Raw genomic sequence first — 250,269 nt, 5'->3', positions numbered from 1 at the left:
GCGCTATACAAAGAACGCTTAAGTCTACAAACCAAACTCAACCTACTTTCCACTCGACAAGTGGAAGAATGTCTGATTAGAAACAAGAACGATTTTTACGAACATGGTGCAAAGACCGGTAAGCTTTTGGCCACTCAACTGCGTGGTATTAGGGCTAAACTGCAGGAATGTCTTAAAGACATAAAGACCTGGATGGCCGCTAACTTTCTGCTTCTTAATTCAGATAAAACTGAGGTTATTGTACTCGGCCCTGAAAATCTTAGAAATATGGTATCTAATCAGATTCTTACTCTGGATGGCATTACCTTGGCCTCCAGTAACGCGGTGAGGAACCTTGGAGTCATTTTTGACCAGGACATGTCCTTCAACGCACATATTAAACAAATATGTAAGACTGCTTTCTTCCATTTGTGCAACATCTCTAAAATTAGAAATATCCTGTCTCAGAGTGACGCTGAAAAACTAGTTCATGCATTTATTACTTCCAGGCTGGACTACTGTAATTCATTATTATCAGGATGTCCAAAAAACTCACTGAAAAGCCTTCAGCTAATCCAAAATGCTGCAGCAAGAGTCCTGACAGGGACTAGAAAGAGAGAGCATATTTCTCCTGTTTTGGCTTCCCTTCATTGGCTTCCTGTTAAATCCAGAATTGAATTCAAAATCCTGCTCCTCACATACAAGGTCTTAAATAATCAGGCCCCATCTTATCTTAATGACCTTGTAGTACCATATCACCCTATTAGAGCGCTCCGCTCTCGCTCTGCAGGCCTACTTGTTGTTCCTAGAGTATTTAAAAGTAGAATGGGAGGCAGAGCCTTCAGTTTTCAGGCCCCTCTTCTGTGGAACCAGCTTCCAGTTTGGATTCAGGAGACAGACACTATCTCTACTTTTAAGATTAGGCTTAAAACTTTCCTTTTTTCTAAAGCATATAGTTAGGGCTGGACCAGGTGACCCTGAATCCTCCCTTTGTTATGCTGCAATAGATGTAGGCTGCCGGGGGATTCCCATGATGCATTGAGTTTTTCCTTTCCAGTCACCTTTCTCACTCACTATGTATTAATAGACCTCTCTGCATTGAATCATATCTGTTATTAACCTCTGTCTCTCTTCCACAGCATGTCTTTATCCTGTCTTCCTTCTCTCACCCCAACCGGTCGCAGCAGATGGCCGCCCCTCCCTGAGCCTGGTTCTGCCGGAGGTTTCTTCCTGTTAAAAGGGAGTTTTTCCTTCCCACTGTCGCCAAAGTGCTTGCTCATAGGGGGTCATATGATTGTTGGGTTTTTCTCTGTATCTATGAAGCGCCTTGAGGCGACTTTTGTTGTGATTTGGCGCTATATAAATAAAATTGAATTGAATTGAATTGAATTAAACAAATCATAACCGGAGTGAGGGCGGACAATGGAGTGGTGACATTTTTTTATATACATTTTCAATTCAATTCAATTCAATTTTATATATATATCGCCAAATCACAACATAAGTCGCCTTATGGCGCTTCACAGATACAGAGAAAAAACCCCAACAATCATATGACCCCCTATGAGCAAGCACTTTGGCAACAGTGGGAAGGAAAAACTCCCTTTTAACAGGAAGAAACCTCCGGCAGAACCAGGCTCAGGGAGGGGCGGCCATCTGCTGCGACCGGTTGGGCTGAGAGAAGGAAGACAGGATAAAGACATGCTGTGGAAGAGAGACAGAGGTTAATAACAGATATGATTCAATGCAGAGAGGTCTGTTAAGACATAGTGAGTGAGAAAGGTGACTGGAAAGGAAAAACTCAATGCATCATGGGAATCCCCCGGCAGCCTATGTCTATTGCAGCATAACTAAGGGAGGATTCAGGATCACCTGGTCCAGCCCTAACTATATGCTTTAGCAAAAAGGAAAGTTTTAAGCCTAATCTTAAAAGTAGAGATAGTGTCTGTCTCCCGAATCCAAACTGGAAGCTGGTTCCACAGAAGAGGGACCTGAAAACTGAAGGCTCTGCCTCCCATTCTACTTTTAAATACTCTAGGAACAACAAGTAGGCCTGCAGAGCGAGAGCGAAGTGCTCTAATAGGGTGATATGGTACTACAAGGTCATTAAGATAAGATGGGGCCTGATTATTTAAGACCTTGTATGTGAGGAGCAGGATTTTGAATTCAATTCTGGATTTAACAGGAAGCCAATGAAGGGAAGCCAAAACAGGAGAAATATGCTCTCTCTTTCTAGTCCCTGTCAGGACTCTTGCTGCAGCATTTTGGATCAGCTGAAGGCTTTTCAGTGAGTTTTTTGGACATCCTGATAATAATGAATTACAGTCGTCCAGCCTGGAAGTAATAAATGCATGAAGTAGTTTTTCAGCATCACTCTGAGACAGGATATTTCTAATTTTAGAGATGTTGCGCAAATGGAAGAATGCAGTCTTACATATTTGTTTAATATGTGCGTTGAAGGACATGTCCTGGTCAAAAATGACTCCAAGGTTCCTCACAGTGTTACTGGAGGCCAAGGTAATGCCATCCAGAGTAAGAATCTGGTTAGATACCATATTTCTAGGCTTTTCAGGGCCGAGTACAATAACCTCAGTTTTATCTGAATTAAGAAGCAGAAAGTTAGCGGCCATCCAGGTCTTTATGTCTTTAAGACATTCCTGCAGTTTAACTAATTGGTGTGTGTTATCTGGCTTCATGGACAGATAGAGCTGGGTGTCATCTGCATAGCAGTGAAAATGTATGCTATGTCTTCTAATGATGCTGCCTAAGGGAAGCATGTATAATGTAAACAGAATTGGTCCTAGCACTGAACCCTGTGGAACTCCATAATTACCTCAGTGTGTGAAGAGGACTCTCCATTTACATGCACAAATTGGAGTCTATTAGATAGATATGATACAAACCACTGCAGTGCAGTACCTGTAATACCTACAGCATGTTCTAATCGCTCTAATAGGATATTATGGTCGACAGTATCGAATGCTGCACATTTGAATCTACTGTTAATGTAAAAGATTTGCATGGTTTCTTTGACTCCATTGATATGCCCTCGCTCTGGGGGGAGCGAGGGCATATCATATCAGGGCTCAGACAGACTCTGGAAGCCCCTGTCTCAAAGGCAGAAATTCAGGTGGGAATAGCATCTATGCAATCTGGGAAATCTCCAGGTCCTGATGGATTTTCTACAGACTTTTATAAAAAATTCTTGGATGATTTGTCTCCCTTCCTTTGCAAAGTTTTTGCAGAATTGCTAGACTCTGGGGCACTTCCTCCTTCATGCTACCAGGCCTGTATCACAGTGTTACTTAAGAAGGGCAAGGACTGTGCTTCTTATAGGCCTGTATCTCTGTTAAACACGGATGTTAAAATTCTGTCTAAGCTACTGGCGCACAGGCTGGAAAAAATTCTTCCTGCTATAATCTCTCCCGATCAAACTCTAAACTTTAAATCTCTAGACTCACTAATCACTTCATTTATTTGGAATGGTAAACATCCCAAATTGAAGAAATCTATTTGTTAAAAAGTCCTCCGGCCGGGGCATGCGTTACCTGCATGGGAGGAGCATGATTCCACCAGGGGCCAACAGCCAATCAGAGTGTTCACCATTCTCTCCTTGCTGTGGCAATTAACTAGCATACATGCACACACACTAAAATGCAGACATTAACAAAAGTTGCTTACGAAGTATCTCAAAAAACGCAATATACTGCCAAAACAGAACCATTTGTCATTTATGAGATGCAACAAAAAAACGTTTTGAAATCATTGTGATTTCAAAACAGTTTTTGAGTTTTTAAACAGTTCCAACCTGCTGCTGCACTTTTAGCTCTTTACCCTGTCTGAGTACTCCTCATGAGCCGGCTTGTCGCTGTTACAATCCTCAAACCCAGCTGTGCCATCTACCCGCTCCCAAGCCTCACTATTAACTTGTTCTTGGCCAGTGCATCAACCTGAAAGCCTAGGTCCTGACGGTGGAGGCAGTATCATTAGTTCGAGTCACATATCAGGAGCTCTCCTATGGTTTATTAGACCTTTGGTACTCACTAACACTTTGCTGCCAAGCCTTCCAGCTTCGACACAGTTGCTACTTAGGTCTTCAGTCTGGAAATGGCTATTTCCCAGCTCAATGGGAGGTTGTCCTGACTGGTCTGTTGGAAGTAAAGCTGCCATTTCCGGCCTCCTCATTGGCAGTGTTGTGGGCAGAGGATGAGGAGCTCGCAACCTCCATTCCAGCTGCTCCCTCTTTCAGTAGAAAGTGGGGTTCTCACAGCCACAGCTCATTTCACTGGGCTCCCTGAAGTTCCAACTACAATCATTAAGACTATTTCTTCTATTCTTGTGCATGAGTGAGCCGTTACTCCGACTGATTCTTGGGTTGCTATGGTCGGAGAGTGTTGGCTGTTTCTGTTCTAGCAAATAAAGTGACTGAGTTTTCTGTTTCTAACCTGATCAACTTAAATGTTGAGAGTTGTAAAAAAAAAAAAGCAAACTCTTGAGTCTTTGTTTTTTGTTTGTTTTTACCTGTTCATTGGGTACATGTAGCTTTAGCCTTTTTGTGTCCCCTAGGCCACAACACACTTCATCACAGACTTTTACAGAAACTGTCTATTATCCACCTGTATAGGCCTCTTCAAAACCTGTTTATTGTGAATCAGTGCATCCCACCACAGGAACTACTTGGTTGCGGTGGTGTGTATATCATTCAGTAAGACCTGTTGCCATTGTTTTGTAAGGATGAAGAGGATTTTATGAAAGGGGGAAGACTGTTCCAGAGTTTCGCCATATTGGGACCTCCACAGTAGCCGGAAACACGTGACCTCCACAGAAATACGTTCCTGCATGGATCATCGACTGTGGAAGCCTTGCAAGTGAATCATTATTATTAATCAACATTATAAAGACACTATTTGTCATGTTAAATTTACTACACTACCATTATTATCTGAGCTATTATTATGATCTATTTATTTATGCTCCAGAAAGAACCACGAGGTCCTGTTTGAAACGGATGTTATCGATTTCATGGTCTAAACCTAAATCTCATGGCAACAGAGCCTTCTCTGTGCCAGGTACCGGACTCTGGTACCTGGCACAGAGAAGGCTCTGTCACTTAAGTTTGTGCAGATCTAATTTGTAGATCTGCACAAACACTGAACCACTGAACCAGTCCATTTTAAATCAGTAAAGATTTAAAATGGACTGGAAATAGACTTACAACCAAGATGGATAAATATTTGAAATCAAAAACTAAGGGCTCTGAACTGGGCCCTGGACAACATTCTAATCAAGAAGCAAAAACGGTGAGCTCGAGGCAATGTACAGCGAAAGTTATCTTTCATTTGGAATTACTTTCACTGGAGATCCGAATGCAACGACTTTGTTATTTTTGGTGTGTGTGGAAAAGCTCTTAAACAGTGCCAAGGTAGCAAGCTTGGTCTTTCCTCCCCACTGCTGTCAGACTCCACAACAAAGACTTTAACTGAACAAACACACACATCCACACATATGCAATAACACTAAGTGCAATAATCTTTTCTGGCATCGTTGTATTTTTACTCAGTTGTATATAGCATTCGTATTCTATTTTTATCTTATTGTATATTTTTATTCTATTTTATTCTACTGTATATAGTATATTATTTTATTCTATTCTGTACAGTTGTGTACTGTATTTATTCTTATTGTATTCTAATTTTTGCGTCATAACTTTTGCACTGTCCACTTCCTGCTGTGACAAAACAAATTTCCCACGTGTGGGACTAATAAAGGTTATCTTATCTTATCTTAAACACCATTTCTACACAAAACATCCCTCACTTCAAAACAAGAACACAGGCTATTTTGTTCGCCTGTATGAACACGCTGAGAAACAGGTAACTTTAATGAGAAAAAACGCAAATGTGTCTGAAAGAGCTCTCAAAGCTAGCTACTTAGTAGCTGAACTTATAGCCAAATCCCAAAGACCACACACTGTAGCAGAGACATTAATACTACCTGCCTGCAAAGTCATTGTGAATGAGATTGCTCGGCCCTGACGCGGGAAATAGCCAGTGTCCCGCTTTCAGATAACACAATTGACAGACGTATCGATGACATGTCTGCAGACACTAAAAGTGTGGTTTTGGAGAAGATACGCATCAGTGGGAAGTTTGCAGTGCAACTTGATGAGTCTACAGACATTATTGGACAAACCCAACTCTTGGCCAATTTGCGTTTTGTGGATGGGGACTCCATCAGAGAAAACGTTCTATTTTGCAAGGCACTGCCAGAAAAAACAACAGGAGAGGAAATGTTTTGGGTTACATCCAAATATGTTGAACAAGGAGGACTTAAGTGGGAAAACTCCACAAGTGTCTGCACTGATGGAGCAGCAGCCATGGGCGGGCACATCAAAGGTTGGTTTAGCAGAGTGAAAGCGATACACCCAGATGTTATTGTTATGCACTAATTTCTGCACTGCGAGGCACTCATTACTGAGACTTTACCAGCAGATCTGGAAAAGTACTGGCCCGTGCGTATGAGCTGTGGAAAGAGCTAAAAGTGTTTTTGAGTGATGAGAGGTACAACGATGCAAAGCTGCTTGCAAGTGAGGAGTGGTGTGCAAGGCTGGCTTACATGGCAGATATATTTCAGCATTTAAATGAACTAAGCACACAAATGTAAGGCCGAGATGAAAACCTGCTCAAAAGCACAGATAAAATAAATGGATTCCATTCAAAGGTGCACCTCTGGCAACAACATCTGGAAAGTGCCAAGATTGGCATTTTCCCGCTCACTCAGAAATGGCAAGGAGATATGAAAACTGCCACACTGTGTGAAATAATAGGTAAACATTTGAAAACGCTTGAGGAGAAGTTGTCCATTTATTTCCCCTCAGTATCCACTGAATGGCTTTACTGGGTAAGGACCCATATAGCTCAGCAGCAGTTTTTGAAAAGGATATGACTTTGCAGGAGCAGGAGGAACTAACTGAACTGAGACAAGGCCGTGGTTTAAAGCTAAGTTTTGCTGCTCTATCTTTGCACAGTTTACGGTTGACTGCTGCCATGTAGTTCCCCATTCTAACAAACAGAGCTATTTTGACATTGCTCCCATTTTCAACAACATATTTATGTGAGCTAAACTTTTCAAGCATGGCTGCTATACAAACCAAAAACAGAACGAGATTAAGAGCTGTTGAGGAAGAGCTTTGTGTATGCCTTTCTTAAATTCCTCCCAGAATATGATCTTTGTGTTCATCTAGATAGGCCCAGGTTTCTCACTGAGTGAGTATAAACAAACTGAGGGACCAACTTTCCATTATATGTATTGTACAAGGCTACAGTGTGTCATTTTGGAAAACGTTTGGTTGGTGGTGTGCCACAGGATATTTGTGATCTATAAAATGTGCGGCGACTCAAAAAAGGTTGAAGAACACTGCCATATAAAACCTGCAGGACACCGGCCCTTGAGGTCTGCAGTCCGCACCCCTGTTCTAGATATTTGTTTTGTGTAAATGCAGACGTATCTCCAACTCAAACTATACCAGCTGCATTCAGGAAACCAAACTTTGATAATGCTTTTATTTATCCACAATATATTCAGTTAAAATATTGTTTTCATTAAAGTGGAATTGTGCTAGTTTCAGTGGGAAATGTATGCAGCTCATTTAAATAAAAAGTTCAAAGAGCTGTGAAAGGTTGTACATTCTTATAAGGATGTGTTGTTTCTGTATCGTCTCTCTCCTGTTAGACTCAACCATCATCTGTTTACTGCTCTAATATCTTCAACATCTTCAGTAAGTTATATTGCACAATTATGTCATCCAATAAAAAACATTCACAGCTTCATACTGCCTTCCATTTTTATCTGCAACATACAAGGATCAAATGTTTTTACTTTATTTTTGGGATATGGGATATTGCACTTAAACCTAACTAAAGCTTTCAGACAGTGGTCATTGAATATAAACGTGTCTGTAACACAGTAACACAGGTATAAATGATGTGAAATAGAAATACATACCTTGAAGTCTTAATTTAGCTCAAGATGCTGTAGATTCCCGTCAGTAACACTTTCGGTCCGCTAGTAAAACGTAGTTCTATTAATTCAATTCAATTCAATTTTATTTATATAGCGCCAAATCACAACAAAAGTCGCCTCAAGGCGCTTCATAGATACAGAGAAAAACCCAACAATCATATGACCCCCTATGAGCAAGCACTTTGGCGACAGTGGGAAGGAAAAACTCCCTTTTAATCTGCGGTTGATTACCGGAACCGGATGTAAGTCCCAAAAAAAAAGAATTTTGGAACTGAAATTGAAGTGTAGAAGTGAAACTGAATGGTGAGAAGTGAATCTGAAATTATTCGAGAGCTAAATTTTTAAAGGATAAGATGCAGTTTCAAAGCAAATGAATTTATTTTCAAACTATAAAATTCAATTTCATTTTAGTGATGATAATTTTCAAACCAATAAATTGAATTTCAAATTAGGCTAATTCATATTCAGTTTTTAAAAGCATTTATTCAAGTTACAATTCAGATTCAATCTGAGCAATTCAAATTCAAATTTAACTTATTCAAATTCAGTTTCTGGTGGCACAGATTTCTGCCCATAATTACATTTGTAACATATTCATTTGCATCCATTTCACATGTATGCAAATGTCTAAAAATACACAACAACCCTCTGGCTCATTTACAAAACCTTGTGTGCACGATACACACAAAGCATGTGTATCAGGTGCTGATGGGGAAACAGATCCCTCTGGATCCCTCTGGATGCTAACTAAGCTGTAAGCTAATCTGATGCTAACTAATGTAAATGTTACCATTCTCACTGCATCAAATAGGTAAAGGTGATGGAGGAAGTTCTGTTCCCCCCCCCTTTAAATCCTCATGGTCAAACACTTCAGGCATTTTCTCTCTATGCTCCTGAGGCACCCATACGTGCCACGGATGTGAAGAAGAGCATTCATCCGAAAATTCGCATGAGTTATTGTTCAAAGCATCATTTACCATGGTTCACTGCTGACATCTAGTGGAGAGTATAAGAATAGCATGATTGTTATTGTGTCAAAGGTACTGTACAATTTAGCAAGTGTGTAGATGTTCCTGTATAGTTTACAGCGAATATCTACTGTGTATAAAATCACAAGAATTATAAACTCACTCAGTTTACATACTGAGTTGGTCCTCTGGAAGTGTTTTTGCGACTAAGCTTTTTTTCTAGGTCAGTGTTAACTGACTAAGAAAAAAACGAAATCTTATTTATTTTGTATGTCTTCACTTTATTTTCTTGGTATACTCTTGTATTCTTCAGCTATCTTTACCTGAGCTGTGGTAACGCACAAATTTTCCCACCATGGGATCAATAAAGTCTTATCTTATCATTTCAACCTTCTGATTATTAGACCTACTAATGAGGTCATCTACTAATTGGACGATCTGATTAGTGGGTCGTCCGATTAGTAGAGAACTCTTCCTCCTGAGCTACAGCCAGCTACAGTTTCTGGGAATTTAACAAATGCTTTCAGGACTTTGCAGTTATTTTTAATTATCATATTTTTATTTACTTTTTTCCTTTATACAAAAAAAAAGAAGACAAAAACAACTACCACAACAACAACAGAGAGAAAACACAAAAACAAACAAACAAACAAACAAACAAACAAACAAACAAACAAACACAATAAGCAGTCTGAGACATGTAAACGAAAAATTAATACAGTATATATAATTCGGTCTACCAGTCATTTACACATTTGTCCTGACAAACTCAACCTGCCATTGGAGTGGGGCTGCCTCTCTCACTATGGTTTTCTTCAGATCATCAGGTAAGTAATCCAATAGCGGGCGCCATATATCCAAAAAAATATCTTCATTGGCACTTAATTTTGCACTCAGTCTTTCCATTGGTAAAACTCTAAAGATTTCTTTATACCACTGAATTGTTGTTGGTGGTTTTTCATTAATCCAATTGAAAAGAATAATAATGGATTGTATTTATATAGCACTTTTTGGGGCCCTCAAAGCACTTTACAATTCCACTATTCATTCACTCTCACATTCACACACTGGTGGAGGCAGCTACAGTTGTAGCCACAGCTGCCCTAGGGCAGGCTGACAGAGGCGAGGCTGCCATATCACGCCATCGGCCCCTCTGGCCATCACCAGTAGGCGGCAGGTGAGGTGTCTTGCCCACGGACACAATGACCGAGACTGTCCGAGCCGGGGCTCGAACCGGCAACCTTCCGGTTACAAGATGAACTGCCAACTCTTTGAGCCACGATCGCCCCTAAGAATACATTTTCTTGCCAAAAACAATAATTTACATAATAGTATATATTTGTTTTTATCTGGAAATTTGTTCAGAATTGGCAGCCCCAATAAATACTGAGCTGGATCTTTTTGTATTCTGCTTTTAAATATACCTTTTAATTCTTTTGTTACACAGAAGCAGAATTTTGAGATTTTTGAGCAAGTCGAAAGACAGTGCAAGTAGGAACCCGCCGCAGATTTACATTTAATACATTGTGCAGACCTGCTCGGATCAATTTTATTCAGAAAAATAGGCGTTCTATACTGTCTATGTAAAATTTTATATTGTGTTTCTTTAAATCTGTTACTAAGAAATAAAGAATGCACAGATTGTATGCACTCACTCCAGGCATGATCATCACAATGACACTGGAGGTCACCCTCCCAACTCCTAATCAGTTTTCCAATATTATGTTTGTTATAACCTTCTAGTGTATTGTAAAACTGTCTTATAGTACAATTATCTGCATTTAAGTGTAAAAAGAAAATTTCCATGGGTCCTAGTTGCATTGTATTGTGCAAAGTATCAAAACTTGAAGTAATTAGGTGACGAGCTTGTAAAAATGCAAAAAAATCCATTTGATGTATTCCATATTTCTTTTGGACCTGCTCAAAAGAAATACAATCATTCCCATCAAACAAATCACCCACCACACTGCACCAAACCATCTCTGAAATATTACACTTTTCATTCCTGGTGTAAAGTGCCGATTATTTATAAAAGGTGTTAGATAACTTAGTATAGGATTACTTTCAGTGTATTTATTCATATCACGCCATGTTTTTAAGTAAGTATCAATCATTACTTTGTTACGTTTTTTAATATATCTACTCACTAGTTCGCTTAGGAGATTAAATGGCGAACATGTCCAGGCTTCATTTGGATTCTCTGTCTCTTTTAGATATGCGTGGATCCATTGATGTATAAGTCTACTATGACATGACCAGTTATACAGCAAAATGTTAGGAAAGGCAAGACCCCCTTTATCTTTGGGCAGCTGTAACATTTTCATACTTAATCTGGGTTTCTTACCCCTCCAAATAAACCTTGACAGATCTTTTTCAATTTCTTTTACAATTTTTTTGGTAAGAGTTATTGGGAGCATTTGTAAGGGATATAAAAGCCGTGGCAACACATTCATTTTAATTAAGTTTATTCTTCCTATCCAGGAGACCGGGAGATCCATCCATCTAGAAAGATCTTTTTTGACACTTTTATGAACTATGTAAAACGTAGTTCTATTAATCTGCGCTTGATTACTCTTGAACCGGAACCGGATGTAAGTCCCAAAAAAAATGAATTTTGGAACTGAAATTGAATGGTGAGAAGTGAATCTGAAATTATTCGAGAGCTAAATTTTTAAAGGATAAAATGCAGTTTCAAAGCAAATGAATTCATTTTCAAACTATAAAATTCAATTTCAGTTTAGTGATGATCATTTTCAAACCAATAAATTGAATTTCAAATTAGGCTAATTCATATTCAGTTTTTAAAAGCATTTATTCAAGTTACAATTCAGATTCAGTCTGAGCAATTCAAATTCAAATTTAACTTTTTCAAATTCAGTTTCTGGTGGCACAGATTTCTGCCCATAATTACATTTGTAACATATTCATTTGCATCCATTTCACATGTATGCAAATGTCTAAAAATACGTACACAACAACCCTCTGGCTCATTTACAAAACCTTGTGTGCACGATACACACAAAGCATGTGTATCAGGTGCTGATGGGGAAACAGATCCCTCTGGATGCTAACTAAGCTGTAAGCTAATCTGATGCTAACTAATGTAAATGTTACCATTCTCACTGCATCAAATAGGTAAAGGTGATGGAGGAAGTTCTGTTCCCCCCCCCTTTAAATCCTCATGGTCAAACACTTCAGGCATTTTCTCTCTATGCTCCTGAGGCACCCATACGTGCCATGGATGGTGAAGAAGAGCATTCATCCGAAAATTCGCATGAGTTATTGTTCAAAGCATCATTTACCATGGTTCACTGCTGACATCTAGTGGAGATTATAAGAATAGCATGATTGTTATTGTGTCAAAGGTACTGTACAATTTAGCAAGTGTGTAGATGTTCCTGTATAGTTTACAGCGAATATCTACTGTGTATAAAATCACAAGAATTATAAACTCACTCAGTTTACATACTGAGTTGGTCCTCTGGAAGTGTTTTTGCGACTAAGCTTTTTTTCTAGGTCAGTGTTAACTGACTAAGAATAAAAAGAAATCTTATTTATTTTGTATGTCTTGACTTTATTTTCTTGGTATACTCTTGTATTCTTCAGCTATCTTTACCTGAGCTGTGGTAACGCACAAATTTTCCCACCATGGGATCAATAAAGTCTTATCTTATCATTTCAACCTTCTGATTATTAGCGAAAACGCCCCAAACGCCCTTAATTTGACGCGTGCACATTCGCACCTCCACGCGTGTCCAAGAAAAATCCATCGCGCCTCAAAATTGCATATTTTGAGGCGCGTGAACCGGAAATGTGGGAGGGATGTGGGAGGAAGTTGTGCCAGACCAGTATCTTTGCTAGATGGCAGCTGTCGAGCTAGCGTTTGAAGAGAGAGTCTCCTTTCTCTATGTACTGTGGAGAGCAGAACAGCGGCGTTAAGGACGTCCTCGCCGTACCTGGGTCCATCAGGTCCTCCAGACAGGTGAGCAGTTTGGTGAGTTTCACCACTTGCTCCAGGAGCTGCACCTGGATGACATTCGATTTCTGCGATATCGCCGTCTTTCCCTCGCCCAATTTGAGGACCTGCTGTCCCACGTTGGTCCAAGTATCGCCGCCTAGACACCAACTACAGGCGCTCAATCCCACCTGCAGAGCGCCTGTCCGTCTGCCTGAGGTTAGTAAAAGTATTTAATATGGTAGTCCTTTATTGATACCTGTGCTAATATATGCTAAACTATCGTTTATAGACATGCTATCAATGAATGCCGTCAGTGTTTACTGATAGCAAACTGTGGTACAGAGACGACTGTTTATAATATTTCTAGTGATACTCGAAAGGTCTCATCAAGTCCCGATTTAATTCGACTTATGCTGTTATCAGTGTTTGCAATGATAGCATGGCTGTGGTGTCACATCAATGTATGCTCTCAGTGTTTGCTGATATCAAACTGGTACGAGGACCACTGTGGGTTAATCTTTGTAGTGATACTCACTCCTTTTTATTTAGACCTGGGGCCCGTTCTTCGTACCTCGCTAAGTAAGTTAGCTGGATTTGATTGTTGACGATTTCGCGTGATCTTGGATCGTTCGGTTCCCTGAAGCTCATCCGGGACTTGCTGCCATAGCAACAGAGCCGTAAGCGTAAACCTGCTCGGGAGCAGGTTTACTTTATGTAAACAGGATTAGATCGCGGCCACGCAGGTATGTCCGCTTCATTTATACGAAAGCAACAGCGATATTTTACCACTGTTTCACCATAAATAAATAACATCAATGTAACTAAAGATAATGCAGCACTTGATCCATTTATTGATTTCACACAGATACATACAGGTCATTTCCTAAAAAAGGGAAATGTACTATTAACATTCTATCACATGTATGTGATTATTACAGATGTAATTCATATTTCAGAGTAGTAATTGTAAATTACTTTGTGTAATCAAGATGAGAGACCACGGCTATAAAAGCGAAGGTGGATTTGGGAAGCCTGTCGCAGCCATGTCCTGTCCGTATACGCGACCAACCCATTGCGGAAGGTGCAAGATTGATAAGGAGAGTCCTCAGTATATATTGCGGGATAGACAGGATCCTTTAGCTCAGCGCGACAGTGTGCTCATAGAGAGATATCGATATTCCCGTGAGGGTATTATTCACTTAACCAACTTGTTGACGAGGGGGTGCAGGACCACCACCTGTCTGTTTTTGCTCTGCCCTTTTCTTGGTTGCTGTTATAAACAAACAAACAGATTATTCCAGGGTCTCTTTCCAAGAGACTAAAAGCAATATAAGTGATAAATATTACCATTCTGTAGAATATTCTTATATTTCACTTTTACTTGTTCCCATGTTCTAGTGGGTCCTGTTGTGGCTCTAATGTGACAGAGGATAAAATATAACATATTATAATATAATATAATGTAATATAATATTGGATATTATAGTGTAATATAATAAATCTACCCTACCGCCTACTGGTGTTGGCCAGAGGGGCCGATGGCGCGATATGGCAGCCTGGCTTCTGTCAGTCTGCCCCAGGGCAGCTGTGGCTACAACTGTAGCTGCCTCCACCAGTGTGTGAATGTGAGAGTGAATGAATAGTGGCATTGTAAAGCGCTTTGGGTGCCTTGAAAAGCGCTATATAAATCCAATCCATTATTATTGTTATTATTAAATTACTTACGAGTTTAATTTGTCAGCAACTTCCTGCCAGCCCTCTCTCCTTGCTTTTGCAGCCTTTGCAGTGTTCCCTTGCGTTCTGATTAAACTCTGAAACTCCTGAAATCCCTCACTCAAGAGTTCTTGCTCTGCTGCCGAAAAATACAGAGCGCGCTCCGTCGACATTTTCGCCGACCAATCAGAGGGTTGCCGATCAATGTTTCTACTATCGATGCGTAGCCCCTTTTACGACACCCAGTGATCTCACATTACTTCATCCAGCTGTAGTAATCGTCAACAGCAGGTGTGTTCGGAGAACCGGATTAGCGAGCTCACGGTTAGCGCGATGATTTGGTCTTGGATGTAGTAAGCGACGTACGAAGAACGGGCCCCTGGTTTAATTCTGGGATAGTTGAATATTTGTATATAATTCCTGCAGCTGTCAGACTCTATAACAGGGGTCGCCAGCCTTTCTTAAAACTGAGAGCTAGATAAAATTGTGAACAGTTTGGTTCATCTCTAGTTACATGGTTCTATCTTGATAAGCTGTCTTATCACAGATTAATTTTTCAAAAATATTAATGATTTAAGCAAGGAAAGGGCTACATGTCAACATACAACTCTTTATTTCTATTAATGTCTTACTTCATTCCTACCTGATTGACATGTTTAGGAATTATGAGTGATTGGCTCACTGTAGTTGTGAAAGTTGCTACCAATCAAATTATGATATGTTAAAGTTAAAACCAAACACAACTGTTTTAGATATTATCTAATATACATTTTGTAATTATCCTTATAATTACAAAATGTTTTATGTAAGATTCATGTTTTGTGATTTAAATCTGACATCACAAAAGTGTTTTGGAATTTGAATAATGTATTTTGTAACTGCAGTACACATAATACTGATTTTGAACAATTTTGTCCAGGTTCCTTGTCACCGGGGACTCCTTCAGCACCAAGCGTTCAGTTTCAGAGTCGGTGTGTCCACGGTGAGCCAGATCACCCCCCAGGTAGCGACGGCCATCTGGGACTGTCTAGTGGACGACTCCATGGCTGTGCCTTCACCTGGAGACTGGCGGTCCATCACAGAGGGATTCCAGGAGCGCTGGAACTTTCCTCTGTGCTGTGCAGCTCTGGATGGGAAGCATGTCCAGACAAAGGCACCCCATATATCATATAGGAGACACACACATTGATATACACTAAATATTTATTTCATTTCTTTTTTTGTGGTACCCAAATTGATGCAGCTGCTTGATTTTGTTTAAACAATTATTGCACACTTTCTGTAAATCCAGTAAACTTCTTTTCACTTCTCAAATATCACTGTGTGTGTCTCCTGTATGATATTTAACTGACATTTTTTATTGTAACAACCAACGATTTATACAGGAAAATAATGTCTATTAACAAGGTTGCCCAAACTTCTGCATCCCACTGTATTAGTATATTTTGTCATTAGTATAATATGAAATAAATTCTACATGTGTCAAGTCGTGTGTAGTAGGACATACGTGTAGTAGAACTGAGACATTAGTCATTATAAAAATTTATTTGAAATAATATTAAAATTCTCACACAGAAAAACATTAAACATAAAATATAAGTATTTACAGAGAGACAGGAATAAAAAGGACCAGCTGCTCTCAAGAGCAGGAACAAGGCTGAGGAGGAAATGCTCCATTGGAGACTGGTGTGGCCTCTTCAGGGACTCCAGGATGGCCAGCTCCACCGCCGATGGACCGTCCTGGGACCGTTGTTCCAGATCTACTGGCGTTTAGATCTACTGGCGTTTAGATCAACTGGCGTTTGCCACACATCTGTTCGACCAACGCCAGTTGATCTAAACGCCAGTAGATCTGGAACAACGTCCCTCATCTGCCTTGGAGCCGTCCTCCTTTGTGGGCCTGTAAAACAGCACAAAACACAAAGAAATGAGAAGACTGCTACTAGATTTTAATTTCAAGATCGAAAAAAACAAAAAAACAGGATATAATCAGATTGGTTGTAGATATTTAGTAAAGGTGATCACAAGGCAATCCCACCGACTAAAAAGCTATCAGTGCTTGCTGTACATCTGATGCTACAATTACATACCTGTGGTGCAGCAGCAGCAGCTCAGGGACTGGGGATGCTCTGCTGCAGAATCAGTTGGTTCTATCAATACAGTATTAAATGTTAACAGGTTGAATATAATAATCATAGAGTAGACAGTGGTCCCTCATTTATTGCAGCAGGGGTTCTCAGAATAACTAGCCCCTGGCCACGCACTTTATACACTTTTTTCCACACACACACATGAACATTGGTCACAGTTCTCACAATTGATTCTCAAAGTGCAAACCTTTGTAGATTGCAAAACGTAAAAGTATTATTATGCCGCGGTTTGTCTTCATCTGCCCGCCACTTTCGTGCACCTTTTTCCCTCGCGGTGCAGGTGTCTATTTCCGAATGAGGCTCATAGTTATGGGTGTTTTTGTGCTGTTTTTTCTATCGGACGTGATGGTTATCAAAACCAAACGTGATAAATTTGGCAAGCGCAGGAGACACGACACGGAGGAGATTTGTCAATCAGGCTGCAGATTGCAATGCTGTACTGTGCAACAAAAAGAAAATGAAAAAGAAAATCAGCGAAAAAGCGAAGCAGTGACGGATGAACAGCGGGACCACTGTGTGCTGTTTATTAATAAACAAAATATATTCCTAAATGACAACATGCATAAAAGCAGAACGGTATTTGTACGTCAGTGGGAAAATAGCGGTGGCTTGCTAACTTTTGTGCGGCTTCCCCGGGTCAGTGAAAACTTTCAAAAGAGAAATGAATGAACTTACCAGGTTGCCCGTCTCTTCACATATCTTCCTCCAAGCTCGGTCCTTTATATTCCTGTCTCGGTACAGAAAGCAGCTGGTGTCGTACAGCTCCGGGTGGTTTGCTACTGCGTTGATTAGCCTTCCCTCCATTGAAGAATGAAGGGCTTTGGCTGGATCTGCCCCTTTGACCTAGGTCAGAGCACGTCACCAGGCTCCTGATTGGTTGTCGCGGTGCGATTTGACACTGGAGTTCAGATTTTTCCAACTGAGCGGTAGACGCGAAACGCGTGTATGCACAAAATGCAACACAAAAACTCACGCGCGTGGTTTTTTTCGCGAATCAAACGCGCTACACTGACACGCGTTTCACGCGTTTTGGCGTTTTCGCGATATGGCAAGCCATTAGTATGGCAAGCCATTAGTGCCAAAAATCGCCACTTTTCTAACCCGTTTGGTTAAGAAATGGCGTAAAAAACGCCGTTTAATTATTCAAAACGCCGAATAAAAGGGCGTTCTGTTCCGACAAACGCAGTTTTTTCCGACTCTCACGTGGCACCCTGAACGCACCATCCGAGTGACATAAAAAGCGGCATTCAAAGACAGACGGAAACGCCGTTTTTTCCGCCACTCGGCAGAAAACGCCGTTCAAAGATGCATAAAAACGGCGTTTCTTACGGCGTTCTGTGCCAGCTGTAACGCCGTTTAAAGCTGCGTTTTATTGAAATTATGCAGGGCACTCCCCATGGTTCCCTCATCCAATAACTTTCAACTCATTTCACCCAATCAAAGAAGAGGAAGTGCAGACCACACTAATGCATCACCAATTCACCTTGCTGCTAAGTGATTGCCTATTCAGTACCAGTGCTTGTCACAGTATTGGGATCAGCTATTAGCGCTGCGCTACCGCAGTGTAGCATCATGATGCTAACGGAGTCCTGGCTAACACCGCAAACTCCGGACATGAGTGTGGAGCTGCCCGGTTTCCAGCTGCTGCGGGCTGACAGGACGAGATAGCGGTGAGAGGAAAGGCAGTGTTTGTGAACGATGAGCTGATACTTAATTTAAAATATTGCATACATAAATCATATATATCATAAACTAAACTTGCGTAAACGTTACAGCAGCTGATAATGATAAACAACTATAAAACATTTACAGTAAAGAATTAGATGAAGAAAAAACGGTATAGTAGGTCTTGAAGTGGCTCAGTACAGTGCAGTGGACATAAAGTGATTTGGTGTGTGTTTGGTGTTGTGACAGTACACAGCTGAAAAAAAGTGTTAACATTAGAGAGCAGATCACTTTTCTCCAGACAGACTTTGTACAAACCCAGTTCTGAAAATACTAGTCTCCTGTGTAAAATGTAAAAAAAAAAAGAGAGAGAGAAGAAAGCAGTGATTTGAAAATCTCAAAGCCATTATTTATTCACACTGTAACATAGAAAATATGTCATGTGTTTAAACCTAGACTATGTCGTTAAAAATAACTCCTTTTGAATTTGATGGCAGTAATATGTTTCAAAACAGTTGGTATGGGGTGAAAAAAGGCTGGAAAAATAAGTGGTTCTAAAAAGAAACAGCTGGAGGGACATTTTAAAAGTAATTAGGTTACTTGGCAACAGGTCAGTAACATGATTCGATATTAAAATAACATTTCAGAGAAGCAGAGATGATCTGAAAGAAATGTGGGCAGAGGTTGGTCAATCTGCAAAAAACTCCATTAACAAATTGTGCCAAAATTTCAGAATAATGTTTCTCAGGGTTAAGTTGGGAAGACTTGAAATAGTGCATCCTCTGGAGGTATCAAAATATATTTTATCAAAAGATTCAGTGACTGGAGAAATCTCTTTGCAGAAACAATGAGGCTAAAAGCCATGATGTCAGTGATCTTCAAACGCTCATAGGAAAGTTATCATCATGGAGCATTAAACAGACATGATTCTATCATGGAAATCAGTGCATTTCCTGTATCCTTTTGGGCAACAGACCCGAGTCACACTTTTAGAGAAGTACCTGGTGAAGTGGATTGAGAGGAATATCCATGATGCATGGCAGTTTGTTTGTTTGATTCTTTTGTCCCCATGACAGAACAGAGAAAACCGACTCATAGTGTGTTAAAACATTTATATTTCTTTTTATTCAATCATCTTCCGGAAGAGAGAGACCCCTGCACAGTTCAAACGCCAGTTGCAAGAGCTCTAACATTAGAATCATAAGCTGTGCCTCATATAGGTGTTATTTTGGTACTTTCCATATAAGCAATGTTTCAGACTGTGTGACGTGCAAAGTTCCTCTTTTCTGTATCTTGTCTATTGGGGCGATCGTGGCTCAAGAGTTGGGAGTTCGCCTTGTGAATCGGAAGGTTGCCGGTTCGAGCCCCGGCTTGGACAGTCTCGGTCGTTGTGTCCTTGGGCAAGACACTTCACCCGTTGCCTACTGGTGGTGGTCAGAGGGCCCGGTGGCGCCAGTGTCCGGCAACCTCGCCTCTGTCAGTGCGCCCCATGGTGGCTGTGGCTACAATGTAGCTGCCATCATCTGTGTGTGTGAATGGGTGGATGACTGGATATGTAAAGCGCTTTGGGGTCCTTAGGGACTAGTAAAGCGCTATATAAATACAGGCCATTTACCATTTTTACCATATGCCTGTGCACTACAACTTCCTGTTTTTTAGTCTGGCTGAGCACTTAGTTTGTGAGTCAAAAGTGGCCTTGCTCTACAAGCCTTCATTATTAAAGTACATAAAACAATCTAATGAGCAGATACACATTAAAAATATTTCTTTTGTCCTTAACAACAGGTAAACTAGTTATGTTATGTGCAGCGCTGTCATGTGCCACTGTCAAATTCGTGTAAGACATCCAGAGTACTCTGATGACATTGACAAGGACATCTCCAGTTTAAATGGGAAACAATTATTTCATGTTCTTGAGATTACTTATTTACATCACTTTTCAGAAAACGTACAGGAGTGCAGAATTATTAGGCAAATGAGTATTTTGTCCACATCATCCTCTTCATGCATGTTGTCTTACTCCAAGCTGTATAGGCTCGAAAGCCTACTACCAATTAAGCATATTAGGTGATGTGCATCTCTGTAATGAGAAGGGGTGTGGTCTAATGACATCAACACCCTATATCAGGTGTGCATAATTATTAGGCAACGTCCTTTCCTTTGGCAAAATGGGTCAAAAGAAGGACTTGACAGGCTCAGAAAAGTCAAAAATAGTGAGATATCTTGCAGAGGGATGCAGCAGTCTCAAAATTGCAAAGCTTCTGAAGCGTGATCATCGAACAATCAAGCGTTTCATTCAAAATAGTCAACAGGGTCGCAAGAAGCGTGTGGAAAAACCAAGGCGCAAAATAATTGCCCATGAACTGAGAAAAGTCAAGCGTGCAGCTGCCAAGATGCCACTTGCCACCAGTTTGGCCATATTTCAGAGCTGCAACATCACTGGAGTGCCCAAAAGCACAAGGTGTGCAATACTCAGAGATATGGCCAAGGTAAGAAAGGCTGAAAGACGACCACCACTGAACAAGACACACAAGCTGAAACGTCAAGACTGGGCCAAGAAATATCTCAATACTGGTTTTTCTAAGGTTTTATGGACTGATGAAATGAGAGTGAGTCTTGATGGGCCAGATGGATGGGCCCGTGGCTGGATTGGTAAAGGGCAGAGAGCTCCAGTCCGACTCAGACGCCAGCAAGGTGGAGGTGGAGTACTGGTTTGGGCTGGTATCATCAAAGATGAGCTTGTGGGGCCTTTTCGGGTTGAGGATGGAGTCAAGCTCAACTCCCAGTCCTACTGCCAGTTTCTGGAAGACACCTTCTTCAAGCAGTGTTACAGGAAGAAGTCTGCATCCTTCAAGAAAAACATGGTTTTCATGCAGGACAATGCTCCATCACACGCGTCCAAGTACTCCACAGCGTGGCTGGCAAGAAAGGGTATAAAAGAAGAAAAACTAATGACATGGCCTCCTTGTTCACCTGATCTGAACCCCATTGAGAACCTGTGGTCCATCATCAAATGTGAGATTTACAAGGAGGGAAAACAGTACACCTCTCTGAACAGTGTCTGGGAGGCTGTGGTTGCTGCTGCACGCAATGTTGATGGTGAACAGATCAAAACACTGACAGAATCCATGGATGGCAGGCTTTTGAGTGTCCTTGCAAAGAAAGGTGGCTATATTGGTCGCTGATTTGTTTTTGTTTTGTTTTTGAATGTCAGAAATGTATATTTGTGAACGTGGAGATGTTATATTGGTGTCACTGGTAAAAATAAATAATTGAAATGGGTATATATTTGTTTTTTGTTAAGTTGCCTAATAATTATGCACAGTAATAGTCACCTGCACACACAGATATCCCCCTAAAATAGCTAAAACTAAAAACAAACTAAAAACTAATTCCAAAAACATTCAGCTTTGATATTAATGAGGTTTTTGGGTTCATTGAGAACATGGTTGTTGTTCAATAATAAAATTATTCCTCAAAAATACAACTTGCCTAATAATTCTGCACTCCCTGTACATACAGGTCTAATTCAAAACTGCATACCTATTTTTTAATGCATGTTGAAAGGGCAAAAATATCCCTGAGATACTGTTAACATTATTAAATTTGAAGGCTATTATACAGTGGTATTAATTTAAACTGAACACAAAAGGATTTTGATCAAAGTTAATGTCTCCACTTGTTTCAAAGAAATAATTCTGTCATTTATTTGCTTTTATTATTTATTTATATGCCCTCCGCGGACCATCTCTGTAATGTGTGGGTGATTAGTGGCTCCGTGCACACTAAAGGCTGCACACAGGGACAAGGCGCACTAGGTTACGATCAGATTGGAGAGGTGATGAACTGTATGCCACTTTTTCATTGGCATACATTAAGTACAATGTTTTATTGCCTACAGTGGGACAGGTCACATACTGGGTGAAGGTGGGCAGTGTAGAGTCCAGTGAGACATGATTAAAGTCCCCTGATATTATAAGAAGAGCTGTCGGAGATTGAGTTTTGAATTTGCGGACCACAGAGATTCACAGGCTGCCTCCACGGATGCTAACGCTATCAGATGGGATTATTTTAACAAACCATTAACATTTTGGCTGATAACTATTTTTATTCTCCTGTAACTTTACTATATAAAGAGCTAAATCCTCCAAAGTTTCAGGAGTAATGCGTCATAATAAGAGGTGTTTGTGAACTAAAAATCAACAATGTGGGATACTGTTTCCCGTGATTTGGACAGTCCAGCGTGTGCTCCCGACGCAGGGGAAACAAATTCTGTCGGGGATACCTAGTTTGGCACGACACCTGTATACTGCCACTGTGACCGGGTTAGCGTCATTAGCTCCTCAATCATATCAGGGAGCAATCTCACATTTACAGTGATTACAGGAAGGAGAGATGGTGTGTAAGGTGTCCTTCTCGGGAGACATCACCCCCGTCTCTTTCCTCACTGGGGACGTAGGGTCTGTCTGCCGGTAGCGTAGCTGCAGGGCGCAGCGCTAACAGCTGATCCCTAACGTAAACAAAGAAGCCATGCACCGAGTGTCCAAATACGGGTGAAAAAAGTGGAGACAAAAGAAGAGAAAAGTCAACATAACTAGCACGAAGCGGTAATGCATGATGGCAGAATCTGATTGCTAAGACATAAGTTAAAGGTTAAGAAAAGTAAAGAGGAAAATAAGAAAGAAGCTAGCTCTGCTTATTACCTGTTAGCTGCCATAACATGTAACACAGTTAAGGTTTCAGAAAAAGTATTCTGTCGTTTGTTTGCTTGATCATGCCTTAAACACATCAAAATGCATAGTGGGATTATAATACAAGTCAATACTGTGACAAGCACTGGTACTGAATAGGCAATCACTTAGCAGCAAGGTGAATCGGTGATGCATTAGTGTGGTCTGCACTTCCTCTTCTTTGATTGGGTGAAATGAGTTGAAAGTAATTGGATGAGGGAACCATGGGGAGTGCCCTGCATAATTTCAATAAAACGCAGCTTTAAACGCCGTTACAGCTGGCACAGAACGCCGTAAGAAACGCCATTTTTATGCGGTAGCTCCAGCTCCAGAGAAATGAGTGAATATAGACTGCCAAATCATAACCAAAGAAGGAAGTCTCACCTCAGAAGCGATGACTAAAGTGCCAAAAAGTGCGAGCCAAGCAGTCTCCATCTGTGTAAATGCTCTTTTTTTAATATTCCCTGCACATATATGATTGTAACCAATAATAATTAGAAGAATTCGAAATATAGACCTATATAGACAGCAATGATCTGAGTCCGAGCTCAGCCATCCACATTCAGAAGATTTCAGTCTCTTCCTCTTCCTGATAATGTGTCTCTCACTCCCCGTGTATTTCTCACCCATACACACACACTGAAATTCAGACTTTAGCCACAGTTGTTTACTAAGAATCACTAAAAAAATCATATGAAACTGTTATGAAACAGCCTCAAAACCACCAGCATCTGGGCATCAGATACTGCATGCTCAGTGTTGAGCAGGCGACCACATGCCATGTAGCATGTGTAGGGGATTGGGTTTGAGTCTGACCTGCGGTCCGTTGCTGCATCATCTCCCTCTCTTTCTCACCAGCTTTCTGTCTATATTCACTGCTACACTATCCAATAAAGGTTTTAATCCTTTTTAAAATAATCTTAAAAAAGAGAGACCAGATGATGTGTGCTCATTTTGGACTCTTTCTTAGTCAGATCTGAGTTACTTTATTTGTGGGGTCTCAGCTTTGTGTGAGGTGTGTCATTGCTGATCCCAGGGCATCAACCTGCTGGATCCTTTGTCTTTTAGAGATTTAGAAAAGCTCAGAATTTATTAACATGGCTGTGCTTTTTGTTGATGTTTTTTAAGTTTAGTTTATAATCTTGGCCTCCTGTGGTGCACACTTCTAAAAGTTGTGTTTAGTTAAATTGATATTAGTAGAAAAACATAAGCATATTCTGCTTCGTGTGGCTCTTTCATACTTATACTTTATTGATCCCCGTGGGGAAATTCATCTTTGCATTTAACCCATTCACTCAGTGAAGCAGTGGGCAGCCATTGGGCGCCCAGGGAGCAGTGTGTAGGAACGGTACATCTTTGAACACTGTTTTCTGCCGAGTGGCGGAAAAAACAGCGTTTCCGTCTGTCTTTGAATGCCGCTTTTTATGTCACTCGGATGGTGTGTTCAGGGCGCCATGTGAGAGTCGGAAAAAACGGTGTTTGTCGGAACAGAGCGCCGTTTTATTCGGCGTTTTAAACAATTAAACTGCATTTTTTACGCCATTTCTTAACCAAACGGGTTAGAAAAGTGGCGATTTTTGGCAATTCATCTTTGCATTTAACCCATTCACTCAGTGAAGCAGTGGGCAGCCATTGGGCGCCCAGGGAGCAGTGTGTAGGAACGGTACATCTTTGAACACTGTTTTCTGCCGAGTGGCGGAAAAAACAGCGTTTCCGTCTGTCTTTGAATGCCGCTTTTTATGTCACTCGGATGGTGTGTTCAGGGCGCCATGTGAGAGTCGGAAAAAACGGTGTTTGTCGGAACAGAGCGCCGTTTTATTCGGCGTTTTAAACAATTAAACTGCATTTTTTACGCCATTTCTTAACCAAACGGGTTAGAAAAGTGGCGATTTTTGGCACTAATGGCTTGCCATATAGCGACGCAAATCTGCTTCCGAATTTTCGCGGGAGCCGCAATCGCGGGTCATCTCGCTTTTCCATTGACTTTACATGTAAACCTGACGCTGTGTTCGCGTCTATCGCGGTCGGTGTGAACACACCGTTAGGAATATGGGACGTGGTTTGTAAACTGAAACATGCTGAAATTAACAACATTTTTCCACATGTAGCTCCAATTTTGCAATATGATTGTTTTTTTTAATTAGTGTGTGCTCAGCAGCTAGTCTATACAGAATGGCTACCCATATGGAAAAGATATATATAAACCTTATAGAGTTTGTATCTGTCTTGCATGAAACTTGTATGAAAAGCATACAAGAGTGAAAACAGATATAAGATCCCTTGAAAAATTATATAAATGAAACTTGTATGTTTTGGATACTTACTAAAACAATATATGAAAGTAATGAGAAAGTGGCCACTTTCATGAGTAAATCATATAAGCCTTATATGATTCACTATATTGAAGTAAGCAAATCTTATGCAAGTCTTTTATAAGTTTTTTTCTATTTCTTTTCCGTATGGGTAAAGTTGGGTTTTGATTTTTTCATTTTTTATACATATTAACATTTATTTTATTCAAATTGGTATGTATTTAAATGGTTACACTAACACATTTCAGTCAATGTGCAAATCTACTGTTTATAAGGTTGGGGAAACCTGCAGTCAACTGAGACTGAAGAAGTCTGAAGACTTGGATGAGTGACAAAATGTTTCTCCCACTAAAAACGTTACGTCCAGATGAACAGAATCAAATTTTGGGGAGTTATGAAAATTAAAAAAAAAACATTAAATGAAAAGGTGTGTCCAAACCTTTGACATGTAGTGTATTAGTTCAGAGGTCCTAAATAACATGCTGTTTGGAATCATCACATCATTCCCTAAATCTCAACATGTTGTCATTACAAAAAATGGCAGTAAAAAAACAGTTTAAAAAAATAGCTCTATAATGCATTATTATTACTTTGACATTCAGATTAATCTAATGACTTTAAAGGAGAGGTGAGAAGTCAGACATGATATTTGAAATCTTCTTGCGATACTTTCTTTATGGTGACAACAGACACCACACTTGTAAGAATCCTAGTGTCTACGTTATAAAGTTTTCAGTCAATTTTCAACCAATTTTTCAATAAGTTAACCTTCAAGGCCTTGGTAGATGTGAGCCAAATTTTAACAGATTGTTTACTCGGCTTTTAAAAAGAAATGGTGCTGTCAAATTCAGTGAAACAAGTAACAAAATTCATTTATTTTACGTAACTTTAAACAGAATGGGCAGTAAGAGAAATGAGTGAATATAGACTGCCAAATCATAACCAAAGAAGGAAGTCTCACCTCAGAAGCGATGACTAAAGTGCCAAAAAGTGCGAGCCAAGCAGTCTCCATCTGTGTAAATGCTCTTTTTTTAATATTCCCTGCACATATATGATTGTAACCAATAATAATTAGAAGAATTCGAAATATAGACCTATATAGACAGCAATGATCTGAGTCCGAGCTCAGCCATCCACATTCAGAAGATTTCAGTCTCTTCCTCTTCCTGATAATGTGTCTCTCACTCCCCGTGTATTTCTCACCCATACACACACACTGAAATTCAGACTTTAGCCACAGTTGTTTACTAAGAATCACTAAAAAAATCATATGAAACTGTTATGAAACAGCCTCAAAACCACCAGCATCTGGGCATCAGACACTGCATGCTCAGTGTTGAGCAGGCGACCACATGCCATATAGCATGTGTAGGGGATTGGGTTTGAGTCTGACCTGCGGTCCGTTGCTGCATCATCTCCCTCTCTTTCTCACCAGCTTTCTGTCTATATTCACTGCTACACTATCCAATAAAGGTTTTAATCCTTTTTAAAATAATCTTAAAAAAGAGAGACCAGATGATGTGTGCTCATTTTGGACTCTTTCTTAGTCAGATCTGAGTTACTTTATTTGTGGGGTCTCAGCTTTGTGTGAGGTGTGTCATTGCTGATCCCAGGGCATCAACCTGCTGGATCCTTTGTCTTTTAGAGATTTAGAAAAGCTCAGAATTTATTAACATGGCTGTGCTTTTTGTTGATGTTTTTTAAGTTTAGTTTATAATCTTGGCCTCCTGTGGTGCACACTTCTAAAAGTTGTGTTTAGTTAAATTGATATCAGTAGAAAAACACAAGCATATTCTGCTTCGTGTGGCTCTTTCATACTTATACTTTATTGATCCCCGTGGGGAAATTCATCTTTGCATTTAACCCATTCACTCAGTGAAGCAGTGGGCAGCCATTGGGCGCCCAGGGAGCAGTGTGTAGGAACGGTACCTTGCTCAGGGGTACCTCAGGGTAGCCATTCAGTGGATTTGAGCCCCAACCTTCTGGTCATGGGGCCACCACTCTACCTACTGAGCTATCCCTGCCCCCTCTCATTTCAAAATGATGTTTTAGTTTTCCACCACTTGAGGATGCTGCAGGGCAGATCAGAAACTTGTACCCCCCTCCTGGACTAATCTTGCCACAAATCATGTATATTGTCTCGATACTGAGTTTAACATATATGGACACCCCAGTTTAAAAAAAATGAAAATGCTCTGGAAATTATTTCATGGTTCTGCCCTTACAGTATGTGACCCACCTGCCGCTGAGACACAAATGTAAGTACAACAGCTGCAAATTTAGGTCCGGGTAATGAGTAATATCATTAAGAAAAAGAAATGTTTCTGCTGTGTGATCTTTTAACTGCAAATAAGGTAATAGTTCGTTGTCTTTGTTTCAGTGTAATCTATCAGAATAGGAAAAACAGCAATGTGACTTGCAGTGTAAATTATTTATTTCATTTTATGCAGGTTAAATGTCGCATCTGTTCTGCATTTCTTACACAAAAAAGCACCTCATCAGTGTTTAGGCATTACAGAGCCAAACATGAAAATGAGGACACAAACATACCGAGAATGAACACAGGTCGGCCTATATTGACACTGAACAGCTTTATCATCATTTTTTTTTATTAATATGTGTTTTATTATTTTGAAATCAAGCATCTAGGAAGACTGTTCTGGACAAGGCAGTCCTGAATTTTATTATAAAGGACTGCCAACCCCTTAGTATTGTGGAGAGTGTCGGAGAGAAACATTCCAAGATCAGAGGATCCTTTAACGTACTGGGGGAATAGGAAGGCATCTAATCTGAACCTTTTCCACCTGGCTTTACAGTTTTTGTGTACCCCAGCTTCATCTATGCCTGTGAGTTTTCCAAAGCTGGAAAAACATTGGCTAAACTTATTTTTCTGAATAGAAATTTATAATAAACTCTGTGTCAGTTACATTTAAATGAGTAATATTACATTCACAATACTTTCATTTTAATTTTCACTTAATGTCATTCACAATATATTTTAAAGATTTCTACAATATTTGAAATGTAAAAGATACAAAATGATTCCATGGAAAATACAATACCTTACAGTGTACAAGTATGACCAGGGGCCCGTTCTTCGTACCTCGCTAAGTAGGTTAGCTGGATTTGATTGTTGACGATTTCGTGTGATCTTGGATCGTTCGGTTCCCCGAAGCTCATCCGGGACTTGCTGCCATAGCAACAGAGCCGTAAGCGTAAACCTGCTCGGGAGCAGGTTCACTTTATGTAAACAGGATCAGATCGCGGCCACGCAGGTATGTCTGCTTCATTTATACGAAAGCAACAGCGATATTCCACCACTGTTTCACCATAAATAAATAACATCAATGTAACTAAAGATAATGCAGCACCTGATCCATTTATTGATTTCACACAGATACATACAGGTCATTTCCTAAAAAAGGGAAATGTACTATTAACATTCTATTACATGTATGTGATTATTACAGATGTAATTCATATTTCAGAGTAGTAATTGGAAATTACTTCGTGTAATCAAGATGGGAGACCACGGCTATAAAAGCGAAGGTGGATTTGGGAAGTCTGTCGCAGCCATGTCCTGTCCGTATACGCGAGCAGCCCATTGCGGAAGGTGCAAGATTGATAAGGAGAGTTTCCAGAATTCAGCGTATATTGCGGGACAGACAGGATCCTTTAGCTCAGCGCGACAGTGTGCTCATAGAGAGATGTCGATATTCCCGTGAGGGTATTATTTACTTAACCAACTTGTTGACGAGGGGGTGCAGGACCACCACCTGTCTTTTTTTTGCTCTGCCCTTTTCTTGGTTGCTGTTATAAACAAACAGATTATTCCAGGGTCTCTTTCCAAGAGACGAAAAGCAATATAAGTGATAAATATTACCATTCTGTAGAATATTCTTATATTTCCCTTTTACTTGTTCCCATGTTCTAGTGGGTCCTGTTGTGGCTCTAATGTGTAAGGGGATATAATATAACATAATATAATATAATGTAATATAATATTGGATAATATAGTGTAATATAATAAATTTACCCTACCGCCTACTGGTGTTGGCCAGAGGGGCCGATGGCGCGATATGGCAGCCTGGCTTCTGTCAGTCTGCCCCAGGGCAGCTGTGGCTACAACTGTAGCTGCCTCCACCAGTGTGTGAATGTGAGAGTGACTGAATAGTGGCATTGTAAAGCGCTTTGGGTGCCTTGGAAAGCGCTATATCAATCCACTCCATTATTATTGTTATTATTAAATTACTTACGAGTTTAATTTGTCAGCAACTTTCTGCCAGCCCTCTCTCCTTCCTTTTGCAGCCTTTGCAGTGTTCCCTTGCGTTCTGATTAAACTCTGAAACTCCCGAAATCCCTCACTCAAGAGTTCTTGCTCTGCTGCCGAAAAATACCGAGCGCTCTCCTTCGACATTTTCGCCGACCAATCAGAGGGTTGCCGATCAATGTTTCTACTATCGATGCGTAGCCCCTTTTACGACACCCAGTGATGTCACATTACTTCATCCAGCTGTACTGATCGTCAACAGCAGGTGTGTTCGGGGAACCGGATTAGCGAGCTCACGGTTAGCGCGATGGTTTGGTCTTGGATGTGTCATTTGATCTTGGATGTAGTAAGCGACGTACGAAGAACGGGCCCCAGGTCATTGAATCAGTCTGTTGTGAGTCTCAAGTAAGTTGTCCGCAATTATATTTAAGGTTTGGGGAATGTGCTGAAATGTTTCACGAGGCCTCATCTACCCATCACTAGTAGTTAGTGAGCTGATACAAGACGGTGCTGGTGCGAATGGGGTGAATGTGGCATGTTGAATAGAGAGCTTTCAGTACCCTGGGAGGGTAGAAAAGCGCTATATAAGAATCACTCCACTTAACATTACTCAAAGCTTTGCAACACGGTCATATCTGGTGGCCAAAAATATGAACAGCTTGAATCTACATATCACAGTTTACTGCCTACTGTACAGAGTGGAGTTCACATTTCTGTCTGATATTGGCCCACCCTTGTGTGTGAAAAAAATGTTGTCTTTTTGTTTAATAAATAAATTAGATCAATAAACTTTCCGTATTTAAACATGTACCATGGTGTGGTCTTTCTTTTCTTGTGACTTCTTGATGTTGGTAAATACAATAGAAAAAAGATACATATGATATACCTATAATAATTTACAACAAAATATGGAGTGTGTTCCTCCATTTTTGGATGGCATATTCATCTCTGATAGATGAGCTTCGACTGCATTACATTAGACACAGGCAAAAGCCTTAGTATGTAAAAACAGTCAAACCAGTCAGACCTTTTTTTCTCCACAGACGTCAAGCAAAAATAACTTAGCTTACGAACTTAGTAAAGTAACTTTGAGTTACTTGTAGTTTCACTATTTCCAATTTGTACTAGAATTCTAAACTACTCTTTAGATGCAGGTTCTTTGCCATTTACCTGAATAAATTTGAACATTTCAGATATTAAAAACAAATTGTGGTAAATTTAAAATTAAATCAAACACGCATATGATCACTTCAAATGTATTGATACAATTCAAATTCCCTTTATTTATCCCCAAGGGGCAATTAAAAAGGCACAGAGACCACCACATAAGACATAGAACATAAAAGCATCAGTATAAAATGACCAATCATAGTTCAGATTCAATGATCAGTTCAATTACCAAGGAACTGAATGTGTGGGGAAGGAAGCAAGAAAAGGATGCAATACTGGGGTGGGAAAGGCTTACAGTTCAGATGTTGAAATGCTGTAGGGACATTAGTGACCCTTTTTTTTGTGTCCTACATCCTGGAAGCATAGTCTACATGTACTTCCTGATGGGAGCCACTCAAACATAATATCAAACATAAAATCAAGAAAGAAAACCCCCAAAACTAAGGAATAGTACACATTTGTTTATTTTACGTCTTTATTTGAGATCAAAATGAATACAAGATGTCAGATACATGTATACCTTTTCTAAAACTACAATGCTGTTGGTCCAATGAAATGAAAAAAATTTCTTACTGCTTATTTTCTTACTGCTTATTTTATTGAACATTTAATTAAAAAATAGAACCAAGATGTGATGCCATACCTGAAACGTGGCAGACTTTAATACAGTGCTGAAAACTGTGCAGAATGTGTAAAAGGAACAGACGTCTTGGAAAAGGTTTTTGTTTGCCTGTTTACTGAGGAACACATGAGAACATTTCATTCCACATGAGAATTAATTTGACCGAGCAAACACGCTGTCTGAAGTGGGGGAAAAATACCTGAATTAACTGAGAAAATTCAATCTTAGTTCTAAGTGAGGTAAAGACCACTGTACTAGATACACAAAGACAAAAGTAATACTAATCTTCTTTTAGAGAAAGACCACCAACAAACGTGCTTCCTAACATATCAGTCTATTCCTTCATACATGATGAATCACTCTGAGGTCTACCTTCCTCTTCTAATGACAGTAACAAAAAACAATTGGGTGGAGGAAAAGAAAGTGAGAAAACTATGTTAGAAAATCAGTCCAGAAATAAGCTGCTACCATCATCCCAGAGTTATATGACAAGGACAAAATAACACCTAAGACTTCTCCTTCTGTTTCTTATTCTTATTCTTTTTCTCCTTCTCCTTCTTCTTCTTTTTCTTTTTATTCTTTTTTGTTTTAGGTGATTTTCCGTCATCATCAGTGCTATCACTGTATTGATCATTTTCAATGCTGCCTTTCTTTTCCTTGGATGATTCTAGGTCTTTCGCTTTAACTTTACCATGGCTTCCAGTGGCCTTCTCCTTGTCCACCTCCTCCTTGACCCTGATGTTAGAAGTTGAAGGTGTCAGTCCATCGGAGACTGTTATAAACATTCGCTCCTTTTTCATTTCCTCTTTCAAGAAGATGTTTTTATCTCTATCCTTGTGACTTTTGTGGTCATCATCATGGTATCGGCTTCTGAAATCTTTGCCATCCTTCCAATTCCGTAGATGGTCTGTGCTATTCCGGTGGTTTCCTGAATCCCCGCGGTAACCATAACCCCTGTGATCTCTCCTGTCTGGGGGGTCAGGGTGTCGATTACTGGAGGGACTGTAATGATGTGGGTGTCCTTTGATGTCTTTAGAGTGCCTGTCCGTCTGTTCTTTTGCCTACAAATACACGAGGGGGGATTGAACATAAACAGTTTTGGGATAAGTGTAAAGTTTTTTTCATTGTGAAAACAAAATTTTTAGATTCAAGCTTGTATATGCGGTTAGTTATATAACTGTAGTCAGAGGTTTATATACATTCATCATAGTATATTTTAGGCTTTTAATAATTTCTTAGAACTGCTCCTTTTCCAACTTTGATTCATTTAAACAACAAGAACTGGGTCCACAACTGGATTTTTTTCTTTATTCCAAACAGGGTCAAAATTATACACACCCCTACTAAGTTTTGATTAAATGCCCCGTAGCAAGTTACAACTGACTTTTGGCAACCATCAACTAGTTTAGCGCATAATAACTGGATATCTGACCACTCTTCTTTGCAGATTGGGTTCGACCTACATTTTAAGCACAGTCCACAAATTTTCAGGATCCTTATCCTGTTGGAACACAGAGTTGTGTCCAGATTTTATCTGAGGGTGATGGTTTGGGTGTGCTTCTAGCCCCTTTCAAAGTAGTGACACATCTGGGTACTTGCAAAAAACAATTTGGATCAATGACCTTGGAATCTGTACTTGTTTAAAAATTACTCCAAGACATGTTCCAAGTTGGACATTTCTAATTATCTGTCTTAGATTTTCACTTGGCTGCTTGAACTTTAACCCTTGTTCTGAGCAATGTTCCCTCTAATTCTTTCTGTGTCTGAGCGAACACACAAACTCCCTGAGAGGCCCGTTGGACCACTGTGAGCAACAGCAGACGTGTGCACTGTGGTCACGCCAGCATCAAATCCATCCAAGTCACGTGGTTTATCAAAATAATCAAATTACAGCATTAAGCACAAAATCAATTGAACCTGCTTAGCTATACCATACCGTCACTGCCATTATATTATGCTGCTATTCATACTGTCATTATATTAATGCTGCTATCCTGTATATATCGTACTTACTATTGTTTGAGTACTTGCGATTATTTTATTGTACTTTTTATATTTTACATTTATATTTATTATTTATCTTGCACCAAGGGAGTGGCACTCCAATTTCGTTGTACTCTGTACAATGACAATAAAGGCTATTCTATTCTATTCTATTCTATTCTATTCTAAGTGCTTTAGCCCACTTACAGTGAAAATTAAAAAAAAATCTTGTTCATGACCTGTGTAGTATGTTAACACTATTGGAAACAACAAAACAAAACCAAAGTTTTACAACTTTGTTTTATTTTGTTTTTATAAAGCTCTGACTTGTATTATGAGTATGAGTCTGTGCTCTGGGAGAGAGTCCTGTCACTCTGTCTGCAAAATACAGTATATAATGGCCAATGTTGTGCAATTAATTATATAGTTACTTCTTCAAAAAAGTAACTGAGTTTTTCAAAAAACAAAGTTTTTTGCAGCGGTTTACCTAAAAATGCAGCCAAGGTGGTTTTTAAAATAAACATTTCAAACTATTTACAGAACAATCAGCTGTTCTGCATCAAATCTGATGCCACACAAATTATTTCTGCCACTCCAAAAAATAATTTCTGTCCACTATGAGATAAAGGAGAACAACAGCCTGATACCTGCAGGCCTAACAACAGGACATGTATCACTGCTGTAACACCTGTAACATTCAGCAGTCGCTTCATTGTTCTGACACACACAACAAAACTATTGACTACACTACACACTGACTACACAAGATTTGCGCTAAACGTCGCAAATCTCTCACATCTCAAAACACCGCCGTCACTCCTAAAACTTCCTCCCTTCCTAAACAACTAAATGCCTTGTTGCCATATCATTTTTTGATTGGTCCACATCGTACATGTTTCCACCAATAGGAAAGGCGAGGGGCGCGGGGGTGGTTTTGTGTTTTGTTTTTGCTCACAGGGGGAGAGTGCTTTCGAGCGCTTTCCTTATAAAACACCGTTATTACTGTTTCTTTTTCCAGTAAATATAAACAACGATAGGATTCAAGAAAAAAACAAACATTGCATATTTTTATCATAACTCTGGTTTTACGTGTTTTCAACACAGTTTAAAAACTGGTATAAAGTCCACACTTTTTCCGTCGATTGTTCCGTCTGTCCTGCTCACATCTCCAATGGTTGTTCACGTTGTCATTAACGTGGCTTCACTCCACATCAGCCACACCGCTTTGCTAGCTAAAACACCGGTGTCGGCACATAAGGATGCTGTCATAGCCTGTCAACGACGTTGACTAGCTGCGTATACAGTGGGGCAAAAAAGTATTTAGTCAGCCACCGATTATGCAAGTTCCCCCACCTAAAATGATGACAGAGGTCAGTAATTTGCACCAGAGGTACACTTCAACTGTGAGAGACAGAATGTGAAAAAAAAAATCCATGAATCCACATGGTAGGATTTGTAAAGAATTTATTCGTAAATCAGGGTGGAAAATAAGTATTTGGTCAATAACAAAAATACAACTCAATACTTTGTAACATAACCTTTGTTGGCAATAACAGAGGTCAAACGTTTACTATAGGTCTTTACCAGGTTTGCACACACAGTAGCTGGTATTTTGGCCCATTCCTCCATGCAGATCTTCTCGAGAGCAGTGATGTTTTGGGGCTGTCGCCGAGCAACACGGACTTTCAACTCCCGCCACAGATTTTCTATGGGGTTGAGGTCTGGAGACTGGCTAGGCCACTCCAGGACTTTCAAATGCTTCTTACGGAGCCACTCCTTTGTTGCCCGGGCGGTGTGTTTTAGATCATTGTCATGTTGGAAGACCCAGCCTCGTTTCATCTTCAAAGTTCTCACTGATGGAAGGAGGTTTTGGCTCAAAATCTCACGATACATGGCCCCATTCATTCTGTCCTTAACACGGATCAGTCGTCCTGTCCCCTTGGCAGAAAAACAGCCCCATAGCATGATGTTTCCACCCCCATGCTTCACAGTAGGTATGGTGTTCTTGGGATGCAACTCAGTATTCTTCTTCCTCCAAACACGACGAGTTGAGTTTATACCAAAAAGTTCTACTTTGGTTTCATCTGACCACATGACATTCTCCCAATCCTCTGCTGTATCATCCATGTGCTCTCTGGCAAACTTCAGACGGGCCTGGACATGCACTGGCTTCAGCAGCGGAACACGTCTGGCACTGCGGGATTTGATTCCCTGCCGCTGTAGTGTGTTACTGATGGTGACCTTTGTTACTTCGGTCCCAGCTCTCTGCAGGTCATTCACCAGGTCCCCCCGTGTGGTTCTGGGATCTTTGCTCACCGTTCTCATGATCATTTTGACCCCACGGGATGAGATCTTGCATGGAGCCCCAGATCGAGGGAGATTATCAGTGGTCTTGTATGTCTTCCATTTTCTGATGATTGCTCCCACAGTTCATTTTTTCACACCAAGCTGCTTGCCTATTGTAGATTCACTCTTCCCAGTCTGGTGCAGGTCTACAATACTTTTCCTGGTGTCCTTCGAAAGCTCTTTGGTCTTGGCCATGGCGGAGTTTGGAGTCTGACTGTTTGAGGCTGTGGACAGGTGTCTTTTATACAGATGATGAGTTCAAACAGGTGCCATTCATACAGGTAACGAGTGGGGGACAGAAAAGCTTCTTACAGAAGACGTTACAGGTCTGTGAGAGCCAGAGATTTTCCTTGTTTGAGGTGACCAAATACTTATTTTCCACCCTGATTTACGAATAAATTCTTTACAAATCCTACCATGTGCATTCATGGATTTTTTTTTTCACATTCTGTCTCTCACAGTTGAAGTGTACCTCTGGTGCAAATTACTGACCTCTGTCATCATTTTAAGTGGGGGAACTTGCACAATCGGTGGCTGACTAAATACTTTTTTGCCCCACTGTATATGAATGTGAATCGCATCATTGGCTCGACTATGGGATAAGGTGGCTGCCATACTGGAGCAGCCAGTCATTTACTAACACTAACACTGCAAAACAGAATTGTTAACGTATTTATTTTCATTTCAATTCAGGTTAGATTTCTTTTTGCGCAATGCAGATTTTCTGTGTGCAGAGACCGTGCCAGCAGTGCGCAACTGCGCACGCACGCAACTTAGGGGGAACATTGGTTCTGAGTATTGATCAGTATAATGACTGTTGTAAAACTAATTGTTTTTATGGTAGCAAAGAGAGGCTATCAGTCGTAGTCAATCATGAACAGTAATGAGAAGTCAATAGACTAGATTAGATCCGGCGATGGTATGCATTACAGTGCAGCCAGATCTGAGTTGAAAAGAGGCATCAGAGAGGCCAAGGCAGCGTACAAGAGAAGGATCGAAGACCACTTCAGCAACAACAACTCACGACAGGTATGGCAGGGAGTTCAGCACTACAAGCCCCTGCAATACCACATTGACTGAGGGTAACGCGGTGCTTGCAGAGGAGCTGAACCACTTCTTCGCACGCTTTAAGTGAAGGGACCAGAGGCAGAAGCAGTAGAAACATCGGACAGCAGTAGCAGCCCAAGCCTCATAGTGCAGGAATATGAGGTGAGGCGCACACTGAGGGCAGTGAACCCCAGGAAGGCCGCCGGACCAGATGGGGTAACCACAAGGGTCCTAAAAGAGTGTGCAGACCAGCTGGCTGGGGTCTTCACTAAGATCTTCAACAGTTCACTGTCCCAGTCCTGCATCCCGCCGTGCCTAAAGTCAGCTACAATTGTCCCACTGCCAAAGCGTACTAACATTAGCAGCCTCAACGACAACTGACCAGTTGCTCTAACACCTGTTATAATGAAGTGCTTCGAGAAACTGGTCCGACGTCACATCATGTCCTGCCTGCCACCCACACTCGACCTGCTCCATTTCACATACAGAGCTAACAGATAAACTGAAGATGCCATTGCTACAACGCTCCACACCACCATCTCTCACCTGGAAGGAGGAAGTCTGAGCTGCAGCCTGTCAGCATCAACGGGGAGTGTGTGGAAAGGGTCTCCAGTTTCAAGTTTCTGGGTGTGCACATAGACACACCTAACACCTCTGTGGTTTTAAAGAAGGCCCAACAGCGTCTCCACTTTCTGAGAATCCTTAGAAAAAATGGACCTGAAGGAGGAGCTGTCTCCAGAGGGCACACAGCATCCTACAGGACTGCACACACCCAGGACACCGGGTGTTTAAGCTGCTGCCGTCCGGCAGGAGGTTCAGGCTGCTGAGGTCCCAAACAAATAGACTCAAGGACAGCTTTTACAACAGGGCAATAGCCCTGATCAATGCAAATAGCTGACCTGATTGGCTACCTCCCTGGACTTTTTTGGGAGGGAGGTAACAATGGTAAAAAAAACTAACAATAATAATATTTATATTTATAACAAGGTGCATTATAATTAATGTGCAATAATAACAGTGTGCAATACACATACACTTCTTTTTTTATTACTAAGTTAATATATACTTTTATTACTAACTAATATACTGTAGAACTTTTGACGCCACTCATTAAAATTTTTGAGTATATGCATATATTTGAGCCTATATGTATACTTTTGACCCTGTGTGGATGATAGAAAATCCTAAATAAATTCAAACTCGTGTATCCAATTCTTGTTTTTTAAAATCACTCAAGATATATGTTGCAGAATCAGTCTAACCTGGAAAAAGAACAGCTCAAAGAAATCACCAAAAAATCCAAAATTATCAAGACATGGTCATGATGAGTGTATGTAATGACGCAACTGTTCTGAGCTGTTTGATTTCCTTAGAAGGAAATTTGAAAGAAAGAAAATCGCAACTGGTGAATTGCACTGGCAAAAATGTTGGTGCAGGGCTACTCCATCTGGGGTTTTTTTCATAGAATTAATAGCTCCAGCAACATGCAAAGATACACACAGTGTGTTTTGGTGAGTAACATGAAACATAAGCACAAGTGGCATTAAAACCTTTAAATATGTAGTCATGAAGTTGAAGGGTTATGATCCTATTTAAATCAAATATAACTGAAAATCATTGAACATTTTTTTTCTGTATATGCAAGGAGCACGTTGACTATGTGAAAAAGATGTCAGCCAAGTTGAAATCGGTTACATACTTATCCTTTTATGTTTTTCAAAAGAATGTAGAGTATCATGTGCCTCATCCATAATGAGTTATGTACAATGGGTACTCACAATAGAGTTACTATGATGGCGGATAGCTGCATGGTTTTCAGCAGACTTCAAATCTCCAATGAACTCCTCACAGTTCTGGCAGTAAAAGCCAGTAACTGGAGTTATAAAACCCAGTCCTGCAAATGGAGAAGAAAAGTATTTAAGTGTAAGGAATATTTTAGACTGTGGGAGACAACAAAATGGAAATAAACAAAGAACACTACATTACCATCTTGTTTTAACAGTTCATCCAGTTCTTTGGCCAAAGACTCCATTTTATTTACTTTCTCTTGTTTCTCTCTCTTCCTTTCCTCACTGTCACCCTCCTGTGAAACACATTCGAATTTCAAAATAAGCGGGTGCTTTAGCATTTTTTCCTGTATCTCACTTCATTACACAAATGATGTTTGAAAATTCACCTTATGTTTATCAGATGCTTGAGATGCGCAGTCACTTTTTGTTCGTTTCTCCTTTGTAGCTGAAGGATCAAAGATTAACGGTAATTAATGTATAACTATGCTTTCACTAATAAAAGTATAAAAGAATAATAACAGAGGTCTAAGACATCAGACCAGGTGACATCAGCTGGGTAAATAGCTGTCATACAAGTCTCTTCGTTTCACACAAGCAGACTTTTGTGCTTGTTGCCATCCCTCAGGCAACAATAATGCTGGGCGTTCTATAAGTTTCTTCATGGCTGACCTAATGAAATTTAAAATGTTTTATGACCTCTTTCATTAAAAAAGAAAAAGAAAAAAAAATCACAACCACACCAGCAACACAGTGAAAGAATTTTACCTCGGTAAAAATCTAATGCAAAACGTGTGATAATTAGCAAATCATTATAGTTTAGTTACCCAGAAACTGGATTAAAAGAGAGTGAAGTATATATTTAAGCATGCGTATATATGCTTAAATATATACAAAAAACAATGGTTTACTTAAACCATTATTTTTTTTGGTCTTTCCCAATTCCCTTTCAGGATTTTTTTTAAAAAGGAAGCAAATTTCAGGGAGCCAGAAAATGCAGTTTCATGGATGCCTCCAAAAGCAACTCAATCTCCACAGACTCCCATATCAAAATGCCCAACTTCACTGCTTAAATAAAACTCATTACAGACTGCTACAAGAAAAAGGTCTGATCTTTATAATTTTCTCCCATTTTCCCCTTTCATGTCCACTGCAAAAGTTACCCTTTATGAGTCTATTTTAAAAAACTGATAATTTGGTAAAAATATTCTTGTTTTTACTTGATTTAAAGGGGATAAATTTACATATATATTTCCTATTTCATTCCTATTCATTAAACAAAGTGAAATAGCTTATTTTGTTTTAATATCAATGACTATGGCTAACAGCATGTGAAAATCAGAAATCCAGTACCTCAGACTTATAGAATATTTCCTCATATCAATCAAAAAGCATTTACAATACAGAAATGTCTAACATCTGAAAAGTATGCACATTTACAGTTGTAGTCACAGTAGTCACTTGAGTCTTAACCCTAACCCTTTTCCAATGTGGACTGATTGTACAACACCTTATATTACTTAAAACAAGAATTTGGTTCCTAAGTTTAAATTGATGGATTGTCTCTAATCTACAAAGTGCAAAAACTATATGTATGCTTAAATCTATACATTCACTTCACTATGTTTTAATAAGTGGTGCTGAGGGTTCTACAGAATCTTAACTTGACAAGGCTTTTACCTATTGACTTGTCAAAACTACCAGTTGACTACAATTGGTAGTTTCTCTTTTCCAGCATAAAAAGTTGGTTGCCAGCAGTCATGGTATTGACCGATGTCTAGAACACTGGAAAAGTCTAAGGAACTCTGTGAAGATCTATGATGGATAATTGTAGATTTACACATGCAGGGGATGTTTCACGGAGACATTTCTAAACAACTACACATTCCAGAATCATCAATTCAAACAATTATAAATAAGTACAAGTTATTTGGATATGTCAGCACAGCCAAGAATAAAAAGAACACGCAAACTGTCCCACTCACATGAAACAGTTGTACTGGTACATTGCACAAAGTGGCTGGAATAATGAAGGAGGACTACAACCTCCAAAATCTTTCCTCTTTTACATTTCCTCAGATCAGCAGCTAGAAGAAGACTAGTCAAATATCTAGCCAGGATTACGCCAGAAGCTTGTTAATGGGTACTAAAAGCATCAGGTCAAGGTGCAATTTGCTAAGGGACGGTTAACCAAATATTAGTGGGGACGTATATATTTGAGCCTGTATGTACAATGTTAACACAGTGTGGTTTAAAGAAAATTCAAAATAAATTTAAACTTGTGCACCCAATTCTTGTTTTTTAAAGTAATTAAAAATGTATGCTGTACAATCATTCCACCCTGGAAAAAGAAGAGTTCAAAGAAAACAGAAAAAAAGAAAACCAAGACTCTTTCACCAAAAGTTAAGCACGTGTTTAGGAGCCTGAGCACCCTTTACCTCGTCTGTATGTTATATAAATATAACAATGGCAGCGGTCCCCAACCCCTGGGCCTCGGACCGGTACAAGTCCATGAGTCGTTTGGTACCGGGCCGCAAGATTTGAGGTTTGGTTGTGAAATGTATGGTTTTCAGGGTTTTTATCGTTAACTCTGTTTCCCTGGGTCTTTTCCCGTGTTGTAGTTGTGTGTCTTATTTTAAAAGAAATATTTACGCGAGAGCAAGTGGCACAGAGGACTATGTTACTCTCAAATTTGTTGGAGCATTTCAGGAGGACGCTGCTAATAAAGTTACACAATTACACAGTGAATTAGTGTTTATTACTATATTTACAAAATACCACAGTTTTGTCTTGGCCTTTTCATTTTATTTTGTTGTATTTATCCGCGACACCTTAAAGGCCGGTCCGTGAAAATATTGTCTGATATTAAACCAGTCCGTGGCGCAAAAAAGGTTGGGCACCGCTGCTCTATGGGGTTAGCGTCAGATGAGTTAGCTGACCAATAACATGCTGTTAAATAAAGTAACAGTATGTTATTACTGTTTACTTTATAAACAGATCAGAAAATCATTTTAGTAATTTTGGCACTGTCGTTAGATAGAGGTCCTGTTGGTAAAAGAAACCAGCATCTCCATAACACTTGTGAGATAGTGCTGTACAATCTTCTGTACTGAAAATGGAGTTGATAAAACACAGTGGATCAATCACTACAAACACTGGAAGATGAAGCGGCACCACAAATTATCAGTAACTGTGGATACTGGACTTCAAAAAAACATGGATTCTGGGCATCTCCACTCTTCCTCCAATATAAAATCCAAATCCCTTCTGGTTCAAAAACAAAAGACGAAGTTAGCTAAATGCCAAACTCAAGTCCTGAAAACAGTAGTCCATTAACTAGTGCATCTTTTGAAATTATCTATGTTTATTTTAAATACACTGCATATGGTTTGTATTCACAGACAAGTCAAATAACATACAATTTCAGGTTTAAAATTTAAAAGTATGTTATGTGTAACTCATAATCTGCCATAATGAAGTAAATCAAACAACTGTTATCGTTAATAACACAAAATACTGAAAAAAATAGAACTCAGTAGCATGAGTAAACTATGCTGAATCTTTCATTTAATAGAAATCTCTCACCTTTGATCAGAGATTGCAGAGACTCCAGAGCCTGACGTACATTTGGGTTATTGAGTGCTGGCAATGCTAAAGTTGCTGCTGCTTTGTCTGAATTGACAAGTGTAGGAGATGACTCCTGCTCATTCTGACCCTGCGTCTTCACCTTGATCTCACTTGATGAACCCAGGCTTTTTAATATGGTCTTGATTTTCTCATATTCCATGTTGTCCAGATTGGAGTGGACTAAAGTTGAAGAAGCCAACTGCAGGGACTGATTTGGATCAAGAAGATGTCCACAACGAGTGGAAAGGGAACTACTCTCTTTCTGTAGTTTGGCCTTTTCATTAATCTGGGAAGCTGGTTCATTCCCATACAAGAAAGATTCTTCATCTTCAAGTTCATTAGCTTTCTGGTATGCAGCATCTTCTTGACTTTGTCCTTGAAGCCATGAGAAATCACCACCAACTCTTTCATGCGGAAGCAGCATGCTTTCCTTTTCCAGCATTGATAAACTGTCTTGACTGTCATGTTCCATGTGTGTAGGCTCATTAGATACACACTCAACTTTTTTGCCCTCATCTGGAGCCTGTGTAGAAGAAATCACAATTAGATACACTGAATTTGTGGCTGCTCACAATTATACTGCTCAGTTTAAAGGTTCAGGGCTAAAGCAATCAATTGTTCACCCACGAGCCTTTGTAGGTCAATGTAATTCTCATTTCAGCATAAATAAGTTCAGCATAAACACCAACTAAAAACCTCAAGCTCCAGTGCACTGTTACATGCTTTAACTTAAGACTAACATTCTTTCCTGGATCATATGGCCTATATTGAAACCTCGCCATTATAAACTATAGCTTTTAACATTTACAACTGCCAATGTCCGAGACGTCTATGTGCTGTGTTAAGAAATTTCAATTTAAGCTCCTATTAATTTAAGCTGCTATTATTTAAATATAATAGCAATTTGTAATAGTATTGTCCCAATGTAACATGCAGGGTAGATACAGCACATAATTTGTACAGGTTTCACTGAAAAGTCTTATTTTCCTAAAAACAGCTTCTGCAATTACAAGAATTTTACTTGACTTGACATATGCACTTCTACTTAAAGACATTTTACATAGAATTTGATAATTTCTTTATATTATAAATACATATATATTAGAGATGGCACGATACCACTTTTTTATGTCCGATACCGATACGATATCATAAATTTGGATATCTGCCGATACCGATATGAATCCGATATAGTGTTTTTTAATCAACAAAACTGTTTTTTAAAATATCTTGCTGCATTTTGCAAGTCTGCAAGTTCATACTCAAGTTTAAAACAACAACTACACTAAAGCTATTCTGTTATACCTGTATACAAAAAAAATATTTCATAGTTCAGCAATACTGATCAATCTAAAAAACTTAGACCTACACCATCCTCCCTATTCTGGTATTTTAAAGAGTACTTAGCGTAAATATTAAGCAACCTAACTAATAGGGTTCCAACTCCCAGCAACAACAAAAATAAATAAATAAAAAATAGGGAACCACCCCTCACGCGCCACCTCATGATGCTTAATCGACGTAATCAACCTTAATTTGATGCAGTGTGAAAAAAAATGCACAGAAATCAATTATTTTTCAAGAAATATTAAATAGATTCAACATCTTTCTTCAACAAAATTGCAGACTGCACAGATGGTACCTTCCCAAAGGAAAAAGTACTATAGCTTACTAGGGTATATATATTAGACTTAATAGTCACTATATACAGTAATTGACTTCTATTCATTTTACATCAAATTAAAACTTTGTGTGTCAGATAATTATTTATTAAAAGCTAGACATTTTAAATGAGAATAAGAAAGAAAAGTATGTCTTTGTGCCCCCTTTTCCCAGTTAATGCCCTATCGGCCCCCCTGGTTAAACTTTGCTAGATCCGCCCCTGCACAGTTACCAGCGTCAGCTACGTAGAAAAAGATCCTGGAGTAGAAAGTAATATTAAATAAATTCTAACAACAGCTTATCAAGCTTAAACGTGCTGCTGTTGTTCAGCCGCTGGTTTGCTCTTTCTGGTGCAAAGTGGGCCAAAAACAAAGACGGACTCGCGACAGAAAAGCCGATCAGCTGATCATTTAAGCAGTTTCGCGATTGAAGTAGCAGCCGGAGAGCGAGAGGCAGTCGCTCGTTAAGCTTAACGTGGGAATGCTTTACAAACATTCAGAGATGGACTTACACACTTGCTTTACTTCTCTCGGGGATAACTTTGTCGGAGATGAAATGCCAGGTTGCTAGCGAAGCTCCAAATGCTATCCAGACCACTGACAGGTCCCGCATGCCACAGCTGCTCTATCACGTGATGCATACTGCTCGACATGCTAACGTTCTGAGGTGAGTTACGGCGTGTTGCAAGTTTTGTGAGGTGCTTCGTGATATTTAATGGATCGGATTACATTTTTTATTTTTCTCCGATATCCGATCCAGTCATTTAGGTCAGTATCGGACCGATACCGATACGTAATATCGGATCGGTCCATCTCTAATATATATATATAAATAATGCTGCTGAAATCTCTATCAATTACTAGTTACTTCCATACACAATGTCATTTTTAGATCAAGTTACATAAAGCATGTCAGAGAATTCTGTTTTGCACTGCAAGATTGTCTTAATTTAAAAACAAACAAAAAAATACACTAATTAATGACTTACAAATGCTAAATCATACTAGTACTTGGCAAACATTACTATAATGTTAGGGTTTGTTGTTGTGAACTCTTAATGTTGATTTTTTTATTACAATGCAGCTGGTTTCAATTTGGTCCAGCAAAACAATGATCTTAGCATAACTTGTGGAATAAGTAATAAGCTCTACCTTAATAGTGAGGATGATATCTTTGAGAGATGGCAGGTGATCTTCCAAATCTTGGCTGCTCATAACCAGCTTCAATCCTTCTAATAGACTATTTCCTGGCAGATTATTACTGCTGTTGACAGTGATGAGTCCGGGGCTCCTGTTTTTCTTTTTGCCTTTGCCTCGGCTCTTTTCACTACTGCTACTTCGTGACTTGGATCGCCTTGCTCGACTCTTGCTCCGTACATGACTTTTTTTCTCACTTCGACTGTTGCTCCGACTCCTACTGCGAGCCCTACTTTTGCTTCTAGCTCGACTCTTCCCACAGGCTTGAGTTTTGCTTCTTCCCCTGCTTCGGCTGCGTACTCTGCTTTTGCTTCGACCGCGACTCTTGGCTCGAGACCTGCCTCGGCTTCTGCTTCGACTACGGCTCTTGCTTCTAGGCACATGCTTCTGGAATTCACGGTCTGATTTGACTGCTTCTTTCAAGATACTAGCTGACTTAAATGCGTCAGCCAGGTTGTATGCCATGTTGCCTTTCAGATAGTTTGGGAGAGGTTTGTTGGCTGCAATGCATCTCAGGAATTCCTCACCAGCACGGTCACTGGAAACAAACATGTGTTACAAACAAAAGAATATTTTAATGCTGAAACTTTGACTTATACACACTATTTCAATGACAGAAACACACACAAACACACACACAGACCTATTATCTAGAGAATGACGTTCCACTGGAGGGGGATTCCACTGTGGTACCGGATGTGTTGATGGTTCAGCAGGAGTAACAATCTGCTGGCTTCCTCCCAAAGCAATTGGTGTACTACGGTCTATGGAGAAGCTGCTACAGTGGGGCTGAGAGCATTAAGATTTCATGTTATAGTGCTGTACAGGTTATAACTGCAGAAGATTATCTATGGCATTTTTTATTTTGTATGGAATAACTTCTAAAGAGATTTTAAATAGACATTTCCCAAATGATAGTATTTATCTAAAAATGGTCAAGCCCATGCAGTTTTGGTTTATCACACTAAATGATTGCACTTAGAAGGTTTTCCATTTAAAAACAAAAGATTAGCCATTTAAGTGGTCTGGTCACAACAGGTAATTATTAGCTTATTTTAGAATTTTTTTACAAAATCTTACAACAGCCTATGTTTGACCTGCCTCATCTTGCAACCCATAGTAATTTTGACAGTTTTTATTCTATGTAGAGCACAGAGTATAACTGTCACTATTGCTACAGAGTGGATTAATGCTTTTACTACTTGCGTCAAGTGTCAAGCCTGTCTTTTTTTTTGTAGACTGAAGCTGCATCCATACTGGAAACAATTTACACTGATGTAACAACCAGAGACCATAGAAAGTCGCGTCGAGCAAGTACGGGGAAAATAACAGCTGGTGACTCAAAGCGAGCAGGACCCAAGAAACATCTCTCAACTTCCCGGCATTCTACTAAGTGACCAGTCGTCAGCTTCAAAGTAAATATGCAATGAGGGAATCGTTTCCAGTGTGACGGCAACTTAAGCTGCCAGGGTGAAATAATGTTCCAACTTTTGAGAGTATTTGCTCTAAACTATTCACTGTTTATTCTTGACAATATAAAACTTTAATTTTACGTTTCAGTTAGTCTGCATTTGTTCCATAACAACTGTGTCTTTGCTTATATAGTCTTTTACTTATCTTAATGTTAGAATAGCAAAGCTTTTACAGCAGATCTGAATGCAGTGAGTGGCTCCTTTTGGAGCTTTACATAGATGAGTACTAAGCAGTGAGGTTCTTCTTTTTGTGAAGAAGAATCAGTTATAGTTATAGTCAGTTAAAGTTTGTTTAGCTGAGTCAACCCTTGCAGTATTATCACCTGTGTAAGTCAAGGCAGGATTCACATCAATGCATTGCTTCCAACGTTTGACATAAGCTTTCCTGATGTTTGGGGGTAACTTTGCTGGCACAAATGTCATAGCAATAGTAACCAATCATCACAAGGCAAGCTAGCCAAGCTTTGATTAGCCTTTAACATCAGCCGAGGTGCCTTCCTCGGAGTAATTTTGTTCAAATACGACAGGGTGATTATTCACTGCAATGAATAACTTATTTCTTACATTTAGATGCCAAACTGCACAAATCACAAGTGAATAATCATGACTGTTGAATGTCTGCACTGGTGCTTCAGATCTTGAATGTCTCTCCACTTATAGTACAGACAAAGCAAAGCAATTGATCTGTAATTTAGATCAGCGATGCATGATGTTACCCAATTCAAGGCAAATAAGAGTGTTGAAGCCAGAAATTCATCCATGTGAATCCTGCCTGTCTCAGCATATCAGAGTTAGGATTTTGCAATTAAGATACAAGGCCCTAGCTAACCACCATGGAAATGTGAAACTTTTGTTCTACTTTAAAAGGTTCATGTTTCATTTTAAGATGAGGAAAATTCTTCATGGAGGAAACTCTGTATCACATCTTCTTGTTCAAATGCAAGTTCAGTAACATGCCTATTCATGAATTGCAGAGAAAAATAATCTCACCAGACTAATAATAATAATAATAATAATAATAATAAATTTTATTTGAAAGCGCCTTTCAAAACACTCAAGGTCACTGTACACGGTAGAATAAAAGCAACATAAAAGGATAAGACATAAACAAATAAAATAGCAGAGTGGAGAGGTTATGTGGGATAAGCTATTTTGTACAAGTGGGTTTTGAGTTTGGACTTAAAGAGTGAGAAGGAAGAGATATTTCTTAAATCAGGATTTAGGGAATTCCAGAGTCGTGGAGCAGAGCAGCTGAAAGTCCTGCTGCCCATGGTTGCAAGATGGGGGGAAGGGACGGAGAGTGAAAGGGAAGAAGAAGATCTGAGATAACGAGATGGGGCGGTGATCTTAACCAGATCAGAGAGATATGGAGGAGAGAGATGATGAATAGCCTTAAATGTGTACAAGAGTATTTTGAAATTGATGCGATATTTGACCGGGAGCCAATGAAGCTGCTGCAAGGCAGGAGTGATGTGGTGGACATAAGGGGTCCTGGTGATGATACGGGCAGCAGAGTTCTGGACGCGTTGGAGCTTGTGGATGGATTTTTGAGTAAGACCAAAAAGAAGTGAATTACAATAATCAATCCGGGAAGTAACAAGGCTATGGACAAGAATGGCATTAGCATGTGGGGTGAGAAAAGGATGGAGACGATTAATGTTGCGCAATTGAAAATATGCAGACCGAGTAACATTATTAATGTGTGAATTGAAAGATAAAGTCGAGGATGACACCCAAACTTTTCACAGAGGAAGAAATGAAGACCGGTGAGTTATCGATAGTAATAGAGAAACTGTTGGTTCTGGATAATGTTAATTTAGTGCCCACCAAGAGGAGCTCGGATTTATTACTATTGAGTTTGAGAAAATTAGAAGAGAACCATGAATTTAGTTCAGCTAAACAGAGGGTAAGGGAGGATGGGGGAAGAGCAGAATCAGGTTTAGTGGACAGATAAAGCTGGGTGTCATCGGCATAACAGTGAAAATGGATATTGTATTTACGGAAAATATGTCCAAGCGGTAGAAGGTAGATAATGAAAAGAAGGGGCCCCAGGACAGATCCCTGGGGCACACCAGTGGTCAGAGGAAAGGGCTGAGAAGTAAAGGATTTGAGTTGAATGAACTGAGTGCGATCAGACAGGTATGATTTAAACCAGGCTAGTGGAGTATGGGAGAGACCGATAGAGGCTAGCCTACTGAGAAGTATAGAGTGAGAAATAGTGTCGAAAGCAGCACTCAGATCGAGGAGAATAAGAATGGAAAGTAAACCGGAGTCAGCTGCCATAAGAAGATCATTGGTTATTTTTATAAGTGCTGTTTCAGTGCTATGGGAGGGGTGAAAACCAGACTGTAACTGTTCATACAGATTATTATTAGTTAAATGTGAGTGGGGTTGTGTGGCAACCAGAGATGGGCAGTAACGCGTTACTTGTAATGCGTTACTGTAATCTGATTACTTTTTTCAGCTAACAAGTAATGTAAGGGATTACTATTGCAAAAACGGTAATTAGATTACCGTTACTTTCCCGTAGGAACGCTGCGTTACTGCGTTACTAAAACCATGATTTTTTTTGCGAGAATGTCTCACGACAGTGACGTAAGCGAGTGCGCCGTTCGTGACAACAGCTGTGTGCAGATCAACAATGGATCACATATCGAGTGCAGAGAGAGTATGAGCGTGCAGCGTTTAAAGCGTGGAAGTACTGACCTTACTTTGAGTTTGATTCCATAAAAAGTGACAAAAACATTAGTGTCCGCTGTGCGTGGGAAGAAAACTTCTTTTTACAGCAAAAAAACCCCTAAACTTCCAAACAAGCACCGAGTAGCTACGACGTAATGGGAAACTCACAGAGAAACTCGCGGATTCTTCAACTGACCGCGGCACACCTGCACCAGGGTAAACCTCCGCCTGCCCCACTCCTGCTTTACAGGTGAAAATAGAGCAACAGGACCGCTGAGTCTTTGATTTTATTTTTTTTCTGCTGTGTTTTACTTGCATCTATTCGAACGAGTGAGTGTAAACACAAAAGCAAATTTTATTTTATGTGCTGGAATGTGCAGAAAATAGGTTTAAATGTTAAACTAATTTCTTCCAGTCAGAGAATGTTGCATATAATTAAATTTTTGCTTGATGCATAAAATTAAAAGATTAAAACTAATAAAACAAGTTTTAAAAATAGACTTTTCCATTTGATTACATTTTGTATGATGGATTATGCAGAAAAAGTAGAATTGGGCTGAAAGATCTATCGCTTTATCACCTCTTCAGATTGTAAATCGTGTTTTTAAAAAGTAACTAAGTAACAATTACTTTTGAAAATAAGTAATCAGTAAAGTAACGGGATTACTTTTTTGGGGAAGTAATCGGTAATCAGTTACTGATTACTTTTTTCAAGTAACTTGACCAACACTGGTGGCAACTATTTTCTCAGGAATTTTAATAAAGTAAACAGTGCTAAGCATCAACATCACCTTTCAGGTCATTCTGAACAGAGTACATGCTGTAAAAAGTGACTGAACCACTGTGTGAATGACAACCTACAGTCAGTGACTTTGAAGGGATGCAAATGGAGTAGCTGAGTCTCAATAAAAGCATAAAAAGCCAGCTCTACTCTAGTAACACTAGCTGATGTTTCTAAAGTAAAAATGAAATTATTTAAAAAAAAAAAAAAAAAAAACAACAGCACAGGACACAGGTTTTCTTTACTTTTTGAAAGGTTTTTGTACACATACATTTGTTATTTTGTCACAACATAACCAAGCAAATGAAGACACTGTGACAGGTTAAAAAAACAGAGCTCCTTAATTACCTAATGTAACATGTGCCACATACAATAAATATATCAAAATGCTATAAAAATCAGCCATGGCCATAATCGTGTGTGCTCACAATGGTAATCAGAATGGTGTTTAAATGCTTCCAAGGCTTCTTGAACTCTGGCTTGTACAATTACCGCATGTGACTATAAAACATGCAACTTCCAAAATGTTTCTTTAGCAAGACTTTTGGCTATTGTAAAACTAAACAAACTAAACTACACAATAGTTTCCTCTGATAAATGTAGGCACACAAACATACAACTTCCACCAAGTCAAACTGAGTAGCAGCCACAGATAGTACTGTTTTTTTCCTGCTGTACAAAGGAAGACAAATCTCTACATGAAGGCTAAAAATGACACGTTATATGTTTCTTAAGAAAAAAGTCATGAATCAGTACAACAACATATTTACTTGTATTTGCCCATTCCTAAAAGCAAATAAGGGACAATTCAAATCCCATCAATTCTTCAGTGCATCTTCAGGATTTAAAAATCCAATTCGATTTCATTTTAAAATGTTATCCTGCAAAATATGGGAAACAATGTAGAGTAAATAAACACTATCAGAAAATATATTATGTTCATAAAAATGTTTCACTGGTAACACAAAACAGAGACATAAACTAATGGTACAATCCTAAGAAGGGGATAACTAACTTCTCCATTACAAGTTTTCAGGTTACATAACAGTTTAACCTTATTACATGACATTTAAAACAGTACAGATGCAGTCCAGGTTCACTGGCTCAGCTGAACTCTTCACAGAGGGAGAATCACACTCCCGGTGAAGAATCTCACACAAACTACTGAAGATAAAGAGCTACTTGGGTTTTTACGCTAGATGCTCTTACTAACACATCCACAAAGGGATCTGTAGTGGCTGCATTTTGTTAAGATGGTTTCTGCTATCTAAAAGGGGATGAATGTCCCAGCATTAGAATGGTTTATTAATTTTATTCCTTAAAGTCAGATGATCTAAGTAGGATATGATGTTTGGCATAATTCCACATTTGATCTAATAATATCTAACAGCAGCAAGCTCATTCAACAGTAGCTTACACTGCTGACCTTATTGGTTGGGTCATGCTATCTAAATACTTCTTTTCCTGAGATCACCAACATTTTTCTACGTCAACTCAGACTTTGTTATTTCAACAGAACAGACTAATCAAAGTGAAGTCCAAACACTGACTTATAGCAACAAGAGACTCCCTGGAGATACACTTCATGATACGGCTCAGTTATTGTCATTAGCATTAGCAATTAACATACAGAGACACTATAAAACACTACAACTCACAAATGATCTAGACTGTTTTTCATCAGAAAAAAAAGTGCCAACTTACCCTTGTTGATGTGAAGCAGTTAGAGCAAATACTGATCCATACGGAACTGACAAATTAACCACAAAGCCAGCCGCTTGTCAGTACTCCACAGCAGACAGAAAACGTTGCGTATGAATTGACCCAAAAGTAGCCCTCTCTAGCTAAGTACCATGTTAATATATACATACATATAAACATAAACAGTTGCTGATTAGATAGGAAGCTAGCAAGTACTAATTACTTTTACAGAAAAAAATGGATCAGCAGAAGACAGCAGCACCATTTCAACCATATCTTAGAAAGAAACAAACAGGTGGACTAGCATTTCTGTACTTTATCCGGGGGTTAAAAACCTTTAACCAATGCAAGACATAATTAAAGAAGATTAATTATGTCTGCAAGTTTGCAAGCATTCCGAGTTATTACGGCTGTTTTAGGGTTGATAACAGTGTATTTCTTATACCTTTTCTAAAATTTCTTTCCTTTCTCGTATGTCTTTCTACCAGCAACCTCTATAAATTTAAGAGGGTCATTTTTAGACAGCAGGTAACAAATGGAATGTTAGTAGTTATTTGCAGCCAGCTTACATTATTAAAAATGTATAAGGAATGTGACTACTTTTCAAAATTGAAACACAAGACGTTAATGTTTAAACATTTTTTTCTTAAGAAGACATTTTGATTTTCTTTACCATTTCAAAAACTACATTTTTTTAATTTCATTCACTCTTTTGTCTAAAATGATGTTTAGTCTAGCAGAAATTTGTAGGCTATATACTGTATCTGTCTACATCATGGTTGTCAAACATAAGGACCAGGGAACAGAATTGGCTCGACAAAGACTCCAATCCAGCCCAGTGTGTCTTTGGACAGCGTAGATGCTAGACCTTTAACTGTATGTCCTTAACCTTTACAACTTACCGGATAAAAGTAATTAAGTAACAGAAACAATTAAATGACAGAAATTTTCCTGTTTTTTTCCACTATGTGCCTTAGGGTGGTAGGGGAAAAAATGGCTTTGATTAAAAGAAGTCTTGCGTTTTATAATTAAAAGACAGTCTGGCCAGTGAGCTACCAGAATGTTTTCTGCATGTTTACACACTTATTTCTTGCCCACGCTGACGGATTTCTTTTATCATGTACAAAAACTGATACATACAGTTAAAATTGCACTTATTTGTCTTTTATTAACATATCTAAGGGATTTAATGTGTTTTTAAAGTTCTTTACATTGACAGAAAAGGGAGTGTCGCTGGCCATGCCTTGCAGGACAGTTGTTGTGATTTGGTGCTTTATAACTAGATGGGCGGAGCATGGACTGAATTGCATGTTTCGTATTTATACGTTTTGTTTGGAGGGAATATTTTACTTTCTGTTCTTGTTTGTTTCAGTATTAATATAGCTACTTTTAGGATTATTTCTTTTATATATTTGAGATGCACCAAATAGCACAAAAGACTTAACATTACGCCGAAGACTTTTTTTATGTCCACTGAAAGAGACATTATGATTCTTAACTTGCTTTTTGTTTTATTTTGTATTTGTTATTTGATTGAGTGTGTAAAACAGATAACGGCCTGTAAACACGGTTAGAGTGGAAAAAGAAGCCAGTTTCTCTTTGTTTCCCTCCCAACAATGTGTGTTTTTTTTTAATTTAAATAAAATGTTTTTGTTTTTTTCTGAACTACATATGACTTTATGAATTCTCAAAATTGCTTTATGCATCGATCATATACATATATTAAATTTATTTCTAAATATGGTAGACCTAATAAGAAACGGCTACACATATTTGCAGTACAACGTTATGAAGCGTGCTCGTGTCAGTCACGTGACTCGCATTTACCCACAAAAAACTGAGTTAGGATACAGAAACCAACCACTTCTTTCACAATGAGAGGTGCATGCTGTGCACTGAGGCCTCCCGCACATACAGGAGTGTCAGAGCTGTATCTCACAGTGGTCTATGAATTCGTACGCTAGCGTTATGGTTGCCAACTCCCTTTTCCCAATCATGTTACTTCACCACTAAGCTAGTACTACCTAGTCTTGGGTACGTACACGAACGAAATGCCCACTCGGCGGTCTGTTGTGGAGATAATCTCGTGCCGCGACCGGATATGGTCCACAGGGCCTGGGGGGTAAGTGTCCAGGAGGAGGAACAGAGCAGGGCCCTGTGGGTCTAAAAGGAGGGCCGTGAGGCGGTGGAGGTCCGAACGGCAGCGGTGGAGGCACCTGGCGAACAGGTTCACCCGGGCGATACATGTCTGTGTTCAAGAGGACACGTAACGCTGAATAAGAGAAGCTCTTTTCAACCCAGTGTGTGTTTAGGGTTTGCCGCTGCAATTCTCGCCGTCTGCAGCTTCCGCCGGAAAGACAACAAGTACACTTCCGGAGTAATCTTTTCAAAATACAGTCCACTATTTTTTGTTTTGGTCAGAGCTTAGACATTCACTAAATGTTTCAGACTATAACGTCATTTCCCAGTTTTCACCATAGGGATATTTAAATTATATACCCTGTATATAAACACAAAAATCCTTGACAATATACAACTCCTTAATTTAATGCAAGTGTTGTCTTGCATTAAATCAATGTCATGATGCAAGTAATTATTTTGTACTGTTATGGACATACTATGAATGTGTGAACCGCTTTGTTAGTAATTTATTTCGTGTACTTACTGCTGTGAACTTGTCTTGACGTGACAAGTATTTACTAGGCTATATAATTGTGAATTGGTGTCGGTCGGGGGGTTAGTGAGAGTATGTATTTCAAGTAGGAACCTCAAAACAGCTCCTTGAAGCTGGCTTCAGAAGCAGGTCAGTGCACAATTTTATGACGTCATTTTTAAAAACCATGGTAAATGGTAAATGGCCTGTATTTATATAGCGCTTTACTAGTCCCTAAGGACCCCAAAGCGCTTTACATATCCAGTCATCCACCCATTCACGCACCCATTCACACACTGGTGATGGCAAGCTACATTGTAGCCACAGCCACCCTGGGGCACACTGACAGAGGCGAGGCTGCCGGACACTGGCGCCACCAGGCCCTCTGACCACCACCAGTAGGCAGAGGGCCTACTCCATCAGGAGAGGAAGTGGATTACTCTTTTCAAGTAACGAGTAGAGTAAGGGATTACTATTGCAAAAACAGTAATTAGATTACCGTTACTTTGCCGTAGGAACGCTGCGTTACTGCGTTACTAAAACCGTGATTTTTTTTGCGAGAATGTCTCATGACAGTGATGTAAGCGAGTGCGACGTTCGTGACAACAGCTGTGTGCAGATCAACAGTGGATCATATATCGAGTGCGGGAGAGAGTGTGAGCGTGCAGCGTTTAAAGCGTGGAAGTACTGACCTTACTTTGAGTTTGATTCCATAAAGAGTGACAAAAACATTAGTGTCCGTTGTGTGTGGGAAGAAAACTTCTTTTTACAGCGGAAAACCCCCCCCTAAACTTCCAAGCAAGCACTGGGAGTGCGCTATGACGTAATGGGAAATTCAGAGAAACTCGCAGATTCTTCAACTGACCGCTGCAGCTCACCTACACCAGGGTAAACCTCCGCCTGCCCCACTCCTGCTTTACAGGTGAAAATAGAGCAACAGGACCGCTAGTCTTTGATTTTATTTATTTTCTGCTGTGTTTTACTTGCATCTATTCGAAAGAGTGAGTGTAAACACGAAAACAAATTTTATTTTATGTGCTGGAATGTGCAGAAAATAGGTTTAAACGTTAAACAAATTTCTTCCAGTCAGAGAATGGTGCATACAGTTAAATTTTTGCTTGATGCATAAAGTTAAAAGATTAAAACTAATAAAACAAGTTAAAAAAAGAGACTTTTCCATTTGATTACATTTTGTATGATGGATTATGCAGAAAAAGTAGAATTGGGCTGAAAGATCTATCGATTTATCACCTCTTCAGGTTGTAAATCGTGTTTTTAAAAAGTAACTAAGTAATTAATTACTTTTGAAAATAAGTAATCAGTAAAGTAACGGGATTACTTTTTGGGGGGAAGTAATCAGTAATTAGTTACTGATTACTTTTTTCAAGTAACTTGATCAACACTGGTGAGGACCTTAAGCTGACTGTTAACTCTGCTCCAGCTCTCTGCAAAACCGCTAGTCTTTTTACCACTGCTCAATATAAAGCATTCTATCATACTGTACAACAGCTTGGTAGGGAAACTACACAGCTGCTGTCAAACCGCTGGCAACCACCCCTCAGCCTCCTAGTAGATACCTCTATGGTATCAACTTGAAACTCCTACTGCTCCTCATTTTAGGGTTCTTGCACAAAGTTAGGTATCCACACTGTCAGCCCAGCATTACAGCAACATTGTAAAGGACGTTACCAATCCATTTTATCAGCCATCCTCTTTGCTGCCATTTGGAAGACAGCATAGGGCTCAAAAGACCTGCACTTCCAGATTCAGGAACAGGTTCTATTGAACAGCCATAACTGCACTTGGTTCTCATTTTGGCATCCTTCAAGCAAGTCATGAGATGCACTTGGCACAATTCCCTTTAAATTGTGCCTTGTCTTTAAAGCATTCAGGTCAGTTTTTATGGTAGTCTGTATCGTCTTAAAACAATTAAAATTATAATAGCATTTCTCTTAAGCATATTGCATACATAGGACTGCTATGCCATTTTCAACTGTTCAAGAGAGACAACAAATTTAACTGTATGTGTCGCACGAGACAGATTGCTATATTAGAATTAATCATTTCATCAAAGTGTGCCTAATAAAATGCCCAGTGAGTTTATAACTCTGATGTAAATAATTGGCAATGAGGGAATGTCCCCATCTGATGTAGATAATCAAGACCATTGAACCTGTGACACTCGTTTCAGCTTTTATTTCTCATTCACTCATCCATGCAAACCTTTCAACATCCATACCTGTATGCACACAAGCTTCCATTAGGAGTACAAGATAGCATCATTTTGTTTTTTTAAATAAGTAACAAAGGACTCTAGTCAGATTAACCGAAACAAAACTAAGACTGGAAAATGATGCTTTTTTCCCTTCAAGTCATTCTCATATTCACCAAAACTAGAAGAATTTCAAGAATCCTGTAATATCAGTGTGCACCTCTAATTTCAGATACAGCAAATGCACACACACTGAAATTTTAGGGACCTTTAGTTTTCGAAAAAAAATGTCCACAATAAGGCTAATTAAGCAGAGTCCAACTTGTCGACTAACCACTTATAGCAGATCTATATGAAAACAACTGAAAACAAAGGGCCACTTTAGAACTGCCCTGAATAGAGACCATAACAGTCTGGTGAAAAATACTACCTGTGTTTCTATAACGTCAGCTTGTAACCATTATAATAGTTGAAGATCAGCTGATAAGGCATTTTAGATGAGTTCATGAACGAGAAGCAGTCGACGTGGACTCTGCTGTGCTGCCCTGCCTTCAGCTAGTATAATGTCTGCCTTGACTAAAGCCAGCCTGGCTATAATGCTGCCCACCATGCTGGAAGAACTGTTCAAACTGTCCTCCTTGGTTAAAATTCTGCCCCCCTCTTCCTCCCCAGCCCCCTCCTTGTCCTCCTCCTCCCCTTCCTCCTCTTCCTCTACCCCCTCGACCTCCTCGACCGCCACCTCTGTCTTGGTAATGACCGCCATCATGGTATCCGCCGCCTCCTCCTCCATGGTAGTTGGGATCCTGGAAGCCTCCTTGGTGGTTTCCTCCATAACCTCCTCTTCCTCCTCCCCCGTGATGACCTCCTGCATCCTGATAGTAGCCCTGGTTGTAACTGCCTCTCCCTCTTCCACCTCCTCCTCTACTTCCTCTCTCCCCGTGTCCTCCTCCCCCGGCTCCCCTCTCATAGCCCCCACGGCCACCTTGAGAGCCGTGATCGTATCCTCCCCTGCCACCTCCGTGCCCACCGCCGCCATAGTGTCCTCCGATTTGGGGAGCATCTTGACGCTTCTGCCAGGTGGGCATCTCTGGAGGCGGAGGCTCAATCTCACACGGCCGACCTCCCCTGTCTGGTACTCGGCCCATCAGAACCTGAGGAGAGGAAATGTGCTGAAATCAAACAGTTGTGGGACGCTTGACCACAGCGCCACTAGACGTGACGCGTGGATGACCAGGAGAAACATTTCAAACTAAAGTTACTGTGCTGAGCTTTATATGTTTATTACCACCAAACAGTCAGTATTAAATCAACGCATTTTACACTGAAATAAAAACAGAGTAAAAGACATGAAAAGGAAGAAGGACAGGTGTCACTGCACTGATGAGCCCACCTTATTGATGGCACAGGCCGTCTTCTCTCTTATCTTCCCGCTGCTTGTGCGGAGGATCTTGGAGAAGTCTTGGCGAGCGGCAAGAAGATGAGCAACAGAGACTTTACTTTTGTTGGCAAGAGCTGAACGCAGTGGAGGGTAAACTTTACTCAACTTATCAGCATGTGTCTGAAGAGAGATGAGCACAATAAAGCCCATAATCCACAACAGGACAGTAACACATCTATTGTATTAAACAGTATTTTTCAAAGTATATGACTAAACACGAGACTCAGAATCAACAATCAACTGGCAGAATTATTTGAAAAGATGATTACTTTTTTCATCATTTTATAGCAGCTTATATTCCTCTGGATTTCAGGCTGTATCTCTTCAGGAAGCCTCTAGAGGCAGGAATTTCTCACCGTTTTATATTATTTTCAAATAATAATTACTTATGAAAAGTTGTGGTCCGGATGAAGTTATTACTTCAAGTCCACCTATTCTGCCTTTTCATATTTTCTGTCATATCTCCTGTTCAGATACTCATATTAAACATAACCAAAGTTTAAATGATGAGTCCAGCGTATGTACATGTGAGCCAAAAGCTCAGGCACAAACTCCTACTCCTGGCTCTATATGATGTCAGCGAGAGCATGTGGCCGTAATGTCGCACGCAGTTCTGTTTGTCAGCAAAGCAGCCACACCCACCAAATGAATGGTGACCTTACAGGAGAAGAGCCAAAATAGCTATTTTCAGATGCAGGACAAACTGACGGCAGCACAAACACCAGCAAAAGATAAATAAGGATTATTTTGGTTTTGGCCCAACATTTTTATAGTGAGAAGAACAACATTTAAGAGAGCAGAAGATTTTGTAGCTAACCCAATTAAGAACATTTGCTATGAAAGAGAGCAAAGAGCAGTACCTCTGTAACCCACAGTGCTCCTGTTTAAAAAGCTAGACACGTGCTTCATACTTGGTTAGGAGGATGCCACGTTGCTACGTACCTTTGCTCTATCGGACCAACCGAAGGACTGCACCGTCACGTCAAGACGTTTCAACAGCATCTTCCTTCTCACCTCATACTCATTCACTAGCGCTTGGTTTATAGCCTCAATTTTTTCCTAAGGTAAAAAGATTAAGAGAGAAGAAAGAGTCTTCACATACTATTCACTGACTGTTCTGCATTTCTCCACCATTTTTACTTACCATGTGCACAGGTCCAAGGGGCTTCTTTAACAACGGCTCCCCTACATGGTTTGGTGGAACTCGACTAAGGGCTTCTTTCAGCTGAAAGGAAAAAGAGAGCATGTGCAGATGTGTGCAAGTTGAATTGTAAAAGTATCTGCTTTCAAAGAAAAAACACTTTAGGAGGGCAGGAATCCTTTCCCTGACTTCAGATTGTCAGCCTCATGGTTGGTTGTTGCAAAACATTCATTTCTCTCAGTGTTGCTGGCAGGCAGCTCACATCCTTCCTTTGCTTTTAAGCCTACATTTTAAAACTCGTTCACTCATTGTAAGTTTACACACTTTCTAAAATGAACACGAGTACCATGCTTATACACCTGTTTTACACTAAATGTCAAAAAGAGTGAAAACAGTGCTGAGCAGTGCTTTCATGTAATATCAGTTTCTACCACAAGATGGTGCAGCATCCACTCATAATTCAACCTGAAGAGGAGGAGCACGGGGACATGACAAGTATCTATTCCAAATGATAAAAAGTCCACATGACAGCAGCTTTCTACAGCTTTGGAGATGAAAACAATGAGTGATGATGTTGATTGGAAGCCACAAAGCAATGGCTATATTAATAAAGTGCTAATGTTTCCCAAATGGACTTCTTCTTGTTTGTCATTTTAGACTAAATGCCCTGCATGTGATTACCTCAATTAGACTTACTTTGCTGTGGAATCTAAGAGCAAACCATACATTTTATTTTCTTCATGTTAGAGGGTGGGCAACTACACGAAATATTCTGGTAAAACACTGCCCCTTGGTAGTAATAGTTTGGGTACATTTTGCAGAGGTCAACAAAAAAAACCCCAATAACAAGAAGGCTTTGTATTTCTCTGTAACGGTAACGTGCAAAATTCATTATGAAATTCTGCCTCGGCCCTGAAACTTTAGCCATTTTATGTTTATTCACTGCAAAACAGTTATATTTTAATCATTTATCTCATATATGTGAAAACGAATAAATTAGCAGCAGTGGGAAATCTTTGGGTTGGGGCAGGCAAATGTTAAAGTCTGCCTAGAGTGCTGACACAGATGAGATGTTATCAGATAATAAAATATTAAATAATCATCATAAACATTTATAACCTCTCATCTCAATTACTGCAATGCACTTCTCATAGAGATCAGCCAGGCTTCCATTGCTCGCTTACGGCTGGTGCAAAACACGCTGCTCGATTTTTTTCTGGTGCAAGTGAGAGCACATCACTTCAAGTTTAGCATAACTTCAGTGGCTGCTCGTTTATGAATTCAAAATCCTTTTATTTGTCTTCATGTCTCTTAAAGGTTCTGCCCCATTTATCCGTATGAGCTGCTGCACCCTTTTGTCCCAGATGTTTTTGCTTGTTTCAAAGGTCAGAGGTGACCTTTACAGCTGCTGCTCCTTCACTCGTCGTTTTTAACTCTCACCCAGTGCGAGTTATCACAACACGATGTAATATGGTGTCGCTCTTTTTTAGAGACCCTACTTTATAGTGGACACCACCTCTGTGTCTAACTGACCTTCTTCTCTATGCCACTGAAGAACTGGAACATGGTGATGTTGGCTGGAGGCTTGGACATGCCCAGTGCCATGCAGATGCCCTTCAGTTCTTGGAACGCAGGGCTTCCAGACTCCTGGGCTTTCTTCTGAGGCTTGTTAACCAGGATCATCCTCGACGCCTCCAACTCAGAAACCAGAAAAGCTGAAACCCCCCAAAAATGAATTTGAGTAAATTCTTATTGCTTTGACAGTGAGATCAGGTTTCTGAAAGTCACATTTCAAACAAATCAGCTCCACTTGAGATTTACAAGTCGGCACTAATCTGTGTTTTGAGGCCAAGACAGTGAAGCAATACTCCACCTTCATTTACTTCCCTCTGAAAAACCGACTGGGAACTGCCCAAGTTAAAAGACACACAGAGTGTCAGGGTGAAAACTGTGGCGACAGCCATGGCTGCGTTCTGTCCAGACAGGTCAGATCCAGTATCCGCTGCTGATTTTCCTGCCATCATCAAACTATGTTCGTAGTTGTTCAAGCTCAGTTTAGATTTATTGCTCATGTTTGACTCCAGCCCTGCCACAGAATGGTGAAATGTCCACTGTACAGCACCTTTCACCTTATCACAGGTGTGAGAAGCAGTTAAGAAGATGGAAGGATGAACAGATTTTTGTAATTTGTCATTATGTTTTCCTGACCTGATTCTGACCTGAACTACAGCAAAAACATGAAGCCAGTGGACCTCAGTGTTTATAGTATAATTACTCCATTTATGCGCTGATGAAGTCAGGAAATTCAGAGGATGACAACATGGGTGACTACAGTAATGCTGCATGAACACCAGCGACTGCACAGACAGATTTGCAGATTTATGGATCGTGTATGAGAGTAATCCACAGTGAAAGAAGTAAAACTAGATGAAGGCACCTACCAGAATAAAGACACTTCATTTCTAAATGCAGCATATTACTAGTAAAGCTGCCACACCTTCTCCAACCAACAGGTAAAACTGGACACCTGCTGAATGTATGAGTCCTTAAAACTCAAACACCAGTGGCACACCCACAGTGAATGTTTCACTTGTTTTGCCTGCAGTGAGAGCATAGTGCGCAAGACTCACATCTTTCCTCTCCTCTCACTTTTTTTTGCTTTCATCCACATTAGACATTTAAATACAGAAGACATGTTGACATTAGGTGGGCCTTTATCACAGCCTGTGTGTGTCTAAGCAGTTCATAGAAAGTGTCAGGTTTAAGTTGCTCTTTAAAGACAGGCGTGGTTATTAAGAGTGTTTTTCGTACTTATAAGCAGCAGGCAGTCTGTCCTGTTCAGGAACCTCTGGGTAATGTCTCCACTGGTGAGGACAGAGTATGGACAGGTGAGCTCTGACAGCAGGCCGCTCATCTCCAGCTGGAAGCCCTCTGCCTCACTCGGGCCTGGAACAAGAACAAAAAGCACTTTCTAAATGTTGGCTTTTAGATAAACAAGTTGGTTAGATCTCATTTCATTAACTCATGTATGATACCCACAATCATGGACTGGAATTGGAGGCCAGAAAATAACAAACACTGGAATAGATGTTCATTAATAATCTGCTGTACAACTATTCAACAATTATATTTTACATTTGTTAGCATCAGGAAGAGCTTCATGTCCTAGTGAATGAGCAGCGCTTACAGTTGGTAGCATGGACATTTTCCTCCAGCTTGCAGTAGAGTCTGAGTTCTGAGACGATCCAAGCACAGAGCTTGGTAAACTCGGGTGAAGCTGCTCCTCCGCTCACAGCAGATTCCAGAGCTCCTTCTTCCAACAGAGGGCCTTGGTACCTGCACTCAATCAATCCATCCATCACACACACGCACACACAAATAGAGCTCATATTAAAAAACAACAACAACAACAAAAATAAAAAAACACATAAAACCTCTCTCACTCTTGATGACGAGTAGAAATGAAGCCTGCTAAGAGAGCCAGAGCGTCTCCAAACAGAACCAAAGCACATTTTAAAATGTGGTTATTTAAGGACTCTCTTCTTACTGTCAGGCTTACATGAGGCAACGAAAGTGGCACGAGAGCCCCAGTGACTTGGGAGAACCTACTGGAAATTTCAGCGTATAAGAGATTAATCTGGAACCATCTTCTCTATCTTGCTTAGAAAACTGGTCTGAACTGGTTAATGCAAAATAATGTGTTGGAGCTATCCTCGTATGCATTTTCATGGCAGCAGCTGCTGCTGCTGCTGCTGACGAAGCCTGTAGCTTATCATGTCAAATCACTGTGTAGGCTCGATTTGCATGACTATGTACACACATCAATATGACACTCATAAGCAGCGATTTTAAATTTAAATAAATAAATAAATAAATACACAACACCGCCCGAACGCTAGCTACCACACCAATTTAGCCGTTTAGCTCAAGCTATATTTGTATTGCGCTGGCTAAAATAGAAAAGAATGGGCAGGTCTGCTCCCTGGAGCGTGGCTAGGCACACAGTGTTTCCACAGCGGGATACATAACCGTATTTTCACTTACCCTAAATCTTCCAGAGAGACAAGAATGTCATTCTCCATCCTACTGTTCCCGAGTTATCTACTAAAATCACGAAATACAGATTCCACATCAGCCAGCTCAGCATACACGTTTAACTTCTTCTCCTTCTTCGTTGGATTCATTGGCGGCTGTGACCCCAACTTGGATCGAGCTTTTTTCCGCCACCTGCTGGACTGGAGCGCGATCGGTGACTGCGTTCGTGTTTTTTTCTTCGCTTTTTTACGGCAGCTTGCAGTCTATCAGTGTTGAACTACTGCCATCTCTTGGGTTATACTGCGACACTTCAATTTCCTTAGGAATTTCTTCTGGAATGACAACTGCCGCACTTGTTTAATTTTTGGATTTTTCGATCCATCTGTATAAATCTGCAAATAGTCACTGTACTTGTACCTGAAAAATCCTTTCCTCTTTCCCAACAATTTTCTAACACTTTCTTAACAGGATGACTTTTATTATGACCTTTCAAATGTATCTAATAATTAACTATTAACAGTTTTCTTCTAATATATAGTGGCATTTCACCTGATTCTACCCTTAAAGCACATATTGGCATTGTTTTAACTGACCCTAAGCAAAGTCTCAAAGGTGAGTACTTTTGTTTGCTTTGGACTGTTTAATTTTTGCTCCTTTCTTCTCAGGACCCCGGCTCCAGCTTCCCCTCCACGAAACTGGTTGTACTGGAGATGTATTCCTGTTAAAAGTTAGTTCTTCCTTCCCACTTTTACCAACTGCCCCAACGTTCCCGCTCTAACAACTGTAGAGTCTTTACTGTACGATATGAAAGTGTCGATCCTAGGTAAATACATCTGTACCGAACTGATTTGTTTGCACTCTAAAGTTTTTTTTTCTGTTGTTTTCATTTTTCACACCTTTTGCTTTGTTTTACATACTCACTGCCCAGTTTATTAGATATCATTAGTACCACATTGGACCCTCGTTCACCTTTAGAATTGCTTTCATTATTATAGATTCAGCAAGGTGGTGCTCAGAGATTTTGGTCCACATTGACATTGTTTCATTATGCAGTTTCTGCAGATTTGTAGACTGCACATCCATCATGCCAATCTCTTGTTTCAGTACATTTCAAAGGTGCTACCGGATTAAGATCTGGTGACTGTTGAGTCCATTTGAGTGTTGAACTCTGTTAAAAAAAACCTTTTAGATTATTTGAGCTTTGTGATATGGTGCGTTATCCTGCTGGAAGCAGCCATTAGAGGGCTGGTCCAAATGTTCATAAAGGGATTAACACGATCAGAAACAATACTCAAGCAGACTGTGTTGCGCTGGCTAACAGCTTCAGTGCACCTTAGCATTCCCCAAGTCCTTTGGTGATGGCGATGAAGAGAGCAGCCTAACATCATTAAAATTTCCAGTAGGTGTTCGGATGGGCTGACGTGATGAATGTGCAAGTCATAATATTTCCCTAAATTTGTCACCCATCTGTACCTTCATAATGTTGTCCTTTTTCAGAGCTTGTTTAGCCAACAAGTACACCATCTGATTTTGTTCTTTGTCCCCGTGACTATCATTCTGTTATCCATATTAGTCACTTTAAAATGAGACTCAATGTTCAGATCAACAACAAGAAAAATCAAAATTACAAAGCGCAATGCAGCTCTGTCCAGATATTTATGGATTTATTGTATTTAATCAAATGCTCCAAATGAGCAGTTTTTAGATTTGTGAACAGGTTGCTTTGAATTGGGCGTATGGCAGTGTACTTTTAATACTTTATGATGTTGGTTAACGTTGGTGTTTGCTCTTCATTTTCCATTGTTAGACTGAGGGCTTTTGTGTCAACCACACTGTACATGAACAAAACTGGACTGCAGGTCTCTTGGTTCGGTTCTCAATCCACATGTTGTATTTGATGAAAATGAAGTTTGAAACAGTCGGGCCAACACATCTTGGTTTGTGTGCGTTATCACTGTTTCCAACTATGGACAGCAGGTATACTGCATGCTCATCATTTAAAGCAACACATAAACTACTACAGGATACTGAGGAAGTCCAATGAAGCACAAACACCAGATAATACAATTAAAGCTTGTTGACATAGTGTGGTGGGATTCACTAAGTAAAAATGAGGCTTAATCCATCCAGTATAAAAAAATATAAATATAAAAAATATAAATTGCAGATTGATCCAGCCTGGCCCACGATTTTGCTTTTTCCACACGGTGCAGGACTTTTCCCCATACCTGCCTTTTGGGAAATGTAGTTCTTTTTCCATCCCCAATGTTCTGTCAACATTTTAGTGACGGCTTCGGCATGGAGCTGTCGCCCTCCTCCGCCCACACCTCCAGAGCCACTGCTTTATCCACAGATACAGTACACAGGTACAGTAAGCAGATACAGTACACAGGTCCAGTAAGCAGGTCCAGTACACAGATACAGTACGCAGGTACAGTATGCAGATACAGTAAACAGATACAGTACACAGATACAGTACACAGGTACAATACGCAGATACAGTAAACAGATACAGTACACAGATACAGTACACAGGTACAGTAAGCAGATACAGTACACAGATACAGTACACAGGTACAGTAAGCAGATACAGTACACAGATACAGTAAACAGATACAGTACACAGATACAGTACACAGGTACAATACGCAGATACAGTAAGCAGGTCCAGTACACAGATACAGTACGCAGGTACAGTATGCAGATACAGTAAACAGATACAGTACACAGATACTGTACACAGGTACAATACGCAGATACAGTAAGCAGATACAGTACACAGATACAGTAAGCAGATACAGTACACAGGTCCAGTACACAGATACAGTAAACAGATACAGTACACAGATACAGTACGCAGGTACAGTACACAGGTCCAGTACACAGATACAGTACACAGGTACAGTACACAGATACAGTAAACAGATACAGTACACAGATACAGTAAGCACATACAGTACACAGATACAGTACGCAGGTACAGTACACAGGTCCAGTACACAGATACAGTACACAGGTACAGTACACAGATACAGTAAACAGATACAGTACGCAGGTACAGTACGCAGGTACAGTACACAGGTCCAGTACACAGATACAGTACGCAGGTACAGTACACAGGTCCAGTACACAGATACAGTACACAGGTACAGTACACAGATACAGTAAGCAGATACAGTACACAGGTCCAGTACACAGATACAGTAAACAGATACAGTACACAGATACAGTACGCAGGTACAGTACACAGGTCCAGTACACAGATACAGTACACAGATACAGTAAACAGATACAGTACACAGATACAGTAAGCACATACAGTACACAGATACAGTACGCAGGTACAGTACACAGGTCCAGTACACAGATACAGTACACAGGTACAGTACACAGATACAGTAAACAGATACAGTACGCAGGTACAGTACGCAGGTACAGTACACAGATACAGTACGCAGGTACAGTAAACAGATACAGTAAACAGGTACAGTACACAGATACAGTACGCAGGTACAGTAAACAGATACAGTACACAGATACAGTACGCAGGTACAGTACACAGGTACAGTACACAGATACAGTACGCAGGTACAGTACACAGGTACAGTACACAGATACAGTACGCAGGTACAGTACACAGGTCCAGTGCACATGTCCATTACACAGGTACAGTACACATATACAGTACACAGGTACAGTACACAGATACAGTACACAGGTCCAGTACGCAGATACAGTACACAGGTCCAGTAAGCAGATTCAGTACACAGGTACAGTACACAGGTACAGTACACAGGTACAGTAAGCAGATTCAGTACGCAGGTACAGTACGCAGATACAGTAAACAGATTCAGTACATAGGTATAGTACACAGGTACAGTACACAGGTACAGTAAACAGATTCAGTACATAGGTACAGTACACAGGTACAGTAAACAGATTCAGTACATAGGTACAGTACACAGGTACAGTAAGCAGATTCAGTACGCAGGTACAGTACGCAGATACAGTAAACAGATTCAGTACATAGGTATAGTACACAGGTACAGTACACAGGTACAGTAAACAGATTCAGTACACAGGTACAGTACACAGGTACAGTAAGCAGATTCAGTACGCAGGTACAGTACGCAGATACAGTAAACAGATTCAGTACATAGGTATAGTACACAGGTACAGTACACAGGTACAGTAAACAGATTCAGTACATAGGTACAGTACACAGGTACAGTAAGCAGATTCAGTACGCAGGTACAGTACGCAGATACAGTAAACAGATTCAGTACACAGGTACAGTACACAGGTACAGTACACAGGTACAGTACGCAGATTCAGTATACAGGTACAGTACGCAGGTACAGTACACAGGTACAGTACACAGATTCAGTACACATGTACAGTACACAGATACAGTACACAGGTCCAGTAAGCAGATTCAGTAAACAGATTCAGTACACAGGTACAGTACACAGGTACAGTACGCAGGTACAGTACACAGGTACAGTACACAGATACAGTACACAGGTCCAGTAAGCAGATTCAGTAAACAGATTCAGTACACAGGTACAGTACACAGGTACAGTAAACAGATTCAGTACACAGGTACAGTACACAGGTACAGTACACAGGTACAGTAAACAGATTCAGTACATAGGTACAGTACACAGGTACAGTACACAGGTACAGTACGCAGATTCAGTAAACAGATTCAGTACACAGGTACAGTACACAGGTACAGTACGCAGGTACAGTACACAGGTACAGTACACAGATACAGTACACAGGTCCAGTAAGCAGATTCAGTAAACAGATTCAGTACACAGGTACAGTACACAGGTACAGTAAACAGATTCAGTACACAGGTACAGTACACAGGTACAGTACACAGGTACAGTAAACAGATTCAGTACACAGGTACAGTACACAGGTACAGTACACAGGTACAGTAAACAGATTCAGTACATAGGTACAGTACACAGGTACAGTACACAGGTACAGTACGCAGATACAGTAAACAGATTCAGTACGCAGGTCCAGTACGCAGAAATGAGGGAGAACATATTTTGTTCATTTGTTTGTTTGTTTCTACATGAGCTTTGTGTGATTTGATAAGTATCTGAGGCTGAGACCACAGGACAGTAAAACATGATTTTTGGGCTTCATTTCTGTACTGAACAGTCATTTCAAGATTAATTAGTAAATAAGAATTAGCTGATGTTGTTCATGAGACTAAAGTCATATCACTTTGGTAATGTAAATATAATATGGCCAATATTCTAGTTATTATATTAATCATTATTAGCTATTACAGCAGTGAACATGAACTCTGTGTCAAATACTGAGCTTCAGTACAGATTCAAGTTGCAGTTATTTATATGTCTTATCACCTTAAATCTTCACTCAAAGACAAGTATCTTTGACAGTGCATATATAGGTGTATCATATATAAGAGACAAATGTTGTTCCTTCATGCTGGCATTACTAAATTTGGCTCATTGCTTACATATATTTATAAAAAGAAAATGTACAAGCTGTGATAACTGTTTCTGATAAAATGAAGAGTAGACTGATATATGAAATATTCCTTTATTGGGTGAGAAAATCAGACCATGTCATAACTGCTTTAAGTCATACAGAATAGATATCAGAGCCTTAAACAGGCTGGCTTCTGCTAAATGGGTCAAACTGGGCAGAAAGTAAACAAACACATAACATCCTTACAGAATATGATGTAACACTATAGATCAACTTAGCTCAGAATATATAAAGCATATAAACAATTACAGCAATATGATGCAACAAACACAGCAGTGCTACTGATCCAAAATACTCAAAGCTTCATAGAACTGAAACAAACATTTGTTTTTAGCTCCATTCTGCTGCTGATACATACTTTAGGTTTCTGAATATTACACTTGTTGCTGCCTTTCATAGTGTGTAACTTGAAGGCCCTGAGTACTTTCTCCCACACTGGAAACACTGGAATGATAAAATTATTTGAACATTACCTAATAAGACTGATTCAGGACAGACAATTAGTTATTTTAAACTTTTCTAGCAGTCCTTCACAAACAGGGAACAGTCTGTCTATTCTCTCCATCTGTCAGCTGCTGCTGGCTCTTCCTCCTCCTCTTCCTCACACACTGTTGAGTTTGTCCTGGTGGATCATCAGGGGTGCAAAGCCTCACAGATGATGTGCAGCAGTGGGTCCCTCAGTCTGTCCTCACTCTGGACACTTGCAGTCGTCACACATGGAAATCAAATGTGTGATAAGCTGCAGGATTCAAACACAAGTGTGACTTATAAACACATGTTCATATTTTTATTACACAATCAGAGAGAAAGAAACAGAGAGAGTGCAGGACAGACAGACAGGTGACAGTCTCAGGTGTATACACTGCTACAAAACAGCACAAAAGAAGGAGGATTTAGTGTTTGTGTCATTATGAGTGCTAAACAAGAAGAGTTCCCAGATGCTACAGTGGACACATGTGTGACTCCTGTGATTAAAGCATCTTTCTTTCAGCTTAACGAGTGAACCGTCAGCTCGTTCAAACACACGTTAAAGTCCGTTTGGCTCGACACCACCGAACAGAGGCAGCAATATAACACAGCTAACATTAACAGTGCAGTGAATCCTGCTTGTGCCGTGATATTCAGGACTGCAAACCGAGCAGCATCACTGACTTTCAGCTTGTTGTGTTTGTGGATATATGACTGACTTTAATTATCCACAAAATCATCACAATCTCTGTAAGATTAAGGTCGACTATATATATATTTTTTAAAGTAAAGGCTTTAAAACCAAGTTAATTCTGAAAGTACAGACATGACTAATGTCACATAACTTTCCCGACATGTGGCCAACAATAATGGTTTAATGTTCTTCATTAAAAAAATATTTGCGCATAAATAAGTGACATAATATTCAGTACTTACTTCTGAAAGTTTACACTTCCTCCGCTCCGCTTCCACCGTTTTTTTTCGGCAAAATTATCCACACCACCACCGCACTATGAAGTCTGGGATATGTTGGGCCATGAAGGCTACACCGACCCATCCTTAAAATTCAGGGAAATTATGGACGCATTTGAGGGCCGCATTTCGAGCAGCCTTTGAATTGGGAAAGCCTTCTCTTGTCGCTGTGACGTAATCGGCCTTAAAATGCGGCCTTTAAGGCTGCAAACCCCAAATCCGGTCATTGGTACTTCCTGGCTTGTGTAGTTACTAGGTAACAAAAGCTCAACACTGCCCCTAGCGTCCTGGAGCACTTCCGTTGTGTTTTGGAATTTGCATGTGTTTTTGAGTTTGCAAGTGTTTTGGAATTTGTACGTGTTTTGGATTTTGCAAGTGTTTTGGAATTTGTACGTGTTTTGGATTTTGCAAGTGTTTTGGAATTTGTACGTGTTTTGGAATTTGCATGTGTTTTTTAGTTTGCAAGTGTTTTGGATTTTGCAAGTGTTTTGGAATTTGTACGTGTTTTGGATTTTGCAAGTGTTTTGGAATTTGTACGTGTTTTGGAATTTGTACGTGTTTTGGAATTTGCATGTGTTTTTTAGTTTGCAAGTGTTTTGGATTTTGCAAGTGTTTTGGAGTTTGTACGTGTTTTGGAATTTGTACGTGTTTTGGAATTTGCAAGTGTTTTGGATTTTGCAAGTGTTTTGGAATTTGTACGTGTTTTGGATTTTGCAAGTGTTTTGGAATTTGTACGTGTTTTGGATTTTGCAAGTGTTTTGGAATTTGTACGTGTTTTGGAATTTGTACGTGTTTTGGAATTTGCATGTGTTTTTTAGTTTGCAAGTGTTTTGGATTTTGCAAGTGTTTTGGAATTTGTACGTGTTTTGGATTTTGCAAGTGTTTTGGAATTTGTACGTGTTTTGGAATTTGTACGTGTTTTGGAATTTGCATGTGTTTTTTAGTTTGCAAGTGTTTTGGATTTTGCAAGTGTTTTGGAGTTTGTACGTGTTTTGGAATTTGTACGTGTTTTGGAATTTGCAAGTGTTTTGGATTTTGCAAGTGTTTTGGAATTTGTACGTGTTTTGGATTTTGCGAGTGTTTTGGAATTTGTACGTGTTTTGGATTTTGCAAGTGTTTTGGAATTTGTACGTGTTTTGGAATTTGTACGTGTTTTGGAATTTGCATGTGTTTTTTAGTTTGCAAGTGTTTTGGATTTTGCAAGTGTTTTGGAATTTGTACGTGTTTTGGAATTTGTACGTGTTTTGGAATTTGCATGTGTTTTTTAGTTTGCAAGTGTTTTGGATTTTGCAAGTGTTTTGGAGTCTGTACGTGTTTTGGAGTTTGCATGTGTTTTTTAGTTTGCAAGTGTTTTGGAGTTTGCATGTGTTTTGGAATTTGCAAGTGTTTTGGAGTTTGCAAGTGTTTTGGAGTTTGTACCTGCTTTGTCTCTAGGGGCCACCGTAGGTTACTACCGTTTATGTCAGAACCGGTGCCGGACACCGGTACCCATCCCTACCAGTAGGTAAGGAGGCCACCCACCACCAATATGCTGATGTGGTGAAGCGATGGCTATGCTTCGTGCCGTTCAGACAGGGAGGGAGTGGCCGGCGTTGCTGGAAGCCTTCCACGGACATTTCACATTCTGAGGAAACAGACATGTTCAACAAAAGTTCAACACTCTGATGTTTGTCTAACCAAAATACTTGAACACAACAGTTTTAATCCAGGATGAGATGCTCACAAAAAGCACTGTGCATGAAAAGATCCATCACTGTATAGTTCTTTCATTATTGCTCTTCTTCCAGAGGACAAATATATCCAATTAAAGAAGCATTTCAGAGAACTGTATTGGTTGGATCTTTGGGAATTTCACTGAAAAAACGATACATTTAATAGAGCTACAAGCTTTCTTTTTAAGATGCTTTTTATGGTATTTTTCTCATGTAATGCTTCTCAGAACCTGTCACTCTATGGTTGTTCAGTATGTATAACCCTTGAAAGACCCGACAGACAATTTGAGCCATTCAGTTTTTTATTTTCATGCTATTTTGGTTGTGCTAAATGAATATAGCATAATATAAATATATATTATATATAGCTGCACCTTAGCCATGATGGCAAGACTTTACATACAGCAGGGTCTGAAAATGGTCATGCACTGAGTGTGAAAATGGCTCTTCATCCTCCTCTGAAGACATCAGCTGATGTCCTCTTGGTTTATTAAGTCATGGTTACTTCCAGTTCCTGCCTCACCAAAAGGACATGAAATTAAATTATTGATCAATCATCTGTAATGCTGTAAAATTCAGGTGATTGGTAGAGGTAAAGGTTAGTGAATTTCAGAATCTTTAAATGTTTCACCCCCCCTCCCCTTTTGTTCCAACAACACCAGTACTTGAGCTCCAGCTGAACTCCTCATGTTATCCCTGCATGATCTTGACAGTTATCTATCAATCTATTTCCTTTTGATTGCTGTGAATTTTTGTTTCTTGTTTAGTTGCCAATTTGTGGTCACTGAACTACACTTGGTTGGCTCCGTCTCTGCTGGTAGTTGAGAGATATTCTAACAATTCATAATCTCTGCACAGGTAATCTAATCTGTCTCTGCATTTAGTTTATTGTTTCCAGTGTTTTAGACACGTATCTTTTCATTGTGTTGTAATTTGTTTTACTGTTTGGTGTTTGGAAAGCAGTGTTGTTGACAGACCAGCCAGAGTGTTTGAGAGGAGGCTCGACAGTTCTTTGTTGGTGATTTTCCATGCATGTGTAAAATGTTTCTGCACAGTTCTGCATGTAGAAATTCTGTCTGAGTAGACCCCAAACTTCGCAACCTTACAGAGCAATGGTCAGGATGACACTATCCAATATTTCAACCAGGAAAAAGTCATACCCCATCATACCACCTTTGTGCTGGTATGACAGGCCTTTTCCCCAGAAGACGTTTTAACATTTGTGACGGTAAGGAAGGCTCAGGTCTAAATAATGCAATGAATGCATGCTGGTCTGGTTTCAAAGTTTCCTCAAGTTACTGTCACTGATTTACTGTAACACGGTCGTGGCTCATGACAACTGGCATATCTCTGTCAAAACAACTTATTTAATCTTCAGCAAATGCAGAACCGAGTCTCTTTGGCGATCTGCCCATAATTCTCTGATAATGATACTTCGGAGCTGAGAGTGACACATGCACAATATTCCCGATAGTCATCTCTGTCCTCTCATGGGAAAAGTACAGCAAATGGGAATTTTGTTTAGCTCTGCAGCTTCTAAACGGCACTGGTGGTTTGCCACCTTTGGTTCCTCTTTCAACAACAACAAACAAACAGAATATTAAGCAGTTTTAAATGATCTGTGCTGATCTATGGGAAAACATACATTTACAGTGTTTTACAACTATAAGGAGGTAAAAGGAAAGATGATACAACTACAAACAGATCAGGACCGAAAAGAGGTGACTGGAGAAGAAACGCTTAGTGCATCGTGGTCCCCCAGAAGTCTGAGTGTGTCACAGCATAAGTACGTGAGGGTTCATATTCACCTGATTCAACAAAATTAGCAAATTCAAAAATGAACATTTTAAGGCTAATTATGAAAGTATACAGGGTGTATGGCTTGTGAAGCTAAACTGACAGATGGGTTCAGAGAAGAGGGGCCTGAAGGCTCTATCTCCCATTCTGCTTTTAAAAACTGAGAGTCTGAGAGTGCTCTGTAGGAATAATATAAAACTGCGAGGTCTGATTCAGGACGTTATATTTAAGCAGAAAGATTTTAAATAAAATTCTACATTCAACAAGAAAACAATGATGAGAAGCTAAAATGGGAGGAAAACTGTCTCTTTTCTAGTCTCTTAGAAGTATCACTGTGGTGTTTTGCACACAGTGAGAGCTCTATTTGGAAGTTTTTTCAGGAAGGTTTTGGAAGATGGTAATAAATAGTAATCAGAATAGTCCAGACCTGAAAAGAAAACAAAGTGCATGGACTAGCTTTTCAGCATGAGTCTAAGACAGGATGTTTCTAATTTTAGTAATATTGTGCAGAAAAAAAATCTACATATTTGTTTAATTAAGTCATGTGGCTACAACCGTAGCTTGCCTCCATCAGTATGTGAATGCAAGAGTGAATGAATAGTGGCATTGTAAAGCGCTTTGGGTGCCTTGAAAAGCGCTATATAAATCCAATCCATTATTATTATTATTATTATTATAATGTGTGAGTTAAAGGACATATCATGATTAAATATGACACCAAAGAAATGTGAGTCAGTGTGAGAGTCTCATTTCAAATTTATTTCTCATATTTTTAGGGCCTAGCACAATAAACTCAGTGCTGTCTATATGTTAAGCCTCTCTGAAATGAATGTAATGAATTCAACCATAAAAAGGCACCTAACTGAAAGAATGAATCAGTCTTGTGTCTACACATAACAGAAAAAAAAAATAGCAACAAATCATTTTAAATTGCATTTTAAATTTGCAGTCTTGCAGCCCGTTGATCATTTCTTCAGTTGAGTTTATGAAATTTTTTTAAAAAAAAAAAAATCAACCAATTCGGCAGGCACCAACAAGGTCATTCCCAAAAAACTATTGATTGAAAGCTTGGCATATTTTGGTGTGGTGTACAGTTTGTCCTTAAGAAATTGAGGAAACACGACAAGTACAACGCGAAGAAGTGGAAAGTCTAAAAACTATCTACAGCAGATAAACAGTATGTGAAAATCATGTCCTTGAGAATGGACGGTTGTCAAGACGCCACTCTGAAGGGATGTAAACACAAAAGTATATACCAAGTTCTAGAGTATTTAAAAAAAATTGACTTAACAGCGTGTACAGAAGAAGTCGGGAGAACGGTACAACAGGGTTTTTAACATATGTCCATATTATGGCCCTAGATTAAAATGTTCTTAAGTTTGTGTGTTAAGAGTACACTTTTGTCGACTCCAGAGGAATTAAAGCCAAAAACTTCAGACCAATACGGTTTTCTCAAATGGAACACGTGACAAGAAAATTAATTTTGAGTTTGTTTTTGTTGCTTTTGCGTGTTGTGGGGGGAGGAGGCAACATCATTGCCAGGGTAGGAAGTATTGAAACCATGCCTTTAAAATAAAACAGTTAGTGTCTATTATTAGTGTCTAACCTGTATGCGACAATACCTGTACTTTTATTTTAAAGGCATGGTTTCAATACTTCTGTTAGGTGATGGCTGTGTGCGGACAGGGATAGGACCCAAGATGCAGACTCCAGAGACAAACTTAAACCAAAACAGCTTTAATGCTGAACGCAAACATAACATAACTGGAAAAAAACTCAAAATAAACCCGGCCAGGCGGGAGGCACTGGCAGCGACGTAGTTCAGGGGGCCGTCCATGACGGCGGCGTAGGTCAAGGAGCCGGCCATGACGGCAACGACGTCCAGTCATCGGCCGGACAGGACATGCAGGATGTGCCAGATGTGCAGGCCGGACAGGACGTGCAGGCCCAGACGGCATGGGGACCCCAGGCGCAGACGAAGCTAAACACTCGGAGGCCGGACCAGGCGGCGCCGCAGAGGCTGGGGCCGGACCAGACGAAGCAGACACTGCGGGCGGTGTAGATTTAGAGTTTGCAGGTGGAGCCGGTGGTGGTTGAATGGCCGCACCAGAACCATCAGCAGACACTGGAATGTGCTGGCTGGGTCCTCCCGGACCCCCAGCCGACGAGGCAAGAGGCTGCACGGGCCCCTCGGACCCTACAGCAGAGTCAGGAAGCAGAACGGGCCCCTCGGACCCTCCAGCGGAGACAGGAAGCCAAACGGGCCCCTCGGACCCTCCAGCGGAGACAGGAAGCCAAACGGGCCCCTCGGACCCTCCAGCAGAACCAGTTTGCAGAACAGATGAAGTAGGTGTGATGTCAGAATGTCCAGAGTCAGAATGCTCAATAGTTCTGTTGTGGCGGCGGCCAGAACGCCGTTTCCTTCGGGATGAGGAAACAGGAACCGGTGGAGAAAAAGAGACCACCTCCTCATCCTCTGACCACATAGCTGCCAGAAAAAAGGCAGGTGAACGAGAACCCAGCTGGTGTGGGGAGGGAGAGGAAGTCCGTGGCAATGTTGAGACAGAAGGAGAGTGTGTGTTGTCCTGGGGTAACGGTGGGGAAGATGTAGAGAGTGAGAGAGCAAGCTCACCAGCCTTGACTTGCTCTCTCCAGGCAGTAATGGTGTCATCCAACTTAGTGTCCTTAGCAAACTGAGACAGCTGAGGGTTATGGCGAATGATGGCATCCACTGCATTCAGCCCGACTGCCATAGTCCGTAGATCCCGTGACTGGGCAATGCGGTCGAGCAGGCTTACCAGCCGCTCCGTCTCGCCGTTGAACTCCGAGGAAAAGGAGTCTGCAGGGTCCACGTTCTGGTCGCGATCTTCTGTTAGGTGACGGCTGTGTGCGGACAGGGATAGGACCCAAGATGCAGACTCCAGAGACAAACTTAAACCAAAACAGCTTTAATGCTGAACGCAAACATAACACAACTGGAAAAACTCAAAATAAACTAACACCAGTGGACTAGCAAAACACACAGCAAAATAAACGGTAGATCACAACATGGATACAGAGAAACACAGGGCTTAAATACACAGAGGGAGCAATCAGGGAATGAGTAACAGGAGGGAAACACAGCTGGGGCAAATCAGGCCTAACGAGACCAGGGGAAGCAAAACCAGACACATTAACATCAGACATGGACTTCCAAAGTAAAACAGGAAACATAACACAGACTCACAGGCAAGCACTAAAACAAAGGGAACAGAGACGTGGGACCAGGGCAGACACAGACACTGACTGGACGTGGAAATACAGCAGACAGGAAAGACAGCAACAAAGGAACAAAGACAGAAAACCAAAACACTAAAACTCTAACCAAACCTCACCCAGAGGACCTTAACTAAGAAAAACCCGTAAAGCAAAGCTAGAATATAATGAAATAACAAAATCAAATTACCAAAAACACAAAACACTGGGTCACCGACCCAGGAACCCTAACAACTTCCTACCCTGGTCGTACCTCCGGTTCCCACTGACACTTGGAAAAATAAGTGTTGCGAATGTGAAACAAACACAAGAGAAGTTTTCTGTCCTTCAATTGTTCTTGTTCTGTGCTAGGTATTTTCATTTTTATATGAAACTTTATTGTTTTGTTATTTCAATATAGGGTTAAAGCTTATCATCACTTATTTTTGTTTTTGAAATTCTCTACTGTTACTGTGATTGTAACTGCTCACGAAAGTGTAAAGAACAACATAGTTTATTTACAAACATTGCTTATTTAATCTGTCCAAACTCCAAAGTGTACTTTGAGTAACACGACAGTTGTTATTATTCAGTGGAACATTCGTTTTCTTTAATATATTTTTTTATATATAGCATGTAAAGAAAGGCTTTTGGAAACAGCACAGATCATTGAACTTAATTTCGCTCTTTGGATCTCTTGACATGAGCGTTAGGTATTTTATTTTGAAAACAAAAGCGGAACTCGTTTCTTCTTGCGGATCGTTTTCACACTCAGACGGAAAGTCTGCTCCTCAGATGAGCTTGGACCATGGGGGAAGCTACAGCTGGATGGAATCTTTTTCTTCAGCCGACACAGTGAGAAAAAGTAACACTGACAACGTGTAACAACCGAAAGTAACGCCGACACGGAGCAATAATGCTCTCACACATTCAACAAGTAAACGAAGCAGTGGAAGTTTCTTCTGCCAAAGTGAAATAACCCACAATCCGCAAGAGGTAAGTAAGTTTAAAGTTCAGCTGCGTGTTCTTTGTGTGGCTGCTGTGCACGAGTCAAAGGTCTTTTTGTTTTTTTGTTGATTATGTTCCGCTTCGAAATTCAGATGTAATTCTTTCCGCCAAGAAAAGCCGGCAAACTCACAGTTTCTCTAACAAAGCAGCGTTCTGTGAATCCTGCGGGACGTGTTGTACAGCTTAAACACCACCTGTCGCGCGGCGTTTTCCTGTGCCCAGTCCACAGAAAGCCTCCGTACTTATTTCACGCATGTTTAGAAAATACACGGTGTTCAGTGAAAACACACGGAGCAAACTATGTCATTTAGATAAGTCTTCAATCTTATAAATAAATAAATAAATGTGCAGTATTTACAGTAGCCCCTGCCTTCAGCCCATTATCAGCGCTTCCCTTCAGTCCGCGGTCAGCACTCCTAATTAAATACAGATTTATCGATGCATTTTGATGTCTGTTCATAACGTGTTTTCAGCGTTGTTTCAAGTTGCAGGGATATAACGAGTAAGATTACTTATCATAAAGTAGTTAATGGGTCCCTCTACGTTATTACTGGGAAGGAGTTCGCTACAACAAGTACAGCAAAATGAGCTCTGAATGATCATGTAAATTTGTTCTCCAAACTCACGTAGCCCGAAGCATCAGAGTGTTATTTCAGCTCGGCTCACAGATCCACTCGTGTGTTTTGTGGCTCAGTTGTCTCCCCCCCCCCCCCTCTTTGGCTGCTGAATGTTTCTAGCTCACAGACTGGCATATTGTCTATTGTTTACATGGTAATTGGACTGCTGTCTAAGAGTTCTAGCTGTGTAACCGTACTCATCATCCTCAGCCTATAACATCATATCATCCTTCTCCTGACTGTCTTATTTTCCTTGAAGAAGGTTTGTGTGTGGGGGGGTGGGGGTGGGGGAGTATTTCCTGGTACCGGTCAGGATCCTGGTTTTCCAATCTCCTCAGAAATCTGCTAATGTGCTTAGTGCTCAGGACCCGAAGCAGTTGCTGTACCTCAAACCTGAGTCACAGGGCAGGAATTCAGTTTGTTGTTGGAGTACCACAGTTATGAGAAGAGATATAGAAAATATGTATTTTAATTCTTTAAATATGCAGAGAGAGGTATGATTGTGGTCTTTGATGAAGCGTCACCATCACAGAAAACCACTCTCCTTCCACTTAGGTAAATATAGGTAAGTATTTCTCATCAGAGGCTGGAAAAGCAAGAAAAGGGAGTTTCTCTTTGAGGAATGAAACCAGTTCTTTCAGAAGTGCTTTCATACCAGAGTGTGACATAATAAAGAACAAGACGCCAATCAGTGTGTTACTGTCATTCTGACTTAATTTAGATATTGTTGACAGGTAACTTGACATTTCATATAGGTCCTGCTGGTCCCACTCTTGTCATACTGAAGCTAAAACCTGGTTATAACAGAGTACTTACTGCCAGAAATAGGACTGCTTAATTATGGCAAAAAAATCTGAACTATTTCTGTCATTATTACAATCCACATTACCCATTATCAGTGTTGTCCTCGACCCTCATCCCCATGTCTTCCATACTGAACAAAAGCCCAGGTAAATACAAGTTACTGCTGTTAAGCAAAGGTTGTACTAGCAACTCTTTCTTTAACCGGGACACCAGGGCAGAGGCCATGCAGACTTTGAGTGTTCTTCCTTGTCCTGCGTGCGTTCTCTCTGGCTTCCTGTCACAGTCCAAAGACCTGCAAGTTAGGTTAATGCTAAATTATCCGTTAATGTGCGATAGATGAAGTGAACAGAATAAAGTAGCATATGAATATATCTTTGAATATTTTTTCTCATAGCACTCCAAAGCACTTTTAGTGGTCACTAAAAAAGAGCTAAATAAATGCCAGTCCGTTTCCAGATTTAAGCTGTGATGACATTAGGCCTCATCTGCAAGCATTTACCTTCAACTTCCAAGAAGGCACAAGTCTGCAGTCACATTAACAGACGAGATTCTGTTTCAGTGTTCTTTGCTAACTTAGGTCTTTAAACAAGGCAGGCAAGTGGCAGTGCTTTTGAAACCTGTACAGAATGGCTCTGCCTTCAAACAATTCTTGGACTTCCAAATATTTAAATTTGCATTTTTACCAGTGCTTAGCTAAAAGGTAAATGGACTGATTCTTATATAGCGCCTTTTACTCTCCCGGACTACTCAAAGCACTCTATACAACATGCCACATTCACCCAATCACACAAGCACTTTCTTTCTATGCTTAGTGCTTCCTAACTTCATTCATACACATTCACAGAAACTTGGGTTAGTATCTTGCCCAAGGATACTTGACATGTAGACTGGTGAAGCCTGGGATCGGACCTTCCAATCAGTAGGGGACAGCAGGGAACCTGTAGATGTCTGCAGTACTATGTCAGATGCTGCATAATTAGTGGTCAGGTATGTTTAGTGTATAGAAAATATACATAGTGTACTTATGTATACTCTTATACATAAGAGAAGGTGTGTTGGTTGAAAATAATGGGGACAGAACCTGTATTGTTGAACCTAAACTGTTTACTCGTCACATGGTAACCTAAAAAGCTGACGTGCAAAATGATTATATTTTTGCATATCAGCGGGCGTACATATGAAAGGTAAATTGTACTTTTCTCCTCAGGTTTCAGAGAACTTTTTACTAGATGGCACGCTACCGATACTGATACCGATATCATAAATTTGGATATCTGCCGATACCGATATTAATCCGATATAGTATATTTTATAGTCAATAAAACGGTTTGTTTTTTATCTTGCTGCATTTTGTATAAGTTCATACTCAGGTTTTAAAAAACAAAACACTAAAGCTATTCTGTTATACCTGTATGCAAAAACACACTGCACCCAAAATATTTCATAGTTCAGCAAAACTGATCAATCTAATAAACTTGAACCTGCACCATCCTCCCTATTCTGGTATTCTAAAAAGTACGTAGTGGAAATATTAAACAACTTAATTAATAGGGTTGCCAATGTCAAGCAAAAAAATTTTGAACCACCCCCCACCTCATGATGCTTCATCAACGTAATCGACTTTAATGCACGTGTAAAACAAATGCACAGAAATCAATTATATTTCTACAATAATTACATAAATTCAACATCTTTCTTCAACAGAATTGCAGACTGCACGGATGGTACCTTCCCAAAGGAAAAAGTACTGTAGGTTCTAGGGTACCTACTAGGGTATATATTAGACTCATAGTTACTATATACAATAATGGATTTCTATACATTTTGCATCAGATGAAAACTTTGGTTGTAAGATTCAGATTTTTTTTTTAACTAGACATGAGAATAATAAATAAAAGTATTTCTTTGTGCCCCCCTCTCCCTGTTAATGCCCTACCTGGCCCCCTGGCAAAACTTTGCTAGACGCGCCCCTGCACAGTTACCAGCTGTCAGCTACGTAGAAAAGATCCTGGTGTAGAAAGTAATATTAAATACATTCTAACAACAGCTTATCAAGCTAAACCAGCTGCTGTTGATTATTATTTTGGACAACAAAAGGGGCATTAATAAACGTCTTTGCTATTTAGTGCACAATATTTGAATAAACTAACAACATCCACCAACATAGAACTGTGGCAGTCAGTGCAACTGAGGTAGGTATTAACATCAAGTCTAAGACGACTCGCTTAATGGAGCCTATTTAGAAAAAGTGAGTGGCAGGTTTTTTTTAAGAAAAGTAGCTTTTCTGCATGATCAGCAGCCAGCCTGTTTCTGTTTTCATCTATAATGTGTGACACTGAGCTAAAAAGCCTGTCACTTTCCACACTGCTACATGGGGCTGAGAGGTATTTATGGGCCATTTTAGCCAAAGTGGGGAACCTGATTTTGTTGACACCCCAGTACTTCAGAGGACTGTCTTCACGAGGGCTCGGGGCCTCTCCGAGGTACGTGTCGAGCTCAATGGCAGCACCTGGTGCCAGCGGCTGTGCTGCCTGGGGCTGCTCCTTAGCGATTTCGTCAAATACAGTGTCCAGACTGCTGCTAGTGCTGGCCTGGGCCTTGACGAACAGTTTAGCAGGAGGTTCAGCAGTTTCTGCCCGACTCCCCTCTGCCTCAGCTCTGGACATCATCTGCAGCTCCTGCTTCAGGTGCAGCTTGGCCTCCGGAGCAGTGTTGTTGGAGAAGAAGCGATCTTTATACCTGCACAAAATTCATGAATGTATTAATATGTGGAAAAATAGGACTGATTTTAGTTTCCCCTAAACCACTGTCACAGATGCCAGCCATTTGACTTTCTGGTAGTAATAAGGGAAATATATTTCATATTATATATATTGCATACATTTGTATTTGTGTATTTTAGTTACAAAAATATAATATTTTCAGATGGAAATTAATCTTACATTTAGTGCTGTAGTTTATCATTGAATACCTATAGCACACAGACTTTACCTTGGGTCAAGTATGGTGGAGATGAAGTCTCGACGTCACTGAAGCGCTTCGTGACAGCTGCCTGTAAGGTTGCTTTCATTGTCTTGACGCTGTGGTCCTCGTCTGTTTCTCTGTTTAGAAGTCTCACTAGCACAGTCACAGCTGGGATGACATCAGAGGCTAGTGCGTCGTAGCTGCTCACTTTTTTAGTTGGTTCCTCAAAGGGGGCGAGGATGGCAACAGGCGTCTCCATAAGAGCCCATTGGTGAGCGGCGAGATAGTCAGGGAGTTCGTGCTCAGACACATACACGCCCAGCACTCGCTTTTGCTCTATGAGGGACTGGAGCATGTAATACGTCCTGCTGCGGTCTCTTTATTGGCTGGTTGAGCTGTCCCTGAATGTCCTCGAGGCGGGAGTAGACTAAGGTGGAATGTTTAAAATGCCCAACTATTTTCCGCCGCACTGCTAAAGCATCAGCTATGCTCCTCTGTGCTAATAAGCCCTCACAATTATGTGATCTAACAGTGTACCATTTCTTTTACATCACAGAAATGGTTGTAGCTCTGGGAATTACCCAGTAATGACAAAATATTTCCCAACTACTTACAAAGACAGCTTGCTTCCTGCAGAAAAAAAATACTGCGAGAGTACACTGTTCATTAACCTTGTTTCATTCTACTTTTAAATACTCTAGGAACAACAAGTAGGCCTGCAGAGCGAGAGCGAAGTGCTCTAATAGGGTGATATGGTACTACAAGGTCATTAAGATAAGATGGGGCCTGATTATTTAAGACCTTGTATGTGAGGAGCAGGATTTTGAATTCAATTCTGGACTTAACAGAATGTTGACCCTGTGCTAACTTGCATATGACAAATAAAACTGAAAGCTGAAAACAGTTTATGTCTTAACAAGCATTTATCAGCGTGTTGTGCGTCAGACAGCACAGCGGGGCTCTGTGTGTGCACTGATGGGTCAGCCAGTAGGAACATAGAAGAAATCTGCAACATACACTTTCAGAGAATTTCAGTGAGATGTGAATGTCACCATTTGGCTAGCAGCTACTTTGATCAGCTGTTGGCTCAACAATAAAAAGACAGACTTATGGGCTGCAGAAAGTCTGTTACCTGTGAAATTTCACACACTCACTATCCTACAGTTGTAACATGCAATGGAGCCAACTGAACCACTCTACTTTTTTGGGTACACAGCAGCACTGTATCCACAACACAAACGAATCCTGTTCTTATTTAGACAGGTGAGTGACTCATGGACTTGTTCTCCATCAGAACTGAAAGCACACAAAGTTCACATCTGGAGCTAACCGGGTAGAGGATACGTTGAGCCTGAGCTGTGATTTAAGTCAGGTGTTGCGCCATCAGCACTTTTATTGAGGTGCTGTTGAATTTGGTTAAGCATACTGGGTGTGAGTGGTGCAGTGCAAATACTTTGACAGCAGACTGTGGTGTGTTTGTGTGTGTGTGTTTACACAGTCTGGCTGCAGAGAGCTCTCTTCTCAGTTCAAATGTGTGTTTGTGCAAGTTGGTGATCTCTGTGCTGTGGGACAGGTTTCCATGGAATAAATCTGTGCCCTGTGGTGAGGGGACACACCCTGCTAATGTAAAGAGGAGTGCACTCGCACACTTTTAAAAGCTAAACTTAGCCTTTCTAAGTGGAAGTAACTACATGGCTGCCAGCGTAGCCCATGACCTACAGGAAATCCCATCAGATGGAGGAGAAGTGCTCAGGAATGGCATGTGGACATTTTTTTTTCTTTTTTGGCCAACTTGGTCTACTACTTAAAGTACTGAGAGCCATTCTGTGCACAAGTTTCCTTCCTTTTCATAAAATAGCCAGTGATTACAAGGAATGAGTGGAATTGTCTTCTTCATAACAAATTGGGAAAAAACCTGAATATTTTTGTGAATGAGTAAACATACTTCTGGAGTTGCCCAATAGTCATTCGGAAGTGGAAGCTGTGGAGATGCTAAGCTTATGTCTGTCAGGGATAAAGAGACTGGAAGGTGTTGGCTTAGGTTGTTGGCAGCTATTAAGCTTTGAAAATAAGATGCTAAAACGAGTCACCAGATATCCTTTGCAGCTGTTAGTGCGTTTGAGTGGGCTGTTCAGTCTGTGTGTGGAAAACACTGCATGCCAGTGATGCACCACTGATTTATGATTTCCCTGACTTTTCCAAATATTGCCTCCCACTGCTCAGTTGCTGTAGGTTGGTAGGTAATGATGCTGGATACCACTGTCATACACAGTAAGTTGGTGAAAAATGTTGAAGGAGTTTTGTATGTGAAGCCAGGTGATATTTTGATGGCGCTACCTCAGCTGAACCCCCCACCTAGGGTCAAGGTCTGGGACTGTGTGTGGGATTTTTTTCCCCCCATTATCAACAGGATGATAATGAGGGGAAACGGAAAGGAAACAGACACCAACCTGAGTAGTGTTTGTTTTTGAGTGTCTCTGAGCACCAGAGAATTGTGACTTGTTGGGAAATAGTAACCGAACACATAATGGTGAGTCATGTGGCACTGCTAAAAAGACACCTATGAAAATGAGTGTTGTACAGCTATATGTTAGGCTGGGAGGGTGGGAGCTTCTTGTGGTTTTAAGTGTGAACAGTAAGCTTCAGTAGTCCACTCAGTTCCTTTATGTCTCAGCACACATGCTCAGACATACAGGGACCTCAGACTGCTCTGAGGTAGAACACTAATAGGGTTCGCGCACTTGGTGCTTAAAAATACTGCAAAAGATGGTAGATCAGCTACAAAAAGCAGTATTAACTCCATGTAATGTATTCACTGTGAGGCTCTGTATTGAACCGATTGGTCAGTTATGTGAACACATGAATGTAATTTACTCTTCTCAAGGTCTCTTGGGACAGCATACGCATTTTTCACTTGAACTCAGACACACAGAAATATGACCATAACATTTCTTCAAAGGTTAAGATAATCTGGAGGAGGAAAGGAAAACAATGAATGTCTGAGATTTTTGAGACCTCAGGCAGCACTGTTTAAAGTCAGGCCTGGTCCTGTAGTGGTACACGCTGGGCTTCTAAACGCTTCTGCAGTCAGTGAACACATTTAGTCACTCTTACCATAGTGGTCTAACACGCTGTGTTAAAAAGGCTGGTACAAGTATTATGTAGTAGCAGCTATGCTAATACCAGGACCCTGAACGCAAAACATGTGATAGAGGTGTAGTTTTCATAATAAAAGCCAGGCTTTTGTTATGAAAACTTTAACAAAAGCCAGGCTTTTGTTAAAGGATATGACTCATCTCAGTTTGTTTCCCTCTTTCAGCCATAGTTGTGGATTCCAGCATTGCTGAGCTGGTGTTTGCTGCACTTACGTTTGTTGGCTTCTTGAGTGTGTTTCATTTTTTCTAAAGATTAATGTGGACGTTTACATCACATCTAAACTCTGATGTGTCTCTTTGAACAAATGGAAAAAAAAATCTAAGGTGTCTACAGGTATGTCACATGGTTTGTATGTGTTGCAGCTCTGCAGCTGATGGCTGCTTTACTGTAAACATGACACAGTGACACACACGTATGATTCACGTTTTCATTTCCACATGTTCTGTTGTAGTAGTTTATTCGCCGACTTTGTTAAGCCCCATTTTCCTGGGAACCGTGCAGCATGTGACTTACTGTCACAGAGTGTATGTACGGACTGGTAAAGAAGAACACCAAATATAGTAACTGGAGGAAAATGACAGATGATTCCTTGCTTGTCATCAATGTCATTTCATTAAGACGGAGATTTTGGAACTCTTGACACTGAAATGTTGACGATCTATTGCAAAGCCCATTCTCAAATCAGGGTTATGATTTGTGGCCATAATTTATGGATTTTCCATAAACCATAAAGTACTGTTTTCAAAAGGAAAAAAACTGCAATGAAATACTCCGTGTGTGTTCAAAAGATACAGAACTTACATTAGTTCCAATGCAGACTTCAGCAGGTGATCAAACAGCTCGTTTCCTTATTCCTCATTCTTTTTATTACTTAATCATCTGGCGTTAACATATTGCACCACTGTTTGTTTCTCACTTTGTGTAATTTATGCATTCCTTCTGCTATTTATTATTCTGGGGAACTGGCAGTCTGTTTATTTTTCATGGACTGACAACCAGCCTTCCTGTTTACTGGGTTTGGACTGTGTGTGAATCACACACTTGCAGCTTGCACACACAATCACAAACACATCTTACTATAACCCCACCTGCTGCTTTGTTTTCACATGAGGACTTGACCCAACAGAGCCCCGATAGATTTGTGAGGAGGAGAGGAGAAACGAGGCATGCTGGGAAAAACCAAAACAACAAAAAACAGTGAGGTCGCATGCCTTCTGTGAATCTTTAGCTGTGCTTGCTTTCCAGGAAAGAAACCTGTTTTTCTCAAGGTTTCTCAATCAATGTTTGCCAATTTTCTCAAGCCAAAAAAAAAAGAAAAAAGAAAATTAATAGTAATAAAAGGGAAATCTGATGCTCTGGTGTTGTTGTTTTTCCAAAAAAAAAAAGACTTCTCCCCTTGGTTCAACATCTAGATGTCTCATCAGTGCATCCTGTCCTTGTTTATTTTATCCCTGTGGTTTGGTCAGCTCCATTCACTGCCAGCACCATTTAGTTTCTAGCAGTGAATCTAAAGGATCTGGTTTTTAAAAATGGTGAGACTGTGTTGTCCTAGCAGAATGGACATGAGGAAACATGTCAGGCAACACCAACCTGACATGGTGCACTACATGTCATGGCTTGAATTAGTGAAGGTGGGTCCAGGCTGTTCTATCACTAAATGATCAGTGTTACAGAGAAGCTCCTCGTGGATTAGCTTATATGTGACTTCTTTGTCCATGTCACTGTTGGGCTGCTCTAGAGTGCATGCGTCATTGTTTAAGACGGTCTGCATAGTTTTACGTTCATAAACTGTCCAAGAGTCCCTCAAATCAGATGTTCGCCAAGTGATTCCTTTTTGTTAAAAATGACCAGATCATTGTTCTTTTCAGATGTTGGAACCCTGAGCCCAAGAGATGGTATCTGCTTGACTCAAATTGTTTTTCAAGGCTTAAAGGGTAAAAACACCTCAGTGGGGAAAACCAGCCTTAGGCTCTGTCCATGCTTACCATGATGGAGCTTCAGATATCTTAAACACTACCACTAGTGGGGTAGTGGACGCCCAACCTCACTCTCTTGGCAAAGTTCCATGTCCTTAAACTTAGAGTAGCTCTGTGTCATCACAGCTCTGTTACCAGGATTGTTATGGACAGAAGTTCTTGTTGCCTCAGGATTACATGTATAGATTACATATAATAGTTTTCTATACATTGCATTCCCTCATGTCATATATGTCTGAGGGCATCAACAGTTAGACGTTTGACCTCTAGCTCGAGTAGGGCTGTTCGATATAACGATATATATCGGATGACGATATGAAAACGTCCATCGTTTCATTTTACGCTATTGTTTGTTTCGTCGTGTCGCAAAATAAACTGTTTACGGCAATATTTTTTTCATGGTTTTGATGGTCACTGTAGTGGCTATGTTAATTAGTTAAAGTTCTCTCTTTCTCTTATATTTAATATAACCACACTACAGACAGACAAGCGTTTGTTTTTATGCGTTGTCGTTAGCAACAACGACGGTAAAACCACCGCGTGTCCGCTTGTTCCACATAATCTTGAGTCCAGCCGCAGACTCAAGATTTATGCTTTCATAACAGCCTCTGTTCAAGCACTCTGAAGAGGAAAGGATTTTGGGTCAGCTAGTGGTTGCTGGTGTTTTCCTCTTACTCATGTGTTTCTTTAAAGGGAAGGACTGCAATGTGTTTGCATGCCACTCACAGCTGGCTCGTATCAGCTGCTGTAAAAGGATCCGCCACAACATCTGTGAGAAGCGTGCCTCTGCGTATGCTCGTGCGTTCAGTCTGTTTAAAAACACAAACAGTATTGTAGGAAACACAAATCTGCTTTGGAATTTGTTTTGAGTGAAATGTTTTTCAGAGTATAAGACCTAAAATATGCATGTTGCTTAAGATAGAAATTATTTTAAAACCATGATTAATGAGGAGTGAGGTAGAGCAATACCAGTTGGATAGCCCTCAATAAATCACACCATCATTCATCAGTTAGTTTTTTTGAAAAAAGTAAAAATAGTTTGATTAAATATGCAGCAAACTAAGAAATCAGGAAGGAGACAAATAATTTTTCACAACACTGTAAAACTTTCTGCAGCAAGAGTACAGAAACTAGAAAGAGATATCAGCTTTGTCCCATATTTAAATCACAGTACATATGTACATAGTACCTTTATATCCCAAGAGAACATGTGCTCTAGTATGTATTTGTGCTAGCAAGTGAAGGAAAGTGAATCCTTAATTTTTCGGGCTGTTTTCTGAGCTGGGGTTGTTTCCTTCCACACACAAGCAGCCTTAATTTATTTCAAATGGTTTAGAGGAAGACAATGAGAAAAAGTGTGGTGGGGAAATGGTGTTTCTGAACGACTGAATCGCCTTTGTTTGTCTCTAATGTTTGTGTGTGTTTTTTCCCCTCCTGCATAGACGGCTCAGCAGACAGGCGCACAGAGACGACCACAGAGGCAACATGTCTACAAGTAACATCAGTCTGCCCTCCAAGCGGGACAGCAAGGGCAGTTTCTTCAAGGTGTGTGCCACTCTGAGCAGTCAGAAACATCCTTACAAACAGAACTGCGCTCAGCACGCTTCAGGTAGAGACGGTCCCTCACTGTCTCTACCTGAAGTTTTTGAGGAAGAAGTTGCAGTCAGCATCACGTTCATCAGACCACGAGAAATCAGGCTATTGTCAAAATTTCCTACATTTCCTACTAAAGAAATTCTGACTGACGAAGAAATGAAGAAAAGCAATCACTTTTCTTTTTCATAGACATTTATTTATTAGGGGAATTTCATTAAGACTGAAATCAACTTTGTGAGAAAATCCACCCTTAATTTCCTTATTTCGTCTTACACTTAGAGCAACAGAGTGGCACAGTAACTCTGGCACTGACGAGATGTGATAGTTGTCAGATAAAGTACAGTAAAGTAAAATGTAATTGGATGTATTTGGAAAAAAGGGAACAGTCTTGTCTCAGTAACCCCTGAGACAAGACTTGTGGGGTGAGCAGAGTTGTTAAATGGTGTCATTATGACCCTAAATTGACAATTTCATTACACAAATAAAAAAGATGTGATAACGCTGGAACATAAAGCAGTGTCTCTGCCTGTGCAGCGCAACAACAGGAGTACTCTACATCTGACCTGAGTGCACGAATAGTTCATAAGGTTATTTGTTTAAATGCTCATCTCAGTTACTGAAGACCGTAGAAGAAAAAAATTGCACTGCTGTGAGTCAGATTTTAATTCAGAAACACACAGTTTGGTCCTTTTGGCTCGATTAGACCTTTAAAAAGATGAATTAACTGAAATCTATGAAGTGCATATTTAGTTTTTCCCAACTTGTGGCCGAACTTTGTTCTGGTGCGCTCCTGCAGAACTGTGCTCTGTGAGTCCTCCTCACCACTCCCAACAGTTTCCCACAGTGTTCAACATTGTATTATTATTTGTAGATAAATTATTTTTACTATTAAATCAATATTTCATCCTAAATTTAATAGGACATGCTTTGAAAATGTTACTAGGAGCAACTCTTTGTATTCGAAGCTTTGTGAGGTCTGAAGAGAGTCGCTGTGGTGCTGAATCCACTCCACTGCTTCTCACAGACAACGCTGTTTTTAACACTCGTTAAAAGTGTTATGTTGTCTGGGACTTTCAGGCCTTTTAATTACACCTTTAATAAATCGTACTGATGTAGAGCGGAAATCACTGTCTCGGCGTTTGCACGGCATGCAAGTGTATGGAGTCTGTTAGGACAGGTGTCCATGCGGTGAGGGTGAAACGGTGACTTCAGCACACATGCATGTGTGTGGGTGTGTGGTAGGTTCTCCTTTGTTAATAGCAGCCCTGCACAATTGCATGCAGAGTGTGTCACTTGCTGTAGTTGAGGTTTTTTGTTAGTGCCAAGCTTTGAAGTCATTACTGCTTTGATGTGAGTCAAAGTTGTAATACAAGGCCGTGTGTGTGAGTGTGTGTTTAAGGCAGGACTACAGCTAAGCTGCTGCAGGTGTTAGCATGTTGTGATAACTGGCACTGATGGTTAACACTTAGAAAATATCAGCTTGTCAGTGTTTGAAACTAGAGGTGAAATAGTGCAAAGTTTATTTTCAGTAGAGCGTAGAAGAGTGGCTCGTCCTGTTCAGACGTTTCTGAGAAACATCACTGAGTGTCAGCTGGTGCTCAGCGAGCCTCTGTTGATCAAGGGTGTCTGATTGGGTCTAAACCAATGCAGTCATTGGTCTAAATGTAATACCAAAATAGTATCACATTTCACATGCTTTTTCACAGGGGTTTAATAAAAATAGTGATATTGAAAACTAAAACACTTTGTCACTGGAAAGTGAGATGCATTTCAGTTTTATTTATTCAGTGCCAAGTCACAGCAGCAGTCGCCTCAAAACATTTAAGAGTAAATCCTGTAAAATCAGGTTTGCCAGTATTTGGATCTCAAAACTGAAAAAAGATCGCCAAGGCCAGATGAATATCTCGCCAGGTGTCAGGTCTTTGTGTATTTTCTTATCCTGATTTTGTTCTCCACGTATCCAGTTTCTTCTTTTAAAGACACACTTCACACCAACTTTCTAGCTAATAGCTCTTTGGTAATACTCTTGTTGGTGCATGTTTGTCACACTGTGTAGCTAATTACAGAAACGAGACAGGCAGACAGGGTGCTAATAACAAACTACCTAAAGATACATTTTAAAACTGGTTCCTTGACAACTTTGTTATATGCAAACACGACACTGGTGCTGGCACCTTTGTTTGAATTATTGCAAGAAATTCTGCTTCCATGGAAAATACATTCAAAGAAATAAGAACTGGTTCAAGACTTTTGCACACTACTGTATCTACCTACAAACATTAGTTGGATATTAATACAATAATATTTTGATATATTCTAAAACATAGGACAAAAAGCTTTTCTTATACTTTGATGCCAGTCATATTATAGAGAGACAAATCAGTTATGATTTATAGCAAAAATCAAAAACCCATTGTGATCCTGCTGAAATACAGTTGAAATGTCTACATTTTTATGTCTGTAGCTCAAAGAGAAGTGCTAGAATATTCTAGGCTGTTGTCTGAGCCAGTGTGGCCTGGCTTTCTCTTAATATGCATTCTGCCCCCTTAAATTTGGTAGTTAAAGCTGCTTTTATTGCTTGTGGCGCTGCAGCAGCTGTTTATTTTATTCATCTGGTTTAGGAAATTTATTTCTTTGTTTAGCATTTATAATTTACCATCACAATGAACACCGGTGTACCACAAGGCTGTGTGATGAGCCCTTTCCTCTACTCCCTCTTCACCCACGACTGCAGACCTGCTGATGGTTCCAACACCATCATTAAGTTTGCAGATGACACCACGGTGATTGGCCTCATCAGTGACAACGATGAGGCCGCCTACAGGGAGGAGGTGGATCGTCTGGCTGAGTGGTGCGACACAAACAACCTGCTGCTTAACACCGAGAAGGCCAAGGAGCTCATCGTGGACTACAGGAGAAATGCTGACCCACATCCACCCATCCACATTAAGGGGACGGCTGTGGAGCGTGTGAGCAGCTTCAAGTTCCTGGGAGTCCACATCTCCGAGGATCTCACCTGGACGACCAACTGCTCCAAGCTGGTCAAGAAGGCTCACCAGCGCCTCTTCTTCTTGAGGACTCTGAGGAAGAACCACCTGTCCTCAGACATCCTGGTGAACTTCTATCGTTGCACCATCGAGAGCATCCTGACCAACTGTATAACAGTCTGGTACGGGAACTGCTCTGCCTCGGACCGGAAGGCGTTGCAGAGGGTCGTGAAAACTGCCCAGCGCATCGCCGGAGCACCACTTCCTGCCATAAAAGACATCTACAGGAAGCGGTGTCTGAAAAGGGCTGGGAAAATCATCAGAGACCCCAGTCACCCATCACATGGACTCTTCACCCTCCTGCCCTCTGGGAGGCGCTACAGGAGCCTCCGGACTAAGACCACCAGGTACCGGAACAGCTTCTTCCCCACAGCTGTCAGACTCCTGAACTCTGCCTCCTGACATCTGACCCACGTTAACTCATGGACTGAACATACACACACACACACAATGGACAACTGTACCCTCAAACACACAATAATAACATGGACTGAACCACCACTCACAACCACTAGCACTTTATATAGCCTCTGTAGAAATTATCCACACCCTCACTTACCTTAACTGCACTACTGTATAGCTCTGTGTAAATAATCATTCTGTACATACGATAATTTTTAACCCTACAACTGTTTACAACTTGCATAGTTCCCATTTCTGTATAGCTGTATATCTCAGATTCCTGTAAAGTTATTTATTTCATATTCTGTATAGTTTTTCATATTTATATCCTGTTCATAGCCTGTACATAGCTTGTACTCACTACAGCCTGTACATACTTATAGTTATAGAATATTCACAACATACTTCATACCGTGTACATTATAACATAATAGACCCATTTCTGTAATATACTTACATATCTATATTATTGCTAATATATATTGTAATATATCTATATCACTAAAGCACTTCTGCATGGATGCAAACTGCATTTCGTTGCCCTGTACCTGTGCATGTGCAATGACAATAAAGTTGAATTCTATTCTATTCTATTCTATTTGTAAATGGTCATTTTTTCAAACTGATTTAAAGCTACTACATCTTATTATTACCATAATAAATGATATTAAATTGGTACTTTGATTGGGGGGGAGGGCAGGGGAACATCTGTGGCTTCATTGAGAAAGTGTTGTCTTTCTAAACGTTGAGGTTGTGAACCTTAAATGTTCCCCTTAAAAAATGAAGGAGTCAGATATTTGATTTCCTCTGAAACGGCTGAACTAAAGGTTTCCTCACCCTGCTGAAGCTGCTGATGTGAGGTTGCCCAACAGAAGCTGGACTGGGAAGTGAAACCAATGACATCAGTGACACTCTGACGAGGGTCAAGGCCAGACTGACACAAAGAAAAAAGAAGGTAGAATTTGTGTCAAATTCTCATTTGACACATTTCAAAATCTAATAAATTGTCAAACAATTTATATGGAAAGACAAATGGGGGGGGGGGGGGGGCGGGGGGTGTTGTAATTTTATAAATAGGCTCTTTTGATTGGATGTGTTCCTGGCCTTAAGTGTCTGCTGCCAGTTTACCCGTTAAGGGTAGTTTCTGTCTGATCTGAATGTTTCCTTTCTGTTCTTAATACTTATTGTCAAGGCCTTATAAAAAGCATTATTTGATGGGCATACAGTGCTCATGAAGCCCTAAAAGATGCTTATGATCGTATATAGAAATCTTTTATGGATTAAAAATATTCATAAAAGCCTTTAGTTTGTTAAAATGGTTTATTTTTTCCTAAAATTAACGAGGCATTGTTCTTGCTTTAGAGCCAGTGGCTTTAAAAATGTGCAATAAGTTATAATTAGCTGTTACTGAGGCCATAGTTAACCTGCAGAATAAAGTCAGTTGCGCAACAAAGAAACAAAAGAAAGTTCAGCACAGACACAATTTAAAGTCTTATTCACATATTTTATGCGTATTTTATGGTTTGATAGCTAATACAGTTCATGTTTAACGATTCAAGATGCAGTGTGTTAAATCAGTGAGCTAGCTCATAGCTATTATGAAAACAAGATAGTTGGTCAAAAGAATGTGGCTCTCTGCTCTTGTGTGTCTGTACATTTTCTTTCTCAGTACGATTTGTCTAGAAGTGGAAAAACAGCTGACAGGAAATACAGAAAAATCAAATATGTATGTGTGTGATCACATGAGTGCTGTCGCAACTGGCATTTAAAAAGCTGATGTGTGGGTCTTTTTTTTAGTACATTTGATCGACCTTTTTGGTTGTGAAATGTTTGTGATCAGGCATCCACATAACTTCTAACTCGACTAGATGGAAGTTGGATTCTTGCTTGTTCTCTCTTGCTCTGGGTTAAATCTCTTTTCAGCAACCAGACTGGGCGTTTTACACTTCACTTGTTGCCAAAGTGGAGCCCAGCAAAATAAAATACTTATACTTTTAGTTAAACAGTTGGGCAATGTTGAGGACTAAACTGCTGGTTTAAATCAAACATCACATGCATAAGCATCAAATAATTACAATGTGGCCATTCAGACAACATGCAAAATGTGTTTGTTTTCAAGTTACTACGATTCAAACCACGTTATATTGATACTGTGTTGTGGTTAAGAAGATTTGAATGGTGAACAATACAGATCTCTGTGGAACCTGTATGGACATGAAGATGTTCCAACATGAACACAGACACAAATTGTTTCCTCTGTAGCAACTTTGGTTAGTTAATGGGAAGTGGTTAAATGGGAGTAGACTGTCTTGCAACCACAAACACGTACTTCTACTTCTCCTGAAGAGGATTTGCATGGACGAATGCCATCCTTCGCTTCTTAAACACATCCTAATAAAATAAACATAAACTAAAGCTGACTCTAAGCTGAACCATAAAGTTCTTTCCCAGTTCTAAAACATCCTTTGAAAGTCAGGATGTCCTCACTCCCAAGAGCCAAAGGTCGGATTGATCCTCACAAAGAGTTTGCACCACAGGAAACGCAGCAGAAGCACTTTGATCATCGAGTCTTTGTCTCTGTGTCTGTGCAGCTCATCGACTCATTTGCCTGGGAGATCGGCACTCTGAAGAAGGTGATGGGGAAAAACACGGAGCCTGTGGGAGGAGATCAGAAGACAGAAACACTTGTGGGGTGAGCTCATGCTGTGTCTGTATTAAAGACAGTTCCTAAATTGTGTGTCTGCTTGTGCTTGTATATCTTTAGATTTCTTCTGGTGTATTTCTCCATGGCTGCCAGCAGAGAGCGCTCCTAGCAAACCTTTAGGTCTTGATGTGTGAAATGTGGTGATATCGGCACAAAGATGCCACTGAGCAATGTCAGGAGTCAGCTTGACAAACAGGAGCTGCTTTGCAGTGCGTGTTTCTCACTCGTCTCTCAACTCTGAAAAAAACGTCTCTGAACAAACACCTGATTTGCTTGTGAACATGCAGCACTCACCTGTGGATCTAGTGTAAAGTTTCATACCTTAGCTGGAAGGTCCAGTGTGGACTTCAGTGATTAATTCCTCTGAGAGACGGTTTCTGTAGAATTCAGAAAGTACCGGTTAGTTATTGAGGAACCGAGAAGGAGGTTGATAGGCCCTGCGAGGCACACTGTCTGTGTTGGAATAATTGAAACTAAATTTACTGAATTACTCATAGCCTTTTTTTAAACACTATGAACACTTTGAGCATTAAAAGTGTGCGTGGGCATCTTAGCATATAGTGAGAGCTGGAAGAACTGTGTGTAATCTCAGTAGGGGGCTTTACTGCATTAATAAATAACATAAGTAAATATGTGAGCTTCTGTTGACTGTTTTCAGAAATACAAAGTTAAAAGATGTCTTGAATGTTGTGCAAGCAAACTAAAGGCTGGGTGGCACTGAGTGCTTTAGCTTACAAGCCCAAGTATTCTTCCACAACTTGTTTCTCCTCTACAGTTTAAACCTTACATTCACAGCTAAAATACCAGTTAACCTAGCATGCATGTCTTTGGACTGCAGGAGGAAACCAACAAAGACTCAAACCATAAATGTTCCTACAGGGAGGGAACCATCACAACACTGGATAGCCTACTGATGCTTCACAACAAGAGTTTAGAAATAAAGGCTTTCTCTTGATGAGTTGGAAACGGTTGCATCAGCTTTCTGAGCATAAAGTCTACAGTGCTGTAAAGTATTTGCCCCCCTTCCTAATTTCTTTTTTCTATTTATTTATTTATTTAGGACAGTGCATGTTAATGAACATAAATGTAAAAAAAAAAATTACATGAATGTAAACATACCAGATTATAGCCAAGGGCTAATTTCCATCTGTTGTCCTTAAGCATAAAAATAGACATAATAATTCATAAAAATTCATCATTCATTCATAATAAAAACTCCATCACCAAACTTACACATACACACCATTCTGTTCCCAAATAAAACATTAAAACTATACAACTTATACATGATCACACACTTGATTTGTCCATAACCAGTTTTTAACCTTTGCCTTAAACAAATTGAATGTCGAGCATTCTCTAATGGGTTGAGGAAGACTGTTCCATAGATGGCCACCCTGGACAGAAAGGACGTTCTGCCCAAATGCTGTCCGTCTGTGGGGTATAAACACGTCTCCTCGGATTGTAGCTCGAGTGGTCCTGTCTGAGCTTTCTTTATGCCTAACAAACTGCTTTAGTGGTGGTGGAGCAAGAGAGTGTAAGACTTTATATATTAAACTCACTCTTTTAAGTTTCACTAAGTTATTGAAGTTCAGTAATTTATGTTTTTTTAACACATGACAGTGGTGGTGGGAAGTCGGTTTTTTGTCGAGTAGTTTTAAACTTCTTTTATAAATGTTTTCAATAGTTTTAAGTGTTGTTGGACAAGCAAGTGACCAGGACGTCAAACAATAGTCCATATGAGAGATGATCATTGAGTAAAAATAAGTTTTTTGTTTTGTTTTCTTAGGTTTACTTTTACTGCTAGAAAGTTTCTAGTAAATTTCATTAAAGGGAACTGTGAAAAAGGAAGTCGAGGCGTCATTTTAGCCACACTTTGGGGATTTTTGTCTGCGTAGGCGCGTTTGATCTAATCAGTCCACCTTTGTATCGTTCTTTATTTGAGTTTATTGCCAAGGAGCAGCTCATCTACAACATTTTACTACTTTTTAACTATGTCAATAAAAAACTATTTTTAATAAATACCAGTTTTGTTGTGGATATAATAATAATAATGATGGATTGCATTTATATAGCGCTTTACAATTCCACTATTCATTCACACACTGTTGGAGGCAGCTGCAGTTGTAGCCACAGCTGCCCTGCAGACTGACAGAAGCGACGCTGCCATATCGCGCCATCGGCCCCTCTGGCCATCACCAGTAGGTGACGTGTCTTGCCCAAGGACACAACGACCAAGACTGTCCGAGCCGGGGCTCGAACCGGTAACCTTCCGATTACAAGACGAACTGCCAACTCTTTGAGCCACGATCGCCCTTTGATATAGAACCATGTGAGAATGTCTCTGAACATGCCTTCAATTCTGAAATATGTTCAAATGTTACACGTTAAAATAAAAATTCTGCGTGTTTTTTTGTGGTTTGTGTAGCCGGCCACTGATGCTTGATTTTATGTGTTTGTTTTTCCAGACTGGGGGAAGAAGTGGGAGGCCTCTTCCTGCAGGCCTCACCTTGTGCTGGCATTGGTGGAGGGCTGGCCGGTGCCAGAGACTCTGGCTACGACTCGCTTCACCGACGCGTCAGCGTCCTGGACAGACTGGTGCATACCCATACTGTGTGGCTACAGCTGGGCCTTAGCCACGAGGAAGCCATGCACATACTGCAGAACGAGCAAGCTGGGGTGAGGCAACAGCTGCCACTGCGGCTTCCTTCTTTCCAACACTGCTAACTTACCTGGAGGCTCTCACTTTGGATTAATAGTTAATGTTTAATACAACAGAGGCATGAAATCACAACTAACACGGCAAACTTTTTCTTTTCCTCAATAAAACCAGTCACAATTGTAGTAGTGTATTGTTTGACCGCAGTCAGCTTATATGCATTACAACAAGATCACTCACTCAACAACATGATGGGAGTCACTTTTTTGAGTCTTAAAGAACTCATTTTGCAAAAAACGTTTTAAAAAAACAGTAAAAGTATCTCTGCCATGGTCGGTGTTTGTCTGTTTTTAAAGAAAATATTTTGGATAATTGGGACCAAAATGAAATGATATTGCCGATACCCCACCTCTCTGCAAGATTCCATCCAAATCTGTGTTTTTTAAAATAGGATAGGATATTTTTAGCCTCTGATAACAGTAAATATACAGCACTACACGTCCATTGTTGTGTATACATTTTGTAAATATAGGACGCGTCTGGATGTTAGGACATTCCTTACAGTATTTCCAGCTCTCTACAAAGCACAGCTGAGTCAGCAGAACATGAAGAATGACCCAGTTTTTGTGCAAACATTAACTGGATGTGTTCTCTTTCCTTACCCATAGACATTTGTGGTGAGGAAATCAGCCAGCCTGCAGAAAAAAGTCATATCTCTACGCATGGATAAAGACTCGAGCGTTCCTGTCAAAGATTTCCCCGTAAAGGAGAGCCAGTACAGTAAGTGTTTGTTTTTCTCTGCTATTTTTAGCCACTGAGATACACAAAGCTGTCAGTCACCAGCAGCAACAGGCAGAGCTGTTAATAGTGGAATGATGCAAGGAGAGGAACAAAGAATTTACAGGGGTAATTCCTCTACTGGATACTTTTAGGCAGTACCAGAACTCTTTGAATAGAATGGTTTAATTATTTTGAGGACTCTGAAAAGGTCATTTACTGTCCATTACTGAACAGAAACCCAACTTGTTTAGATGTTTTTGGTGACAACATTCCTCATGACTCACACCTGTCTCATAACCAGCTATTTGAGTAGACAGGCAGTATCAGCATTTCTGAAGGCTGAAGGCCTAAATCTAAAATTGAAAAAAAGAATCCCAGGCCTAAACGACACTATAAACCACAGAGACTCAGGTCGAAGATGAACACAAGAGCACCTTCCAGCTGCCAAGTTCCCACGCAGGACCACAGCACTCACAGCAGGGCCGTCATCAGAGATGAGCTCGGCAAATAGCAGACAAGCCTGTAGTAAAACCCTAATACTTATGTCTTCAAAATATGTCACAGGCTTTCATATATTGTTTGTTTCGCTTTATTTCTGTGCTCACTTCTTCCTTCCCTGTCACTCTGAATAAGTGTGTTAGTGTTGCATTTTCAGCCACATAAAAAGTGGGATTTCCCAGACTTCCAGAATGCATACAGTCTACTTCTTGTACCTGTCTGTTGCCATCAGTTTCTGTCTGCACTGAACTGGAATTTCCAAATGCTTACCCGGCAACAGAATGTGCTGAGTGTGAATCTCAGCCCTGCTAAACTAAAGAGACAGTGACGTTTCTCTTTGCACCTGCAGAGAAAACAATGAGCACAGTGAGACAGAACGTCTTCTACTGAGCATTTCCATCGACTGTAATACTCTCTGTGATCTCAGTGATTTGCAGCAGTAATAATGAGTTACTGTTTTTTTAACACCTGATGTTTAAAGACCACTTTCCCGTTCCTCTAAAGTGACTTTTCTTAAGCTGACATGCATCGAGACATTCTGCAATAATCTGGAGGACAAACAGAAATGCAAACAGAAAGAGGGCTGGATTCACCCCCTGAGCAGCAGTTGCATACCTCCAAAACTTGCGCTGTTATGGAGTTTTTCCACTTTACCCCTGCACTGCTGTCTGGAACTGTTTTTTTTTTTTAAGTAACCGTTAGAGTCACACCAGATGGAAAATACCACTAAGCTCACACTAGCCACATTGTCCACTGCATGAAGAGCTGGCCCTTGATTGAGCTGTGATAAACATTTGGCAAGCAAAGCTGCAGGTGTTGCAATAACAGTTTAAAACATTAACAGGAGCGTTCTACCTGGGAGGGAATTCTTCCATATGAATCATTTGCTCTGTAACGAGTCTGTTCTGTGGCCTGTTTAAACCCGTGCTCTTTAACAGAGAATTGGGATTAATGGACTTTGATAAAGGTATTTGGGCAGGTATCCTGTGATGAGTGGTGTGGGAATGTGCTACCAGGCCTGCTGTCATTGCTGTAATGACAGGTAATAATAAGGGCTCTTTTCATGTGTTAAAGTCAATATTTCAACAAGTAAAAGTGAAATGACTGAAGGAAGATTTGAAGTCCCAGAAAAAAGAGACGTGTACATGTCGGCAGGTTTGGTTTTAACCCACTTTCCTTCTTTCCAGAGACTGTATATGATGTCTTTGTCTTACTGCATTCTACTCAGAGTTTAACGCGTTCACCATTCGAAGATCTTGGTCATGTTTAGTTCAGTGCCCGGAGCGTTGACTGTGTGCCAAGTTGTGAGCAAACAGCCTTCTTGATTCGTGTATTACCGACAACATGCGTGCTAAGGATTTCCTTCTTTGTTTTCCAGCATGGTGTTCTTTTACAAACTAATGAGTCAGTAAGTCGAGGAAAAGTGCTCACACACTGTCATTCTCGTTGCTGTTGTTTGTATATAGTTTGTAACCTTGTGGGGATTCCTTTGAATTAAGGGACTATAAAGCAGAATTGAACCACACTTTGCATGCACTGACTTAAAACATGTGAATGTTTTGCTTTGCCTCATTGGCCTTTGTTGCTGCAAACCGTTTTAAAAAGACTGAGCTGTCTTTTTCTAATGCTTTTTGCCCTCTGATGGTTTCCTTCGCTGGACTGATCATGTGCTTCTGTTTTCCTACAGCTTTCTCTCTAGAGGGATCAGGACTGAGCTTTGCAGACCTTTTCCGCCTCATGGCCTTCTGCTGCATCAGCAGGTAAAGTCACCATACCATCATTATTGCAAACTGTTAGACATTCATATTTCAGCTGTTAGCTTTAAAGCACATATCTACTGCTTCTGTTTCTGTTATTTAAAAACCATCATCACAAAACTCAAGAAAGAAGAACTACTGACCCAGTTACAGTCCCGAGTCAACCAAAACACACAATCGCTCCAGTTTGTCCTCTGGCTTCCCCGTGGTCTCCTTGTGGCTGGATATGTCTGAAACACCTCATCTAGGTGGCATCTTTGTCAGACTCCCAAACCACCTCTGCTGGCTTCTTTTGATATGGAGAAGCAGCAGCTGCAGTCTGAGCCCGCCTTGAAACACTGAGCTCCTAACTCTGCATCTGACGAGGAAGCTCAAAAGTTCCACAGCCTGTATTCACAATCTGCTAGCAGTTCATAATATGGGTAAAATGCTTATGCACTGTTGATTGTTCAGATATGTATTGACCTATCTATTGCCTGCTCTGCACGGGGGTCGCACAACAAATGTTCTGCTGAAGCATTCCTCACAGGACATCCTGGACATTGAAGTCCGAAAACACTCCTGGTGTCTGGAATTGCTTCATTATTACTGGATTATTTGCATAATGTTTGTTTCTCAGACAAAATCATGTTCATTCAGTCCCATGAACAAATTTACGTAATCTTTTTGTTCAGAATCCTCAGAATTTGATATATAACCGATAATACCCAAATTTCAGACTTTTGAATGTGAACCATAATTCAAATTTGGATTCCACACTCTATAAGACCTGTTGCCACTGATTTTCTGTCCAGTTCTTGAGTAATTGCACCAGAGCAAAGGAGCGGATTAAGAATAGCTTTCTGACAGCCTCAAGTCGATTTCTGATGAGACTATGATGAACAGTAGATCAATGGAAGAGTCAGATGTATCTTGACCTGGGTCAGGTCTTTTGGGGGATTTTATGTTTTTTTTCCTCCAAAGGATATAATTTTCAGATCCTCTTCTTCTGCAGTAGATATTTTTTAGGCTTCCTTTTGGCCCTTCCCTTTTCCAATGTTCTCATTTCATCCTTTTTGAAATCTGCCATGTTTGGAAGCTCTTTGGAAATGACCTTTGGGTTCAAAAATTATTAGCGGTCAATTCTGTTGTCATGTGGAACTGTGAACGGTGGTTTGATAACAGTTAGTCCTTTGGTAGCTGCCACACAACTATCTGTTGGATAGTGTACTGGACAAATTCTCAGGGGGGATCAAATACTTATTTCCTCACTAGAACGCACATTAATTAATTAATTAATTAATTTTTATAGACTGCCTATTTCTTTGTAAGTTGTTAAAATGAGGAATTCAACAGGGGATCAAAATGTATATCCTCCACTGCCCCAGTGTGTCCAGGCTTCACTGTGACATCACTATCATAAAATTAGGTTCACTGTTGTTCACGCAAGCTTGCATGACCGAAACTAAAATCTTTGAAATGTTTTGGTAAAGTCCCAGAGGTAGCACAGCAGCATGCACATTTTATCCTCCACAGTTCTGTGGTTGAACCCACACCTTAGCCACCATCGCACACAAAGCTGAGCCACAGCTTTTTCAACACGGTGACTAACACAAGTTTGAGAGTAGCTTTTTAAATCAAACCGCTTTTCCTCCGTGTTCTAACTTTCATTGATCCCTTTCTCTCTTTCTCAGGGATGTGTTGCCGTTTACTCTGAAACTCCCAGAGGCCATCGCTTCAGCCAGAACTTTTTCTGATCTTGAGGAAGTTGCTAAGCTTGGTGCAGGTTTGTTCACTTATTTATATGTAGTGTGTGTTAATGGTCAAGCTGGGGAACTCAAACTGCAGAGACAAATAAATATGACGTAATTGGCTACATATAAACTTTAAATGTTGAAGCCATTTTGAGAATAATGTTTGTGTAACATCTGTGTTCAGTGTAACTCTCAGTGATAGTTGGTTGTTTATTTCCAAAGTAGCTTATAGAGCTACTTTGGAAGCTTATAGAGCTATGTATTCTATGATTAGGAATAAAAATAAAAATACTTGAAATGTGCAATTCACTTGTATTTGTATTTTTATTCCTATTTATTCTATTTATCCCCTTCGTATAGTGTGTGTGTGTGTGTGTGTGTGTGTGTGTGTGTGTGTGTGTGTGTGTGTGTGTGTGTGTGTGTGTGTGTAATATTCTGTAACTCTGTAACTTTTGTCGGTGCTGTGCTTTTGGAAACCGAATTTCCCAGAGGAACCCACCCGAGGGATTAATAAAGTTTTATCTTATCTCTCTTATCTTATGAAAGTCTAAGGAATGCAGTATATGCTGCAAGTATGGAAGTAAATTACTGCTGAGCGCTGTTGATAGCCAGTTACTATTCTTCTCCATTCAGTCATTTGGAAGTAATTAATGATTGCTCAGTTTCAGTTTTTTTTGTTCAAACTGATTTGTGGACTTCCGTCAGCAGACGGTACTTTCTCTTTTCCCACATTTATCGGGTGTAAAACCCGCAGAAACTTTTTTTCCTCCTGTGGCCCATCCCAACCACATTCCATGGTATTTGAGGAGTTAACTGGCATGCTGGTGCTGAATGAATCACTCTTAGGGACAAAAACGTCTTCCACACCCAGATCAGTGCGACTGAGCTTTGTTTAAATCAGGCAAGACCGCCTGTGTTTGTGGAAGAGATTTTATTCATGTTCATGACTTAATGGTGTGAGGTCAACGTCATCACCACCAACAACCAGCCTCAATCCCTTACCCAGTACTAGGGATGCACAATTATTTCAATTTTAATCTTGATCACGATTTTAGTTTAACGCAATTTAATGAAGACGATCAAATGATATTGAAAGTGGTGGTCTGCCAGTGGAACACAAAACAAGAGCAAATCAAGCGCTCCCTAAATGACCTGTCTGCATGTACCAATCACAGCTGTTCCCTGGACCACCATAAATAACCACCATCATATAATTAATCATCACATCCTATAACAGTGCTGTAGAGTTATCGTCACCACAAGACACACAACTAACTTAATCAACCACCTAAAAATTCACCTCAAACTGCACTACATCTAATCATGAAGGCCACGGTGCTGTGACTTGTTTAATATCAACTCAGACAATTACAACTTTTTCACATTTTTCCTCTTAGGGACACAGACCTGTGAAAAAGTGAAAGCATGACTCTAAGACAAACATTATTATCACTAAACTCACTAAAAGTGTGCAGGGATAAATCTAACCCTGGTAGGTTACCACTTACAACATTTAGTTTTCTGTAAATTCATCGTAAAGGCAATAGTTCCGATGACATTCAAGCATTTAAGATTATTTTTTGAGCCTTTGTTAGGCAGTTTGATAGTGGAGAGTAGACAGGAAAGCAGGGAGAGAGAGTGGGTGATGACATGCAGCAAAGGGCTCAGAAACTCCCTGTGATTTATGTTCCACAGCACTCTTTTTGTACATCCTTCTCAGAGCAACTTTTTTATCCACTCAGACTCTACCACTATGATTCAGCTTGAGGCATTAAGGGGTGCTCAAAGGTAGACTTGACTTCTTCTTAAAGAATTCCGTGTGACACGATGATTTGATGACTTTCTTGCCTTTTATTGAAGTGCGTGCAGACTTGTTGTCTTAACAACCCCTCCCCCCACAAACAGTCTTTCATTCATAAAAAAGGGCGCCTTTTTGGTGAAGTGACACAATAGTGGCCTTTGTGTTGCTAAAGGTAATTGAGCTACAGTGAATAGTTGATCTAGGAGACATTTCTGACGTTGACATGAACAAGTATGCTTGTGAGACTCTGTGGGTATTACTTTCACCACTGACTCAGAGGAGAAAAGATCACTGTTGAGTGTGACGTTGTCAGTGTCATGTTACCTATGTTGTGTGGCGCTCCACCTGTGATAACACTTTTGTAGGGAAGGTTTTTTTTAGTAAGGTAACTGACTTTTTGTAATGTTCTTAAAGTTTAGCTTGGCAGCCGGGTCCAAAAGTTGCCCATTAGACACTTCATGTGTACAGATTTTCTATTTGGCTGACAAATTAGGAGGGGAACTTTTAAGATCAATGATATGTTTTTGTATTTAGTCTTGAATTTATTAAGTTTTGATGTTTTGCTTCTGGTTTTCCCTATAATTTATTTTTAAAGTTTGCAAGTTTGCACCATAATAACTTTATCTTTAAAAATGTGCTTAAAGAACTAAGAGCATAAATGACATAAATGTAATGTTGGCGTGAATATTTTAATGGATTCTCACATTAGCTAGTCATTAGTCTCAGTGCAGACCTCGGATCTTTTTAACAGCCAAAAGGGGACAACTTCTTTTGTTTGGGAGGTCTGATCTTCATAGAAGTCTATCCTTGATCTTTTTTTCGCTCTTCTCTGTTGGCAACGAACTCCACTGTCGTGTTCCTGCTCTGCTTAGCTTGTCAACCAATCAGCATTTGACCAGTTGAGCAATGTACTGTTGGGTTGTCAGGGGACTGCATGGGAGCACGTTTGCATTGGTTGAAATTTTGCATGTTCTCCCCATGACTGTATGGCTTCTAACGTAGAAAATGAAAACATACATGGACTCCAAAGACACGCATGATGTAAGTGAAATTGTTCTAAACTGGCCATGGGTGTGTACGGTTGCTATCCATATGTGTTAGCCCTTAGCCAATTCAGAGTTCTTGGCAAGGGCTTAGAGCTAAGTAGATGAATGGATGTTTTTGCCTCCGTGAGTACTTGTTTAATATAAAGCTTCTCAGACCAAGTGGGTCATTAACATTATTATTTAACCCCTAATTTATGTTAATATTAGTAAAGCTGAATTTTTCTAAACACTGTAAGTAATTCAATAACATAAATTGTTTTTTGGGTGTTTTGAACGACACATCAATACTCCCCCCGAACTTCTAATCTGTTTAATATTGTTCCCATTGCAAAAACCTTTGGAAACCATCGCTTTAAACAACATCATTGAATTGTTATTTAATCTTTACAAATAATTTCCTTAGTATAGAAATAAAAGATAAATAAAACATTTCTAATCTTGTATCACTAAATATTTGCCTTTCTTTTGTAGATGTCATCAGGTTCTCAGCCTTTGATCAGTCATATTCCGTCGTGTTTATTTGGCCCTGACTCCATATTCTTTAATATTGTTCCTCCGTCAGTATCAGATCCAGTTATGAACTATTTGTTGCTCAGGTTTGCAGCTGAAACACGTGTTTTGTTGTTGTTGTTTTTTCATGAACTGCTCTATGTAGATATTGGCAAGACACTAGCAAGGCAGGCAACACCAGACTCACCAGAGTGTGTTACTATTATGTTACTTGCAAGTGTCTTAGTTAATTTAACAAGTGAAAAGGAAGGTTAGCACCTCCTGAGAGCGAGTAGCTTCTGTCTGAATGTTAACAATGGGAGTGATAACTTATTAATCAATGCCCGAGCTTTCCTGATTCTTATGCTCAGTATTTGACCTGAGATTCACACTTTCTATTTTGTACCTGTATATTTACTGCAGGCTGTCAAAGCAGAGCTGTAAAGCGTCATTTCCAGGCTCATTAAGAGATCTGTTGGGTTTTGATTGGTTGTTACTGATCTGTTAGTAATAACACTGATCTTGATGATAATCCTTAGGATCAGCTCAGCATGTTGCTAATACACTGTAGAGTCTGGCAACATCCTGGTGTGCTGCCTGATAATCAGATCTACTCCTATGGAAAGCGGCATGTTCATTGATGGAACAGTTTGTTTCATCTGCCACTTGGTTAAGTTGAAGTAGTCTCAGCACTGAGAGAGCCACCACTTCCTCCCTCTGACTTTTTTTTCCTGGCTCCAGTTTGGCAGCCGTAGCTCTGAATGATGTCATACAATTTCCCAGTTCTTACACAAAACCACAGCAAAACACATTCCTGTCTTGGGCTCTGTATGTGCGCACTGTGCAGGACACTTGTGTTCCAGAAGTTTCCAGTTCGTGGGAGTCTTGTTGGTTCCTGGGTTATTCCTGAACATGCTAACTGGTGTTCTCTACTCTGAAGATGACAGTCTGGGACTTCTTCAACCCCTATTGGAAAAAAAATTGCAGTCCATGATTAAAAGCTGGGTCTGCACTAGAGATGGACCGATCCGATATTACGTATCGGTATCGGTCCGATACTGACCTAAATTACTGGATCGGATATCGGAGAAAAATAAAAAATGTAATCCGATCCATTAAATATCACGAAAGCACCTCACAAAACTTGCAACACGCTGTAACTCACCTCAGGTTAGCACGTCGGAGCAGTATGCATCACGTGATAGAGCGGCTGTGGCATGCGGGACCTGTCGGTGGTCTGGATAGCATTTGGAGCTTCGCTAGCAACCCGGCATTTCATCTCCGACAAAGTTATCCCGAGAGAAGTAAAGCAAGTGTGTAAGTCCATCTCTGAATGTTTGTAAAGCATTCCCACGTTAAGCTTAACGAGCGACTGCCTCTCGCTCTCCGGCTGCTACTTCAATCGCGAAACTGCTTAAATGATCAGCTGATCGGCTTTTCTGTCGTGAGTCTCTCTTGTTTGTTTTTGGCCCACTTTGCACCAGAAAGAGCAAACCAGCGGCTGAACAACAGCAGCACGTTTAAGCTTGATCAGCTGTTGTTAGAATTTATTTATTATTACATTCTACTCGAGGATCTTTTTCTACGTAGCTGACGGCTGGTAACTGTGCAGGGGCGGATCTAGCAAAGTTTAGCCAGGGGGGCCGATAGGGCATTAACTGGGAAAAGGGGGCACAAAGACATACTTTTCTTTCTTATTCTCATTTAAAATGTCGAGCTTTTAATAAATAATTATCTGACACCCAAAGAAACTGATGGACATTATGGACAATGCTGGGCATCCTCTGCACACGGCCATAAACAATCAGAAGAGTCTGTTCAGTGACAGGTTGCTTCTCCCCAAGACAAGAACTAACAGACTTAAAAACTCCTTTGTCCCACACGCCATCAGACTGTTTAACTCCTCTCTGGAGGGGAGAGGGAGGGGAAACAGGAGGACAAAGGAGGGGGGAACAACTAAGCTGTAGTGCCTCTTCACCTCACTGTACAATACCTTGTGCAATACTTTTTGTAAATAGTCAACAGTGCAATAGACTCAATACTTGAAATGTGCAATTCACTTGTATTTTTATTTTTTATTCCTATTTATTCTATTTATCCCCTTTGTATATTTTATTTATATTTGTCTCTGTATTTATATATGTGTGTGTGTGTGTGTGTGTGTGTGTGTGTGTGTGTGTGTGTATATATGTATATGTATGTGTATATATATATATATATATATATATAAAAAACAGTTCTGTAACTGTAACTTCGGTCGTTGCTGTGCTTTTTTTGGAAGTCGAATTTCCCAGAGGAACCCACCCGAGGGATTAATAAAGTTCTATCTTATCTTATCTCTTATCTTATATAGTGACTATTAAGTCTAATATATATACCCTAGTAAGCTATAGTACTTTTTCCTTTGGGAAGGTACCATCTGTGCAGTCTGCAATTTTGTTGAAGAAAGATGTTGAATCTATTTAATATTTCTTGAAAAATAATTGATTTCTGTGCATTTTTTTTCACACTGCATCAAATTAAGGTTGATTACGTTGATTAAGCATCATGAGGTGGAGCGTGAGGGGTGGTTCCCTATTTTTTATTTATTTATTTTTGTTGTTGCTGGGAGTTGGAACCCTATTAGTTAGGTTGCTTAATATTTACGCTAAGTACTCTTTAAAATACCAGAATAGGGAGGATGGTGTAGGTCTAAGTTTATTAGATTGATCAGTATTGCTGAACTATGAAATATTTTTTTGTATACAGGTATAACAGAATAGCTTTAGTGTAGTTGTTGTTTTAAACTTGAGTATGAACTTGCAGACTTGCAAAATGCAGCAAGATATTTAAAAAACAGTTTTGTTGATTAAAAAACACTATATCGGATTCATATCGGTATCGGCAGATATCCAAATTTATGATATCGGTATCGGACATAAAAAAGTGGTATCGTGCCATCTCTAGTCTGCACCAGGGAATCCACCAATGTAGTCTGCCAAGAAGAGTGGTTATATCTAACCAGAACTATGCCGAAAGCTTTTTGGTGGCTACTGAAGGTGCATGATTAAGGTGCAACTTGCTAAGGGAAATTTAACCGAATATTCTCGGGATGTATGTATGATTTTGATCCAAAATAAATTCAAACTTGTATGGCCAGTTTTTGTAGGGTTTTTTTTTTTAATTTTATTTGACATCATTAAAGATGTATGCTGTATAATCATTCCACCCTGGAAAAAGAGCAGTTCAAAGAAATCATTAAAATCCCAACCCTGACATTCCCATCATCAGTATGTGTAAACTTTTAGCACAACTGTAACGAATGTACAAAGAAGTTTTTCAGCAAGTCTGAGAAGTAAAGGTTACTTATAGAGAGAATAAACATCAGCAGCGCAAGACGGAAATGGGGGGATGGACTTGTTTTGGTTTGCCACGCAGCTTCATGTGAAAGGGGAGAGGAGAGGTGGGTTGAGTGTGCCAACAGCCCGCCCACACCCTTATTAACACAAGTGAGTCATAACAAAGAGGGAGTGCGAGTGAGCCACAGAAACCAGCAGAGTTTCAGCCTGCAGAGACGCAGTGTCCTCTAAACACAAAGTTAGACTGACATCAGCAGTTCGCCTGTGCCATTCAGCTTTGGGTCACAGTAAGTACTGTTGTTTCCTCTCTGCTGTGTGTGAAGGAGCTGCACTGTGTCTGGCACTAATATTTCTCATATGCCGTTGTTTCCTCTGCTGTGTGTTTGTCTGGTACGGCTCAGACTCCAAGTGCTCAACAAAGAGTTGTGTTAAAATTGTTTAGTGCCATTTCTCTCTTTCTTTCCTCTGTTGAGAAAAGCTCCTAACAGCATGAAGGAGCATTTAGAGGTTTTTGGCATTTGTTTTATTTAGTGGGGCTTTTACTGGGAGTTGATGGGAGCACTGCTGAGCATTTTCCTGCTCTTCGCTGAACTGTTGGATCTATAAACGTGTCGGCTCCCAGTAAAACCGTGGAAAAAAAAGATAGCTGACTCTGTTTATTTTCTTGGCACATTTTTTGCTTTTGAAAGCAAACCACCCAATAAATAGCTCTTCTACTTCACTCCAACTTGATTCTGCAGTGAGAAGCTGTTTGACTGCAGTGGGCAGAAGGATCTTTTACTTGATTGTGTTTTACACAGCCTCGCTGAGGGACATCACAGGCAAGTTGGACTGTTCAGCAGATGCAGTTTGAGATAATTGTGAGCAATGGTGATGCTTTCTTTGTTAAATGGTGCTCTAATATTGCAATGAAATCTAAACAGAATTATTTTGGCCCTTATTAGTCAATATTCGTGGCACTCATGCCTCCAAAGCTTTTGAGGGTGAAACAGTTCAAATTTCTTACTTACAGAAAAATATTGTTACATGATACTAGACTGTAATATTTGAATTCATGAGTCTCCCTCATCTTGCCATATGTTTCTTGTCTTTTGGCTGTTAGATTATGACAAAAAACGCAGTTATTATTCTTAGTCAGTGATTAAAATCTCCGTTAATTAACAAGGTTATTCATTAACTTGATAAGTCAAGTATTTATTGATTTCTTTTTACAGGGGATTTCCTTGGACATAAAGTCTGATTCGAATTAAAAGCAAACACAAAGGATTTATAGGAAATGTTTCCCATTTTTTCCCTTGATTTTTCTTACTTTCATCATTTATGAAAGCCAAATTGTGGCTGAACTTGAAATCTAATCAGTCCTGTTTTTATCTGAAAGCTGTGAAAAGGCAACTCTGATAAATTTGTTTATAGGTTATAGGGCTCATGGCCTTGGGGATTCGTTTTAGCAGATCAGGTCAATCACAGTAACACACTATCACTTTATGATTATGGTCATGGTCAAAATAATCTGAGGTAATGAAGTTGTATGGAAGTCTGTAAAAGCTTACAAAACATTTATTTAGGGTATTATACAAGTATTGTTTACACAATGTTGATATTTAATTTAGACATTTCATGGTTACTGTTAAAAAAACAATAGAAAACAATATGAACACAAGATCTTTCATTTGCTGTTTCTTTTTAGGCTTCTGGGATGTTCCATTGTGCAGCAGGAGGAAGAGCCCAGTGTCGTTGACGGGGACAGCAGCCCCTGACAGACCACCCCCACCTGCCCACAGACCAGTGTCCTCAACAGCTACCTCAGGACGCCCTCGGCTTCAAACTCGCACCCCATCTGAGCTTGAGTGTTGCCAAGCCAATGGAGCGCTGTGCTTCATCAACCCCCTCTTCCTAAAGGTCCACCAGCCAGATGATAATCAGAGCTTCACTCCCAACATCCCCGACACAGGAAAGCAGGACCTGAGAGAGGAAGCTGACAAAAGAAAAGGCAGCAGTAAGGAAGCTCAGGTTTGCAGCTCAGATCACAGCCACAGCAGCCAGTCACAGCAAGAAAACCTGCAGAACCCTGACAGAAACACAGAGCTACACACCAGCACAAGTCACAAACTCAGCGGGCCAGAAAGCGTGACACGATTTCCACCACCTCGGCCACCTCCACCTCGCTTTACAGCACAGCAAACAGCCCCTCCTGTTCGGCAGCGCAGCATGCCCGAAAAGATCTCCTGGATCAAGGAGAAGGTGGAGGAGAGGGAGCGAGGCAGCAGCCTCCTTTCTCGCCTTGGCTCCTCGCTAAGTATCAGCCCCTCATCCTCTCCGCCTAAGAGACTTAGCATCAGCTCACCTATATCCATCCCCCGGCCATCACTGCCCCTCTCTCTGCCATCTCTGTCCTCATCTCCACGTCGAACCAAAGCCTCACCAACATCCAGTCTAGAGGACGCTCAGTGTCACCGAGCTCTGGAGGACGACACCATTGAGAAGGCCCTAATCAGAGCCAAACTATCCCGGCAAAAGGCTCTACCCTGCTCCCAGAACTCCTGCAGTCCCCCAGACTCCACCGTGGTGACAGCAGTCGAGCATGGAGAGGTGGGCGGAGGAGAGGAAGAAAGAGTTGACGAATGCAGCGGGGGCAGCCAGCGGCTCAGTGACATGAGCCTCTCCACAGACTCGTCAGACTCGCTGGATTTCTCTCAGTCCTCAGCTTTCTTTATGCCTCCTATGCATGACCCCAGCCCCCCCACTGAGGCTGACTTCAACACCCACCTCCCCCTCTCCATCCCACCGTCCCACCTAGGTTTCTGCAGTATGGAGGACGATGACGACGATGAGGATGAAGATGACGAAGAGGAACCCGACTATGGCGTCAGCCTGGAGAGCGATCAGGACCAAGACCAGGACCTGACCATGGTGCCACCTGGACACCGCACAAAGCGTCGCCCCAGTGCCAGTGCCCTGGTCCTCCAGAAGGCCCTGCGAGGCCATTTTCGCAAAGTGAGTGGCGTTTTCAACTCGCTGCTCACACCTGAGAAGAGGGCGATCCGTAAAGTGGTAGAGCTGTCCAGAGATAAGAGCTCGTACTTCGGCTCCTTGGTGCAGGACTATCTGAGCTACATGGGCGAGGGTGCGGGCACCCAGGCATGGCAGGGATACGACTCCGGACTGGACCTGCTGCAGACTCTCCGGCAGTTTATCACACAGATGAAGAGCTACCTTCGACAGAGCTCCGAGATGGAGCCGCCCATCGAGAGCCTGATCCCAGAAGACCAGATCGGTGAGTTTGCAGTGCAGAGTGTGGTCCTCCATCATTTTACTTTAGCACAGAGCTTTATTTTCTCACCTGTGTTTTCCCAGACATTGCACTGACCCTCCAATACTAACATCATAGAGGACAATGTCAGCTTGTTGCTTTAATGACAGCATCTACACCAAAGACAGTTTGCACCACTCCTCTCAGATCACTGCTGAAGTAGCCGCTCTGCACAGTTGCAACATTTCTACCTTTTTTAAGCTTCTGATCTCATCGTTTCTCAGCAGGTAGTCAGCTCCCTGCATGACTGCAGATAAATGTGACTATTTCTAGGAAGTGTGAATGAGTGACACATTCAGAAATCTTAATCATTGTGGAAAATCACAGTCACATTAACTCCAATTAATGCACATGTAGCAGTTTCACTTCAGTATTTTAGCAGTGAACACTGGAAAACGCTTTGTGTGTCTACTTTAGAAGCAGAATGCAAATCTCTATTGAAGCAATAATTGTGTTTGCATTTCTCTGTTACTGCCCTTTTACTATTTTTATCCTTTTTTGCCTATCTTACAATGTCTTTAAAGCACTTTGGAGGAGGACAGCCAGAGACAACTACACAACCACACACACGCACATACAATGTCTCACTGACACACACACACACACCTGCCGGAAGAGTCTGAATCATTTAGGCCAAGATTCAGTGGCCACATTAGACCTTGGACAGAAACATGTAAACACAGAGCACAAAGAGGGTTTTATCTGTGGAGGAAGGAGCCCACTTCACCAACCTGTTTTTACTGGCCTCGTTCAGAAAGTTGAACAAAGGGCTGCAACTATGAAGTCATGAATTGGGTGGAGAAGTGCTGACAGTTGACTTTGTAATGTTTTTTCACCTGTAAGAAAGTTTGTTTGTGTATCAGGATTGAAGGATCCATTTTTTTTCAAAGCTCGACCCGGAGCAGAACAGGGTATCTCCATCTCTGCTCATTTCATTATAAATAGTTTGGAATGCTAAGGAAGCATTCTGGGAAGCATCCTTTTGGATTTGGACGTGTGAAAAACTCCACAGGCTGTTCAGCCGCTAGAAAATGGAAAACGTTGCTTAACACACCTTTAAAGCCAGAAACATTTTCATTATGTTCCATTTTCCCCTTGATAAATAATTTGATTGACAGCTACAATCGGTGTGGTGTCTGAAGGGAAAACTAAAATTGAAAGAGCAGCTTTGTGTTTCCATTGTTGCGTGTTGTGGCCCCCTCTCGTGCCCACTCTCTGAATGGCTTGTTTTTCTCAGGGATGACACACTGGGAACTGCTGCGGCTTTTACTTCTTGGAACACTTACACAACATTTAGTTGTGGCAGCTTCAGAGAGTGTTTTCTGTTGAGCTCAAAGGCCGGCTGGCCCAGATGCCTCTGGATGGCCGTCTGCCAAGTCATGCAACCGGTCTCGGTCCAACTCCAGCTCTCCAATCAGAGGAGAGGATTAGACGCAAGCCCCCATCACACTGTGCCTCTCCCTGCCCTTCACTCTTTGTTTTTAATCTGTGGTTCTTCAATCTCTCCCTCTCGCACTTGACACTGCCAGTAGGTGGTGTGAGAAAATGACATAATGTGAATTAGATGAAACCGAGAGGTGACCTAAAACAAGATGTACCATCAGGCCATCTGTGTTGTAGATGATGTATGGTTTTTGGGAGTAGGTCGATTTCAAATATGGAGGCCACCTCTGTGCTTGTTGTGCTCCTTCATCACCCCAGCTGTGTATGTGTTCAGGATGGGGAGGGGGAGTAGGGGGCAGGGGAAAATAGAGTCTGTTGTGTTGAAGTCATCCCACACAGAGAGGCTGTCCTCCAGCAGACAGCCTGAGCCAGATCAACATCAAGCAGGTCTAACTTATTGATGATGTTATCATATGCACACCTTGGGACTCTGGCTTTTACTTATAGCTCTGATGATACTTTTATTCCGCTGTTGCTTTTAGGTCACATATCAGCTCAGAAATTCACTTCTTGTACAGACAAATGACACATAACATGCTAATTAACATGTTTATTGATGCTGGAAGGTGGATTTTATTTCCTTCAGACAGATCCACACTAGATATTCATATATATATAAAAGACCACACTGCAGTCGTCGTCTTGCTGTTTTGAAACTGGAAGTGATGAGCAAGTGTTGGAGCTGAAAACGTAAACTTTTTTGTTTGTTTGTTTGTGGGTTTTTTGCGTTATTCACATTGGTCTTGCTTTATCCTGCTAATGACCAAGTGACTTTAGTGAACACATTCAAGAGGAGTTTATGGGATCAAAGGTCAAAGTAGATGAGGTCTGCTGTTCTGTAGATGTCTTAAACATGCTGCTGGTATGACGAGGACGAATCAAAATGCTATTTTTATGGTTCAGATTATAAGCAGGAAGTCAACAATCTGTGTAGCTTCTGGCTTCAGTGACAGAACAGATACTCACTACTGTTCCTGATTTCAGCAGGCTATTTATAGTTCAAGGAGACAGTCACTTTGTGTACACACACACACACACACACACACACACACACACACACACTCACACACACATATTGTGTGTGTGAGTGTATAATGGTATTTGATGTGGTCTCACTGTTATTTTATCTTCACCAAATGGATGGTGGATAAAAGGTTCAGCTGTTCCCCGTAGACAGTATTATGTGAGACCGCCCAGCTGCAGCAGACAAGGTGATTGGTTAAAGGCTGCGTGGAGGATGCTTGGTGAGAGGATGTTTATATTCAGAGGGGAAGACACAAGAAGTGTGTAAGTTTGTGTGTGATTGCTAGCTTTCCCTGGCCTTGGCTGATAAGTTGTCCCCAGGAAAATGGGTGCCACTGTGATGTCTGCAGTCCATCTGTGATCCAGGACACAGGACACTGTGACATTTCCTTAACCCTGCTCTCACATTATTTTAAGGTGGATGCATGCATGCAATCTAAAGAAGCACAGAGTCAACGTGCGGAAAACTTCAGACCGCAGGCTAAAATATGTTCACACTTTTACAAGCCTATAAGCACAGAGCTTTAGTCTGAGGAGTCTCATTAGTGTGTCTGTAAATCTGGACATGTCCCTCTTTAGGGTGACTTGGACACAGCTCTTAACTAATGTCCACAGTGAGGAATGTTGGCACTGTTTTTAATTACTTAGGCAGAGCAGTGGAGACTGCAGGAAAGAAAACTCTCCCAATTTAAAAAGCCCACAGCTATGAGTTTTGTCCTTCTAGTTGTTAACCAAAATGCTCACAAGTTAGGTTTTAACGGTTAGATATCAAATTTACTGTTCACTACCGAAAGCTGACATCAGAAGCTATTTTTCAAGCAAATGGGACCAAACTCCACTGGTTCCAAGTTCTGCAATAGCAGCAATTGCTGCTTCTCTCAGATTTCTAGCTTTGGGAAAAGGAGGCAGGGCGGCGAGTATTTTAGACTGTTGGTAAAACTTTAGAAGCCATTTAAAAAATGGTTAAAAGTAATTTAAAAAAAAAAAACGCAGACCGATGAGACGTTTAGGGGAAAAGACCAGATCACAACAACAGCTGCCTCGAGACACTTTATATTGTAAGGTAAAGCTCCTACAATCATGCAGACAGAGCGTCAGCATTCAGATGAGTCTCTATCAGCAGCCAGAAAGAGTGGGAAGGAAAAACTCCCTTTGAACAGGAACAAACAGCCATGTTGTTATTCTTAGACTCCAGTTCTTCATTACCGACAGTTGAAAATAGACCTTGTTTATTTGCGCAGCTCCTTTGTGAAGCTGTTGAAGCAAAATTCCTGCACTTTGTAAACAAAGAGATTGAACAGGAGGTGGAGTGAGGGATATTCCCCCGAGTGACATCACACAAAACTGTGTGAACCCGAGTGGTCATTGTTTGAAACTTTGGCCAACTTTAATAATAATAATATGAACTACATAATAGTATTTAATATATTTGACAGAAATGGGTTCCCCCTTTTTGATTGATCAAATGTTTCAAAATTACATGAAATGAGGAAAAAAGGAAGCGGTCGTTTCAGACAGTGGTGTCGTAATATCATTTTTTCAAGCTTTTCTTTGGAAATACTTGAACAGTTCAGTTTGGTGTGACTTCCATCTTTGCCAAGCTGCAGAGCGTTACGGTAAGGAACGTCAGTGGTGACATGTAGTGGCAGGTAGGTGGTTTCCAGTGAGTGAAAGATCTTGTCATGGAGATAAGCCACAGTCACACCCTGGATTATCAGTGTTTGTTGACACAGAGAGTTTAAGCACTGGCGAAATCTGCTCACTCCTCATTCTTAATCCGTGGCAGCAAGCAGTGATAACAGAATCATGCAGAGCACCTCGTTTACTGGCAGTTGGTACACAGTGATGGAATGAGGAAGTGAGAATGTGCTGCTGGAGAGTTGCCAGCTTGGTTCTCTGATGCAGCTCCAGTAGGCGTACATCTGGAGGAGTGGAGGAATCTCACAGACATGCGTGAAGCAGACTCGGACTTTGATACTTCATCGGGAGGAAGCTGATGGAGATGGGTTCATGTGGCGGAAAGGTGTGTGTGTGTGTGTGTGTGTGTGTGTGTGTGTGTGTGTGTGTGTGGATTTGCTCAGCCAGAGAAACTGCTGACTCCATATTCCTAGAGAACAGTCAGCATCTCTCACACATTCCTTATTCAGCAGGGCTGTGGTTTGGCCTCCTGCTCGTGTGTTAGTCAGACTGCACAAGCCGAAGAAGCTCATGATGGTTTGACTCCTCCTAGCTGAACTTTGAGCTGCACACATGGTCGTCAATAGGAACTTGATTTACACACATGATGATGACAAGTAGAACTGATCTGATCGCGACACCCTTCTAACAGCTTGTAGCTCTTAAATCATGGCTCACGGTACACAATGAATTTGGTATGCAGTAAACATGGGTAAAATTATTAATGTCACAGCTAAAACATGTCTCACTCAGTGATCTGTGGACCCTCTTGATCTCATATCACAGGTTGTATTTTATCACTGTGTAGGTGTTCAGATAGAAAACAGTAAGTGGGAGAGCACTTCCTTCAAGAGAGATGGTATCTAAAAACACACCACTATTGCACTGACTCATATTCACTGATGTGCTTTCCTCTTGTGGAATCTTTACTTGTTTTTTTTAATTTAGACTGCACTGACATTTGTTTTCTAATATGCGACTCACACGTACACATTACTTACGCACTTGATGGTGGGTGTGGCTGATGCAGGTGGGGGTAATTTTCCTGCTTCACAGAAACAATAATCAGCTACTTGGAGGGCATGCTAATGGGTCTTTTAGCAGTTAGCATGATCCAGGCTTGCTTGCCTTTTAGTAACTTAGCTCATGTACCTCTGGGAGCAAAGTCACTGTAGTGATTAGCGGTGTCCTTCATTTAGAGCCAGACAGACTGCACCAGCAGCTGCCTGGCGTTTGTGATGTTTGTATTATGTGTTTTGATTTGCTAGCAGCTATGCTGAACTTTCCTCAGCTCACTAACGGTTTATTTGTGCGAAACACTGAAAGATTCTCTTTGCGCTCGTCCACAGACCAAGTCCTGGAGAAAGCAATGCATAAGTGTGTCCTGAAGCCCCTCAAGGCCGTAGTGAGCAGCGCCCTGCAGGAATTCCAGATACGCAGTGGGGAGTGGCAGGAGCTGAAGGAGAACCTGTCCCAGGCCAAGGCCAGGCAGCCACAGGAAATGGGCGTGGCCGACGCGCAGCCCCCGGACACAGTGGCCATAGAAAAGATCAAACACAAGTTCCACACCATGTGTAAACTGTACTCTCCAGAGAAGAAGGTCAGCATGCTGCTCAGAGTCTGCAAACTGATCTACACCATCATGGAGGACAACTCAGGTACAGATGAAAACCACACCCACACCCACAGTCAGTGTCGCATGGCAGGAATGATGAGTGAACCTGCTGTGTGTTTGACAGGTCGTCTGTATGGTGCTGATGACTTCCTGCCCATGCTGACCTATGTGTTGGCCCAGTGTGACATGCCTCAGCTGGACAATGAGATACTCTACATGATGGAGCTGCTGGACCCCTCACTGCTGCATGGAGAAGGTGTGGCACTTTTCCATGGAAACCAGCACAATCTACCCCATCCTCCACCCCCCACATAATTAACAGTGTGCCGCTGTGTGTGCGTGTTGATGTGCAGGTGGCTACTACCTGACCAGTGCGTATGGAGCCATGTCTCTGATCAAGAACTTCCAGGAGGAGCAAGCAGCCAGAGTGCTGAGCTCTGAGACCAGAAACACACTCCACCAGTGGCACCGCCGCCGCACCACCCAGCGCTCTGCACCATCCATCGATGACTTCCAGGTGAGAACACACAAATAAGTTCACTCAGTGCAAAAGGTTTCTGTGACGCTGGCAGATTAGCACTGCTTTAGAGGTTGTCTTTTAGCTTCAGAGTTGATTTTGATATTTTTATACACCAGTATTTTCAAAAGCAACACCACCCAGTACAGCCTCTCAGCTTCGAAAACATGGCAAGGAGGATTTTCGGTGTTTAACTGCAATCAAAAACATCTGAGTCTTCAGGCTTCGTATGTTTGCTCTCTGAACACTGACCGTCTCCTCTGACTGTCCCTCAGAACTACCTGCGGGTTGCTTTGCAGGAGCTGGACAGCGGCTGCACAGCCAAGACCCTGCAGGTGCAACCTTATGCCACCGTGGAGGAGGTGTGCCAGCTGTGCGCCCGCAAGTTCAAAGTGTCTGACCCCGAAAACTACGGCCTGTTCCTGTTGATGGAGGGCAACAGCCAGCAGCTGGCCCCAGACACCCACCCTCAAAAGATAAAGGCTGAGCTGCACAGCCGCCCGCAAGCCGGTCCCTTCTACTTCGTCTTCCGTCGCGTGGCCAGTAGCAGCACCGCCCAGCTATCTGCTCCCCTTCATGTGGCGCCCAACCTCAACGACCTCACCGTGACCTCTGACACAAAGGCCAACCTGAACGACCTCAGCACGGACCTGTCGACTGACTCCCCCAAACCCAGAGTCAGCTTAGGCCTGAGCCTGCCACCGAGCCACCTCAGCAGCTCCATCTCTGTGTGACTGTAGCAGCGAGCAGAAGCCTGAACAAGCTCTTTGTCTGCCGCAGTGTCACCCATAACTCCAGTAAACAAAAACATGTGGAGACACACGAGCTGGGCTCAGCGCTGTGGCGTGCCAGTCTTTGCAAAGCCGGACTTCTCCTTTCTTAGTCTGGGGAAGGTTCTGTCTGACAGGCCAGTTATTTGTCTTCCTGCTCTGGATTTTTTATCAGGGTAACTTTGTGGTAAACAGCTCTGTCAGTTGCTGTTTCCACCTCCTGATGGAGGGAATCTGAGCTCAGACACATGGGACAGTTCCTTTAAGTATACAAATAGATGTAGGTTATATATGTCATTTAAGTTTACGTCTCACAGTTGCTGGTAAACTGTAACTTTATTGTTTGAATTTTAAAAAGATAATCCTTCAGATTGTTGATTTGTGTGGATTTAGCGGCACCTGGTGGTGACTGATGCACAAAGCCATTTAAAAAAGAGAGAATGAAGCCACTTCTAATACAACAACAAACAAAACAATGTTATTAATAATAATAATAAAAACCCAGCATGCAATGCGCTGGACAGTCTGATTTCTTTATTAAAAAAGAGAAAAGATTCTAGTGGTTTCATGGTAAATGTGCTATTGTTAATAATGATTATTACTAACAAAATATATATAATAGGTATAAGGTTATATAGGTTTGCAATGATTCACTCATTCTCAAGAAGCATATGAAAAAAAATTGAATGTAATAAAATATAAACAGAGCTGATGTCCCAATCATTTGGACCAAACTGTTACCTGACCTGGCTAGCCACCATTGTTTAGGTGCAGCAGCTACAGAGGTGTGAGCAGACCTCCACCTTTCTCACTCAAATGACTTCACACTACATCTAAACAAACTTGGATTTAAAAGATACAAAAATTGGTGGGATTCCCCTTTAACAGAATGCAGAAATTTAAGAGACGCTGTTTTTTTTTTTGTTGATGACGGTGTTTTGTCATTTTTTTTGTTCCATAGTTGTCCCCACCATCTGCTGGATTTAAAGGGAATTGTTGATGCTGACGTAGAATGAGATGTGTCAGCGTGATCAGATCATCTGAAGGATTAACTTTGTAAAATTTAGCTCATGCATGTAGTTTGTGTTTAATGTTAGAAAAGGCAGGTGTTGCCAGTGTTTGTGTATTTACTGACAGTATCCTGGTGATATGAACGAGGCTCTTTCAGACCTGAGAAATGTTGCTGGTTATCGTTTCAGACCGTAGGGGTGGAACAGTTCTCCAAAGCCGTGGTTTCCCTTCATACCTCGGTTTTCGTTAGAGGAGAAGAAAAAGATTTTACTTGACCCCGACCTCATTATGAACAAAACGGATTCACTCGTTACCTGAATGGTCTGTAAATAGTAACCAGGCATTGACAGCTTCATATCACGGTCCAGGGAGACACGACCATGGCGTGACACTGTGGGTGTTTGTGTTACAGTTTCTGAATTGTTCCACTCCTATGAGAGTGATATGTGACAGATCCTGCGGCCGGCTGCCCCGTCTCTGTACTACTGACAAAGGCCTTTAACCCGGGTGGTAAGAACATGTATGAAGACACTGTGTGGACATCTAAGCTGGTCTGAGGTCCCACAGTCACACACGTTGAAAGGAAGGTGTAGAGGGTACCGTGATGATGGAGGGGAAAGTACTGAGAAGGACCTGCAGTACAGCGTAGCGTTGATTTTGGTGCTGTTGATCCAAATGCTTAAATTATAAGGTTTCAGGTAATCAGCATATAAATATATACACATTTACCAGTGTCAGTGTCCATTGTTTATCTGCCTGAAGTGCTGAAAGACTCTGAAACAGTCATTTTAAATTCCAGATTTTATTGTTTCCCTTGGCACAAAATAGAAAAAGAGCAGTAAAAATAAAATGAATGAAGGAATGAAAATATGAAATCAGCTATAGGCCAAATAATTATAAACATCAGCGTCAGCCCAAAATTTCACAATCAGCACATCTTGAGTTTGAACAATTGGAAAAGCTGAAAAAGATGCTCATGCAGTGAATGAACTGAAGTGCAGTGCTCTGTTCAGTCCTGTTTTACGCAGGATGAAGTGTAACAGCTGAAACAGGGAAGTGAAAGTGTTGCTGAGTAGCATTAATCTTGTACAGAGCCTGTCGTGCAGACCTCTGTGGGCCAAGTCTTCAGCGTCTGAATTTATACCTACTGCCATGTTCCTCTAACATTCTTTGAGTATTTATATGTCTCTGTGCGGGAATTTTTCACAGATGGCTTTTCAATGTTAAAAATGTTCTTCATGGTGTCAAAATATCTTTAGTATCCAGGAGACATCCTGCTTATCATCCATGTCAGAAATATTCTTTTTGCACTCAATAAATGGTGGAAATGGAAATACTGTCTGTGCATTTGTTTGATCAATGCTCTGCTGTTGAGTCCCGTCATACCAGTTTCCTGCCGCCAGAGGGGGCTTGTGCCTCATTGATGCTGCATGAAGACTTGAAGATGAAAATGACCTCACACAAACAGGATGTATAACCACAGAAAATACACGTAACAGGCAGAACATGTGGCACCTATCATGTTTGTAGAATTTAGACTAAATTGTTATAGAATAATATCCTGTGTTTGACCAATACATTTTTCTAATAGTTTAACAAGCCCTCCTTCAGATGAAATGATAAAATCCTGGACTATTTGACCGTTTAATTTTTTTTTACTATGTTACTGCCTTGGAATGGTGACTACACCTATTGCACTGTAACTATGGGGAGAATTCCAGGTCCACTCATCCAGCCTTAATTATACGCAAAAAGGAAAGTTTTAGGCCTAATCTTAACAGTAGAGATGTGTCTGTCTCCTGAACCCAAACTGGATGCTGGTTCCAAAGAAAGCTGAAGGCACTGCCTCCCATTCCACTTTTAAATACTCTGGGAACCACAAGTCAGCCTGTAGTGTGAGAGTGAAGCACTTTAATTTGGTGATATACTATAAGGTCATTAAGATAAGATGGGTCCTGAATATTCAAGAACTTGCATGTGAGGAGCAGGATTTTCAGTTTAATTTTGGATTTAACAGGAACCAATGAAGAGAAGCCAGTATAGGAGGAATCTGCTCTCTCTTTCTAGTCCCTCTACTTCATCTTCTAACTGTTATTGTGTTTATGAGCCATCCATTCTCTTCCAATTATTCAATTCAGGGTTACGGATAAATGTCATCAGCTGAACCAAACTAGAACTGGGCTATATTTTAATGTAAAACATTTGTACCACAAGATGATGCAATAAGTCTATGAAACCTTTACTTAACCAGGCAACGCACAACGGCTGATGGGAAAACGCTTTGGGAAATGGGGTCAGGGTAAAGAAGAATTAAAACGCACAGCAGCACACATGTGAAAACACGCCCTCTGGTGGTAAATGTTTTCAAAATTAAATAAAATACTTTTAAAGATTCTAAAGGTTACGACCAGCCTCCCCCCCACACAGCTCAGTGCAAAGTCCTGTTTGACTCTTTTTTTAATTTACAGAAACTCAATTTTCAGACATCAGATTTCCAACTCTTGATCTGTTGAGGTCTATCATGCACCATTCAGTAGCTGGAGGCTGAACTTTAAATGGCATTCTTCATCCTGACAGCTATCTGCCAGTTCAGCAGAAGCATTTAAAAAATGCTGAGTCCTCCTACACAGCCCCCACCTCCTTAGATGGTATGGATGTGACACCATGAGGTACACTCAAAAACTTCTCTCTCTCTTCAACTTGCATCATAGAGCCACAGGAGCAGCTATCCAAGCCTCTGAGGATCCCAGTTAAAAGGCTCAAAATAACCCACCTTCATATAGATGATCATCACTGCCAGCCTTTTCTACAAGACCCCTGAAGGCGCTTCAAGGTGAAGGATGATCATGTTTCTTCTGGCAGACTTGGCACACATACACATTTTCAACATCATTCTGAAGTAATGACTTGATTGGCTGGCTAGCATCATTGGGAGGGGTTATGATGCATGTGACTGGTCTGTGTTTCCAGTGTGCACATAGGGACCACCGTAAATATGAAAGAAAAATGGCCTTTGTGTCAGAGGTCACGGAGTAAATAAAATAACTGTCTGTCAAAATCTAACAGTAGGTCTGAGTCTGTATAGAACCAGACCCAGATAGCGTTCCATGGGTGACCTAGGCTTCAGACTTCTATAAAGCACTCTGCGACTCCTTTTCTGTGAGCACAGTAATAAAGACACAATTTAAATACTTATTTCCTACATTTAGCATTAGAGAGTGTTAAAGTTCTGCCATCTTGTGCCGAAACAGAAGGTGATGTCACTGGATTGGTTGGTTGTTGCTAAAAGGCTGGTTTATGTTTCTAGTTGCATTATTTCTTTTTCAGCTTCAAGTGAAAAACCACACTGACTGTGCACCTATATTCAATGCGGTAAATGCATACAACATACAGAATTATCAGAAATAACTTGTTTGAATGTATAGATTTTCTATAGAATAATACTGCAGACCAGTCAAAAGTAGAGCACAAGCGATCGTGTCACCTTAAGCAATGACAACTTTATTAATGCTCAGGTAGCAAAATGATCTCTAAAATTACATTTGAGACATCTAAACACAAAGTAAACAATTTCTTTTGAAAAGTTTCTGCGTAGGAAGAGGTAAAGCTTAGATATGCACAGAAAGATATCATCTGCATACACTCTCACTATCTCTTACATCCTGTGCTAGCCACAGCATGCAGTCATCTAGGATTTCCAGTACAAACTAACTCCAGTGCCATCTAAAAATGCTTTAGACTCTGATCCCAAAGTACATTAAGATTTACCATAAATAATTTATTATATCGAAGTATCTCCATGCGAGTAAACAAAGGACAAGAAACACGTCAAAACAAAGGGGATTACAGAGGAGACCTAGGAACTATGAAAATATATTCAACAGATATACAGATTGAGACAAAAAATATATAAATACATTTACACCTATTTATATACATATGTACATCAGCAATATATCACTCATGTGAATATCACAAATTATTTAGAAATCTCCTCTACAAGATGTGTCGTTTTATAATGAGAGCGCGTTTTGGTTAGTTTCAAAGTACCTCATGTTTTACACTGTAGATACATGCAGTTAATAGCAGCACATGACGTTTGAACCAAATAATCTGTAGCATAAATTGTTTGATAGTAAAGTGCACAATATATTTTGAAATAAATAAGATGGCCAAAACTGATGCCTTGGATTAGAAAGGTGTTGGTAACGGACAGGATGACACAGAGGAAAACCACGTGTACCTCAGAGAGGGGAATGCTACGAGACATTTCGATCCATTTCTTGATTTAGCTCATACTGATGTGTTTAACCTCCACAGTAATCAGACGCTTGAGATTTGGATATTTAAAAAAAAAACAACTAATTTTTCTTTCTCATTTTTTATGCCTAGATAATTTGTCTATTTGTTCATCCCAGCAGCTGGATAGTGTAGTGGTAAAGCTACACACCTTTGGTGCAGGAGTCACAAGTTTGATTCCCACTCAATATCCAGTTAAGGGTCCTGCCTAGACCCCCACGATGCTAAAACCAAGCCCAGGAATAGTGCAGCCAGTTTGCAGCTTGGACACAAGCATTTCTGTGCACGTGACAAATAAAATTTAAACGTTTAGCTTTTTTTCGGGAACAAGTGGGCTTTGTAGACATTCCTCAGGAGCTGTTATTGACACAACAAAAGTCATCCAGTTATTTGGTTTGTAATTAGCACCTCATTGAGCTCTTTCAGGGAAACTCTGGAGGAAAAGTTTGAGGTGGATTAACAGTTATACCCTGATATATGTATAATAATGATCACCTCAGACTGTGTTTAGGTCTCCCGTCAGGCAGACATTCTCACAGTTCCTCTTCATGATTTGAACTTGTGTTGTGTTTGGATAGTTTGAGCAGTCTAACAACAATATTAACAGACATTTATGATTTGAATGCGCCTTTTTAAACTCAACTATAAAGTCATGTTTTATCAGCAAAGCGCCATATTTACATATCGGTAATCTCAAAGTTATTGCATTACATAAGATTTAGACCCTGTTTTCCGGTTATGGTTGCGCTGTACTGTCTGTTTCTATGACATAAATAAATATCTGTGATATATGAAATATTTATACATTCGAAAGACAGCATTTCCTATTTTAGATATTTGATATTTCTGATCAATAAATTAACAAAGTACCTGAAACAATAGATCTTTTTCTTTTAGCAATACTCTTCCCTCAGTGAGAAAAAAAGAGCATGGAGCACTTGACATTTGAAATGCACCTGTCTGAGGAAAAGCTGACATTTTGATGAAAACTGTGTGAGAAGAATCAACCCTGACTGACAAGCGTTCACTTCAGTGTTGGTGGAAGTCTTTCAAGAATAATTAAACTTTACTGGCCCCTTAGTGGAATAAAAAATTCCCCGGAGGGTTTCACAAACCACACTGTACATGCTCTAAAAACTAGTAGGAATATTTATGTGCCACAAACCTACCAAATCTGGACAAATCTAGACATTAGGCATTACAAAATACAAAGAACTCCTGGAGAAAAATATAGTGGAAACTCCTCCCAACCTTAAAGAGTTGGGGTAAAAAGTCCTACTTTACTACCAGTTACATTGCTCACCCTCAGAGAAGTAAAGCAGGACATCCATCCATCCTTCCAGCACAGAGCAAACACCTGGTCCAGGTGTGGTTTTGAATAATGCCACCACTGTTTTGAGTCTATTTGGTCAGTGTCTCTGAGAGGAGAACAAGCAGCAGCTCCCCACTCACGAAAGACATAAATACATCTGCTTCTCGAACCCACTCCACACAAACCTGCTTCATTTTACAAGGATCCTCTCCTCATAATCAGCGTGCTTCAGCGGGTAAACACCTTGCTCTCCCGCTCTTCAGTGCAAGTTTGAGCTCCGCATGTCCCGTCCACACGTAGAACTACTCATCCAGATCAAACGGAATTTTGCAAAATGCCCTCACAAAAATTGTGCTTGTGATTGTGATCATCGACCTGGATCCCCGGCTGCACAAACAAAAACCTGCCCAGGTGCTCTTGTGACCTCCAGAGAAGAACTGTGCGTATGACAGGAATAAATAATAAATAGGACATCTGGGGGTTATTTACAGAGGTGAGCTATTTATAGAAAGGAAATCAATATGAAACGTGACAGCTACGGCCGTGAGTTAATTTATAAAAAGGTGATGGGATAATGCCCTGTTCCTGCTGAAGTGGAGACTTGTAGGTGCATGTCTTAAAAGAAAAACTGTAAATGCGAGCGTAAGATGGAAATAACAAAAAGTCCCAAGTAAACACTGTAACGAATAATGAAGACTCGTGGCCCTAACTCTGTCTAAACTTCCCATCGCTTTACATCATTGCTTTTTTTTTTATTACTTATTACTTTCAACTAGTAGATCTAAAAGACCCGCCTTTCCTCTCAGGAAAGGTTAGCAGCTAGGAAACATCACACCTAACACAGGGAGTTTCAAAATAAAAGGTCCTCATGTCAGGAGTGAGCAGTAGTAGAATAATTTCTGTGTGTGTGTGTGTGTGTGTGTGTGCGTGCGAGGTTATCATCCTCTGTGCTGTCCGTTGGTTGCTTCCATCTCTACTCCTGGAATCAGTCCCACTCTCTGGTCTGGTGTGGGCTAAACACCAGAGCAGCTCCATATGGCAAAAAAACAAGCCACAGAAAAATCAGTGTGAGTCAGACCTGTGCCAAATAGTATTTGCAATTAATTCTTTGGTCTCCAATAAGATCTTCCACTTGTTGCCACCAGCTATCTATTTAATATTTCTTTTTGAATTCCTTGCAAACACCACTTGTTTGTGTAAGTGTGTGCACAGTGAGTGTGTTGTGTATGCGTGCGTGTCTCAGTCATCCCGGCAGGTCGGCAGGTTGACAAAGGTGAAGATGTTGTACTCGATGAGGCAGGAGAAACACACGAAGATGGAGTAGAGGATGAGACACATGAAACCCAGACGTTTGTTCAGCGTCCAGTTGTTTAGGTGAACTCCCAGGACCTACAGCAGAGGAGAGGAGGAAAGCTCATGAAAACTGTGCTATGAGAAAGAAAGAAACAGAAACTGTCCATTCAAAAACTCACTGTCATAAACACAGATGCCAGCAGGAGCCCCACAGAGAAGATGAGTCCTTTGCTGTTTAATTTGATCTGCAAGAGAACAGGTGAGACATTATTAATGCAACGATCATCAACCTAAAGGGAGTCCACACAGGAAGCAGTTTGGTAATCACAGTTTTGTAGCTAAAGGCTGGTTAATAGCAGCCATTCCAGGTCCTGGATGCCCAGGGACCCTTTAATGTGTTGATAATCCTGTCAACCATCATGTACTGGACTACCTACACATCACACCTACAGGACCTGCTCAGGCATGAAGCTCCTGGTGCACAGGTTTTATGTGATGTTGATGCCAGAGGAGATTTCTGGAATTGTTAAGACAACAGAGCACTGACTTTTGCACACTATGTATCTGTGAAGTTACCTGGTCTCCCACATTGAATAATTTTACAAACTGATTCAAATCATATTCAGTGAACTCTTTAGAGACATTGTTTCACAAATGTTTGGAAAGGCAGACTGCATGGTTATATCACTTTTGTAGACCACAGGCTATTAAAGATTAGGTGCAGCTTTGTCCATATAAAGTGTGTCCAGCAAATACAGCATGTCCTTAAAAGTAAAGTTCAAGTTGGAACCTTCTCCCTGACTTTCTGTGATCTCTGCACGTCACTGCTAGTCCCCTCCTGTGTGGAGATCCTTAAACACATTGTTGGTCACTATGAGGGGACTTGGACTCTAGACTTTAGCAACAGATCCTAAAACCTAAGGGCTACAGTTCTAGAAGTGAATGTCCTATAGAAAGCATTTTAAGGATTCAAATAAGTCACGTAGCTATGAGCTGAATCAAGATTTGTTCTGGTTCAAAAAATGAAGGAAAACAAAAAGGCACCATTGTAGTAGTTTGCGTTATGGATCTGTATTAAAGTTTAGTCTAATTATCACAATCGTACAGGGCTTCGTTCCAGCCTCCACCAATCAGTGATGTTGCTGTTTCAGTTTAGGATTGTGGGTAAAGTAGTATTTCTCTGCAACACTGTGAATAAAATATGTTTCTGTTGAAACAAGGCTGATATCAGTGTGACCTGGTCTCACAGTGCCATAGCTTATAATGAGTCTGGTAAACATTATGGCTCATAATCAAAATTATAATCAGAATCTAAATGGGCTTTTTATTTAAATAGCCTCACTGTTGGGTTCTACGCTGCACTTAATTACTGAAGCCTGTTGTGATTAAGTAGCAGACATATGGACGCAGATATGAGATAAATAAGAAAATGTGCTTTAAGGATTTACATTTTCCTGTAGTCTGTATCAGCTCTTATGTGTAACAGTAACAGTAGTGCAGGTTAATAAGATGCTAGTTTACAGCATTAACTTTCTATTTAAGGTTGTAATGGTAAATGGCCTGTATTTGTTTAGCGCTTTACACATCCAGTCATCCACCCGTTCACACAGTTTTGTCTTCCACAAAAATCTCAGGAACGAACTCGATACAATAACACAAAACGATAAAGCTCTCTCTCTGACTGTGAGGTGGCTCAGGGGGTAGAACCTCATCTACTGATCAGAAGCATTTAGGCATGAAAAAAAGTGCTTTGTTTGAACGTGTGTGTAATCGGGTGAATGAGGCTTGTAGTACAAAGCACTCCGACTGCTCAGTTAGAGCAGATCTACTTAACATTTACCATAGATCCATCAGTCTGAGCCAGAGTCTGTTTTAGCCGTGTACCATGAACTGGTTGCCTGTACTAAGAAGGACTTATCCAAGTCACTTCAGGGTTAACCCCAGGTTTTCTCTACTCTGTAGACCTCTGCATGGGGATCAGGAGGGTCAAAAGATTTTAAGCAATGTTTAATGTCTCTGATTTCCAGCAGCAGTGATAAACATAGGTTCTTAGAAGTAGCTTTATCATTTTATTCACTTTATTAATCCCAGGTTTGTTTTTTGGCATCATTAATAAAATAAGCAGTAATAATACATAAGACAACTACAATGTACTTGCTCACCTCATATCAAATTTGTACACAGACCTATAATTCTGTTTTTGGTTAGTCATTAATATACTGCTGCTTGGGCTGTAGTTACATCATAAGGTTTTAAAAACTGAGCTATATAATGAACAGTGGTAACACAAACAGGGAGAGGTCGACAGTGATCACTGACTTTTTTAGAGGCTTGTTCAGATTAAATAGAACAAGATACAAAGCATGTCAAAAACACAACAGGCTTAATAAACACAGACTAGTTTCGACCCGGAAGCAGTGATGAAACATCAGGTCATCACTTAAAGACCATCAATACCTGTAAATGTGCTTTATAAATGATTTTTCCAAGCTATTGCATATGCTGTCTTTCAAATTGTTGTAGATCATGTTTGCATGTGTTGTTCTATCATGTCTTAGCTGATATTTATACATCAGCTGAGTTTTACTATCTGATGGACACAAGCTACTGCACGGCATATCTTCCTTTGCAGCAAATAGGTAAGATTTTCAGTTTCAGTTTTGAATCCTACTGAAACATAATTTCCCTCCACTGCACTACTGGGAATGTAGCAGAGATGTTAGCAGTAGCAATAAACTTGTTGGAAAAATGCCACTCATTATGTGGGAGTCCACCATAACAGAAAACCTTTTGTCATATTACAGCTGTCTTCTTCTGCGGCATCTATCCTTGTCTCTGAGAGAGAGGTGCTGCTACTGGTTCATGTTGACGCTCTCTTCAGTGACTTGAAATCCTGCATGAAGGTTTCAATTTCAGATGCATTCACCCAGACCTATCATCCATTTTGGATTAGAGAAAGACACTCTACTTTTGAAACTAGGCTTCAACTTTCCTTTTGGATAAAGTTTATACTTAGGGCTGAATCAGAAACATCAGTTATGCTCCACTTCCCTTTTTTCACTCATTATGCCAGTACATTACATTAAACGCCACTACCATGCACAGGTAGTATTCTGATTGGTCCAGAACAACAAAGTTTACAGCATTGAGGAGAAACATGCAAACTCCCCAAAAGATCAAATAAGCAGCACGAGAAGGAGAGACAAATTCACTTCATTATAAAGATTCATTTTGACTCTCTCAAGGACCAACAACAGTACAAAATGAGCAGCACACAGGCTGTTTGTTCCACATATTGTTGATGAAATGCTCAGTTGAAAGTAAAAAAACGACAACTTTCTGATGAAAGTCTGCAAAGCTCTGTGCACGACCATAATTAAAGGGTCGATGAGCTTTGTGCTACTTACATCAGAGCCATAGTTGATAGCCAAGGTCTTTAGAGCCCAGGGAAGACCGAGCCCTACCAGGATGTCGAACACGTTACTGCCAATGGAGTTGGACACCGCCATGTCACCCATTCCTGAACACACAGACGTAGACGGAGTTGTGAATCAGCAAAAACAGAAATCAAAGAGATCAGGCAGACAGCGTGAAAGGTAAAGAGAGTGGGAAAAGAGCAGACAGGAAGCAGGTTGGTCTGACGTAGGTGGACACGGGCGGCATTCAGTACAGCTATCTGTCCAAATGACTTCCCAAAAAAATGTCAAAGCGATGAAGGCGACAGCAGCTACACAGTGGAGGATGGACGACTAAACGGTGGCGAGTGTCTCTCCTGGTGAGCCCCCTACATACACACAGACAGAGCTGTTTAAATATTTGATGACAGGAGCAAGAATAAACACAGATGAAAGGACAGAGGAAAGGATCTGGCGGCCTGTCTTCCCGCTCTCTTGTCATCACAGGGAAAAAGATGACAGGCCAGGATCTTTACCTCCCCTCTCCATCTCTGTCATCTAGTCCCCTCTCCAGCTCTTTGATAGCGGCTTCACTTTGATTCTGCTGTTTGCTCTGTGTGTGCATTTTAAATGACAGCTTGGTAACCTGTCATTTTGCGTGTTTGTGTTTGATTACCTTGTCGTGCCACTATAAGACTGGCCATGCAGTCGGGGACGCTGGTGCCAGCTGCCAAGAATGTGATACCCATGATGACGTCTGGAATACCGAGTGTGAAGCCTATCACTGTTACCTGACACACAAAGACAAAGACACACTATCACTGGTTGTATTTTTAACAATCAAGAGTGCTGACAGAAAAATGGAAAGAAAGACTAGAACCCAAAACCAAAATGTTAAAATGTTCTTTTTTAACTTAAAGATAAACCAGGAATGACACATGCACTTACCAATTTTCTTACATGAATAATGAAGAATTTTTTGAAGAGCTCTCACACTTATTACGTGATTCTGTAGCTCTAAAGAGCTTTTCAAACCCCATTAGGATTAGATTAACCCCGTGTTTCCAGAATTTATCTAATTGTTCCAGACAGACTTTTTAAACTTGGAAAGTAGACTGCAATAACTACCTGTGGCTGACAACTGAGCACATTAATGAGCTCGATTGGCGTAGCTCTGCACAGAAAATGACTTTTACACTCTTAACTCAGTTAAACTGGGAGTGGATCATATTGAAATCACCTCACTTCCCCAAAACAAATAAATCCTGTGTAAACGGAGCGTCCTAGCATCTAGACAGAATAAAAACCTAACAAAAACAAAACAACGAGCTAACTAGCTGCTAACGAATTCAATACTTTACCACAGTTGGTTAATCTAATAACAGCTTTTTTAAGTTGAATGTCAGACTAAAATTGCTGAATCATGTTTAGCATATCAATATTTCACATAGCTCGAAAACCCCCAAAACAACTGTAAAGCTAAAAGATTTCAAGCTAATGTTCTGCTAAATGCATTCTTGCAGTTAGTAGTTAGGTCAAAATAGGGAACATGTTCGATTCACTATAGTGTTAAATTATTCTCTGTACTATTCAGTGGATTCACAGGGAATTATTCATCCATTCATTTATTTATATATTTGATTTTCATGTTTCTGACCACCTTTCATTTTTATTTATACAATTATAAAGTATCTATTTACAACAATAGCTGTCAGCAGCATAATGAGCCAACATGTTTTAAAAGGGCACAGTTTCACATTACATGCATATACTCCAGTCATGTCACCTTCCACTGATTAAAAAAACACAATTCATAAACTGCCTAAAGATTAAAACGTATTTATTCTGCTTCTTGGAATTATAAGTCCTTATACATTTGATAGAAAACGTAATTTATCTTTACTTTAAGTCCTGCGGATGAATGGATATTCACTTTAGCTTATTCGCTGCCATGGCTTTTCATAGTCTGCTATTTTTAGCACATTCACAAAGACTTCTGGTTTTTGGGTGTTTTTTCTGGATTATTGTGGGCCCTTTACCTCAGAATATAAAGCACCTTGGGGTGACTGCTGTTGTGATTTGGTTCCATAAAAAATAAATTTAACTCAACTGAATCAGTACAGAGTGAGTGTCTGTGGCCAAAATACAAACTGGGAGATGGTTCCACAGAAAAAGGGCAGTAAGCCTCCAGTCTAAGACCCAACGGTATACTGGGTCTGATCATTAAAGACTTTGTAGGTGAACCTTCTGGATCATCAATGAATTACAATAGTCCAGCGTAGAAGTAATAAATTCATGCAACTGGTTTTTAGCATTACTCGGAGACAGAATGTCTCTAATTGTAGAGATATTACCCAAATGCAAAGCAGTCCTACATATTGGTTTAATCATATTTGTTTAATAATTCTGGTCAAAAATCACTCCAAAATTCGTCACAGTGTTGCTGTAGGCCAAGGTAAATGGATTGGTTCTCATATAGCACATGTTGTATACAAGCGCCTTTTTCTATGCTTAAGCTGAAATGCTTCAACAACCAATCTGCTTGGTTGATTTTTATACTGTAGCAGGAGCTTCATATACAGAAGCAACAAATGCCTCACAAAGAACAGCATCATGGACAGCTCCGTAGGTAGAGTGGTGGCCCCATGATCAGAAGATTGGGGGTTCGAATCCACTGAACAGCTACCCTGAGGTACCCCTGAGCAAGGTACTGTCCCTACACACTGCTCCCCAGGTGCCCAATGGCTGCCCACTGCTTCACTGAGTGAATGGGTTAAATGGAGAGAGGGATTTCCCCACGGGGATCAATGAAGTATACATTATCGTTATTATATGCCACTGAACCATTATTAATTGCATTGCATTTTTGTTTTCAGCTTCATGTTGCTTTTCAGTACAAGTCTGCTTTTCCCCCATCGTCACTTACCATCCAGACCATGATGTAGGAGAAGCCGGCGATCCAAAGTGTGGAGGCAACAAAAGACAGCATGAACCAGTTCTCCCAGCGAGGTGTGGAGGAGTTGGGGATGGTGAAGAATAGCAGCAGGGCCAGAGGCCAAGCCAGCAGCCACTTCAGTTTATTAAACCCACCCGCTGCAGACACACAGAGCGAGATACAGCATTTAGACTGGGTCGAGACTGACACACGAGCAGAGAGAAGAATGATAGAAAAGACAGAAAAGACAAGTGTTTAAAACCGACATTGCTTTCTAGCAGGAGGAATAATTTACTGTCCAACGAACGCATGTTTTTAAACTCCGATCTATCACTGGCTAAAGATCTGATTATAGTCCAATATGAAAGCACACAAGAATGAAGGCATAAGTTCACCTGTGTGTGAAATTTAAAATCAGAATGAATTCATAAATTTAAACTTGATTTAGACTACTCGTTGGCACCTGATTAACAACAGATTCTTACAGAGGAAGGACGCTGAACGATAATTAACAAGCAGAGTGATGTTTTTTCTGTTCTCCTCTTTTGTTTAAATGGGATAACGTTATTTTAATCAAATGAATCGCATCCCTCTCTGAACATGATTGAGTTTGTCAGTAAAATTATCCCGTCACTTCTTACGTTGGTCTACTTTTCATGATTACGCTTTTGTGCTTCACTCTTTTTGTTCATCGTTTTAAATAAATCAAGCCTGGAGGTGGAAACTTAAGTCAACTTAAATAAAATTAGAAGTTAACTGGGATACAACTTTTTGCATGACTTTTTATTTTAACAACAAGTAAACAGATTATGAGAAAAAGTGTTTTAGTATGAAAGTATGAAACTTAGCCTAGCTTAGCATAAATATTATAGCAGGTTTCTTTCAATTGTCCCTGCACCAAAACCTGTTTTCTCTGAAAGTAATTAACAATTCTCAAGAAATAAAACTAAACATTTGCAAAGAGGTCTGCTGATCCATGCTTCTAGTCGTGTTAGAGAAAACAGTGGTTAGGGACCGCGGGACGACCAAAATGATTGAAACTGGGTGCAATAAAGTTGCATCCTTGTTGAGTTTGAAATGGTTTCTTCAAAGATGGGGACCAAGTCTGCGACCGCTCGCTGTGGTTTGATTGAAAAATACATCACTCTTAAAAACAAGAGTCATCTAAAGGTTTACCTGGGCATTGGAATGGTACGTAAGGTCCCTCTCCTTCCTCCTCTTCTTCCTCTTCATCATTCTCATTGTTCTCGTTGTCCTCGTTATCCGTCTCATTGCCGGCCTCTCTGTCATCGCGCCGAACGCCGACGCCCCTTTCGGCTCCAGACAGCCCATTTTCTATGCCCCACCTGCTCCCTCCCTTCACGGGAACCTCAGAGTCACCGTTAGTCAAAGTCCGCGTGTTGATTAGACGCTGCCTCTATACGTCGCCGCCGCAAACACAAGAAGCACATTCACAAACACACAAACACAGAAGGGAGACTGGTCAGATCTGATGCAAGGTTAAATGACTGTTGTGAACTCATCCTATATAAATGTACTTTATTTTAACTCGTATCAGAATGAATGTGAAAACAACAGTGGATGTCTAAGTGGTGTTGACACTTGACAGCGGGGAGGTTAAGCTGATGTTCACGGTTCTCCTGCTCTGTCTCTGACTTTCTTGCTTGCAGCCTCTCTGGGCCTGTTTTGTTCTTTTGCTGACAAAAGTAAAAGTAAAACAATAATTTGTTATATAAACTGCAGCCCTGAGAAGATAATCACATTGTGAGTGAACATGAGCTCCTGTGCATTTGCACAAAACAAATCTCAGTCTTTCCTGCAGCAGTATAATATTGTGAGGGCCAGACTCCTCTACTAGAGAGCTTAAGACTGTACTGTAGTTGTTAACATTCACCTACTTTAAGATTCCACAGAAAATATTATATTCGTTGTTTTTCTTTAGAGTCATTTAGGTTTATCTCAAGTTCCACTTCTTTTATTTGACCTTCAAGGTCCAACATCTCAGAATAATTATTATCTGCTTTGTTTTTAGTGTAGCTTATCATCTGCCCACGAATAAAAACCTTAAAGGCTTCCCATCTTACTGAGGCTGTAGTTTCGGATTTATTAAAGTAAAAATAGTCATCAATATTTTTGCCTACGTATTCCAAGAATTTTTGATTGTGCAGCCAGTGTGGTTTTAAACGCCAAATAGGATTACGTTTAAAAGCTGTTGTACCTGAGAAGTTAAGCGTGGTTAATGAGTGATCAGATATAAGCACACTTTTATATGAAAAGCTGTTAATCCTGGAGATAAGAGAGTTTGAAATAATAAAATAATCTATGCGACTGCGACTATTATGACTGGCTGAATAGCAAGAGTATTCTCTCCCTGTTGGATTTTTTAATCTCCATATATCTTTAAGATTCAATTCAGACATAAAGTGTTGTATGGCTTGTCTAGATGTTGGATGGGAAGAGTCTAAACCTGATGATCTATCAAGCTTAGGCTCTAGGGTACAATTAAAGTCCCCCCAACAATTATCTCACCGTGGAGGGCTGCAATAGAGAGGAATAGATTGTTATAAAAGCTGGAGTCGTCGATATTGGGGCCATATAAATTAACTAATATTAAGTCTTGGTTCAGCATTGTAGGATAATGAATCACCCTGCAGGGTCCAAGATGGTTTTTTTTAATACACATGGGCACTGATTTATGAATGAGTGTTGCCACTCCTCTAGCATGTGTTGAGAAGTGGCTAAAGAAAGCCTGACCTGACCATCTCCTCCTTATCTGGGCAATTTCACTCGCGAGTAAGTGTGTTTCTTGAATAAAGACTATCTTTGGGTGATATTGTTTAATTCTATCCATTACTCTTTTCAGTTTAATACACAACATATATTGCGTGTTTATACCCCAGTCTATAAGCTATGGTTCTACTTTTTCTTAAAGCAACAGATGTAGGGGCACCACAGTGGGGGCCGTCAGGTGTCACAGCGGTCTGATGCGAGGCAGGATTTGCACAGATCCTCAGTGTGGTAAGTATTGACTGTCAAACATGTCATTTGATAACTTCACCAGCACCTACACCTACTGATAATTTCGTGGAAAAAACTGCGTATAATTCAAAATATTTGACTGAAGAGACAAGGCTGTTTTAAAAACAGAGACTGATATTCAAAGCGGCTTATAAGAGAAGGGGACCCTGGACACAGATGATAAGAAGGCCCACACACTTAAGCATCTCGGGTCATAGAGTGTATATACTGATGGATGCCTTTGTTAAAGAGGTCTTGTGAAGGCCCAAGCGGAGCAATTTGTGCCCCAATCTTTGTGTGGTGAGACTGGACATAACATGAGGTAGGCCTGCTCTAAACCACTGCCTGTTTTATCATAATTTCTGACTCTATTAAAAGAACTTAATTTAAAAGAAACAGAAAACAAAACAACTGAATTTGTCTCAAAACTTTGATCTTAAAGTCATGAGGGAACTGTTTATTGAATTATAAAGATCATAGATGCAAAGGAGCTGATGGCTGTTTTCAACATAATACAGTACAGCTAATTTAGCAATCCGAAGAGCTGCCCTCTGTTGGCCATTTGAAAGAATGCAGGTTTACAGCACGTCTGCACTGGCTTGACTTTTCAGACCTAGAAGCTGCATCCATCTTTTTATGTACAGTCTATATCACAGACTGAAAGTGACACAAAACAACTGCAAATCAAGCTGTCTTTTTGTAATTATCTCACTGGTACCCCCCCATGGTTGTCTGTCTGTCATTATCACAGACAACCAGACAACCTTATGCAAATATGTTCACAATGCAACAGCTTGACAGGCAATGAAACTCTCTGTGCAGACAGAGAAAAACATTCTGACTGATTAATGCGCACACGGAGAGCTGCAATGAAAACCAAATCACAGACAATACAAACTCTTCAACTACTATGGCAAATAAGATGCCATGTGATTCTTTCTGTTCCAAGCTTGCCCATCACGTCCTGAACAGCCCTTTGTAAATGTAGCATAGCAGGCCATGCCTAGAATCCTCAATGGTGGAGCTGATTTGTAGGCCAGGGACTGTGTACAGCTCCAGATTACTTTGCTAAAGAGGCTGTCTGAAACGCTTTCCCCTTGGAGAAAAACACAACGCAGTCTGCTTCAAATTGGAAATGTCAGCAATCTCTTTTTTCCCCTCTTTTTTTCAATCAAAAGTGTGGCTGAGGTGCACCTGCGTGTGCCGTTACCTCAGTGATGAGCATTCGTGAGGCCATGGTGAGACGAGTTCTGGGGGAGAAGTGGCTGGTGATCATGATCCTCATGCCGGCCTCGGAGAAGGACAACTGGTGGGGGTACGCTGACAGCAGCTCGTCTACCATTAACACAGATGTCTTCCTGTGGTGGTTTGCTGTGGGGCACATACATGGAATACGAGCTATACTATTGAAATAAACCAGTAAGATTTTCCTTAGCATTACGACTGCAAAGAGCAGGAAGCAGAGACATTAGCTCGATCAGAAGTTCCACATTACACGTACAAAGTCTCAATAAAAATGTACCTTTCTTTAAAAGAACAGCAGTAGCATCACAGCCATCGTCCAGTTCTGTGTTATTTGCTGCACCGTTTCTCAAAGTGGTCGAGTTCTTCTTCCTCCTCCCCAGGAAACGGACAATGTAGGAATTCAGTCTGGAACAGAAGTCGGGTTAAAACCACACTTTGCTTGGTACAGCTGGGTCAAGTCATTGCTCTTTACGGCAGATAGCCTCCCAATAGAGATAGGTTGATCATATTCAAAAATGATCTGTCAAGTTCTATAAGCTGCTGTGTGGCACAGCCCACATAAAGAAATGTATCATTTCTATATATCCCATTCATATAATACTGCTGCAGACATAAGGATAAATTATGTTACACATGGGATGAGTTTGCATATCGCAGCGTAATAAATGACACCGATCACGGGTCTTATATTAAACTCATTAATATGCAAGAATTTAAAACATTTTGTATTTTTTGCTTGTAATATTGATATTCAGTAAACTTCCACTGTTTTCAATGAAATACTACAATCCATTTGAAACAGAGCATGACGTTCTTTTCTAGATAATATCCACATTGTTGTTGTGTTACTTAATATTTATCCATATATCTGCTAAATTTGCCAAAAGAAAAGATATTTATTATTATTATTATTATTATTTGTTTGTTATTCATCTGTTTAAATAGACATTTTAATCCCAGGGATATCTTACATGTATCAATACTTATTTTAGTAACTGTTACTGTTGGGGTACATTACACTCCGGCACAGAGCAAAAGTTCATTGTTCATTTTTAAGCCTCAAAGTGGATGAACTGAACTTACTTCATGATCAAAATGTAGACAAAATACATCAGGATCAGCGTGAGAGCTTCCCACCTGGAAAAGACAGTTCGGATGGATTCATCATGTGTGTCACTGTACAGTGTAAGTGCCAGGTGTGTGCAAAGTTAATCAACGTGTAACTTACCAAACTACCTTTTCATCATATATGAACTGTAATAAGAGAGAGGTGAAAATCTGAGAACCAGTATATCTAAGACATGAAGGCATAATTTCAGATGGAAAGAAAAAAAAAGAAACAATCAGAGTAACTAGAATATTTCTCCATAGAGGAAATCCAGTATGGAGCTTTTAAAGTATCTGATGTGTTACTATGTTAACCTTAAGGTGCTTCTTACCACTATAAGAGCAGAGATCGATAAGGTGTAGTAGACTGAGTCTCTGAGCAGAGGCCAGCGGGAGAGACGGATCGTCTGGAAGAAAAGACAGAGAGACAAGAGGACTGAGACAATTCTACAACTTACAGGAGCTCAGCTACACCTTCTTTTGTTCTACTGGGTAACACATCCCACAAGGTTCTCACTGCCATGCACTAATAACATAAGCCAAGCTCTTTGTGTGTGTGTGTGCATCTGTTTGGCATTTTACGTAACATGTAATCTAAATAAGAAAAAAAATCTTTCAAGTATGTTTCTCTTTTCCTAGTGGGATTACAGCAGTGAACAGGACACGTATCCTTTTCTGATTCAGGCAGAAAAGGTTTCCATCCATGGTTTTTAATCTAAACTGTGGCCTAAACAAACAAGTCACAGAGTGTGTGTACTGCACCGGCTAAAAATCAGCGGTTAATTCTGTACCTGCACAGCGAATATCCCGCACACTCCGATGATGCAGAGGATGTTGAAGACGGCAGATCCCACAATGGTGCCGACCCCGACGTCACCTTTAGTGATGAAAACTCCTGTGCAGAAGGAAAGGAAATCACTGATTACCACACATGGCAAGTCATCTGTCCACAGGTTACAGAGACATCCTGCTTGGTGCAATTCTTTGGTAATCTTGACGTACTTCACTGATCCACGACCCTTTGTCTAGCTGGTAACTACTGATGGCATTTACATAATAAGTTCCTCTGTTTGCATGTGTTGTTGAGTTATAGAAGGATTTCTCTCCCATAGACTTTATTAGTGAGGGCTGCCCAGGTGTACTGCCAAGCACAAAAGCATATTTGGCAGCTTACTTTAACATTTTCTATTAATGTTTTGAATTGATTTACTCTCAGGCAGACTGCTGGCTTTTATTTTGAAAGTTTGGGTGCTGGTAACCTGCTGACCAGGCCTATCTTTCTCGAGTATTTTCTACTGGCTTGCTCACTGGCCAGGTCACTATTGTGGTAGAATTTATTACCATTCAGTTGGTTCCCCATATTGTGTGTCCAAGCCAAGTGATTGGCTCTCACTAACAAGAGTTAAAGGCTAAAAATGGGAAGACACATTTAAAAACCTTTACTAACAGTATAGTAACATTTTGATGGCAATAAATATTACCCAGATAGTCCAGGGATTGACATCATACTATAGAACTTTAGGGTCTGCAAAACACTTACCATTCAGAGGAGGATAAAGAGGAGCTCTTTATCCTCTCAAGGATACTTGAGGGTGCATGGGAGTTTGCCCAACCAGTCTACATGTGTTTTGTGGACTTGGAGAAGGCATTCGACCGTGTCCCTCAGGGTGTCCTGTGGGAGGTGTTGCGGGAGTATGGGGTGTCTGGCCCATTGCTACAGACCATTCGATCCCTGTACAACCATTGCAAGAGCTTGGTTCGCAATAAGTCGGACTCGTTCCCGGTGGGTGTTGGGCTCCGCCAGGGCTGCCCCTTGTCACCGATTCTGTTCATAATTTTATGGACAGGATTTCTAGGCGCAGCCAAGTGGTGGAGGGCTTTCACTTCGGTGGCCTCAGAATCTCATCTCTGCTTTTTGCAGATGATGTGGTTCTGTTGGCTTCATTGGGTGAGGGCCTCCAGCTCGCACTGGAACGGTTTGCAGCCGAGTGTGAAGCAGCGGGGATGAGGATCAGCACCTCCAAATCTGAGGCCATGGTTCTCAGCCGGAAAAGGGTGGAGAGCCCACTCCGGGTCGGGGATGAGTTCCTGCCCCAAGTGGAGGAGTTCAAGTATCTCGGGGTTTTGTTTGCGAGTAATGGGAGAAGGGAGCCGGAGATCAACAGATGGATTCTTGCAGTGGCCGCAGTGATGCGGACGCTGCACCGGTCCATCGTGGTGAAGAGGGAGCTGAGTGTAAAAGCGAAGCTCTCAATTTACCGGTCGATCTACGTCCCTACCCTCACCTATGGCCACGAGCTATGGGTAGTGACCGAAAGAACAAGATCGCGGATACAAGCGGCAGAAATGAGCTTCCTCCGAAGGCTGGCTGGCCTCTCCCTTAGAGATAGGGTGAGAAGTTCAGCCATCCGGGAGGGGCTCAGAGTAGAGCAGCTGCTGCTCCACATCGAAAGGAGCCAGCTGAGGTGGTTCGGGCATCTGACAAGGATGCCTCCTGGGCGCCTCCTGGGCACCTCCTGGGCGAGGTGTTCCGGGCATGTCCCACCGGGAGGAGGCCCCGGGGCAGACCCAGGACACGCTGGAGAGATTATATCTCTCGGCTGGCCTGGGAACGCCTTGGTGTTCCCCCGAATAAGCTAGAGGAGGTGGCTGGGGAGAGGGAGGTCTGGGCTTCTCTGCTTAGGTTGCTGCCCCCGCGACCCTGCCCCGGATAAAGCGGAAGAAGATGGATGGATGGATGGATGGATGGATGGATGGAAAACACTCAGTATTCAACACCATTGTTGTAACAACTGAGGAAAACAATTACAAAATCAAAATTTAAAATCCAATAGCCTTGCTGGCAGATCATTCTCAGCTTCAGTCTGAGACTTTAAGAGAGTCACAGTTGTTAGACACAGACAGATTTTATCACGTTAAAATTGCTCACTGGAGTGAGTAATCACCAGGACTGATGACGCTTGCTGCCAAGCTCCCACGTTAGCATTATGATTTTATTATTAGCCATAGCTGCTAGCTGCTACCTTAATGATAACGTAACAGATGGGTAACTGCTAATAGTTAAATGGCTATGTAAATGACGACAATATGTGTGTTGGACAGGTTAGCATTTAAGATAACTGTTTAATACTTCAACATTGTTGAAATGGGCACGTTACTGACCTCAAGAAGTTCTTAACAAGACCAGAGTGGCAGTCTTTAAAATGCCTCGCAAAGTTGTGCTGTTTCCTAGGTGTTCACAATGAAATTGAAATCGTGCATTCAGCTGTCTGCAGTGGTTCTGCAGGAAGTTCTGTGTTAGCAGGAGGAGGTGAAGACGGCACTGTTGCAGTTGAGATCTAACCCAAGGAATTTTTAGTATCAATTAGTATCAGAGTAGCATATTTTGACAGCCCTGCTGCCAGTGTTAGCTATGGTACTTCAAACCCACCAAACCAAAACAAAAAAGACCCTCTTCTCTCACCCCAACCGGTTGCAGCAGATGGCCGCCCCTCCCTGAGCCCGGTTCTGTCCGAGGTTTCTTCCTGTTAAAAGGGAGTTTTTCCTTCCCACTGTCACCAAAGTGCTGCTCATAGGAGGTCATTTTTTTCTCTGCATGTATTACTGTAGGGTCTACCTTACAACATAAAGCAACTTGAGGTGACTGTTGTTGTGATTTTGCACTGTATAAATAAATTTGAATTGAATACTCTATTAGAGTGGAGTCAGATGCAAAGGATTCCAGCTGGAGCTGTAACAGTGGTAATATCTGCCCAATATCTGGATTAAAAACTGGCAACAATGTTATATTAGCTAGATAATAAGCCGACAGAATAAGCTAAGTTGAAGTAAAATATCAACTCAGTATAAGCTCAGATGTGAAAATGTGTAAACACCGTATTATAGTTGCTATAAATTATCTCTAAATATGTATTTACTTTTAACCCCTTTATTAACAAATTATTGCCTCACTATTAGTATGCTATTATCAAACTGTACTATTAATGGCTGTACAGCTAAATTATATCTAAAATGTGTGTGTGTGTATGTCTCTGTCTCACCAATGACAGAGGTAAACAGTTCAGGCGCTGAACTGCCTGCTGCCATGAAGGTCGCTCCTGCAACATCCTCACTCAGATGCAGACGCTGGTGGACGAGGGGAGAGAAAGATATTCTAAGCATCACAGCGTGGCAGTAAGAGTGTGTGATGTTAGTGCAGCAGCAGTGCAGTTACAGTCTACAATGTTTGTTACCTCGCATATCTTCTCTAGCGAGGGGACAAAGTAGTCATCGCACACCAACGCCAGAGCATAGAACATGTAGACTGCCTGCAGATGGCCAAAGACACACAGGTGAAGAACAGTATACACTTACAACTGGATAAGACCCCCTGCTGAAAAAACAAAAACAAAAAAACATTTGTGCTCTATTTTCTTTGTTTGCAGTTTAATCTCAGCTTCTGTTGTCATTTACTTGATGTTTGCTGAGACTAAACCTGAAAGCCCAGCAAAGAGTTACAAGCAGATAAAATAATACACCGACATATTACTAAAACTCATCAGTTTGCCAAGGAACTGTTGGAAAATGCGCTTACTTACGTATTTAACAATACTCTGCTTCCAGACTTCAGCCAAAGATTGGTGGGGCTTAGTAAAGCATAAAAGCTGAAAGTAGCTGGGAACAGCTGGTCAAAAGTTCAGCAATAATCTTCCCAGAACAGTCTAGCACATCTGTACTTCTGTAAAACATGCTTGAATTTATTTCTATGGAACAAGGCTAAACCTTGCCATGTTTCTAGGCTGCTAAACACTTATGTCAGTTTGCAATTAAATCACTGTTGTGGACCAACTACGTCACTGTTAACCAGAAGACGTTATGAATTTATATAGCAGCAGCTTCAAAAATTCATTGTAAATTTCTGAGCATGTAAATGGAAACAGATTTACAAGTTCATCAATTTATCGCAGGTAATGTCACCGGTATCCCAAACAGACTGCATGTAAATGCATGGAATGGGCAAGTTGACCCACATTCAATTGCAAATTGAACGCAGAGTGACTCCATGATACTGAAACTTGCAACTAACTGCAAGCAGTTGCAGATGTGGTCTGGTCTTCATAGCTGCTGAAAGTAAAGTAATTAAAAAAACAAACAACCAAAGATATTTTAGCGGTTTTTTTTTTCAGCAGTACCTTTCATCCCGCCCTGATACACAACAATCCTCTGCCATCTCACAATCTCTTTGCTTATGCATTGATATACCAAAGAGTACACTGATACAGAGTTCACACAATTGTGTTCACAGACTGACAAAAGTTGGGAAGAGCATGAGAAACTACTGCAAAAAGACCTCAAAGCACACCATAAACCAGCAGTTGTGACATCATTGTCAACAGACAACAATGGCAGGCATAAACTGTTACATGAAGGCTAACTAGCAAAGTCCTCCTTCTTCTTCTAATGAACTTCAGTGTTTCTAGCGGTACAGTACTATCCTGGCAGCCCGTGTGGTCTCACTAATTCCTCACGAGGCTAAGTAAAGAGGTTTTTGTATCTTCAAGGCTAAAATCATTAAGCTGAATCCTTCAGTCTTCTGCCTACACAACATTATCTACCTTTCTTATCTCCATGTGGATCAGAAACAAACCTGCCTGAAAAACCCCCACAACCTTAATGGTCCTGTTGAATTGCATGATGCAAATACATAGCAGGGGTAAACACTCAGTTTGTGAGTTTGAAAGTTTCAGAGATGTGACAAAAAAAATTAAGACCCATTCAAATGGAAGACAATCTATTTTAAAGCATTTAAAGCCACTGAAAAGAAGAAAGCTAGAACTACTTTGGATATGCAACAACTTAGTGTGCTGCAGGTGACACTCACGCAAAGCACGTGCAGACCCACTGCTCCTTCCACGCGCTGCTTGTTGGTGAAGTAATCCCTGGGGAACTCATGGATTGCTGCAGCGAGAGAGGGGGAAAAATCACTTACACATGCTGAAACAGTGAAAGGAGGCAAAATCTGAGCAATTAAATACTGACTGTAGCTCAAGGAAGATACCCTGTAGGGCTGAACGATTATGGAAAATAATCTAATTGCGATTTTTTGCCCCAATATTGCGATTGCGATGCGATATGCGATTATTTTTTAAGGTCTTTGTCTTCTGTATTATTAAACAAAGACAAGCAATACATCATATAGTATGGCCAATACTATATTACATTAATTTTAAACTGTTCTTTCCTGGAAGACAGACCTCTGTTATGATGACATGAGGTGATGCATGAATTGATGACTGACATTTTTATTTAACTTCTTCAATCACAACAGTATATTTGAACATACACAATAGTTTATTTTTAGCTTACAAACATCTGAGCATAAAGTGCTGACAAGGAACCCTGGTGTAAACATTAAAATGAAAGTCAGTACAATGTGCAGATTGCAGAAATATACATAAACAAAATCAGTGGCTTTACCACACTCAGTTTTTCGACATCTGTGAACTACTAGACAGTCATTCAATTAAAAAATAATATTAAATAAATAAAACTAATAAATAAAAAATACACACATCTTACTGATCTCTGCAGTCAGTAACATTACACATAAAGTGCAAACATAATAGCAATTGTATAAACACACACACAAACACGCCTTTAAAATTTAAAGGCGTGAAATTGGACGGTCTAGTTCTGATTAGCGTCACCGCTGTCTCGGTGGAGTTTAATAAACTCGGCCGTCTGCTTCTTGCTATCTAAAATATAACCAGACACTGGTGTAAATTCTCGACTGTCTCATACTTCTGTTTAATAAGTTTTCTGTTTGACGTTTAGTCAGCTGTGTGAAAACCAAGGAGGAACCCACCCGGGGGATTAATAAAGTTTTATTTTATCTAATCTAATAACTTTAATCTCAGCCAAACCGATTTACTCACGAACAAACAAAACACTGAAAAAAGCCCAACAATAACATTTTTAGGTTGTCTAAGTGACTTATATATTACGTTTAACCCGAGCAGCGAAACTCCGCGGTGATCTGAAAATGATGTGCCGGGAGTTGTGCCGTTCTCGGCCGCATCAGTAACCCTCGAGCTCCCGGCTAGCTGTCGAGCTGGTGGGTAGCAGACGCCTCTGAAAACGTCGAAGCACTTTTGCAAATATGGGATATCTTGATAAACCGAGCAGATATTTGATGTTTACACAACTACTTTCTCGCCTGAAAATATGTTAAAAGTTTATTTTGTGACCCTGAAAGATTAGTATGAGTAATTTTAAAACTCAGTAGCGGCCGCCATTGCTGGAAACTGGAGTTTGGCTATGAATTCTGGGATATGGTAGTAATTTGGACAGCCTTCGGCGCGTCGCTGTGACGTAATCGGTCTACAAATGCGGCCTCAGGAGGATGCAGCCCATGAATTTGGACATGTCCAGAGTATAATCGCAGCCTTTGCGGTTAGAAAATTGCACTTGATCATGTCGCGATATTATCGCAAATGCGATATATCGTTCAGCCCTAATACCCTGAGGGCCTCATGAAATAGCTCATCAGCCAAACAAAGACAAATAAACATATAAATACAATCAAACACAGATACAGGTCCAAAGGATGACTGAATTTAATATCCAATAGGGAGAGAAATTAAGAAAAAGAAGTTGCACTACAGTGACTTCAAACAAAGGCAACTGTTGAAATCCAAAGATAAACACAAGGCAATTGAACACTCATTTCCCATGATCGGTTCCATCATTTTTAAGTCTAGCTTTTGTCTGTTAGCGATTTGCAATTAAAGTCAGAGAAGAATCTCAAATGGCAATTATGAATAAATATACCCACAGGAAGGAAAACGACAAAGAAATTTTTAAAGCACACAAAAAAATTATAACAGCACGCAGAGCGGTAGTCTGTTTTTCATTTTAAAGTAACTCACTTTAACCGTTTCCTCTTGGTTTAAGACTGTGGTCATAATTAAAATCATTCATGGAAATGTGAATTGAGAAAACCAGTCATTATACTTGAATGTTGAAAATTCCTAATAACTAGTGCCACAATATGTTTAGTACAGGTAAACACTTCAAACCTAAAAATTCAGTACAAGCTCTTTCTCTTTCTTTCTAATGAAAGATGTTTGCTTCATAGGTTTATGATCTTCTTTTTAAAATGAAAACGCTGGAAACAGAAACACACTGCAACTAGAGCAGGGCGATATGACCAAAAATATTTATCACGATAAACATTTGAAAATTTGCGATAACGATATAACTGACAATATAATTGACAAATGAAAATGGTAAATGGCCTGTATTTATATAGCGCTTTACTAGTCCCTAAGGACCCCAAAGTGCTTTACATATCCAGTCATCCACCCATTCACACACACATTCACACACACAATTGACACTAGACAAAATACTTTACAACTCCACAACTTTATTAGTGAAAAAAAACATCAAAGTATTTTCACTTAAACAAGCAGCTGTTTTGTATGTGTATTAAAGTTATATAAAAATTTAACAGTGCAAATGCAAATTCCTCGCTGACAGTTTAACCAAAAGGCATTTCCAGTGGAAACTGGCCGACATATCCTCAGCATAACCATGTATAATATCCACAAAAATTAAAAGAAGTTATACACACACAATACGGTAATATTATGTTAAAGCACAGTACGTATCACTCCGCCAGGCTCCTGACTACGATAGCGGTAATGCTCCGACAATCCATCAAGCATTGCGGCTTCGTAGCTTAGCAAAGTTGTACTAAAACATTTGACAGATTTTCGAGCGCCGTGTACATAAAATCGTTTCGAGGTCAGCAAACACAACCAGAGTTCATACATAAGGCACACGGGATTATAAGGGGCTCTGTCGATTTTCAGAAAAATCAAAGGATTGATTTTAAGTGTGCCGTATTTTCCAAAAAATAATAACGACGGCCCGCTAGCATGCGCTACCAAAAATAGTGCTTTGTTGTGTATCTGACGGACGAAAGCTAAACCAGTTCCACACTGAAGTTGCAGCATTTTTACAAACCAATTCTGGTTCATCCGTTTCATTCAACGATTTGCTTTCGCCGCCATGCTTTTTCCGACATGTACGTATGAAAACAAAGGCACTGCCCATGCGCGTTTTACCCATATTCTATCGTGATATTTCATTTTTCTATCGTTGCCCAAAATTATACCAGTATTACCGTGAACGGTATGATATGGCCCAGCCCTAACTGCAACAAGTTAAAAAAGACTAAAATCAAAACTTCAGCCTGTAAATTAAAGGGTGGTAGAGCAACCCAAGATTTTTCCTCCAGTGCTCAATTTGCATGTACTTGAGTAATAATGGATTGCATTTATAAGTGGACATACGGAAGCCATTTAACACCATTAACAAAACTTAACAAAACTTTCTTTTTTAACTTTGTTAAATTTGACATTGCTCTCCACTACCAGTTTGTCCCAGTATCCCACAGGGCTCTGTTCTGGGCCCAGGTCTACGTACTTATAGAATCACAATAAAGCACTAAACACTAAATCAGTAATGTGTGGATATGCATTTGTTCCTATGAAATGTATATCCACAGAGTTTCTTTATAATTTGCTAGGAAAACAGGAAATAGGTGCAGTGACAATTCTAAAGAGCTTGAAAGTACACATTTGTTTGTTAAGACAGCACAAACTCTCTTAGGCAAGCTTTCTTGTAATTTCTTTAAACCACAGGTCTCAAACCCACGGTCTGGGGACCACTTGCGGCCAACATCGCCCCTACTTGCGGCCTGTATATTGACGTGAAGAAAGATAATGCAATTTGGCCCTTGAATTTTTTTGTTAGGGTGTATTTGTTTATTGTTGAGTGCAAATTATTTAATATGAAAGTAATATAAGCAGCAAGCACAAACATGTTAAAGTGTTAGTTCAGTAAGAGAGTCATTTGTAAAGAAAACAATTTTCACTAGGAGTCAAAAACTAATGTGTACACTTATGTCTGCATTTTTTTTGTTAACTACAAACAAAATGATAGCAGAAGTGCTGCCACATGTCTGGCAGCACTTGTCTTGAAAGTAAGAAGAAAAACTGGATCATGAAGGGACTGGAAGCCAATGCAGGAAGCCCGGAAGGCTGGTCTTTCCTTTAAGTTGAGCTGCTGCATTTTGTATAGCCTCCAGGCAAGAAGTAGCGACTTATCAGGGCTGACATCCAAAGAATTACAATAGTCTAACTGAGAAGTAATGAAGGTGCCTTTTACTGTCTCAGAGTAACATGGAGGGAAGCAGTACTTCACCTTACTGAGAAGGCTTAATTGAAAAAAGTTTGTCTTAACAACAGAGCTAATCTGTTGATCAAATGCTAGAATGCTACGCTCTATGGTGTCAAATGCAGCAGTCAGATCCAAGAACACAAGAATCAACAGTTAAAAGCAGGACACTAAAAACTCTTAAAAGGTCTGTTTCCATGTCATAATATGAAACCAGACTGGAACTTCTTAGAAATTTCAAATAAATCCAGGCATGGTTGTAGTTGGTTAAAAACTACCTTTTTAAAGTCCTTTGGTAGAAAAGGGGATTCAGAAATGGGCATGGAATTAAAGAGGAAGGAAGAATCCAAGTTACTTGGGTTTCAAGGTTGTACTACAGCATGTCTAAAAGCAGCCAGGACACAGCCAGATATCAGGGAGGAGTAAATCAGGTCAACAATACATGGCCCAAGGGTATTAAAAACATCTTTGAACATGGGGTGGGATGCTGATCTATTTCAGTTAAAGGGGAGGAAATTCTCAAAGACAATGGACATACAGGAGAAGCAGCATGATCGAAGACCAGAGAAAAAAAGTGCTGATAGTAGAAATCTTTTCTTTAAGAGGTCTAATAGCTCTCTGGTATTACAAGTAAGAAGTTTCTTAAAATATAGAAGCACACTTCATGATCCCTTTGCCATCTTCTTGCATGGATCCATCACTGGCTTAAAGCTTTTATCCTAAAAGAAGCCACCACATCCAGCAGATCAGTACAAGTAGAAATCAAAGAAGCACAAATTCAGAGGGACTCAGATTACAGTCCTAATGCTGATTGTGAAGCACAGACTCATTAAAAGCTGATGACAACGCTGCTAAAGGATTAATTGTCACAGTTGGTGACATACGTTTTACAGTTTAACTTGGGAACATGTTAAACAGCAAAAATGTAGAAAATATGCATGTCACAAATCTCAGCAAAACATAAATTTAAACCACATGACAATCTGAACTCACCAAAGTCTTGTACATATTCTTGGTTGACAATAAATCAGCACACAGAACAAGACTGTTGAAGCTTTTGACAAATGTCTATGCCTCAAAAGAGAGAATCAGACTGCGACTGCTGACACTGGAAACAGGATTTGAATACAATCACTAGTCCCCTACTTCTGCAAATAATCTCATGTAAGCTGAGACAGATGCCCTGAATGGTTGCGAGGCTGGAGGTTTGATCACCCACATTACATTTTATCCAAGTTTTGTGGGATGGTATCTGATATCAAGAAGTGATTGGCAGAGACCTGTTCTAGTGAGTTTAACATAGATTGGGCATCGTTCCATTGTCTGGATTCACTTACTCTAACATTGGGAACATTGTTAGCAATTCTGGAATGTGGGGCCGCCCTGCTGCTGCGGAGTCGGGGCGGTCTGCCCCCCCCCCCCCACCGCAGGGAAAAGGGTAACACCACCTGGGTCTGGGTGCAGTTTCCCCCTCCAGGGGCAAGGGTACCTAGACCCGGTTCGTAGAGTACGCTTGGGGAGTGTGATCGTGTGTACAGCGTCTCTTTATGTCTGTCTCCACGTTGGTTGAGTGTGGAGTAAGTGCATATGAGAGCATGAGGGTGGGAATGGATGTTTGTGTCTGTGTGTGCCTGTATTTCTGTGTCTATATGTCAGGTTGGGTATCAGACGCCACCTCTCTGGGGACATCTCAGGCCCTCCAAGGTTTGGAGGCCTATCTCCCCCCACCACCACTTCCCCTGCCAGTGGCGGACTTCCTCAGGTGTCGGTGCGTTGGTGGTTCTTTGTGTCTGGGGATGGGCGTCCGGGTACACACCTGCTCACTCCTTGGCGGCCGCTTATCGGGGCCTGGAGCCTGGGGCTCGCTCGGGCCACTTCGGGGGTGGGGTGCCCCCGGCCTCTCGGCCTGGGGCTCGGTCACTCAGGCACAGCTGGCTGCCGGCGGAGCTCACGGGCGCGTCACTGCAACTCCCCCTGGCTTCTGCTCCGCGGCTGCTGAGTGAGCTCTCATCTGGGACTCTCCTCAGCTCTTACTGGGACAGTGGCGCGGCTGCCCCTCTGTTGGTCTTCCTTGGTCTCTTGTGTTCTGGGAGCCTCTGCATGTCTGGAGTTTTGATCTCCTCCATACCTGCTTCATGCCCTGGAGGACGGGGCAGTTGCCCCCCCACACCCTCTAGCAGATTATTACATGTAGGAACCTTTTAAATATAAGCGCGTCCATGCTCACAGGTGTAAACACGGGTGATCACACCCACAAACTACACCCTTTTTGGCTCCTACCTCAAAGCACACTGTGTTCTGTTGATCTTATGTGCTGCACAATAATGTTTGATATTTAGTATTTACTGTCATATTCCCATATATCATTGTGATGCTGTTTATTCTATTACTCTTGTTCTCTTCTGCTTGTTTTCTTTTTTCTTTCTCAGCAGGTGATCCAGGTGATCGATATATGCATTTCTTATTTCTGCCCGTTCTGTTGGTTTTTGTTTTTTGCCCTTCTCCCCCGTCCCTCTTCTCAGCTGTTTCTCTTTCCCTCTTTCTTTCTCCCCTTCTTTCCCCCAGTCAAGTCTGTCCCGTATTCAGCAAGTGAAAATAAAATAAACAATAAAAGGTGAATCAAATGGACCATTACAGCAAGGCTGGGATGGTCAATTTGGTAAAGTAAATCCGTTGGGCATCTTTCTTTGCCTTTAGACAATAATTCTGATGGCAAAAGAGCCAAATGCAGAAAAAAGAAACAAACAAACAAAAAAACCCCAGCTGATTAGCAATTCGCTAAGCTAACTCAGGGTTTCGCCTGTGCATTCATATGAATGGGGTTGCATTGGTAGCATCTGAACAATTACTAATAAATGTCTTCAAAAAGCTGCTCTGTTGCTAAGAATAATTAGATTAAATTTTAAAAGACAGTTTTAGTTTTTATTTTCTCAGCTATTGTCTTGGTAGTCTAAACTTTTAACAGTTTAAAAGTATAAATGTAAAAACTGAATTAAAACATGGTATGTTTTGGTCTACAGTCAGTAAGTAAAAATAGGTTGAATTTTTAGCATTATACTGCTGTTTCAAAATTGTTTGTGGTAAAAACAATAAAAACGTTCCCTTCGCCTTCAGGACAGGGAACGGGTCCTGACCGTTGTTTGTGCTTATGCGCCGAGCGGGACTCTGTTGTCCTACTGGGAGACGTCAGTGCTTCTGTGGGCAATGACAGCGAGACCTGGAAGGGCGTGATTGGGAGGAACGGCCTCCCGGATCTGAACCCGAGCGGTGTTTTGTTATTGGACTTCTGTGCAAACCACAGTTTGGCCATAATGAACACCATGTTCGAACATGGGAGTGTCCATAAGTGCATGTGGCACCAGGACACTCTAGGCCACAGGTCGATGATCGATTTCGTAATCGTATCACCAGATCCTCGAACCAATGGTGGACACCAGAGGTAAGGGGAACCACCAAGCTGAAGAAGGAGTCCTACCAGGCTTGGTTAGCCTGTGGGAGTCAGCTCTGAGCACATTCACCCTGAGTCAAGTAGGTGTAATAATAGAGAAAGAATAGAGCTACAAGATCAGGACTCATCTTGGCAATGGGTAAATGAAGAGCAGAAGTTTTGCAGGATGAAACATTTCAAATAAGGAATTGTAAGAAACTGCATTTTGTTCCAATTACAGATTGTATCTGGACAAAATAAGCAACTATGAACGATTCAAAATGGATCCAAACGGGAAGAACAAGGAAGTAAATGGAGTAAAACTCAATCTGGGGCTCATCTGCTGGGAACATTAAAGCAGAGTTTTTATCCAAAAAGTTAGATTGTTACATTACATCATTACAGTACATTTTTACTGAAGAATTACTAAAAAATGAAACTTTCATAAACTGAAGCTGAAGATGATACAGATACACTTTTAAGAATTTTTGAAATTAAAGGTTAGGTTAAAAGAGTTGGCACAAGTAAAGCCTTTTTAAATAACGCTTCAGTTACTATCACTTAAAGGCTTAGGGTACCTAATCTGTTCTGGACCTCTGTCTGTCCAGAACTTCACTGTGTCTGAATATCTTTATTGTAATGAGACACTTAAATCTGCATTTTTATGTGTACAGATTTGATCGACTGGGGTCACTCAAAAAAAAGAAAAAAGAAAAAAGAAAAAAAAGAGGGACAGAGGTTGACTCCAACACTTGACACATTTGACACCGCATTGAGTGAAGATATCACTTTGACACCGGTTTGTCCCTCCATCCTCGACCTGTCAGAGGTGACAGCATGAATCAATCTCTGTCCAACAGCAGTGGTCAATCACAACACGCCAAAATATGCCGCGTCTTCATACACAGCCATCCTGTGGATTTCCTGTTGAATATGACTCTGCGTACAAGCAGCCAGGCTAAAAATAGCCACGGCCCAGCGTGACCGTGTGCATGTGTGATGTGGGATTTGCTTGGCTTGCTCTGTGTGAGTACTATCTGTGTTCTGTGAGTATGCACGTGCACTCCCCCCCCCCCCCCCCCCCCCCGTATGTTTGTTTGTTGCGTGTGTGCGCTTGTGTAACGTGAAGGCAACCCAATGTGCAGTGACATTCTCCCTCTCAACAGCCGAGAGCTCGTGAGTCAGGCGGCTTTTGCCCTGCGTGGCCCAAAGACAACACAGGCCTGTCTGCTTACAGGAACTGACAGCAGCATGAAGAGGAAGAGAGAGGTAAAAGGGGAAGACACGAGCGAGGCAGATGGGAAAGAGAAAAAATAAGTTTTTAATTGGAATCTAAAATGATGTGGAACAGCCAGGGGAAAAAGGAGAAGAGCTGTGAATGACACGGGTCTGTCATTTGATGTCTTCTATTGGTCTTTAGTGGTCAGCTGATTATCATAAAACATCACAACAAGGTTTAAAGCACCATCTGTATTTTCCAGTAATCCAGTCAGCAGACTGTCGTTAATCACTTAACAACATTATGTTGTAGCTTAGTTACCATCTTTTGCTTGCATTTCAGTTCAGTGTATTGGCTAAAATATGTAAAATAGCAAACATATATTGGAACAAAAAAGGAGCTGCAGTAAAGTCAGCCAGTGGGTGGATAATAATCGCCTAATAATATGAACAAAATACCCAGAACTGGGAAATCTGCTTTAATGTTCCATTCAATACACATTGAATTTTTTTATTTTTATTTTTTAGCTTTTCTCAGGTGGATAGCGCTCTGCATGGGTGTTATCTGGGTTTTATCCTACATCACAGTAATACTGATAAGACAAAAATATAAAGGTTACCTTATTATTCATTTCCAGATTGATATTTTTATTCTTGGACTTTTGCACACAAGGCTGCCCCTCATAAGATCAAAGTCTGATCAGCAGTTGGATGAAGCTGCTGTGCTGACAGTGAGAGTGTGTGCCTGAGATGACCAAGTAAGACTTCTGCTCTCACAGATCCAAGAATAAGAAAGACTGTCTGTATTAGAGTGTTTGCTTCAGAGACTGATGGTGTGAATGTGAATGTGCAGGATGCCAAGACTGGCACAACCAGTTGTTCTGGTTACCTTCTGACACAGGGCCGGGTAAGTTCAGACATTGTTTTTCCCTTAATGAATGAAATCATTATTTTAAAAGCTGCACTTTTTATTTGATTTTGTTTCCTTTCACTAATATTAAAGTCATTTGATCCAAAACATTTGAATATGACAAATATGTAAAAACAAAAACCCAACAACTCAGAAATGAAGAAGGGGGAAGTGTATATACGCACACAGCCTAAGTTATAAGTCTGCAACAGTTTATAAGCTGGTACAGTATTCTTCACTGCTGTTAATAATGATAAACCTGTAGATTTCCCTCCTTCAGTCAGCAACTATACAGCAGAGGTGGGACCAAGTCATTGTTTTGCAAGTCTCAAGTAAGTCTCAAGTCTTTATCCTCAAGTCTCAAGTCAAGTCTCAAGTAATGTCAGGCAAGTCAGAGTCGAGTCTCAAGTCACTGGTGTAAAAGTCCGAGTCAAGTCACAAGTCTGAAACTTTGAATTTCAAGTCCTTTCGAGTCTTTAAAAAAAAAAAAACAACGAAAAAATAATGTTGCAGTTATGCTAAATGTAAATATTAGACCATGTAATTTTAAAATCTGTGTTTTTCTCAACACATGACAAAATAGTGAACTTAGAAAATATACAAATTGTGAAATTGCACCTCTTTAAAATGCAGCTCAATTAAACCTAGCTCCAAGAATAATTTTCACCGACAGTTCTGAGATACGCTGCATGTTATTCTTGGATGCGGTTGTAGGACCAGCTTTAAAATCGCATGACAAAATACACATTAAAAAAAAACTGTATCACCAACGTAGCCTGGACAACATTTGCTAGTTAGATGAAGTCAGCTATCTCATCTTAGCATATTTATATGCATATTTATAATCATACGGTTCTTGGAGTGAGTGCATACACTCATGAAGTTTAGTAACTTCAGGTCACTGCAACAAGCCCAGGTACAGTTTACCGCCGGATGGGTGCAGGACCTTGAAATGCACCGTGTAGAAAGTAAAGACCATCGTACGTATCATAAGTTTACCAGTCTCACAAATCGTCATCATAAATACACATTCGTTAACCGTTTATTAATAGGACCTTTGAGCTCAACGGTAATTAATTAGTAGTGGAAATAATTTCTGGTAGCATTACAGAAATGTAGCAGTGACAATAATATTGTATGCTGTAATCGTACTGGGCAATTAGTGATACAAAAAACTGTTTTATCCTGTGAATAAAAGTATATGTTTTTGTCAATGTACCATAATAACAGAAGCGAAACGCAATATTGTGTCAGGACAATTCACTATTTATGCACAATAAATAAAGGAGCATAGCGCGACAATTTCTGTTCAGCGCCAGACTTGCTTGTAACCTATATCACCAATTATGTTATGAAAAATGACGTATTAACTACTAAAAAACACTGACCTTCGTGTAAATGCTTGGAGCAGACTAACCTGTGAGCTGGAGTGTTCTGGGACGTTATATTTGATCTTTGAATGGCTGCAATCCAGGCCATCCGTCGCATCTTTGTTACTTCGGAAACATGAACAATTTCTCTTCAACGTCGTAATCCGATAACAACCGATCTCTTTACTCGTCGGCTTCCCGTGGCTGTCATGCGACCGGCTATTGCAGTTAATAATACAACGGCTTCTTGACATTTTTGTGTTTCTTTTTATCGCTGTGATTTCAATTGAAAGCCTGCGTGCGCTAGTACCTCTTGCCACGAGTTCCCAGAATCCTTTGCGGTTCTACCCGTGAATGACGTCACATTTTCAATCTCTATATAATATGCATGTTAAATTTTATATTTGGGGTAAAATATCAAGTCTTTTCAAGTAAACCGGTTCAAGTCCAATTCAAGTCCCAAGTCATTGGTGTAAAAGTCCAAGTCAAGTCACAAGTCTTAGAACATTTTTTCAAGTCAAGTCTAAAGTCATAAAATTAATGACTCGAGTCTGACTCGAGTCCAAGTCATGTGACTCGAGTCCACACCTCTGCTATACAGTCACATGATGGCCTTTTATTGTCTTTGCAAGTTTGAATGGTTCTTAATTTTGTTCTCTATTTGTTCTATAAGAGAGATGTGACAGGAAGTGCTGCAAAGTCACAATGTTCTACGTGATGATGACCTTCCTGATGTCTGCAGCACTGCTAAGTTTTTAACTTTACATATTAAAGAAGCTGTGGGGAAGTTTCCTATTGAATTGTAGGTTTTATCAGGCGTTAAATGAAAAGGTTGATGCTGATCACACAGATTTGGAGGCCTCCTAACTTTTACTCCTCTCTTGTTTTGTCATTGATTGATTTTTCTTTTTGTAAAACAGGGAGGGACAATTTCTCCAAAACAGAATGTAGCAAATCACAGTTGACTTCATTCATATACAAATGACCCCTTTTTGTTTTTATCTTTAGTTTAAATAGTTAAAACATTGGATTTTTTTTAAATGTATAAATGGGTACTGTGAGCAGTTTTCTAATAACTGATCAGCTGTTGTTTTTGTTAGCTTTTAGACAGGCTTTGAGAGTGACGAGGCCTGAGGTCTATTGAGAGTGTCGACTCCCAGATGCTCACCACCTTGGTTCAGGGGCGACTGCCATAATTTTTTAAGAAGGTATTTAATTGGATGCTCTCAAGAATTTAACTATATAAATGTCTGTACAGTCTAATGAAATGGTTTTAAGTCCCACATTAATTATATTAAATTATAGTTTGTGACTTTTTATATGTAAAAAGTACCAACTAAACCTGTTCTCTGCACCTCATCTACAAATGATGTTACAAAACTAAAAAATGTCACATTTATACCGCCACTCTATTTTATATATGCGACTCTTTTAGGAGAATGGAGCTGTTTTTATTTATTTCTATGGATTTCTGAAGCCCTTGACAACATGAGCTCTTTCTAAAACAATCAGTTTGCATAGTTTTAAAAAATAAATGAGACGCTTGTTCAAGCAAATACAACTAAGAAATCATCTGTTGCAGGTACTTTCACATTACTCAGAATTACTGTTCTAAACAACTAGTATTTACTAACACAAGAGTACATCTGACTTAAATTATGAAGTAGTCTGTAGTTTCTTTTGTTACAACATAAATTTTCTATTCCACTTGCGTTTTTAAGGCAATTGGTTTGCAAACTTTTTCTTAGTGAGGTTAGCCCATTAGAATTTACATTGCACAAGCTCATACTGTTTGCGGTGTTGTGTATGGACAGCGCTCCTTTAATGAACTCCTTAGCAATGCTGTGGCTAACAGCCTTTCTGATGAATATCCAGCCTCTGTGCCAGTCCGCTGACAGAGTGATACTAGAGGGGAGGCTTTTTTCCACAAGTGATTATTAGTTTCTACAATCAAATTTTCCCTTGTTTATATATTTGATTACTTAACCAAATTTAGAATCTATGTGTTGACAGCCAAAACAGTTTATGATACTGAATCGATGCTTGGAAAAAGGTAAATACATTATAGCTACATAAAACTACTTAGATTAGAATGATAATTCATTCAAATTCAAATAACAATAAACTGAACTGCACTTGGGGGGCCTATCGCAACTTTTGCATCATATGTAAATTCACAACGACATTCATCAAAAAATATATGGTTTTATCAAATATTAACCAATTCAGATCTGCACCAGAAGTTAATGTCTTCTTGTACGGCCCAAATTTGTACTTCTCCACTAGGACTGGGCGATATATCGAGTTTTTAAATATATCGATATATTTTTATACAAGATATGAGATGTGACAATATCGTTTATATCGATATAGTCTATGTTACGTTATAATTATACTTGTGGAGCCACAAGTTTGCCTCTCGAGGTAACCGCTAACACGTTGATGCCTAAAATCCTTTCATTTTCTGAAAAATCGACAGTGCGCCTAATGTATGAATTCTGGTTGTGCTTACTGAACATGAACCGATTTTATGTGGTACACGGCGCTCAGCAATCTGTCAAAAAATGTTTCACTATGACTTTGGTAAGCTACAAAGCCGCACCGCTTGATGGATTGTCTTCAACGTAATATTACCGTATTGTGTGTGTATAAGGACCACAAATGGCGCCTGTAAGAGACATGGTTACAAAGAGGATTTCAAACTCCAGGCTTTCAGTTACGCAGTAGAACTTGGGACCAGAGCAGCTGTGAAATCTGCCTGTCTTTGTTATTATGCTCAGCGTCTTTTAGTTTACAATTGTGAGCTTTTTCTTATGCACAAAAACAACATTGCTTTATTTTATTTATGGAGCATTATTATTTAATAAATGCTGATAATTTATTTCTGAGTAATTTTTTCATGTACATCTATGCTGTATGTTAATAAAAGTGCCTGTGTGAGATCTGGGACACAGCTTTGACTAAGAACTCTCTTTTTGTTCTTACTTTATGGCTTTAAAAAATATCAAGATATATATCGTATATCGCCATCCAGCTAAAGAATATCAAGATATGAATTTTGGGTCATATCACCCAGTCCTATTCTCCACCAAGTTTCAGGAAATTTGGCTTGATTGTTTCTGCTCCCACCTACTAACAGACTGAGAGACTGACAAACAGCAGTGAGAAAACAACAGAGCAGGTTGCAAATCAAACAACACTGCCATCGTTGAAATTTTTAGGCTGGTTTAAATGTGTCTCTTTCTCCAAGTAATTTAATAAGCGCATCAGCAGAACCTCAGATGTTAAACAGAAAGTCAGTCAGCAAGTGAAAGGTACTTATCAACTCTGTGGGAAACAAATCTGTCAGAAAACAGCTTTCGCTTTATTGGCCGGTTCCATCAGCAAAATCTGCTTCACACTGAACGCTCCCAGCCAGGACAGTTGTGCACACAGATAAAAATAGCAGGCCACATCATCCTGAGAACATGCCGAGAACAGAACAATTAAGTTCGGTGTCTGTACTGTCGCACATCTGACACAGATTGTATGCAGATTCTCACGCACACATTACAAAAACACACAAATCGCAACATCCGCGGGCTCATATAGATGCTGATGAGATGCTGCTTTTGCCAATTCCACACAGCCCCAGAATAACAAAGACAATAACAGTCTCAGCCTGCTGGCATGACTTCTTCTTTCCAGGAATCGTTGTGTTTTCAATTCACAGATTAGAGGCTCACTCAACCCGGCCAGCCAATGCAGGCACAGACACAGGCCAACTCTATTCCTACCAGAGCTGCGTGTTTGTGTGTGTTTGACGGGCCGTTGTCACGAAGCTGTCTCTTCTCTCTCCTTTCCCTTCAAGCCTGGCACTTATAATGAGACTTCCAGATGGACGAACAGGCAACATACCACGAAATAACTACTGTTCTAACAGACTGAATGCACGTGCAGGAGTGTGCAGTGCTGGTGGACAAAAAGAAGTAAATTCAACTTTTTTAATTCTGTTCATATCAAAATCTTGGAAAGAGCTTTGAAACCTGGACATTTAAACTTTTAGCATCACTATAATTCCACTGTTGTTAGACTGTAATTTGACTTTGATACACTGTGAAGCCATGGGTTTAACTGGGATTTGTGCAGGCGTCTTGCACATGCTTCCACAGTCCACTACAAATATACTGGCAAGACCGAAACACAACCACATACCACTAATATTACTGCACTTCATGTTCTGAAGTGCACGACTGGCAGAAACAACAGATTGTGACAGCATCGATGTGATGTCAATTTAACATAACCTTCTTGTAAAGGACGGTGGGTTTAATGATGCCCTTGCGGTGAGATATACGACAAAATGACACCATGTTAACAAAACTTGACCGAAAAAGACGCCCCATAAAGACTCAAAAAATGAAGGCACTGTTAAAATAACTGAGCCATGCAAAAACATTTTTCTCAGATGGCGCTTTTCCAGCTACTTATGGAGGATAGTGACAATTGAACAACTTCACATCAACACTGGATTTGTGGTTCCATATCTATATAAGGCTCACTGCCCACTTTACTGAGTTAGTACAGTACCTCTTGTGCCTTTTTCATTCAGAACTTTTGTTTTGCCTTGATAATAAGCAGTTTTGTTTCTGTTTTCCTTCATTTACATTTGAAAGTTTCCTGATTATATCCAGAATGCCTATTTTTGTTTTTTGTCTATGTATTTAAGAGACTGTTTCCCAGAAATTTAAAAGAAGCGAAATACAGAGTACATTATACTTTTTGGAGATACAATATTTATAAAGAAAACACTTTAAAACTTTAAGCTTCTGACTGGTTTATTGTATTATGTGTCTATGTTATTTATTTCTCAGACTTAAAAACTCCTTTGTCCCACACGCCATCAGACTGTTTAACTCCTCTCTGGAGGGGAGAGGGAGGGGAAACAGGAGGACAAAGGAGGGAACAACTAAGCTGTAGTGCCTCTTCACCTCACTGTACAATACCTTTTGTGCAATACTTTTGTAAATAGTCAACGGTGCAATAGACTCAATACTTGAAATGTGCAATTCACTTGTATTTTTATTTTTATTCCTATTCTATTTATCCCCTTCGTATATTTTATTTATATTGTCTCTGTATTTATATATATGTGTGTGTGTATAACTCTAACTTCTGTCGGTGCTGTGCTTTTTTGGAAATCGAATTTCCCAGAGGAACCCACCCGAGGGATTAATAAAGTTCTATCTTATCTTATCTCTTATCTTATTTAAAATGCAGTTATATAATGTCATTTATCACGACAGAGAGGAGCAGTTTAAACTTTGCACGAACCCATAGCTGGCAAAAGCCAGTTCTGAAGACAGCTTTTATCGTTTTATCGGTGGCAGAGAAACATGCACAAATTTTTTTGTCTATCTTGATAAGATTTGGTGGAATTTGACAGATAAGCATATTGCGGTAGATCCCCCAGCTGTAACCTGGCTGCAACACAGGTTTTGTGCTTCCGTAGTCATCCTCTGACACTGGGGACGAAGGGTTCTGTTACTGTAAGTGCTTAAATGTTGAAAATAGTCCTTTATGAATATGCGTCTTGGTTTAGGATTGAACAGATACATGCGGCCGACTGTTGGACTGGCCTGCGGTCTGTACTGATGTCAGCTTCTGCCTGCTGCATTTTCCAACTTCCACAAGTGATTACTGATAGCATTATAGAGGTACATGTGCAGAGTAGGGTGAGGAGTGCCCTGCCCCACATACAGTTTTCATATAACACCAAAATGAAAGAGGAGAATAAAAAATGACCTATTTAGGTTTGGTTGGTTTTAGGCTGGATGAAACCATCAAGCTGAAGGACTTAAGTAAAGCTTAAATAAAGTAAAGCAATCAGCCAAAGGAACAGCTTTTAAGTCAATGAACATGTGGGGATAACACACTGCAGGGTATTAAATGATCAAAGTGCATACTCCACATGCACTGTGCTACTTCTCAAATATGACTCATAACATGTTGTTTTTCGACACCATTCACTACAGACAGATTAACTGTCATTTATCCACTTCGTGTTTATGTCTCTTTACAATAAATAGATTATACTGACGATGCTATTTAAGAATACTCACACAATACCACTTGTCAGTGCAGCCAGTGCAGAAATGCCTTAAACCTCCATTCTGTCTAAAGGGCACGGATGGTGATAGGTATGACTGCACAAAGACTTTGGTCCTAGAGAGTTGGCTGAAGAGATGGGCTTAAACAATGAAGTCCTAAATTACCAGTCAATGCTAGCAACTTTGGTTAGCAAGTTGCTTTCAAAAACTATGGGTGCAATGCATAGACACATATTTCAGCTAATTAACCTCCTAGGACCTGGCGTCCACATTTGTGGACATCACATTTTGGGTTGTCTAGACCAAAATACAAAATTTTGCTCTACAAGGGCCTGATATCCACATATGAGGACATTATACTGGCACTGTTCTCTCGAAATTTAAAGCCATTGTCCTCATATGTGGATCTCATTTTTCTCAGAAACAAAAATCAGGTAAACTCCCCCCCCAAAAAAAAAAGGTAATTCTTTGTTTTTAGGTCCCAATCAGCCCAAATAGCAAATGGATATTAAAAATGCATGCCATGAAAGAGTTTGAGTCTTAGGAGGTTAATGCTACGTCAGCTGCTCACTCATTCACAGGGGGTCACCACAACAGAAAGCCTGACTGACAGATTTTTTAACCATCTCCTTCTGAGATTGAATGGTGGATCTTTCACTGTGTGTGTAAACCACTACACCGTAGTGTCACAGCATGTTAATGTTAAGTAATAAACGAAAAAAAAGAAAAAAGATTTGAATTTACTAAAACTAAAACACAAACTTATTGAATGGTCTAGTCTGATTTGTGACTTTCTAAATAATGCTAACTTGATACTTGATACTGAAGTTAGCTATGCTAACTTCAGTATCAAGGTGGATAAGGTATAAGACCTCACTAAGATATTTTGTGTTATCCACATAGGCCTCAATTATTTTCTATTAACGAGTAAACTTAGCTGTTTCAAAATGAGAGACTATAGTGAGCGACTTGCTTTAGAAGCCGTCCTGAAGTTCACCTAGAGAAACTAGTTTTTGCCATCTTCACATTGGCCCTGAGCGGAGGTTGTCCCTTGTGACAGATCATGCAGCATCCACTTAAATGCTGTGATGCAGATGGTTATATCCACAAAACATGCAAATCTCAGCACAGGTCAGGTGATTACAGTGTAGATCTACTTTTTTATAATTGGAAGCATTATTGTTACCTCCACTTGGAGGCTTGTATCCAAGTGGTCAACCTATCTGCATTTATGTCCTCACAAAGAAATGGTAGAATGTGGTCACAAATTTTAAATTGTGGCAAAGGCTTCAACTTGAATGAAATGAGGCTTATTTAGAGTCAAGGCATAAAAGAAAGAAACAAGGAAAAACTGGAAAGAGAATGAAGAACCAAGCAATAAACACACATACACAGACACAATGTGGTAAATTAAAGTTTTTGTACAAATTATTTGCCAAAAAACACCTAAAATGTTTTTTTCTGCCATTGAGAAACAGAAAGCTATAAACACAACACTCACAAATTAACACCTCATAAAGCTCATAAATATATTAGATGTGTGTTTATCAGAGCATTTCGCCTAAGAAAGCTGTCTGCTCTTACTGCACAAAATAGTGCACATGAAAGAGAAACAGGTGGAAAATTTTGCAGAAAGATGCTAAAAAGCAAAATCCACACAGAGCAGGGGAAGCTAATTTAGAAAGCCTCTCACATTAAGAACTTTTCTTATCACACACAGTGAAACAAGCCAGATCTGAGCTTCCTGGATCATTGAGCCTTTTCTTAACTGAGATCACAGGTAGTTAAATACCTCAGTGCTGCAAGGATGTGTGAAAGCTTAAAAACATTTAACCAGATGTGTGAATGAAGAATGCATTCAGTCACACTGCATACAGTACATGCTTTGTGTATGTGTGTGTGTGTGTGTGTGTGTGTGTGTGTGTGTGTGTGTATCTTTGATCCCCATTTCCCTAGAAATCTCTATCCTTCACTAACCTTTGACTGGTGTGTGTCAAAGCATTAGTCGTTCTTAGTTTGTGTTATCTCCAAAAAATGAACTATCCATCCATCCATTCTCTTCCACTTATCCTTTTCAGGGTCGCTAATTAATACCTAGCTAATTAAGAATTAGCCAACATTGTACTACACGGTTCCAGCCTCATAAATGTGTGTATTGAATTTTGTGCTCACTAAAACAGTGCAGACAGTCTTACTTCAAAGGCAGTTTTACACTGAGCTGTAACACAAGGGTGTCTGTGATTTACACCCTGTGATTATTATTTATAATAATATTATTATTAGTAATAATAATATATATTACTTTGAAATTGAGTTATAAATGGCCATTGTTATACTTAACATTTTAGGGTTATCTAATTTTGCCAATCTTGACTGGCATTAGAAAATGTGTGTGCCAAAAGTCAATATGGGTGTAGTGTAGGCTGCACATACATTACAAGTATGTGGGTCACATTTTGCTTAGTCAAAGCAGCCAGACTCAGATCCTGAGTAAATGCTTGAACTGCATAAAAGTGGAGTGTCTTATACATAATAGATATCTAGATATGTATTAATGTCCCAAGCAGTAGAATGAAGAAAGTACTAGAGTCCAAAGAGAATCCCTTGGTACGAGTAAATATGTCTATTACTATTACTTGGTCATATTTTCAGGTTTTGAAAACTGTTAACATGTTTCCAATCACCACACAGTATTTTATCATAAAAATAAACAAGTAAAACAAAACAAAACCAATGGGTTCATTTCATATAAGGGCCAAAACATTAAGTCACAGATGCTATGCTTCAGAAAATGCCATAAATTTGAGATACGCGTTAGCTTTACACACACACAAGTCTATCTGTAATATTGTAGAGCTTTGTAGAGCTGTGTAAGACCAATGTGGATTGACCTCAGTGGAGACATAAGACTCAGCGGCAGAGAAACAGTTAACCCACAATGCTCCCACCCCCAACGCTTACGTAATATCACAAGCATTACATAAGAGCCCTGTGGCTCCAGCAGAGACAGAGCCACACAGAAAGGAGAGAAAGAAGAGGCAAAGCTGATGCATCATTAAAGGGATCTAAGGAGGCTGCGGTGTTTGAAGAACTGCAGAAAAGATGCTGCTTTATGCAGATGACAGATGGTTTTTCCTACATCTATGACAAAGCATGCTGTAGCACCTGCTGTGTTAGACAGATGCACATATATGTATGCTGCAGTGTGTATAAGGAGAGCACTGTAAGAAGCAAACAGCAGCCCTACTCTCATTAAAAAAAATGACATCACTTTAAAAGAAAACAACAACAACTACGTATGCATTGATCCTAAAATTCTCTGAAACTAGCAAAGAAAAGATGTCTCCTCATTTTGTGTTTTTATGATCGTGGTGGAGTTTAGCACAGTACCATGAAATCTCCCATAGTCATTTAGTTGGACTGACATCTGGTGACACTGAAGGCCACAGCATGGCATTCACATTATTTCAAACTCAAACCATCCAGTGAACGCTTGAATGAGTGAAGCATTCATTCTTAGAGTAGTCATAGGCATTTTCATCTTTGAAGAGAAAGAAAGTGCTTCATCAAAGTATGAAAGTGATTACTCTGAATAACTTTATTCCACATGTCCCCTTGAAAGAAGCACAAACCATTTCAGTATGTTTGCTCCACACAGGAAAAACCGAGCCACCTGATCCCATCATTTGTGTGGGCCAAGTAGGTCTCTCTAATCATCTGGGATTGGCACAATACTAGACTTTCAAACTTGATCCCAAACATATCAAAATGACAAAAAATTAAGGGTCACATATTTTTAAAAATAGATAAAAAAAATGCAAATAACATCAATAACAATACTGTTCTTAATTTGTCTGGCAAAAAATACAGTAACATAAATTTAAAGTACTATTTCTTCATCACTGTCTTGCTATCTATACGTCTGTGTGAAGTGGTGTCCCAGAAGAAGAGAAGATGGCACTCTTGGTATAGATACTGTTGCAAATGAGAATCTAATTCAGGGATTAGGATATGGGTAATAAATGTAGCAGTGAACCATTAAAAAGTGTGACCCAAACCGGCAACAGATGATGTTAGTCTAAAAAGTATTAGCCAACATGTTTCAAAAGGTAAAACTTGTACTTGCACTTGCATTGAAAAATGCACGTTTGTAAACTACAGCTATAAGTGCATGCACTCACACACACACCCAGAGCAAATCAGTCGTGTAGCCGTCCTAATCCTGCAAATGCATTTTAATGCATTAAGAAGAATGTGTAAGTTTAAGTCTGGTAGCACCACTTGTTTAGTTTCTTACTTTCTATGCTGAACTCAGCAGCTTCAGACAGACAGGGTCTGCACGACATGTGCATGTAAGCAGCAGCAGAAATATGATGTAAATTGAAAATGTTCAAGCCCGTGGCCTTAAGCTTGCTAATCGTTAACACGTTACTGCAGAAGAAAGCATGCAAGTACACACATATACACAAACTGCAGCATGTGGTTGCATTTATTTTCTGCCACAAGTGCTTACAAGTGAGTGGGTGGTATTACCTAACACGTCGGACATTCGTCAGCAGGAAAGAAAAGTGTAGAAATTAGAGAAAGAGAGGGGGGCGAACAGAGAGGTCAATTCTATTTACTGCATTTTCCTGTAAACCGCCCACTAACATCATGTTAGATAAATACAAATAAACAAGTCTTTGTGATGGCTTTTAAGATCTGAAGGAAAAGGCAAAAAAAATAATGCAGATAACTGCAAAAAGAAACACGTCCAACGGAAAAACAAAAGAAAAGACAGCAGGAGAGCAGAGCAGGAAGACTGAGTGAACGGTTGAGCTGCCCTCTGCTCCGCTTCGCTTCTCCATAAACTATCCCTCCGAGTGTCTGCAGCCCTGGGCCACAATTAGCACCATAGGTGGCATAGTGAAGGGGGCGTCAGGTTCACGCTAGCCCACCCTTGAGCTACAGTAGCTGGGCAAGTGACCTCTGTATTCCCTGGGTTGTCAGTGTGGGGAAAAAAACAAAACAACAACAACAACAAAAAAACTGCTTCTGCTCCTTCTTGTAGCTCTTTAATTGTTATTTTAATACGACAGATACTATAATAGTGTGCCACGTTTTAGATTAGAAGCAGAGTCAGAGGTAAATCTGATATAAGACTTTAAGACTTAAGGCTCAGCTGCAGTTTATCACCTTTAAACCTCACAGGACACAAAGATCTGAGAAAGATCTAAGATATGAATTCAGATTTGCAGAAAAGGTGCTGCTGGCAGAGAATCCATAAAAACTTTAAAGGAGCCTTTTCAAAAGTCTGGAAAAACTTTTAGCAAGTAATTTTTAAAAAATGTAATATGACAAAAATGATGAATCTACAGAGAATAATTGAGACTTTGGGTATACAGTTCTTGTATACTCTGCTGAGCAACCACCCAGGGATTCATCTGACCTTCGGTGATAGTGTCAGGCAACAACAACCATTTTAGGCACGTTGTGGTGACTGTTTATGTGATTTGACACTACGTAAATAAAACTGAACTGAATTCATCGTGCTCCAATATGTTATCCAGCTGGATGGTTTACCAACTGTGTTGAATGGTGTATGTTTAAACTCGCACTTGTGGCCATAATAATTATAATTCAGCAGGCAGGTGTTATCTTTATAGAGCTGAAATCTTTCCCTGAGTGGAAACTGACCTGGTTGACAGAAACCCTCAGCCTAATGTTCAACTTTTAGTGTTGGAGATTCACTTCTAATCTCTCCAGCTCCATGATGCTCACACAGATATACTGTGAGTCTTTTATTGTTGTAAATACACAAGAAAGGACATCTAATATTTACCAATTGAAAGGCAAATTCTGACCTTTTTCTAAAAAGCAATCAAAGGTAACCAGTCCCTTACCATCGCAGTGCCATCTGTGGAACTATCACATAATTCTTAAGGCCCCATGCTGGATGGATTTAGCATAACTGCTTTCATGTTTCTTGATTTTGTGGCCTGTAACTTTCCTATTTTTAGCCACTCTTTCTGCTCCATCAACAACTAAAGCAGGCCTTTGTGCTTTCAGAGACAGATGGTGTGAAACAGAGAAAGTTGAAATATGTTGAACATATTAAGAGCTAAAGAGTAAGATGCTCTTTTTAGGAGCTGGTGGAGAACACCTGATGAAACACATTCCAGATCAAACACAGTCACGCAGGCTTTTAATAAGCTTTGGCTGGGAATCCTCTCTCTCTGTGTCTCTCCATGTTCTGCGTCCTTGTTTCCAAGGAGTTTGTTTTTATAATCCTCTACAGAGACATCATATTCATGGAAATGTGTCTATTTGCAAGTTGGGAGGTGTGAGGTTTGAATCACAGTGTATGGGTAGAAGGAAAACAAAACTGATACTGAAAAAGGAAAATGGATAGATGGTACGGAGGCAGGGATGTAGGACGTCTGGGAGATGAATGACAGCAGACTTTGTGTTGCATTTGGAAAAAACAAGTACACACTAAACAGCGGCGTGAGTGCTTGTGTGTGTGCGTGTGCTACATCCATGCTAAAGGTTAGATGGTAATACTGGCATTTAATCAGTGTGGCAGCAAATGTGGACAGTGAGAAATCAGAGCATGACCTGTGCTGACCTGGGATTCAAATGATATGAGATAGAAAGCTCAATACACTCCTTCACTGTCTCCTCTATGGAGGACTGGGTGTGTGACATGTGACTAATACACTTTGATCAACATTAAAACCACCTGCCCAGTCCAGGTCCCGCTTATGCTGTCAAAACAGCTCTGACATGGCGAGTCAAGGCTTTCACAAGCTCTCTTAATGTGTTCTGCAGTATCAGGGTCCAAGATGTTAGCAGCAGACCTTTCATCTGACTTGTTTTTCCACAACATGTCTTAATGGTGCTTGACTGAATTGAGAAATTTGGAGGTCACATCAACTCAAACTCTGAAAACAGACCTCACTTCCTGCACTTGTGAATGGGTTTTGGGTACTCGCGACCCTTTTGCCAGTTTATTAGTTGTTGTCAAACTAACCCAGCACACCCCGAATATCACAAGACGTTTTAGAGGTGTTTTTAGAGAGCGATCATAGCTTGATTCTCATCAAAGCTGGCCTGATGTTTATAGTGCTGACTTTGCCTTTTCAACACATTTTAACACACTTCCAGAACTGACTGTTTGTATTTTGTCTAATACAGACAGTGTTGAGCCCTGCGGGAGACAGCGGCCTGCTGGATAGGTAGCAGTATGGGATAGGATAAGCCGAAGAGAATAGATGGGAGCCAGTGTAACAAAATTCTGTTTTATTTTCTTAACCAGTAAGTCTGATCGCTTTACACTAACGCCACATTTTACCTACATTCATTCTGTGGTTTTGCTGCTGTGAGTGATTAACAAGATAACAAGCAGGGCAGAACAGGGGTTAGTCTCCCCGCTTCTGTTCCACAAGGGTGGGCTAGTATGTACTGGGCACCAGCCCCCTCAGTGAGTCACCTCTTATGTTAATTGTGGCCTGAGGAAGCAGACACTAAGAGGAAGAGTTTATAGAGGAGCAGAGGAGAGGGCAGATCGACCTGGGCTGCTCCGTGTTTTGTTTTTCATAGTCTGATTATTTCCTCTTGTGTCTTCAGTGTCTTGTTTTCTGCTGTTTCCTTCTCATTTTGTCTTCACCGCAGACATTGACTCATGGCTGTAGCTCAGGTTGCAGAGCAGGTCAGCCACTAATCAGAAGGTCGGTGGTTCGATCCCAGGCTGCATCCTGGCTGCATGCCAAATATCCTTGGGCAAGATACTAACCCCGTGTTTGCCTACTGTTGGTGGTCAGAGGGCCCGGTGGCGCCTGTGTCCGGCAGCCTCGCCTCTGTCAGTGCGCCCCAGGGCAGCTGTGGCTACAATGTAGCTTGCTATCGCCAGTGTGTGAATGTGTGTGTGAATGGGTGGATGACTGAATGTAGTGTAAAGCGCTTTGGGGTCCTATGGACTAGAAAAGCGCTATACAAATGCAGGCCATTTACCATTTACCATATATTCGGTAAAAACATCTATGCGCAAAGTGTCAAAGTCATAGAAATTTGCTTTCCTCTGTGGAGTGTATCCACACATTACTGGTAGAGATGTGGCTTTTTGGGAAATGTTATCCAGTACTTCCACTGACCAGATGCAAAAGTTTTAAATACAGAGAGGTTTTCTGTCTACTGACGCATCTGCTAGCATCTTTTGTCTACAGTGAACAATCTAGGTAACCAGTTATAATGGAAGAAAACAGTTAAGGCCCTTTTACATAGGAAGCAGCATGCACTGCACTGACTGCTAGCTGGAGGCAATAGCCTAAAATCTGTGTTGCGCTTTGCCTGCATGTCACTTTTTTGCAATGCCTGTACGTGTACTAAATGCGCATGTTATATCAAAACATGCATCTCTCATTCATAAAGAAGAGAGCTCTGGCACTATTTCTACTAATGAAGAGAAGGTACAACCAAAGTATAAAATTAAGCTTAATACCTTGAGTATATAAACCTAAACTATACATATGCTTTCCGAAATTTAATAAGGTGTTTCACTGTTTCACGCCAATTCAGTGCAAATATGTTTCCACAAGACTGGTTTCCTTCCTTCCTCCCGTATACGCACTTAAACGTATGAACATACTCACAGAATCGAGTTTTCTTCCGTGTTTTTGATTAAACAGCGCAGCTGTAGGCTCCGCCTCTGTTGGCTGTGTGAATGTACGTCACAGCGCGCTGTGCATCGGTACTCCTTCCCTGTGTGCTTGCGCTGTGCTTTGCTTGCGCAGCACGTGCCACTTCCTATGAATGAAGGGGCCTGTAGTTGATTGCTTGTTTCCTCATTAAGTCTTGTTGCTAATTTGCATTACTTTTGGCTGTGTGCAAAAATCTTCATGCTGTTACATCAATGGCAGAACTTCAAATTGCCAACAATACATCACTATCACCAGTTGGCCTTCCGAAGTAAATCTTGAGCATAATGTCTATTGAATAGTTAATAGAAACATTGGCATTCTAGGATAACTAGATGTTAATTTAAAAGTAGAGATGAATAACAAATTAAACTCCCTAATTCTTCCTTTATGAGAAACACCCCACTGCCACACCAGAAACTGTAAATGTATGAATAAAATTCCTCCATGCAGCAGCCCAGATTTGAAGCTGAGGATTATCTGTAGGCTACAATGAGACGAGCTGTTGTCGCACTGAAATGTTCTCATTTTACTTTAGACCGGTGTAACTGGGTGCTCTGACAGCATGTGACTGTAAGCCTGCTGCTTAATAACAAACACATTTACTGAGGTGGAATGCTTGTAAAAGTAAAGGTTTCGATGCAGAAAACAAAGAGCGGAAGAAGACAGAGTGAATAAAGACACTCAGTTTTTAATGTTTTTCCTTTTTGGTGCTGAATGAATCTGTCAATTTATACCCAAGAAAACTTACTGTATCATTTAAGGAAAAAACTTCAATCATTTCTTCCTCCTGCATATGCTTAAGCAACTACAAACAGATAAAAGGTGACAGAGAATGCAAACAGAAGATTGTAAGAGGAAAATGATGTGGCTACACGATAACTTTCATAAACTTAAGCTGATGGTCAAGTTTGGTGTTAATGTCAATATACATAGCTGCTTCCCTTTCCCTATGGCATCAACCAAAAATGTGAGTGAATCATATTTTTTAGTTACTGACACAGCAATCTGCCAAAGTATGGTGATCTGCAACTGCCAGCCAGTCTATACCTCAGGTTGGCAAGTGGTTGCAGGAGATTTGCATGGAAGATCCCTGTCTGTAAACTCTCACCAACTACTCACTAAGCAGGCTTCAAACGGAAACTTCAGAAACAATCATCGTTCACCTTCAAAGTAACAGTTGCACTTATTGAAATGTGTTGGTTTCAGCAGTAAAACACAACTTTTTTTTTTTTTAATGTGAGCATTCTCCATTTCCAGTTTGCGCTTAGTGATCAGGTAGCCAGTGTCTGCAGACAAATGTTTTTTTCCATGCAAACTATGGACAGTAAACTGCTACTGCTCAAAGCCATCATAAGGTTGTTTGTGAACAGTCTCACCCAGCAACATCCAGCAACCTCTTGCAGTCAAACACCTACACCAGAGTATATATTTTCCCCTAGCGCCCAGAGGTTATCAGGCGCTCGCCAACCAGTCTCTAGGCCTGTATAAGTGTTTAAGTCTCTTTTAGGATTATGGCTATCCTGGCATTGCACCTGTACAGTTCATGGATGCAGTATGCTAACCAAGCCTGCGAGTCTTAGCTGATAACTTCAGTCCAAGTACACAGTGGATATGTCCATCTTTTATACAATGTATCAGCTGTACTGTGCTAAACAGGAATACCTCAGGTTGTGGACTGACCCGAACTACTCATTTATCGAGAAAGGACACGTAGACAATTAAGATGTGTTTTATTTTTAAGACACGAGCATGGAAAGTTTCACATTTTACAATCTTCAATATTAGGTGCATTCATAGTATTCAAGTATTTAGACTTGTTTACATTTTGGCTATCCTTCTGACTGTCACAGACTTGTCACAGACCAGTGAGCGAATTTTCTTACAAACTTCCTCTCTGTTAGTGCTAATCCTTAGAGCCAGATAATTCCAAATAGTGAGGCTGTGTACATAGCATGGTGCAGTAATCTGAGCAGTACTGGGATCGTTCTAATTTAGCTTTGTAAGCTGATATGAAAAAAAAAACGGATTAAAACCTTTTAAATATATTTTCATCTCATTCTGTCACTGAGGTTGATAATGAGCGATGATTGTTGGCTTAAGTGTAGTGGCTTTTTTGTTTTCTGGGCATTAACAGCTGTGACATTAAAACTCAAGGAAACACACATCATGATATATGTAGGTAGGTTTGAGCCACAGAGGTGCTGCTCTGTCACTCTTTTGCTGTTAATAATTCCCAGTGTTAATGAACTGCTGCCATGACACTCAATTTCAGCAGTGATCTACACCTGAGCCCTGCCTCTCTCTGATAATGCACACGGCACAGGAGATGGGACAGTGAATGTATCCATGCATGTGTGACTTTAAAAAAAAAATAGTCGACTGGGAGCGATAAAAAGAGGGGGAGAGGGAGGAAGAAGAGATACAAAGAATGTGACGACAAACTCTGAAGACTGTTCGGACCATTTATTTCATTTACAGTTGATTTACAGCTGATGCACACTACACAATGGTCTTTCAGTGTTTTATTGTTTAGTAACACAGAACACGTGTGAACATATCTGTTCACTAGCTGTTCCTACGTAGGTAACAAACCTATGCTGCTCTGCAGTCCCAGAGCAGGAAAAAGGTTAGCAAGGTCCTGCTAGCTAACAGCACGTGGCTCCTAAATGAACAGATTTATTGACGCCTGAAACAGTTAGACTCTTTGTTCTATGCTTTTATGTATCATTTTATGTCCTTTTAACAGAAGACACCAAAAGAGAGATATTTGGCCGTAATACACAGAACTGCATTTGGCAAAAATCACACAAAGTGCCAAACATCAAACAAATACTTCATAGCTGTCAAGCACGGTGATGGAGGAGTGATGACTTGGGCTTTTGCAGCTACAGGACCCTGTCTAGACCCTCTGTATAATAAATGAGTCTAGTCAAATGTGAGGCTATCTGTCCGACAGCTAAACCTTGACTGAAACTGATTCAAGCAACAGGACGATGATCCTAAGCACAGAAACAAGACACTGGGTGAAAAGTATCAAGATGCAATTACACAGTCCAGATTTCAACCAGACTAAAACAGCGGAAACTAAAGAGAGCTGCAAACCCCAAACAGCAAAAGCATGGAAAGAAGAGTGGGCCAAAATTCCTCCAAAGCAGTGACAGAGGCTGAAGTTGTACAGAAATCATTCACTTCAAGTTATCCCTGCCAGAGATAGCTTTTAAAGCTATCATGAAGGCAATTGTGGAGTGTTTTTCACAGCAGTGTATAGATTCCTCTGAAATCTTTCTTTTAAAATGACAGCAACAGAACTTCCACTGCGAAATTTAAAAGCAGCTGCAGTCAAGAAAATGGTCCAGACGCACAAGAGATGACGACTTTGAAAGGAAGAATTTAAATTCCGGAAAAGTTTTCATATTTTAATAAGAAATAGGAGGATTCTCAGAACCTTTTGATCTCACTCCTTGCACCCAGACGTGTATTGTAATATTCATCAATCCAATTTCCATCACGACAGTTATTTTATTGTCTGCTGAATTTGTAGCTTTGCTCACTCACAAAGAACTGAACAGTCTTTAATTTTTTAATCATATTTTCATTTTAATGGAGAATTCTGAATTCTGAAAGACATCCTTCCCGGTCTCTAGAATTAGTTTTAAATAAACATAACTTAAATTATACTGCAAATTATCTCAGTGCAGCTGTTCATCATTTTACCACTCACCAAGTAGTTATGATGTAATTCAAAACTGGAGAGTGTCATGATCAGGCTGTGTGCAGGCAGGATGAGGACCCAAACGCAAACTCACGGGAAAACAGGACTGAACTCAAAATACAGCTTTATTGCTGACAAAAGATAACGGCGATACAAAATAATATGAAACTGAACTGGGAAGTACAACCTAGGAACCAAGGCATAAATAAAGAACAAAATACAAAACACACCAAAACTAAGAATACTGGGCCAACATGGCCCAGGACCATGACAGAGAGGAAACTTTACTGTAGAGCCAGTGCATGTCCAGGCCCGTCTGAAGTTTGCCAGAGAGCACATGGATGATACAGCAGAGGATTGGGAGAATGTCATGTGGTCAGATGAAACCAAAGTGGAACTTTTTGGTATAAACTCAACTCGTCGTGTTTGGAGGAAGAAGAATACTGAGTTGCATCCCAAGAACACCATACCTGCTGTGAAGCATGGGGGTGGAAACATCATGCTATGGGGCTGTTTTTCTGCCAAGGGGACAGGACGACTGATCCGTGTTAAGGACAGAATGAATGGGGCCATGTATTGTGAGATTTTGAGCCAAAACCTCCTTCCATCAGTGAGAACTTTGAAGATGAAACGAGGCTGGGTCTTCCAACATGACAATGATCCAAAACACACCGCCCGGGCAACAAAGGAGTGGCTCCGTAAGAAGCATTTGAAAGTCCTGGAGTGGCCTAGCCAGTCTCCAGACCTCAACCCCATAGAAAATCTGTGGCGGGAGTTGAAAGTCCGTGTTGCTCGGCGACAGCCCCAAAACATCACTGCTCTCGAGAAGATCTGCATGGAGGAATGGGCCAAAATACCAGCTACTGTGTGTGCAAACCTGGTAAAGACCTATAGTAAACGTTTGACCTCTGTTATTGCCAACAAAGGTTATGTTACAAAGTATTGAGTTGTATTTTTGTTATTGACCAAATACTTATTTTCCACCCTGATTTACCAATAAATTCTTTACAAATCCTACCATGTGGATTCATGGATTTTTTTTTTCACATTATGTCTCTCACAGTTGAAGTGTACCTCTGGTGCAAATTACTGACCTCTGTCATCATTTTAGGTGGGGGAACTTGCACAATCGGTGGCTGACTAAATACTTTTTTGCCCCACTGTATCTCCGGTCCACTTCATGTATCAGACTGGTGAAGCCCTCTCTGCTAACTGTATTTAAAGGCATCATGTTTTTGTCAAAAAATGTGTAATGGCCTCTGTTATTTCTTTGTAGCGCTTCGACGTTTTCTCATAAGGAGTTCCACTTGAAAAACTCTTTGTCTTAACATTAGCAACCTTTGTTTGGCTAGCCCTGTTTTTCTGGAACTAGGAAGAGATATTGATTCATCTATTTTAGAAAGTGTTCTGTATATTTTAGACAATAATTTAGGAGATTTAAGAGTAAGAAAATGGTGGTGTTTGCAATTTAACTTGACTGAGGTTAAATTTCTTTTTTACTATGGATTTAATTTGTTGATATTCTAAAAATCTTTTCTTGTTGATCCCATATTGTATATGTCTGTCAGATGGAACTCCATTCTGGGAAATTAATCATATTATTGTTTTGTAATATGTCAGGGTTATTCCAGATAGGTGTACGTCTGCATGGGATTAATGAAGACTTCATTATTTTTAGAAACTCCCACCATGCTGTCAGAGAAGAGCTGATGTTGATGCTTTTAAAGCATTCATGTTGTTGGATGTTTGAGCTGATAAATGGTAGGTCTGAAATCTCTAGATTATTGCCTGTTCAACATCTAGCCAGGGCTCATCTAAGAAGGTACGTTTTAACCATCCTGAGATGTACTGAAGCCTGTTGGCTAAGAAATATTGTTGAAAATTAGGCAGATCTAATCCTCCTCTATCCTTGGTTCTTTGAAGTGTTTTTAAGCTGATACGCGGGGGTTTATCTTTCCAAAGGAATTTAGAAATATATGAATCCAGAGATCTGAACCAATCTTGTGATGGTTTGTTCGGGATCATTAAAAATAAGTAATTTATGTTTGGCAAGATCATCATTTTTATAGTGGCGACCCTTCCCATGAGTGATATGGGTAAAGATTTCCATCTAGTCAGATCGCCTTCTACTTTCTTTAGAAGTGGGATGTGGTTTAATTTAGTTAAGTCTGAAAGCTTAGGAGACACATTAATACCTAAATATTTAATATTTCCAGATTGTAGTGGGGCAGAAAAAGAATTATGGAAGGAGCAGTTAATTGGAAGAACTGTAGATTTTGACCAGTTAATTGAATAATCTGAAACTCTTGAAAACCAGTTTATTAGAGTAATTACCTCAGAAAGGTTGGTTTGTGAGTTTTGAAGAAAAAGCAACACATCATCCGCATAGAGACTGATTTTATGTTCTACGTTCTTACAATTGTTGTAGCCTGTCTAAATGCTGCTGCTAGTGGTTCGATAAAAATTGCAAAAAGTGAAGGGGAGAGTGGGCATCCTTGTTTGGTGCCTCTCATCTTGAGGAGTTTGCCCCCTCACATATACTAATGTGCCACAAACAGGACTTTAATATCACCAACCATTGCCATTTTATTACGGTGTATCCATATAAATGGCCCACCCTGTATTTCCCTATTGGAGGTACATGGTGACACGTGGTCATCCAAAACACTCTGTAACACTTTATATTGGCTGTGCTTACTTTAAATCACCATCCACCTACAAGTAGCAGCAGTTTGCTGCTGTATCTTTTAAAGCTTGAGACTAAACAAATGCGATTATACATTATTACTGTACTTCTGACAATGCAGTTTTAACATCCTGCTGCTGGCTCTACAGAAGCACAGTCATCATTCTAACCAACAGGAAGACGTGTGGCTTCTTCTCAGCACAGTCCCTTGTAATACAGACTACATTATCCTCTTTACAACATTCCTGTTATTTATCTGTCCTCTCTCTCTCTCTCTCTCTCTCTCTCTCTCTCTCTCTCACACACACACACACACACACACACACACACACACACACACACACACACACACACACACACACACACGTGCTCACAACTAGATTGGGAAACTCTCTATTGACTTATCAAGTGGATAAGCACCTGTGAAAGCTTAGACTGATTGCAGATTGTGTAAGTAAAGGCAGATAAGGAAATGGAAACATGCAGATGTTGAACTAGCTTTGTAGTATTGTAGTACATAGCTCAGGGCAGGCTCTAACCTATCATGATCCTACTTTGCATTCACTCTGTTGAAAATCATGGCATCACTATCTAACTTTGGATATTTACATGTCTGCTTAATGTCTGACTGTACTTTTGTAATGAGCAACTCGATGCTTTTCCCTTTGCTGGATTCTTTTCTGAGCTTGTTGCTTCATGAAAACCCTGCAGTAAACAGACCTTTTGCTGAATCAAGGTGAAATACATGTATTCAGTGAAGTCTGTTGGCTAGGAGGGTTAAAGTAAGGGCAAGGTGCTAAAAGATGACAAGACTGTCATCTCATCGAGTGGAGCAAGTACAAATCTACAGGCATAACTGTGTATGTGCACGTGTGTGTGTAACCGGGAGTTATATCATGGTGTAATCCTCAATGTCTGGCCCCTGCTGATGATATCTACACTGCTGTGACAGCAACAGCGTCATGATAGAAATGTTATTGCAGCTTACTGATTCAGAGCATGAAAAACATGCACTGAAAATAAACCCAGTTGGAGAGGAGAGAGGAGCTCTTTTGTAATTTCTCTCGACACACTCTTCATAAATGTTGCCAGTGATGTGCCTTTTCCCTGCTGCAGAGGAGGAGCGCGCTGTCACAGGGATTTTAAGTGACAGATCAAAGTTGAGCAATGGGAGGCGCTAATCAGGGTTTCAGAATGTTCAGGAGGAGGAGAAAACAAGGCAACAAAAAATCCGACTTGTTTTCTGTGAACGATTTCGTCTGATAACAAACATGGAACGACGTATCACTGCTCCACAGTCAACTAGATGAATAAGATGGATTCCCTTACACAAAGTGGTTAAGGTAAACTTAAATCAGTTTATGTTAAAAGACTCGCTGGCTTTTAAGAACTACTGCATCATTTATTCGAACCTAAATTTACATTTGTAGCTCTGTCTATGAGATCTATATCAGTCAAGATATCCTTTGAGCTAGGAAGGCTGGAACTAAATGCAGACTCATGGCATAATTTATACCAAAAAACGCTGGCAGAAACCAAAAGTTCATTCAAAACACAGAGAGACAACAGAAGGAACTGGCACTTGAAACAACTATGACGTGTCAAAGACCGGGGAAGCAAATCCAGAGTGAATACACACAGTAGGATAAAAGTGCACACGTGAACTCAGTCAAGAACAAAAAAAAAACAGAAAACCACATGAGGAATTAACCTTCAAAGTAAATGGTAAATGGTAAATGGCCTGTATTTGTATAGCGCTTTACTAGTCCCTAAGGACCCCAAAGCGCTTTACACAACCAGTCATCCACCCATTCACACACACATTCACACACTGGTGATGGCAGCTACATTGTAGCCACAGCCACCCTGGGGCGCACTGACAGAGGCGAGGCTGCCGGACACTGGCGCCACCGGGCCCTCTGACCACCACCAGTAGGCAACGGGTGAAGTGTCTTGCCCAAGGACACAACGACCGAGACTGTCCAAGCCGGGGCTCGAACCGGCAACCTTCCGATTACAAGGCGAGCTCCCAACTCTTGAGCCACGATCACAGAAAGAAAAAAGAGAAAAAAGAAAAAAAAAAGAGAGAGTCCAAGAATAAACTTAAACAAGATGCTGACAGGACAACAAAGGAGGCACACGAAAAGGGGAAAAAAGAAAACCCTGGAAACATAAGCAAACCAAGAAGTTTTGCAAGTATATTATTTCAAGATCATTTCAACCTCTTTACCTGTGGCTAAAATTGTAGATGCAAGGTCCCATGACTTCAGCAATCAACACTTTAATGTTAAAACGTTAAAAAAATGTATTCCAGCTTTCAGGGATCATATGTTCATCATTGTAAACCTGCTTTTTTCCCCCTGTAGGAAACTGTTTATGATGTGTGTCCCTGTGTACCTACGCACTAAAATCTACTGTATGCAGAGTAGCTGAGAGTCATTCTAACATGTTGCATTTGGGCTAAAAGCTGAAAAGTCACAGTTTTGCACAAATATATCAGTTTGCACAAATATATTTGTGCAAACTGATGCCCGAGGGCCCCAGTATACCCGCGGCATTGGTTCCTTTGCACGCCGCAGGCAATGTCGCCATAGTCCCTCCAGATCATTTAAACCAGCAGTGCTTAGGGTGGGGGTACCCATTGAAAAACCAGGAGATGAACCATCCATGTAGTGTCTCACAGGAGCATTTTACAGGTTGGGAATGGCAAGTTTAAAGACCTCACTAGACACCGTACTACAAAGCTGGTGTCAGATTGTCACATTTACTGTTGCTAGCTGCCATTTCTGCAGGAGGTTTTGGAATAGCGACACCTATCGTTCAAGAGACTGCAGCAGGTAACGGCCAACATAATAAAAGTTGCTGTGTGATGATGTCACCTGGTACACAGGGGCTCTTGTACTGTGCTCTCTCAGCACAGAGACAGAAAGACTACAATGAGCTACTGAGCTAGTTTGCTGTATGCAAACAACGTTAGTTTGAACTTCATAATCCAGCCATCCATCTTTTTTTGCTTTTATTGTGATTTTTGCTCATTGGTTAAGTTTGGGCCCTAAACGTGATTGTGGTTTGTGTTAAAGTGTGGCCCTTTACAGTAAACCTCCTGAGAGTGACAGACCCATCTCCCAATTACCATCGTCCACTGTGTAATGCGCTGCAAGCATAGAACAATTTATGTATACAGTGGGGCAAAAAAGTATTTAGTCAGCCACCGATTGTGCAAGTTCCCCCACCTAAAATGATGACAGAGGTCAGTAATTTGCACCAGAGGTACACTTCAACTGTGAGAGACATAATGTGAAAAAAAAAATCCATGAATCCACATGGTAGGATTTGTAAAGAATTTATTGGTAAATCAGGGTGGAAAATAAGTATTTGGTCAATAACAAAAATACAACTCAATACTTTGTAACATAACCTTTGTTGGCAATAACAGAGGTCAAACGTTTACTATAGGTCTTTACCAGGTTTGCACACACAGTAGCTGGTATTTTGGCCCATTCCTCCATGCAGATCTTCTCGAGAGCAGTGATGTTTTGGGGCTGTCGCCGAGCAACACGGACTTTCAACTCCCGCCACAGATTTTCTATGGGGTTGAGGTCTGGAGACTGGCTAGGCCACTTCAGGACTTTCAAATGCTTCTTACGGAGCCACTCCTTTGTTGCCCGGGTGGTGTGTGTTGGATCATTGCCATGTTGGAAGACCCAGCCTCGTTTCATCTTCAAAGTTCTCACTGATGGAAGGAGGTTTTGGCTCAAAATCTCACGATACATGGCCCCATTCATTCTGTCCTTAACACGGATCAGTCGTCCTGTCCCCTTGGCAGAAAAACAGCCCCATAGCATGATGTTTCCACCCCCATGCTTCACAGTAGGTATGGTGTTCTTGGGATGCAACTCAGTATTCTTCTTCCTCCAAACACGACGAGTTGAGTTTATACCAAAAAGTTCTACTTTGGTTTCATCTGACCACATGACATTCTCCCAATCCTCTGCTGTATCATCCATGTGCTCTCTGGCAAACTTCAGACGGGCCTGGACATGCACTGGCTTCAGCAGCGGAACACGTCTGGCACTGCGGGATTTGATTCCCTGCCGTTGTAGTGTGTTACTGATGGTGACCTTTGTTACTTTGGTCCCAGCTCTCTGCAGGTCATTCACCAGGTCCCCCCGTGTGGTTCTGGGATCTTTGCTCACCGTTCTCATGATCATTTTGACCCCACGGGATGAGATCTTGCGTGGAGCCCCAGATCGAGGGAGATTATCAGTGGTCTTGTATGTCTTCCATTTTCTGATGATTGCTCCCACAGTTGATTTTTTCACACCAAGCTGCTTGCCTATTTTAGATTCACTCTTCTCAGTCTGGTGCAGGTCTACAATACTTTTCCTGGTGTCCTTCGAAAGCTCTTTGGTCTTGGCCATGGCGGAGTTTGGAGTCTGACTGTTTGAGGCTGTGGACAGGTGTCTTTTATACAGATGATGAGTTCAAACAGGTGCCATTCATACAGGTAACGAGTGGGGGACAGAAAAGCTTCTTACAGAAGACGTTACAGGTCTGTGAGAGCCAGAGATTTTCCTTGTTTGAGGTGACCAAATACTTATTTTCCACCCTAATTTACGAATAAATTCTTTACAAATCCTACCATGTGAATTCATGGATTTTTTTTTCACATTCTGTCTCTCACAGTTGAAGTGTACCTCTGGTGCAAATTACTGACCTCTGTCATCATTTTAAGTGGGGGAACTTGCACAATCGGTGGCTGACTAAATACTTTTTTGCCCCACTGTAACTGATCCATGCCAGCAGCATTAACAAGAAGTGGAAAAGAGGAGGTAGTGTGTGTCAGTTATGTAACTGATCAGAAGTAATCGTTACATGAAGTGTGAAAAAAAAGCGCCCAGTTTACTGTTTTTGTCGGAACGGTTTCTGTACAGACAGTCCTCTGGCAGACATGGGGCAAGAACCCGCAGACACAGATGCAAAAACTATGAATTAGCAAATACACATGTCCATGTCTCCATGCTCCTGAACCCTCTGACTCGGGTCTGTCAGCTTTGGGTCGTTTCTTTCCACCAGGAGAGTTTGGAAATGTAAACATCCCCTGCAGAGCTGAAGAATGCAGAGCTGCACACCGAGGCACGAGAGGCAGCCAAGTACTGCTGCAAAGCCTCTGGTATGCAAACAGCTGGCAGTGAGTACTTTCATGCACTAAGCTCTCAGTTTAGATCCAAAGATGTAGTGTGAGGGAGAGACAGGTGTGTCCAGGTATGAAGCCAACGTGCACATAGATGTGGGTGCAGCAGGACTCAAATATGCATCAGACATTGTGTATGCGTCCCTTTCCAGCTGCTCCATCCTTTTTGTACACACCAATGCACAAACACATATACACACACAGACACACTAAACCTACTGGTATGTAACACAGTTCACTGGTTGCCATAGCAGCAGGATGGGAGGAGGGTCTATTCCCACCAGCAAAAATTTGCTGATTTGCGTGAGAAGGCAGAAAGGTCCTAAAGAAGAGTTTACCTTCATTACAAACACACACACACACACACACACACACACACACACACACACACACACACACACACACACACACACACACGTGTGTTTGTGCAGGCTGCAGATCTGTTGGGGCTATAAGGGCATCTGTCACACTGGTAATGCAGTCCTGTTGTTAAAAGGGGAATTCCTGAATCTCTGTTTTACAGCCTACTATAAATAATTTGGGATAATTACAGTGGTGTGCATCCCAGCCTTGCATTATTCCAGCTAATTGGACCTCCTCTCAGTTTGATACTAGATGAAGTTATGCAAAAAATTTGCTGAGAACACCAAACTTAACACCATTGCTTCTCTGCAGAAAAACATTGAAACAATGGCCGTGAAGACCAAAAAACACATAGAGGTTTTCTGCAATGAGGCTTCCCTGCAGGTTAGACAGATAAGTTGAAGTTTGAAGGTACATATTAACATAACATCCCTGGCTACGGTTATGGTTAAGTTGGATTATAGCTAGATGCTAAGGAAATAAAGTTTCAGAAAATAGATGATAGTACCTTTCAAATCAACTCTGATACACACAGACTTTGGCTTTATAATTAATCTGTTATAACATTTCTCAAGGAGAATGTGTGAACCTAACCAAAAAATGTCATATTAGAGTTACACATTTAAACTTATATGGAGGTTTTTCAGGTTAAATCTGTGTTGCTGCTGACCATGTCCACAGTGCAGCCTGAGCTGTGGCCTACTGCATCTACTGCAGGTAACATACTGAGCGTGGATCCTCATACACCTCCACTTGAAATGATCCCAAGCTCTGTGTAAATATTTTATGCAGTTAATTAGTCATTATGTTAATGATCAATAAAGAAATGCTGTAAATTATTTCAAAATGTTTTGTGAAGCTATATGTTTTTTGCTATAGAAAACATCAAGCTAAAATCTTTGGCATGCATTACTTAGGCCCAATAGCTACTGGTCTACTGTATGAAGTTAATATTTTCAATATATTTAGAGTTACTTTTCCTTTATATATTATTTCCACACATTTAAAAAAAGTTTTTTTGCTCTTTCCTAACCCCCGGTCCTGTCCGTTTCGATTGTAATGACTTAAAAGTAACAAATTAATAAATAATAAAGATTGAACAATCAAGTGGATCAGTATGGCAAAAGATGTAATGATCAAATTGATGAATCTGTTGGGCATTTTTCCTGGCCTTCAGGTAATATTTCTGGTTGCTACAGGTTTATGTTAATCTAGATTACCTAGATCACTTCTTTCCCCGCCGTCCTGTTCGGCAGTTTAGCAATCAGAATTGTTTTCTGAATGCCAAAACAAGACAAATACAGGGAGTGCAGAATTATTAGGCAAATGAGTATTTTGTCCACATCATCCTCTTCATGCATGTTGTCTTACTCCAAGCTGTATAGGCTTGAAAGCCTACTACCAATTAAGCATATTAGGTGATGTGCATCTCTGTAATGAGAAGGGGTGTGGTCTAATGACATCAACACCCTATATCAGGTGTGCATAATTATTAGGCAACGTCCTTTCCTTTGGCAAAATGGGTCAAAAGAAGGACTTGACAGGCTCAGAAAAGTCAAAAATAGTGAGATATCTTGCAGAGGGATGCAGCAGTCTCAAAATTGCAAAGCTTCTGAAGCGTGATCATCGAACAATCAAGCGTTTCATTCAAAATAGTCAACAGGGTCGCAAGAAGCGTGTGGAAAAACCAAGGCGCAAAATAACTGCCCATGAACTGAGAAAAGTCAAGCGTGCAGCTGCCAAGATGCCACTTGCCACCAGTTTGGCCATATTTCAGAGCTGCAACATCACTGGAGTGCCCAAAAGCACAAGGTGTGCAATACTCAGAGACATGGCCAAGGTAAGAAAGGCTGAAAGACGACCACCACTGAACAAGACACACAAGCTGAAACGTCAAGACTGGGCCAAGAAATATCTCAAGACTGTTTTTTCTAAGGTTTTATGGACTGATGAAATGAGAGTGAGTCTTGATGGGCCAGATGGATGGGCCCGTGGCTGGATTGGTAAAGGGCAGAGAGCTCCAGTCCGACTCAGATGCCAGCAAGGTGGAGGTGGAGTACTGGTTTGGGCTGGTATCATCAAAGATGAGCTTGTGGGGCCTTTTCGGGTCGAGGATGGAGTCAAGCTCAACTCCCAGTCCTACTGCCAGTTTCTGGAAGACACCTTCTTCAAGCAGTGGTACAGGAAGAAGTCTGCATCCTTCAAGAAAAACATGATTTTCATGCAGGACAATGCTCCATCACACGTGTCCAAGTACTCCACAGCGTGGCTGCAAGAAAGGGTATAAAAGAAGAAAAACTAATGACATGGCCTCCTTGTTCACCTGATCTGAACCCCATTGAGAACCTGTGGTCCATCATTAAATGTGAGATTTACAAGGAGGGAAAACAGTACACCTCTCTGAACAGTGTCTGGGAGGCTGTGGTTGCTGCTGCACGCAATGTTGATGGTGAACAGATCAAAACACTGACAGAATCCATGGATGGCAGGCTTTTGAGTGTCCTTGCAAAGAAAGGTGGCTATATTGGTCGCTGATTTGTTTTTGTTTTGTATTTGAATGTCAGAAATGTATATTTGTGAATGTGGAGATGTTATATTGGTTTCACTGGTAAAAATAAATAATTGAAATGGGTATATATTTGTTTTTTGTTAAGTTGCCTAATAATTATGCACAGTAATAGTCACCTGCACACACAGATATCCCCCTAAAATAGCTAAAACTAAAAACAAACTAAAAACTACTTCCACAAACATTCAGCTTTGATGTTAATGAGTTTTTTGGGTTCGTTGAGAACATGGTTGTTGTTCAATAATAACATTATTCCTCAAAATACAACTTGCCTAATAATTCTGCACTCCCTGTAGATTTACTTTCACAAGTGGACTATTATGGCATTTGCTATAATGATCCACTTGATAGTCATATTTTATTAGAACGTGGTTGGAATTCTTTATTTTGGATTATTGCAACCACAATGGACAAGATCAGGGGGTGGAAAAGGAAAAAAAAAGACACAGTGAATTTGGGGGGAAAAAATCAATGGAGGGAGAGGGAGAAAAAATAGAGGAGAATAAAAGGGATAGAGAGAGAAAAACCCCCCACTGAGAATCTGCTTGAACGCCAACAAAAGAAAAGAAGCAAAGTAACCACAGCAACAACCAACATATACATAAAAAACAATGACAATGTTACTGAACATCACAGAGCACTAATAACACAAGATATTTTTGAGGCAGCAGCCCAAGATAGCATGTGTCTGTGGGTACCTGTGTGTACACCTGTGTGAACACCTGTGGGGTGAGGAGCCACAGCCCCGCACCAGCACCAGAGGTGAGGCTGAATGAACAGCTCCCCCTCTGGACATCGTCCATTATATCCATACCCAAGTCCATATGTACACATCATGAGAATCTAAGTAACCCTGAACCCATTTCTCCATCCCTCCCCTGCAGCTGAGCCACAAACCACACCCTGCAACACTATTCTTGTGTCAAACGGATAAATTCTATTCCTTCAAATATATGTTCCAAGTATTAAAGTCCTTTACAACTCCAGCCTGAAAAATGTATCATATTATTGTTTTGTAAGATGTTAGGATTGTTTCAGATGGGTGTATGTTTGCATGGGTTCAGTGAAGACTTCGTCAACTCCCAATACTGTCAGAGATTAGCTAATATTAATGCTTTTAAAGCATACATATCATCTAATGTTTGAGCTAATGAATGGTGGGTCCGAAATCTTTACATTATTGCAAAGTGCCAGGGATCATGCAAGAGGCTATGTTTTAACCATCTTGAGATGTATTCTAACCTGTTGGCTAAGGAAAGTAGTGAGCCAGATTGTCTTTCTTTAAAAGTGGGATGTGGTTTAGTTTTGTTAAATCTGCAAGCCTAGGAGAAACACTGATACCTAAATAATTAATATTTACAGATTGCAATGGGGTAGAAGAATAATTATAGGTGGAGCAACTAATCGGAATAACTGCAGATTTTTTAATAATCTGCAACTCTTAAAGAGTTTATCAATGTAATTACCTCAGAGATATTTGTTTGGAAATGCTGGAGAAAAAGTAATACATTAGCATAAATACTGATTTTATGTCCTACATTCTTGTATTTTACACCCTTAATCAGTATAGCCTGTCTAATTGCTGCTGCTAGTGGTTTGTTAAAAATTGCAAACACTGAGAGGGAGAGTGGGCATCCCTGCCTTGTTTCCCTCTAGAGACAGAAGCTTGAAGATGTTTGGTCATTTGTCCGAGCACATGTTGTTGGGAAACTGTATATTTTTAATGAGTTTATGAAAAAGTTTCTAAAACCAAATTTGTTTAAGTTACAAAAGTCCTTTTAAAGCCCGTTTAATAAAACCAGTTTGTTCACGATGCATTATGAAGGGTGTCATCTTCCCTAGTCTTCGAGAGAGCTTTGCAGATTATTTTAAGGTCAACGTTAATTAGGGATATTGGAGAATAACTGGTAGCAAATACAGAGCTTTGCCTGGTTTTAGTGGGAGACTAATGTTGGCATACTTTGGTGGTAGTCTGCCATTTTCTTTGAATTCCTGCAACATTCTGTGGACCGTTGGTGACAAAATTGTCCAGAATTCGTTATAGAATTCTGCTGCAAATCGATCTGGGCCTGGAGCCTTATTATTTGGCATGCCTTTAGAAAGTCTTCAGATGGGTTTGTCTGAGGTGAAGATAAACTTTTGTAAAAGTCCCTGAAAGTGTTGTTTGTTTATTTATGTATTACCCACATCACTTCTGGTAGATTCTTACATTAAATACCTTCCAGGTAAAGGGGGGATAATGTGCTTTCAGCTGCTTCAAAGGCTTTTAATATGAAACTAATTTGAGTGTCTGAATAGTGTTTCCGAAAAAAAAAGGTGGATATCATGTAACTAAAGTCTGGTGTTGTATAACTCAAATTTATTAAACATGTTGAACAATGTGAATTAGAAATAAGAAAACAACTTTAGCAGATTAGGATTTAGAGGGATGTCATCACTGAAATGTGATAGCGTACTTATTTTTTGCAGGTAAAGATTACTCAGATGCTATTAAAGAGTTTATAGAAAAAAAAGCAAAAATGAGCAAAAGCAGTTTTTATATATTTATTATATTAATATATTAATATTAATATTATTTCTGCAGATGTTTGAAGCTGAGTTTGTTTAGCAAAGAAAATTCATCTGCTAAGATAATAAGTACACGTTTACTTGCTAATGCTAGCTCTGTTTCCACACAAAGTGCAGATGGTAACTGATGTTGAAGCAGTGAAAGCAGAGCCAACGGCAGTTTATCTGCATTTATGTTTAAAGCTTTGCATACACACTGACTACATGTTTACCTGAAACATTTAGCATCTTTTACTGTATGGTCTTTTAGCAAAAGGTGAAGCAGACAGCGAAGCTCAAATAAAGGTTCTGCTAAAATGATAATCCAGGATCATAATGCATTCACAGACATGTTTCAGACGCTGATTAAATCCAACAACTTTTATATAGCCGGCCCTGCTGAGTAATGTGACATTTAATTCTTAATCCCCACATGTGTCTGAGGTTGTGTATGTGCGTGCATGCCGCTATGAAGACGAAACGTTAGAGCAGTGACAGACCATGCTTAATACTAAACCATCATGTACAATGTTGCTTTAGTTCCTGCTGAATACAGAGCGGACAGAGTGGACACTGATGAAGCAACAACCTGCCACAGTTGTTCAAAATGATACCACACCCCTTTTAGATTTTTAGGAAAGAGTCTGGCTCTGAGCATCAATGCTTTAAGATCCCAGCAGGCAAAATGTTTGTTCTTCCATCTACCCACCCACTGCATGCTGGGTATGTTGACAATGTTCCAGGCAATCAAAACAGGGATAAATCCTGCTTTCATATTGGGCTTTCATTCTTCCCAAAGCTCACAAGAACCACCAGAAGTAATGTATTTTGGTAACAGGATACTGCAGTTCACTAACTCATTCTGTTGCTCACGAGCAGTCATTGAATCTCCAGTTGAACATTCTGTGACAGCGCTGAATGAAGTAATGCTGCTGGAGCAGCTTGGGAAGTCTGTTTGAATGATTTGACACTTTTTCCAGAGTCCTGTCACTGTAGGAATTTATTGTAACTGCTGTGAACTCCAGAACTTGACACACCTCATTGTGGATGAAACTCCAAGCTTTGCTAATCTTCTTTTTCAAACATAAAAGAACTAAAACATTAAGTTTCGAGTTCTCAAATAAAACACATTTTGAAATTATGCCTTATATACACGATAAAAGCTCCATTTTGATAAAAATGCCAGACGAGAGAATGAAAGCTTAGTAATCAAACATTTGAGCAAAGTTCAGAACTATATTTCAACCAAGACTAAATGTAGAGAAAAGACGGTCACCTAATGGTTATTCAGTGTTTGGTCTGTATCTGGTTTATAGAGATACAGTTTGGTGACTGCCATTTCCACTTACTATTCCTGTTCCTTATTGCTATGAAATAAATTAAACCAGCAAGTCCTGTTAAACTGTCACTACAGCTTCTTTTAAACTAGTACCTACTAGCTCGACTTGACTTAGCTTTTCTTGGTTTTTAGGGTTTTCTATTGTACCTGTACCTGGTACTTTTTTAGTACCTGCTTGGCTGGAGTTTCGAGTGAGCTTTGTCGATCTGAAGATGTGACGTCACCAGACTGCATGCCACTGATTGGCCTGTCAGTAGTGTCGCTTAATTAGTCCTTTTGGTAAGTAGACCTAGTGGAGACCTTTGGTAAAAACTCCAGAGAAGTTTTAAGCAATCAGTGCTATGGAGGACAAAACTAAGGCTGCTTGCCTAACCCGCCTGTCACTCAAGTGAAGCAGCAGAGAAAACAAACGAACAGGCTGATGCTATTTTTAAGCAAAAGCTATGGGGTGATATCTGACAAACTGTGTTTAGTGGAATTTCAGAAAAAGTTACATTCCCTTGTTAAAGCCTGCTGTCTGTCATCATAGTGTTGGGTGCCATTGTTCAGTTAGTGATATTAGGTTTGTGTTGACAAAAAACAGTATAGCCAATGTTGAAGGTAAGGTTTATGAATCAGAAATGTCAGGATAGCAGTCATGTTAGGAAAGTGCTCCCATTACATAACATCAAATTAGTCCATTTTTTCTCCATAATCATGGATCCCTCCTTTCCTGTCTGGATTATTTTGTGCCAGTGCGATTCCTTTGCAGGATATGATGTAATACAAAGTGACACAGATCATCCCACCCACTCTCCTCCTCCAACATCCTCCAACCAACACAAACAAGCATGCACATAAGCACACATATGGACACTCCTCCCAGCAGGCCTGCACACTTTGAAATGCTTAGCGAGCTTTCTTGTGACAGATGGACTTTGTGTTTTGTACTGCTGAGTGTTTCTGTGTGATTATAAGAGCCATCCCCTCATTGCCATTCAATTTTTGTTGAGTGTTGGGGGCCAAACAAACAAAGGTAATTGATTACATTACAAATTTGACGTAATCGTCTCCTCATCAGCGCACCACACAAGCCTCTGCGTCTCCATGACGCTAGCATGTGCCTACACCCTTACACTCAAACCCCAGGCTCTGCATATGAAAGGACATATGAACAACCTGCCTTTCACAACCTGTTCCTTCTTTTGTACTATAAAAGCACAGCAGACCACACCACAGCAAAAACTAACCTGGATGAGCCACAGTTACAGTTAAACAAAAAGTTAAGCTAAAATGAATAGCAGTATGTAGAAAACTCATCCGTTGATGCTTGTGAAACAATCTTTGTACAACAGTAATATAAAGTTATTCGTTTCTGTATGGGTTTGTTAGTCTCTCACATCACTGTGGAAGAAGTTTGGCCCTGTTTCTTAATGTTGCTTCAGTTCATTGTGCTTTGCGGGCATTCATTTATACACAACTCTCTTACGTTGCTACCACAGCAATTCAGTCCAACAGGGCTGTTGCAACCCCTGGATGCTTTTCTTTTGCATCAATTCTGTTGGAGATTTGCTGGAGTGCTTGGGATCATGTCCTGTTGGGCAACATACTGGACTCCAGAATACTTTGGTATAAAGAGGAGTTCATGGTCCACTCAGTGACTCCAACGAGCTCAGGTGCTATGACTATAAAAAAAGCAAACTTAAATGATCACATTTCCACTGCTGTGCTAACCAGTTTTAATGTGGTGTTTGATTATAATACACAGCATTATGTTCACTGAAACCCAAACACAGCAAAACACAACAAATATCTCCACTTCGGTGTCATCTGTCCAAAGGACAACTGTTCAAAAAGACTTGCTGTTTGTTCAAATGCAACTTTGCAAACCTAGGTTGTGCTGCCATGTTCTTTTGAGGAAAGAAGCTTTCTGTTGGTGAACCTTGACATATGTAATACATAATATTTGAAGATGATCAGTCATTATTATTTACCTCAGTTTAAACCACTAAAATGGTGTGACCTTTAATAAGGACCATATTTTTTATTATATCATGATATATAAAACTGAGAGGGGGTGGATGTTCTTTTTACCATGACTGTATACTTTTTGAAGAAGTCGATAGATGTTTTCCTAAAGAACACATCTGTAAAACCATATATAAATGCCATCAGCTCCAGTCTGTATTCTCTAGATCTCTCAGGAGATTATTGCAAAAATCATTCTGGCAAACCAAATTATTATAACTGGTGATTATGTATCAAATTCTAATGAGGTGTACATGGAAATGGATTTTTTTTTATTTAAGGTAAGGAAATCAGGAAGAAACTAGCAGTGATGTGGCAATAAATGACAATGCAGTTAAAAGCCATATAGTGAAGTAGACTAGAACTTGGAAAATCTACCAGTGATCAATTGTGAGCTTCAAGTGATGCATGAGAAGTAAATAACTTTATATGTGGACAAGACTTTAGAATTAACATCCGTGGAGTTCTATATCTTAGCTGAGCATGTGACCAAATCAAATCAAAGTCTTTACTGCAGCATCCTGGGTTCAAGTCAGCACTGGATCATTTTGTGAGTGTGACTTTTCCAACACCTTCCTGTCTACTGCTCTAACAAATAAATGGCATTATTTTTATACCTGGACAGTGTCTTTGATTTATAGTCTATGAGGAAACACTAACTAAACACAATAATGCTATTATTACTGGTGGAAGAGGCCACCTAACTGGCAATATCAACGGAATTGATATCAACTAATGATGGCAATTTCAAAGGCTGGTAGCATGTGAAACAGGTGTGAGAGATCTAACAGTGCCAACCCCAGTATTCCCATGTTTCCTGTTCCTCTCATAGCTTCTGAACTCCATGGTTCTGAATGCTTTCAGAAAAGCTGTTTTTAGCTCCCTCCATTTTGACAGAACTGCCTCCAAATAAGCTCTCACACTTGAAGGTTCATTTTGCCTCAGCGTGCAGTAATGGAAAAAGAGAAAATAGTCCCATTAAGTAGATAATTAGCTTCATGTTAGGAAAACCTGCAGTACACATGCTATTTATCATGGTTTACTGAGACATGGGAGGGGCAACAATGTGTTTTTAAACGGATCTGCAAAAGCATTTGAGACTCGGGAGATGAGGCAAATCAGTCGAAGAACACACAGCACTGACACAATAAAGGTCCAGACTCTCTCAGGCCAGCACAACACTAGTTCATAACTCACATACTGTAACTCTACAGATGTGTGGATTTTGCTTGTTGGTGGTGCCATGCCAAGGGGAGAATATACTTCCAATAGCATAAATATGCTTATTACAGTCCATGAGAGATCTTCTTATAGCCTAAAAGCCTTTTGACAAATGGTGACCCAAAGGAAAGAGTCATGGAAAGTCAAAATCAGAAAGTGACTTTTTCTCAGGTGAGAAAGTAAAATGCTGCACATTCTGCAGGTACAGTATCAGTTTTTCAGCAGACCTGATAATAACCTTGGTCTAACTAGAAAATCGTACTGGGAAGCTAGAGACAAGACAAAGAGAAAGGTGGAAAACCCAAAGAAGAAAAAGTTGTATGTGAGCCTGGACAGTTACCAAGGATGAAAGGACTTTTACCGATTGGCTATGCAGAAAGATCAAGCTGGAAAGGATGTGCAGCAGGTCAGAGCGATAAAGGACAGAGATGGAAATGTGCTAACGAGTGACTCAAGTTTATTGAGAAGATGGAAGGAGCACTTTCAGGACCTGAAGAAAATGAAAGAGAACGATGAGGATGGATTGAGCAAAGTTAGTGAAAGCGTAGAGAATTAGTAAGAAGAAAATGATAGCAGCTATGAAGAGGATCTGTGGAAGTAGAGAACCCAGAATTAAATAGGTTTAATGACAAGCATACAAGTCCAAGATGTGAATCAATGTGCCACAGTCCAAATCAAGCCCTACACCTGAGTTAACATCAATGGCAATCTTACTCTGATTAATCAACACAGAGAAGAGGGAAAGAGAGCAAAAGAGCACAACCCTTTAAATGTTTAACTGAAGTGTGATTAAGACTATAACAAGTGATTTCTATGGTAAATTAAGAGTTGATAGAGAGAAAAACAGGCTAAAGTGAAACTGATAAGGCAGATAAGACGATGGATAGACCACACTCCACACACACACACACACACACACACACACACACACACACACACACAGCTTATCATGGAGTCAGATTGAATTAGATGAGAATAGATATGAGTCACAGAGGAAAATGACAGACAGAGGTTAATGCTACCATGTTGTGCACACTGATTCACACAGGCAAATAAACAACACACAAATACACACAGTCTAATGAGGTAGAGGTTATTGTTTGCGGTGCATGAGCAAAGAGGAGAAAGTTTACAACTGTAAACATGATTATCTCTAATGCAATGCACTCCACTCTGTAATCATATCTGTGTGTGTGTGTGTGTGTGTGTGTGTGTGTGTGTGCTTCTCCCAAGGACTTTTAGTTTTTCTTTAATTTGATGGAAAATTACAAAACTGAAACCATGTCACACACAAAGAGACGACAAGAAAATCATTATCTGCACCATTGTTTGCTTCATATATATGTGTGTTTGTGCGAGCGTTTGTGTCATTTTGCATGCTTCCCCCAGTGTCTGCCAGAGCCTGACTGTGTACACTTGCTACTCTGTTAGTATGAGTATGGATGTTTGTGTGAAGTGGGATGAGAGGAGGAGGAGGGCGTAATTGCCATTGATCTGAGCAATTACAGCACAAACGGAGCTCGGGAGAGAGGCTTGCTGCCGTAGGAATGCATAGAAACATTTCTGCTGTCAGCTTAGATGGGAGTTTTTTCGTGTCTCAGTGTACTGCTGGGAGCACAGAGAGAAACCATTCAACTCCACACACTAACATTTCTAAGGTTTATGTGCTAGGACACAATAAAAATGATCTGGTCTTTACTGGGTTTAAAAACATTTAATCACAGATAACAACCACAGATGTACAGCAACACATAACATACAGCGTGTCATTATTTATCTAAGCCAAAAATGCAAAAGGAGTGTGCTAAAAACTAAATACACCCCATGACTCAACGGATGGTAGAACCACCTTTAGCTGCAGTAACTAGAGGCAATGGTTTTATAAATGACTTTATGAGTCTCTCACTTGTTTCTCTTGTCTTACTGCATGGAAAAGCATGCAATCACACCTAAACATCTGTATTAAATAAAAACGGATTTAAAACAAAGAAAAATTATTATTTTAATTTAAATATACTTTATATTTAATACACAGCCAGACAGAGAAACACATATTTTCTCACATATTAACACTGCTGTTTGTTAAATCAGATGTCAAATTTAAATGCACAACAACAAATACATGCACAACTGCTACATATTAGAGGGAGGCTGTAGCTCAGGTGGCAGAGCAGGTCAGCCACTAATCAGAAGGTCGGTGGTTCGATCCCAGGCTGCCTCCTGGCTGCATGCCAAATATCCTTGGCCAAGATACTAACCCGGTGTTTGCCTACTGGAGGTGGTCAGAGGGCCCGGTGGCACCAGTGTCCGGCAGCCTCGCCTCTGTCAGTGCGCCCCAGGGGAGCTGTGGCTACAATGTACCTACCATTGCCAGTGTATGAATGACTGAATGTAGTGTAAAGCGCTTTGGGGTCCTTAGGGACTGAGTGAAGCGCTATACAAATGCAGGCCATTTACTATACTGGTTATAGATGACACATTTCCTTTGTACGGGTTACAGTTTACTGAGCAACTCTGTCTAACTCCTGTTTTGTTTCCATACATCTGAGTAACAAATGTCACTTGACCATGTTTTTCTGATTGTGACAAAACATGGCACAGATGACGAGAGCATCACCAGGACTTCCTCCATGTAAGAAAAATGTCATCATCTTTTGCTAAAGCTGGAGGAAAAGAAGAGAGCTGGCTTAAGTCCAGATTTTAGACTTGTTTTTGCCACCTCATCAGACACATGCTGGGGATCAAGGCAAAAAAACGATCAAGAGCTTGCTGGAGCAGGAGGGAGCAGTCGCAGAGGTTCTGTCCCTATATGGATTAAGATGGAGGTCTTGGAGGGAGCCAAGAACAAAACAACAGAGGTGTGGACTCGAGTCACATGACTTGGACTCGAGTCAGACTCGAGTCATTAATTTTATGACTTTAGACTTGACTTGAAAAAATGTTCTAAGACTTGTGACTTGACTTGGACTTTTACACCAATGACTTGGGACTTGAATTGGACTTGAACCGGTTTACTTGAAAAGACTTGATATTTTACCCCAAATATAAAATTTAACATGCATATTATATAGAGATTGAAAATGTGACGTCATTCACGGGTAGAACCGCAAAGGATTCTGGGAACTCGTGGCAAGCGGTACTAGCACACGCAGGCTTTCAATTAAAATCAGTTATACAGCGATAAAAAGAAACACAAAAATGTCAAGAAGCTGTTGTATCATTAACTGCAATAGCCGGTCGCATGACAGCCACGGGAAGCCGACGGGTAAAGAGATCGGTTGTTATCGGATTACGTCGTTGAAGAGAAATTGTTCGAGCCATGTTTCCGAAGTAACAAAGACGCGACTGGATTGCAGCCATTCAAAGATCAAATATAACGTCCCAGAACACTCCAGCTCACAGGTTAGTCTGCTCCAAGCATTTACACGAAGGTCAGTGTTTTTTAGTAGTTAATACGTCATTTTCATAACATAATTGGTGATATAGGTTACAAGCAAGTCTGGCGCTGAACAGAAATTGTCGCGCTATGCTCCTTTATTTATTGTGCATAAATAGTGAATTGTCCTGACACAATATTGTGTTTCGCTTCTGTTATTATGGTACATTGACAAAAACATATACTTTTATTCACAGGATAAAACAGGTTTTTTGTATCACTAATTGCCCAGTACGATTACAGCATACAATATTATTGTCACTGCTACATTTCTGTGATGCTACCAGAAATTATTTCCACTGCTAATTAATTACCGTTGAGCTCAAAGGTCCTATTAATAAACGGTTAAGGAATGTGTATTTATGACGACAATTTGTGAGACTGGTAAACTTATGATACGTACGATGGTCTTTCGTTCTACACGGTGCATTTCAAGGTCCTGCACCCATCCGTCGGTAAACTGTACCTGGGCTTGTTGCAGTGACCGGAAGTTACTAAACTTCATGAGTGTATGCACTCACTCCAAGAACCGTATGATTATAAATATGCATATAAATATGCTAAGATGAGATAGCTGACTTCATCTAACTAGCAAATGTTGTCCAGGCTACGTTGGTGATACAGTTTTTTTTAATGTGTATGATATTTTTGTCATGCGATTTTAAAGCTGGTCCTACAACCGCATCCAAGAATAACATGCAGCTTATCTCAGAACTGTCGGTGAAAATTATTCTTGGAGCTAGGTTTAATTGAGCTGCATTTTAAAGAGGTGCAATTTCACAATTTGTGTATATTTTCTACGTTCACTTTTGTCATGTGTTGAGAAAAACACAGATTTAAAATTACATGGTCTAATATTTACATTTAGCATATAACTGCAACATTATTTTTTCGTTGTTTTTTTTTTAAAGACTCGAAAGGACTTGAAATTCAAAGTTTCAGACTTGTGACTTGACTCGGACTTTTACACCAGTGACTTGAGACTCGACTCTGACTTGCCTGACATTACTTGAGACTTGACTTGAGACTTGAGGATAAAGACTTGAGACTTACTTGAGACTTGCAAAACAATGACTTGGTCCCACCTCTGCAAAACAATACACAAAATTCACGGTTTGGTTCAGTTCGATACTTTGGTGTCATGGTTTGATATTTTTTCGATACAAAAAATGTTCATGCTTTTTTAATTTGTCATTTATTAAAATTATAAATATATATTTTAACTCAAAAGTACAGTTTTTAAATTTAATGTTGCTGAAACAACAAAGTAATAAAAAAATAAATCTATCTGATCGAGAAATCACTCATCTTTGGAAAAGAGAGTTTATTACAGAGAAATGTCTCTTTCCAAAATAAAAGCTATACTATCCGCTTCTTCTGGGCTATATTCTCAGCAGCATATTAAACATATCAGGTCCCCATAAGGAGAATCATGTGCTAACGGCTGTCTAAATGACTCGGGTAAAGTTTGTAGCATGCATGCTTGTTGTTTTTGTCTGCTTCCACTTGTCTTTGCACTAGGATGATGTCGAAGTACATGTGCAGTCATATTCGTTGTGAAATGACGTTAACGCCACAACACGGCAAATTTCCGTTAACGAGCTACTGCGGATCGCCCCGTGCGTGGGGCTGGATGGCCAACACGTTAACGAGCTTACTGTGCTAACGCACTAGTTCCCACCCATGTAATTGAGCATTGCGTGGCACATCCAACATACTGTTTTACTTTTGTCCATGACGCGCTTACCTTCAGGGTCATACGTCACATGAAGACCAAAATAGTTCCAAAGGCCAGATCTGAATGAGGGTGGGGGAGGTTCAATTTGCCATGTTGCAACGAGCTTAGCTTCTGTCTTGCTGGCTTGTGCTGCGCTCAGTGGATCTGCAGTGAAGCCTAGGCGGAGTAGTCAAACGCAGATCCACTGAGCTCTCAACACAGACAGCATTGTCAGAAGAAAAGTTGATAAAATAAATTAACATTTTTGTATTGTTCTATACATATGCGTACCGAACCGAAAGCACTGTATCGAACGGTTCAATATCGATACGAGTATCGTTGCACCCCTACTAGTTACCCGCGATTTTGGAGGTCGTCTGGGATAGCATCGATAGTACAACTTCGCATAACACATCTCGGTTGTGGGCAAAAGACCTGCAACTGACAAATAAGGGCTATCTCATCTCATCAATTAGACATTAATTAGACAATTAGACATATGCTATGTAGTAGCAGGGTGGTATATAAATGCATATTATGCTGCACATATGCATGTCATGACTGTATTTTTTGTCTTGATTTTAGTTTTACCCTTTTGAATGTCAGTAAACCTGTAGACAACGCTCATCGGTCTTCAGAGTGGTGATATAAGAAAGGTGTTAACGCCCCTGCATCAGACATGCACCCATAACGGCACATTGACAGTTTTTGAAACCTTTACTTTAAATTACTGCAATGTATGCTGCTTAGTCAGCTAGCGACTTGTTGGAAATGATGTCATTTCTGGTTTAGATTCAAATACTTTCCAGTGGAAAAAAAAAAAAAATTGAAATACAGAAACAACACTCACTCATCTGGGCCCATCTACCCAAGGCCAAGAACCAACAACTAAGAACTAAGCTTCAACAAAGGAGAGCACGGTAACCTCAACTGACACAAAGAGAGGCAATGGGAAATTAACTTTCAAGCTACTTACAGTTCGTTAATGTAGAAATTCAGACAGATCCTCTCAAATGGTAGAAGAAACATATCTTTCCAACTCTGAGCCACCTAGCAAAATATACATCTTTAGGTTTAGTCCACCTCCCAATCTAAAAGTAGGGGAGCTGGTAACCTGTCACACATTGTGCCTGAAGAGGAGAATGTTGATAGACTGGCTTTTGCTTATTAAAAATTCCAAGTGCTTTTTTTTTTTTTTTTTTACGTAGAAAGGGATTATAAGAAACTGTAATGAATTGTTATGAAATCAATTTACAACTAAGGGTTCTTCAACTTTACTGTCAGTATAAAATGTTCAACAAGGATTTGAGCTATCCTGCCAAAAACAAAGGAAATCAGATGCTTGAGATAAAGAATCGTTGATGTTCACAAAGCAGGAGATGGATATACAAAGCTATCACAGTGTTTCAAGTGTCAAGAACTGGAGTGAGAAGTACCATCAAGAAATTCAAAGACAGTACAGAATACGAAAAATTTCAAATACTCTGAAAAGAACTAGTGAGAGATGTGTCTAGCAAAGCAAGAAAAGTTCCACTTCTGCAGAAGAGACACCTTTAAACCAGACTGAAGTATGGTAAGGACAACCTGGAGTAAGATTACGCATGAAGTGCGCGAGAAAGCCGGGAGAGGCAAACAACCCAAAGAAAACTGTCTCCACAGTGAAACACGGTGGTACGAGTAATAAAACATATGTTGATCTTGGTGAAAAACTACGTCCAGATGAAAGTGAAGGTTATTGAAGCCCTGACTCAAAAATCTGTGGAGTGAACTGAAGACCAAAGCTCAGGTCAGAAGACTATTTAACCAGGAAGATGTTAAAAGACTAGCTAAAGCAGAATGGACTGGAATTGCTCAGGAGACGTGTCAGGCTTGTTCAATATTAGCATCAGTGTGGCTAATATTTGAATTTGAAGCCTGGCAGTTCTTGGTTTTGTTTGTTTCTATGTGCAAAGCGGAACTCATTACAGCACATACTCACATACAGTGCATCGCCAGTGCTCACTGACAAAATAGCTCATCTCAACTTAATGAATCCACTGCTTCTGGCAATATTAAACAACAAGAGCTAATCTTCTTAAATTCAAGATGCTGTTTCGTTTTGAATCTAATCTTGTATAAAGTTTAACAAATCTAATTAAGCTCCTTGCAAAGATGTGCCACTGGGTTTGAGAAGAATAATGTGCAGTTGCTCCACATGAGAGAAAACGTTCCTCTAGATGGATATGTGCATGCACGTGTTGCCACATCAGCTGCATGCACAGAGATGCACGTGCACGTGTCGTCTCAGCGAGTGTGTGTCTCTGTGCCGCGTTTCTGCAGCGCGTGACGACTTCACTCAACCCCTCGCAATTGAACTGATGATTGCATCTGTGAAGGAGGAGGGAAAAAGCACAGAGAGAAAAGAAAAACAAAGAAGAAGCAGGAGACAGCGAGCGCTCCGGGGGGACGACAGAGAACTACACAGATGATAAAGGCGCGACAGAGAGACAGAAGTGGGGAAGTGAAGCATAAGGAGTGCATTGTGAATGCCCCTATTAGCGCAAAAAAGCAGGAATAATCCCTATTAAGGTAATTAGAGTTTTAGGAGACAAAGTGTAATTAAACAGAAACAGGCTAGAAAATATGTAGTGCCTATATATAGAAGGTCCGTATGAATCCAATATGACCGAGGAGGGTCTTTGCATATCCAAAATGCAGGACGGAGTGCATTTACATGTGTGCATTAGACGAGGGCTGTGTGTTTACAATGAGATCAAGAGAATGCTTGGCAGGACGTTAGCCTTGTAAAGCCACAGGATTCCACATGAAAAACACTCACACACTCCACGCCACAGGGAAAACACACAAATGTTTGGATGTCCTGCTCCATCTCTCCACCCACCCACCCACACACGCACACACAGACACACACACACACACACACACACACACACACACACACACTGACAAGCCCACAGAGAAAATAAACATAAGGCATGAGAGAGTTTGGTGCACACTGAGGAAGAGACTCACACACAAATATATACGGATGCTGGCAGCATTCGCTCTGAAGGAGAGCAGAGAGGATTTCTACCTGGAAGAGGTTTGTGTTCTTTGCGTGCTTGTGTGTGTCGAAAGGTAAAAGGAAGGATGTAGGCGGTGTGGGTTTTTTTCTCAGGTATTAAAAGGGCAAAGCATAGTGGAAGACAAAGAGAGCCAATAACAACAATTGAGATATAATTGAAAATAACAGTCCTAAAACTAGCAGTTATTTTCATTATGATGGAACCCCATTAGGTTCAGCTCAGAAAAAAGATATGTGCAGCAATTTCATAAACCAGTGCTCTAAAAAAAACAAAAACTGCACTCTATGTGTCAGCTGAGTTGAGCTCTGCTCAGTCATTGCAAAAACAGGATAGCAACCACATTGCAAACTGAAAATAAATCCTTAGTTGCTTTGTATTTACATTGCATGTATTTATTGCATTTAATGACCAACTGCAAGTAGTTGAGGTGACCACATGACCAAGAGGTCGAGAGTGCAACAACCTCAACTTTTGATCGTAAGGTGACCGCCTGGGTCATCTGGTGGGAGGTAACCTGTCTCCAAAGAAATGCTCAATCACCCTCACACAGACTGCCTGAGAGAGACTGACAGCAAATAAATCCCATCTGTAGTGTAAACGCAAACAGGCAGCCAAGATATTGATATCAATGTGAGTCAATCTGGGATGATGAACACAACTCATCTGCAACATGTTTTTTTGCAATAAGGGACATGACACAACTGTTTTCCAACAGGTTGCATTCTAGTTAACTTGTTTAACTGTTTAAAATCTAAAATGTTTTGCCTATTCTCTCAGTGTATGCAGTTAATGACAATGACTGTTCAATGTGAATGTCTATATATGTAGTATATGTTGTCATATTATCACGAACTGTCTGACCCCATCTTACTGCTGTTTTATGGTCTTCATGACTAACCAAAATGAAGATGCCATTGCTCTAATTTCCTCTGATCTGGTTCCCGTTTTCACAATAATAGTTTCAAAGGCAACAAGTTACAATAATTTTGGTCGTATCAACTGCTGCTTTTCCTGTAGCGACTGTGACATTGTGCTGCAGTACTGTATGTACTGTATGTATATGTTGTACAACAAATCAATATAATGACAACGAAGCTGAACTTGATGTGATAAAGCTACTAATGCCAGATACATGTTGCGCAGCTGATATAAATGGCAGATTTCTGGCTATCTGCTTGCTGTGTTACATAAAATGAGGTCTGTTAGGCATCTAAGTTAGTATGATGGACCATGTTAGCTAACATTTCCATCCAGACATGATTTTTCTAGTTACGACATTCACAAGTAAGATATGCCTAGTCAGCTGGATGACCAGCTAAATGACAGGTGAGACCCTACTGTCGGGCCAATTATTGGATGAAAAAAAAACACAAATGACAGGAAAGATTTTACAAACTTATCAACTGTGTGTAAATGTCCTAAAATGTTGTAGCATAACTACCTTTAACCCCTGGTCAGCAGAACCAAGAAAGAATCTGATGGGGTGAACCTGCAGCCAAGTGGATAGGGCATAGCATATATTGCCAGAGGAGTGGATCTCTAGGACAATGTTGCATGACATTCGCCTACTCACTCTTCCACATTTCTTGCCTCTCTCTCAACTGTCCCTGAACACAAAAAGGCCCAAAATGCCCAAAACCTGAGTTCCTTAGTCTCTAGCCCATCACAGTTGATGCACACTAGGCTTGGGTACTATAGAAGTACGCACCACTTAACATCCGCTTGCTCTAATAAAAGCTTTTCAGAAACCTCCCACACTGACACTTGCATATGAGACACATTTAAATTACTCTCACCTGGTTCGGTGCAGTTCTTCTCAGGCTCAGAGTACAGCTTGGAGTGGTTGTCTTCCTGTAGAAGGTGACGACTTTCCCATCTTGCCTCCTCCACAACCATGGAGCTGGAAACATGATATCCTAAGTGAAAGAAAAAAAGACCGAAAGGAGACAAACAGATATTGGAATGTTAAGGAAGGTTTCATGAAAAACAGACTCACTACAAACCTATCAGGCCAATCATTAGTGGCACTTCCAACCCAAGGGACAAAGTTAAGTGAAATAAGTGAATGCATGATTATGCATTCTGCAAAAGTGGTTTTATATAACAAAACATTTTCAGACATACTTTCTCTATATTTTGTCTGCTTTTAAAAAAATATATATATTAAAAAATAACCAGCCCATACACAAACAGAATAATGGCTGTAATGCACAAGCTCTTAGTTCCACAGTCAATTGACATTTCTGAATAACTTCCCTCTCCCCACAGAACAAAAGGCAGATGAGACATGCATCTTGTGTAACCATGTTCCTGCGGGAGCATTAAGCGTGGCGGCACACTGAGTGCCGCAAGGCCAATCATTCCAGCTCTGTCATCTGGGTTACAGTAACCTCAAGCACTCCACCTCTGACCCATCTCCCCTCCCACCATGCAACAGAAACAACTTAGGTGCACAGCACACTGGGTTTCTATAAATAGCACTGTGTTCAACTATATTTATCAAAATGCAAAAAAACCAAATGTTTTGCAGCCGTGTTGCAGGAAAGGATGAAGCAGAGAAAGGCAATGATATGGAATAGCAGGCTTTACAGCTGAAGTAAAATGGCAGTTCTTTGGTGGATCTGGGCCCTTAAGAATATGTTTAGCTAACCAAAAATGTAGTTCTCTATTCAGCAAAGCCAGCGTCACCTGAATTCCTACAAAATCAAAAGCAATACGTAGATTTTGTGAAATTATGTAAAACTGACATAACAACAGAACGCAATGATTTTTCTAATCTCTTGAACCCAAATTTTACATAGAAAACATATCAAACGTGTAAGCTGAGACGTTCATATTTCATGAAAAATATTAACTCATTTCGAATTTGAGTGCAGAAACATTTGAAAAAAAGTTGGGACAGGGAAACAAAAGGCTGGAAAAGCAAGAGGCACTAAAATGAAACATTTTAACTTACTAGGTTCACTGGTAACAGATCAATAACATGAAGGTATTTTGTGTTTTAATGTTTCATATAATATCTACCTTGGAGGTAAATATTATGTAAACATAAATCACCATGAATCCACCAGAGAAGTAGAGATAAGACAATCTCCAGGGTTCATATACCTTTTTCAAGGTCAAATTCAAGCTTTTTAAGCACTTTCAAGGTCCATTTTCAAGCTTTTCCAGCATATTACCAAAAAAAAAAAATGCATATTTCGCATCACATCTATCTAAAATCTATTTATTTAATCTATCTGTGATATTATTATGTACAATTATAATGTATTGTTCATCTCCCTTAGATAAACAGGCAGCCTTAAAGTATGAAATATTCATATACAAAAACACATTTAAAGCTTTCACTTGAGGGAAGTAACTTGCATTACTGCTACTGCTACGAAGTTTACAGGATGAACGAAAATGCTCTGTTCCACCTGGGTTCTGGTTGTGAATCGCCATGAGTCTCCAGTCAAAGTCAAACTCGCATGTCCCGCTCTGCAGTGATTCCTGGTGACCGTGTGGGGACGTTATTGTGCACCTGAGGTTATGCTTGGCACTCCATATGATGAAGCAATTGACATGTGGTCTCTGGGGCTGGTAGCTGTGGAGCTTTCTACAGGGGTGCCTCTCTATCCTGGGGAAGACGATTATGATGTTTTGAAATTCATAATTGAAACTCAGGGTCAGCTACCAGATCATCCTCAGGATTCTGGCTTGTACACTGATGACTATTTCATCGAAGACAACTACAACAACATTTAAGACCAAAGAACAATTTCAATACGAGACAGATTATCAATCCAAGGAAACTCGATTTATAAAACTTAAGCGTCTCAATGATCTCGTAAAACGAATGAAGGTTAGGCGAGGACCTGAAAATGCCAACCATTATTTATCAGGCTCACCAAACAGATGTTGGCCTTGGATGCAAATCAGCGCATAACACCCTCAGAGGTTCTGAAGCATCCCTTTTTCGTCCCTTGCCTCTCTAAGAGTTCCCCCTGCACTGACATGAATATCACAGGGGGACAAAACCTTGTGCTTTCTTAGCAATCGTCTGATTGTTGGGGTGGCCAAAACTCTAGGGAAGCTAGCAATTCTTGTGAAAAAAGCCCCCCCAAAAATAACAAAAACAACCAATGAATATGGTCTTAAACTTGGGCACAATTGGCTTAAAGTTCATTAACTAATCTCTCAATATTCAAAGCGGAGCAGTGGAAAACTTAGCATCACATCAGTCCTTCAATCAGACCTACAACAAATGTTAAAGATGAATTTGAAATTAATTGGAAATAAATTGGATATTAATTAAATAAACCTGCTTAAAGCATCAACTAATTGTTGTTTGTAATTCTTTATAAATATATAAATATAGTGCTACCCTTCAGCCTCCTAGTAGACATACCTATGTTATAAATGTGAAAATCCTCTGGTTTTCAGAAAGTTGACCTCTGACCTTGAACTCAAGGTCACTAAGATTTAAACTTAACAGAGATTTTCAGGAGATGCAACCATGGTATTGATTTGAAAATTCAATCTTGCCTTGTTCTTGAGTTATTGCTTTCACAAACTCGGGTGTCCACAGCACCCCAGCTCAAAAGATTAAAACGTGTTTTCTTTTAGTTTTTTCATGAAAATTGTAACACACAAATAACAAAAATGGCAACACTATTGTCATTTATGATAACGCTATTTTCATGGTATGTCTGTGAAGGTTCTCAGTCATCCAGGTCATCGTAGTCAAAGGAGCTTGCAAAGAAAAGCATCTGGACTTCTTTAAGTTGCTTGAAGACGTTTCACCTCTCATCCGAGAAGCTTCTTCAGTTCTAAGGTCAAATGGTGGAGAGTCCCAGATTTAAACACAGTGGGAGTGACCCCCCACAGAGGGACAAAAGGACCCCCTGATGATCCTCTAATCGCCTGAGCCAAGGTGGGAAACTGGGCGTGGGTCCCAATCAGCCAGAGTTTCGGGTGTGTTCATTGTGAAACCTGGCCCCACCTTATCATGCGAATTCCTGAGGTCAGATGGCCCAGGATGTGAGTGGGCGTTAAGGCGTCTGGGAAGGGATCTCAAAACTGGATTATAGATGGCAGAGAGTTGGTGTCGTAAACCCCCGCCTCTGTTCAAAGATGGTCGCTCACAGTGGACATAGATGGCTTCTTTCACTCCTCTTTCAAACCATCTGTCCTCTCTGTCCAAAATGTGAACATTGGCATCCTCGAAAGAGTGTCCTTTATCCTTAAGATGCAGATGGACTGCTGAGTCTTGTCCTGTGGAGGTGGCTCTTCTGTGTTGTGCCATGCGCTTGTGAAGTGGCTGTTTGGTCTCTCCAATGTAGAGGTCTGAGCATTCCTCGCTGCACTGTACAGCATACACCACATTGTTAAGTTTGTGTTTTGGTGTTTTGTCTTTCGGGTGAACCAGTTTCTGTCTGAGCGTGTTGGTGGGTCTGAAATACACTGGGATGTCATGCTTGGAGAAAACTCTCCTGAGTTTCTCTGATACGCCGGCTACATAGGGGATGACAATGTTGTTGCGTCTGTCCTCCCTCGCTGGTGTCTGATCTTCTTTTCTGTGCCTCTTTGCTGACTTTAAGAACGCCCATTTAGGATAGCCGCACGTTTTGAGTGCTTCCTTTACATGTGTGTGTTCCTTCTTTTTCCCTTCAGGCTTAGAGGGGACATGTTCTGCCCGGTGGTGTAGGGTCCTGATTACTCCAAGTTTGTGTTCCAAAGGGTGATGGGAGTCAAAGAGGAGGTACTGGTCCGTGTGTGTGGGCTTCCGGTAAACTTCGATGTTGAGTTTGCCGTTCTCTTCAATGTGCACAGCGCAGTCCAGGAAAGGCAAACAGTCGCCCTTTGTGTCTTCCCTGGTGAACTTGATGTTCTTATCCACAGAGTTAATGTGCGCAGTGAAGGATTCCACTTCTTGTGTCTTGATTTTGACCCAGGTGTCGTCCACATATCTGTACCAGTGGCTGGGTACTCTTCCTTTGAAAGAGCCAAGAGCCTTCCTTTCCACTTCCTCCATGTAAAGGTTGGCTACAATAGGTGACACGGGGGAGCCCATGGCACAGCCATGTTTTTGTCTGTAAAAGCCTTCGTTGTACTTGAAATATGTAGTGGTGAGGCAGAGGTCTAACAGTGTGCAGATCTGATCGGGTGTGAAGTTGGTCCTGTCCTCCAAGGAGCTGTCTTCTTGTAGTTGTTTTCTGACAGTCTCCACGGCCTCCGTGGTGGGTATGCAAGTGAAGAGAGAGACTACATCAAAGGACACCATGGTTTCATCTGGATCCAGGGTAAGTTTCAGGACCTTGTCGGTGAAGTCGGTGGAGTTCTTGATGTGGTGTGGGGTGTTCCCCACGAGAGGTGCAAGGATGGTAGCAAGGTGTTTAGCAATGTTGTAAGTGGCTGAGTTTATGCTACTGACTATGGGTCTGAGTGGGACAGCTTCCTTGTGGATCTTAGGAAGTCCATAGATGCAGGGTATGGCATCCCCTGGGTAAAGGCGGTGATATGTAAGGCGGTCAATGATTTTGTCCTTTTCAAAGTCTTGAAGGCAAGCTATAACTTTCTTTTTGTAGCTGCTTGTGGGGTCTCGCTTTAGGGCTTCGTAGGTATTGTTGTCACTGAGGAGAGTAGTGATCTGTGTATGGTAATCTGTAGTGTTTAGGACCACGGTACATCTTCCCTTATCAGCTGGTAAAACAGTGATGTTGTGGTCTTTGCTCAGGGAAGCGACGGCCTTCTTTTCTTGTATTGTGAGGTTGGATGGAGGGACTTTGGCACTGGAGAGCGTGGCTGAGACTTTCATCCTGATTTGCTCTGCTTCTGTCTGTGATAATTTATTAATCCGTATGGCAGATTCTGTGGCTGTGATGAGGTCCACTATGGGCAACTGTTGCGGAGAAATGGCAAAATTGAGTCCTTTGGCTAATACTCTCTTTTCAGGTTCAGTGAGAATCCTGTCTGAAAAGTTCTTCACCCATTTCTCCTGACTGGCATCAGGTGTGTTTTCTTCTCTGGGTTGTGTAGGTTCAGGATGAGGAGTGTGTGTTTTTGAAAGCAAGGTGTGAAATTTCCTGCGTTGTCTTTCTTTTCCTTTAGAGTGTTGGGCCCGCTGAGCCTTGTCCACAAACTTGTAAACCTCTTCTAAGAGGTGTGGTGTATGCTGTACAGTGCAGCGAGGAATGCTCAGACCTCTACATTGGAGAGACCAAACAGCCACTTCACAAGCGCATGGCACAACACAGAAGAGCCACCTCCACAGGACAAGACTCAGCAGTCCATCTGCATCTTAAGGATAAAGGACACTCTTTCGAGGATGCCAATGTTCACATTTTGGACAGAGAGGACAGATGGTTTGAAAGAGGAGTGAAAGAAGCCATCTATGTCCACTGTGAGCGACCATCTTTGAACAGAGGCGGGGGTTTACGACACCAACTCTCTGCCATCTATAATCCAGTTTTGAGATCCCTTCCCAGACGCCATAACGCCCACTCACATCCTGGGCCATCTGACCTCAGGAAATCGCATGATAAGGTGGGGCCAGGTTTCACAATGAGCTCACCCGAAACTCTGGCTGATTGGGACCCACGCCCAGTTTCCCACCTTGGCTCAGGCGATTAGAGGATCATCAGGGGGTCCTTTTGTCCCTCTGTGGGGGGTCACTCCCACTAGGTTTATATCTGGGACTCTCCACCATTTGACCTTAGAACTGAAGAAGCTTCTCGGATGAGAGGTGAAACGTCTTCAAGCAACTTAAAGAAGTCCAGACGCTTTTCTTTGCAAGCTCCTTTGACTATTTTCATGGTATTTAATGAGGGGAAAAAACAAAAATATAAAAACTAAATTGATAACTAGCAGTGAGACAGTCTGCGTCAACACACAGGGGAACACAGACTTCAGAAGATTTTGAATGCATTTGTCTGATTCAGCCACATATTTGTTTCAAATAACTTTCAGATTTTTCACCAAGGATTTTGTCCCTCTGGAAGCACTAGATTGGATTGCATTTAAATGTTCTATCTTTTATCAGTTTGATCAGTTTTCATGATCTCTGGAATAAATAATGTACTAACACTATGCTAAATTAATTCAGGTATATAAGTATTTGGTTAATTAGCAACCAAGGCTTATTGTCTATTTAGTACAATTATTGCAAGTACTTGGAAAAGAGAGCTTTTCATCTAGTGTATATCTGGCATTTTGAACAGATCTATTTTCATTTTATTTACTATTTATTATGTATATAATCCTAAATGATGTTGGCTGATTAGCTAACTCTGATATGCACACAAAGCATACAGGAAGTGTGCTTAAATTGAAATCAGACCTAGTTTTATTTTTGAGATCATTGTCCTTCTGCTGGTGTAACAACACATGTATACATGGAGTCCAACAGCTAGTGTTCTCCAGTATCATTGCGCTAGTTCAACAATCAAATCTGCATGAGATTAATATCCTTTTTAATCCATGTTCAAACTGAAATATCATCATGAAACATTATACCTTTGGACCACTTTTCTAATTGTAATTGTCATAATATAAAGATTTTATGTGTGTTCCTTATATCCTCCTAGATGAGAAGACCGATCTTGATGAAACTTTGCATAAAGAAAATTAAATATCTAAATCACATATAAAAATATTTTATAGAAATTCCAAAATCATATTTATACATTTGACAGGTCAGCTGACTACAGAATGGCATGTCAGATCAGAATGTTGTGTCATAATATAAGCATGCACATATTTGCATGTTCCTTATCCCTGTGAACACCGTGCCCTACTGTCGGCAGTCAACTTGATGATAAGGACAGTGAGGAAAAGTGGAACAGTTTTGAGGTGCAGTTAGGAGGTCAGGGGTCAGTTCGGGGTAAGTTTACGTAATGTGTGTGGTTAAGCACCAACACCAACATTTGTGTTGGTGTATGTGTGTTAGGAACATAGATAGGACGGCAAAGGGGTCATGAGGTACCAGGATTCAATGCTACTCCAAAAGTCAGAAATGTGATGTCCAGCTCACATTTACAAGCAACTGCTTCCTGAAGTTCCACACAGAAAGGTTATTAATGACACACACACACACACACACACACACACACACACACACACACGCACACGCAGATATAAAAACACTGCTTGTATAAATATGAATATGGGTATAGTCTTTGCAAATTGTGGATCTTAATGTTCTATACACACCTCCCCTACTCTTCTGTGTACCACACAGCCATATAATTCATCATAACCATCCATCCATGACCACGCATTAAACATGCCTGAAAAGACACCAAGACAGGGTACTGTTGACAGGTATGGTTCAGTTTGAATTACTGCAAGGGATGCAGATACTGTACTGAGCAGCTACTGCTCCCTGTGTCTGCAAACCTGTCACTCAAAAATTTAAGCATCCAAGGAGTTATATTATTTAAAAAAATAAAAAATCACCTGCTTCATTATGAAGGTAGAAACAACAGTCTGTAATATATTTATGTTTCAATGCCAATGCTTGCTGCTTTGTGTCACAATATCAATTTGAATACAATTTAATGATAAAGTAAATGTTACAAGGAAAGTAACGGAAATAAAAAGGGATGAAAAGGAAAAGGCTAGAGTGACAGCATGGTACTTATTGTGTGTCTGCCTTGTGTCCTGCTCTGTGGTGCTACATTACCATTTTCTCCCGGTGACCACCTGTATTGGGGATGAAGCGTTTGGCTTTTTTAGCTCATATGCGCATTTACAGAATATGAAAGGATAGGCTGTGTGGCATGTGGTAGCAGACGAGAGAATGAATGTTGGATATAGTGAGATTGGTGCAGACTTAAGAGGATATTCCACAGGGAAACTGCAACCAAACCTCAGAGGAAATTCTGCCATTGTACAGTGAAGCAGAAGACATGATAATACATCCCAGGAGAGTGCTTGTAGCTTGCCTGCTGAGTGCATACCTGTACAGTCTTTCCCTATACTGTTCGTCTGCTTTCTCCTTTTCATTATTTCATTTCAGTTAGAGAGAGTTTAGTAATAGAGATGTAACTTGGACTGTGGTGCTTGCTTTTTTCAATGAAACACATTGTACAATGTTACACCAAAGAATTTCCAAATACTAAAGAAGTCCAGCTCTGTGAGTGCTCGAAAAATATTCGAGAGTGAGCTGTAGCAGAATTTTCTTTTATCTTTTGCCTTCTTTTAACACATTTGTAATATTTAATATGTTCATAATTCAATGAGAAATAAAATTAATAGATCAGGTTTACAAAAACATCACCAACTTAAAATAAAGTGGCTATTATTTATTTAAAAGCTGTTTTCTTGATAGCCAGGTTGCTGCTGCCGAATATGAGACAAGATACGTGTTGCTGACAGGAAATACATTTCCTATTGAAACACATTACTTAAAGATTTGTGGTCACTATCACTAAAATGTTTCACAATTCAAGTACCAGAACAAAAACAAATTTCATGAGTATTTTACATTTTGCTATGAGATTGGGCTAGACAATAACATGTGTATGTGTAAGCAATGTATTTCTTAACATCCACATTTGTCACTACCTAATAGCTTGAATCTTTGCATTCCTAAGTCTGGCTGACCAGTGAAACTGGATGCCACTATGAAATAGTTTCAGGTAAATGGACTGAGGACTGTTTCTTATATAGCGCTTTTCTACCCAGAACACTCAGTGCTTCAAACAACATGCCACCTTCACCCATTCACACAACACATTCTTCTATGCTTTCAAGTGCTTTCTAACATTCACACACATTCATACTTCGATGGATGCATCGGAGATGAACTAGTATCTTGCCCAAAGATATTTGGCATGTGGACTCTGAGAGCCAAGGATCGAACCATCAACCTTCTGCTCAGTAGACGACCTGCTCTATCTTCTGAGCTACCTGCTCTACGAGGTTACTATGGCGACATGATGGAACTAAGTAGACGCACGGTGGTGTCGGGTAGGTTCATGACATAATACCGAGTAAGTGCTGCATACGCACAGACAGACATACAACTATGACTAACCAAAGTACAAGCACATGCCATCAGACGCGCTCCGCTGTCACTCACACAGGTAACCATAGTCAGCAGTCGTCGTGGGGTGTTCACTGCAGGGCTTCCAGATGAGGGGAAAGGAACGTGAGCTATGTCAATCGAGATCATATGAACTAAAAATGCACATTTCATTTTAAATAGGAAAAAGTTCTCATCTTCAGTTCTTTTTTTTTAGTAAAGCTGGACGAAGTGAACAAAAAAAAATGATGGATAAAAACTACAGCTGACATGAAAGCTGTCATGTTTAACTGATGTACACACCTCAAGCACAGGAATAAAGTACAAGTACAGTATACTTCATCAAATTTCAGCAAGACATCTTACCATTTTCAAATCAAAGATTTAGAAAAAGAACAAAGAAAAACACACAGTTAATATATTTCCGACTAATATACATCCATTTATGTCCAATAATAAAACTGAAAAATTCATTGCCGTATATGGTCCTCTCCCACTGGAGTATTACGTATATAAATATATCATCTTTAAGATTACAGCTTACATTTAAGGTTCCAACTGGTAAATAGCTCTTATTAAACTATACCAAATCACCCCCCTAGCTGTACTAGCAGTATTATTAAAGGTACATTATATTTCACATTCCGTTTCGTTTTAATACATTTTATTTTCAGTTCAATTTCATTTGAGTAATTTTTCCTGAGTGGGTTTGCTGGTTTCAATTTAGTGTCTATAGTCGCCTTTTGGAACTTTTGTTTAGTGTCAATGCTAGGGTAAAACATGCAGCGGTAAAGGGTTTTAGTCCAAAATTTGAAAACTGATTTTACTCAAATTTTCTTTGTATATTAGTGGTCCCTATTATAAGACTCAGGTATGCCAGATAAAATTACTTACAGAGGGGTACCTAACCCTAAACGAGCTGATGGACACCAGGTGCATGTTAAGACGTTCTGCTGGAGCCTGTTGGTTAGGGCCTGCTCTTGTGCCGCCATGATCCGAGCCTCTGTGCTATCAATTAGGTTGGTCTTTTCTAACCACTGGTGGGGTTTTTATCTGTCAGTGGCGCGTCCCATGCAGGGGCTTGGTCATCCATGACAGCTCCTCTTATTCCTCACCACTTTCTGTCTTTAACTGCCAGAGGTATTCTTGGAGCAGCTCATCTGAGAGGAGCTTCAGGGTGCTAGACTTCAGGTGGAGTTATCGTGTCTTGACATCAGTGGCATCTATCTCCTCCTGTAGCCAGCTTATTATTCCGGCTATCTCGTGACCCATAGTATTTACTGTATTCATTGGTGGCTTGGATCTTATTTCTACAGTTCAGGTGGTTTCTCACAGCCAGTTTTACATTCTGGAGGTATTTGGCTGTGGCTGACCTCCATGCATCATGGTTCTCGCTCATCTGTGAGATACCCAGGCATTTGTAGCTATCCTGTATATCTGCTATTCTGCCTTCTAGTACTTCCATCTTTTCAGTGCAGCTCACCTCCACTGTCTTTGCAACCATTCATCTACACTTAGCCTTGTCCTCACTGTAGATCATATGTGTCAAACTCATCTGGCCCACCATGCATTTGTATCCAGCCTGCAAGATCATTTTATTTAGATCTATTATTATTGTTATTAATGACCTGGCGATATGAAGTGCTGATAATGCACAAACTACAGATCCCATAATGCAGCGCTTCAGCTGCCTTGCTACCTGGGAACATTACCACATTCCAATGGCGAAGAGGAAAGATGATTCTGAAAACAGAGCCTTTCAAAACCGATGGGAGGGTGAGTTTGTTTACTGACATTTTCAGTTAACCCATGTGTCTTATTTGTGGAGCTAATGTGGCAGTAATTAAGGAATTTAATCCAAGGCAGCACTACAAGACAAAACATCAGGATAAACTGAAAAACCTAAATGCAGAGCAGAAGATAAAGAAAGTAGAAGAGTTAAAGAAGAATCTAACATTTCAGCAGATGCTTTTCACCAGAGCAAAATAACACAGTGAAGCTGCTGTGAAGTTTTATTGTACCAGAGGAGATAGCTGTATCAGCCCAGCCATTTACCAAGTTTAGTTACCAAGTTTTGAAAACGTCAAAATGTAACCGACATGAAACTGCCCTGGGACAAACTTGTTGGACTTATAACAGATGGAGCACTGTGAATATAGACTAGTGGGAAGGATGCAAGTAAAGATGCTGGAGGAGAACTGTAAAGGTGAGTTAACAGCATATCATCGCACGATACACCAGGAAACGCTGTGTAATAAAGTCCTAAAACTAGAGCATGTAATGAACACTGTAACACAAACTGTAAACTTTATCCGAGCTGAAGGTTTAAACCATCAGCAAATGAAAAGTGGAATTGGCATTTCTGGCTGACGTAACAGCTCATCTCAACGTCTTAAACCTTCAGCTCCAGGGACGTGACTACATGATGGCTGACATGTGTGATACAGTGAAGGCATTTCAACTTGCCTCACTTTCCCTGTTGCCAAGTAATGTTGAACCAAGCTGGCACAACAGTCTTCCCAAATGCGCACTTTGCTGATAAACTGAGCACATTGTGCAATTGCGCTTTGGTGACTTTGAAGCTCAAAAAAGAATTTCAAGCTGCTTCACAACCCATTTCCATGGACGTGGAAACTGCACCTGTACAGATTCAGACGGAGCTGATTGAGCTGCTGTGTAATCCTGAGATTCTCCACAACACACAACCTCACACCAAACCTAAACAAACTCGTTGCCAAAAAAAAGATGCCAAGCATCCAGCTCTGACAAAAAAACAACAACAATTGTTTTCAATAAATGTTTATCCTGTCCGGCCTTCGACCTAAAGTGTGCTTTGAGTTTTGGCCCCCTGTGTAATTGAGTTTGAGTTTGATAAAGATCCTAGTGAGGTGGATCAGCGAGTCAACGTCTTAAGTCTCACTTGGCATAAAGCTTGATGTCATTCTTGTAAAAGAAGGTCCAGTTCGAGGAGGGGATCCTCAGTTCCTGATCCTTTTCATGTCCATCAAATTGTGTGGCATCCTTTCATTCCTAAAACATTAGCCGGTCCATATCAGTAGATTTTATTTCCCCCCCTGTAAAATCAGAGGTGTTTTCAAAGTGTTCCTTTATTGTACGGAGCAGTGTATTTAATGACTTGATGGCCAACGCTGCCATTCATCAACAGGCACAGTTGTTTGGTGGACACTTGCATTCCAAGTGTTGCTTTATTTTTGTGAGCAGAGTATACAGATAGGCAGAGTTTGCTCTCTTAGCAACATCCGTCCATTCTCCTGTCACATATTTACAAAGTGTCCTATATTGGTTAAAGCACACTGCCTATAGGTTCAAGCCCACCTAACATTACATTATTTAATATGGCTGCCCATCCCTCCTCACTGTCATGCTTAATTAGGTACTTTATCTTCATTAGTGTCCCCTGGCAGGCTTATGTGTGTGCATACATGCATACAAAATCCATGTTTCTAGTTATAGCATGACTGTAGCATCACTACATGACATGTCATGTGTGGATATATGCTTACACATGTGCCTCCATGCTAGGTACAACCTTGTCCCTAGAGAGAAAATAATCAGGCCATGAGTACATGACTCATACTATACTCTCCTATACCATACTTCTTGGGATGTATTTATATATTTTGTCTTATCATCACAGGAAACAATATGTGTGCTACTGTTTTCTATGTATTATTTTTTCTCTATGTAAAGTGTTACATATACTGTAGTGCAGATACAGTGTACTCATCTGCAGTATCACCACGTGCTAATGCTATGGCATAAATTGGACCAAAATATTGGACAGGTTCTAGTCGGGGTGTCTCTGCCACCTGCAGTCCGTGATGGTGTGCCCTGCTGGAAGATGGGACTTTTTGTAAAAGTGACTGCATAAAAAAAACAAACAATCTGGTTGACCAAGCTGGCGGGAGAAACACAAAACCAAAGTGCAAAGGCTAGCTGGAACCTCAAGTCAAGTCCATCTGTGGGAAGCACTACAGTAGAATTCTACTGTATACAGCAGAATGCAGTAGCTCTGCATTAGAATGAACATTAAACCGTTGATGTTAATAGTTCGTAAATATCTATAATAATTTTTTAAATGTTATCAATTCTTTAAACTTATTAGGGCTACGATGATAATTTTCATCAATAAAATAGCCAGCCAAAGCTCAGTGACATCTGCAGATGTCTTTGTTTGTCCAAATAACACTCCAAAACCCAGCAGCAGTCACTTTACTGTGACAGTTCACTTTTGAGAAATAGGCTGGAACAAGATTATGTGCTGTGTTTATTAGAGCTGCCACTCTGAGCAGCTGTGTGTGAACAGTTTCACAGTCATGGTGAGTGGTAGAGCTGGACAGAGCAGGTGATACCGCTCAGTATAAGTCAAGAGCTCCATTCGATGGCATTTCTCTGGAGGTGGTGTGGTGATTTTGGACCAGCAATTTTAACCATGTTTGCAGTCTACTTCTGGCCATTCCCTCCCCCACACCACATATACATACAGTAAGATGGACTTTTTCTGATTTTCATATGCATGTTTTATAATACAATGCAATTTCCAGCATATATCTTACACTCAGTTTCTATTAAACATACCGCACATACTTAGTTTGGTCTTCTTTTTCATTTAATGTCAGATCACTTTAAATTAACACGGCGGGGTTTTATTTGCCCTTGACCTTTTGGAAACAGAATACTGGGCTGGTCAACCTATTTTTCTGCAATACTAACATTTTCTGTTCCAAGGAGGATCAGCGCAGTCCATCTAGGCTCCACACAGATGGGGCAGGGCTCCCACAGCCTACTCTCCGGCCGGCACACCTCATTATTCTATTAATCTTTCATAAGATTAACACGAGTATCTCCTGCACCAACTTCCTTGTGCTTCTGCTCTCCAGTGATTCCTGTGTGGCTTAAGAGTGGATACATTTCCAGTTTTACTCACCTGTTCCAGCTGCTCCACCTTCTCTGGGAAAACTTGATCAAATCCTCACCTGCCTGCTCCCCCACCTACAGATCAGACTCACCCTCAGACTCGGACTCCCAAGTAAGAACTCACAATTCAAACCTGAGCCAGCCATTCTGCACACTTGTGCTTTGTCTAACCCTAATCTCCTCTCTCCCAGGTTGCTATCTTTAGTTTCCAGAGACTCCTTCTCGTGTCCAGCACGGTTAAAGTTCCTTTTGTGCCAGTAAAATCTGTGAACTTGTAGTTGTAGTCTCCTGGGGTCTGGTTAAGAGTCTATTTTATGGGCTAGCCTTGGCTATTTTCTAAATTTTGCTAACAGAACAGGTACTGCAATCACCACACTTTAAGATTCTTGAAATTCAGCCTCATCTTTAAGCGATGATAAATGTGCCTAGTTTGGAGGGAAACTTTCAGTCACATGTATTCTCTTGTACACGTGCAACAACTGGACTAAAGCCCAGACTCTTAGCTTATGCCATCATTTGCTTTGGTGTCAAGAGACACGAAATCAACAATGCAGGGTGTTGCTTTTCACCTGCTTCAGGAGCTGTGCATCCCCACATTGACAAGGGACCACTGATATCGTTTGAAGCCAGCTTGGAAAAATTCTGAGCCCACACTTTTAAAACATTACAACCACGGGAGTGCAGCTCAGCCGAATGTTTGCGAACCAGGAGGTAAAAATCTGTGGTGCTTTTCACCTTCTGGATATAAACTACATTTCACCTATGCTACACAGACTGTCATTAATTCAGACACTTTCAGCTTAAGCTATAAAAAAATCAGCACATTGTCAAAAAGTGAAATAAGATGGCACCTTAAGTGGGTGCAGCAGCATTCCACACAGAATTTACTCTTCCAGGCAGTCAAGCAGTCAATGCACTGTTGCAAATCCTTGCTGTCATGCTGCCAAGCGAAATACACAAACACTCCTCTTTGCAAGCGCTCAGCTACATCCACTCAATATCTCAGAGCAAGATCAGAGTGAACCTCTGTCAGCACCACTGAGAAACAGTGTGTAACACACCTCACTCACTCTCAGACACGCATCCACTCATCCACTCACTAAGCCTCTCTGTGTGATTGCCCATCAATAAATCGATAAGACTGTGAGTGGTTACATGGCCACTTGTGTTTGAAAGAAATACTGTATCTGTAGAAGATGTCACAAACATATTCCAGAGGGAAGGAATACTGTGTTATACATCTACTTTTACGTGCCATTGTGTAACATACGTCTCGATAAATTATGACCAGACGCAAAGCCTTTCAGACCATTTCTTTAATTGCTGCTTAATGAATGAGACAGCGCTTTAATGGTCTCATTAGCTGACACTGTCAGACGCCACTACTGCTGTGAGTGTGTGCGAGTGCTGTCATCTCAGACTATTTCCATGGTCTCCCACTCTCATCTCTCTTTCTGTCTGAAGATGTGGCTCATGTGGAGGGGAAGGAGATTGAGAGAGGTCATGTGGCTGTCAGGTTAAAAAGAAATATGCTGGGGTTGCAACTGCGATGGTCAGCTCAGGTGAAGTGACCGAGGAGCAGCAGTTTAATGGAATCACCATTAAAACCTTACTGGAGTCAGGCTACAAACACAACTTTGTAGCTGCTCCCATCCAGCACTGTTTGTCTTACACTGAGAAAGCTACAACGAAAATAGGCAAATTACAGCTACAACTTAGTCTGACATAATGTTTAAATTAGGCAGCTGAAGGTTGACAGCAGCTCTCCTGTCCTGATGCTCCTGACAGCAGGATCACCTGAACATTTACAACATCTGTTTTCTGTAATCACAAAGATACACGTGCACAAATCGCACACACATGAACAAACACCAAGTCTATCTCATCCAGGAGATACAATACTGTCAGAACTCTTGTTGCCTCCTACTAATATAGTGAAGCCCTCCAACAAGACTGAGTTAAGGCTTATATGCCTTAGTTTAGGTTGCATGTTTACTTGACATTACTGTACTTGAGATTATTGAGTCTGTTGCAGGCTGACAGAGAGAGACAGACAATCTTTCGCGCTCACATTCACAGTTATGGGGAATTTAGATTCACCAGTTAACCTAACCCCACTAAGTGCATGTCTTTGGACTGCGGCATGAAATTGGATTAACCAGAGAGAACCAATGCAAACATGGGGAAAACATCCAAACCCAGATGGTGGAGTAAAAATCAGGATCTTCTTGCCGTGAGGTAGAGGTGCTAACCACCATGCCCTCACATCAGGAACAACAAATACAACTCTTTTGCATCTTCTTTTGTACCAGATTTTGGAAAGAGAAAATTGTGGCAAAATGTCAGTTGAGCCAAGATGAATCCCTAAAATAAGAGAACACATGAGCATCAAATCATCTTCTCTGTGAACCACTTTCTATTTTAATTTGACTTCTCTGACCTTTCCCGCAGACAAATGAACTAAATCTGCTCTTTCTTTTTGGCCCAGAGCAGATTCTTGTCTCTCCGGATGTGCAGCTCATCCAGTATACTTGTCACATACAATAACCAACATGATGTCAATGTAATGTCAGTGTGTGAATGTATTACATAAGCATCAGGTTGTCATTTCAATCAAACACACGTGATGCTAAAAACACCCACATTCAAACCTAAAGAGTCCTCTACAATAAAACCACAACACAAAAACATTGCATTAGAAATAATTCATGAGCTTCAGAGAAGCATAAACTAAGGATGTGTGACAGATCCAAAGATTATCACTATGGAAATGTTTTATGTAGAGTGTGTAGAGAGTCCTGACAAAACACACAAGCTTGTACACACATTTCAGCACAAATTGCCTCTTCAGTGCAGAAACTACTTCAGACAAGGTAGTTATGTAATCAGGGTGCATTTGCCTAAATTCTCCAAAAATGGACCGGAGGAAGTGTGCATCATATCACAGGAGGCTTGAGATGAATAGTGTGTGTGTATCTATGAGTAAAGACCGCAGCAATCGGTGACCTGTGTATAAAATGTGAAAATTATAGAAGAATTTATTACTGACATAAACTGTTAAGATTGATGCAGCCACCAAAACGTCAGCCACTCGGTGCATTCACATGTATACATCATACACTGTCCACCAAGTGTGTTTCTGCTGCACTTTATTGTATTTTATTGATCAATACACCAACATTTACGCCCAAGCTAAATGGGAAAGATTCCCATTTGACTTCCCAGTCTAAAAATGTACATGAAGACAGGATGGCATCCTAACTAGGACAGAGGCTATGCAAACACAAGGAGAACTCCACATAGAAATGCCCCGGCCAGATGGTTGATTAACCCAGGACATTCTTGTTGTGAGGCAACAGTGCTAACCACCGTGCCATATATGATATGACATGTTAATTACTGGGTAGTAAAATGATTTGTTGACTTATTATCTTAGAGTTTTTGAGGTTTATCTGTTGTGTTTATCAGGCGTTTCTCCTTTTATGTGTCTGCTAGTCTGCGTCTATACAGCCTTATTTCAGTCTATACTCTATACTAGTGGCAATGTATCATTTTTTGTTTGCCAACTGCAAATAAAATAACAAGAAGGAGAATTGTTAGGCCGCTTATTTTAGACTTAGTTATGCTTTTGTTTACTCTGCTTCATTGTGAATTTGGCCTTGTTTAAGACCTATTTTTCTTTTTTCTTTCTTTTCCTTAAATAACTGTGGATTTTATGGACACTTATCAATTTTACATTCAATAAAAGATGAATTCTATTTTTTTTTAAACAAATTTGTCTTTGTGTCTTATTGCTTGGTCCCTGAAGCTAAATGCATAGTTTCATAAACTAGAAAATCTAGAAGTTCAGACGTTAAGGTAATCCTAACCTGTCACGGCTGGGGCAGCAGTCGTGTGGTGGAATGAATGAGGACCCAAGATGCAGACAGCGGTGGAGATGCGAGTGACGTTTATTTACAGTGCTCAAAAAACAACGTGAGGGCAGAACTGAACAAACCTAAACTGGGAGAACTAATAAACAAATCTGAAAACATAAGGACACCGGAGGACACACGGAAAAGGCACGGAGAAAGCAGAGCAGAGAGACGTGGAGATGACCAAAACACACAGACCTTTTAGCTGCTGACATCCAATCTGTGTCACTAAGACTTTTCTACAACTACTTAGATGATCAAGAGAATTTGTTAAACTCCCAAGCCTCAATTTCCATATATCCCAAAGTTTCCCAAATATATGTTCCATCTGGAAACAAATTTAAAATTAGAAACTTTTTACAGAATAGCTTCTGGCAGCCAGACTGCCTATTAAACCCTGGGTTCTCTCTCAATGAAGAGCAGGCTGCTGGTAAGGAGGTAGTTTCCTCAGCATAGTTGTCTTTTCAATGGGAAAAGATTTTTTAATCTCTACTGTAATAAGCTGCTCTCCAGTTGAGGCCAGACACACACACACACACACACACACACACACACACACACACACACACACAAATACAAACACAGATACACAGAAATTGCAAAATTTCACTGGGAGTCATCTGAGAGTATAATTAATCTGATCGGAGTAATTAAAAGCGCAGTGGGTTCATCTGGCCGTGCTAAGTGCAGGTGAATGGTGCTGTGATTGTGTTTGGATTGTTCAGGAGAACAAAAGGGCTCTGCAGGCTAATCGCTGCTGGAGAGCTCAATCACACATCCAACTCTGTCATCACCAGCTAACAGGAGCTACTTAGGGAATTCTGAGAAGATCACAGGTTTGAGCTGGTAGGAGGATAGCAGGTTTTGAGTATCCAAGAAGGGAATAAATAATAAAATAAATTTTCTTTCTTTTTTAGGGAGAATTATATCCTTTTTATAAATTTGGATTTGTGACCAAGTATTTTGTTTGCACAGCCAAATAATTTTACTAGCATCCAATAGAGTTAGTTCCCTAATTGTTTCAACATGACATTTTTTCATCAAGCAATCAAGGTATGACTGTGGTGCAGACTCTCAGCTTTAATTGTTTCGTTTTAACAAAAATATTGCATTAACTCTTTAAGAATTACAGCCATTTTTATACATAGTCCTACATATTCAGTGGCTCAAAAGTAATTGGATAATTAACAAAAAAGCAATTTCATGGCTGAATATGGCCCGTTCCCTCATCACCAATCGAAGAGATATTAAACATGCTGAAACAAACATTTGGTATGGCTGAAAACAACTGAATGAATGCCCTGGGCAGCTCAGCAGTCCCAAAAGACCACAGAAGAAACTGAAAGAGTACGACTATCAAATCAGGTAATCATTGCTTAAGAAAAACCTCTTCATCATCATATCATCATCAATTTCTGCAACAGTGAATCTCCTTCAACATAAAACAGACATTAAAAACAAACAAACCTCTGCTTAGTTCTAGAAAAAAAACGACTCGTGATCCAAAACATATTACATTATATGTCAGAAATGGTTGAGGCAGTGTTAAGGCATTGTCATACTGTATATGGCTGCCAGGTGATGTGCCTGCTGACAGAAGTAGCAGGATGAATTTTAAAGTGCACTGCAAAACAGAAATATTGCATTAACAAAATTATTCCAATTACAAAAGTGTTGGGGGTTGGGGGTAGGGCTGTTAGATATAACAATATATATCGGATGAAAATATGAAAATGTCTATTGCTTCATATTACGCTATCATTTGTTTCATGGTATCACAAAAGAAATTGTTTATGGCAATATTTTTTCATCGATTTAATGGTCGCTGTAGTGGCTATATTAATTTCTTAAAGTTCTCTTTCTCTTATATTTAAAATAACCACACTACAGATGGACAAGTGACTGTTTTTACATGTTGTTATTAGCAACAACGACGGTAAGCCCAGTGTGCGGCTCTGCCATCCGCTTGTTTATTTTCCACATAAACCTTTCACAATAAAGCGGAAGATCCTGTTGAGATTTTTCAAAATAAACTGAAATGATGACAAACAGAAGGACCAGTCAAAACATAGCATGAAAATGATTTGGTTATGAAAAGTCTGACACAGACCAGAAAACTGTACTGTGCAAATTATGCACCGGTCCCCACCTCAGACTGAAACACGGCAAACCTCTTCTACCACCTACGGAAGGATCACGTGAAAGAGTATGGACAGAGTTTACAGATGAGAAGAGCCGTCAGGTGCTCAAAATAAACCTTAGACTTCAACGTTAAAACAGGCTTTTCCCAGCAGCACGCTGTGTAATAAATTCTCACAAAGAAAATGCTGTTACAACTTATGTCTAAACATCAGTTAAAACAATAGACTCCAGGTACATGAAGCCCAGCTGAAAACACTTGACTCAAGTCGAGTTGCCCGAGATTCACAGAATTTACAGAAAGTAAATGTAAAACTTTTCTGTGCGTTGTCGGGACGATAAATGTCTTATATCGGGATACAAGATTCTGATCGTATCGCGCAGCCCTAGTTGGGGGTAAATACCTGGAAATAGTATTTGGTGATGTCTATGGCTTCTAGACTGCAAATAAACCTTGTTTAAGTTATATTAGTTTGTCCAATTACTTCTGAGTCTCTGAAAATTAAAATAAGGACTTATGTACAAAAATGGCTCACATAATTTACAATCCACTGTGGTGGTGTACAGAGGTAAAATTACAACAACAAAAAAGTCCTTATCCAAAAACCTAAGGGCCTAACCGGAAACAGTGAAACCTTATTGTGTCACATTTAGGCTGTTAGGTTTCATAATTTCTGCCTGTTCTACATCATTGTGAGCAGTGTTGGGGAGTAACGGAATCCATGACTTCATGGATAGCATTAACAATCTGCAAGCTGCAAATAATCATGTGCAGTTCTGAAGGCAGACAGAAAGAAAACATATTACTGATGATTACAGAAATAGTTTTCTATACGAGATCACAGCAAAAAGTGCAGCCTTACCTTATGTCCACCCTACTGTTACTCATTTTATATTAAGATTTAAAAATCTAGTTGGTATTGGTTTTAGAACTGCACATGATTATTTGCAGCTAGCAGCCGTTAATGCTATTCATCAACTCTAACAGTCTGCGGTATATGAACTGACCTCAGCTAACACCAGCTAACAATGTTAGCTCGGTGGTGAGTAGCCTAAAAGTAATAAATCACACAGCAATAGTACATTCATGTAGTTGTAAAAAGCATGACAACTTTGCCTCCTAACTGCTGAACCTGAAAAGTCCCTCTGAAGTAGTATGTTATTTATAACCTCATTTCTAATGCGAGTTGTAATCAGGAACTCATTTCTAATCTTGTCCATCTTCATCACTCCCAATGAAAATCTTAAAATCTTCATATCTGCCTCCTGTCTGTCAGTGTCACCATCTCCAACTATAGATCATGGCAGGTCTCACTCTCATCTTATAAATCTTCCCTTTCACTTTGATGCCATCTTTCTGTCACAAATCACCCCTGACATCCATGTTCATCCACTCCACCTTGCCTGGACCCTCTTCTTATCAGCTGTATCAACTTTCCCATATCTTCATGGTATGGCTCATCAACTTTATTATGCTGTAGTTACTGCAGCTTGGTACATTACCCTTGTTCTTGAAAATTGGTACAAATACATTTACTCCATTCCTTGAACATCCTATCACTCTCCAAGGTGTGTTACATAATTTGGCTAAAATGTGACATGCTTGAACTAAGTGGGTAAATGTATACAGCTTGTTATGGATACAGTCAAAAGAACCAATACTATAGTAAGTCAGTATTTATGAGAATGTGATAATACTTCTATTCCAATGTTAAATATTTGAGGTGCTGGAGGTACTGTATGAAAATTTGTCCAACTGTGACAAGTGTTAGGCATGTCTGTGTAAGTTCTCAGTCATCCAGGTCATGATAGTTTTATACATTTTTAATAAAGGCACCTTTTGGTCTGTGAAGATATTTTAACTCTCATCTCATCTAACCCTAAATACAGTGAATTTTGCCATCTCAAAAACAGCAATGAATCATAAGTTATCTTGAGAATATGGCAGAGTAAATATCCTTTGAAATAATTCTTAACTGCTTTTAATGCTTTGCATAGACAGTGTTTCGGAGCAGCAAATCCAGTCTCCCAAAACTACAGGAAATCTCAGCAATGGACTTGAACTAAGCTGCATGTCAACAGTAATTGTGAGCACACTGTCTGACAATGAGCCTAATAGGAGGAACAAGACAATACAGAAGAGAAAGGGTACAGAAAAAGGAAGTAAGTAAGGAAACATGGAACAATAAAGAAAGTGGAAGAACGGAGATGAGAGCAGATGTAGAGAATATTTTACAATGGTCACACTCCTCCTCAGGGATGGACCCCTCTCCTTAACTCTTCCTCTTTCATCTGTCTCTCTGAGCCAAGCGAGGATCCCAGAATACACATGGCGAGTGCTAAAATAGGCTTTGAGCCGGGTGATGAATTAGCCAGGGCGTATTTGGGGAGCAAGAGAGCATTGATGAGCGAGAGGAAGATTAGAGAGAGAGCAACAAAAGTGAGAGATAGAAAATAGCTCCTAATGTTTAATCACAGCTAGATCTAATCGCTTACATGGCCTACTGACAGACTCAGTGGCCCTTGGTTAGATTTGTTCATCCATCATAAGTGGACTCTTGAATGTGTTTTTGTGTAAAAGTCTGGATGTAAACAAGAGGATTTGCTCATTTTATTGCTACTGAAAACTCAGTGTCTTTGAATTTTGGTAAACTAGAACTAGCAACATATTAAACTATACTCTATTGTCATTAGGTAGCTCCATAGTTCAGAGGAATACACATTTGATAAAGCAAAATATCCCCAGAAAAAGACAGAAGGAGGCACCTTGTGTCAGGAAGGGAACCCAACAAAATTAATTACGTTTTCTAAAATTAAAATTGTGGAGCTACTTGCTGTTGTAACCCCCTAAGGGAGCAGCTCAAAGTAGACCCAGTACTTGAATGAGTATAGTATTATATAATATCTTATACTTTACAACAATGGTTGTTTTTATTTCTTAGACAATTTTCCAGTCCTTTTAGTTGTCCTTGTAACAAATTTTTTACTCCCACTGAGGAGGTTATGTTTTTGTATTGTTTGCATCATTTGTCTGTAAATACGACAGGTCGAAACGTTTTGATGAATCTGACAAAACTTTGTATCACAAGTGAAGTGATATTTATAATCCATTAAAATTTTGCTTACGACCACCAAGGTCTATAAGGTCAACTTCTTATTGTTTTTGGTTGAAAATTGACAAAAAAGCCTTAGAACTATAATCTAACTACAATAGAACTAAAACATCTACTTATATAGAAAAAGATGATACAGAAGGATTCTAAATATCTCAAAAACCTTGGAGTGGTTCATTGATATATATGAAAAAAAGATACATTTTTAAAGACAAAAAATACTAAAATGTCTCAATTTTACAATTTAAAAAAAAAAGTGAGACATTTCATACTTTTTCAGTTAAATATAGGCTTTGCATTATTTGTAAATCCTTACTTTTAAGGATTGCCCCCACGTTTTCCACTGACACTACAGCATATTAAACTTACAATACCATATATGGCTATATTGCACTACACCAGTTGCCGTACTCAACATTTGTACAATACAATTGTACAAACAACAAATTATTTATTGAATGAAAGTAAGTAAGTGATGGTGCTCTTTACTCTTACACAACTTTGCAAATTTGCAAATGCAATTCATGCTGCTAATCCAACCATGACCATCCATTATATCATCTACAATTCTATATTTAGTTTACATTCATTTGGGTTTGATCACAGCCTAATAACACAGTGAAGTTTGACTGCTATGAGCCAAGTGGCCACTTAATTATCAGCTCAACAGCAAAGTGTTTTCCATTAAGTGCCAGCGTGTGAACACTCAGTATTTCTGGTGAGTGTGAGTCTTCCTCTCAGAGTCATATTTACATACAGTCCAGGGGCCTGTTCTTCGTACCTCGCTAAGTAAGTTAGCTGGATTAGATTGTTGACGATTTCGCGTGATCCTGGATCGTTCGGTTCCCCGAAGCTCATCCGGGACTTGCTGTCATAGCAACAGAGCCGTAAGCGTAAACCTGCTCGGGAGCAGGTTTACTTTATGTAAACAGGATTAGATCGCGGCCACGCAGGTATGTCCGCTTCATTTATACGAAAGCAACAGCGATATTTTACCACTGTTTCACCATAAATAAATAACATCAATGTAACTAAAGATAATGCAGCACTTGATCCTTTTATTGATGTCACACAGATACATACAGGTCATTTCCTAAAAAAGGGAAATGTACTATTAACATTCTATTACATGTATGTGATTATTACAGATGTAATTCATATTTCAGAGTAGTAATTGTAAATTACTTCGTGTAATCAAGATGAGAGACCACGGCTATAAAAGCGAAGGTGGATTTGGGAAGCCTGTCGCAGCCATGTCCTGTCCGTATACGCGAGCCACCCATTGCGGAAGGTGCAAGATTGATAAGGAGAGTCCTCAGTATATATTGCGGGATAGACAGGATCCTTTAGCTCAGCGCGACAGTGTGCTCATAGAGAGATATCGATATTCCCGTGAGGGTATTATTCACTTAACCAACTTGTTGACGAGGGGGTGCAGGACCACCACCTGTCTGTTTTTGCTCTGCCCTTTTCTTGGTTGCTGTTATGAACAAACAAACAGATTATTCCAGGGTCTCTTTCCAAGAGACGAAAAGCAATATAAGTGATAAATATTACCATTCTGTAGAATATTCTTATATTTCACTTTTACTTGTTCCCATGTTCTTGTGGGTCCTGTTGTGGCTCTAATGTGAAAGAGGATAAAATATAACATATTATAATATAATGTAATATAATATTGGATAATATAGTGTAATATAATAAATCTACCCTACCGCCTACTGGTGTTGGCCAGAGGGGCCGATGGCGCGATATGGCAGCCTGGCTACAACCGTAGCTGCCTCCACCAGTGTGTGAATGTGGGAGTGAATGAATAGTGGCATTGTAAAGCGCTTTGGGTGCCTTGGAAAGCGCTATATAAATCCAATCCATTATTATTATTATTATTAAATTACCTACGAGTTTGATTTGTCAGCAACTTTCTGCCAGCCCTCTCTCCTTGCTTTTGCAGCCTTTGCAGTGTTCTCTTGCGTTCTGATTAAACTCTGAAACTCCTGAAATCCCTCACTCATGAGTTCTTGCTCTGCTGCCGGAAAATACCGAGCACGCCCCTTCGACATTTTCGCCGACCAATCAGCGGGTTGCCGATCAATGTTTCTACTATCGATGCGTAGCCCCTTTTACGACACCCAGTGATGTCACATTCCTGCGTCCAGCTGTACTAATCGTCAACAGCAGGTGTGTTCGGGGAACCGGATTAGCGAGCTCACGGTTAGCGCGATGGTTTGGTCTTGGATGTGTCATTTGATCTTGGATGTAGTAAGCGACGTACGAAGAACAGGCCCCAGATCAAAACGTTAAGACCACTAGAAAAATGGCAAAAAAAAATCATATTTTGCATGGTTGAATCTTAATAATGTTCCAAGCAAAGCTTCAACATGCAACAAGAAGAAATGGGAGTGAGACAAAACATTTTTTTGAGCATGAAATTTATTGAAGAAAAAAAAACAACAACAAACGCTTAAACTGAAATTGTTTTACAGCTGATTAAAAGTTTAGGACCACACCTCCAAAAAATCTGGAATCTCCCCCAAAACAGAAATCCAAGTTCCAAACATGAACTCAGTAATGAGTAGCTCCACCGTTGTTGTTGATCACTTCAAAAATTCGAGTTTCCATAAGGTGAGTGGTAACATTTCTCCAAGTGGTGAAGACTGTCTGGAAGTGTCATGCATTTTTGCAAACTTCCCCTGCCATCCATCCACAAAGGTTCTCAATTGGATTTAGGTCAGGGGAACACGCAGGATGTTCCAAAATAGTGATGTTATTCTCCTGGAAGAAGTCCCTAATCCTGCAGGCATTGTGTACTGTAGAGTTGTCCTGTTGAAAAACCTAGTCGTTACCACACAGACGAGGGCCCTCAGTCATGAGAGATGCTCTCTGCAACATCTGGACAGGTTTGACGCCCCTGCACCTCCTGAATCTCCATTGTTCCACTGAAGGAGAAAGGACCGCAGACCATTATCAAATCAAATCAAATCAAATCACTTTTATTGTCACATCACATGTGCAGGTACATTGGTACAGCACATGTGAGTGAAATTCTTGTGTGCGAGCTTCACAAGCAACAGAGTTGTGCAAATACAATAATATAAACAAGCAAAATACAAGAATGGCTACATCTGAAACGAATAAATATATGTACAATATATAATAGTATATGCATTTCTGGATGTGTATACTAAATATTTTTCTACGTGTGTGTGTGTGTGTGTGTACACATATTTTACAAATTAAATAGAGTAAACAATAAATAAAATATATAAAATAAAATATACAGAGTGAGACATGTGCAAAACAAGTGGCATTTATATACAGTGTGGAGTGCATAATGTTAAAGTTCCAGTAGTGAAGCTGAGGTGTCTATGACGTGTTCAGCAGTCTGATGGCCTGATGGAAAAAGCTGTCTCTCAGTCTGCTGGTACGGGACCGGATGCTGCAGAACCTCCTTCCTGATGGAAGCAGTCTGAACAGTTTATGGCTGGGGTGACTGGAGTCCTTGATGATCCTCCCCGCTTTCCTCAGGCACCGCTTCCTGTAGATGTCTTGGAGGGAGGGAAGCTCACCTCCAATTATCCGTTCAGAGCACCGCACTACTCGCTGGAGAGCTTTGCAGTTGTAGGCGGTGCTGTTGCCATACCAGGTGGTGATGCATCCAGTGAGGATGCTCTCAATGGCACAGTGATAGAAGGTCCTGAGGATGCGGGGGCTCATGCTGAATCTTTTCAGTCTCCTGAGAAAGAAGAGGCGCTGCTGCGCCTTCTTCAGCCAGATGTACACCAAGGAACCGGAAGCTGCTCACTCTCTCCACAGCAGCGCCGTTGATGGTGATGGGGGTGTGTACTTCTCTGCACCTCCGGAAGTCCACTATCAACTCCTTTGTCTTTGCGACGTTGAGGGTGAGATGGTTGTCTTGACACCAGTGGGTCAGGGCGCTGACCTCCTCCCTGTAAGCTGTCTCATCACTGTTGGTGATAAGACCCACCACTGTAGTGTCGTCCGCAAACTTCACAATGATGTTGGAGTTGTTAGTGGCCGTGCAGTCGTAGGTGTAGAGTGAGTACAGGAGAGGGCTCAGTACACACCCCTGTGGAGCACCAGTGTTCAGTGTGACGGGGGATGAGGTGATGCTGCCCAGTCTGACCACCTGGCGTCTGTCAGACAGGAAGCTAAGGATCCAGCTGCAGAGGGAGCTGCTCAGTCCTAGATCCTGCAGTTTCCTGTCCAGCTTCGAGGGAACGATGGTATTGAATGCTGAGCTGTAATCTACAAACAGCATCCTCACATACGTGTCTCTCTTCTCCAGGTGTGACAGGGCAGTGTGTAGTGTCAGGGCTATGGCATCATCAGTGGACCTGTTGTGGCGGTATGCGAACTGTAGAGGGTCCAGTGAGTCGGGTAGTGCAGAGCAGATGAAGTCCCTGACCAGCTTCTCGAAGCATTTGCTTACGATGGGCGTCAGGGCTACAGGTCGCCAGTCGTTCAATGAGGAGATGGTGGAGGATTTGGGTACAGGGACGATGGTGGCCATTTTGAAGCAGGCTGGGACTACAGACAGAGAGAGGGAAAGGTTGAAGATGTGCGTGAACACTCCAGCCAGCTGAGCCGCGCATGACTTCAGGACGCGGCCGGGAATCCCGTCCGGACCAGTAGCTTTGCTTGCGTGCGTTCACCTTCCTGAAGCACCTCCGCACATCCTCCTCAGACACAGTGTGCGCACTGACGTCATCCGCGGTGCGCACACTGTCCGGTCTCATGGTGTTCGCTGTGTCGAATCTAGCGTAGAATACGTTTAGATCCTCACACAGAGAGGCCGTGGTCTGCGGTGTGCTGTTTTTCCCTCTAAAGTCTGTGATCGTGTTTAGTCCCTGCCACATACTCCGAGGGTTGTCAAACTGTTGCTCCACCCTGTCCCTGTACTCACGTTTGGCTGCTTTGATCGTGGATGTGTTGGTGGAGTTTGGGTGAGACTTTCTTCAGGTTTCCCTTATTAAAGTCTCCGGCTGTGATAAACGCTGCCTCTGGGTGTGCGGTTTCCTCGCTGCTGATCGCGCTGTACAGTTCCCTGAGTGCACGGTCAGTGTCGGCTTGTGGGGGAATGTAAACAGCCGTAATAATCACTGCTGTAAATTCCCTCGGTAGCCAGAATGGCCGGCACTTAATCATCAGGTACTCCAGGTCCGGTGAGCAGAAGGATTTGACCGGGTGCACGTTCGCATAATCACACCAGCTGTTGTTGATCATGAAACACACACCACCGCCTCTGCTTTTCCAGTAAGATCCTGTGACCTGTCCGCGCGATGCACGGAGAACCCCGGTAGTTGTATTGCGGAGTCCGGTACCTTGTCCGATAGCCAGGTTTCTGTGAGGCAGATCACGCAGCATTATGGCACCCCCTCCACTGTGGCACGTATAAAAACATCTCAGGTGGGATCTGCTTGGAAACCATCAGGACCATCAAAGTTTTTTTCTCATCCGAAAATTAAACTTTCTTCCACCTTTCAATGTCCCATGTTTGGAGCTCTCTTGCAACGTCCAAACGGTTAGTTCTGTGGCATTCAAGGAGATGAGGCCTTTGAAGACGTTTTTTGTATTTTAAGCCATTCTGTCTCAGATGCCGTCTGATGGTTATGGGGTTATGGTGCAGTCTGCACCAGTAACGGCCTTAATTTGTGTCTTTACAGACAACCAATTGGATCCTCGGCTCAGTGGCGGTGGAATTTTTTGGGGTCTTCTGCTTGACTTTTTTTGTTCCATAACCCTCAGAATTATTTAAGAAATCCAAAATGACTGTCTTACTGCGTGTCACCTCAGCAGTGATTGCGTGCTGCGTGAGACTCTGCTTATGCAGTTTAGCAACCCGATCATGTTCAAAACGGAAACCTTTTTTTTGCCTTTGCTATCAGAACATCATGACAGTGTGACTACCTGACAGAAAATGACAATGAATCATTTGCACAGATTTTATTTAAAACAGTCTGCTTCAGTTTAAGTGTTGTTGTCAAAAAAATTGCATACTCAAAAAGATGCTTTGTCTCTTGTTAAGATCCAACCATGCAAAATATCTACAATAATAGACACAGAGAAAAACCCAACAATCATATGACCCCCTATGAGCAAACACTTTGGCGACAGTGGGAAGGAAAAACTCCCTTTTAACAGGAAGAAACCTCCGGCAGAACCAGGCTCAGGGAGGGGCGGGGCCGTCTGCTGCGACCGGTTGGGGTGATAGAAGGAAAACAGGATAAAGACATGCTGTGGAAGAGAGACAGAGATTAATAACAAGTACAATTCAATGCAGAGAGGTCTATTAACACATAGTGAGTGAGAAAGGTGACTGGAAAGGAAACACTCAATGCATCATGGGAATCCTCCGACAGCCTACGTCTATTGCAGCATAATTAAGGGAGGATTCAGGGTCACCTGGTCCAGCCCTAACTATATGCTTTAGCATAAAGAATAAGACAATTTTTCAAGTGGTCTTAAACTTTTGATCGGGACTGTATGAATTTAGTGTGGCATTACTCTGACTGCATTCTAAATAATTTTCACAAATAACGATCTGGATGCACATCACTGGAATGCATCCAGCTCTGTAACACAGCCCCTTTCCTGCCAACAGTCAGATAGGTATACAACAGAAAGTGTGGGCACATATTTTAGAACTTCAGATTTGGCTGCCTTTGTGGAGCAAACAATTCAAACTAAAGGATTTCTACTCACATTGTGGAATTCATGCAAAGATAAGCAACATCGCAGAACAATTGTCCCCATTTTGAGACCAATCAGAGACAATCCATGTCTGTCACAGAGCTGTGAGCGAATAGTTATGTGTAAGCGTGTGTGTTTGAGGGCATCCTGCTGGGTTAATCTCTGGTATTCAATGACAAAAGCGTGGACCTGTCACCCACACACTCATACAATGGGAGAATAGGAGCTTTGAGTGACTCACACCTGCAGCTCCACTGAAGGAACATTGTTAAAGCACAACATTAAAAACAGAAAGTGCTGACATCTCATTCATCCCCCAATCACACTCTAAATCCTGCAGACCCCATTTGACAAGCTTGGATCCAAAGCACCTGCACACAATGATACTGATTCAGAGCTCAAAGGTAAATGTTTGTCCAAAACAGTCATTTTTAAACTGTGACTCCACACATCCATTAATATTAGCACTGGATACAACTAGAAAACAACTGTGTTGTAAAACATCATTGCAGATTAACCTAATTAGGTGTATTACTGGTATCTCAATGTACCAGGGTACCAGGGTCACTAATTTTAGTGCAGTCAACAAAAATGCCACCAGACGGATGTCTCTACTGAGCTCAGTGAGCTGTGAATGGGTATGGGTATGGGTTGCTTCTAGAAATTTGCTGCTAAAGCAAGTCCTACTTTAAACTACCATCTTCATTACACATCATCCCTGTTCAGTGACATCATTGAGTTCTCTCACAAGAATCTCCAGGAAAGAGTAGAGATATTCCTAGTTACTGCTATCCTAATTCATGAAATGGAGATTTAAATTTAGGTTAATCAACTAGTGTAACGGTAACCATCATTTAGAGTGCACCTAAATTTTGCAGTGATAGTTTGCTAGTTTACAATAGCGATTATAGGGTTATGGGACAATGGGAAAAGCCGGGGCTTCCCTGGGTAGTTGGCTGCATAATCCAACAGTGAACCAGTGTGGTACACTGATAATTACCATGTTTAACAGGCTAGTATAACAGGTGGCAGTTAGAGAGCCACAGTGGCTTTTATCATCATCAGCTAAGCTGGGGGAGGGTGACATGGAAAAAAAAGTGCTAATGTTCATCTTTTTCATGGTTGATATTGATATATAGATCACAATATAAACCAAATGACTACTTCTGTAAAGCCTAAAGTTTCCCTTTTAACTTTAAAGTCAATTTTGGTTTAAGTATAATTTCTTTTCTATCAGAAGTTGAACAACTGTACAACTTTTAAACACATAACATGGGTATAATAGACTAAAATCCTAATCCTGTATGGTATAAGCTACAAGTGTTACAGAAGAACGCAAACTGGAAAACTAAATTCTTTCATCATTTCTAAAGAAATAAAGAAGCTAAATATATATAAAATAAAAATCAAAAAATACCTCTATACTTAATCTTTTGTGTTTTTTCTACAGAAACAAGCTAAACTTATATTGTTGGGAAACAACTCAACAAAAAAAGAAAAAAAATCTATATATCCTCGGTACATATTCAAGAAATGTAAATGTATGAGGACAAAAACTAAATTGACATATTCACTAAATTGTGGTCTGCACTTGAAGGGCAGCACTGTAATACAGATCAGATGTCCAACTTGTGCGACCACCATTCCAACACAGCAGCGAACACACCTGTTCAGCTGTTTGTGTACAGTCCACGTGTAGCTAGGAAAGAGCTTTCTCACAGAAGTGTTTATGGCGACACCTGGTCACCTATTTAAATTAGCTGCTTTGACTCTCCTTACGGACATCATGCCTTGTCATGGTGTAAAGCGCTTTGGGGTCCTTAGGGACTAGTAAAGCGCTATATAAATACAGGCCATTTACCAGGCCATTTTTACCAAAAACACAAGAGTTGTGTAGCGGTTTACACATTTGCCTAATAAGCAAAATATCCCTGGTTTACTGTGGGGAGGAGACCAAAATCCCATTGGGTTTGTGTCAGGAAGAGCATCTGTGCCAAAACGCGCCAAATCAAACATACAGAGCTACCCGCTGTGGTGACCTTGTGAATAGGGGAAGAAGCAGACAGTACCTTCTTCATCTATCAAATCTGGACTCAGCGTCACAAAAAGCAGCTCCTATAATGAAGTGCTTTATGGCCATCAGACAAAGATCAGAGAACAGAGTGAGGAAGAAAGAAAAAGAAAGGAAGACAGACAAGCATCTGTAATAAAAAAGCAAATGAGAAAAAGAGAGCGAGAAATCCATAAATTGTAGTCTCTAATCAACACTAACAGCCTTTTGACCGTTTCATTCATCTGAGACACACACACACACAACGTTCCTATCAAGTACTCACTTCATTTTACAACAGATTACTGCACAGACAGTGATGTGTATTTTCCTGCAAAGTGAAAAACATTAACACCCTAAAAAGGCTACAAATGTGGATATGCATGGACTCGGTTGTGCACAAGAGCACCTGAAGCTCAGTTCATCCATGTTTAACACAGAAACAGCAAAACGGAGAGGTTAAGCTTTGTGTACCTGAAACGTTTGCCTTTCTGCACACATTTCTATCAGTATATACAGGCAACTTCAAAATTTTTTACTTGAGATAGAAGCCTGTCTGTTAGAAAAATCACAAGTTTCAGTTCATCAAATGACTGTTTAAGACTGTGTGAAGGGTGTTGCTTGTAGTGAGAAACCCACTGAGAATCATCACATAAATCTATACATTCCCTTTAGATCTACCGAGTGTTTCAGTGACTTTTCAGTTACTCTTCTTCTTAGTTTTTATTTTTTCTTTTGACCAGCACTTTCGCTGTTTTAGATTTAGATAATCTGTGATTGAAAATCAGTTTGGTTGGGCTGCATGAAGTGTGCCAGAGCAAACACGGTTGGTTACCTTGTTTCACTGAGAGAAAATGACGCAGACATGGGACGGTGAGGCAGAACAGCAAATAAATAAGTCAGCAAACAGGCGAGCTGTGCTTAAGTAAAGTCTGTGAGCAGGCTTCAGAAGACTGACAATAATACAGGGAAAGAGAGCATGAGTAAGGGTGCTGCACGTCTGGGATGCTAGGAAGGGCAAAAGGGTTAGAGCTACTGGGGGACATACCAAAATGATAGCTGAGTGCCACCAAAATGGAGGGAGGAAGAGGCAAGATGAGAGCGCAGTGGCCACTACATGGAGGGGATGATTGAGAAAGAGTATGGCACAGCAGGAACAAATGGATGGATGGAAAAGGGAGAGAGCTTGTTTGTGCCTGGCTCAGATTTGGGAAGTGCTGCTGCTCTCTGTTCACACAGGCTGACCCAGATGCAGCTGAATTAGACACAGTCCCGTGTGGGTGCGTAGGTCTCTGTGTGTTTACGGATAACAGTGGAGGTGCAATGGCTTGAGGTGGAGAAAAATGAAGGAGTGATACCGCGTTCCAAGCAGATGTCTCACAGAAAATTAAAACTGCGACACATCTCACTGAAAAAACATTAGTAAAAATGTCTGATCAGAATAGTAATTTTCAGAGCTTTTATTCTTGAGCCTGCTTGTGTGTTGATAATATGTCAAGCAACATTTTTCTTTCTAACCTAATTTTGTCCCTTTTTCATTAGACATTACAGTCTGTATGTCTTCATCTACCATCTTTATCCTGGTTTTGCTTGTCTGTGAAAGCATTATTAGTTTATTCGCTCTCTTTTAGCAGTATCTAGTTCTCAAAGAACTCCTGAGAAAACTATACTCTGATAGATGCCTTCATATTTGCATGCTCATAAAACAGTTGATTGGGTGTTAGGTGCGGTAAAAATGCCTGCTAGACCGAAATGCCTTGACAGACCATGTTCTGGGAAGAGAGTACAACCAACTCTGCCAGGACATGTTGCCCTTATGACCTTAGTTTCCAAACTAACCCAGAGCTTGCTTTGTTCAAAGCAAAAAGACAAAAGTTTTACTTGTCAGGACATACTTAAAAAACCCCATTTAGTCCTTGGCCGGTCTCGAAAACACAATGACATATTACAGTGTGTCATTACTTATTTAACAAAAATGAAATAAAAATGCAGGAGCAGTGTTTAAATGATTCAGCAGCTCGTAAAACCACCTTCAGCACCTTAAGCTGAATAGAAAACGTATTCTGTAGGATTTTATACACGTCTCATATCATTGTGGACAAATTTCTTCAATAAAGTGGTGCTTCAGATAACTGAAGTTTGCAGAAATTCAGCTATACAGCAATAAACAACACAATTTTGTTTAGCTTTTTTACCTTTTTCAGCTTTATTTGACAGATACAATGGAGAAAGGACAGGAAAGCGAACCAGTGTTGTGCTAAAGAGTGATTGCCTGCCAAAAACTGATTTCCAATGTTTCCGTGTGTTTTTTTTATATGTAATATCTTTACATATGTTGGTAAATAGACTTCAGTGAACAGGGTTTACAAATCGGTTATACATAAAATATATAAAATTACCAGTGTTTCAAGTATCTTTATAACTCTGTGTTATTGTACTTACATTATAACCAATCCGGTCATTTTTGTCTACTTTAAATATGTTTACAGAACTATTGTTATATTTGTTGCAATATCTACTGTCCTCTTGGCCAGATTACTCTTAAAAAATACATTTTTAATGTCAGCGAGATTTTTTTTTACTGGATAAATAAAGGATATATAAAAGTCACTGCCAAAACCTGACTGTGGCTTCTACCTTCTTGTTGTTTGTGGCTCAAGATGACTTGATGTCATTCATGAGGGATGCATTTGCCATGTTTTACATGTTTCACATATTTTAGAGCAACAAGTTATTTATAGCAGTTTAAATACAAGCAATCAGTTTTTGGCAAATACCGGAAATCACATTCTGCCACAACACCGGCTTTTATGTAACTACATTGTGATTGTCTATAGGAAATACATATCACCTTCTCTATAAAAGTGGGAAGCAGAAGTTTACACCTCTGTAATTGACAGTGACTGGCCCAACACACATGTTGTAATATGTCTCACACTAACGGCCTCAAATGTTAACTTCACACACCCATGGGTATTTACTAGGGGTGCAACGATATTCGTATCAATATTGAACCGTTCGATACAGTGCTTTCGGTTCGGTAGGCATATGTATCGAACAATACAAAATTTTTAATTTATTTTATCAACTTTCCTTCTGATGATGCTGTCTGTGTTGAGCGCTCAGTGGATCTGCGCTCGACAGTGCAGCCTAGGCGGAGTAGTCGACCGCAGATTCACTGAGCGCAGGGCAAGCTAGCGAGACAGAAGTTAAGCTCTCCTTGCAACATGGCAAATTGAACCTCCCCCACTAGCTTTTATTTTGGAAAGAACCATTTCTCTGTAATAAACTCTCTTTTCCAAAGATGAGTGATTTCTCGATCAGATAGATTTATTTGTTTTTATTACTTTGTTGTTTCAGCAACATTAAATTTAAAAACTGTACTTTTGAGTTTAAATATATATTTATAATTTTAATAAATGACAAATTAAAAAGGCATGAACATTTTTTTGTATCGAAAAAATATCGAACCGTGACACCAAAGTATCGAACCGAACCGAACTGTGAATTTTGTGTACCTAGTATTTACCACACACGTCTGCATGTGTGGTAAATATTCTTCCTGTTCTTTATTAATGGCGGACAACTTGATTGGATGAAAATTTCAGCTGGTGTTGACAATAAGCCATCTTAGCCAGCTTCCAGTGGAACAAAAAAATAGTCAGAGTAAGTTAGCGGGAGTTCTGAATTGTCATGGGTTGTCATGTGATACACGGAGAATTCAAATAATTCCAGCAGTTCTTACCGGCAAACTTCCAGGAGACAGACCATCAATTTTTGGTCTTTAACTATTGCAAGGCTCGATTATCTGCCATTGCTTTAAAAAAAAAAAAAAAGGTCCATTGGAGTAAAAGGAGATGACACAACTATTCCATTCAATGGCTCTGGGTGCACTTACCGCCACTGTCACCATTCTTTCAAGGCTAACTAGCTAATTAGTGAACCTGTCACTCAATCATTAAAGGCACTGCCCAGGGAGGAGCAGGAGTCCATTTGTGGGAAATGTCAGAATTTGGCTGTTGGCTCCAGAGACACAAAATGAAAAAAATAACATAGAAGTGCAGAGAAGAACTTTGGAACCTGCCTCAAGAACTAGCATGTTGAAATAGTATGCTGTTAGCATTTTGTGGTCACAGTCGAACAATATCAGTTATGGCAACATTTCATTTTTACAGTAATGTACTCTGAGGGTAATTTGGTTTGATGAGATATAAATTATTAATGTGCACTCAAAATTTTTGAGATGCTGAAAGAGAAAAAGAATCAGTGCTGCTCCAAATTTGCAAAAGGTGCAATGTTTTTGACATCAGAGTTTAAAAAAATACTCAAACTAGATGATTTGTTAGTCAGCTTTTTGTAACCAATTGCAAAACTCTACTTTTTTTTCATTAATTTTTTTCAAACTAATATGATTCATTTTAAAACAATGAAGTAAGCAGTCATAATACACAGAAAAATATTTGACAGTTTGGGCAGAAGTTGTGGTTTGTAAAAAATTAAGAAGAAATACTTCAGAATCTCCTTGATTTCTAGGACAGCTGTCAAACTGTTCCTTTGTTCAAAATGCAAGCTTTCCTTTAGTTATAGCCTACACTCATCAAAGGCTTATTCAACTCACTCAACCTGCAGCCGCTGTTCACCTTTGCAAGTATATCTGTTCCTTAAGTAGTAGTGAGATCATTGCTAAACTAAAGATTTTATTTATATAGCACCAAATCACAACAACAGTTGCCTCAAGGTGCTTTATATTGTAAGGTAGACCCTGCAATAATACATCCACTGAAAAACGCTACAATCACATGACCCCCTATGAGCAAGCACTTTGGCGACAGTGAGAAGGAAAAACTCCCTTTTAACAGGAAGAAACCTCCGGCAGAACCAGGCTCATCGAGGGGCAGCCATCTGCTGCGACCAGTTGGGGTGAGAGAAGGACGACAGTCAAAGTGGTTTGCAAGTGGGCAAAGCATGATGAAAGCATGATAAATAGTGGGTCAATAAGTTTAATAAGTTTTAGAAGTCCTCTGTTTGCTTCCAGAAATGAAATCAATACATCAAATTATACTCCGTGAGAAACAGAAAAGCAACTTCATCAAAGACAGAGAATTTACTGAGTACATCGCTGCAGTGAGGAAAAGTCGTGTGAAAGGAAGGCTAGCTGGTTATGCAGTCTCTGAGAGTAAGGAACATCTTTAAACCACTTCTCAGGAAGGGGAACGATAAAAAAACATTAAAAAACTTAAAAAGCGAAACATTTCTGACATGACAAGGAGCTAGACCATTGTTAACCCAGCAGGATTTGACAGAGATTATCAGCTACTGTGCTGTATTGAAATATATTGGGAAAAAAAACCAAAAAACAAAACAGACGGATGACAGATGCAACTCCTCCTGGACCCAAACATTAGGAAATTCTTTAAACGTGTTTGTTTTTATTATTCATTTTTTTGGACATACTCCCGAAGGTTGAATGCAGCACCCGGGTTCGATTCTTTCTCTCCCTGCTCCCTGTCTTCCTGCCTCTCTTCACTGTGCTGTCTAGTAGAAAGTTGAAAAAAAAACTTTCAATAAATCTCACTTAACAAAAAAACATAGCAAAGCTTTATTAGTATGGGATCAGAACAATGCCACCTTGAAATGAAACTGAAAAAAATATTGAAACTGAAAAAAATATATTGTAACTGAAATAAATGTACTGAAAAGTCTTGTATTGAAAGTGAAAGTGGAGTACCTCTGTCTCTCGCTAGCAAAGTTGACCCAGACAACAAAGTAAAGCTAGCTTTCGGCTACAAGTCCGACACGGAACCCGACGTATTAGCCAGAGGTCCCTTTACTACGGTTCAGAGCCGCGGAGATGTTTTATATACACGCGGAATACGAGATTGCGGCAAAAAGTGCAGCCTTACCTAATGTCCACCCTACTGTTACTCATTTATATTAAGATTTTAAAATATAGTTGGTTTTGGTATGGCGAGTAGCCTTCAGTAATAGTAATAAATCACACAGCAATAGTACATTAATGTAGCTGTGAAGTATTCAGAATACGTTACATCTGTAATGTGTAGTGGAAAACATTTTTAAAGGTAACCTTCCCAACACTGTCAACAGGTTAGCACAAAGTGTTCAGCAACCTAATACCACAGTGCAGCAAAAGCAGTGAGTTAAATATATATTGAGCTCTCTGGTTACTCTGGTATGATAAATAACACACTATTGACAAAATAACAGTGAAAGAATTCCAGATCACAAGTTTTTAGTTCAACATACAAGTAACAACCTTTGCCTTTCATCAGGTTTTATTTAATTGTGTCAGAGAAAACATCATGTGCTCTTCATGTAGCTGAGTACATTCAGTGTTTAAAACAGAAGTCGTACAGGTCTGAGATCAGCAGTTTTCTGCAACACTAAACTTAAGTACTGTTAATGCTGATGTATAGTGACACAGTTACAGGGGTGATTAATCCTTTTGACTTTTTGTCTTTAAATTTATCAATAAAACAGCTGCAGATTTCACTGACAGCACATGTGGTACTTTAACCTTTGTACTGATTTCATCAGTTAATTTTGGAGTTACTACAAAGAGTGAAGATATACGATGATCTGTCTGCTGTCACTGGGTGGTGCTGAGGTCTGAATCTGAGGACAGCTCCTGTAATCACAAAGAGAACCATCACAAACTGAAATATAAAGTTTATCTCTCAAATCTGAAATAGAGCTGATCCACTCTGTCCTCACACACTCGTGATCTGAAGTTCTTCTCTTACATTTTTTCAGTCCTACAGTAGCTGACAGCTGACACATGAACAGTTTATTTCAAAAACAAAAAGGCCTTATATACTAACACATTTTCCAATATAATGTTTGGCACTTTGTAAATGGACATTGCAAAGATGAGATGATGGAGCAGGTTTCAGTCCTGGTTCAGTCTGCTGCTGCAGAAAATTAAACATTTTAACTTAAGCTGCCAAGCGTAAGTAGTTGGTTTCAGTACATAAATATCGGGCTTTGCTATTTAATCCGTAGCTACTGACTAATGAGGGGTTACTGAAGTGCCAGCTTTTTAAAAGTTGGCTTTAATGTCCTTCCACATGTGGAAAGCGACAGAAAACATGCTGCTGTTTGCACATATTTAATAATCAGCTCTGCACAGGAGCTGAAGCAGAGTCCAGCCTGTTGCTCTTACAGTATAATACTCATAATAAAAGTACAGTAACCGTGGTTAGTGACTGAGCAGCCCGGTGCGTTTCTCTTGATTTCTTTAGTCAGGGTAAATTCATTCACCTGCACGGGTTAGCTAAACGAACTTTACAAAACAAGTTTCCCCGACAGTCGAGTGCTCATCTTAGGTAGCTAGCTAAGGACCTTAGTTACGGATTAGCTTACAAACACATTTAACTTACCGAAAATATTGCGGCAGGGCCTCAGGTCCTCCTGTCTGGTAGTCCAATTTACTGAAGAACACCTCAGGCTGTCACTTTGAAACAGTCGGTAATGTAAACCTCTCAGCATCTGCCATTCCCAAACAGACACATGCAAGTTTGTCCGTGACCGCAGCCGCGTCGTCCATGTTTTCTACAGTCATTGGTCAGCACTATAATATATCCAAATACATGCGGGTCGGAATCCCCGCCCCTCAAGCGCCCCTGGACGCCACAACAGTGCCAGCAGAGTGAAACTGAAAAAATGGATTGAAACTGGAAAAAAAAATTGTAAGCAAAAAAAAAAAAAAATTTACAGTTTCAATTAATTATTTTTCACTATCAATTTTATTTTCACTTTCAATACAAGATTTTTCAGTACATTTATTTCAGTTACAATATTTTTTTCAGTTTCATTTCAAGATGGCATCGTTCTGATCCCATATATTTACACTTTGATGGAACGCACTGCAGTTCACACATGCGTAAAAACACATGCTGTTATTTCTGACTTGTCACGACATCGTTGTCCTTTCAGATATCAACAGTTAACTTGACGTAAGAATAAAGCAGAATTATTCTTCCTCTGACCCGCTGCTAAAGCTCTCTGGGCTGCTGCACTCAAATCTGCTTTGACTAAAATGCGTAAAAGCTGAATGCATTATTACTTTTTAAGAAAAAGCCCCACACTGCTCGTATTGAGTGCAAAGAGAAAGAGTGGTCACATAACAATGAAAAATAAGAGAGCCTGCTTTGCCTTCAATCCTGACCTCGCTCCATCCCCTCCCTTCATATCCTCACACTTGCTCTCTGCCTCATGACCACATTTACTCCCATCCTCACTTCACCCGCCTCAACATGGACAACCCCAGCCTACTCCCACCTCTCTCTCCTGTCACCTCACCTCATCTTTTCTCTCCTTCCGCCTCCATTCCCCCAACCTTCTTCATCTCACTTTCTCCTCCTCCTCCTTCCATCAATGCCACTGCTGTCCTCACTTGCTCTCGCTGTTCAAATCACCGCACCCCCTTCCGTCCCTGTTCGCTCCACTTCTGTCTCTTTTCCTTTTTGTCTAATTTTGCTCAGAGTCCTGAGGCTTTGTCAATTCAATTCAATTCAGTTTTATTTATATAGCGCCAATTCACAACAACAGTTGCTTCAAGGCACTTTATATTGTAAGATAAAGACCCGACATTATATGTCAGCACAAAGTGCTCCGTCTCTGTTCCTCAGCTATCGTGCAGAAAGAAGGGGACCCGCCAACCCGAGCTTTACGTTATGTAGTGAGATCATCTAGACACTAATGCTGGATACCAGATACGGCAAGCAGCCATTAGAGGCTTCTCTATAGCATGAGCACTTGTCTGGCTGATACATCTTTTAGCTTTGTCACACATTATGAGGAGATGGTAGTGATATAAAGTAATATATTTAAACCTGTAGATAATGAATGCTTCATTATGTGTGCACTTGTAAATGTTATCCCATAGTGCTTTTATCCTGGATAAGCATGGCTTCTATACCTTGTGATTTCAGGGGTCCGATGCAGACAGATGGATGGATGAGGTTAAAAGAAATAAAGGACAGGCAGAGAACGAGCAGAGATGAGGTGCGTGCACATCCATGTCCCAGTGGAACACACACACACGCACCTTAACCACATGTTTGTGTGCATAAACCCAATGGGGTATGATCACAAACGTAAGAGCAAGTCCTGGTCTCCCAGGTGGGAATCCACGTAGGAACAATGAGCACATAGCTCCATGAGAGGAAGTGAAACAGAGAGTTCGGCTCAGTAACGACACATTAATGCTGAAGCAAGTAAACAAAGATGTTGGAATTAGAGGTCGTCAGCTGATACTGGGCCTCGTAAGACCAACTCCTGTAAAAGGATTTACTCTAATCTTGATTTATTTCAACACGCCATTTTTCCTACTAATGTGCCCACCATGTGTCTGTCTGTTTACGAAGCACTCTCCTCTGCCAACACTGCAGAGACGAGGAGGTGCAAAACAACGTAAATTTAATGATGATCTCAATTAACTGTGCAGCACAATTAATTGAATTTTAATCTCAGTCACTTTTGGCATCCCACAATTAAATAAACACGATCAAAAGCACATTTTAGCACACAGTGGAAACGTCTGACTGAGTCTGACTACACTATATTAATAGATAAATACAAAATAAACAACGCTGAAACTAAACGTCTGGCACAGCAGAATGTAAAGGGCTTGTCACTTGAAGGGAATCAACTTAGGTTTTGGAAAATACGAATGACGTTAACCAACCAATAATATGCAGAGTGCTGCAGAACTTACTCAACTGCCAGAAAACCAGTGTAACAACTGCATGAATGCCAAGAAAAATAAAGCAGTGGTTGCTAACGGGAAGCATCTGACGTGGAATCAGCCTGTAACGCAGGTCAGTGTTGCAACTGAAATGGGCTGGTTCTGGTTCCTCCATAGCACTTTTCTACTCAAGCACTCAAAGCGAACATGCCTCATTCACCCATCCACACACAGATTCTATCTAGAATTCACAGATGAACCCATCAGGGTTTAGTATCTGGCCCAAGGATATTTGGCATGCAGATTGGGGGAGCCAGGGAACCACCAACCTTCCGATTAGTAGGGGACACGCTCTGCCTCCTGAGCTACAGCCACCCCCTGGATACCAGTGTCAGTGTGATGTTTATATGGCAGTGCAATAAAAACTACTTGTCACACAAATAAATGAAGAAGCATGACAAATAACTTTTATCTCAATATTAATACTGTACAATATAAAGCGCCTTGAGGCAACTTTTGTTTTGATTTGGCGCTATATGAATAAAATTGAATTGAATTAAAATAACTGCAACATTCATTTTGGACGCAGTCATGCAGCCATAGTCATGGGGACTGGCGGGAGTCAGCGTGATCGTCAACAGTTTGCCAATCAATGCATTTTTAACTTGTATTCTTGTATTACTGCATTAAATCAATATTACCTTATTATAACAACATCTCTGCATTTAACAGAGAAGTTTGACTTTGATCTTTGTGTGTGTGTGCATGAAAGAACCAGGTGAATGTTTTGACTTAATACCACTTCAGCCTTTTCAGCTCGTATCTGTCCATCTGTGGCCTCTAATTACAGCTGCCTCAATCATTCATCACTGCATGTACACGAGGTTCTCCCACTATCACAGGCTCCCGTCCTTCTCATCACGATGGAAACTCCCAGTGTGTCTCTCTCCATGAGCAACAGCACTGGCGAGAGAGCTCTGTTGTGTGTACAGCTACATTGCATGCATTATGGAGGGTGGAAACCTTAATGAGGGCACAGTGAGGGTATCCTGTTGTCCAACAGGATAATCGGACAATTGGACCATGGAGAAGTTCACCCAGCTCAACAATGTTGCGGCAGCTCTGACTCAAAAAGCTGAAATTCAAAGTTGGATCCCTGCATTTGAGAGACTTGCCAAGCTCCCTGCACATTGATAAAAGCTTATTTTTTACAAGTCATTTAAACACTTATCGGTCTGACTGAAAGTAAACTCAGACATTGACCACATCATTTTTCTGAAGCTGTCCTAGGAAGTTGCAGGGCTGACCTAATCACTCTGCATATCCGTCCAAGTATGCTTGAAATGCCAGTTTTCAATCAATTTAAGAGAATCTGTGGGGCTCGACTATTTTCTCCTACTAAGAACATTCTTTTGAGCACTAGCAGGTTTCTCAAGAGATCCTGTTCTGTTGTTTGACTCATGAATATGGATGCACTCGTCCAATCCTTTTAGTTCCAACACCAAGACAGAAGTCTGAATTTTTGGACAAAAATGAGCCCAAATGCATCAATGAGGCCCAAAACGTTTCCATGAACAAACACGTGTTCATAGCAAGTAAATGATTGTTCCACTGAAATGAAATGGTTAGAAACTCTTTGATGAGGTAAAGTGATGATTAAAATTGATCAGTCTAAAGTTGGGACTGGGAGCTTCAATGATTTTAAATGTATTATATTTGGGTGAGTGGGAGGTTAACAAGAAGTTATTGATGCAATTATTTGCTCTTTAAACTCTAAATAATGTGATATGTCTCTCTGATATTTTACTTCAATGTATCAGTCTTGCTATCTGCAATCTGCATACGGACACACATCATTTCTACATGTGACAAAGCACGTATGAACTTAAGGTCACGAAGAAGATGTGAGTTTGTTCTGTTAGAGAAGCCGAAACTGAGAAAGCAAAACAGATGTTTCAACCAAAGAAAGTCAAATAACAGTGTCTGCAGAGGAAGCCAGTGTACACAGTACATTTCTAGTACCACTTGTGGATAAGATCCAGTCTATTTACTGTACTTCAACCAGCCATGCTCAAAGTTGATCCAGCAATGATACATCTTTTTCCGAAGCATTGCCTAGGCTGTAGGTGTGTGACAATGCTGACTCCATCCATCCATCCATCCATTGTCTTCCACTTATCATGGACTGGAGGGGCGCTGGAGCCTATCCAAGCTGCCACAGCGCACGAGGTAGAGTACACCCTGGACAGGTCGTCAGTCTGCCCCAGAGCTAACACGGTAAACTTGTAAATAACTCATGAAAGAATAAAGTTACGTTGAAACCAAGCACACCATTGTTTTTCTTGTGACATTACCAATAAGTTTGATGTGTTACATGGCCCTCTTCCTATTGAAAAAACAAAAGTTGCATCCAAGATGGCCGACTTCTAAATGGCCACCATGGTCACCCCCCATCTTGAGGAGTTTGCCCCCTCACATATACTAATGTGCCACAAACAGGACTTTAATATCACCAACCATTCCCATTTTATTTGGCGTATCCATATAAATGGCCCACCCTGTATTCACACTCACATGCACGCCTAGAGCCAATTTAGAATCGCCAGTTAACCTAACGCCACAAACTGCATGTCTTTGGGCTGGAGCAGCCCGACTGGGTATTCTCCACATATTCTGGCTCCTTCTCATAGCCATTCTTGAGTGTTGATCCAATACTGGTGTTAAATTAATAAGCTGCAATCGTCACTGTAAGGAAGAGACTGTAAATTGTTCTCCATACGTGAGGAAACATCAGGTTTTATACCTTTGTATAACAAAATTAAACAAACAAGTAAATCCAAGAATATAAAAGCCCAGAACTGTTGGTATTTATGAGTGAAAGATTAAATGTCAGTGGCCCCATAATAAATACAACGGAAATTCTGCAAACTACTATCATTCATAGTCTTTTTGCTTGTTTCTCCCTTCCCAAGTGTAATATGTGGAGCTCAAAGAATTGAGGTTACCATGAGTATGACAGAAGCTTCTCAGCATGTCACACCAAACCGTTCTCCTACCTTCTATTGTAGATACCGTCTCTCTGACCTAATGAGGGTCAAAGTGTCATACGTGTTTTTTCCCTTTCACCACATTTAAGTCACATAAACTTGCTGTAGAGCTTGAAATGCCTCCAAGCTGAACATTTTCCTCTGTGCGATGTTAACTGTGCAGATCTACATCTGATCCAAATGTCCGACGACTGCATCCATAGCCCCACACTAGAAAGAATCCCGCAACGTCACCGATCAGTAAACTGCATGCTGATTTCTTTTATTCAATTAGCGAGCTGAGTATGAAAAATGCTCTCTTTGAAGTTCACAGCCCGTGAAAAGCATCAGTAACCATTTTTTAAAAATTCTATATTACTGACTGCTTTTGAATGAACTCCTCAGTTTCTCGACTGATCCTTTCAGAACAACATTTTACTTACTTTCATGATATGTGTTTATGCTGATGCTTACTGTTCTGTGGCTTCAGCAGTGGATGTAAAATAACCATACCTAAGAACACAGCCACTCCTTCATCAATTAAGACTTTAAGACTGACAATCAAGACTAAAAAAATGTTATAACTTAAAAAATATCCCCACTGATGATGAATTCTTGCGGTCCATAATTACATACTTTGGACATCTGGCATTTTGCTAATGCTTCTGTAATGATTTCACATTCTCCCCATAGAAGCTTCGGCTCACACACACACACAGACACACACACAAAAGATCAGACTTTTCAGTTGCCAATTTACTGAAAAATTACCACTGGTAAGCCTTTGCTCAAAGGCAATGCATTGTAAGATTAAAAAGCAACAAGTCTGGAGCGCTTGAAGAGCTATACAAGAAGATACAAGGAGCGATGTGTTAAGTTTAAATCCTCAGGATGTCACCAACCGGTCTGCCTCACTCCCAGCACTTGCCAGGCAGGTGACATGGACATAAACAAGACCTTATGGGAAAAAGACACTGGGGCAGCGCAGAACTAAATACAGACACTCTTCAAAAGGTAGGACTGATTATGACAGCAGATCCTTCAGAGGCCGGTCTAATGAGCATCCCACTCAGCTGCCATAAGCTTGTGAAGTGTACCGTTTAATTTATATTAGAGAACGTCAGCCTCAAGCTCGTCAGCAACGATCATTCATCAGTATCATCAGAGTTCAGAGTGCCGGGTACATCAGCACCTCGGCCTATCAGCTGCAGCCACAGGGCTGTAGGAGGAGGAAAGTGGATTTCTGTAAAGCAATTCAGGCAACACAGTCACAGCTTCCATTTCCAGGGCATTATTAGTTACAGATGCTGAACATGAAGGCATGCTGTTGTTATTTCGTTATTTACGTGACTGTACATGTGAGCTGATACAGTGCCCCAATCCAGCCTGATCTGTCTGCAGACATCCTCACGCTTTCTGCGGTGTATTTTTGGTGTTGAGCGCACACACGCGAGGCATTATATCAGCCTAAACGTTTACAGTGCTTACTTTAAGATTTGACATTTAATATTTTGCTATATTAGATCTCATGTTAATATACTCTAACTGTCCTGTTTGCGGGTTTTTTACTCTAAATGTTCCCAAAACTGGCTTCACTGTAGCGTCCTTAAAGGTTATTGTCACATTTAAGGAAACAATACGTACCAATGTTCTGTTTCTATGTTTCTCTTCCTCCGAGCAGCCTGTTGTTCCTGCTTGTGGAAAAACTCCGCATGAACGTTGTCTTTTCTCAAAAAACAAGCACTCAAACTAGAAGGAAACAGAGCTTTAAAGTGCCCCTCACCTGCTTTCTGTGCCACAGTCTTGAGCCCAACGACAACCCCCAGAAGTACCCCCGCAAAGCACATCTGGACGACGAACAACTCCTTTCGCTTTCTTCGCCTGGCTTTGCTCCTCCGCCGGTTCAGCATCATTCCTCCTCCTCCGACTGTCTCCGGCATCGCTTCAACCACCACACGGGCCATGGCGCTCTTCTCTCACGAGCGTTCCGGCGGTACCCCCGGTGGTGGTGCAGAGGTACGAGAACCTGAGGCGAGGAGGCAGAGGCACACAAGCTTACTGTACGGGTACTGAAGTTACTCGACGGGAGGAGATACGACTGGCTTTTGGATGGCTTCGTAAAGTTCACCAGACTGTGAAGGAATTACACATCCGGTTTCAAGCTTCAAAATAAAACTTATGGTTCTATTTTAGTTAGGTAGCAAAATATTTCCCTAGATAGGATCAAGTCAAGTCATCTTTATTTATATAGCACATTTAAAAGACATCACGTGTCGGCCAAAGTGCTGAACAGAGGGATAATATAATAAAAAGAATTAAAATAGATAATATGAAAACATTATAGAAAACATTGTGAGACATCCATATATTTTTGTAAAATAAAAATATGTGTACATGCAAATATGCACATACAAATACAAAAATGTACACATTCACACACAAGCACACATGTATAAGTATACACATGCAAACATCATCCAATGAGATAAAAGACCAGAATAGCTAAAACA

The 250,269-nt window shown here is 40.5% G+C and overlaps 4 protein-coding genes and 1 pseudogene across 6 annotated transcripts; 1 reads left to right on the top strand and 4 right to left on the bottom strand.

Annotated features, from left to right (window-relative positions):
* Positions 1-31,024: 31,024 nt before the first annotated feature.
* On the bottom strand, positions 31,025-54,185 carry LOC146561531 (uncharacterized). The gene is made up of 8 exons (XM_085297687.1): positions 53,883-54,185; positions 45,851-45,996; positions 45,163-45,745; positions 42,308-42,872; positions 39,112-39,170; positions 38,922-39,018; positions 38,714-38,829; positions 31,025-32,620 (listed from the first exon to the last, which is right to left on the bottom strand). Exons 1-8 carry the CDS (start codon positions 54,084-54,086, stop codon positions 32,066-32,068), a joined length of 2,325 nt encoding a protein of 774 aa, XP_085153813.1. The 5' UTR covers positions 54,087-54,185; the 3' UTR covers positions 31,025-32,065.
* A 2,489-nt stretch (positions 54,186-56,674) lies between these two features.
* Positions 56,675-63,495, bottom strand: tslig3a (tRNA splicing ligase complex subunit 3A). The gene is made up of 8 exons (XM_085297686.1): positions 63,329-63,495; positions 62,472-62,620; positions 62,096-62,230; positions 60,818-60,999; positions 59,288-59,368; positions 59,086-59,202; positions 58,096-58,263; positions 56,675-57,856 (listed from the first exon to the last, which is right to left on the bottom strand). Exons 1-8 carry the CDS (start codon positions 63,364-63,366, stop codon positions 57,257-57,259), a joined length of 1,470 nt encoding a protein of 489 aa, XP_085153812.1. The 5' UTR covers positions 63,367-63,495; the 3' UTR covers positions 56,675-57,256.
* A 14,345-nt stretch (positions 63,496-77,840) lies between these two features.
* On the top strand, positions 77,841-123,598 carry LOC146561528 (ras and Rab interactor 2-like). 3 transcript variants are annotated; one of them, XM_085297684.1, is made up of 12 exons: positions 77,841-78,033; positions 89,005-89,107; positions 95,199-95,299; positions 97,780-97,990; positions 98,639-98,750; positions 100,936-101,008; positions 102,679-102,770; positions 111,100-112,686; positions 118,215-118,523; positions 118,605-118,736; positions 118,834-118,997; positions 123,490-123,598. In XM_085297684.1, the coding sequence occupies exons 2-12, from the start codon at positions 89,048-89,050 to the stop codon at positions 123,517-123,519; spliced, it is 2,871 nt and encodes a 956-aa protein (XP_085153810.1). In that variant the 5' UTR covers positions 77,841-78,033; positions 89,005-89,047; the 3' UTR covers positions 123,520-123,598. The 3 variants fall into 3 exon arrangements, with proteins under 3 accessions (XP_085153810.1, XP_085153809.1, XP_085153811.1); XM_085297683.1 differs by lacking the exon at positions 123,490-123,598 and adding an exon at positions 119,273-122,112; XM_085297685.1 differs by lacking the exons at positions 77,841-78,033; positions 89,005-89,107; positions 95,199-95,299; ... (3 more) ...; positions 102,679-102,770; positions 123,490-123,598 and adding exons at positions 107,277-107,391; positions 119,273-122,112.
* On the bottom strand, positions 81,476-82,536 carry LOC146561529 (zinc finger BED domain-containing protein 4-like; annotated as a pseudogene).
* Positions 123,599-124,258: 660 nt separating the features above from the next.
* slc24a3 (solute carrier family 24 member 3) lies at positions 124,259-249,895 on the bottom strand. The gene is made up of 17 exons (XM_085297682.1): positions 249,543-249,895; positions 202,951-203,070; positions 145,243-145,319; positions 143,615-143,689; positions 143,423-143,507; positions 140,174-140,277; positions 139,715-139,789; positions 139,504-139,529; positions 139,359-139,412; positions 138,553-138,680; positions 138,241-138,401; positions 135,189-135,429; positions 134,004-134,170; positions 131,754-131,868; positions 131,090-131,202; positions 127,862-127,927; positions 124,259-127,778 (listed from the first exon to the last, which is right to left on the bottom strand). The coding sequence occupies exons 1-17, from the start codon at positions 249,721-249,723 to the stop codon at positions 127,629-127,631; spliced, it is 1,938 nt and encodes a 645-aa protein (XP_085153808.1). The 5' UTR covers positions 249,724-249,895; the 3' UTR covers positions 124,259-127,628.
* Between the last annotated feature and the right edge of the window lie 374 nt (positions 249,896-250,269).

The sequence above is a fragment of the Mchenga conophoros genome, linkage group LG13 (assembly GCF_057382185.1).
Source record: "Mchenga conophoros isolate Kocher_MC1m ecotype Shallow Benthic linkage group LG13, M_conophoros_male_GT1.1, whole genome shotgun sequence".
Lineage (NCBI taxonomy): Eukaryota > Metazoa > Chordata > Actinopteri > Cichliformes > Cichlidae > Mchenga > Mchenga conophoros.
The sequence above is the reverse complement of the archived record's forward strand: the minus strand, read 5'-3'. Positions and strand labels throughout refer to the sequence as shown.

Bases quoted from the DNA above. Each gene is read 5' to 3' on its own strand.
- slc24a3 (XM_085297682.1), bottom strand. From the start codon at position 249,723: ATGGCCCGTGTGGTGGTTGAAGCGATGCCGGAGACAGTCGGAGGAGGA. The intron at 139,530-139,714 runs GTAAGAAGCACC...CTCTTATTACAG, and splicing joins CGATCTCTGCTCTTATAGTG to TTCATATATGATGAAAAGGT. The intron at 138,681-139,358 runs GTAAGTTCAGTT...CTTCTGTTCCAG, and splicing joins GTCTACATTTTGATCATGAA to ACTGAATTCCTACATTGTCC.
- tslig3a (XM_085297686.1), bottom strand. From the start codon at position 63,366: ATGGAGAATGACATTCTTGTCTCTCTGGAAGATTTAGG. The intron at 61,000-62,095 runs GTACGAAAAACA...GGGGGGTTTCAG, and splicing joins AGACTGCCTGCTGCTTATAA to CTTTTCTGGTTTCTGAGTTG. The intron at 57,857-58,095 runs GTGGGCTCATCA...TCCTCTCCTCAG, and splicing joins CGGCCTGTGCCATCAATAAG to GTTCTGATGGGCCGAGTACC.
- LOC146561531 (XM_085297687.1), bottom strand. From the start codon at position 54,086: ATGTATCGCCCGGGTGAACCTGTTCGCCAGGTGCCTCCACCGCTGCCG. The intron at 42,873-45,162 runs GTAGAGCTTATT...TCTTCTACACAG, and splicing joins ATATCATCCTCACTATTAAG to GCTCCAGATGAGGGCAAAAA. The intron at 32,621-38,713 runs GTGAGTACCCAT...GTGTATTTGTAG, and splicing joins GCCATCATAGTAACTCTATT to GCAAAAGAACAGACGGACAG.
- LOC146561528 (XM_085297683.1), top strand. From the start codon at position 89,048: ATGTCTACAAGTAACATCAGTCTGCCCTCCAAGCGGGACAGCAAGGGC. The intron at 101,009-102,678 runs GTAAAGTCACCA...TCTCTTTCTCAG, and splicing joins GCCTTCTGCTGCATCAGCAG to GGATGTGTTGCCGTTTACTC. The intron at 102,771-111,099 runs GTTTGTTCACTT...GTTTCTTTTTAG, and splicing joins AGTTGCTAAGCTTGGTGCAG to GCTTCTGGGATGTTCCATTG.